Source organism: Rhamphochromis longiceps, linkage group LG4 (assembly GCF_057381845.1).
Source record: "Rhamphochromis longiceps isolate RC_006_pf linkage group LG4, R_longiceps_female_GT1.1, whole genome shotgun sequence".
Lineage (NCBI taxonomy): Eukaryota > Metazoa > Chordata > Actinopteri > Cichliformes > Cichlidae > Rhamphochromis > Rhamphochromis longiceps.
In genome coordinates, this window is record NC_140560.1 from 18,533,406 (window position 1) to 18,821,763 (window position 288,358).

Sequence of the window (288,358 nt, forward strand, 5' to 3'; positions counted from 1 at the left end):
GGATTCACATTCAGAGACTACCCTATGAACTGGGTCCAACAGGCTCTGTGAAAAAGACTAGAGTGCCTCGCCTTTATAAACACAGGAAGTTCTTATATCTATTACTCCCAGATAATCAAAGGGAGATTCAAATCAACAAAGATGACCCACTTTAATACCACTGCTACTACTACTACTACTACTAATAAATCTACATTCTCAGTCAGAGGCCGGTAAACTGAGGATTTTTCTCTTCATTATTGTGGTCAAGAGCCACAGTGACACAAGAGGATAAAATGCTGTCCAAGAGCATGGAAAATCTTGCTTTCTGCAGTTTACATTAACATAAATTATTTAATTGCTGTTCAACATCAACAACATTGTGAAAGAAACAGCATCTTCAATGCATTTATCAGCATTAATTCAGCTGTAAAATGTAATCATTGTAATATTTGTTTATTTATAAGGTTATCTTAAATAAGTTCAAAGAATATAATATAAAGATTATACGACTGAAGCACACCAGTGTAGACTGGGCAGAGACAAATGGCTCAAACAATGAACCATCCTGAGTTGAAGGCTGTTTTTCTCATCCTGTCAGCTTACTGGGTTGGTAAGGACATCTGTTTTCTCTTATAATCTGTCAGCATCCATCTGGATGCAAAGCAAACTTTCTCACAGGCTGATATAAAGTCTGATATCATGCTGTCAGTCACAAAAGAAGATGAGAAGCTCCCATCAGATCATATTTAGTACCAACATGTTCTCTCTAGCTCTGCTGCTGCTGCTGGATCCTGTGGGTCTCACTGAACACAAACACTATGATCACAACACACTGATTCTTACTGTTACTGCATTCAACATGTTTTCTCCACAGGTGTGAAGTGTGAGCAGCTGACACAGCCAGCCTCTGTGATTGTGCAGCCAAGTCAGCGTCTGACCATCATCTGTCAGGTTTCTTATTCTCTTGGCGCCTGGACAGCTTGGTTCAGACAGCCTGCAGGGAAAGGACTGGAGTGGATTGGAATGAAACAAACTTCAACTTCACATTACAAAGATTCACTAAAGAGCAAGTTCAGCATTGACTTGGACACTTCAAGCAACACAGTGACTTTAAATGGACAGAATATGCAGCCTGAAGACACTGCTGTGTATTACTGTGCCAGAGAGTCACAGTAACACAAACCATCAGCAGACCTGAACAAAAACCCCTCAGTAGCCGAGCAGCTGTAACATAAAGGCACTAGAGGTGGCGCTCTAAGACCAGCAATGTATTCAAAAGCTTTTCAGTGGGAAGGAAACAGTTCATAGATAAACTATTCAGTTTGTGTGGAAATTCTACAAAACTGATTTTGAAATATTTGATAAAAAATGTCGCAGCATGAGTAAGCGTTACTGTGTTCTTTAATATAAATGATTTCAAATTGTGACTTAAAATGTTTTCATTGACAGGCTAATTGTTTTTAAAATTGTATTTTGACTGCATCATCTACAACTAAAAGCAAAAACCTGCACAGATACTTGTGAATGAATTGTTGATTAAAGTTAAATATAGAAAACCACATTTATTGACAGAAAAAAGGTTCCCTTCGTCTCAGAAACCAGACAATCCTGATTGTGAAATGATAGAATAATGATCAAATAAGAAAGAACAGTTTTATTTGTTGTCACATGGACTCTTGGATTGTGTTGGAAACTCTTGTGTAGATAAGATTGTTTTGTACATAAGATTTTTATCTTTTTATCTTTTATGTTGTTTTAGTGTAACACTGAGGGCTGTGAGGGCGCTGTAATTTCAAATTCCTGTGTGTGATCTGTACACATGGTTTTTGAAAATAACGCTGACTTTGACGTTGAGTAATGAATGAGCTGCATCCGACAGACTGTTGGAAAATGGCTCCAGAGGGTGACCACTACCATCACTGAAGTAGTAGTAGCAACAAATGCTACCCACACAAATTTAGAGACAGTTTATCATCGTTATAGACAACAAAGACAGCAGCTGTATCTGCACATAAATAGTCTAAAGCAGGGGTCTCAAACTCACAGCCCAGGGGCCACTTGTAGCCCACATCACCCCTACTTGACATGAAAAAATATAATACAATTTGGCCCTTGAAGTTACTTTTTTGTTAGGGAGGATTTATTTGTTGTTGAGTGCAATGTTAAAATAAGTTCTTTAAAAAAAGTTATTTAATATGAAGACAATATGACCAGAGAGTACAAACATGTTGAGGGTTCGGCTGTGTTAGTTCAGTAAGAGAGTTATTTGTGAAGAAAACAATTTTCACTAGCAGTTCACTTTTGAGTCTGTGTTTCCACAGGCCCCGCTAGTTTAGAGACTTATTCCTCATGAAGAACGAAAAAGAAGACAGAGCATCTTCAACCGGTCTTTTACTCGCTAACGAGGGAAGCTTTGGTCAGAACCAGGCGGTGGGGCTTAATGCTCTTCACCTGTCTCTAGCCCAAATCCTTCAAAGAGCAGTTCTCCTCGCAGCTATTTATTCCCATGACAGTTACAGTTTACACAATATAACACAAGCACCTCCCACCGTAGAACCCCCCTTACAAAAGACAAAGCACTGTGTGTGTATGTGTGTGTGTGTATGTGTTTGTGTGACCTCCTGCTCACCAAAAGGATCATAAAAGCAGGAAGCTTACAACACAAGAAAGAGATCTCTCAGGTAGGATGCATCTACAATAAAATCTCCATCAGCCTCCCCCAGCACCAAATTGGCTGGAGAGGTGGTCAGACACAAAGGAATGTCTTTGATCCTATAGTTTGAACTAAGACGAATCCTAAACAAATGCAGTGGTCTGTCAGGATTTGATGTACAAACAGACCTTTGTTTCCATAGAAGTTGAAAGACTGAATAAATAAACCAACAATTTTTTCAAATTATTTAAACTCCCATTTTTTGTACAAACAACCATACTACTGTATATTTCAAATTTCATGAAGTATAACAAAACAGGCAATTTAACTCACTCTGTTCCAAAGGAAGAATGCTGCTCTAGCACACGGACACAGTGTTACTATATGTGGTGTATTTTCATCAACCAGATCACAGGACGGCCTATTTTAAAGAGCTTGTGCCCAGAGATGCCAGAGAGCTTTTCTGGATACTAGATTTTTATTTTCTTTAGGAAGAGTGTTGTTGAAAAATTAATGCATGTAAGGAAAGGAAACCGAGCCCATTTGTAGTGTACATGTCAGACACAGCACACAGTACAAGCAATAAAGAACAAGTTCAACAAAACAGACTGTTCTAGTAGTGCATTGACTCTAATGATCAGTGTATTACTGTGTCAGATAATCAACCCTTTTTTTTAGTCTTGTGATTTATTAAACATTTCTCTCTTCACTAATTATAGACTTTATATGATATAATATATGATAATAATATCATAATCCTCACTCCACCCTCACTGGATGCAAAGAATACACATATAATGAAATTTTCAAAAGGCGTTGTTGTAGCAGATTGTACCAAAAATCCTTAAAATAACCACAATAAATACAACCCAATTAAAAAAAAATACAAAAATAAAATGTTTTTACAGTCCTATAATAAAATGCAGAAACTGTAAAAGGAGAAATTTCAATTCATTTGAATTTTGCGTGACCCAGACAGTTTAGTCCCTCCCTATTTAAATCCAGACGGCTTACTTAGGTTCTGTTATGACTGGCTGTCCTCTCACAGCACTTCCTTCACACCTTCTCTTTCAAGATGATGCTCAGACTGTCTGTTCTGCTGACAGCGCTCTGTCTGCCCTGTAAGCTGCTTCATAACACAGCATGTGGAAATTAGTTCATCAAATGTTCCTGCATGTATTTATAACTTCACTGATCTCTTTTTATTTCTGTTTTATTTTTGGCAGGTTTGAATGGTCAGGCTATGGAGTCCATTCCTTCCACTCCAGTGCTGAAAAAGCCTCTACAGGAAAGACTGACAGGAAGCTGTCAGTCTTTCCTGTAGAGGAAGTGGTTTCAGTTTTGGCAGCTTTGGAATGGACTGGATCAGACAACCTGCTGGAAAAGCATTAGAATGGTTAGGAGTCATTTGGTCTGATGCAAGTAGAACTGCTTATGCGAGTAGTGTGGAAGGACGTATAGAAATCACCAAAGACAACAGCAACAGCATGGTGTATCTGAGACTGTCCAACCTAAAGCCAGAGGACTCTGCTGTGTATTACTGTGCTAGACACTCCCACAGTGGTGTAAATACTCAGGGAGGCTTTACAAAAACCTCTTAACTCAGTCTTGCAGTCAACAAATGAAGGAAGCAGTTTGAAGATAAATTTAAGATATTATGTCTGGCACCATGCTTTTACATGCAGAATGAAAGCTGTGGACTTCCTGTTTTTATTATGTACGCTGTTTAAGAACATATTCATCTGTTGTTGTTGGGAAAAATGCCTGTACTTGAAAGTTTTACTGCACTGTTGAATTCATTACTTGTTAATTCATAAATAAACTGTTTGAAAATATTACATTAACACAAATAAAACATGATATTTGGCAGAAATATTTTGAAGCCAAATGTAGTTAACTGGTTTTCATGCACAGCAACATACATCACTCCAGAAGCTACAAAACATCTACGTCTGTGTTTCAAGATACACAACATTAAGTAGTTACATGTTAAATTTTCATACAGATGTGAATTATGTACATACCTTCAAATTCTCTGACAGCCAGGTTTAAAAATAATACATAAGCAATAAGGCCTACAGGAGCTGACATGTACTTGAAGAAGAAAATGAACTCTATCTGACACTTGGGGTGAATTTGAGCAAACCAATAATTTAGTGAAGGAGCCTTAAGTACTTGTGCAACGACAAGCCTGCTTTTATATCCATGAAATGTTCCATTCAAAGTAATTTCTTTAACAGTCTTCTATAAAGACTTGACCTCATCATGTCAGTTTCAGCATTACAGTTTTTCTCGATTGCTTAAACACTATAACCAGGCCTCTAAACTAAAATTTCAAAACCGTAACGCTATTGTTCAAAAAGCTCACCCATTTCCCTGAACTATAAACACTATTCCCTGCTTTGACACATGACTCAAATTTGGTGAACTGTTACTGCAAAACTCTACACACAAATCCCTACATTTTACAGTGCTTACACCATGTAGTCATTTAGAAAGCACTAGCATGCAATAATGTTAACTTAAGTCAGCATAGCTTGAGCTCAATTAGCACACAATTAACCAGGTGGAAACACTAGGAGTCAAAATTTAGCACACACCAATCAGAACCTGCGATGGATAGATAAAAGGGCCAAAGTCAGCTCATTCAGGTTTGAAACAATGGATCCAAAGAGATGCAAAGGAAGAGGACGTGGTGGAGAAAGAGGACGTGGTGAAGGAGGAGGACGTGGTGAAGGAGGAGGACGTGGTGGAGGAAGAGGACATGGTGAAAGAGGAGGGTGTGGTGAAAGAGGAGGACGTGGTGGAAGAGGAGGAGGAGGTGGTCTAGGACAACAGGAAGGTGGTGGAGGAGGAGGGAGAGGTGGAGGAGGAGGAGGACGTGGTGAAGGAGGTGGAGGTGGAGAACGACGGCGACAAGGAAGGGGAAGAGCAAGGGCAAGAAGACAGTCAGTCTTGGATGAAATTCGAGCCACTTTAGTTGACCATGTCCTTGTCCATGGGATGACTATGAGGGAGGCTGGGCAACGAGTACAACCAAATTTGAGTCGCTTCACTGTTGCCTCCATCATCAGAACCTTCAGGGAGGAAAACAGGTAGGTGTACTTGCAGTAAGACTGCTTTGTACAGTAACGTTTACAGTTTTTTCTGATTGCTTAAGCACATTTTTTGTAACTATTGGCTAATTTTGCAAAACTCTTCACACAAATAAGAAAACCTGTCACCCAATAATCAAAACATTGTAGTTCTCTTGCAAAAGCAAACACAGCTAGATTAACTCTTCACACCTTCGTAAAAATGGTGTTTCCGTATCAAACAGTACACACAGGCCATCATCTACTAAGCACACAATGCGCCAACTGCACACTGATGGTATGAATACAAAACACATCTGGCTTTTGCTTTCTCTGTGCACAAGGTAGGCTATGTCAGTTTGAGCTCATACTTCTGTCATAGATCCATAAGCATAGAGGGATCCAAACTTCAAGTACATCAAAACAAACACAAGTGTTTATTTCCAAGTACAGGATTATTTGCAATCGCCATAATGACTATATGGGTTACTTGGTCTGCAGTGAACATGCTTCCTCTGCCCCCAGCATCTGGTCATCTAGCAATTCTGTAAAGTAACAATTTCAGTATTTTTACATCAATGGTATTGGTGTGTTTCTCATTGGCATATGGCAGTGCTACAAATCTTTGTGCGAAGTGACTGTACTAACCGATTCTCATTTCAAGATGTCCCTATGGTACTTGCTACAGTGTAGCGGCTCGAGTTAGGCTGGACCCGTTGGCCAGCTACCCTCAGGGTCATTCCACGGTTGATTACATGGTCCACTATTGTAGCTCTGATGTCATCAGCAATTCTATTTCTTACTCTTCCTACTGTTATGATATTTTGATACCATGGTAGCATTTACAGGATATTGTTTTATAGTTGATATCATACATGAAACTGTTACTCAATAAGGCCCATTTACTAGTTGTTTTTCTCTTTCTCTGTGACCCAAGAATTAATGTGTAAGACTCACAGGCTGGTACCCCAAGGTCGAAAACACCACAGAGACGAGACCACTTCCTTACTCCCATCCTCCCTTCCTTATCTCTTAGAAAAAGGCTCGTTAAAGGCCAGGTGGTTTGTTTCAGAATTCACTAATGAAAGAACTCTGTATTCTGTGTATTTTGCTGGGATGATCATAAATTGTAGCTGAACTGATAAACTACACACAGGATACTTCTTTGCTCACAAGGCAGGAAGACGTTTCCTTATTTGGTCTGTACTGGTTTGAACTGAGAACTTGCTGACACACGAACCTTTTTTTTCTCTATATAAGCTGTTATGTACTAAATAAACCTTTGAGTCGATTTGGGAAGACAACCTGAAGCAGTCTGTTTCCTTGTTCTCCCAAGCTGCTCCCGACGTCGTAACTAACCCAGCTGAATGGCATACCTGAGTGTTACTTTAAATAATTAGGAATCTTAGAAGGAAAGGACAGAACTCTGCTTATCGCTCGTGCCTTGGAGGGAAAACCGGGATGGACATTTTTTCCTTCAATTTGGTGTCAGAAGTGGGATTGACTGACAGAAGGTAAATATGCGTCTTTCATATTTATATAAAGACCGTATTATACCTCTCTCAGTGATCGATCCATAAAAAAACGGGATATGCTGACGAAGTTTCACTTAGTGATCCAGAGAGATACACTGACGACTTCCTCAGTCCCCGAATAAAGTAGATTAACCCTTGTGTGGTGTTGGTGGACACAGGAAGTTGCCTGTTGTCTTGAATATTTTAATTTTGTTAAAAAATAATAATAATAATAATAATTAATTGTTTAATTAAACGTACGTTAAAAAGTGAGAAGTTGCTCACTCAGAAAAAGTGACACAGGAAGTCGCCTGTTGTCTTAAATACTTCTCGTTAAGTGAGAAGTTGCTCAGAAAGAGTGACACAGGAAGATTGCCTGTTATCTTGAAACGTACGTTAAAAAGTGAGAAGTTGCTCACTCACAGAAAGCTAGTAAATAATTAAATTTAATTTTGTTAAAAAAAAACAAAAAAAAAAAAAACGAAAGAAAACTGAACACGGGTCTCACAGACCCGATTACCATACAAGGGTTAAAAGCAGTAAATTAAAAGCAGAAAGACACAGGAAGTTGCCTGTTGTTTTACGAGAAGTTGCTCGTTAAGCGAGAAGTTGCTCGCTAAGTGAGAGTTGCTCACACAAACAAAAAATTGCTAGCAATAAATTTAAAGTAACCTCAGCTGTGCCGCAGCGAAAATACTAACATAAATCCTTCAAGCGTGTAAACCCCTCTGGAAATCACTGAACATGGGTCAGAATAATTCAAAAACCACAGACAAGTCCGATAAAAAATCAAAATTACCTGTAAAACCAAAAAAAAATTAAATTTAAAGTCTCAAACAACAGCTCAGTACGACTCCCATTTCCAGTTACGTGTAACCCACGTCCACGAATCGGCGAAGACTTCCATGATTACGTATCCAGAACATGCGGAAGTGCTTATGTGACTGACTTTGTTTACAACTTACGGACTGTGAGTACAATGCATTCTAATCTCTTTTCGGAGCCTTATCCCGAACGATTATCGCCAGAAACCAGGTCAGTAGAAATGTTGAATATCATTTGTGATAAGAAAAGTAGTCTGCTTAAAAAGTCCTGTAGAAAATATGATAGAATGCCGCGACGTGATGCATCAAATGTTACCGCTATGGAAAAAGGGACCGGAACCAGGTGTAGATGCTTTAACATCAAATAAAACTAGTGCAGGCTCTAGCAAAGAACATAAACCTACCGCAGGAAAAGGTAGTCTTGCATGTTCAGCCATTCAGCCCACAGCCCCACCGCCTTACGAAGATGAGACCGAATTAATAGTTACTGCAGCAGCCGCATGCAAACAACGTGAGTGCTTTGATCCAACCAGCTTAAAAGACAGTGACAAAAAACCTGAATCACATGCAACGGGTCTCAGCCATCTCTTTAAACAGGATCAGGAAAAACAATATATACGCCGCGAGGAAGAATTAGCAGAACATAAAAAAAAGAGAAAAACTTTTGAAAGAAGAATGTGAGGAACTTATGAAAAACAATTCAGACGACTATGAAGAAAAACTTTTGCATCAGGCAGTGTCCACAATAGACACCCACATGAAACGCCACGATATCGTAGCTAGAGGTTTAGAGGTAGCTAAAGAAATACCTGTTACCCGAACTTTAATAAAGACTTATCTAAAAGGAAAAAAGGAAAAACAAAGCCGGAATGACAAAGGTCCTTACGCCAACACTCGCGGTAGTAAACAAACAGACCCAAAGCATGATAAAGCATCCACAACTGCAGAGTTTTTGTGGGTAAATAATGACAAAATCACCAATTTCTTTAAGAATCTAAAGAAATTCCTGCTAACAATGTCCAGAGACAAAATTGACTTAAATGCAGTAACTATGTGTAAACAGAAGCCTGATGAATCTATCCTAGTATTCATAAAACGCTTTATGCACTGTTGGACAAGCTAGAGGTGCAAATTTAGCTCAGTTTTCCAGCAGCCGCAGACACCCAGAGCAAAAATGAATTTGTGTATTTAATTTAACACAAAGTGTGAAATGTTTGCTGACACTGATAACAGCTTATGTTTTCTCTGCCCTATGTACCGACATGATGGAGAAGGAACATCCTCTGTGTCAGCTGGACCCTCAGCAGAGAATGAACTCAACATCCTTTTTGTCCGGTACTCTATGTCACACACTGTGCCAAAAAAAAACGTGTACAGACGCCACTAACAGGTAATCCCATGACTGGGAGCCACACTTTTGTTTCTCTCACACTTTTCAACAACATGATAACTGCTCACACAAGTGAAGGTCAAACAGTGATTTTGTTACATAACTCAGACATAGGTTACGAAATATGTCGTCACATAGATCTAACCTACCCTATCGACTGTACTATTTCTGCACTTACGTTGCCAGCTGAATACCAGAATATGACATTGTGGTCAAAAAGTGAGAATGATATAGGATTTATTGACTGTACACTTTATCACGTACACCTATTAAAACACAACAAGCCAGTATATGTCAAGCAACATCCCATTTCTGCCGAAAAAGCCGCAGCCCTAGATGTCATCATAGGAGATTTATTGACTACAGGAGCAATAAAGCCCACACTCCTGTCAATCCTGTGCCAAAGCCTAACAAACCTGGCGTATGGCGTTTCATACAAGACTTAAGGCAAATTAATGCAGTCAACATTCCTCTGCCACCTCTCGTTTCAGATGTTCACAGCATATTGACATGCTTTGCATACACACTTTACCGTGGTGGATTTATGCTCCGCTCCTTTTTCTCAGTAAGACACACAGCCGTTATTTGCATTCACACATAGAAATAAGCAGTACACTTGGACTCGTTTGCCCCAAGGCATGATAGACAGCTCTGCTGCTTTCTCAATGGTGCTTCACTCCTCCAGGGCTGCACCCTGATCCACATGTGGATGACCTCCTCCTCTGTGCTGAAAGTGAAAAACTATGTCAAACTGCTACACACATGCTTCTCCAGCACCTCCAAAAGACTGGCCACAAAGCATCAGCAAAGAAAATGCAGTACTGTCAGACTTCTGTTCAATATTTGGGATTCACACTGTCTCACGGAAAACGTTCCATGACTACAGACAGGGTCAAAGCTGTGACCTCTGTCCCTCGTCCCACTACACAGAAGGAAATGTTGTCCTTCCTGGGCATGGTGAACTATTGCAGACAGTGGATACCAGACTGTTCTTTTCATGACCACATTCTGCGTGACTGTTGTAAAAAAGACAAGCCTCCTCGAATACTGTGGTCCACAGAAATGACTGCCTCTTTCAATGCATTACAGGGAGTGCTGACCTCCGCCACTCAAAGGTGCTGCCTGAATTGTTCAGGAATGCCGGCCTGCCTGAGGGCAGTAGCAGCTTGCTCTATCATGATAAGGGACTGCGAGAAGCTCACACTCTCACATGACACTATTCTACACACCAATCACCAGGTCACGACCATTCTAGCAAACATAACTACACAACATATGCAAATCTCACTATAAAAGCGAGCAGCACACCTGATTCGCCAGCACATTTATTGATCCTATGCTGTGTTCTTCTGACCGACAGGATGGCTCAGACAGGCTTGACGATCATGACTGCATGACACGTATACAGGAATCCACAGCACCACGTCCAGATTTAGAGCAGACACCTATCCCAGACTCAGCCACGGTTTATGTGGACGGGTCCTGTTCAAGGCCGAATGACAACTCGTTTCTTTGTGGCTATTCAGTGGTAACAGTGCCTGACATCATACTAGAGGCTCACTCATTACCATTTCACTCAGCACAAAAAGCAGAGCTCATGGCTTTAACACGCGCCTGTGAGCTCCATTTGGATAAGCATGTGACGATTTACGCAGACAGCCGCTATGCATTTGGCGTTGTGCATGACTTTGGCACATTGTGGAGACAGAGAGGATTTAGATCTGCTGGTGGAAAATAAATTGCTAAATTCTGATTTTGTTCAAAGACTTTTTCAGGCTATACAGCTGCCATCGGCCGTTGCAGTTGTAAAAAACGAAAGGACACAGTACAGCTGACACAGACGAAGCAACAGGTAATGCCTTAGCAGACGTGACAGCCAAAGCTGCAGCTGCATCACAGCTCCCACCTCCGCAGGAAGTATTATCTGTGCCCCTACAGCTGTCACTTGTTAAACTCCCAGACTATTTAGGAACAAATGTTGATTTAAAATTCATACAAGAGCAAGCCTCTGCATGTGATTACACCTATTGGGAGAATAATGACTGTACCTTAGATGACAGAGATGGCTTATACAAAATCTTAAGGGTTTGATTGCCCTCCCATATTCCCTGATGCCAGTCCTTGCCCGACATTTTCACTGTGTGAGTCATGTCGGACAAAGAGGGGTAATAGGGGCAATAAAATCAAGATTTGTAATTGAGAAAACATCACATGCAGTAAAAAGCATATTAGCAACCTGTCTAACATGTGCGCGAACTAATGTAGGAAAATCAAAAGCGAAACATCAGCATTTACCACAACCAGATTTTCCATTTCATACATTACAAATTGATTTTACACATATGCCAGCGCAAGGAAGCATCAAGTACTTACTGGTAATAGTGGATCAATTTAGTAAATGAGTAGAAGCTTATCCAACATCAAAAGAAACTGCAGAAGTAGTCTGTCAAAAGTTGAGCAATGAAATAATACCCAGATTCGGAATACCTCACCAGATTAACAGTGATAGAGGATCTTCATTCACATTAGAAGTAATTCAAAAGTGTGCTAAAACTTTAATGACCTGGGTCAAATTACTTACTCAAGTCCTGTGTGAGATTAGAATGACTCAATCTACAGTAACCAAATTATTTCCATTTGAAATAAGACTATTTCCAACACCATGGTCAGCTTCCAGAGGGGCACCGCTAGTAGAAGGTGATGTATATTGCATTGTCCACTGATGTTCACAACCTGGTAGAAAAACTGAATAATAACTATCAGAAAGTTTGTCTCTCTCAGCCTTTCCCCTCCACAGTTCCACCAGTGGAGACAAGGAGATGCATGTTGGAGAAGCCACTAAAACCAAGGACTCTCTGGGAGGCCGCGCGTGTTCCAGCCCCAGACTGTACTGGCAGTGACGAAGAACCAGCATCCTTACGGACGGACAACCTCAGTGGATTCATGCCAGCAGGGTTAAGACCAGCCCAATCGGACCATCTCAGGCGTCGGATCAAGCAGACGACATCTCCGGCGAGCCAGCGCCCGGAACTAGAGCAAATAAACACACACGGGTAGATGACATCTCAGGCGAGCCAGCGCCCGGATCCAAAAGTTACATACACACACGCAATCACTGATTAACACACAACGCCTGAAAGAACAACAACAAGGTACTCAAACATCCAGCAGGAACAGAAAGCCAAAAGTACCACATGATGTCTAACCTGATAAAGCTAGACTCATTTCATCCTGATAATGGAGAAAATGAAATGCCCATTGTCATCACACGACGCTTATTCTGTGTCTCTCGAACCTGGGACCAGGCCAGAAGACGACTGAAGAACTGTCTTTCTTATATATTTAGGTTATTTATCATATCTATCGCATTAACCTTAGGATTTCTCTTTGCTATTTTGTATTGTAAACTGCAACCATGTTCATATTTCTGCAGGTCATATTTTGCTGACGATACCTCATGCTCTATTTTGCAAGACACCTACTTAATGCACTCCTCACGCTCCCTAAAATCAGTATATAGCAACATAGACGCCACTAATAAACCATTTTATGCACCCTCTAGAGCAGGAGCTAACGCCTGGTATGAAAATGCCAGAACAGCCGCTCGTGATTTAGGAAACAGTAACTGTTATGTCTGTTCAAAGGCTAATCCAGAACAGGTAATAGTAGGATACCCCATATCCGGTTTCCCCCTGACTGAGGGACTAGAGAAAATCGGCGGAGATAATGCTCTCTTTAAAGACACTTTACAGTTGACTCTGAGCCCTCTCGACTGCTTACTTAGACACACACACACACCAACTAACCCTGAGACTCCATTAGGCGAATTATTGAAGTTATCTAATGACACCGCAGGGACCTGCGCCCCAATGAAACGCCCTAAGAATAGGTTAAAGCCCTCACTGCCCTTAGGACAGATCCCTCTCCATTTTAATACTAGTATGATATGTCTGCGCAGACTAAAGTTAACTGGCCCAGACACACACATAGATTATACAAAGGATAACTATACATTCTTCTCTGACTCCCCAGGTGCACGCTGTAATGAGACATGGCTAGCTGTCTCTATGGCTGAAGTTTTATCATATCTGGAGGAACACACACACAGTTCAAGTTCGAGCAGAGAATCGATCATTGTTCCCCCAGACGGTGTCTTAAATGATACTGACTGGGGGGGAGTTAGTTGAATCACACATGGTCACGCGCCTAACTAGAGCAATCCCTAACGCTTATTGGTTGTGCAATAATACCCTTAGATTAGCTTTACCTGTTAATTGGACCGGTACCTGTGGTCTAGTAACCGTTGATGTATGCTGTACTTTCATTCCCAATAATACCGCCCCTAACGGTTCATTCACACAAGCTATGAATAAACTTGAAGCATTGCAGATAGAACTAATTGCCAATACAGGCCACGGTCAGTGGCTAGACAAGTGGCTGCAGGACACGTTTGGAAAATGGAAGGAACTAATTGTAGCCTTTGTAACCGTTGCAGCATGTATTATTTTGTTTTCGATGATTATTGTCTGTTGTGTGATACCATGTATACGCTCTCAGAATTTTTGATATTAAGCTTGCTCGAAGGACCAGTTACAGTTATGATTTGTCTTTATATTATGTTATTACATTCTGTCTTTATACTATGTTATCATTTCATGATAAAAGGGGAGAACTGTTATGATATTTTGATACCATGGTAGCATTTACAGGATATTGTTTTATAGTTGATATCATACATGAAACTGTTACTCAATAAGGCCCATTTACTAGTTGTTTTTCTCTTTCTCTGTGACCCAAGAATTAATGTGTAAGACTCACAGGCTGGTACCCCAAGGTCGAAAACACCACAGAGACGAGACCACTTCCTTACTCCCATCCTCCCTTCCTTATCTCTTAGAAAAAGGCTCGTTAAAGGCCAGGTGGTTTGTTTCAGAATTCACTAATGAAAGAACTCTGTATTCTGTGTATTTTGCTGGGATGATCATAAATTGTAGCTGAACTGATAAACTACACACAGGATACTTCTTTGCTCACAAGGCAGGAAGACGTTTCCTTATTTGGTCTGTACTGGTTTGAACTGAGAACTTGCTGACACACGAACCTTTTTTTTCTCTATATAAGCTGTTATGTACTAAATAAACCTTTGAGTCGATTTGGGAAGACAACCTGAAGCAGTCTGTTTCCTTGTTCTCCCAAGCTGCTCCCGACGTCGTAACTAACCCAGCTGAATGGCATACCTGAGTGTTACTTTAAATAATTAGGAATCTTAGAAGGAAAGGACAGAACTCTGCTTATCGCTCGTGCCTTGGAGGGAAAACCGGGATGGACATTTTTTCCTTCACCTACCCTTCCTCTCCCCCCTCCTCATCTTCCTCTCCCTCCTCCTCGTCTTCCTCTTGCTCCTCCTTGTCCTTGTCGTCCTCTTCATCCTACTTCTTCACCTCCACGTCCTCTTCCTCGGCCTCCTCTACTTCTCACTCTTTCTGCTCCCTCCATTGTACTCCGCACACACAGCTTACCTGTATTATAGTGCTTAGGCTGATTGCAAAGTGAACGAATTATCTAAAAAAGTTTTCACATGTGAAAGTGTGCCAGACAGTTGGCAAGTTAGTGTTAATGATAGCCATACATGTGTATACTTTTGCTAGGAGTGTGTTGGAAATTTGGTAATTGAGTGTTGTGCAGTGAATTGTGCCTACAGTTTTGCAAAGTGTGTGTTACAAAATTGCAAACTGAGTGCAAAGCAGTTTTTGTGCTTTTAGTTTTGCAAACTCAGTGAGTGGTTTTGCTATAAGTCTGAATAGTTTTAGAGATTGTGCTACAGGATTCACAGTTAGGGTTTAAGCATTCAGAAAAAACTGTAAGTTACTGAACTTATGTGTCTTGAGTTTCAGTATGTTTCCATTATTTGCCTGTAAAATGAATGTGTGACAGTTACAGTAATGAGTGCTTCTATTTTTGTAGGACACAGAGACGACCACCTGGTGGAGGCAGGTTAAGGCTTTTGTCGGAGGAGCAAGAGAGGGAACTTGTAAACATGGTAATTGCAAATAATGTAATCCGCCTGCAAGAGATTCAAAGGAGAGTGATTGAGGATGATCATCTTTTTCGAGGCATAAATGCCATCAGCCTCTCCACAATTGACCGCATCCTCCGAAAGAATCAATTCCGGATGAAACAGGCATACCGAGTCCCTTTCGAACGAAACTCTGACAGAGTGAAAAACCAACGTGTGGAATATGTTCAGGTATGAGTTTTGATACTGTATAAAGTATTGTGTACCATCACAGCATGGCAGTTTATGCTGCCATTTCAGCACTCTTGAACTGTGGTTCAGGGTACCGATTGACTCTACTGTGTTATGTGTTTTGCAGAGAATCTTTGAGATTGAAGGACGGCCTGTTCCCCATGAAATAATCTTTGTGGATGAGGCAGGTTTTAACCTGACCAAAAGAAGGAAAAGGGGGAGGAACATAATTGGCCATCGGGCTATTGTAAATGTCCCTGGTCAGCGTGGGGGGAATGTCACTATGTGCGCAGCCATCAGCCAACGAGGGGTACTCCACCGCCATGCCGTACTAGGACCCTATAACACTATGCTTCTCCTTGCTTTTCTTGATGGTTTAAGACAACATATGTTCCAGCTGGACTACAGGGAACCAGCACAGCCAGAGCAGCCTCACTACGTTGTTGTGTGGGATAACGTCAGCTTCCATCGCGCTGCTCTGGTTCGTGACTGGTTTACCAATAACCCAAGGTTTTCTAATATCTTTCTGCCTGCATACTCTCCTTTTCTAAACCCGATAGAGGAGTTATTTTCGGCATGGCGGTGGAAAGTGTATGACCGAGAACCTTATGTCCGTGTTCACCTCCTTCAGGCCATGGAAGAAGCCTGCCTAGACATATCAGTAGATGCATGACAGGGGTGGATCAGGCATGCAAGAGGATTTTACCCCCGCTGCCTGGCTGGGGCCAATATAGCCTGTGATGTGGATGAGATTCTCTGGCCTGACCCAGACCAAAGACAAGATGCTGAGGTGGGATAATGTTTCTGGTGTGTGTTGTACTGTATAGTACATGAATGACAATGTGCCACTGTACATACATTGGTTGCGTCTTTTGTGTTTATCATGTGACAAGGGTTTTGAAGGGGAGAACCATAAGCAACCTATTTGTTTTGGAACTATTGTTTTGAATTAATTGTACCAGTGTGCAAAACTCTGTTGTAGTGTATGTGTTTTTGAGGGCTTGTGTTTGATGTCTGAGGGCAAAGTTTGGTTTTTCAGCAGGAGTGAATAGTTTTGGGTGTAGAGCTTCATTTTGACCTGGAAATAGGATGTTTGGGAAATTGAGTGAGATGTTATGGATTTGTGTTTACTGTTGTGAGGATATGAGGCGTAGTTTCAAGAGATGTGTTTTAGCAATCGAGAAAAACTGTAAAAGTGAAGCTCCCATCAGGCCCCTTTTATTTTCTCTACAGTTTTGCAGCTATTGGATACTGAATCCCGTGAGCCTCACAGCTTCAGTCAGCCAGCCAGCAGGAAAAAGGACTGGGGTGGATTTGTATCTAATGTGCTGCATATACCTGTGCCACAGAGTCATAATAACACAAACCACCAACACCAATATTGTAATTTTCTGTACTTCTGATTTTAAATGTTGCACAAGTTAAAATTCAGCATTTTCCTCACAGAACACATTCAGCCTCTGTGCTTTTTTAAACATATATTAGACTATAGAGACAATCCATAATTACTGAAACACTGTTGGATTTATACCAACAGTAAGGATTGGGGAAAAAACTACTGAGCATGTAAGACTTTATCTAATTAAGGAAGCACAGATGATTGTGTAATTTAAATGAATTAAGAAATGACTTTATCAAAATAAAGAATGAAGAACAAATGAAATCATTCAGATTCATATGTTTTTAAACATTTACATAATAGTTAAAAAATGGTTATGTTTATCCTTAAGACTTTGGATGAATGGCATATTCAGCAATTATTTAATTATTTTTGGTTATTATACTTCATGATGAAGAAGCTGTTTCAAATAATAAATGCTACAATGAAAGTCTGACTTATTAATCATAAGAGATGCCAGCACAAGAGCCCCCCCCTCGCCATAATATCCTGATGCAAATCTTCACTGTGTGCAGTGTACTTCTGTGCTGCTCACTTGTGTCTTGCGCTGAGTGTTGATTGTTGGAGCAGCAGTGAACGATCTCTAGACTCACAATGACACAGACACTCACTCTGTTGCTGGTTGCTTCTTTGCTTCACTGTGAGTTCTTCTGCTTCTTATTGTTTATGTTCTTATAACAAGTGCTATAAGAACATTTTGCAGATGTCTGTCTCACTGGTTCCTTTTTAACTCCTCAGGTGTTACAGGTCAGAGTATGGAGTCCATTCCTTCCAGTCCTGTAGTGAAACGGCCTGGGGAGACTCTCAGTCTCTCCTGCAGAGGATCTGGTTTCACGTTTAGCTGCTGTACTATGAACTGGATAAGACAACAACCAGGAGAATCACTGGAATGGATTGGAATTGGCTACTCAGATTCCAGCAGAAACAGATATGTGAGCAGTCTGAGTGGACGAATAGAAATCAGTAGAGATGACAGCAACAGCATGGTGCATCTGAGCCTTTCCAACCTAAAGCCAGAGGACTCTGCTGTGTATTACTGTGCCAAAGGCACACAGTGGTTTAAGTAATGAGAGAGGCTTTACAAAAACCTTCAGCTATACAGTTTCACAGGAACCTACAGGGGGCAGCAGATGATCAAGAATATGATGTTCAACTCACTGTCACAATAACACCTGTGTTTGCACCATCTGTGAATAAATATTAGTAAAACACACAGAATCTAAAAACATGTTATGGTAACAATGTGAAAAATAAAATTCATAAACATTTAACCACAATTTAAAGAAGAAAACAAGAAAATAGCAATGGAAATATAGGACATGTAGAAAAATAAATATTTTAACTACTTTTCACATGAACATATCATAATGTTTTAATTAATTCTCTTTAAATTCTGAGTTAATGTCTTTCAACTTATTCTGAGTTAACTTGGTGAAACCCTTGTTGAAAGATAAAACGCTAAAAAAAGGTCACTGAAGCAGAAACAAAGGGTCATGAAGAAAAACATGGTACTTAAATAATTGAATTTATAAATAAATAAATACCTTTTTTCAAATTTACTTCGGGGTAAAGTCAGGAAATACTAAAACCAGGAAACACTAAAAAATCATTTTCTTTCTTTTTTTGCTGAACATACATGATCAACCCTGATGAACATACATATTACTTGTATATATGTTTGTTTGGTTAGCTTGAACATTTCTTTTGTTAAATTGATTGATAAGGAGGAGCTGATGCTACCTCAGACTGCTTCCATCTTTGAATATGTGCTGCAGAATATGAAAACGGACATGACAAGATTGAGCTGCACCACTGAAGACTGGCAGGAAAATGGTTTTGATGATAAATTCTCATGAGTTTATGGTTGTTTTTCTTTTCTTGTTAATATACAGGCCTGGTAAGAACAGATTAAAAAATGTTGAAAGATACATGTTTTAATTACAGAAGATAATTCTGGATGACTATTTGTAGGTACTGAGGGTCAAACGCTGACTGAGTTTGAGGCGGTGGTAAAAAGTAGGGGTGCAACAATACTCGTATCGATATTGAACCGTTCGATACAGTGCTTTTGGTTCGGTACGCATATGTATCAAACAATACAAATTTTTAAATTTATTTTATCAACTTTTCTTCTGACGATGCTGTCTGTGTTGAGCGCTCAGTGGATCTGCGTTCGACTACTCTGCCCAGGCTGCACTGTCGATTGCAGATCCACTGAGCGCAGCGCAAGCTAGCAAGACAGAAGCTAAGCTCGTTGCAACATGGCAACTGCCTCAACACTACCCGAAATTGAACCTCCCCCACCCTAATTCAGATCTGGCGTTTGGAGCTATTTTGGTTTTCATGTGAAGTATGACCCTGATGGTAAGCGCGTCATGGACAAAAGTAAAACAGTATGTCAGATGTGCCACGCAATGCTCAATTGGTGGGAACTAGTGCGTTAGCGCAGTTAGCTTGTTAACGTGTTGACGCCGTCCAGCCCCACGCACGGGGCGATCGGCGGTAACTCATTAACAGAGATTTGCCGCGTTATGGCATTAATGTCATTTTAACGAGATTAACGCTGATAGCACTAGTGGGAACACAATGAATATGACTGCACATTTACGCCGACATCATCCTAGTGCAAAGACAAGTGAAAGCAGACAAAAACAACAAGCACGCATGCTACAAACTTTACCCGCGTCATTTAGACAGCCGTTAGCACATGATTCTCCTTATGGGGACCTGATATGTTTAATATGCTGCTGAGAATATAGCCCAGAAGAAGCGTATAGTATAGCTTTTATTTTGGAAAGAGACATTTCTCTGTAATAAACTCTCTTTTCCAAAGATGAGTGATTCCTCGATCAGATAGATTTATTTATTTTTATTATTTTGTTGTTTCAGCAACATTAAATTTAAAAACTGTACTTTTGAGTTAAAATATATATTTAAAATTTTAATAAATGACAAATTAAAAAGGCATGAACATTTTTTTGTATCGAAAAAATATCGAACCGTGACACCAAAGTATCGAACCGAACCGTGAATTTTGTGTATCGTTGCACCCCTAGTAAAAAGGCCTGGAGATTCACACAGACTGGCCTGTACATACTCAGGGTTCAGTAGCCATCACTGAAACGCTTGGATCAGACTCCTGGAAAAGGACTGCAGTTTGCTGTTACTATCAGCCATAACAGTGACAGCATCTATCACTCTGAGTCAGTCAGGGGCCGGACTCCAGACTCAACAGCAGAAAGTCACTGTGTAATGTCAAGTTTATCATATTTAAAATACGGGTTCTTTTGAACAGTCAACACCAGAAAGCAGGTGTATCTGCAGGTGAACAACTGGATGATTGAGGATCCTGCTGTTTATTATTGTGCTCGGGAGCCACAGTGACACAAGAGGAAGAAACGTTGTACAAAACCTGAACACATCAAACCAAGTCATAATTTGGTTTTAGCTATTCAGAAATGAACTGAAGACTGGCTATCACCTGTCATCTTGGACAGCTGAGCACACAGCCTGCAGGCAAAGGACTGGAGTGGATTGGAATGAAAAGTAGTGAGAGCTCACCCTATAAAGACTCGCTGAAGAATAAGTTCTGCATTGACGTAGACACTTCAAGCAAGCGTCTGTGGTTAAAAGGCCTGGACAATCCCCAAGACTGACCTGCACATACTCAGTGTTCAGTCGTGATATTCATGTTGTTTAGATCAGATAGGCTACTGGAAAAGGACTGGAGTGGATTACTTAGAATTACGATACTGGTAGTGACATCAACTACTCTTAGTCAGTCCAAGGCCAGTTTGCCATCTCCAAAGACATCAGCAGAACGCAGGTGTGACTGATCAGTTAATATGATCTACAGTCCGCCAAAAGCCTGTGCAGACCACAGTTTCTCACTAAATAACAAAGTAGCAGTTATATATGAGATATTTTCATATGATAGAGAAAAAAATACATAGGTGCTTGGATAAACATATTCTTTATAATTTAGAAATGTGGTCAAATGCTTTGCTTTTGAATGGATAGGATTGAAACAAAGTGATGCTGTTGCAGATGGATAGGCAGCAGTGTGCACAGACTAATACCAGAGCACTGTGCTGTATGTTACTGTACCAGATACACTCAATAGTAGAAGAACATGGTTTGCATATTTAAGGGATGGCATAAATATGAAAATACAAATGACATTAAAGTCAAAGGAGCTTGCAAAGAAAAGCGTCTGGACTTCTTTAAGTTGCTTGAAGACGTTTCACCTCTCATCCGAGAAGCTTCTTCAGTTCTAAGGTCAAATGGTGGAGAGTCCCAGATATAAACCTAGTGGGAGTAACCCCCCACAGAGGGACAAAAGGACCCCCTGATGATCCTCTAATCGCCTGAGCCAAGGTGTGAAACTGGGTGTGGGTCCCAATCAGCCAGAGTTTCGGGTGAGTTCATTGTGAAACCTGGCCCCACCTTATCATGCGAATTCCTGAGGTCAGATGGCCCAGGATGTGAGTGGGCGTTAAGGCGTCTGAGAAGGGATCTCAAAACTGGATTATAGATGGCAGAGAGTTGGTGTCGTAAACCCCCGCCTCTGTTCAAAGATGGTCGCTCACAGTGGACATAGATGGCTTCTTTCACTCCTCTTTCAAACCATCTGTCCTCTCTGTCCAAAATGTGAACATTGGCATCCTCGAAAGAGTGTCCTTTATCCTTAAGATGCAGATGGACTGCTGAGTCTTGTCCTGTGGAGGTGGCTCTTCTGTGAGAAGCCTGAGAACCTTCACAGACAAATGACATTAAAGGTTAGTAGCTGATTTTCTGTTCCTTAATATCAATGAAAAGTTAACTTTTTGTCAAAATGATTAGAAAATATTTTTAAAAGAAATATAAACATTAAAAATACTGAAATAGGACATAAATGAATGATTCAATTCAATATCTAACTGGTATTGAAATACTGATATTTGTCCTGCTGAGCAAGACAAATATTTAATATAATCTCAGTATTAAATCTTCTTTAATTTGATTAAATAACAATTACTTCTGAAGTATTCTGTATAAGAATTTCTTTTATTTATGTATTAATCACATTATTTTATTGTATAATGCCTTGGTGCCACTGCCACGGGCGCTGGAGCCTATCCCAGCTGTCATAGGGCGAGAGGCAAGGTACACCCTGGACAGGTCGCCAGTCTGTCACAGGGCCAACACACAGGGACAGACAACCATTCGCACTCACATTCATTCGCACATTCACACCTAGTGACAATTTGGATTATCCAATTAACCTATCCCCACAAGTTGCATGTCTTTGGACGGTGGGAGGAAGCCAGAGTACCCGGAGGGAACCCACACAAACACGGGGAGAACATGCAAACTCCACACAGAAAGACCCTGGCCTGATGGTGGAATTGAACTCAGGACCTTCTTGCTGTGCGGCAACAGTGCTAACCACCGTGCCACCGTGCTGCCCCCATTGAACTCATCAGTTGAAAAAATTGTGCTAATCACTGTTAGGTTTTAGATATTTCCCACTGAAAACAACTGACTGCAAAAAACTTTTTTCTTACTAATAATTTTCCACAGTGTGATCTGTTTTCTCTTATAATCTGTCAGCAAAGATTATATGATGCAAAGATGCAAAGCAAACTTCCTCACAGGCTGATATAAAGTCTGATATCATGCTGTCAGTCACAGAAGAAGATGAGAAGCTCCCATCAGATCATACTGAGCACCAACATGTTCTCTCTAGCTCTGCTGCTTCTGCTGCTGGATCCTGTGAGTCTCACTGAACAGAAACACTATGATCACAGCTGACTGATTCTTACTGTTACTACATTCAACATGTTTCCTCCACAGGTGTGAAATGTGAACAGCTGACACAGCCAGCCTCTGTGATTGTGCAGCCAGGTCAGCATCTGACCATCACCTGTCAGGTCTCTTATTCTCTTGGCTGGTACACAGCTTGGATCAGACAGCCTGCAGGGAAAGGTTATTCATTGACTGTTATTAAAAACACTTTCACATCTGAACAAATCTTTGTATGGAAATAAAAATCCTGCTCTTTTCCACCTGAATTCTGTGATCATTTAGATGAAAAATAAAAATAGCTGGAATAAAATCTAACAAAAAAATGTGAATGTATTTACATTACACTTCCTAAGCATAAATTCACGTGTTCATTTATGCTTAGGAACATCATTAAGGCTTTAATCTCAAAATATTTTTATTCAGTTTATTTATATCTTTGAGAATCCTCACAGAGTGTGATTAGCAGAAAGTAAATTGCTGAGGTTACTGTGGTACTTTGTCATGGTACTGGGTCTGTGATCCAGTGTGTGTTAACTCTAGTTTAAGTTATATTCTCTGATTTATTGTTATTCATGGTTTTGTTCTCCTTATTGTTCTCTGCATATGTTATAGCCATAGTTCCTATTTTTTAGGTTTCTGTTACTGTGCCCTCCCTGTGTTCCACATTTCATGTCTAGTCACCCTTGTGCATCTCCTGTGTCCAGACTATGTTCCCTCTGTCTCCCCAGTCAGTCATATCTTCTTGTCTCAGTGTCAAGCCCGTGTGTGAAATTGAAACTGGTTCCTCTACAGGAAAGACTGAGAGCTTCTTGGGGCTTTTTAAACACTGGAGTGGAGGGAATGGACTCCAAAGCCTGACCATTCAAACCTGCTGAACAACCAGAAGAAAAAACAGATCAATGAAAATCAGGGATAAATAATGACTTAAACAAATGATCTAAATAAAAATAATAATTGATGCATTGCAACGTGAAGCAATTCACAGGGCAGACAGACAACTGTCAGCAGGACAGACAGTCTGAACATCATCTTGAAAATGAAGCTGTGAGCGAAGAGCTTTAAATCAAAAGGACAGAGTCTGCCACCTGGATTTTATTAGGCAGGGCCAAAAATATGCGACTTAAACATTATTCAAATGTATCTACAAATAAAATTTTACATTGATTATCACATCATTCAGTATTGGTTTAACGCATAAATATACTGTATGTTTGCTTATGTAATACAATATAATCCAATGATTTAATAATGACATTTCTTTTCAAATTCTCATTTAATGTAAAATTACCACCAGAATAAAATGAAGTCACAATTTTTCAGTTTATTTGTTTTTTCAGGTTAAGATATGTTTTGCTGAGGAGGAGGAGTCAATGCAAAACTGATGTTTTCAGCAGCTTTTTATGGGTTTGAGAGTAAGACTCAGGGACTCAAACTAATATACACACAGCAGGCTGGACAAAGGCAACTGACTCTTAGAATAATGAGAACTTTTTATGCAGTTGTTTTCCTGATTCTGTTCTGTTTCATGACTGGTAAGGACATATATTTCTGGTATACAAATGAGCATGTGAAAAAATATGACTGGACTAATGAGCTGTTAACATTTCTGTAGGTACTGATGGTCAAACACTGACAGAGTCTGAATCAGTGGTTAAAAGGCCTGGAGGTTCCCACAGAGTGACCTGTACATACTCAGGGTTCAGTGGTGATATTCATGCTGCTTGGATCAGACAGGCTGCTGGAAAAGGACTGGAGTGGATTGCTGTCATCTGGGGTGACAGTAGTGGCAGCTACTACTCTCAGTCAGTCAGAGGCCGGTTTACCATCTCCAGAGACAACAGCAGAAAGCAGGTGTATCTGCAGATGAACAGCCTGACAACTGAGGATTCAGCTGTTTATTATTGTGCTCGAGAGGCACACTGAGACAAAAGGAATAAACTCTGTACAAAAACCCATCAAACTACGTCAAACTCTGATTTTAGGTTTTTCCCTCAAATTAAAGAAAAATACATTTAAATCACTCACACTCAAAACTACAATAAACTTGGTTTTGTGAAGCCTTGGTGTTGTACAGTTTTACAATAAATATTTTAAATGTAAATGTTTTCATCTGTCATGTGTGAATTAGGATGATTTTATTTTCCAAAACTACAAACAAATCCAACACTAAATTTGTTTTTTAAATAATGTTTCCCTTTATTTGCACTAAAATTTTTACTATTTATACTAAATGCCACAGTGTGACCTGTTTTCTCTCATAATGTGAACAGCTGACACAGCCAGCCTCTATGATTGTGCAGCCAGGTCAGCATCTGACCATCACCTGTCAGGTCTCTTATTCTCTTGGCCACTGGACAGCTTGGATCAGACAGCCTGCAGGGAAAGGACTGGAGTGGATTGGGATGAAAAGTACTGGGAGTACTTACTACAAAGATTCACTAACGAGCAAGTTCAGCATTGACTTAGACACTTCAAGCAAGACAGTTACTCTAAATGGACAAAATATGGAGCCTGAAGACACTGCTGTTATTGTCCTCCAGAGACACAAGGCAAAGACCCAATCCTTTCATAACTTGTTAGATCTGTTTTATTATTATTTTATTAATTTTCTTTTATTATGTATTATGAAAAAAACTAATTTCAGTCTAATGATACAGTAATCTGTTCCTTTATATTCAATGAAAGAGAAAAAAACTGAATTAAAAAATTTGAAAAATCGGCTATTCTATATAACTACAAACTGTGTTTTGTTACATTGTGCCGTCTGCAGCAGAGACACCCTACAGTAAATGGACAGAATATTCAGCCTGAAAACAGTGCTGTGTATTACAGGGCCAGCGTCAGAAAAAAAAAAAGCTCTAAGACTGTAAGACAAATTCCTGTTTTTTTGTGTCTCTTTATTTTTTTTTTTATAAATCCTTGGCAATGACTCTATTGTCAGTTTGTAAGTATTGATAAAGCCCTGAAACAAAATGCCAGCACATGAAACTGAATTCAGTTATCAATCATGTTATAAAGTGATTAATTTATGACATAAAATGATTTCATTAAAATAATATTTTAGTTTTGGAGCTTGTATTTATTTATTATTTTGTACTTTTTAATCTAAAAACCAATAAAATGCAAATTATGCAAAGTACTTATTTATATACAGAAATATAGAACATAACATTTACATGTACAGTAAATGTTATAAAAAATTTTTCAAATGAAAAAAAGTGTTTTTTTTCTTTCAGTTTTATTAGCAATTAAATCAAACTTTGTCACGTTGTATGGATTCAAAATACAGTGTCGAGCAAGGTCATAACATCTAAAGTTCTCTTCGTTTAATATTGTTATCTGCACTGTAGACTGGGCAGAGACAAATGGCTTAAACAATGATCAGAAATTATATTTGGCTTGCTTTTCTCATTTTTATTTATTCCAGCCTGCATAAGCCAAAGAGGCAGAGTTCACCCAGGACATGTCAATAACTTGTCACAAGGACAAGTTTAAATTTTTCTTTTAAAATTCAGTTTTTAATGAGCCTCAGAGTTATTTTTTTAAGATTGTTTTACATTTTTCATCTATAAAAAATGTTAAAAACACTGTCTCTATTACTGCTTGAACAATCAGTGTATCTCTAATAATGTATCAGCATCCATCTGTATGCAAAGTAAGCTCCCCCACAGACTTGATATAATGCTGCTGGTTGCAAAAGAAGAATAGAAGCTCCTGGGAGATCACCTTCAGCACCAACATGTTCTCTGTAGCTCTGCTGCTGCTGCTGGCTGCTGGATCCTGTGAGTCTCACTGAACACAAACACTGACAGCATGAACACTACACACTTTTAATTTAAATGCATTCAACACGTTTTCTTCACAGGTGTAAACTGCGAGCAGCTGACACAGTCAGCCTCTGTTATACTGCAGCCAGGTCAGCGTCTGACCATCACCTGTCAGGTCTCTTATTCTCTTGGCTTGTGGACAGGCTGGATCAGACAGACTGCAGGGAAAGGACTGGAGTGGATTGGTGTGAAAGGTACTGGGAGCTCTTACTATAAAGATTCACTAAAGAGCAAGTTCAGCATTGACTTGGACACTTCAAGCAAGACAGTGACTCTAAATGGACAGAACATGCAGCCTGAAGACTCTGCTGTGTATTACTGTGCCAGAGAGTCACAGTAACACAAACTGTTAAGACCCCTGAACAAAAACCTCTCAGGGCCTGAACAACTGTAGCATCAAGCCACCAGAGGAGGAGCTCTAAGACCATGAATGAAACTTAACTTCATCTTCTAAGAAACTTCTTCTGCTTGTTGTCTCATAACTGTTAAAATATGATGGGTTTAAATTACGCCTAACGAATCAAGTGCTTTTATTGTCATTTCAACCATGTGCGGTGGTACAGTACACAGTGAAGTGAGACAGTGATCCTTCAAGGCCATGGTGCCACATTTAACAGACTACATGAAATGCAAGTGTGCAAAAATTGTAAAAAAGAAACAAAAACATGAATAAAATAATTGAAAAACAAAGCTCAGAGACTCATTTTCTTTACTTCTGTAATTCAAGATACAATCAGTTCTCAGATACAATTTGAGATTACAGCACCAACTACTGTATAGTCCAATAACATCACACTACATACAATACTTTCAGCAGTCACTTTATTAGGTACACCTGTTCAACTGTTGTGACGGTCCTGGGTCGGTGACCCAGTGTTTTCTGTTTTGTGTTATTAATCCTTGATTTCATGATGTGTTATTGTTAGTCTGTTGGTTTTGGTTTCTGTCTCAAGTATTCCTAGCTCCTCGGTGCTTTAGTATTTTCCGAGTTCTAGTTCTTAGGGTTTGGTTCTGTGTTCCCTCTGTTCAGTGTTGAGACTGTGTCTCTGTCCCTCTCATATCCTTCCTGTTTTATTTTAATAGTCCTGCTCTGTGTCAGCTTCGGTCCCCCATCTCGTCTGCCTAATTAGTTCTAAAATGCAATTTTAGTTGAAAAGTGCATTTTTGAGGAATCATAAACAGTGACACTGTGTGCGTCATGTCTGAGTGTATTTTATTATGGGACAGCAGTGAAAGGGTTCAGGGGGATTTTGACACTGTTACAAGAACTGTCTGCATTCCCACCACATTATACGATATATAACTGTCACCTCCCTGCTCTCTGAAACAGGGTAATCAACCATTTATTAATGTCAGATAGGCTATTTGTGCATTCAAAATATATCTGTAGCTCAGTATGGTGGAAAAACCTATTATGAGAGGGAATTCCTGGCCCTGGCAAAATTGACAAATAGGTGAGTTTGTGTAATGAAAAATGCCTTAACTGTTTTGACGACTGCATTAAGAGCAGTGAGAATAAAATTTCTGCTGTGAGAACTGAACCGAACTGAATGAGTAAAACCTGTAACAACATATTAGGTAAAAGTATAAGTTCAGATTGACTATTTACTGATATCTTGCTCAGTTGTTCCCTGATCTCAAGACTTTCATTTTCTCGTTATGTCAACGTATTAAAAATTGCATGAATGGGTTACCTGAGGAAAAAAAGTCAATACATATTGTTTTCATCACATTTAGAAGGTTGGCCTGAATAATTCAAAATGTAATGTGTTAACGTGAAGGAGAGGATTTGTGTTCGTCTTTGAGGAGGAGGAGCTGATGTAAACTATGATCTCTACCATGAAGACATGATGCAGAATATAAGACAGGGAATACACGATTAACCACCACTGTACACGGAGCAGAGACAAATGGCCTTGACAATGAATCATCCTGAATTTGTGGCTGTTTTTCTTATCATTTATATTTACTGGGCCGGTAAGGAAAGTGCAGTCGTTTTACTAACATTGTTGTGAAAGTGAAATGATAAGCTTGGAAAACAGTCACTAATTATTCTTGTTTGACTGCAGGTACTGAGAGCCAAACACTGACTGAGTCTGAATCCGTGATTAAAAGGCCTGGTGAACCACACAGACTGACCTGTACATACTCAGGGTTTAGCAGCGATATTCATGTTGGTTGGATCAGACAAGCAGCTGGGAAAGGACTGGAATGGATTGTTTTCATCTGGAGCGACAATAGTGGAAGCTTCTATTGTGAGTCAGTCAGAGGCCGGTTTACCATCTCCAGAGACAACAGCAGAAAGCAGGTGTATCTGCAGATGAACAGCCTGACAACTGAGGATTCAGCTGTTTATTATTGTGCTCGAGAGTCACAGTGACACAAGAGAAAGAAATTTTGCACAAAAGCTTATCACACTAAGTCAAACACTGCTTGATTGCTGCTCAAATTATAGACAATACATTTAACTCCATCCTCACACTCAGAAATACAATAAAGCTGATTTTGTGAAGCCTTTGTGTTGTAAAGTTTTACAATAAATAGTTTTTTGGTGGATGTTTACATTTAAATATTGTTATCTGTATGCAAATCAAACTTCCTCACAGGCTGATATAAAGTCTGATATCATGCTGTCAGTCACAGAAGAAGATGAGAAGCTCCCGTCAGATCACCTTCAGCACCAACATGTTCTCTGTAGCTCTGCTGCTGCTGCTGGCTGCTGGGTCCTGTGAGTCTCACTGAACAGAAGCACTATGATCACAGCAGACTGATTCTTACTGTTACTACATTAAACATGTTTTCTCCACAGGTGTGAAGTGTGCACAGCTGACACAGCCAGCCTCCGTTATCGTGCAGCCAGGTCAGCGTCTGACCATCACCTGTCAGGTCTCTTATTCTCTGAGTGGCACCTGGACAGCTTGGATCAGACAGCCTGCAGGGAAAGGACTGGAGTGGATTGGGATGAAATACACTGGGGACTCTCACTATAAAGATTCACTAAAGAGCAAGTTCAGCATTCAGTTAGATACTTCAAGCAAGACAGTAACTTTAAATGGACAGAATATGCAGCCTGAAGACACTGCTGTGTATTACTGTGCCAGAGAGTCACAGTAACACAAAACATCAGCAGACCTGAACAAAAACATCTCAGTGGCTGAGCAGTTGTAGCATGAAGCCACCAGAGGAGGAGCTCTAAGACCACTAAAGAATTGATGGGTGATTTTACTCAAAAAAATAAATTGGGAAATTCCTTACTGGTCACTATTCTTTTTTTTTGTTTTTTTTGCCTGTCCCGTTTGGCTCTTTTGCCATCAGAATTATTGTCTAAAGGCAAAGAAAGATGCCCAACGGATTTACTTTACCAAATTGTCCATTTGATTCACCTTTTATTGTTTATTTTATTTTCACTTGCTGAATACGGGACAGACTTGACTGGGGGAAAGAAGGGGAGAAAGAAAGAGGGAAAGAAAAACAGCTGAGAAGAGGGACGGGGGAGAAGGGCAAAAAACAAAAACCAACAGAATAAGCAGACAAAAAAATAAATAAAAATACATATATCGATCACCTGGATCACCTGTTGAGAAAGAAAAAAGAAAACAAGCAGAAGAAAACGAGAGTAATAGAATAAACAACATCACAATGATATATGGGAATATGAGCAGTTCTCACGGGTTGCCAAGACCAGAATAAACCCTGTTTTATAACTACATCATGCATACGTCAATCCTTGAGGGTGCTACATATTAAATATTATTGTGCAGCACGTAAGATCGACAGCGCACAGTGTGCTTTGAGGTAGGAGCCAAAAAGGGTGTAGTTTGTGTGTGAGCACCCGTGTGTACACCTGTGAGGATGGACGCGCTTGTATTTAAAAGGTTCCTTCATGTAATGATCTGCTAGAGGGTGTGGGGGAGCCACAGCCCCGTCCTCCAGGGCATGAAGCAGGTATGGAGGAGATCAAAACTCCAGACATCCAGAGGCCCCCAGAACACAAGAGACCAAGGAAGACCAACAGAGGGGCAGCCACGCCACTGTCCCAGAAAGAGCTGAGGAGAGTCCCAGATGAGGGGTCACTCAGCAGCTGCGGAGCAGAAGCCAGGGGGGGTTGCAGTGACGCGCCCATGAGCTCCGCCGGCAGCCAGCTGTGCCTGACCCCACCTCCGAAGTGGCCTGAGCGAGCCCCAGGCTCCAGGCCCCGATAAGCAGCCGCCAAGGAGTGAGCCGGTGTGTACCTGGACGCCCATCCCCAGACACAAAGAACCACCAACGCACCGATGTCTGAGGGAGTCCGCCACCGGCAGGGGAAGTGGTGGGGGGAGATAGGCCTCCAAACCTTGGAGGGCCTGAGATGTCCCCAGAGAGGTGGCGTCTGATACCCAACCTGACATATAGACACAGACATACGGGCACACACAGACACAAACATCCATTCCCACCCTCATGCTCTCATATGCACTTACACCACACTCAACCGACGTGGAGACAGACATAAAGAGATGCTGTATACACGATCACACTCCCCAAGCGTACTCTACCAACCGGGTCTAGGTACCCTTGCCCCTGGAGGGGGGAACTGCACCCAGACCCAGGTGGTGTTACCCTTTTCCCTGCGGTGGGGAGAAGCAGACTGCCCTGACTGGTCACTATTCTTGATCGAGATAGTCATAGTAAGAAATTATGCTCACGGCAGTTCAGCACCAGTTTACCATGTCCAAAGGAAACAACAGAAAGCAGCTGTATCTGCAGATGAGCAGCTTAACAGCAGAGGATTGTTTATTATTGTCCTCAAGAGACACAAAGCAAAGACCCGATCCTCTCATAATCTGTTAGAACTTTTTTATTATTATCTTTTAAAATGTTTATATTAATATTATTATGAAAAAAAATTCAGACTCTGATGTTAAGTAAGTTGTTCCTTCGGATCTCCTTCAGAAGAAAATTTGGCTGGAGGCATTGCGTGCTGACTGCTCTGAGCCTCACTAAGGCAGAGAATCTGATAAAATGACCACAACATACTGTTAAGATTTCTACAATAAACTTAAACTTGTTTTGCTCCACAAGTGTGAAAAAGTTTGATCAGTTTACACAGCCAGCCTCTGTGAGTGTACAGTCTCATGATTATATGTTACCTATCAATTTCTCTGAGCAGGTATACAGTTCAACAGGGTGAAAATAAATGGACAGAATGTGCAGACAGAGACACTGAAACACAAACAATTAGGAGACCTGAGCAAAAAAGTCTGTACTGTTGCACCCAGTGTGACCCCGTGTCCTATATTGAGATTCACATCCAGCTAAACTCTCTCTTGCATCACTTTCTCCAAGGAACAGGCATGTGCTGTATTTGGACAGGATTTCATGCAAAAAAGTGTGAAACTGAATGGATGATCAGCAGATGGATGATATGTCTGTCTTGTGCACTGTAACTGATGACCTTTGGTTGTGGTTGCTTAACGGTTTTTCTTTTCTGTACATGTGGTTAACATAGGAAAGAGTTGCGTTTAAAGGTGTGGTAAAGCTTGCATCATTCCTTGCTTTGGCTTGACATTTTACAAATTCAACAAAGACTGAGAATGGTGGGAGGCTAACATTGTGGTGTTCTTTAAACTTTGACCCTACCATTGTCCACTTCTCTTGAAGATGGAAGGGCAGCTTCTCCACAATTGGATGTACTCCCCTAGCTGTGTCAAGGTAACTTAAATCAGATAAATAACCATATAGCTTTGCAGCTTGGAGTTCACACAGTAGACCTGACAGGTCACAAAGCTTCTGTGGTTCTTTACTGGAGAGCTTTTCTATTGCTTCTGGTAAGCCGTAATGTTCCTCCAGTCTCAACCATATCATCTTCAGACCGGCAGGTGGATGCTTTATGTGGACTGCTTTTAATCTCTTGGCATGTTCAGAAGACTCTGGGCCTAACCAATTCATAAGTAGGTTGATTACTTCATGGCGGTTAGAACAAGGTACCTAATAGTGCTCTGGAATGTGACTTTCCAACTAAAGTAATTTTCTGGTTTAACACAGCTAGTTTGTGTGAATGTGCAGCCAGGCCAACATCTGACCATCACCAGTCAGGTCTCTTATTCCGTGAGCAGCTGGTGGACAGATTGGATCAGAGAGCCTGTGGGTAAAGGACTGGAGTGTATTGGAAGTGCACATTATGGATACAATGCATCATACAAAGATTCACTAAAGAACAAGTTCACCATCAGCTTGGATGCTTCCAGCAATACACAGCAACAGCTATTAAAAGGCCTGGGGACTGTCACAGACTGATCTGTACATATTCAGGGTTCGGTGGTGATATTCATGCTGCTTGGATCAGACAGGCTGCTGGAAAAGGACTGGAGTGGATTGCTTAGATCTAGATGGCAGATGTTTATATTTTATTAATTTTTTAAATCACTATTATTTAAGTTAAATAAACACAGTATAAACATAATATGATGAATCAGTTTTTCCTTTTTCTTGCACACTCTACATGATCTTTTTTTCTCTCTCATGAGAGGAGTCAATGTAAAACTTGAGGTCTTCAGTCTACTTATCTGACTGCTGGGAACAGTCAACACAGTTTAACATGATGGACTGAAAGTTAGTCATCTCATGAAGTGAGAGGAAGAATATCTCACATTTGTGCATTTCTAAGGTCAGTCTAAACTATTTAACTTACAATTTGTTAGAAATTGCATTGACAGAGGTTGTGTTTGTCTGTCTGTGAGGAAGAGGAGCTGATGCGAACAACGACCTATATGAAACTATGATGGCTGAATGTGTGATAAAGAATATAAGGCAGGGAGTACATGATTAACCTCCAATGTAGATAAGAGCACACATGAGAACTCAAAGCCACCTGAGGAATTGTATTCCCAGTAAAACTAATTTTATTATCGTTCAGAAAAGCCTCAGTGTTGACAAGGCAGAGTCATGGCAAATTAATCTCAATAATAATTTAACGAATTAGATCAAAATAAGACCCGAGTTGCAACAAAAAGGAAAGTTAATCCACAGTTAATACCACCAAGGCAATGACAACGTGCCAGACACAAACAGTTTGATGCTGAGTCAAGCAAAGTCACAGCTATGCCATCTGAGACACACTTATGTCTGTGGTGTGCTGTCAAATACTGTACATTTGTGTGTTCAGTAGAAATAAAGAATAACAGTGAGCAGAAAAAAAACCCAATGAGTGTATACAAAAAATGATGAAGTACAGGTAAAGCATAGTGGCCAGCACTAGTAGTGTGTGAGTGACTGTCTTAATACACTGTCAGTTTTAATATGTAAATTAATTAATAATAAATATTCTATTTTTTAAAATTACAAACATAATATAATAAAATCATAAAAAACTGGCAAATTGTACATGATAATTTTCTACTTTTGTAGCTTTGACTTTGTGAAACAGCAGTATTTTTTACTGAGGAGGAGGAGTCAATGCAAAACTCCTACATTCAGTAACTTTATAAATGTTCAAGAATACGAGTCAGGGACCCAATCTCATATACCCACTGTAGATTGGACAAAAACAACTGATTCTTACAATGGCCGGACCTTTTCATTTAGTTATTTTCCTTATTCTTTTTTTTTTTCGTGGCTGGTAAGGACTTGTTTTCTTTTGTTTTATTTTAATTTAACAACTGATATGAAGAAAAGTGATTAAACTAATAAGTTGTTAACATTTCTGCAGGTACTGAGGGTCAAACACTGACAGAGTCTGAGTCAGTGATTAAAAGGCCTGGAGACTCCCACAGACTGATCTGTACATACTCAGGGTTCAGCAGTGATATTTATGCTGCTTGGGTCAGACAGGCTGCTGGAAAAAGACCGGAATGGATTGCTTATATTGAGGATGATAGTAGCTATATCCACTACTCTCAGTCAGTCAGAGGCCGGTTTACCATCTCCAGAGACAACAGCAGAAAGCAGGTGTATCTGCAGATGAACAGCTTGGCAACTGAGGATTCAGCTGTTTATTATTGTGCTCGAGAGTCACAGTGACACAAGAGGAAGAAACTCTGTACAAAAACTCAGCACATCAAAGTCATAATTTGCTTTCTGCCATTAACAACTTCATCATGAAACAATGAAACAGCTTTTTTAATTAAACATTTTAAAAATGCCATAAAAACTTTGGGTTCATGTTTTTTTTATTATTATTATTTATATATTTTTCACACACTAGTAAAAAAATTGGATGGGACTGGCTGGTGCTGACTAGTAGTGTGATCTGGTATCTTTAATTGCTAAGCCCCTCTCTCTCTCACATCTCTGTCGACCGCTATATGAGACCAGGGGCGGCCTGGGGTTGGCAGGGGCTGACTTATTTTGGGCACACATGGAGCAGGCGGAAATATATTCACGGACATCTTTGACTAGGGTGGGCCACCAAGCGAATTGCTGGATAAAAGAGGCAGTGCGATGGATTAGGGGGTGACATGTGAACTTAGAGGCGTGTCCCAGTGTAGTACCTGCGACCGGAGTGCGGCAGGGATGTAGAGTAGTCTGGGAGGCCCGGTTCCCGGGTCTGGGTCAGTGCGCTGCGCCTCCCGAATGGCAGATTCGATCTCCCAAGAGATGGCCCCCACGATGCAGGATGGGGGGAGGATGGGAGACTCGCATGTCACTTTCCCGGAAGCAGTAAATTGTTGTGAAAGTGTGTCTGGTTTGATGTTGCGAGACCTCGGTCTGTAAGTGATGGTGAAATGAAAGCGAGCTAAAAACAGCGCCCACCTGGCTTGATGTTCGTTGAGCCTCTTTGCAGACCGGAGGTACTCCAAATTCTTGTGATCAGTCCAGACGATGAAAGGCTGGACTTTTCCTTCTAGCCAGTCCTGCCACTCCTCCAGGGCCAGCTTGATGGCCACCAGCTCGCGGTCCCCGATGTCATAGTTTTGTTCTGCTGGGGAGAGACGGCGGGAGAAAAATGCACAGGGGTGGAGTTTACCTTTACTACGTCGAGAAAGCACAGCTCCTACCCCTTAATCAGAGGCATCCACTTCCACAATGAACTGCTGGTTAAGATCTGGTTGTGAGAGAATCAGAGCAGAGGCTTCTTGAGTTGTGTGAAGGCCTCCTGAGCTGGCCCATCCCACAGAAAGGGGAGGTGAGACGGGTTAGGGGAGCAGCAATCTTACTATAATCCCGAATGAAGCGTCGAAAAAAGTTTGCAAAGCCCAGGAACGATTGGAGTTGTTTACGATTGACTGGAACCGGCCAGTTCAGCACTGCATCCACCTTAGCAGGGTCAGCCTTAAGGTTTCCCCGTTCAATGATGTAACCCAGGAATGACACAGTGCTGACATGGAATTCACATTTCTCAGCTTTGACAAACAAGCGGTTTTCCAGGAGATGCTTAAGGACGTTCGTGAAAATGAGCATGTCGTCCAAGTAGACAAAGACAAAATACAGAGGACGTCGTTGACAAGAGCCTGAAAAACAGCTGGAGCATTAGTTAACCCAAATGGCATGACTAGATACTTGAAGTAACCAAGATGAGTGTTGAAGGCCGTCTCCCATTCATCTCCCTCCCTTATCCTCACCAGATGATAAGCATTGCACAGGTCCAGCTTAGTGAAGATGGAGACTCTCTGAAGCAGTTCAAAGGCAGATGTTAGCAAAGGCAGTGGGTACTTGTTTCTCACATTGATCTTATTAAGACCCCGATAGTCAATACAAGGCCTTAAACTCTATCTTTCTTTTCTACAAAGAAAAACCCAGCCGCAAGAGGAGAGGAAGATGTATCTTTCCAGTGCCTCACGTTCAGGTTGAGAAATACTGTATAAACGGCTCGTAGGAAGGGGAGTGCCAGGGAGGAGGTCAATACCACAGTCATAAGGTCTGTGAGGGGGCAACAAAGATGCACAGTCTTTACTAAACACCTCCAGGAGATCATGATAGATGGGAGGGATGGAGGAGAGATCAGGAGAATCAGGGGCAGAGCCTGGATCTGAAGAACTGATAGGCGATATAGTGGCCTTTAAGCAGGTCATGTGACACCCCTCCCCCCACCCCGAAACCTTAGCTGTCTTCCAATCTAGTGTGGGATTGTGTTGTTGCAACCAAGGAAATCCTAATACCAATGGCGTGAGCGGAGCTTTAAACACAAACAAGCACAGGGTCTTGGAATGATTGCCGGAGGGTGTTAAAGAAATAGGCTCAGTGATATGGGTGACGTCAGGGAGGCGTTGCCCATTGAGTGCCGTAACTTTAAGTCTGTGAGGAAGGAGCTCAGTTGGAATGTTTAATCGGCGGGCTAAAGCTGCATCAATAAAATGTTTGCTCTGCTCCGGAGTCAATTAAGGCACGGAGCGCGTGAGAAGTCGAACACAGTGATTTTTGTGGGGATTAAAAGGTGTGAGGGAGAATCTCTACAAGAAAGTTCGCCCACCCGTACTCCCCTCTCTACTGGCGGGCAGAGAGAGTTGAGTTAAAAAGCCTGTACAGTTTTCCAATCCACCAGAAAAAGGCTCGGGGGTTGGGAATGGTCGTTCAGGAAGCGCTGGTGGTGCTGGTTGCGAAAGATTTGCGAAAGAGGAGATTGTGGGATGTACTTAGCAACGTTGTGCGCTGGGCCAGTGCCGGAGTGAGAGCTGCCAGCTGTTGGTTGATATGCTGCAACATTTGCTCGTGCCGTACCAGTATGACTTCAGGCGAAACAGCAGGCTGATCTGGCTGTGGCACGAATTCCGAGTCCGCTGAGTCCATACTGACTGGATCGTTCTGTTACGGTCACAGGGGGGACTCAAACGCAGGACTCCTTGCTTAACCCTTTGACTGCCTGCTCAACCATTTGGTTTAGCATATTTTGAGAGACTATATATAATGAACTGGAGTACTTGGCTTAACTCAACCTTATTGAGCCATCTCTACCACTTGGTTGAGTTATGTTATCCTAAAAAAAAACACTAGATGGCACTGTGTCAGGATATGGCAGGCCTCATCTGCCACCCTCCAACCAGGAAATCAGAAAGCAAAAAATCACTCTGGACACATGGACTGTTTTGGCTAAAAATTTTAAAGGTAAGTACATTTTTCTGCAGTATAAACATGTCAGAGTCTTTACTGAACATGATTATGTCATTTGATACCAGAAAATAGCTGTAATAAATCCATAATATTTTTTTAAAAACATGCTCAACCAAACGGTTGATTTGTCAATTGATGGTAAGAGTAGCAAAACTTAGCTAATGTTTAGAACTGTTGTTTTAACATATGAAATTGACTATTTACTATTGAATATAAATAATTTAATGATCTATACATGTAAATATGACATGTTTAAATTTTTCCATGACAAATACTGTATGTTACAAAATGTTCTAATGTTTAAAGATTTACTCACTTTCTGTGATTATTTTTTAAAGTACAGTTTTAAATGACACATGGAAATCAAACCAACTATATTTCTACAATTTTTTTTTTTTTTTAATGTTTATTAGATGGATTGCAAATCCTTTTATGGAGCAAGACAACGCACCTACCTGGCCCTTGTACCTGAAAATTCTCAGGACTCCGATGGTGAACTGAGTGATGATGACCCAATAGAGGATCCAGATTTTCAACCCAATTTTGCAGATGATAGTGATGAAAGCTGCTTTGATGTTTCCCTGGATGAAGATGCTCCTTCAACAAGTAGATCTAATAAACTTTCGCGTAAAATGAGCAAAAAAGGGAAACCTATCCTAAAAACAGTTCCCTTGGATGAAGCAGAGGATACATTAGACCCATCTTCCAAGACCCCAGCCAAGTCTACAAGATGGTACCTGCCACTCTTTGGTTACATGCTTGATCTGTCCATTGCAAATTCCTGGCTGGTCTACAAGAGGGAATGTGGACAACTAAACCAGAAACCAATCACACTCAAAAGATTCCGCCTGGCAGTTGCGCATAGCTTGAAACAAGTCAACAAACCAGCATCCAAAGTTGGCCGACCATCATTCAGCTCTCCACCACCACCAAAGAAACGATACACCCCAAGACCCTCACATCCACAGCCAGATGTGCGATATGACTGCTTTGGGCATTGGCCACTTCACTGTGACAAGCGAGGCCGATGCAATTACTGTCCAAAGGGCGTCTCAAGATGGAAATGCCAAAAATGCAATGTTTTCTTGTGCTTGAATGCCAGTCAGGAATGCTTTGCAGTGTACCACCAGAAGATCTAATCATCAAGGGGTATTGGTGAAGTTGCATGAACGGCAAAAGAAAAGAGCCAGAACTGTTTCAGTGTGTTCTCAAATTTTTCAGTGCAAAATGGCAATGGTATATAATATACCACCAGAATTTTCTGGAAAATAAAATAAAAAATGTTAGTGCTGTTCCAACACTACAGTGAAAAGTTTATGTTAACAACAGGTCAAAAGTGAATTTGTATGTTTATGAATTTTCGGTAATTGCAGATCAAGTTTTTGATCAAATTTACAATATTTTTGTGTTTTATACATTTTGTGGTTTGTTATTATAACGCCCACTGTTGAAATGGAATCCAACAATGTTTGATGTTTTACTACCACAACAAAGTGGGTCAAACACAAAATTTGGTAGTTATTGTTTTGCAAAATGAGTATAACCTTTACTTTTTTCTACCAGTTATGTCTGTAGAACTTTATGTAGTTGTACCATAGAGAGACATCTCAACCGTTTGGTAGAGGGTAATATTTAAAAAACTATAAGGTGTGTATAATTTTTTTTTTTGATTGTGATCATTATTGACCTAAAGGAATAGAAAATATGAACAAATAATTTTTTCATTGTATTTTTCTTGGTGAGGCAGTCAAAGGGTTAAAGGAAGAACAGAGGGTTTTTATTTACAAACACCAGGTGAAATGTGTAACAGTGACTCAGTGCTATGTACAAGCGTGCGGGGATCAAGCTTCCAGGGAATCCACGGGGAAAAGCAGGGGAACACTCTCACTCCTCTTCAGTCTCTCTTGGCATCTCACCAGTCATTTACTCCTCTCTCGGACCAGAAACTCCGTAGGGAACAAGGGCAGGTCCAGAGGTCTGTACACAGGGAAACAAAACGTTAGCACAAGAAGCTGAAACGCGGGAACTAGACTGTAGTGTCTAAGCCAGGATTTCACTGACACAGGTCAAGCAACGATCCAGCGAAGAGCAGTGTCACTTCTTCCCTTTAGTAGAGGCCAGTTAATGAGACGCAGGTGTTGATCATCTCCCAGGTATGTAGGCCAAAGGTGGGAGCCCACAATGAACTCCGCCCAGGCAACAGGGGGAGAGAGGGAGAGAGAGAGGGAGAGGAGGAAAAAAAAGAACACAAAGCAAAACTTCTCAGGCAGATCTGTCGGACCATGACACTTTTATACTCAGCTCTCTCTTCACCACAACAGACTGGTGCAGCATCCGCTTCACTGCGGCCGCTGCACCAATCTGTCTGTCGATCTCCGGCTCCCTTCTCCCATCACTCATGAACAAGACCCTGAGATACTTAAACTCCTCCACTTGGGGCAGGAACTCATTCCTGAATCAGAGTGGGCACTCCACCCTAAGCTGTTTAAGTTCCTTAAACAGCTGTACAAAATCCAGTAGTCTTTATCCTGTCTACATGTATCTGATAATCAGTTGTATATTTTAGTTTTTCTCATTTTCTGAATTTTTGTACAAAATAATACACAATAAATTATTTGTCCCAATTTTTAGTCAGTGTAAAAATGACATATTTAAAAACATTCAACATTGTAGACTGTTGTTGCGTGAGTTATCTACTGAGGGATGTATTTTTGTTACATCATCTCCGTTTATAACCTGTAGAGTGACAAATTTCCAAAGACAAGAAGAGAGAGCAGCTAAATTGGGTCTTAATGGTAGTGCAAACAGAGGAATGGTTAGGACCACAGCGATCCACTGTGTAACTCAAAAAACTTTCAGACCGTGGTTTAAAACTCACACATGATTCAGAAAAATAAACTGCATGTGGCATAAATGCTAATCACACTTGGCAATCTTTCTTCTGTAAAAAACTTCACATCAGATTTACAGAATAATTTATCAGAGCAGATATTAGATCAGATACTGACAGTGGCTGCTAGAATAACACTAAGAAAAGAGCAACAGTGAATAATTCATATGCTTTACACAGATGCTTAAAATATAGTAGACAAAAAAAAGCATTAAAAGTTCTTATTATTAGATAAATACAGGGCAACCCACATCCACAGCACTGGGATCAGCAGCTTATGTGATACCAAAAATGCAAAATGGTAGCTTTTACGACTGGTTGCATTTTAGTCTATTATTACAAGATTTGAGAACTAAAATCTTTGGCAAATTGATAAGAAAATATGGATGTGGTACACATGCAAACTGATATGAGAAATTTAAATGTGCACTTTGTTTCTCTTACTGGCATAACCACACCTCACACCTGCTGTTTGTGATTCTCCGTTGCTCTTTGCATTCTTTCACTTCTGTGTTTTGGTACTTTTTTTGAGACCTGGTTGTTACTCAATGCTTCCGCTTGCTGCTTGCCCTGATCACTCTGCCTTATCATGCATAACAACTGTGCAACAGACTTCCTGCCCTATTTTCGCCTTGCTGAACAACACTAAACAATGTAAAAGTACAACTCTAACATAACTTAATGACAACTGAAAGAGTTCTGCATTTACCAGAATCTGAAGGTATGTATAACTTAGATAAGATTAATGTTTTTCCTTGTTGTGTTCACACATGATATTTATAATGAGTTATGTAAATCAAACTAATCTCTTCTTTATTTCAGTGCCATGGATTGTGTCGCCAAACATCACATTGTACCCAGTCTCGGACTGGGAATTTGGAATCTCACCAGTAAGGCTCATCTGCTAAATGGCTTTTTTCCAGACAAACTGGGTTTGGAGTGGTTTTGGGACAAATCACCACTGAGTCAAAACAAGAAGCCAAGCAGAACGAAGCTAAAAAGTGAAGGGACAGAGCAGAAAACCTTCAGCCTGAGCAGCAAACTCTCAGTGTGGGGACAAGGATCAACTTTTACCTGCAAAGCTAATCACAATTATACTGAATATAAGAAGACAATAAGCATTTGTCACAGTGAGTATGTACAGCTACTGTCTCAAAGCCCATATTCAACATGCACATTTGCAGGAATATGTAAAGCAAATTAAAAACAGTCTTAAGATAAAGTTTATTAATTAGCATGTTTTTCTTTAATTCCACAGAAATTCACCTGTCATTCATGTGGAGATTCCCAAGTTTAAGACTTTAGCGTCAGACTCTAATGTGCAAGGAACATGTTGGGTCCACACTCATTTTGATGCCATGATCTCCTGGCTGATTAATGGAGCGCCACAAACAGCTAATAAGAGTAAAACACAACTCTTATTATAAGTTAAAAAAAAATTTGAGTTGGTGGAAGAAAGTAAAGCATTTAACATGCAGAGGAGAGTAAATGTGTGTCACATCTGCTGAGAAGACTATAAATATTGCAGGTAAAATGATATTAAGATCACAGGAAATTCAGGCATCTTATGACCAAAGAGGACCTAATTAATATTTTTGCTTTTTTTTTTAAATTATCCTCCAGTTCAAACTCCATAGAAATCAGGATCTTGCCCAGATCTGCTGAAGGGAAAAACTGTCCTCATGTGACCTCTACATCACCTTAAAAGTCAATGGTGATTAAAGTTAAAAAAAAAAGAAAAAAAAAAGATTTTCCTGAAGGCTGAAGGCGCTGGCCTCCTTTTAATCAGCAGTCAATTCACAGTCCCTCAGACGTACTGGAAGAAAGACAGAAACTTTACCTGCAAAGTCAATAAGTTTATAGTCAAACTCTACCAGCTATATTTTTGGTAACAAGCTACTCTTGCTTCCCTTTTAGGCAGCTGATTTAACTTTGTTGATTTATACTTTAATAGTTTCTGTTAAATAGATTAATTGATGCCCTGATTTGTCTCACTTTAGTGCAGCTTCTTCTGGTCCAAAGTACTAAAAATCAAGAATGTGGGATACTGTTTGTCCACGATTTGCACAGCCCAGCGCGCGCTCCCGACCAGTGTTGGTCAAGTTACTTGAAAAAAGTAATCAGTAACTAATTACTGATTACTTCCCCCAAAAAGTAATCCCGTTACTTTACTGATTACTTATTTTCAAAAGTAATTAATTACTTAGTTACTTAGTTACTTTTTAAAAACACGATTTACAAGCTGAAGAGGTGATAAAGCGATAGATCTGTCAGCCCAATTCTACTTTTTCTACATAATCCATCATACAAAATGTAATCAAATGGAAAAGTCTCTTTTTTTTTAAACTTATTTTATCAGTTTTAATCTTTTAACTTTATGCATCAAGCAAAAATTTAATTATATGCAACATTCTCTGACTTGAATAAATTAGTTTAACATTGAAACCTATTTTCTACACATTCCAGCACATAAAATAAAATATTTTTTGTGTTTACACTCACTCTTTCAAATAGATGCAAGTAAAACACAGCAGAAAATAAATAAAGTCAAAGACTCAGCGGTCCTGTTGCTCTATTTTCACCTGTAAAGCAGGAGTAGGGTAGGCGGAGGGTTACCCTGGTGCAGGTGTGCCGCGGTCAGTTGAAGAATCCGCGAGTTTCTCTGTGAGTTTCCCATTATGTGGTAGTGCACTTGGTGCTTGCTTGGAAGTTTAGGGGTTTTTTTCCGCTGTAAAAAGAAGTTTTCTTCCCACGCACGTGGATGCTAATGTTTTTGTCACTTTTTATGGAATCAAACTTAAAGTAAGGTCAGTACTTCCACGCTTTAAACGCTGCACGCTCATACTCTCTCCCACACTCCATATATTATCCATTGTTGTAACTCTTCTTCTTTGCAAACTCATGTAGTGTCCTTGTAAATCTGTACACTCCCTGTCTTTGAATGAAATGCATTTGTGTACTTTGGGGGTTTAGAGGAATTCACAACTGGCAGGGAGAGCACTAAACACACTAAAGCTTACTATTGGCAACCTCTGAAGTGATCTGTTGTGCATTCAGACTATCCCATATTTTCACGTTAACAAAAACACATTTATTAACATCGGAAATATCAGTATTTAATACACTACCAGGACACACCTTCTCATTTAATGCTTTTTCTTTATTTTCATGACTATTCACATTGTAGATTCTCACTGAAGGCATCATAACTATGAATGAACACATATGAATGACCTGACGTCCTGCCTCGTCCTTGCCGTAGCATTTGTGCTGTACCTCATCGATTGCTTTTTTGCTTCCCCCTGAGTTCCTGTGCTGCTCACTATTTCACCATGTACCAGGACACACTGATTGATGGTGAGTTAATGATACTTAACATTTTATCTGTCTCACTCGTTCCTCTCTGTTATCATCTCATCAAATGTTACAGGTCAGAGTATGGAGTCCATTCCTTCCAGTCAGAGAAAAGGCCTGGGGAGACTCTCAGTTTCTCCTGTAGAGGATCAGGCTTCAGTTTTCATTGCTGTGTTATCTGGTCTTATCTGATCTGGGACAGAGAACCTGCAGGAAAACCACTGGAATTGATTGTGAGCATCTTTTTCAACTTCCAGCAGAAATAGTTATGCAAGCAGCTTGAGAGGACGTGTAGAAATCAGCAGAGATGATAGCAACAGCATGGTGTATTTGATTTGGTTTGATTCCAATTTGAGGCCAGAGGATTCTGCTATTTATTACTGTGCTAAAGAGAAACACAGTGGTTAAAGCAGCTGAAGAGGCTTTACAAAAACATCCTGCCATCTACTTTTAGAAGATCCCAAAGGAAGCTGTTGTTCCTCAAAAACAGGGACACCGGCTGATGAGATAATTGTAAGAAATTTCTTTAATAAAAGAGATGATAATGGTAATAAGAAACATTATTTAGAAAAAAAAGCAAATATTGAAAATAATGGACATGGATTAAAAAAAAAAAGATTGCCACCTATCAGACGTTTATTAAAAGTTTTAAATAAAAATATTTTTAATAACAACAGAAGCTCCCATGCTATCACCTTGAGTACCAACCTGTTGTCTGTAGCTCTGCTGCTGCTGGATCCTGTGACTCTCACTGAAGTCGAGACACTAACAGCAAGATCACAGCACATTAAGTGTTACTGTTATTACAGTGATATTCAATGTTTTTTCAAAAACATTTAAATGTGAAAAGTTGCCACAGCTTGCCTCTTCAAATGTGCAACTCACTGAATACTGAAAACAACATTTACTGAAAAAAAAGGGAACTTTTTTGGCACGGGTCTAACTGTATATCTTTGTGAATTTAGAATAAGATTTGAAATGTCAGTTTTATCTTTTATTTCCTGTTTATGTTTATTTTCTGTTTATTTTTTGAATACAAGAAATCAATTAAAGAATGTCTGAACTGATTTGACAAAACCACTTTTTTTTTACAATTCTTTATATCTCTTCAGATCTCTTATAATCTGTCAGCATCCATCTATATGCAAAGCAAACCTCCTGACAGTCGACTATAAAGACTTGAAATCATGCCACCCGTTAAAACAGAAGAAGAAAGGTTCCCATCAGATTATCTTGAGTACCAAAATGTTCTCTGTGGCTCTGCTGCTCCTGCTGGCTGCTGGATCCTGTGAGTCTCACTGATAAAAAATCACTGACAGAATGATCACAGCATACTGACTGTTACTGTTAAATAAAACATGTTTTCTCCACAGGTGTGAAGTGTGAACAGCTGACACAGCCAGAGTTTGTGACTGTGCAGCCAGGTCAGCGTCTGACCATCACCTGTCAGGTCTCTTATTCTCTAAGCAGCTGGAGGACAGCTTGGATCAGACAGCCTGCAGGGAAAGGACTGGAGTGGATTGGAGGTGCACATTATGGACACAACACACATTACAAAGATTCACTAAAGAACAAGTTCACCATCAACTTAGACACTTCAAGCAAGACAGTGACTCTAAATGGACAGAATATGCAGCCTGGAGACACTGCTGTGTATTACTGTGCCAGAGGGTCACAGTAATACAAAACATCAGTGGAGCTGAACACAAACCCCTCAGAGCTTCAACATGTGTAACATCCTCCACCAGTACAGGAGCCCCCAGACTACAGAACACTGTTATCTGCTGCATGTCTCTGTTTAGCACTGGAGATTGCCATGATAATATATATTTTTTGAAGTTATAGTTATGAATAAAGTTTTACATTTTCAACCTTAGTAACTTGCTCAATTTGACATTTTTTTCTGTAATTAAGTGACAATAATATATTTTGATACTCATTTATATGATAAGTTTTTCCAGCTAAACCTTTGTGTTAAACCACCTGTAATGAAGGTTAGAATTTGTTGGTTTTCATTATTTGCAAAACTAAAATAATACAAATATGTAATGATCACTAAGCAGGCAGGACTCATGCTAAAGTTCACTGAATTTATTTAAAGTGAATTAAAATACAAACTAAACCTTGGCACTAATGAAGGTCCCAGTAGGACAGGGCTGACTTTTCCACAAATCCACACTGATACAGATTCTCTCATAAAAACACCAAATAGCTCTCCTCTCCTTAGCAGAAATTTTGAGAAGGACAAAGGTCTAGGAGCCAAGTTTTGCTAACCGATGCAATGCAATGATCCAGCAAAGACTGATGATCTGACGTTACATCAAGTAGTGGCTGCAGAGAAGTACATGAGGAACAGGTGTGTGCACGGATAACCTGAGATGTGTCCCACCTCCACACAAAAGCAGCACAAAGGATAGAAAGAGAGAAAATAGAGCGAACTGAGGACAAAGCAATATTCATGAAATATGCACATTATCTAAGTCATCACAGGGGTAGATGAGAGAAGCCTACTGTTTATTGTTTAAGATAAGATAAGATAAGGTAAGATAAGACTTTATTGATCCCACAACGGGGAAATTTTTGCGTCACCTCAGCTCAGGTACAGATATCAGAAGGAAATACAAAAATACAAATAAGTACAATCAATGAAAAAAAGTAAGATAATACACTATATACAATGGTAGCATACACAGTATGTGATTATGGATATAGTTGGAAATATGGAAGACATAAACTATATAGCTTGATATAGCTATTGTACCACTACTATTCCTATTTATAGACATGTACACATACACATGTACACACTTAATATACATATGTATACATATACATACATATATACCTGCACATGTCCATACACATGGAAGGTCCATTATGCATGAAGTGGTGACCGTGGATGTTCACAGTGTCCAGTGACTTATGACATTGTGATTGAGGAGTTATAGAGTCTAACTGCTGTTGGGATGAATGATCTGCGAAAGCGCTCCTTCCTGCAGCGAGGGTGTTTCAGTCTCTGACTAAAGGAGCTGCTCAGCCCACTCACATACTCATGCAGTGGGTGATGTGGGTTGTTCATGATGGATGTCAGCTTTACTAACATCCTCCCCTCACCAAAGTTTAGTCAAAGTTTTACAAATAAAAACATGTTTTTAATTTAATTTAAAAAAAAAACTATAAAATATACAGTAAAATTATATCTGTCACTTCCCATATATTTGTCCTCCCATTGATATCCTGATATTAATCTTCAGGCTTTGCAGTTTGCATGTTTTCTCTGTTTCAATCATCAGAAAAGATGCAAAAGTTAATGACCCTGTGTTTCTGGCTGCCTGGAAATTAGGTTGGGCCATCTGGCTTTTTAAAAGAAATCTTAAGGGCACTTCAGATACAATGTGACGACAGCACTGTTGTGCCCAGAAACCCATTATGTCCAGTGGCTTGCTCCTCATCATTCTACTTATCCTAGTAGAAAAAAGGAATGACAGGGACCGGCTGAAGATCATAGCAGAAAAAACCCCAAAATAAATTATGTACTACATGCTGAACAGGGCAGCTAGTGCAACAAGCATTTCAGGTCATTTACTCAAACTAGCAGTCTGGGCAGCACGCTCTACTTTTTATATAAAGCTATTATAACATATCATTCTATTCATCTGTTAGTAGCTAAAAATATTTACTAAGTTCTTTATATACGGCTGAGTTTACTTTGTAGGAGGAGTCTATGTAAAACTGATACCTTCAGTAGATTTATATATCTTGGTTCTCAATCTACCAGAGACACTGCAGACTAGACAAAGACATTTGACCTTAACAATGATCAGAAAAGTTTATTTTGCTATTTTACTGATTTTGTTTTTTTTCTTGACTGGTAAGGACGTTTTTACATTTTTTGTTCAAATTAATTGTTATGAAGTAAACTTTTTGGAATAATAAGCCATTAACATTTCTGTAGGTTCTGAGGGTCAAACACTGACTGAGTCTGAATCAGTGATTAAAAGGCCTGGAGACTCCCACAGACTGACCTGTACATACTCAGGGTTCAGTGGTGATTATAGTAATGCTTGGATCAGACAGGCTGCTGGAAAAGGACTGGAGTGGATTGCTTGGATCAGCAGTGGCAGCAGCAGCTGGTACTCTCAGTCATTCAGAGGCCGCTTTACCATCTCCAGAGACAACAGCAGAAAGCAGGTGTATCTGCAGATGAACAGCTTGACGATTGAAGATTCAGCTGTTTATTATTGTACTCGAGAGTCACAGTGACACAAGAGGAAGAAATGCTCTACAAAAAGTCAGCCCATCAAAAGATGGAACAATTTGTTGCCAGCTGTTTTTCCCCTTAAAGTTACAGAAATTACAGTTAAGTTATCGAAAGATGTAATAACACTGCCTCAATGGGAAATGCTTTTATGATGTCTTGTCTTAATTTAATTTTTTATCAATTAAAAAAAAATAAAGACAAAGACATATTAAAATCTAAATTTCTGTTTTAAATAATTGTCTTTTAATTATGCCCAAACCAATACTACAGTACAACCACAAGGCCATTCATTCTCTCTTATAATCGGTCATTGTCCTTCTGTACAGAAAGCAAAGCTCCTCACACACCGATATAAAGATTAATATCAGCCTGGTGCAGGAGAAAATGAGAAGTTTTGGGTTATCACCCTCAGTACAAGTTCTCTGTAGCTCTGATGGCACTGTTGGATCCAAAGAGTCTCACTGAGGCAATGACAGTATGATAAAAATACATGGTTTTATTGTATTGTTTTATTATATTAGGGATCCTGCAGGGACAGAACTGGATTGATAATACAAATTATACTGCACAAGGACAAGTTGACTATCATCTTAGACACTTAAACCAGGACGTGTATTACTGTGCCAGAGAGTCACAGTAATACAAACCATCAGTATAGCTGAATGAAAAATCCCTCAGAGCCTCAACACTGGTAAGTGTTAATAACTCAATAGGTCAGTCATGACAAAACAAGAAAATGTCCATAATTAAGTCACAATAATTTATGACAATGACAAAAAATAATTCAATGTCACATCCCTAATCAAATTCCCACTCCCTCACTGTGATATCCTGATACAAATCTTCATGCAGTTTATAGCAGCACAAAACATCCAAACTCCACTTGTTGCTTGCAGGTTAATCCATATTTCTATTTCATCCTGTCCCTTGTAATCTGTATTAAAAATGAGCTTCCTCACAGACACATATAAGAACTTGACATGGTGAATTTTGTTGAACCAGAACAAGAGAAGCTTCCAGAAGATCACTTTCAGCACCAACATGTTCTCTGTAGCTCTGCTGCTGGATCCTGTGAGTCTCACTGAAAAGAACCACTGACATCATGGATGCTACGCACTGTTACTTTATGTACAATTAACTACAGTGTGAACAGTTGACACAGCCAGCCTCTGTGACTCTGCAGCCAGGTCAGCGTCTGACCATCACCTGTCAGGTCTCTTATTTGCTGAGCTACCACACAGCTTGGATAAAAAAAAAAAAAAAACCCTGCAGGGACAGGACTGGATATTCTGCAGACTGCAGATTCATACTACAAAGATCCACTGAAGAATAATTTCAGTATCGAATTTAAAAACTTCAAACAAGAAAGTGACTTGAAAATTAACCAGATTTGCAGACTGAAGTCACTGGTGTGTATTACCATAGCGCCAGAGAGACACAGCCCATCAGCTTAACAAACCCCCTCAGTTGTAGCATCAAACTACCAGAGGAGGAGCCCTCAGATCATGAATGAATTCAAGATTATTTTTCTCTGGAAGTCAGTTTGTTGATAAATTCTCCAAGGTGAGTCTGTAAGCACATCTTATAATAATAATGATAATGACGATAAAATGTCACAAAATTAAAATAATTTCAATGAGAAATTTAAATATAGTGAGATTAAATGATGCTTGTTGATTTGAGGTTTTGTTTGAAATCTCACCATCTTCACTTTTTCAAAGAATTTGTCTCTTTTGAAAGACAGATAACTTGTTTTTAGGTTGAGATAGAAATTATTTAATGAATTAATATAATATATCTGTAAAGAGAAATCATCATCATCCACAGACCTCCAAAAACCTGTGCAGATACTCAAAATGCAGACCAAAGTTTTTCATGAAATACTTCATCATCCTTTTTTTTTTTGCTTCCACAGAAATCATTAAAATATCTATAATATTAATTACAAAACTGGAGCACTGCAGTTAATGTTCCCATGACTCTTCATTTATGTGTTATCCAATATTTTTATTACTCATATGATCATGTTTGTGTTTTATAAGTATTAATCAATAATCGTCATTAATCTTCACCTTGACCTGTTCTATTGATATAATCAGTGGCTGACTTTAAAACAGATTTATATATTACATATCCTAACTACATGGCTAATTGTGACTGGTCTTAAAAATTGTGAGGTGAATGCAAAACCACAATATTTTTGCATGCTGCTCCTCCTCTATAAATCTGACTTCAGAGAAGATGACAGGAAGCTAAGGACACACAGTTTGACAGTATGGACTACAGCACCGGTCCCCAACCTTTTTTGCGCCACGGACCGGTTTATGTCCGACAATATTTTCACGGACCGGCCTTTAAGGTGTCGCGGATAAATACAACAAAATAAAACTAGCACCGGTACCGAAAAAAAGAAGATTTATTCATAACACACGTGAAAAGACCCAGGAAAACCGAGTTAACGATAAAAATGATAACAAAATAACGCTAAAAACCGATAAAAACCCTGAAAACCATGCATTTCACACCCGAGCCTCAACTCTCGCGGCCCGGAACCAAACAACTGGGGGTTGGGGACCGCTGGACTACAGGACAGGACTGCTGCTGTTAACTATCTGCTGGGCAGGTGAAAATACTCATAGACCTGATATTACACAACATTTGTTTCTCTCAACAAACTATTTAACTCAGTGTGATTTGGTGCTGTTGACAGGTGTTGTTGGTCAGACTCTGATTGAGTCTAAACCAGTCATTAAAAGGCCTGGTGAATCCCACAGACTGACCTGTACAGGCTCTGGATTCACATTCAGCAGCTACCCTATGAACTGGGTCAGACAGGCTCCTGGAAAAGGCCAGGAGTGGATCGCTTTTGTACACACAAGCAGTTCTCATTTCTATTACTCCCAGTCAGTCCAGGGTCGATTTACTATTTCCAGAGATGACTCCAGCAGTAAAGTCTATCTACAGATGAACAATCTGAAGACTGAGGACACAGCAGTTTATTACTGTGCCCGACAGACACAGTGAGAAACAATAACAGGAGAGTCATACAAAAACTACTTCCTCTATTTACCAATAACGTGGAATACTGAATTTTATCAAAAAAGGTGGCATTTTCTTTAGAAATGCGAGATGAAATTTTCCTCAATGTACTCTGATGCTAAGTGGTAATACACATGTCGCATACAATGCTATTCTGTATTAAACAACATTTTCAGAATCAAAAAGTTATTAATGAGCAGCTATGGCAAAACTCTAACTGTGTATCTTCATGAATGTGCAAAGAGTTTTGAAATTTTCCAGTTAAAAATAAAGTAAAATACTGTCCACTTCTGTTTTGCAGTATTTATATATTAAATAAATATTTTTTTAAAACTTTATTTAAAGTCAAATTGATATAAAATTCAGGGAAAGCACAAAAATTTAAATTTTTTAGATTGAATTGCAAAATGTTTCAAGGGGAGTGTTTTTTTGTTCTTCTAATCCAGGGGTGTCAAACTCAAATACACAGTGGGCCAAAATTCAAAACTGGAACAAAGTCGCGGGCTAACATTAATATTTATTGAAAAAAAAAAATCTTCCTCCAGATACAAGAATGAATCTTTTCTTATGGACTCAAATACGTTTTGCTGGAAAACTGAATATGGAACAAGCAAAGCTTAATACTAAACAATATATATATTAGCTGTATAATACCGGTAGGCCAGCTCTAATAGTAATTTGGTATGGCTTCGCGGGCCAAATGTAATTAGGCTGCGGGCCAAATTTGGCCCGCGGGCCAGAGTTTGACACCTATGTTCTAATCCATTGCAGGTTTATAGAAACCTGGCCTGTATTAATACACCAAGACAATGAAACACTCTTGATATATAAAACATTTTCTAGAAACATTTTTTAGAAAGATAAACTGAAATTAAAGGACAAAAAACATTGCATTAGATAAAATGTATTTCATATGAGGAAGCTGCAGATTAATTTACATTTTTAAGTTATTTTATATAAAACAAGATGTTAAAATAGATCCACTTCTTAGAAAACATCTCATTTGATTACTTGCACATTCAGGATTACCATTTTTAACAATAATTCATTTGAAGTTGTGTGTGTGGCTTTCTGATAAATAGGTCCCTCCCTGGCAATGTGATAGTGACACAGTTTGTTGCTGAGAAAAGCAAGTTATAGCCAGGCCATCTGGTGTGCACTTATGCCTGTGGTGTGCTATCAAATACTGTACATTTGTGTGTTCAATAGAAATAAAGAATAATAAAGCAAATCATTGAAAAAAATGACAAAGTGCATGAAGAGCACATTGGAAAGCACTACTAGCTGTATAAAACACAATGGTATGAAAATTGTGTATGCATGATGGTCTTGAAAAAATGGTCAGTTTTATATTTGAAAATTAGAATTTGCTTTAAAATTACAAACAATATATATAAAACTCACAGAAAACTGGCAAAGTGTAGATGTTCAATTTTTAAATTTTTTTACTTTGTCAAACAGGAGTATTTTTTCCAGGGAGGAGGAGTCAATGCAAAACTCATATATTAACTAACTTTATAAGTGTTCAAGCCTAAGTCAGGGACCCAACCTCATATAGACACACCAGACTGGGCAAAGACAACTGACTTTAACAATGACCAAACCTGTTCATTTAGTTATTTTCCTGATTCTGTTTTGTTTCTTGGCTGGTAAGGACATATAAGGACATACATTTTGCTGAGCAAATTATATGATATTAAGAAATGTGAAAACTAATGAGTTGTTGACATTTGTGTAGGTACTGAGGGTCAAACACTGACAGAGTCTGAACCAGTGGTTAAAAGGCCTGGACAATCCCACAGACTGACCTGTACATACTCAGGGTTCAGTGGTGATGACAGTTATGCTTGGATCAGACAGGCTGCTGGAAAAAGACTGGAATGGATTGCTTTTATCAACCCTAGCAGTGACACTGCCCACTCTCAGTCATTGAGAGGCCGCTTTACCATCTCCAGAGACAACAGCAGAAAGCAGGTGTATCTGCAGATGAACAGCTTGACAACTGGGGACTCTGCTGTTTATTATTGTGCTAGATACGCAGTGACACAAGAGGAAGAAACTCTGTACAAAAACTCAGCACATCACAAAAGGAACAATTTACTTTATGCTGTTCACAATGACAGTAATGAACTGCAGTTCAACATCATTAACACAAGAAGAAACAACAAAGGCACAAGGATCTGCAAAATATTTAACAGTATCAATTGGGATTAGTAATCAGTTTAATAATCTATTTCAAATATTTACTGAAATTACAGTCTTATTTAGTTTTCAGTCCACATGTTCTAATCTTTAATAGTATCTTTTTTAATGATATTTCTGAATTACGCCAAAATACAACAGAGAAAAGAGTATGTTGTTTTTCAGACTCTCCAACTTTAAACCAGAGGACTATTCTGTGCACAGTATTACTGTGTCTGATACACACATTTGTAAGAGGAAATGTTGAAGATATACAAAAACTCAATCAGTTCCTTTGTTGTTTAAAAAGTACGGCTCTAAATATGAATGTACAAATGCAAACTAAGAGGGAGCAGCTGGTGTTGTGGTTTGTGGTCTTCTGTTCCTTATTGTCAATACAATGTTATTTTCTTTAATATGCATACAGGTACACACAACAACAGCTCATCATATAGTTTATGAATTCCTGTTTCCATCACTCTGAACGGTCCTACATACTCAAAAGAGTCAAAAGAGATTCAGAATCTCAAGAGTTTCTTTTCCTGGTTAATATCAGTACAAAAATTCTTTCTGAGCAGAAAAAACAGACAAAAAACCCCATAAATGCTTTAATAAATGTAATAGACCACCACCCAGTGTAAGGTTTATGACACAGCTACCCTAAAGTACTTATAATAATATATATTTTTTAAATGTTGTTAATTACTGATCTTATCCATGTAGTTTTTAAATTATGTTTTATTTAAAAATAGCAAAAAAAAGAAATCACATTATTATATTTTATTAAGATGTTAAATTACAGATATTTATTTCCTAAATTGAAAAAAAAAACAAAACTTTTTTTGGTTGACTGTTAAGCTTGATTAATTTCTGACATTTCTGACAGAGGAGTCATGTGTACCAGCTATTTCCAAAAAACAGGTTTTTGACAGATTTATAATTTTTTTTTATGACAAGTGCTGTAATAAATATTTTAAGCACTGTAGTATTGATTTCTTTATAATGATAGCCTGAATACTTGCTGAATGCTAAATTTCTGTGACCTGGAGTGTGGTTCTCTTTGAGGAGGAACACATGCAAAATTATATCTTCCATCTTTGAATATGTGTCACAGGATAAAAAAACAAGGACTACATGATTGAATCACACCAATGTGGACTGGGCAGAGACAAATGGCTCCTACAATGAACCGTTTGATGGCTGTTTTTCTTATCCTGTCAGTTTACTGGGTTGGTAAGGACAGAAGTATTTCTTTTACAAACATTATGACTCAATGACAAATTATATGCTTGAAATACAAAGGCTAATTATGTTTTTATCTGCAGGTACTGAGGGTCAAACATTGACTGAGTCTGAATCAGTGATTAAACAGCCTGGACAATCCCACAGACTGACCTGTACATACTCAGGGTTCAGTGGTGATAACAGTTATGCTTGGATCAGACAGGCTGCTGGAAAAGGACTAGAATGGATTGCTTGGATCCGATATGATGGTGGTAGCATCTACTACTCTCAGTCATTCAGAGGCCGGTTTACCATCTCCAGAGACAACAGCAGAAAGCAGGTGTATCTGCAGATGAACAGCCTGACAACTGAGGATTCTGCTGTTTATTATTGTGCTCGAGAGCCACAGTGATACAAGAGGAAGAAACTCTGTACAAAAACTCAGCACATCACAAAAGGAACAATTTACTTTCTTCTGTTCACATTTATAGTAATGAACTGCAGTTCAATCTCATTAACACAAGAAGAAACAACAAAGGCACAAGAATCTCCAAAATATTTAACAATATCTGTTGGGATTAGTCATCAATTTGATAATCTATTTCAAATATTTACTATAAATTGCATTCAGCATCTTGTTTAGTTTTCAGACCACATGCATTAATCTTTAATAGTATCTTTCTTAAACATACACTTATTTATCATTACTTATTGCTGCCTGCAGGGAAAGGACTGGTATGGATCTGAATATAATCCTGGTGATTCATTCAGCAAAGATTTAGCAAAAATAAGTTTAGCCTCAACTTAGACTCTTCCAGCAAAGCACTGACTGCAAGTGGACAGATTGTGCAGACTGAAGACACTGCTGTGTATTACTGTGGAAGAGAACCACAGCATCAAAACATCCATAGAGTTGAACAAAAACCCCCTCAGTGCCTAAACAGTTATAACATGAAGCCACCAGAGGAGGAGCCCTCAGACAACTGATGAATTTAAGATATTACATTAATCAAGTGATTTTATCATGTAACTCAATGTGAGTTACATAATGCTAGAAGAATGACTGATGTGAAAATACGTGAGTCAGTAGATATTCCTTTATTATATTTCACTTTGACATCTACAAACTAAAACTCTGCACAGATACTTTGGGGCTACTGTGTTTACCTCTGATTGTTATTAAATAAGCAAACTCAGAATATGTCTGAGGGTGTTTTTATTGTTGTTGTTATTGTTTACTAGCTGTCAGAAATCCCATTTAAAGATAATTTTAACAGACTTTGCACTGTTTAGAAAACAGGTTAAATAACATAGTTAAGACTAAAATTATTGACATTTTAACAAGTTTATTGTACCTTTGCTGTTACACCCTATCTTGATTGTGATGATCCATTTATAAGCAGTATGTTTGTCACTGTTATGTTGTCATGTTATATTACAGTCATAGCTGGACTGGCCATCGGGCATACCGGGCATTTGCTGGCGATTTTTTGTTTTTATGGGCCGATGGATTTTTTTTTTTAGGAAGGGTATATATAATGAAAGGTGTTGGATTGGCCAATTGGTCATGATCGACTCTGGGCTGGACCAATTACAGCCGAGGAGGCTGGATGCACCCTCCCCCTTGTTTAGCAATCACGTGATTTTCGCGCATTGCATGCCGGGAACTCGTGGCAAAACAATTCAAGTACCGCATCAAATGCATTTGCAGCACCGCAAAACGTTCATTCTCCGGTTCCAATACCTTCTTGTTTTTTCTTTGCCGCACAAAAAAGGAATGTACTAAACAAAAGGAGAACAATGCCGTACAAAGACAGACTCGACGAAAAGACAAAGAAAAGATACGAGGAAAAAATCCAAGGAGTGAAAGTGTCAGACCCTTACGAGCACACAGAGTGGACAAAAGACGTCAGTGTGCTGCCCAACTTTCACCACGCTCAGATTTATAATCATACGGTTCTTGGAGTGAGTGCATGCACTCTTGAAGTTTAGTAACTTCAGGTCACTGCAACAAGCCCAGGTACAGTTTACCGATGGATGGGTACAGGACCTTGAAATGCACCGTGTAGAACGAAAGACCATCGTACGAACAAAGGTAAGTTTACCAGTCTCACAAATCGTTGTCATAAATACACATTCGTTAACCGTTTATTAATATAACCTTTGAGCTCAACGGTAATTAATTAGTAGTGGAAATAATTTCTGGTAGCATTACAGAAATGTAGCAATGACAATAATATTGTATGTTGTAATCGTACTGGACAATTAGTGATAGAAAACAACTGTTTTATCCTGTGAATAAAAGTATATGGTTTTGTCAATGTACCATGGTAATAACAGAAGCGAAACGCAATATTGTGTCAGGACAATTCACTATTTATGCACAATAAATAAAGGAGCATAGCGCGACAATTTCTGTTCAGCGCAAGACTTGCTTGTAACCTATATCACCAATTATGTTAAGAAAAATGACGTATTAACTACTACAAAACTCTGACCTTTGTGGGAATGCTTGGAGCAGACTAACATGTGAGCTGAAGTGTTCTGAGACGTTATATTTGGTATATCCAGACCATCCGTCGGCTCTTACTTCGGAAACATGGCTTAAAAAAATTCTCTTCAACAACGTAATCCGATAAAAAAAAACAAAGATCTCTTTACCCGTCGGCTTCCCGTGGCTGTCATGCGACCGGCTATTGCAGTTAATAATACAACAGCTTCTTGCCATTTTTTGGGGTTTTTTTTTTATCGCTGTGTAACTGAGTTTAATTGAACGCCTGCGTGCGCTAGTACCTCTTGCCACAAGTTCCCAGAATCCTTTGCGGTTTTACCCCTGAATGACGTCACATTTTCAATCTTTATCCTGGTGGGCCGGTCTGTAGTCAAAATGCCCGGGCCGATTTTTTGTCCCAGTCCAGCCCTGATTACAGTTCAAACAAGTGTGTATCACATGCCTGTAGTGTGAAGTGGAAGTCTAGTTGTGTAATTATGCAATATTGAGAAAATATAGATGTTTGTTTAAAGAACAGTTTTTGTTTCTTGTTTTGGCGCTTTTAACATTTTAGATATTTTTAGTAAAATTTTAAAGATTTTCAAAATGCACATATCATTGACAGTCGCTGAGAGCAGGTTAACCAGCGAATATTTATAAGAGTAATTTGATTAAATGACAAACAGTTTAAACTGTTTAAATCTAAACATAAAAATAAACACTGTGTGATAAATTAAGATCTGATAACTGTAAAGATTTCAGGAACTGAAAATATAACTTTATTGCATGCAACCAATGTACATATTTTTTCATGTTCTTGATAACTTGATAGCAGAGGATTTTATTGTTTATTACTGTGCTGGAGACTCACAGCGTCACAGGAGTGAGAAACACCATTTTCTCACAGAAGTTACAGAGATTACATTTAACTCATCAACATACTGGACGATTCAGAAAAGCTGCTTTACTGGAAGATTGTTTTTGTGAAGACTGTCTTCTCCAGTTTTACATTAAATATTTTGTCTGTCCATGTGTACATGCAAATGTGACTATTTTCATCGGCCTTGTCTAAACAGAGTTTTTAAGGAATGAAAAACACATCAAACTTTATATTTGTGTTATAAATAATATTTTTATTGGAATTATCTCCATTTTTAAATTGTTAATACTGATTGCCACAGTGTGATCTCTTATAATCTATGTGTAAAGCAAACGTCCTGACACTCTGCTATAAAGACTTGAAATCATGGTGTCAGTTAAAGCATAAGAAAAGTTCTCATCAGATTATCTTGAGTACCAAAATGTTCTCTGTGGCTCTGCTGCTCCTGCTGGCTGCTGGATCCTGTGGGTCTCACTGGAAAAAATCACTGACAGAATGATCACAACAAACTGACTGTTGCTGTTACATAAAACATGTTTTCTCTACAGGTGTGAAGTGTGAGCAGCTGACACAGCCAGCCTCTGTAAATGTGCAGCCAGGTCAGCATCTGACCATCACCTGTCAGGTGTCTTATTCTTTTAGCAGCTATTGGACAGCTTGGATCAGACAGCCTGCAGGGAAAGGACTGGAGTGGATTGGGGTGAAAAGTACTGGGAGCTCTCACTACAAAGATTCACTAAAGAGCAAGTTCAGCATTGACTTGGACACTTCAAGCAACACAGTGACTGTAAATGGACAGAATATAGAGCCTGAAGACACTGCTGTATTACTGTGCCAGAGAGTCACAGTAACACATAACATCAGCAGACCTGAACAAAAGCCCCTCACTGCATGCACACATTTGAAACATGAAGCCACCGGAGAAGGAGCTCCAAGACCAATAATGAATTGAAGGGTCTATTTACTCAAAACAAAAAAAGAAAAAAAATTGGAAATTCCTTATTGTGTTGCTATTCTTGATCGAGGTAGTCGTAGCAACAAACATTTTATTTATTTTGTTTTATTATTTGTTATGAAAAACAAATTTTACAATCTAATGATACAGTAATTTTCTTTTCCTTCAGATTCAATGCAATACAAAAACAGAATAGAAAAATGATTCAAAAGAATCTGTGCTATTTTATATAAATGCAAACTGTGTTCTGTTATGTTGTGTATTTATGGAGTCTGCAGCAGAGAGACCCTACAGTAAATGGACAGAATATTCAGCCCGAATACACTGCTGTGTATTACAGGGCCACAGTCACATTCACAGAAAGAAAAATCTCTAAGACTCTAATAAATTCCTGTTGTTTCTGTTTATTTTTTAAAACTCCTTAGCAAGAACCTTTTTGTGAGTTTGTAAGTATCGATAAAGCTCTGAAATAAAAGGCCTGTACATGAAACTGAATTCACTGATCAATGTTGTTATAAACTGATTAATTTATGACATAAAATACTTTTGTTAAAAAAATATTTTGGTTTGCGAGCTTGTATTTATTTATTATATTGTACACTTTAATCTATAAACCAATAAGTTGTGCAAAGTACTTGTTTATATACAGAGATATAGAACATAACATTTACATGTACATTAAATATTATAACATTTTTTTAAATAACAAAAAGTGTTTTTTTCTTTCAATTTTATTAGCAATCAAATCAGACTTTGTCATGTTGTATGGATTCAACGTACAGAGTCAAGCAAGGTCGTAACTACTGAAGTTCTCCTCTTCCTCTAATATTGATGTCTGCACTGTAGACTGGGCAGAGACAAATGGCTTAAACAATGATCAGAAATTATATTTGGCTTGCTTTTCTCATTCTTATTCCAGCAGCCAAAAGGCAAAGAGGCAGAGTTCACCCTGGAGAGGTCAATAATCTGTCACGGGGCAAGTTGTAATTCTCCTTTTAAAATTCAGGTTTTGATGAATGAAATACCCTTCAACCTCAGAGTTATTTTTTAAGATTGTTTTTGTTTTTCTTCTTTTAAAAATGTTAAAAACACAGTCTCTATTAGTGCTTGAACAATCAATGTATCTCTAATCATGTATCAGCGTCCATCTGTATGCAAAGTAAGCTCCCCCACAGACTTGATATAATGCTGCAGGTTGCAAAAGAAGAATAGAAGCTCCTGGAAGATCACCTTCAGCACCAACATGTTCTCTGTAGCTCTGCTGCTGCTGCTGGCTGCTGGATCCTGTGAGTCTTACTGAACACAAACACTGACAGCATGAAAACTACACACTTTTAATTTGACTGCATTCAATGCGTTTTTTTCCACAGGTGTAAACTGTGAGCAGCTGACACAGTCACCCTCTGTTATACTGCAGCCAGGTCAGCGCCTGACCATCACCTGTCAGGTCTCTTATTCTCTTGGCTCCTGGACAGCTTGGATCAGACAGCCTGCAGGGAAAGGACTGGAGTGGATTGGGATGAAAGGTACTGGGAGCTCTTACTATAAAGATTCACTAAAGAGCAAGTTCAGCATTGACTTGGACACATCAAGCAAGACAGTGACTGTAAATGGTCAGAACATGCAGCCTGAAGACTCTGCTGTGTATTACTGTGCCAGAGTCTCACAGTAACACAAACTGTTAAGACCCCTGAACAAAAACCTCTCAGGGCCTGAACAACTGTAGCATGAAGCCACCAGAGGAGGAGCTCTAAGACCATGAATGAATTTAAGATGTTTTTCTAAGAAACTTACTCTTGTTGTGGTCTCATAACTGTTTAAATATGGTGGGTTTAAATGATGAGTAACAAACACTTGAATAAAATAATTGGGTGAACAAAACTTAAAGACTCCTTGTCTTTACTTCTGTTATTCAAGGTAATCAATAATTAATCAATGCTCAGATATAATGTGAGATTATAGCAACAGCTACGGTTTAGTCCAATAACATCACATAAAGTGCATTAAGCAGCCATTTTATTAGGTGTTTTAGAAACTGCTGATCTGCCATGAATGGTCTGAAAAAGAGAAAATATTCAGTGAGTGGCAGGAGAAAAGGCCTCGCTGATGTCAGAGGTCAGAGGAAAATTTCCAGACATCTTTGAGCCGAAATCAACAGTAACTCAAATAACCACTCAATACAACCAAGATATGCAGAAGAACATCTGAACCTTTCAGCAGATGAGCAACAGCAGAAGATTTGTTGCAGTTAAACCTGTTCTGAGAACATCTGTTTATATTTGCTTTAAATTGAAGAGCAATTTCACTGCTGCTGTTGACTGTGTGTTATTGTATATACTCTCTCATACATATTTGAAAATAGTTTGAAGTAATTTGACTGAAAACATTAAAAATGCTGGACAGGAAAGTGAGAGCTCTAGAGTTCTAACTGATAAAAGTACAGCTGTTTTGATGAGTTGTGCGAGCAGTATGAACAGAAACAAAAGGAGTGTGTCTAAAAGCACTCTGATGTTACTTCTACTAATAAAGAGTATTGAGAATGTTTTTGTTCTTTTCTGGGTCAAATGCGACTGTTATCTGTTCAGATGGATTTTAGATCTATGATTTTGGGTCAAACAAAGGAAATCTGCATCTGTAAGGAATATTAAGCAGTGTGCGAGTCATGTCTGAGTGTGCGTACACAAATACAGCTTTGTGTACGTAGCTGAATGTTTAGTGAAAATTATAAATAAAAAAAACAAATGAAAATAAGATCATGTAGTTTTATTTCATATTTAAAAAAAATGTTTAAAGAGACGTAGCCACATAAAAATAAATTAAAAATAACTGGTATAACTGGGTACAGTATTCTGTGTTTGTCTGATATCAGACAAACACTGAAAAACAATCTCTCAGAAGAGATCCTTGATCTTAAGGTTTTTATTTTCTCGTTAAGCCAGCTTATTAAAAATTTTATGAATGGTTGACCTGAGGAAAAAGTATAGTTTCTGCAGTCAGAAGGTTGGCCTGAATAATTCAAAATGTGGAGTGTTGACTTGAAGGAGAGGATGTGTGTTTGTCTTTGAGGAGGAGGAGCTGATGCAAACTATGATCTCTACCATGTTTAAAGACATGATGCAGAATATAAGACAGGGAATACATGATTAACCACCACTGTACACGGAGCAGAGACAAATGGCCTTGGCAATGAATCATCCGATGTTTATGGTTGTTTTTCTGATCCTTTCAATTTACTGGGCTGGTAAGGAAAGTGCAGTCGTTTTATTAACATTGTTGTGAAAGTGAAATGATATGCTTGGAAAACAGTCACTAATTATTCTTGTTTGTCTGCAGGTACTGAGAGCCAAACACTGACAGAGTCTGAATCAGTGGTTAAAAGGCCTGGAGACTCCCACAGACTGACCTGTACATACTCAGGGTTTGGTGGTGATATTCATGCTGCTTGGATCAGACAGGCTGCTGGAAAAGGACTAGAATGGATTGCTTGGATCTACTCTGATGGTAGTGACATCTCCTACTCTCAGTCAGTCAGAGGCCGGTTTACCATCTCCAGAGACAACAGCAGAAAGCAGCTGTATCTGCAGATGAACAGCCTGACAACTGAGGATTCAGCTGTTTATTATTGTGCTGGAGAGTCACAGTGACACAAGAGGAAGAAACGCTGTACAAAAACTCAGCACATCAAACCAAGTTAGAAAAACAAAACAATGCTCAGTTTGCTTTCTGCAGTTCACTTTGAAAAATTATTAAAGATCAGCGCACCGAAAGAAAGAAATAATACGGGATTATCAGGACCTCATATCATTAAATATTGTATCTTGTGTGTGCTCATTTGATCTATGTTATTTTATAACATAATAATAATAATATAATCAGAACTAATGTTGGGAGTTACAATTTTCTTTTGCATACACCAAAACATTTTTAGAACTGCCAGTTTTAAAATTTGAATTTGAAATTTGTCAGCAAACTTCCTCACTCACTGTTATATTTATCCTAAACAAGTGTTGTTAAACCTAAATAAATTCTCCCTGTTCACTGAAACATTTATTAATGATTTCTTGATAAATGTTCAATCATCCAGGTTAGGAAATCCCCAAAAGTTGTTTCTGTTCATCTGGACGTAACATTTTCAGTGGGAGAAACTCATCAGAGTGACATCTTCAGTCTCAGCTGACTGCAGGTTTTCCCAACCTTATAAACAGTACATTTGCACAATGACTCAAACTAGCACCACTGATAAACAATGAGCTCTGAGATCAGTTTCTTCATCATTTATATGGAAATAGTCATTCACTTTGACCAACAACCACTGACCAAAGACCATGGATGAGTGACGAAACGTTTGTCATCCATGGTCCACTGAAAACGCAATGTCCAGATGAACAGAATCAACTTTTTGGGATTTATAATGATTAATCATTATTTATTAATGTCAGAGGTCAGACTATTTACACCGTTTTAACAGATATGTAGATCAAAATCAGGTAGACATTTTGTAATAACAGAAACTTATTATGGGACCTTGGTCAAAGTTTGAATGGTATGAACAGTTTATAAGGGTTTAAACTAATATTTACTTGAACATTTTATAGCATATTAGAATAATTCATTTCTGTTTCCTGTGGAATTGATGCAAAAGCCTGATTTATTTCTTTTCTACTTATCTGACTTCAGTAAAGTTGACAGCGAGTTAAGGACATGCAGTTTAACAGTATGGACTACAGGACAGGACTGCTGCTGTTAACTATCTGCTGGGCTGGTGGTTAAGAATACGTAGCCACATAAATATCAATAATGTTAAAGATCCATGCTACATATTTTCTGAAATCAAAAGTGTTGTTTTTATTTAAAAATAAAATCAAACTCAGTCATACTGTGCGAGTTTAATTACAGGACTTTGTTTTATCACATCCAGTGATTCTTTTCCTTCTCCCTTTTAGGAGAAAGTGAATGATTAATCTTAATGATATTTTATACTGGGACTGTCAAGCAGTGTGTCTGTAGTGCTGTTAGGTTTTCTTTGCAAATCCTTACAGCACTTGGGTGATACAGTGTGTGTGTACTAATACCCTGCTCCAGTCCTGCTGCTGGTGAGCCCGATGGTTGTTCCTTACTCACACTCACCTAAGAGGAGGCTCATAGGTCTACATGTTTCCAATAGGATAGCAACTCAGTTGGATTTGTTTAAGTTTTGATACATTTCTGTTTTAACACTCAAATTCTTAACCCCTTAATGCCCAGTGTATCATATTCGATTCATACAGTTTTTGTGTTTTTGTGTTTTTGAGACATCTACGTCATCAGTGCGTTTCCTCCCCCAAATAAAAATCTAAATAAATTTCACATTTTAAAGCAAAAAACTGCACAAAACAACGCTGGATGTAGCAAATATGATACAAAATAAAATTCATATGTTTTTTTTAAATATATTTATTTTTTTATTGCAAATTCTGTAGTCATGAATGCAAAGTTTCTTTTTGTGTTGAAACTATGACGTCTCTTACTGTGATAGTCATCAAACCTGTAGTTTCCTGTGTGCCCAGGTGTCACTGTTGCAACAAAGGTTCACAGTTCTCCTGCTTCTTTCAGTTTTAACTCTGGACCAAAACACTCGGATGTAACAGAAAACGTCCATCTAACTTCTCAGTGTGGGATTTCTTGGAGGCGAAAGTAATTGATCATCAATCACCAGCCACAGAGAGCTTTCACTTCATATATATTTCAAACTTTTGCATCTGAAATCCAAATGATCTTACTTAGCTAATGTACTTTAAGATTTTGTTTATTTATTTACAGGACAATGAAAAAATGAAAATACTGCAAATGGACTTAAATATATGATATTCAGTAACTGAACTTAACTAGTTGCTTTTGTCGTAGATTTTTGTGTTAATAAAGTCTGCAACCAGTTGTGGTGAAGCTATTTTATTACTGCATGCAGCAGAGCAAACACACACATCAAAACATCACGGTTATACAGTCATAAGAGCTCTAACCTTGGGGCGTCACAGTGTCCCTTTTATAACATCACACAAACTCTCTGTATGTCTCACCCAGGCTGCTGCTGGACAGGGAAGACTCCCACTATCATTTCCCAGATGCTGGCCTTCCTGAGAGTTCATCATTCTGAGTGATAGTGAAACATCCTTAGGCTTTGCTAAGCTGTTTTTCAGCAGGTCATACTGACACATACACATACTTCATGTAAGCAAACAAAGGTTATGCAAAAATCCTACAGTGAAGTTATAAACACCTAAATGTAAATGTGAGGGTTAACTAGATTTTTCCCCATTACACTTTCCAGAGCAAATTTAAGTATTGAAATAAGTTGTGAAAAAAGGTATTATGACCTTTTAATTAGTTAGGAAACATGGTATTTTATTAGTTATTTAGGCAACTATCAGTTAGTTTGACTGGCTTGAAGTTGTGTTTTTCATGTCCGGAAATGATTTTATTTCTCTTTGGCTTCACCAGTTTGTTAAAAGGAACTTTAAGGGCTCTTTATGGCACTGTTGTGCCCTTGAAACCAAGATTTCCAGTAGCTACTGCTGCACATAAATGGTTTACAGCTGAGTCCCCATATTACACACAAGTGCTGCAGTAGAAATAATGAATTACAGGGACTGGATCCATATAATGCACACAAATACTATCAGCATGTTGCCAGTGGAACATAAATTTTGGGTCATATACAACACAGCACATACCTCTTTCTATGTAAAGGAGTGGCTTGGCTGCTAAATGCTTAAATCCTGCCATTAGTAGTCACACAAAAACTTGGGCAACTTTCTTTGAATACTTCTGAGTTTGAGATCTTAAAAAAAGACCTTTGGTATGAAACAAGTCTTTTGATGTAATTCAAGTTTTAATATTTGAAAATTTATGTATTATAAAGTAAAAATAAACTATAATCAAAAACAAGAAAATGATACTTTTCTGTTTTTTCAAGTTTTTACTTTGAGAAAACTGGTATTTGTCAGTGAGGAGGAGGAGTCGATGCAAATCCAATTTTTCAGTTCATTTATATATGTTGAAGAGTAAGTGTGGTGACTCAATCTAATAGACAAGCTTTTGACTGGACAACAACTTTCACGACTTTAACAATGATCACATCTGTTTATTTAGTTATTTTACAGATACTATGTTGTTTCTTGGCTGGTAAGGACACATTTTGTTGAACATTTAAACTGACAAAACAAAAAGTGATTGAACTAAAAAGTTAACATTTCTTTAGGTACTGAAGGTCAAACGCTGACTGAGTCTGAACCAGTGGTTAAAAGGCCCGGAGACTCCCACAGACTGACCTGTACATACTCAGGGTTCAGTAGTGATTATGCTACTGCTTGGATCAGACAGGCTGCTGGAAAAGGACTGGAGTGGATTGCTTATGTCAGCAGTGGCAGTAGCAGCATCTACTACTCTCAGTCAGTCAGAGGCCGGTTTACCATCTCCAGAGACAACAGCAGAAAGCAGGTGTATCTGCAGATGAACAGTCTGACGACTGAGGATTCTGCTGTTTATTATTGTGCTCGAGAGCCACAGTGACACAAGAGGAAGCAACGCTGTACAAAAACTCAGCCAAGTCAGAATTTGCTTTCATGTCCAGCACATTAAAAACAACAACAACAACAAAGATCAAACAGCTTCATCAAGAACTTTGAAGATTAATTCTGTTTTCCTATTTTTAAGTGGAAATTTTTAAATTAATTTTGTATGATTGTGTTAAAAGTTTTAAAGAAGTCATAAAAAAATCCTCTGAAAACTGTTAGTCTTTTAAAAGTTTCTTTTTTCTATTTTATACATCCGTCGGTATGCAAAATAAACTTCCTTCCAGACTAACATAAAGACTTTATTTAATACACTTGGTTGCAACAGAAGGAGATTAGCTCCCTGTAGAAAACTGTAGCTCTGCTGCTGGATGCTGTGAGTCTCATTGAGCACAAACACTGACAGCATGGACACTACACATGGTTACTTGTATTAGAACTGTGTTTAGCATGACCTAAACAAAAACACACATAAAATGTGCTTGAACAGTTATACCATGAAATCACCAGAGGGAGAGCTCTAAGACCATGAATGAATTGTAGATTGTTTTTATGATATCATCTTATGTGACTTTTAGTGTCTTTTGTGTTCATGATATCGTCAGTTTAAATTATGCCCCATGAATTAAAACGTTATAGCACGAAACCACCAAAAAGAGGAGGAGACTGCAAAACTGCTAATGTCACTTGATATATACAGCAGCACAAAACACAAAGACTCAACATACACTCTGCAGACTGAACAACAACAACAACAACTGTTACAATGATCAGACCTTTTTATTTAATATTTTTTCTTTTTCTGTTTTATTTCTTGGCTGGTAAGGACAAACAAATTAATTGTAAAAATAAAACTATGTGAGGAAAATTTTATTACACTAATGAAATCTTAACACTTTTAGGTACTGAAGGTCAAACACTGACTGAGTCTGAATCAGTGGTCAAAAGGCCTGGAGACTCCCACACACTGACCTGTACATACTCAGGACTTGGCGGTGATATTGCTGCAGCTTGGGTCAGACAGGCTGCTGGAAAACGTCAGGAATGGATTGCTTTGATCTACAGTGATAGTATCACCTTCAACTCTCAGTCATTCAGAGGCCGGTTTACCATCTCCAGAGACAACAGCAGAAAGCAGGTGTATCTGCAGATGAGCAGTTTAACAACTGAGGATTCAGCTGTTTATTATTGTGCTCGAGAGCCACAGTGACACAAGAGGAAGAAACTCTGTACAAAAACCCATCAAACTACGTCAAACACTGATTTCAGGTTTTTTTCCCCAAAATTACAGAAAATACATTTAACTCAATCCTCACACTCAGAAATGCAATAAAGTTGGTTTTGTGAAGCATTTGTGTTGTATAGTTCTTTTTTTTTTTTTTTTGGTGGATTTTTACATGTAAATATTGTTATCTTCCGTGTCTGAATTGAGAGTTGAAGGACTTTTGTTTTTAAGAAAAATAAATCCAACACTATATTTGTTTTTAAATAATATTTCCTTTTAATTGCACTAAAATTGTTTCTTACTACTTATACTAAATGCCACAGTGTGATCTGTTTTCTCTTATAATCTGTCAGCATCCATTTGTATGCAAATCAAACTTCCTCACAGGCTGATATAAAGTCTGATATCATGCTGTCAGTCACAGAAGAAGATGAGAAGCTCCCATCAGAGCATCTTTAGTACCATCTGGCTGCTGGATCCTGTGAGTCTAACTGAACAGAAGCACTATGATCACTATGAACAGAAAGACTATTGTTACAGTCTGCAATGTTTTCTCCACAGGTGTGAAATGTGCACAGCTGACACAGCCAGCCTCTGTGATTGTGCAGCCAGGTCAGCGTCTGACCATCACCTGTCAGGTCTCTTATTCTCTTGGCTACTGGACAGCTTGGATCAGACAGCCTGCAGGGAAAGGACTGGAGTGGATTGTGATGAAATACACTGGGGACTCTCGCTATAAAGATTCACTAAAGAGCAAGTTCAGCATTGACTTGGACACTTCAAGCAACACAGTGACTCTAAATGGACAGAATATGCAGCCTGAAGACTCTGCTGTGTATTACTGTGCCCGATACCACAGTAACACAAAACATCAGCAAACCTGAACAAATTGAAGTGTCTTTATTCAAAAAAATTAATAAATGGGGAAATTCCTTAGTGGATCACAATTCTTGATCGAGGTAGTTGTAGCAAGAAATTAAGCTCACGGCAGTTCAGCATCAGTTTACCATGACCAAAGGAAACAACAGAAAGCAGCTGTATCTGCAGATGAGCAGCTTGACATCAGAGGATTCTGCTGTTTATTATTGTCCTCAAGAGACACAAAGCAAAGACCCTATCCTTTCAACTTTTTAAAAAATTATCTTTTAATATTTTTAGGGCTCTCAAAATTAACATGATAATCACGATTAATGCGATTAAAATTAAATTAATTTTAATTATTAAATTAAAAAAATTTACGCAATCAACCCATCTGGAGCACAGAAAGGACAAACTTTGGACAAACTGCCCGAAATGTGTTTACAGAGACATTTCAGGAATTTTGGGTCATTTGTGATGGACACATTAACGTTGACAGCCATAATATTTTATTAATATTATTATTATTATTATTATTATTATTATTATTATTATTATTATTATTATTATTATTATTATTATTATTGAAAAAAAATTCACGGTCTAATGATACAGTAATTTGTTCCTTCAGAGCCCACATGGAATTTCATGGAATATTTTGATTCTTAGTAACTGTTACTGTCAGGAATACATATTTTGTGGGTCACATAGAGTATCACCCTTTAAGAACAGTACATGCGTATGGCCTGAACATTGTGATGCCCACATCCACTAAGTCATTTTTGGAATATTTTACACAGGGAGATAAACAGGGGAATTAGTTTAGAAGAATTTGTGGGAAACCACTATCCAACAGTTGTGTAGTAGACTCAGAATGACAAGACAAAACATTATCACCGATAACTTTTTCTCCTCTTGCCCAGTGTGTCCTGGAGACACTATAACTCGGAGTCTACAATAGGTCAAGGCAGACATTCTTGCTCTGATCAAGGCTTCTGAGGTTTACAGCATAGAGTTTAAATTTACTGGCAGCCTTACTATGGTCAGCTATATCAGGAAGAAAGGACTGGCTATTGTACTTCTGAAAACAATGTATCACAGCAAAATGGTGGATGATATTTACGTGTGTTGCCAAATATAACACAAGAACTACATGAATGCTTTACACAACTATAGACCAGGCAGAGAGACATGACTCTTAAATGACCTGTCCTCATTTTATGTTTTATTTTCTTATATTCTCAGTTTACTGGGTTGGTAAGAAAAGAACATTTCTTTTTGCAAACACAAACATTTCTAGTCTCCTGTAAGAGTTGACATCCAGTCAAAACTTTTAGCACACCTCAATGTTTCCAGTTTGTTAATGAAAATTATGCAGTTTAATGTCTTATTGCACTCTGAAATGAAAGCATAGTACAAATAAGCAATTTATTTATTTATTATTTATTTCATAAGCAAATAAATGAATAAATAAATAAAGTCATGGGATCAATTAATTGGCCAAAATGTATTCTAAACTTTTAAATCATCAACGTAGCCACTTTTGGCAGATATAACAGCTAAACATACCTGTAGCATTCTTTCTACAATAGAAATCAAATATTCTTCAGGAAGTTCTTCCCATATCTGTTGCAGAAGTTCCCATAAATGTTTGGCACTTGTAGCTTTTCTTTCAATCTTCTGTCCAGTTCATACCAAACCTTAATGGGATTTAAGTCTGGAGACTGTGTTGGCCTCTCCATGTTTTCAAGCTTACTAGTTTGGTCTTTTTTCCTGAGGTAGTTCTGCCATAGGTTGGACTTATGTTTTGGGTTCAGTTCAGTTCAGTTCATTTTTATTTCAAACATTTCAAACATGTGCCTTCACAATCATTACAAAATATCATTCCATTATTTGTTTGAAAAGGAGTAGGCTGAAGTATTTACTTATTTGTCCCTACCCCCTCAAGTTTTACCTCTCATTCATTTAATTTTTTTTTGTCTTAAATTAAACAAACAACATATGAAACATATGAAGTAAAACAAAACATAACATACATAAATCAAAAACAAGAAATTAGCAAGCCCCACCACAGTATAGTTTCTTTCATATGAAAAATACAGAATGTGTATATTTGCAGATACACAAGTTATGGAAAAACAACAAACCAAAACAAAACAAAAAAACAAAAAAACAAAAAAGAACCGCAACACCATTACCAGCAACATTACCGTCCTGGGTTAACCCCGTTTTCTTCATTCTTATACTTATTTAAAATTAGGTTTTTATATTTTACTTTAAACTGTTTTATGTTTTGACTGTCTTTTATTTCTTCTGTTAGACTGTTCCATAATTTAACTCCTGCAATTGAGATTGACATAGTTCTTAAAGTTGTTCTAGCACTTTGTATTTTTAAATTCCATTTCCCTCTTAAGTTATACCCACCTTCTCTTTCTATGAACAATTTACAGATTTCTTTGGGAAGCAATTTATTTCTTACTTTATACATTATTTGCGCTGTTTTAAGCTTCACCAAGTCTTGGAATTTAATAGCTTGCATTTTGACAAAGAGTGCATTTGTATGGTCCCTGTACCCTACATTATTTATTAATCTAATGGCCCTTTTCTGTATTATAGTTATTGTTTGTGTGTTACTTTTGTATGTGTTTCCCCAGACCTCTACACAGTAGCTCATATATGGCAGTAGTAAAGCACAGTATAAAATGTGCAGTGCTTTCTGATCCAACATATGCTTTGCTTTCCCCAGGACGGCAATGCCCCGTGCCAATTTCCCCCGAACATAAGTAATGTGTGGCTTCCAACAGAGCTTGTGGTCGATGATCACCCCAAGAAATTTTATTTCATTTACTCTTTCTAAATATACATTGTCAACACATATTTCTACTTCGATGTTTTTCTTTTGGTTTCCAAACAACATAAATTTGGTTTTATCGAGATTCAATGATAATTTATTTATATCAAACCACTTCTTTAATATCGTTAATTCCTGTGTGATCATCCCCAAAACCTGTGGGTCATTATCTTGCTGTTAGATGAACCCCTGACCAACTAGGCGTATACCAGAGGGTATTGCATGGTGCTTCAGAATGCCGTGGTAGCCATTATGGTTCAGGTTGCATCTCACTGTGTACAAGTCACCTGGATCCAGCAAAACTGCCTCTGACCATCCACACCTCCTTCTCTATGTTTGACAGCTGATTCCACTGTGGAACCATCCTGTCTTTTCAAAGGCGTACAAAGAGCTTGCCTGATGATCCAAAGATTTTAAATTTTCATTAATCACTCCATAATACATTCTTCCAATCTTCAGTAGTCCAATGGTGATGTTTAATGGCCCAGGTAAGCCTCTTTGTCTTATTATGATGGCTTAGCAACTGCTTTTTTGCTTCAACATGTCCTGTCAAACCTGCAGCTCGAAGACTTCTCTTCACAGTTGAAATTGAAACTTGTTTACGATTGTAGTGAAGTAGATTCTGGGGTAGGATTTTACATGATGTCCACAAATGCACCACTAACATCCACACCTTCCCAGTTGACAATTAGCAGGCTTATAAGAAACAGCTGCGCTTCACTACCAGAAGGAGGCATTTGGCAGTCTTGTTCATCCAAGGTGGCTGAGAGCATTAGGCAGCTAAGCGCTGCAGATCTCTCCAGGAAAGCTACTCAGTTTAGTATTGCCCTTTAGAGAGTGGTTTGCACTATACTGCTGCTGTCTTGTTTGTTATGCAATGCTTTTTTAACGAATAGTAGTTTGGGGTGTATTTGTTTTATGTAGATCTTTTACTAATTTGTTTAACGTTTTATGCTTTCTTTTATTGCTTTAGTGGAGGTGCGGCCGCTTGTCGAGGGGCTAGGCACTTGAGGTGGAATCCCCTCCCCAATGCATGCGAGTGTACACACCGGGCATAGGTAGATTGCACCATTTAGAGTTTAGTGTGAGTGAGGTCTGCAGTAAATTCACACGGGTGAGTAATTGGTGGCATCCTTGGGCAGTCCTCCAGTAGGTTGCCTCCTCAAGTGGCCGGTCTCCACTATTTTGTTTAGTTATTCTTTTAACATGTTGTGATTGTTTTTAAGGTAGCATTGTCAGAATCAGAATCAGAATCGTGTTTATTGGCCAAGTATATGTGCAGACACATACAGGGAATTTGGTTCCGGTAGATGGTGGCTCTCAAGCACAGCAATGTAAATCTCTCTCTCACACACACACACACACACACACACACACACACACACACACACACACACACACACACACACACACACACACGTGTCTATATATACACATTACACATACATACACAAAGCTATGTAAACCAACTATAAATAACGAATCTAAACTTATATACATAAAATACAGAAATGAATGAGGTGGAATGAATACTACAAAATGTACATAAGGTGCAGTTGCAGTCTGGCAGTGGGAGCAGTGTGACAGGTCAACTGTTAAGAAGGGAGATGGCGAGGGGAAAGAAGCTGTTCCTGTGTCGGGTGGTCCTGGTCTGCAGGCTTCTGTACCGTCTGCCAGAGGGCAGCAGATCAAAAAGTCTGTGTGCAGGGTGTGAGGGGTCTGCGATGATTTTCCCTGCCCGTTTCCTGGTTCTTGAGAGGTACAGATCCTGGATGGAGGGCAGGGGGGTGCCGATGATCCTTTCTGCTGCCCGTACAGTCCGCTGCAGTCTGCTCCTGTCCTGTTTAGTGGCTGCTCCATACCAGACTGTGATGGAGGAGCACAGGACAGACTCAATGACCGCAGTGTAGAACTGGATCAGCAGCTCCTGTGGAAGACTGTACTTCCCCAGTTGTCTCAGGAAGTACATTGTGGTAGGGAGTCTGGTCGTTTTGTTAATAGTTTTTTAATTATCTATTTTGCTGTCTCAACCCTTCTACCTTAGGTGCCTTTTTGATTTTATAATTCTGTTTTTAGTAGTAGTTCTTAATAAACTTTAATTTGTAAAATTCATCTGTCTCACCTCTGCCGTTAATAACGAGTCTGTGGGCTTTGGTAGTCAATGCAACACTTACATTGGCTAGAGAAGTCTCTCCTGAGGTGTAACGCCCTCCCCCAGGTAGCGTTGTCAACATCTTAGTTACCGTCCCCGGTTATTCCTCTATCGCGACACCACAATCTGGCGTTGTGTCGCCAGGATATTTTCAGGCAGAGATCTGTTGCATGTCTTTGTTTTGTTTTGTTTTTGGGGTTAAATCTGTTCGGTTTGTCTGGTTATTGTAGTGCAGCGGCAAGACAGCAGCAGCAGCGGCGGGACGGACTTCTGGTTTTTTAGTAAGTGATATTTAAATACTCTGGTTTATTATGGAGGAAGAGCTCGCACAGTTACGAGACTTGGTAGCTCAGGGGCAAGCAGAAAATCGGTGGATGCGGCAAGAGCGAGGATCGGAGCTACCTGGCACCAGTGTTGCTGCTACAGGTTCATCCACCAATGGGCATTGTGCTGTTTCAGCTCCCAGTGCCCATGGTTCAACGGTAAGACTGGTATAGGTATTGCCGAATGGGTGGAAGAGGTGCAGGCCTGTTTGAGGGTACGGCATCTTTCACCAGCCGACAAAGCCCTTTTCATCTAGAAGGCGAGCCCAGAGAAGAGATTAAATATCGGCTTTCAGAGGAGAAAGACAATCCCGAAAAGATTTTGACTATTTTACAGGAACTGTAGATGTACTAAGTCATATGTCTCTCTGCAGGAAGAGTTCTTTTCAAGACGACAGCAGGAGGGAGAAACATTGCAAGAGTTTTCGCATGCTCTTATGTGCCTCATGGATAGAGTTGTGAAACAGTCCCCTCATGTTCTGCTGAACAAAGATGTGTTGCTTAGAGACCAATTTGTTGAAAAATGTGCTTGATTGTTTCTTACGCAGAGAATTAAAACAGTATGTCCGCAGCCACCCTACTGCCACCTTGATGGATGTTTGTCGTGAGGCTATATTATGGGAGCATGGAGGTATGCCAGGGGGTGGGAGGGATAGACGTTACTTGGTTCCCCCGGCACTAGGCTTTCAACCTACTGTCCAGGAGGTCCCTTTTAGAGGTAGTCTGGCAACATGTTTTTACTCTCTGCTCATATATCTCTGACTCATTCTGAGGGTCAAACTCTGCTGCTTGCTAGCTAAAATATAGCTATGGGAAGAGGGGGAAAAAAACAATGTAGAAAAGCTCACATCAAACCAACTCTTTTCTTTCTGTCATTCACAGGATCAACAGCACATATAAAGAAACAATGAAACAACTTTGAACATAAAGTTTTTGGTTGTCTTATTTTTAATTTAAATGTTTAAATTTGCATTGTATATTTGTTATAAAAATGTACAATAAGTATAATGTGTTGTTGTTGTTTTTTTTTTTATTTATATAATACATCCCTCCACATGCAAAATATACTTCTTGCCAAGCACATACAAAGACTTCATATACATGTACTGTTGGCTGCAAGAGAGAGAAGCTTTGACCCAGTGGCCTTCAACATCAGCATATCCTCACAGCCTCATAGTCTCACTGAAAGCATGGACAGAATATGCAGCTTAAAGACGATGCTGTGTATTATTGTGCCAGAGAGTCACAGCATCATAAAACCATTAGGAGACCTGAACAAATACCCTTTATTGGCTGAGCAGCTGTTTCGAACAGCTGTTTCTTCAGTTCACCAGAGGAGGCGCTCCAAGACCATAAATGAATTCTGAAACTCTGTGACATTTTTTTTCCTAAGATGAATCTTAAAGCTGATCCTTAAAATGTCGCAAAACAAAACTGAAATCACTCATAAGTTTAAATTATGCACTACATTTCAAACAAGAAAAAAGGAGGCATTTGCCTGCTGGAGTAAAATCAATTTTTTCTAATATTAGGCTTGATAAAAGAAACAGATGTTAAGTTGCACTGGTGAAAACTTAAATAACCTTTTTATAGATATTTAACAGAATACTTAAGATGTTTACATGTTAGAAAAAATTCTCTTGGGAAAAAAAAAGCTATTTGCATAAATCTCCTGCAGCTCCGTGTCTTTGACAGATGTTTGGAAACAGACTAATATAAAGTTTTATACTTCTGTTAAACAGAACTCATTTTTATTTACTTTGTTCATACTTTACAGTAAAATGAACCATTATCATAAACACAAACACTGATGCTTCACAAAAATCTGACAAAACCTAAAGGTGCCAGTAGATCAGCATTTAGAAAACTTTAAACAAAAAGACACACATGTATATTGTAGTTTTGAATTCCTGATTTCCTGGCTTCCAAAAACAAATGCTTAAACATGATGTACTATTGAAGGGAGTAACAAGTATAATTTTTACTATTTACTATAATTTTTACTATTATACTATACTAACAAATAAATAAATAGCTTGGGGAGTCTTACCTGAAAACATTTGCTTAACAAGTAAAACATTTCAAATAATAATGCAATGAAATGATCAGTACTACAAGTTACAGTGTGGTTCTGTATTTGAGGGAGGAGCTGATGCAAAACTGTGTTCTAGTTTATCTTTACATAAAACAGAGTAAATCATTGATGTACCCACTGTAGACTGAGCAGAGATAAATGGCTTTCATCATGATCAGACCTTGTATTTGGTTCACTTTTCTCATTCTTTTAGTGAACTGGGCTGGTAAGGATTATAGATTTACTGTTACTGATGAAAACACATGAAATGTCTGCATCATTGTATCTATTGAGCTGGGGTTTTTTTGTAGGTACTGAAGGTCAAACACTGACTGAGTCTGAATCAGTCATTAAAAGACCTGGAGACTCCCACAGACTGACCTGTACGTACTCAGGGTTCAGTAGCGATTACTGGAACGCTTGGATCAGACAAGCTGCTGGAAAAGGACTGGAATGGATATCTGCTATCAGTGATAGCAGTACCTACATCTACTACTCTCAGTCAGTCCAAGGCAGATTTACCATCTCCAGAGACAACAGCAGAAAGCAGGTGTATCTGCAGATGAACAGTTTGACAACTGAGGATTCAGCTGTTTATTATTGCGCTCGAGAGTCACAGTGACACAAGAGGAAGAAACGCTGTACAAAAACTCAAAAAAACAAAAATGAATAAATAAAAAAGCTAAATTTTATTTTCTGCAATTCACATTTACAATTTATTAAACATACACACACTGAAAGGAACAATAAATGTGCCTTACCAGGAACGGTGAACCCTAAATATTGTATTCATGTATTTGTAAGTGTAAATGTTATAATTTGCTTTTTCTTTATGTTACATAACATAACAGCTTATGTTGTGTATTAAAGTGCATGCACCACTGATTTGTTGCAACACATTTATATAATTTTATATAACATTTGTATAATAACAGACACATTTATGGGGGGATTACTGACATTGGTGAAGTTAGCCAGAGCCTGGATATCATACTAAATTGTCTTTAACTCCTAACTGACTGAGGACCACAGTGATACAAGATGAGAAACTCAAAAAACTCAGCACGTCAAGTTAAAATCAGAAATTCTCATTTACAGAGGATATGAATAGGAAGTCATCCAAGGTAATCCAGTAAAACATTTACCCAAGCCATAGAAACGTAACCATTACTTTACCACCCAAACCTATGAGAGGTGGTGGTATAAAACATGAAAGGGGATTAAATATCCAATATTCAATCATAATTCAGTACATTGAATTCAGCCCTTTTATTGGTATGGTGAATGTTATTGCCTCAGTTTTTTGTTTGAAAGACACTTAAAGGCAAAAAAAAGAAAGAAAAAGAAACAAGCCAAAACTATATTATATATTCAGCCATTATCTGAATTTACATCTGTAACTATTACATGAACATAAATCATTAACATATAAAGAAGTTCTGTGAGATGAACAATTTGGTATTTGGTATTTTTGAACATATATTTGCTTGGCTGATTTTCCATTCACACAAGTTCATCATGTTCTCTCTTGCTTACAGGTTTTGGACCCTGGGAGAAGCTTTTAAGTGCATTCAATCTAATAAACACTATAAAAACAACTGAATAATCAGCTGAATTGTAGAGAAAAATCTTTTTCCACAGTATTGACCTCATCCAGTCAGAATCAGTGGTTGTACAGCCTGGACAGGCTTTAACATGCCTGGTTATTCATGGACTGATCAGAAATAATGAAGAAAAATGAATGAACTAGATTTTGGTTCATTATGGAGGATGAGACTTTCACAAGGCTTTGAAGAAAAAGTGCAACTACCACACATCTACTTCAAATAGTACAATGACATTCACAGTGGTAAAATTGCAGTCTGAAGACACAGCTGTTTATTTCTGTGTATGCGGCCCCTCAGTGTTACCAGACATCCATAAACCTACACAAATATGCAGTACATGAGACTAAGCCACCAACAATTAATAATAAAAACACAGGCTAATGCATAAATTAATATATTTTCATTCTGTTCATTAAAAAAACAAAAAACGTGTTGACATATTTTAGTTGTTAGATGTCTTAAAAGCAGTTTTCATCTTTTTCATATGTTTTTGTTTTGTCTCATTTGACATGTCTGTGAAATTAGAAAATGCGTTTCAGTGGATTTAAGCTAATTGTTATTAATGTATGTTGTACTTCTTTGATTACTTTTATTTTCTTGTCTTTTTTGTCTTCTCTCAGGGTATTACTGATAAAATCCATGTTTTACATATTTTACAGATTTGTATCATTATTAGTCAAGTTAAATAAACAGTTTAATCATAATTTAATGAATCAGTTTATTTTCTTTTTCTTGCACACTGTACATAATGATTTTCTCTCTCACATGGGAGGAGTCAATGTAAAACTTGAGGTCTTAAGTGTACTTATCTGACTGCTGGGAACAGTGGACTCACAGTTTAACATGATGGACTGCAGGACAGGACTGCTGCTTCTAGCTGTCTTCTGGGCAGGTGATAAGTCCAACAGATCTTTTATTAATATAGTATATCTTTAGCCTTTTTCAACATTTTTGATATGTTTCACAATTTTTTTGGTTTTCCTTGACAGGTGTTGATGGTCAAACTTTAACAGAATCTGAACCAGCAGTTAAAAGACCTGGAGATTCCCACAGACTGACATGTACAGCTTCTGGATTCTCATTCAGCAGCTTTGAAATGAACTGGGTCAGACAGGCTCCTGGAAAAGGACTGGAGTGGGTTGCTTATATCAATAGTGGTGGTAGCACCAAACACTACTCTCAGTCAGTACAAGGCCGGTTTACCATCTCCAGAGACAACAGCAGAGAGCAGCTGTATCTGCAGATGAACAGTCTGAAGACTGAAGATTCTGCTGTTTATTACTGTGTTAGAGAAGCACAGTAACAAAAAAGAAATGCTGTACAAAAACCCATCACGACAAACTAAGTCAAAATTTTCTTTTCGGTGACAGAAATTAAATTTAACTTATGAACAAACTCAAAGATAAAATCAATTTGCATTATTGGTGTTTAATAAATATTTGCATTTGTTTTTGTGAACATTATCACCTTTCTTGTTTGAAATGTGTTTTTAAGGAATGGAAAAACAAACAAACAAACAAAACCCAAAATGCTATGTTTCTTTTTATGGTTGCAAAAAAATTTGTCTTTGCTAATAATACTCTAAGTCCAAGGAAAATCTGTATTTCAGTTCCATTAAATTCAGTTCAATTTTATTTATATAGTCCCAAATCATAACAACAGGTACCTCAAGGCACTTTATATTGTAAGGTAAAGAATCTACAAAGGAGGAAGGCATGACAAAGGCACACTATGAAAGAGAGCCAGAGATTAACAATAACTAATTATTAAATGCAGAGTGATGTTTAAACACATAGAGTGTAAAGAGGTAATTGAAGAAGAAACACTCAGTGCATCATGGGAAGCCAGTTGCAGCATAACTTAGGGAGGATTCAGGGTCACCTGATCCAGCCTTAACTATAAACTTTGTCAAAAGGAAAGTTTTAAGCATAATCTTAAAAGCAGAGAGGGTATCTGTCTCCTGAAACCAAGTTCAAAGTTTGTTCCACAGAAGAGGGGCCTGCAAGGTGAATGCTGTGCCTCCTATTCTATTTTTAAATAAACTATGAACCAAAAATATCCAGCAGTCTGAGCATGAAGTCAGGAGAATCCCACACACTGACATGTACAACCTCTGGATTCACATTTAGCAGCTATTATATGGGCTGGATCAGACAAAAGGGCTGGAGTGGGTTTCCACTATTGATAGTGGCAGTAGCAGTAAATTCTACTCTCAGTCAGTTCAAGACCGGTTTGCCATCTCCAGAGACAACAGCAGGCAGCAGCTGTATCTGCAGATGAACAGTCTGAACACTGAAGATTCTGCTGTTTATTATTACACTCGACACTCACATTGACTAAAGGTGGTACAGCAGCTTTACAAAAACCTTCACAATTTTCGTAAATTATGGCAATCTTTACTTTGTCATTATGGACTTGGTCAAGGTGTTAGCTTTGGACAGGCTACAAAGTATTCTGTGAAGAATAAATCTGATATTAAAAAAAAAGATTTCTGTTTCTCTTCTTCTGATGAAACTCACTTTGTCTGTCTTGTTTAAATGCCCATATTCATCGACAAGCTCACGTCTAAAAACACAAGATGTTTAGACTTAAAGATAATTTCCGGTTACAAGATGAGCTTCCCAACCCCCTGAAACACGGTCACACTTAATGCAAATTAATTCAGAATTCTAAAAGCTGATCCTCATAATATGGAGAGTTTAAAAATATGCCTGATGATTTAGAAATGCATAGAAAATTTTTTTTTTGTGTGTTTCATTTTTCAATCTTAAGCTCGGAGACTCATTCTTTTCACTTTCAACTCAATGTAACATTCTTTTAAAGATTCACCATGGTCATCTACAAATATTACAGTTTAATTGAGTGTGAGTTGATCCTCTTGACATGTTTTGATGGTCTCTGACAGAATCTGAATTAATGGTAAAGAAAAAAAAAGGTCTGGAAAATAACACAAAATGAACCTGTACATTCTCTTACTCTAAGTCTATCATCTCCAGAGATGACTCTGACAGGAGTTTGCCTGCTGGAGTAAAATATATTTTTTGTAATATTAAGCTTGGTAATTGAAACAGATTGTCATTTGGTAGAAACTTCACTTTAAATACAGTCAGAACAAAGAGCATTCAACAGCTCATCCCTGAACCCCCCCCCCCCCCCCCCCCCCCCCCCCCAGAGAGCGAGAGAGTGTACAACCTTTATGTCTGTGAAGGTTCTCAGTCATTCAGGTAGACGTAGTCTATAGGGAGCTTGGAAAGAGAAGCATCTGGACTTCTTTAAGTTTCCTTGAAGATTGGTGGAGAGTCACAGATTTTAAGCCCTATGGGAGTGTCCCTAAGAGGGTCATGGGTCCCCTATTGATCTTCTACCTAATCACACAAGCCAAGGTGTGAAAACGGGTGTGGGTCAGAATCAGCCAAGGTTTCGGGTGAACCCATTGTGAAACCTTGCCCTACCCTATCATGTGATTTACTGAGTTCAAATGGCCCAGGATGGGAGTGGGTGTTAAGGCGTCTGGGAAGGAATCTCAAAACTGGATTATATAGATGGCAGACAGTTGGTGTCGTAAACCATCAACTGTCTGCAATCAAAGATGGTTGTTCACAGTGCACATAGATCACTTCTTTCACTCCTCTTTCAAACCATCTGTCTTCTATGTCCAAAACAGAGAACAGAGAAGACAGATGATAATCACATGATGGGGTGATTATCAAAAATTCCAAAGCAGGTGTATCTGCAGATGAATAACTTGACAACTTCTGATTCTGCTGTTTATCACTGTGCCTGTGACCCAAAGTGACACAAGAGGAACAAACTCTTTACAAAATTTGATTCAGAGAAATTAATTGCTATTGAACTTCAGCAACACTATGAAAGAAACAATAAATGTGCAAGGATCTGCAACACATTTAACAGAATTCATTAAGCTCAGACTAATTGGAATAATTTTTCATACATAATTTGCTCGTTGTTCCACCATAGTATGCACTGTAAATTGTGCAGATGCAGTTAAGTCCTTAAGGATTTGGATTAACTTTTGGTTCCAAATACTTCTGGACTTATCTGTACCTGCACAATACAGACACTAATTATTACTGTTTGTCTGTAGGTACTGAGGGTCAAACACTGACTGAGTCTGTACTAGTGATCTCACAGACTGACCTGTACATACGCAGGGTTCAGTGGTGATTATAATAATGCTTGGATCAGACAGGCTACTGGAATGGACTGTTAAAGTTGTTAGTGTAGGAAACAAAATTTTATCACAGTTTTTATACACTTTGCTATTAGTATTTATTTAGAAGATTTTTTACATGTTTCTGTGATACATTGAAGATTCAACACTCATTTTTTGGTTAAACAAAGGTATTGGGGGAAAAAAAAGATGCACTGTACAAGTGGTGAAATGAATAAAACCAGCACCTGTTTATTTATAAGTTTAGTATCAATAAGCAGAAATGGAAAAGTGTATTCCTCTTTGAGGAGGAGGAGCTGATGCAAACTGATCTGCCATATTTGAATATTTTTGTAGACTATAACACAGAGACTATATGACGGACATACACCACTATAGGTTTGTCATAGAAAGGGCTTTGATCATGGATCGACATGAGTTCATGGCTGTTGTTCTCATCCTGTCAATTAACTGGGCTGGTAAGGATAGGACAGTGCTATTAGAAATAATTTAATACAAAGAAAAATGACATGTTTTAAATACAGAAGCTAATAATGTGATTGTCTGTAGGTACTGAGGGTCAAACACTGACTGAATCTGGACCAGTAGTCAAAAGGCCAGGAGACTCCCACAGACTGACCTGTACATACTCAGGGTTTGGTGGCGATATTTATGCAGTTTGGATCAGACAAGCTGCTGGAAAAGGACTGGAGTGGATTGCTAGAATCAGTGATGATAGCGACTATATCTCTTACTCTCAGTCAGTCAGAGGCCGCTTCACCATCTCCAGAGACAACAGCAGAAAGCAGGTGTATCTGCAGATGAGCAGTTTGACAACTGAGGATTCAGCTGTTTATTATTGTGCTCAAGAGCCACAGTGACACAAGAGGAAGAAACTGTGTACAAAAACTCAGCCCAAGTTAAAATGGGAAATTTACATTCACAGAAAGGAGCTGTAATTTAACATGCTCAGTAAAGTCATAGAAACAAAAAAATGTGTATGAATGATGGACACACTTATTCTCTCCTTGCTGCTCTCTTTATGCCCTGTGAGCAATTTTGTAGCTGTTTATAGTGATGCCAGTGGAAGTGTGAGGACATATAGAGGTCACCAAAGGTAACAGACCCAGTACGATCTATCACACTCATGGCCAGTGGAGTCTGTATTTTCCAAACTGTGAACTTTGCATATCTCTCCCCTTGACATGAGATTTTAACACAATGGGAACTTCTTCATTGTCTTTTTTCAACATGCAGGGTAGTCCAATAAAATCGTGCATCTTAACCCAAACCAAGATCTATTCACAACATAACCATCATCGCCTGTCAGAGACTGGCTGCCAAAAAATCACCAGCAGGAATCAATACAGTCAGTCCAGCCCTTTTTATTGTTATTGTGAATTTTGCCTCACAGTACCTTTGTTGGTTGGTAGAACATAAAAACATAAAATCAGAAGCAGGTTTGATTTATCAGGAATCATAACTGCTCAGTGAACACAAAATAACAAATATTCAACATACAAAGAAGTGTTTAAAGCTGTGATTTAAGCTCCACCTTCTCTTTCTAATCAGCTGAGTGACTTTGATAATGTATATAACAGTATGGATTAGAAAGAGTGCACAGGAGACTTTCATAAATACACATTGAACATGAAACGCAGCCACCAACACACTTCATAACTGGGGCATAGCCATGAATTTAAATGTATTTACCCTCAAATTATAAAGTAAATAAATAAATGATAAAAAAAAAATATGTGTTTGTCATTGTTTTACATGCCTGTGTTTAATTTATTTCAATAAACACATAATATAATGAATCAATAACTTTTCACACACACACACACACACACACACACACACTGGTAAAGGTGAATTGGAAGGACAATTTTTTCAAACAAGATTTTTGCAACACTAAACGGACCCCCCTTTCCGCTTGTGCTAGATAGATGAAGTGCATCTTTAAAAATCCCATTTGAGTTGTACAACACAAATCTCACTTCAAAATTGTGAAAAACACACCAGAACTCAAAATATAAGAACCTGACAACATGGTGTAATAAGAGGACAACACTAATTAGGTAACTTGGCTCCTCCCCCTGACATGAACAGTAATTGTCAGGGCTAACTTTATTAACAGGACAAAGGCCATACACATACACAAACATGTATTTTGTGTGTATTAAAAGGGCAACAGGTGAATAAAAGGAACAAATTGAGTGCATTTTACAAAAACAGGATTGTTTTGTTAACAGAAATGAAAATAACTGGCAATATAAAATTATATGTCCTCTTAGATCAGATGCACTAAAACAGTGTCAACAAAATGAATTTACCAATCTTCTAATAGTAAAATTCTAAAATAAATAAATGAGAAACCAAAACATACAAAATATCTTTTGTAACTCCTCCAAGAAGTACTTTGGAGTTATGTAGACTCCTCTACATAGGATTTTCTTTTTTCTTCAACGACACGCCCCGATTCCTCACAAAATCTCTGATGCTTTGAATAGAACGACCAGCCAGAGCAGGATCTTCTGCAGTTTTGCATTGCTGGCATTCGATAATAGTGGCCAGTTTTCCTTTTTTGATATGTTCGCCAAAATACTTCATTATCGCAGCAACCTCCGTGGGAGACCAAGGATGCTTTTTGACCCTCCTTGCATTTTCCAGAGAAGCTAGAAGCAGAAAAAAATAAATGTAAACAAACTACTTTTTAAACAATTTTTAAATTAAAGGGGACGTATTATGCTCAATTGTGTGAGTTGACATGGTTGTAGGATGCAAAAATATAATGGCGATAATCGGCTTCCTTCAAATAAGCCGAAGAATTGAGTTCTGCACACACTAGTTTTACAGCCCTGCTAAGAACAGTTAGTGTTTAGTCTACACAGCCCAAAGACGGCCTTTGCATTGTCCACGAGGACAGGTGCTGAGGCTGTGATTATGCTGGATTGTGCAAAATACACTACCTGAGACATAAAAGAGCTCCTTTTTTAGTTGTTGAAAACCTACACTTAAGGAGTCGGGAGGCAATTCATAACCAAATATACATACAAAAGCAACAAAAAAAAGTGGGTTTTGCATAATATGTCCCCTTTAAGGTGAATTTGTTGTAACAGTGTTTCTTTGGTATAAATCCTGTAATGCTGACTGTTTAAATACTTATTACAATGGATGAATACATTTATTTAAATGTAAAATTCTGAAAGGTAGCCCACATTAAGTCAGAATTCCAATAAATAGCTATGGCAAATCACTATGGATGGAGAGCATTTTATTCCACACACCGTTATACAACAAAAAACATGTATAGCATGATATTGTAATAATTTGAAATGTATAACATATACTCAAACATTTCATATATAACTGTCTGACTCAAATGTTTATTTAAAAACAAGGGTGGACCCTGCCTGACCATGAGGTGGGCCTTCAGGTTTTTTCAGTGAACATAATTTTCTTCAAGACGTTCAGGTTACAGCCCACAATTAGCCAAACCAGCCCAAATTTTCCAATATTATCCAGATTCTGCCTATGGGAATAAGATGATGTTCAGAGTATGGAGATAATGTAGAAGCCCAATGGTTGAGGAATCCTCAAAATTAAAAACCCAAATCATAATATGTTCTCATTGCTTTGTTTATTAATTGTTTTGGTGCATTGCTGTTTTGAAAATGATAAGTATTTAAATGTATTACAGATTAAAACAGGCATAGGGAAAGTAATTTAAACATTTATCCCATTACTTAATACAAGGTATTGTTCCACATTGAATGTGATTTATGTTTTACCTTACCAAGTAGGTTAATATAATTGTCTAACCAAGTTGTAGAATTATGGTACGGTCCCTGGCAGAAAGATGAGCATAGTCACCATACTGGCTTGGGTGGTGTGGATAACTGGGTTCAAAAATGCATGAAGTTTACATTTGTGCTTAAGTGACTTTTGTATGCATGTCACCATTTACCAGATTGTTCATTTGTTTTCTTCTTACTGCTTGGCTTCATCTCCTTGTTTAGTATTCTGTTGGGTTCAATGACCTTACCCGCTCCATTTTTACTTTGTGCTGAAAAACAAAACAAAACAGTAAGCATATATTTGTTGTATTAAATCTCTTCTAATGTAATGTCAAATGCTCCTGAATGTGGTCAAGCAACTAATGGACCTTGAAATCTTGAATATGGTTTCTAAGATAAATCCAGAGTCGCAACTATGACTTTTAGTTTAAGGTGACACATGTGAATGTGGAATATGGCTAGAGCTATTACAGCTGATATTAAAAGATACAAGGCTGAATTTTTCTCCAAACAAGACTCCGGTGTAGTGATGGGATTTCCGGCTCTTTTTAGAGATCCGGCTCTCTCGGCTCGGCTCACTAAAAAGAGCCGGCTCTTTCGGCTCCCGAACCGGCTCTTCAGGTTATTTTGTTGCTTTCATTCATTTATTATTAACAACAATATAAAATTATGCACAAAATGAATTACTAATGTTTAAAAACGTGTTTTCTATGTATATATGTTCATTATATAAATCTGCTTTTATTTATTCACTCCACATAAAATTTAAAAAATAAATTATAAAATACAAAAACCTACCATTTACAATTTAACTTTTAAAATTTAAACTTTAAATTTAAAAATACCAAGTGCCCAGTGCTCAGCTCAGTGGGTAGACACACTGGCAGCTTCACTTATATCACACTTAATTCACTGTGTTTTATCTTCCCATCGCACTGATGAGTGGACAGTTTTCAGGTGCCCGTGCACCGGCTCTATATGATATCCTTTTCTTGCAGACTCTACACTCTGCCTATGTATTGTCAGTAAAATTTAAATGGTTCTAGATTTTGCTTCTTTTCTTGGTGTCACTCATTTTCTTTACTCCACCTTTCTAATGTGACGACATTGTCTCTTGTTGTTGCTCCCGGCTCTCTTTCTCTCTCTCTCCCTGCTGCTCTTTTCGTGTGCTACTGCTGTTGCGAGTGTAACTACCGCCCCTAGCTCCTCCCTCTGCTCAGAGGCGGGAGGGGTGCAAACGCAAGGCTCTGTTTGCGCCCCTCCCGTCTCTACTCAGCGCAAACACAAGGCTGACGTGCAGCGAAAAAAGTGAGAGAGAGGGCAAGAGAAAGTAAAAAAAAAAAAATCCACGGCTCCCAATAAGGAGCCGGCTCGCATCGTTCACTTCAAAGAACCAGCTCTAAGAGCCATTTCGTTCGCGAACGACCCATCACTACTCCGGTGACTGGTCAACTTTCCACTCACCACTGATTTACTGTAGAAAGAGGATGAGAGCGTAGAGGGAATACTTCAGAAGCGCAAACCAGGTAAATAAAGAGTAGTAGATCAGCCCTCCACACACCAACTATTTTCATCTCTCTTGATTAATCTCATCTCCTTCTGTCTCCTGCAGGGCAGCTTCCTTTCTAACATCCTTCAACAAACCTTCCTCACTGTCCCTTGTTTGCACATGCCCAACACAACCTCAACCTGGCCAATGTAGAACAATGTAGACATTTTTTCCAACATGTGCAGTCCCAATGATATTGTTCTTCCTAATCCTATCCATTCTCTCCACCCTCAAAAAGAATCCCAGCATCTTTGCTTTCCCCAAACTCACCTCCAAGAACTGCAATCTATTAAGAACTCTGCTGCCCCCTTACTCTACTGCACTCACTCTAGAGACTATATCACCACATCCTAAAAAGAACATTACTGGCTGCACACTGACTATAGTATTGAGTGCAAACTCCTAATCAACTTTTAAGCCTTCAACAACCTCGCCCCCGCCACCCTGAGGGATTGTCTTTACTGTCACTCTCCCACAACACTGCTAACACTAACCTCCTTACCCCCATCATCAAAATCATAAATCTGAGGGTACAATCCTTTGCCACTGCTAATTGCACCCTCTGGAACTTCCTCTGCTCATTAGATTCTCTCTAGAACTTTAAATCACAGCTCAAAATCACCTGTTCAAACTAGCATTTCCTACCTGACCATCCTCCAAAACTGACCTTTCTATTCTGTTGAGCTGGTCTTTAGAAAGATCCTTGACTTTCTTTAAATTACCATTTGGACAAAGGTAAAAATCACTGGAAAAATGATAGTAATGAATTATCTTTTTTTTTTTTACATAAAGATAGCAAAGATAGCAAAAGTGTCTAGGAAGTAGTTACAAAGGTAAAAGCTTCAATAAATGATGACAAACACATACCTGGAGGTTCCTTGACAACTTTCTTCATCATTCTAGTATCTATAGAATCTGTAATAAAGTCTATTAGTCATGTGATTTCATAAATTGAACAAAGTTGAGACTAATCACATTGTACTTACCAATCTGTGGATATACAAGATTTCCTTCATTGACCTCACGCTCCGCTCCGACCTCCTCACGCTCCGCTCCGACCTCCTCACGCTCCGCTCCGACCTCCTCACGCTCCGCTCCGACCTCCTCACGCTCCGCTCCGACCTCCTCACGCTCCGCTCCGACCTCCTCACGCTCCGCTCCGACCTCCTCACGCTCCGCTCCGACCTCCTCACGCTCCGCTCCGACCTCCTCACGCTCCGCTCCGACCTCCTCACGCTCCGCTCCGACCTCACTTTCTTCACTTGAATCTGTCAACTGTAGGTTATCTAACAAAATAAAAGATTGTCTTAATGAATTATAAGGTTATAGTGCAGGAAACGTGTATAATTCTTAACCTTAACACCACTTTACCTTCGATTTCAATCTCTTCAAGTGTTTTGCCTTGAAGGCTTTTGAGAGACCCTTTCTCCATGGCAATCAGTAGTTTGGATATTTTGGCAAGCTGGGTAGTAGCCTCTGGAAGTCTATAATATTCGCGATGAACACGAATATCATGACCTAGGAAGTTGGCAACTTGGTCTAACTCGTGATTCTTGAGGTTTAAGATCTGAGACAAAGTTGCGACATGTTTGCGCAACTGCGTTGAACGTAGGTGTTCAGGGTTTTCAGCCCCACATTCAGTCGCATAAATCCTCAAACAGTCCTGTCCTCTGTAGGGAGTCAGACAATGAGGTCTGGCAAACAGGAATATGTTTTCTGCCAGAACACCACAGTCTTGTCTTTTCTCTGTCAGCCGTGTTATGGCATTCACCATGTCTGGTGAAAGTAGCACTGCAACCTTGCGTCCTCGTTTACCCCTCAATTCTACACGACTGAAGTGTTGACAAAGGTAAAGTTCAAATTTTGTCAGTCCAATTGCAACATCCTTGTGCAGGGTACTAGTGTCTCTCTCCTGGAAGCCATTCAGTGTCATCTTTGAAATTTCTCCCCCTCTTCTCCTGTTAAATAGTATTACATTTGCCATGGTAGCTTTACAAAGTTCACTGTATGATTTTGGTGAACTATGCTCTTCCAAGTCCTTCAGTGCTTGTTCTGTAGTCTTCTCCAGATGTCTATGAAGACGCTGAACATCTTCTGTGAAAGGAAGTGTGGAAGGCTTGTTGAAGTGCCGCTCGTTTAGTGTGGTTAATGCAGTATGGGAGATGAGTTCTGACCACTTTGTAGCATAAAGGGTTTTGAAACTCTGGGTTGACTTTATCAGTGCACTGTCTTCTGCCATCAGTGCTCTGCAATGTATAATATCACAGACTTTCTGCAGTGAGTGTCCCAACTTTAAAGCAAGGCTTGGAGTCGAGTAGCAGTTCTTTTCTTCATCATACCCACACACCTTCTTAACAGCTTTGATAACCACATTGAAATTTGCAGGTCTTACAGCATCCTCAAAAGTGTGTATTGAGCATTCTTTCCGAAGTGTGAGCAGAAGTCTTCCACATTCTCGGAGTGTCTGGCGAATGTAGTCAAATTTGGTGGGATCTTTCCCATGTTTGTTAAAGAATGATTGAGCAAGCTGAAGAATAGAGAAGTCACTTCGCACAGTAGAAGTTATTTCATCATCTTTCATGACAGCTAATATCTTCCAAACACCGGGGGAAACTTGCTGACACAGAGCTGACTCACTCATACAGGCCAGGGACAAGACCTTTTTTCGTCCCCCCTCTGAATTGGCCTCCACTGGTTTTGAAGAACATTTACGAACATGTCTCCAAAGATCTCTTTTAAGATATAATGCCTCGCAATAAATGCAGTGAATATAGTCTTTTCCTTTGTAGGGTTTTTTTGATGTGCGTCTGGTTTTTAATGATCCAATCCCACTTGCGATGACCTCCGAGTTATGTCTGTGGTTTCCTTTGTTTCGCAGCTTAGAAAGCATTTTCAAACGGTCTTTGGACTTCTTGGGAAGACTTAAAACTCGAGCAACATCTGCATGTGATTTCTCATGAGTTTTTAAATGACGTGTAAACTTTGTCTGTAGTTTTCCACAAATGTAGCAGTATGTTTTGTTTCTTAGTGAGGAGGATGTTTTTAAGGAATCTTCAGCCGTAGTATTAGAGTCATCAACAATGCCTTCAGCATCAGACTTTTCTGCTGTGGCAATAACCCCTGATACGTCGAGCTGTCTTGTGCCAATTCCATCTTCAGATATTGATTCGGCATCTTCTGAAATTCTTTGTCCTACTCTCTCTAAAAAACTTTCTAGGCGAGGTCTTTTCGTTTTGCAAGCAGATTGACTGCTGGAGATCTCAGAGTTCTGTACTTGTTTGCAACTTATATTTAAAGGCTCTGATTTGTTGTCCCATGAGCTGTCTGAGTCAGCTATAGAATCTGGCACATATTCCTCTTCTGATGAAGCCCCCTCACTTGAACTATCTTCACTAAAGACCTAATAACAATCAAAAACACAAAGTAAGACTTTGTTTACCTTACATATTTTACTGAGAAGAATTCTGCAAAAACACTTACCTCTGGAAGAGGTTCAGTGAGGTTCACCTTGTGGCTAACATAACATCTTTTGTGCCAGGACTGGTAGCAAACTAGACAGAGAAAAATTAAGTTAATAAAAGAAAGGTAGTTAAAGCCGCTTTCCCCAATTTAAAAAAACAGGCTAGATGGAAGCATAAACACAGTCAAGAAGGCTCCCCCCTCCCATTGGATATTATCCATAGGCCACACCCCCTGGTGTGCTTTGCTGCTAAACAGGCCAGTGCATAGTGTGGTGGAGCCATGTTAATGTAGAATTTAAGGAGTCAGGAAAGACTGTTCTATCGTTTTTCTGGACTGAGCCATGTTATTGGCTGATGGTTTTAGACAAATGCAACAGAACCACTTCATTTTTTTTTCTTTAATCTCCAAACAACATTTATAGCTATGCTTTGTTAAAATGTTGTTATGAACATGAAAAAAAAATATGTTAAGCTAACTTGTTTTTGCAAATTGGGTATAGCAGCTTTAATAATGACATGGTAAGTAAATATGTAAAAAGTGCAGATGTAAAAGGTTCATTATGAACATATATCATATTTACTTATGGATTAGTTTTCATAGTGTTCCTTATGGATCATATTTAAGATATTCTAATGTACCCAACCTTCCATAATTAAATAATTACCTTCACATCTCACACCACTCCATTTCAGAGGCGAAAAAGGTCCTCCACATGCAAAACATTTTTCTAAACTTGACATTTCGTCAGGGACTAGATCATGATCGCAGTCCTGTTTGGTAAAAAAAAAACAAAAAAAAAACAGTGTAATCAAAAACAAAATTCATACTTTTGTGATGTAAAATATCACAAACAAATAGTTGTTTTGGTTCCTCTTTAAAAAGGAGTTAAGGACGGAAGAAGAAAAAAAAAAAAAAAAAAAAAAAAACAGGTTCAAGTGTTACTAAAACTATTAAATCAATTTTTGTAACTTTTGCAATGCAAAATTTAAAGGGAAAAATACCTGCTGTATATAGATCAATTTTCAAAACAATTTGTTCTTCTAGGTTTTATATTATGGTATATATTACAAAACCACAATGAAAAGAAAATTCATTGTGGACCCACAACACCCAAAAAAAGATTAGACTTACAATTTGTTCTTTCTGAAATGAGAAGATGTGTCCAAAGTTTTGACTGGGAGTGTAAAAAAGTATAATTAAATCATGAAGTCATGAATCCATCAAGACATAACGGATGGCCTTTACACAACAATGTTACATAAATGTGCTTAGCATTAACAGGAAAGAGTTTAGCGATTGTTTCGGTTGTATTTACATGCTCCTTCCTATAGTAAGCTTCATTCTTGCTCCTTGATCAGCTGAAATTCAAATATGCGATCTAACTACATCAGAGTTCATTTCAACCAAGCCGAGAACTACGTCTTTATGCAAACCAGATTTAGGGTTGGGGTTTCATACTTCTTGTTTCAAATCTCAGTCCTCCTAATGCGTGCATCTTACTTGGTCAAGATAACCAAGGACCCACATACCTCAATACTGCCTAATAACTAGCACCTCAGTCTACAACTAAAACAATCTGACACTGAAACTCCAATTTACCTTTGTTGCGTCGTTAGGAGAGGAACTGGCTGCATTCTCATCCACAGCCTGAGATGCCACCATGTTGGATTTCTAAAGAAGAAGCGTGAATAATGAATGGCAGTCTTTGGGTCTAGCCAAGATGAATACAGTCCTCCTAATGTCTGGACCTGTCCAGTTGAGTAATACACAGGACCCGTGTGTGTATGCACAATTGCCAGAGTAACTCTCATTGATCTGAATTCATTTCTAAACTCAGTCCTCCTAATGTCTGGACCTGTCCAGTTGAGTAATACACAGGACCCGTGTGTGTGGGCGCACTTGTAGGTAGAACTCAGTTGTTTATACTTCCTGTTTCAAATCTCAGTCCTCCTAATGCGTGCATCTTACTTGGTCAAGATAACCAAGGACCCACATACCTCAATACTGCCTAATAACTAGCACCTCAGTCTACAACTAAAACAATCTGACACTGAAACTCCAATTTACCTTTGTTGCGTCGTTAGGAGAGGAACTGGCTGCATTCTCATCCACAGCCTGAGATGGCACCATGTTGGATTTCTAAGGAAGAAGCATGAATAATGAATGGCAGTCTTTGGGTCTAGCCAAGATGAATACAGTCCTCCTAATGTCTGGACCTGTCCAGTTGAGTAATACACAGGACCCGTGTGTGTATGCACAATTGCCAGAGTAACTCTCATTGATCTGAATTCATTTCTAAACTCAGTCCTCCTAATGTCTGGACCTGTCCAGTTGAGTAATACACAGGACCCGTGTGTGTGGGCGCACTTGTAGGTAGAACTCAGTTGTTTATACTTCCTGTTTCAAATCTCAGTCCTCCTAATGCGTGCATCTTACTTGGTCAAGATAACCAAGGACCCACATACCTCAATACTGCCTAATAACTAGCACCTCAGTCTACAACTAAAACAATCTGACACTGAAACTCCAATTTACCTTTGTTGCGTCGTTAGGAGAGGAACTGGCTGCATTCTCATCCACAGCCTGAGATGCCACCATGTTGGATTTCTAAGGAAGAAGCGTGAATAATGAATGGCAGTCTTTGGGTCTAGCCAAGATGAATACAGTCCTCCTAATGTCTGGACCTGTCCAGTTGAGTAATACACAGGACCCGTGTGTGTGGGCGCACTTGTAGGTAGAACTCAGTTGTTTATACTTCCTGTTTCAAATCTCAGTCCTCCTAATGCGTGCATCTTACTTGGTCAAGATAACCAAGGACCCACATACCTCAATACTGCCTAATAACTAGCACCTCAGTCTACAACTAAAACAATCTGACACTGAAACTCCAATTTACCTTTGTTGCGTCGTTAGGAGAGGAACTGGCTGCATTCTCATCCACAGCCTGAGATGGCACCATGTTGGATTTCTAAGGAAGAAGCGTGAATAATGAATGGCAGTCTTTGGGTCTAGCCAAGATGAATACAGTCCTCCTAATGTCTGGACCTGTCCAGTTGAGTAATACACAGGACCCGTGTGTGTATGCACAATTGCCAGAGTAACTCTCATTGATCTGAATTCATTTCTAAACTCAGTCCTCCTAATGTCTGGACCTGTCCAGTTGAGTAATACACAGGACCCGTGTGTGTGGGCGCACTTGTAGGTAGAACTCAGTTGTTTATACTTCCTGTTTCAAATCTCAGTCCTCCTAATGCGTGCATCTTACTTGGTCAAGATAACCAAGGACCCACATACCTCAATACTGCCTAATAACTAGCACCTCAGTCTACAACTAAAACAATCTGACACTGAAACTCCAATTTACCTTTGTTGCGTCGTTAGGAGAGGAACTGGCTGCATTCTCATCCACAGCCTGAGATGGCACCATGTTGGATTTCTAAGGAAGAAGCATGAATAATGAATGGCAGTCTTTGGGTCTAGCCAAGATGAATACAGTCCTCCTAATGTCTGGACCTGTCCAGTTGAGTAATACACAGGACCCGTGTGTGTATGCACAATTGCCAGAGTAACTCTCATTGATCTGAATTCATTTCTAAACTCAGTCCTCCTAATGTCTGGACCTGTCCAGTTGAGTAATACACAGGACCCGTGTGTGTGGGCGCACTTGTAGGTAGAACTCAGTTGTTTATACTTCCTGTTTCAAATCTCAGTCCTCCTAATGCGTGCATCTTACTTGGTCAAGATAACCAAGGACCCACATACCTCAATACTGCCTAATAACTAGCACCTCAGTCTACAACTAAAACAATCTGACACTGAAACTCCAATTTACCTTTGTTGCGTCGTTAGGAGAGGAACTGGCTGCATTCTCATCCACAGCCTGAGATGGCACCATGTTGGATTTCTAAGGAAGAAGCGTGAATAATGAATGGCAGTCTTTGGGTCTAGCCAAGATGAATACAGTCCTCCTAATGTCTGGACCTGTCCAGTTGAGTAATACACAGGACCCGTGTGTGTATGCACAATTGCCAGAGTAACTCTCATTGATCTGAATTAATTTCTAAACTCAGTCCTCCTAATGTCTGGACCTGTCCAGTTGAGTAATACACAGGACCCGTGTGTGTGGGCGCACTTGTAGGTAGAACTCAGTTGTTTATACTTCCTGTTTCAAATCTCAGTCCTCCTAATGCGTGCATCTTACTTGGTCAAGATAACCAAGGACCCACATACCTCAATACTGCCTAATAACTAGCACCTCAGTCTACAACTAAAACAATCTGACACTGAAACTCCAATTTACCTTTGTTGTGTCGTTAGGAGAGGAACTGGCTGCATTCTCATCCACAGCCTGAGATGGCACCATGTTGGATTTCTAAGGAAGAAGCATGAATAATGAATGGCAGTCTTTGGGTCTAGCCAAGATGAATACAGTCCTCCTAATGTCTGGACCTGTCCAGTTGAGTAATACACAGGACCCGTGTGTGTATGCACAATTGCCAGAGTAACTCTCATTGATCTGAATTCATTTCGAAACTCGGTCCTCCTAATGTCTGGACCTGTCCAGTTGAGTAATACACAGGACCCGTGTGTGTGGGCACACTTGTAGGTAGAACTCAGTTGTTTATACTTCCTGTTTCAAATCTCAGTCCTCCTAATGCGTGCATCTTACTTGGTCAAGATAACCAAGGACCCACATACCTCAATACTGCCTAATAACTAGCACCTCAGTCTACAACTAAAACAATCTGACACTGAAACTCCAATTTACCTTTGTTGCGTCATTAGGAGAGGAACTGGCTGCATTCTCATCCACAGCCTGAGATGGCACCATGTTGGATTTCTAAGGAAGAAGCATGAATAATGAATGGCAGTCTTTGGGTCTAGCCAAGATGAATACAGTCCTCCTAATGTCTGGACCTGTCCAGTTGAGTAATACACAGACCCGTGTGTGTATGCACAATTGCCAGAGTAACTCTCATTGATCTGAATTCATTTCTAAACTCAGTCCTCCTAATGTCTGGACCTGTCCAGTTGAGTAATACACAGGACCCGTGTGTGTGGGCGCACTTGTAGGTAGAACTCAGTTGTTTATACTTCCTGTTTCAAATCTCAGTCCTCCTAATGCGTGCATCTTACTTGGTCAAGATAACCAAGGACCCACATACCTCAATACTGCCTAATAACTAGCACCTCAGTCTACAACTAAAACAATCTGACACTGAAACTCCAATTTACCTTTGTTGCGTCGTTAGGAGAGGAACTGGCTGCATTCTCATCCACAGCCTGAGATGCCACCATGTTGGATTTCTAAGGAAGAAGCGTGAATAATGAATGGCAGTCTTTGGGTCTAGCCAAGATGAATACAGTCCTCCTAATGTCTGGACCTGTCCAGTTGAGTAATACACAGGACCCGTGTGTGTGGGCGCACTTGTAGGTAGAACTCAGTTGTTTATACTTCCTGTTTCAAATCTCAGTCCTCCTAATGCGTGCATCTTACTTGGTCAAGATAACCAAGGACCCACATACCTCAATACTGCCTAATAACTAGCACCTCAGTCTACAACTAAAACAATCTGACACTGAAACTCCAATTTACCTTTGTTGTGTCGTTAGGAGAGGAACTGGCTGCATTCTCATCCACAGCCTGAGATGGCACCATGTTGGATTTCTAAGGAAGAAGCATGAATAATGAATGGCAGTCTTTGGGTCTAGCCAAGATGAATACAGTCCTCCTAATGTCTGGACCTGTCCAGTTGAGTAATACACAGGACCCGTGTGTGTATGCACAATTGCCAGAGTAACTCTCATTGATCTGAATTCATTTCGAAACTCGGTCCTCCTAATGTCTGGACCTGTCCAGTTGAGTAATACACAGGACCCGTGTGTGTGGGCACACTTGTAGGTAGAACTCAGTTGTTTATACTTCCTGTTTCAAATCTCAGTCCTCCTAATGCGTGCATCTTACTTGGTCAAGATAACCAAGGACCCACATACCTCAATACTGCCTAATAACTAGCACCTCAGTCTACAACTAAAACAATCTGACACTGAAACTCCAATTTACCTTTGTTGCGTCGTTAGGAGAGGAACTGGCTGCATTCTCATCCACAGCCTGAGATGCCACCATGTTGGATTTCTAAGGAAGAAGCATGAATAATGAATGGCAGTCTTTGGGTCTAGCCAAGATGAATACAGTCCTCCTAATGTCTGGACCTGTCCAGTTGAGTATTACACAGGACCCGTGTGTGTATGCATACTTTTCAGTATAGCCTTTATTCATTTAATACTATTTATACTTATACTGTACTATTTACATTATACCTTGCTTCTCCATGGCCAGTTGGAATCACCATAGTTATAGGTGATTTCTTCTCCTGGACCAATATCTTTGATTGCAAACAAACAGAGATGGGGCCTTCCATCCACTCTGGTAACTGTCATTTTACTGTTTGGATTCACATTATCGTCATTTACAAGTCTGCCAAGTGAGCCGTCCTCTCTGGTAGCATCAACACTAAAACAAAAAGTATACAATAACAATTACACTCTGTAAAGAAAGTCATTAAGTATATTAGGTTGTAGAACGTCTGAATAACATTTTAATATTCAATTCAAAATATTATTTGAATATTATAATTTGTAAACCTCATGTATTTTATCCTTTATCAAAGCAGTTACATACCATAACTGTTTTCCATTGAACTTGAAATCAAATATGAAAACCTTGAGTGCATCATGGTAAAGTTTCATTCGGTTTTCTTGTTCCTCTTTAGTTATGATTTGTCCTCTGTACTCAAAAAGAAAATCTCCCTTTTGAAATGACCGACAGCTGAACACACCGCGACCTAAAGACACACATCAAAAACAAATTGGGCAATAAACTATAAACCATTTAATTAAAATCCTTCTTGTTTTTAAATATGTTTTTTATTTGATTATATTGTATTATTTATTTTGGAACATGTAACATGTTCATAATTCCTTGGGGAAAGACAAGGAAAAAATAGAAATATAATAATAATAATAATAATAATAAAACAAGTATAATTATATTCGTGATTATTAATTTTCTCATGCATGGTATGCTACAAAAAAACTACAAAAAACATAAAAATTTCTATTTTGAGAAGCTGACTGCATTCTTTGGAATCAACTCACCTTTAAATGAATCAATATACCTCACATCAAATCCTGCCTTGTCTTCACCTAAGGAGCAGTAATACCTAGCATCTTGTATGGGATTTATTTTAGCTCTCCGTGGCCTTGTTGCCGCCATCCCCTGCACAGATCAGGTATTAATGACTTTAGAAATAACACATTATACTACAAAATGTATGTAGACATAGAAATAAACAGATCGAAAAATCTATTTATGTTGGGGAGAGCTCCCCTAAAGGTTCCAAATATCTGTGTTCCTCCTATCTTGTATCACTGTGTGTCAGAGGCTGCATGCCCTACCTGTGGAAGTTCTGTTTCGTATATTTTATTTGGTCTAAGGTTACTGCAAATCTTAATGAGTTAATTTTCATATCCACATTTCCTTAACCTTTTATATTTCTTAAAGTTATAAATTAAAATAATGATTTAGTATGGTTGAACAATAAGCATATTTGTCCTACAGTTTTTGTTTCATTTGTAAAATATTTTCTGAAAACAGATCTCACTAGTTTTAAAACCACAAGTTTTGTGATGCTAAAACCAAAATTAATCAAACCAACAGCAACAGAATGTCAAACTTTTGCTACTAGCATGCTGGCTAGCTAAACTGTCAAAAATTAGATGCTTTGGTGTATCCGAACGTAATATAATAACCTATATTACTTTGCTTTATTGGATGAATATATTTATATAAACATCATGTGTAAGGGAATTTGTATGGTTCTCACCTGATCTTCCACGAAAGCAGTAAGATAAAAGCTGTCTCATTAAATCCTCATGTCGTGCACCTGAACTCTTTAGTGTCCTCTTCTTCTTCTTCTGCTCTTTAAATGTTCATGGTGGTTGGCAACCAGCGTAGATGTACATTAGCGCCCCCATAGTGCTGAGGAGTGGATATCATTGGCCAAGAACAGTGGATTAACACTGGGATTCTTGCAAATAGAATGCTATGATGTAATAGAGTTAAATTGCTCTAGTGCATTCTGACATAACTCACTTGGAATATGTAGACTTAATAATACTGTATAAAATGTAATTTTTCCAAAAGACTGATATTTATGCTTCTAAATTTTTAAAGAATGAAACAAAAGTAGTAAATGGGGATGATGAGTTTTAGTAACAACTTCAAAGTTATTTGGCTAAAAGAGTTTTAAAATTCAAATAATTAACTTGGACCAAAAAGGCATATTATTGCTACAATGAGATTGGTGAATAAAAATAGATTAGACCACAGATATTTAAGTATTGCAGCAATACAATTAATTTTCATGACCTTAAGTGTTTTTGTGATGCTTTCTTTTTCTTTTTAAATAGTAAAAACTCATGACATAATTAGGACAAAGTTTATAATGAAATAGAAAAATCTTTATTATTGTGGCTGGTCTGGGATGCTGCTGCAGGTGAGATGGACTCACCTGCATTGTATCTACAATCTGTTACAGCAACCGTATAATTATTGTAATTGTTGGACAGCGCGAGGGAACGACCGGCTCAGGTGAGCCACAGGCTGGTGCGCTAGCGGGATGGGGGTGCCGCTGGAAGCGTGGGCGGTCCCTGGAACCACCTCGTCACCAGCGCCGCTAGATCTACAGGCGAACGCCCAGGTAGTCACTTCCCCGTGGCTGGGCTGGGGCGCTGATGCTCCAGGCCTATTCCCTCGCTTGCTCATGGAGGGGAGGGGGGAGGTGGCTCCTCGGTCTTAGTCGGGGGAAGAGGGTATGTGGCGGGGCGTGTTCTGCGATGCCGCTGCATGTGAGATGGACCCACCTGCACGGCATCTATAATCACACCACGCTGGCTTAAAACTTGTGCTCTGCTTGTGGTGTTGTTTGTGGTGATGTGTACGGCAGACACAAACATACCTTCCCACCCTCATACACACAACCACAAACACTCGGCCCTCACCCAACGTGGACACAGACATAAATGGACACTGTACACACAATCACACTCCCCAAACATTCTCTACATCCCAGGTCCAGGTATTCTTGCCCCGGAGGGGGAACTCATACCCAGACCCAGATGTTGCCCTCCTCCCTGAGGTGGAAATCAAGCACACCGTCCCCGGCTCCGCAGTGGCAGGGGGCCGCTGCAACCCAGGCCTCGATCAGATGGCCAATTCCACCTTCAGGCCCCCCCGCCCTGACGGCTGGCAGAGAGTGGGGCTCTGTGAAGACCCCATGCCTCCCTCCGCTCGCTCATATGTAGTGTTGCTGCGTGCTGTTCTAAAGTGCATTTAAAACACGGGAGGAGATGTCATCTGTTCTTTTGATATTCATCAGAACCCTGGCTGCAGCATTTTGGATCAGCTGAAGACTTTTAGTTGCATTATGTGGACTTCCTGATAGTTAAGAGTTATAGTAATGCAGCCTTGAAGTAACAAAGGCATCAACTAGTTTTTCAGCATCACTCCTGGATGGGATGTTTCTAATTTTAGCAATATTACGGAGGTGGAAGGAGGAGACCCTAGAAACCTCTTTCATGTCAGATCTAAATGACATGTCTTTGTCAAAAAATAACACAGAGGTTCTTTGCTTTATTACTGGAGGCTAATTTAATGCCATCCAGATGAAGGGACTGACCAAGTAATTTGTTTTTCTGAGCTTCTGGTCCAAAGACAACTTCTGTCTTGTCGGAATTCAAAAGGAGGAAGTTTGAAGACATCCAGGTTTTTATGTCTTCCAAGCATGCCCGTAATCTTTATAACTGATTAGGTTCATCAGGATTTAGGTGTGCATAGCTATGGAAATTTATCCCATGCTGTCTAATGATTTTACCAATAGGGAACATATATATAGTAAAAAGGATCAGTCCAAGTCCTGTTTCAGTGCTATGATGAGCTCTAAAGCCAGATTGAAACTCTTCAAACAGGTCGTTATTGTTTAAGTGCTAACACACCTGATTGGCAACTATTACCTCAAGAATTTTAGATATGAAGGGAAGATTAGATATAGGTCTATAGTTCATTAAGTTGTCTTGATTAAAAGAGGGTTTCTTAAATAGAGGTTTAATTACAGCAACCTTAAAATCCTATGGTACGTATCCATTTTCTAAAAATAAATTCATTATATCCAAAACTGGAGCAACAATTAAAGGAAATACCGCTTTAAATAGTTTGGTTCGGGATTAGGTCTAACATGCAGGTATGTATGTAGACCATGTCTACATACCTAAATGTCATAGTTCAGCTGTGTGCAGGCAGGAACGAGGAAAAGGACCCAAAATGCAGACTCTCGGAAGACTGGAGTGAAACTCAAAAACGGCAGCTTTATTGCTGGTTGGAAAATAAGAGACAATACAAAACTAATCCACGGGGAGACACACAGCACAGGATTAGTGCCGTTTACGACGCGACAGGGAGCACAGAAAATACAGGGCTAAAATACACAGGGCATAACGAGGGGAATGAGAGGCAGGAGGTGAACACTGGTGGGAGACATCAGGGCTAACGAGACCAAGGAAGCAAAACTGAAAACACTGACATGAGACAAAGGCTGTATCCCAATTCAGGGTCTGCAGCCTTAAAGTACGCAGCCTCAACGATCCTCAAAGGCTGCGTACTCAAAGACCGCTAAGGCCGGAAGTAAGAGGCTTGTGAAATGGGACGGTCTAGCCTCCATCGCGCTGCCCAGGTTGCCTAGCAACCATAACACCAATCGCTGGAAACGTTTCATACAGTTTTGTTTGACAGAAATGAAAGAGAACATATTTTGTTTGTGTGTTTGTTTCTACACGAGCTTTGTGTGATTTAATAAGTATCTGAGGCTGAGACCACAGGACTGTAAAACATGATTGTTGGCCTTCATATTTGTACTGCAGTCATTTAAGATTAGCTAGTAAATAACAATTAGCTAATGTTGTTCATGAGACTAAAGTCAGTGTAAATATGATATGGCCAATATTATAGTTATTATATTAATCATCATAAGCCATTACAGCAGTGAGTTTGAACTCTCAAATCAAATCACTTCTACAGCACATGTGAGTGAAATTCATGTGAGTGAACTCTGTGTCAAATATAGTCATGTAAGGTTTGGTTCCAGTTACGACCCGATTGCTTCAGCCCATAAAGTGATTTCTTTAGTCTATACACCAGTTTATTAGTCTCACTTGATTCTGTCTCAAAACCTTCTGGTTGTTGTATATATATTTCTTCATTTATTGGTGCGTGTAGATAGGCGGTTTTTACATCCATCTGGTGAACCAACATATCATCCTGAACCACTTTCTGCATCAAAACTCTCACACTCGATAAATTAGCAGTCGGTGAAAAAGTCTCCTCATAATCAACTCCTTTTGTTTGACTAAAACCTTTAGCCACAAATCGAGCTTTATATCTGTCTGATCCGTCTGAGTTCTTTTTAACGGCATAAACCCATTTACCCCCCACTGCTTTCTTACCCTCTGGTAAAGTGGTTAAAGTAAATGTGTCATTCTCCTTAAGGGATTGAATTTCTTCATTCATCGCTTTTTCCCATTCTTTTGACTCACTTGACACAATAGCTTCACTAAATGATGTGGGTATTTCACACAACAATCTGTAGCAATAATCAACACTAGTTTGCATCTGTTCATTTTCACACTCTTTCACATCCGTGATATAATCACTCAAATAATCAGGTCTCTTTCTGATTCTGGATGGATAACGTGTAGCTCCAGCATCTACTTTATCCTCAGTTTTAACCTCGGACTCAGTTTGACTGCTTTCACTACCATCTGGAATGTCCTCATCCTTCGTCTGTTTGGGTTCACCATCTTTTCTGGATTCATAAACCTCATCTTCATACATCTGATCACTCTGTGTTTGTTGATCCATTGTCGCGGGATTTAGTATTTTTATCAATCTGTGCTTTTCAACCTTCCCGGTTTTTGGGAAATAGATCAAATATGCTGGACTATTTTTGTCATATCCCAAGAAAACACCTTTGTCGCATCTTGGATCCAGCTTTCCCCTATTTTGTTTATAAGCATAGCACAATGATCCGAATTTTTTCATTCTAGAAAGATCAGGTCTTTTTCCAGTTAACATCTTATACGCTGTCTGACCTGTGCGTTTGTTAAAACATCGGTTCCTAATCACTCCCGCGGTTTGTACTTCATATGGCCATAAAGACTTTGGCAATTCGCTCTCAACTAACATGCATCTCGCCATGTCAAAAAGTGTACGCCAGTTCCTCTCTGCTGTTCGGTTTTGATGAGGCGAATATGGCGCCGAAGTTTCCTGCCTAATGCCGTGTCTACTTAATAAATCTCTGAACTGACTGCTTGTAAATTCAGTTCCATTATCAGAACGAATGCACTTGATTTTCCCATATGACGCCACATCTGCAATAAATCTTTCAGTTGCTTGAGTTGTATCACTTTTGTGTTTCAGATTATATACAAATGTTGCACCTGAATAATCATCAACAAACGACAAAACAAACTTAAACCCTTCTTTAGAGTTTGGCGTAATCGGACCAGCCAAATCCGTATGTACCAACTCTAATGCTGCCCTGGCCTTTTCATCCGGTTCTCGGTTCCTAGTTTGAATAAACTTCCCTTGTATACAGGCTTCACATTGCATATTTTTGTTGATTTTACCCTTAATTTCCATTCCATCAACGACATTTTGCAGATTTTGAACATCCTCATAATTACAGTGTCCTAGGATTTCATGCCACGTTTGCATATCAAAACATCCATTACATTTATCTTCAAACTCTTGCACAGTGTTTATAAAGAACAGTCTCTCGTGTTCATATATAGGGAATTTTGTTCCATCAACATGTTTAAGAAAACTGTCCCCGTGTTTGAAAACCACAGTGGCTCCGTTACTAGTAGCTGCTTTTACTGACAAAATGTCCTGTGGGAACGATGGAATGTAGAGTGCTTGTTTCAATGTTACCTTGTGGCTGCGTCCTTTACTGTCGATCATACTTATCTCAGCATCTCCTCGCCGCTTTGCAGCTCCTCTGCTCCGCCTTCCGTCAGCCAACTCTACACAATGAGCCTCGGGTTGAAATGTGTCATCAAAAGTCTTAAAACTCTCGATCTTCGTGAAGATATGTGACGTCGCTCCCGTATCCACCAATAGCTGGTTATTCAGCATCTCTTGGCTGCCGTCCGGGACCCTCTGGGGTTTGGAGCCCGTCTTGAACGCGTAGTCCTTCTCCACGACCCCTCTCGCTTCATCCCGTCTTAGCTTCCTTCTACAGGTCGCATCTTTGTGTGTACTACTCCGGCAAAAACTGCACCATACTCTAGATCGGCACGTTCTTGCAGTGTGTCCCTTTAGTCGAAAATTTAAAACACACAATCTCATTATTCTTTGATCTTCGGTCATCTGCTCGCCATGAAGTAGAATCCTGGTCTGATTGCACTTTTGTCCTCATTACGTTGTCATTAGTTATAGCCACACGCATTCGCTCGGTTTCTTCATAACTTCTGAGTTTTACTTTAAAATCTGAAAATGTGATTTTTGCTTCACTCTGTGTAACGTGCACAATCAGGGGTTTAAACGTCTCTGGTAGACCTTTCATTATCATTGCGATCAGAAGTCCATCAGTTAGTGACTCACCCGCAATTTTTAACGCTGTGATAATTGCTTCTGCTCGGATAATATAGTCCGTCACACTTTCATTCTTTTCATTTGTGAGAGAAGTGAGTTCGGTGTACAGACTTATGATCCTTGGCTTGCCCACTCCTGCATAATGACCTCTCAAAATTTTTAGGGCCTTCCGTCCGTCATCAACTGCATCTCTCATAACTAACGATAAACTTTTGTCATCCAGAAATTGTATCAACTCTGCATATGCTTCTGCATTTTTGTCATCATCTTCACCATCAGCTTCTTCATCACCCTCAGCCTTTAAGATGACATCTTTCAAACCTTGTAGTCTGAGATGACCAAGGAACTTCGTTTCCCATATCTCATATTTCCTTTCATCTCCATCAAATTGCAAACGGGAATATCGACTGCCCGACTCTGCCGTGCGTCTGCTCATGATGCACAAAAATGCTTACTCACTCAATCGTGCCAAACTTTTAACACCTGCCGGTAACTTGCGCAGCGGAAGCATGCTGGGCCCATAACCTGTTAGCAGAGCTGCTCTGGGCCACGTCATGGCATAATATTTTTGAGGGAGAATAAAAAGTCAACACACATATCTTATTTCTGATGGAGGACTCTGCCACTACACTTCTCCAGTCCATTCACAGTAGTCGTTGCATGGTGAGACATGGATAGGAAGTGGGCGGAGCCTTTTACCGTCATTTTATTGTGACACAAAGTACAAACACCTGTGGACACACAATCCAACAGAAACGTTTCCAGCGGTGAGTATCATGGTTGCTAGGCAACCTGAGCAGTGCGACGGAGCCTAGACCGTCCCATTTCACAAGCCTCTCACTTCCGACCTTAGCGGTCTTTGAGTACGCGGCCCTTGTGGACTGCTAAGGCTGCGTATTTTAAGGCTGCAGACCCTGAATTGGGATACAGCCACAGAGACAGAACACCAAACCATGATAACCGAAACATGGGAAAATAATAATCAAAACTGTACACTAAGAAAGCAGAACAACAAAGCATGGAGCAGCAAAAAACCAAAACACAGACAGCAATAAATACAAAACACACAGTGAAGGGAAAGGGTGAACACAAGACCCAGGGAACACAGATAAACGTGAAGGCAAGAGGACCTAAAACAGTGAATAAAAAATAACCACAAACTCAAAATGCTGGGTCGAGAGACCCAGGACCATGACACCTAAATGCATTGAGTTGCCACTATGTGATTGCCCAATTAGTGAGTAGTTAACGAGCAGTTCGAGGTGTACCCAATAAAGGTCACTCTTTTTTACATTTGTTTTAGAATTGCAATATCCTCTTTACACAGGGCCAGGAAAGCATTTCCCCTTGAAAAATAAGATAATAGAAAACAACCTATATTTGTATTCACTCAGGTTCTCTTCATCTAATCTGATAACAGATAAATGAGAGAACAAACCAAAAAATAAATAACTTATCAGTCAAATACTTTTTCATACCACTTTGTAAGTACGTAACTGTATTTACTTAGTATAACTGTGAATAATTACACAAAACCTTAGTGTTTCATATAAAAGCAAAGCTTCATATGTCTTCTTTCCAACAAGGTAAAGCAGGCTTTTATTACAATTAAGTTCAACATACAGTGGTTCATTTGGTGTGGTCATTTTGGAACATTTACCAGTTATCTAACCCACATGTGAATTGGAAGGACTGTGTAAGAATTGGCGGGACAACTACACACAAGCCTCATTATTATTCACACATGTGTGAATATTCATGAGGTCCTGCTATTACACACGCTACCACCAGGGACACTCTTGGTGATACACAGATTTAACACAAAATCAAGTTTATATGTATTAAACCGACATCTTGATTTTTTTGTTTTTTTAGGGTTAGTGGACCAATAGAAACCACTCTACGTTGTTAGATTTCAGTCAAAATTAGCAGGACACCGCCTCTGTCCTGTTAATTCAAAATGTCCTTCTAGTGTGGTGTGTATTCAGACGAAATGTCCAGCTAATACATGTTTACCAACGCACACACACACACACACACACACACACACCCATCCTGCACATCCTGCACAGGACTACTGCTTTTAACTGTCTTCTGGGCAGGTAAAGAGTCTAAAATATCTCATTTTAATATAGTTTATCTTTAACCTTTTTCAGCATTTTTGATATATTTCACAAAATCCATTCTTGTGTAATTGACAGGTGTTGATGGTCAGACTCTGACAGAATCTGAACCAGTCATTAAAAGGCCTGGAGAATCCCACACACTGACATGTACAGCCTCTGGATTCACATTCAGAGACTACTATATGGCTTGGGTCAGACAGGCTCATGGAAAAGGACTGGAGTGGGTTGCTTATATCAGTAGTGGTGGTGGTAGCAAACACTACTCTCAGTCAGTCAGAGGCCGGTTCACCATCTCCAGAGACAACAGCAAACAGCAGCTGTATCTGCAGATGAACAGTCTGAAGACTGAAGATTCTGCTGTTTATTATTCTACTTGAGACTCACAGTGATGCAAAAGGGAGAAATGCTACACAAAAACCCAGCACATTAAACTAAGTCAAAATTAGATTATCAGTGACAGAAATTAAATTTAACTGATGAACAAACACAGAGAAAAAAAAACTGTTGTTGGGAAAGGGCTAATGATTGTTTTCATTTGTATTTGGGCAAACCAGAGTCTGGTTTGTTTGAAATATGTTTTTCAGAAATTGAAAAACAAGAAAAAAACAAATAATAAACAAAAACACTATATTTCTCTTTATGGTATCAGTGTCTTTGCTTCTCCATGTGGCAGGAAAATCCATGTTTCTCTTATAATCATGTCTACATTCAAACTGGGCTAATTACAGACTGAAATAAAGACTCATATGAAACCATCAATTACATCAGAAGAGGAGAAGCTTCCATCTGAAGCTGTTGCTGCTGGCTGCAGGACACTGTAAACGCTTTTATGGCATTTACACCAACCATGTATTTTTTCACAGGTGCAGAGTTTGAAGAGGTGAGACAGCCAGCCTCTCTGACTGTGCAGACAGGTCAACCTCTGAGTACTCGACATCAAACATGTTTTCTATGATGATTAGTAAGAGGAAAAATATTCTGGGATCATAAATCATTAATTCTACTCGAGTAATTCTCTCATTACTTGCAAATGCTAATTTTGTTTCCAAAATGGAGTTTGCATGTTCTCCCCGTGTTTGCGTGGGTTCCCTCCGGGTACTCCGGCTTCCTCCCACCGTCCAAAGACATGCAGCTTGTGGGGATAGGTTAATTGATTAATCCAAATTGTCACTAGGTGTGAATGTGCGAGTGAATGTGAGTGTGAATGGTTGTCTGTCCCTATGTGTTAGCCCTGCGACAGACTGGCGACCTGTCCAGGGTGTACCCCGCCTTTCGCCCTATGACAGCTGGGATAGGCTCCAGCGCCCCCCGCGACCCTGAAAAGGATAAGCGGAAGCGAATGGATGGATGGATGGATGTTTCTAGACATATGATAATGCATGCAATACCATAGCTGAACTTCTAGCAGTGAAAGAGCCAGAGGCAGCTTGTATAACATGCTGATATAATAGCACAGGGCTATTGTTTCATGTTATAATCACATTTATTTTTAAAATCGTACAAAACGCTGTAACAGAAATGAGCACTCTTTTCTGATACAAATCTTCAGTCTGTGGAGTGGAGTGCCGAGTGGTCCTTTGTATTGTGTGGAGAGCAAGAGGGCGCATCTTCAGACTCAGAGTGATGAACATAGTGATGTTTCTGCTGCCACTCTCTATTTAAAAAAAGACCTGTGGTAATAATGTAATTTTAAAGACCTCAGACTAATAATATGTCACATGCTAAAGATAGTGATCTGTGCTGGAGGTCAAATTCCAAATCAATCTGAATGTAATACCTGAAGATGTTCTATGTTTTGTTTTATAAGTCACAATAACAGAAAGCACCAGAGTTGAATTATACAAAAAAGCATCAGCAACTAACCACCACACATGCCAAGAGAAACTTGAACCACATTTTTATATTCTATATCTCACATTTCGTCGAAAGTTTTGTTTGAAATTTTCTGTCACACCAATCACAGCTGAAAATAGACTACTGTATTAATATGGTGTTATTTTTGTGCCAGTATTCTGAGCACACATAAAAAATTTTTGAGCGCATGTAAAAAAAAAAGCATTTTAAGGAGAAAATTATTTTGAGCAAAGAAAAGCTTAATTTGAGCCAACAAAATTCATTGCTGCGTGCATAAAATGTATTTCAGTGTTTGTTATTATCCATATACACACACTAACAGCCCGTCTCGCTCAGTTTTTGCATTTGCTCTTTCTCAGATCTCTGTGGACATGCTCGCAGTGTGTTGCTTCCGCTCTCAACATATCTGCTCCCTGCTTGCTCAACTCTTTCTTTACACCATTATATTTGTGTCACAAAACCAACCAATCACAGACTTGGATGCAAAAATTCAGATTGGCTGTTCTGGTCTCCAATCAGCTCGCTAGCTACTGTAGCTAAACCCAGCCAAATATCCCAGAATGCATTTCGTCCAAAACTCAAACGTGGCAATGGCCGAGGAAAGCGGCTAAAAGGTTTAAAATATTAGACATCACATATTTAGAAAAGTGCTCTGATGTTTACGGAGATGCCTGTTACCCACCAGTTGACCGGGTGGTCAAGGCTCACTAGAGCTGGCAGGAGCATTGGACTCCCATCACATCGTTTTCAAACCACCCGCGGTCTTTTGCTACTCAGGTTAAACATTATATATAAGTCACTTGGATAACTTCTAAATGTTAATGTTTGGTTTATTTCAGTGTTTGATTTGTTCCTGAGTAAATCGGCTTGGCTGAGATTAAAGTTAAGCTTCATAACTGGACCGTTTTATTTACAGTTTTTCTCGATTGCTTAAACACTATAACCAGGCTTTTAAACTAAAATTTCAAAACCGTAACGCTATTTTTCAAAAAGCTCACCCATTTCCCTGAACTATAAACACTATTCCCTGCTTTGACACATGAGTCAAATTTGGTGAACTGTTACTGCAAAACTCTACACACAAATCCCTACATTTTTCAGTGCTTACACCATGTAGTCATTTAGAAAGCACTAGCATTCAATAATGTTAACTTAAGTCAGCATAGCTTGAGCTCAATTAGCACACAATTAACCAGGTGGAAACACTAGGAGTCAAAATTTATCACACACCAATCAGAACCTTCGAATGTGTGACAGTTACAGTAATGAGTGCTTCTATTTTTGTAGGACACAGAGACGACCACCTGGTGGAGGCAGGTTAAGGCTTTTGTCGGAGGGGCAAGAGAGGGAACTTGTAAACATGGTAATTGCAAATAATGTAATCCGCCTGCAAGAGATTCAAAGGAGAGTGATTGAGGATGATCATCTTTTTCGAGGCATAAATGCCATCAGCCTCTCCACAATTGACCGCATCCTCCGAAAGAATCAATTCCGGATGAAACAGGCATACCGAGTCCCTTTCGAACGAAACTCTGACAGAGTGAAAAACCAACGTGTGGAATATGTTCAGGTATGAGTTTGGATATTGTATAAAGTATTGTGTACCATCACAGCATGGCAGTTTATGCTGCCATTTCAGCACTCTTGAACTGTGGTTCAGGGTACCGATTGACTCTACTGTGTTATGTGTTTTGCAGAGAATCTTTGAGATTGAAGGACGGCCTGTTCCCCATGAAATAATCTTTGTGGATGAGGCAGGTTTTAACCTGACCAAAAGAAGGAAAAGGGGGAGGAACATAATTGGCCATCGGGCTATTGTAAATGTCCCTGATCAGCGTGGGGGGAATGTCACTATGTGCACAGCCATCAGCCAACGAGGGGTACTCCACCGCCATGCCGTACTAGGACCCTATAACACTATGCTTCTCCTTGCTTTTCTTGATGGTTTAAGACAACATATGTTCCAGCTGGACTACAGGGAACCAGCACAGCCAGAGCAGCCTCACTACGTTGTTGTGTGGGATAACGTCAGCTTCCATCGCGCTGCTCTGGTTCGTGACTGGTTTACCAATAACCCAAGGTTTTCTAATATCTTTCTGCCTGCATACTCTCCCTTTCTAAACCCGATAGAGGAGTTATTTTCGGCATGGCGGTGGAAAGTGTATGACCGAGAACCTTATGTCCGTGTTCACCTCCTTCAGGCCATGGAAGAAGCCTGCCTAGACATATCAGTAGATGCATGCCAGGGGTGGATCAGGCATGCAAGAGGATTTTACCCCCGCTGCCTGGCTGGGGCCAGTATAGCCTGTGATGTGGATGAGATTCTCTGGCCTGACCCAGACCAAAGACAAGATGCTGAGGTGGAATAATGTTTTTTGGTGTGTGTTGTACTGTATAGTACATGAATAAAAATGTGCCACTGTACATACATTGGTTGCGTCTTTTGTGTTTATCATGTGAAAAGGTTTTTGAAGGGGAGAACCATAAGCAACCTAATTGTTTTGGAACTATTGTTTTGAATTAATTGTACCAGTGTGCAAAACTCTGTTGTAGTGTGTGTGTTTTTGAGGGCTTGTGTTTGATGTCTGAGGGCAAAGTTTGGTTTTTCAGCAAGAGTGAATAGTTTTGAGTGTAGAGCTTCATTTTGACCTGGAAATAGGATGTTTGGGAAATTGAGTGAGATGTTATGGATTTGTGTTTACTGTTGTGAGAATATGAGGCATAGTTTCAAGAAATGTGTTTTAGCAATCGAGAAAAACTGTAATAGATATATTAAGCTTGTGTTTCTGTCATGTAGTGATTGTGCTTAACTGTATGAAGCTTATTAGACATTATGAAACAGATGATACGTAAAAGTGAATTTTGCCAAATTGCTTTAGATACTTTTTGAAATTATCTTTAAAAAAAAAATCGACATCATGTGTAATTTCCATTGCAAATATTAATCACAGTTAAATTAAGAGGGAATGACAGTAAAAACTCCAGAATGGAGATGTCATTCTCGCGTTCTCGGGAATTTCGGACTCCCATGTGAACTTACAAAGTTTTTTTAGCGAGAACGCGAGTACGGACTCGCTTACTTGAGAATTTAGAAACAGACCCATTTTCGGTTAGTATGATTAATTATTTTATTTTAAAATATGTAATTTTTTAAGACCATTGTTGGTTTTAATCTAGCTTAAACCAAACCACTCCACTGGATTTAGCTACATTTTGGACAGTGCTCCCAGAATGCAGAAGCTAGCGAGCTGATTGGAGACCAAAACAGCCAATCAGAATTTTTGCATCCAAGTCTGTGATTAGTTGGTTTTGTGGCACAAATATAACAGTGTACAGAAAGAGTTGAGCACGCAGGGAGCAGAGATGTTGAGAGCGGGAGCAACACACTGTGAGGAGGTCCACAGAGATCTGAAAAAGAGCAAATGCAAAAACTGAGTGAGAGGGGCTGTTTTTGTGTGTGTATATGGATAATAACAAACACTGAAATACATTTTATGCACGCAGCAATGAATCTTGCAGGCTCAAATTAAGCTTTTCTTCGCTCAAAATAATTTTATCCTCAAAATGAAACACTTGTACTTGAAAATCTTTTTTTTTACGTGCGCTCAAATTTTTTTTACGTGCGCTCAGAATACTGGCAAAAAAATAACGCCATATATAAAACAAAATGAGGCAACACTGTGCAAATTAATGCATATTTAAATGCAGTTTCCCCCCTCCCTGTCAGGAGGAGTCATGCAAAACCTAGATGTTTCCCCCTTCTACTTATCTGACCAACAAAGAACAGTGGACACAGATCAACATGATGGAGTATTTGAAAGGACTACTAATTTTATTTATCTGCTGGGCAGGTGAAAACGTCCTAACATAACACATGCTGGTCTTATTTTCCATCAACCTATTTATGTTATTTATGTTCTTTTAAAAAAAAATTCTCTTGACAGGTGTGACAGGTGGTCAGACTCTGACACAATCTGAACCGGTGGTTAAAAGGCCTGGAGAATCCCACACACTGACATGTACAGCCTCTGGATTCTCATTCAGTGGCTACTGGATGGGCTGGGTCAGACAGGCTCCTGGAAAAGGACTGGAGTGGGTTGCTACTCTTGATAGTGGCAGTGGTAGCAGCAAATACTACTCTCAGTCAGTCAGAGGCCGGTTTACCATCTCCAGAGACAACAGCAGACAGCAGCTGTATCTCCAGATGAACAGTCTGAAGACTGAAGATTCTGCTGTTTATTATTGTGCTCGAGAGTCACAGTAACTGAAGGTAGTTAAGCAGCTGTACAAAAACCAAAAAAACCTTCACAATTGTAATAAAGCAGGAATATTCAACTACAAGCTAAAAAGGTCCAGTGAGACATTTTGTTGATACAAAGGTCCCTAATGATCATAAGTATTTAGTGTGATATATAAATAACACACCTGAGTGTCAAATGAAATTAAATCAGTACAATTAAAAAAAAAAACTTCTGACAAGAAATTTGACAAATAATTCAAAACCTCAAGCACCATAGAACTGAACATATATGTATCACTGCTGAAAATTCCCACCATTGAAAGGTGAAACTTGTGCATGTTCAAATGAAGTGCTTAACTTCAGGGAAGCTTCATGCGAGAAGCTTCTTCATTTCTAACTGAAGAACTGAAGAAGCTTCATGGATGAGAGGTGAAACGTCTTCAAGAAACTTAAAGAAGTCCAGACGCTTTTCTTTCCAAGCTCTTTAGACTACAAAGACCTGGATGACTGAGAACCTTCAAGGACATGTTACATATTGATACTTCTTAACCAGGCAACAGTGTACACGTGACTTTCATCAAGCAGGGTGCAGTTTTCCCCTTTCTTCCTGTGAGATACATGCAAAACTTGTTTTTAGCTTTTTTCTCTTCTTTTTTAATTGTTCCTTTTTCTAGGGTGGGATGACCGTACACTACACATCTTTAAAGATGCAAAAAAAAAAAAAATAGAATTATGTAAATAAATTAGAATTTATTTTGGATCTTGAAACACATACAGGAATGAACGCCATGTAAAAATTTCAATAAAAAATTTTACCATCAAGGAGAAGAAAAGTTTTCTCACTGATTAAATTCATTGCTTAAACTAAACCTCACAGAGAGCCTTAATTTAATAAAGATCGCATTTAAAGATGGCATTGGATTTCTGCCTTTAAATACCTAATTTAATAATGTATTTATATATTTACTGGTTATTGTATTTTATCATGAGCTTTTATATTAATTTATATATTTACATAACACAATAAATATTAGGTTTTGCTTCCTGTGAGGAGGAGTTAAGACTAAACCCAAATGTCTTTCACCTATATATATATATATATATCAGTACAGAAAGTTTGACAGACAGCAGCTGGCACACAGTTTACCAGTATGGGCTACAAGACAGTAGTACTGATTTTGACGATCTGCTTTGCAGGTGAAATAGATTCTATTATTATGCTGATTTTAGATCTGAATCCAGCACATTTAATCAGGTTTTTTTAAATTCTCTTTATAGGTGTTGATGGTCAAACCCTGACTGAATCTGAACCAGCAGTTAAAAGGCCTGGACAATCCCACAGACTGACCTGTACAGGCTCTGGATTCACATTCAGCAGCTACGCTATGAACTGGGTCAGACAGGCTCCAGGAAAAGGACTGGAGTGGATCGCTTTTATACACACACGCAGTTCTGAAATCTATTACTCCCAGTCAGTCCAGGGTAGATTCACCATCTCCAGAGATGACTCCAGCAGTAAACTCTATCTACAGATGAACAATCTGAAGACTGAGGACACAGCAGTTTATTACTGTGCCCGAGACAACACAGTGAGAGAAAATAATAGGAGAGTCATACATAAACTTCCTCTTTTACAGCAACGGGGAACAGAAGAGAAAAGATTACTTAAGCTTTAGAAATAATGTTGTTTATCACGAAATTATCTTTGTACTTTGTATTATGTGGTTTAAAATATCTACATATTGCAAATATTATAATATCTCAAAATGATTAATTGATTTAATTAAAAAAAATTCATTCATTGCCTATCGTCAAAAGATCATGCTTTATTAAAGAAAGAAGATCAATCAGTACATTTTGTTTTTTAAAGACTTTTAACTCTTTAATGCTATGAGTGCTGACTCAGCTATAAAAACTTTATCACTGACGTCATGCCAACACATCAGTTTGAACATAAACCATGTTTCCTGTACCTCTGTTACTGTTTTGGGGGGCCTGGATTTGAGTCTGTCTGGCCACAGTTGTTCTTTTTTAGTAAATTTTGATATCTTGCAACAAACAATTTTCTTGTTTTTAACAATGTGAAGTGTGAACATCTGACACAGTTATCCTCTGTCTCTGTGTATCCGACCATCACTTGTCAGCTCTCTTATTCTGTTAGTAACTATCACACAGCCTGGATCAGACAGCCTGCAGGGAAAAGGACTGGAGTTTTTTCAAAGTGCATGTTTTGGATCCATGACATACTACAAAGAATAATTAAAGAACAAGTTCAGTTTGGACTTACAGTCTTCCAGCAACACAGTGACTCTAAATGGACAAAATATACACCTGAGCATGCTGCTGTGTATTATTGTGCCAGACACTGACAGTAACACAAATCATCAGCAGGCCTGAACAAAACCCCTCAAAGTCTGAACACTCGGAACATGAAGCCACCAGAGGAGGCGCCCTAAGACCACTAATGACTTCAGGACCAGACCAAGTCTCTTTAATTACTGTTTAAAGCATTCTTGATGTGGAATCATATAAAACAGATAAATGATTCTATTCATAATAGAAGACATACATTGTTTTGTAACTTGTTCATTTATTGACAGTCTGTGAGTTGTTAGTGTCCAAGGATTGTTTTTTTTTTCATAATAATTTATATTAATTTGGCATATTGAGGAAAATATCTGTGACTGAAATATATGAGCATTTTGAACAAAATGATTTGAAAATACTGGCAGTTTAGTTTGCCTTTAATCACTCTAACAAGATTAATAGAACATGCATTCTAATAATGGATTTCAAAAATTTTGTTGTTGTTTTTTTAATTCAGAGGGTTCATCTTTTTGAATGCATTAAACTCTTTTATTTAAAACTTTTAAATCAACAGTAATTGATATTTTACTAAATAGCCTTATCATCATTAACCTCCTTATTATTCTTAACAAAATTCATTGTAATATATTAATAAAAGCAAAATGTATTTTAGGACTATGGGATTTTCATGTTAAGGTCTGCAAAATAAACAAATCAACTTAACTTAGCAAGCGCGTCATGTGCTGGATTAATTCTATGCAAATTCTGTGGCCTTTCCTTTAACACAGCTATAAAAATTTGACAGCAAACCGTCAGTTTGCTTCACAGCAGATCAGTTACAACATAAAACATGTTTTCTGTGGCTCTGCTGCTGCTTTTGGCTGCTGGATCCTGTAAGTCTCTGTAGACTTTTCAGTGGTTAATTCTTTTGTGGTACAAATTTCTTATAAAACATGTTTATTTTTCTTTTAACAGGTGTGCAATGTGAACAGCTGACACAACCAGCTTATGTGACTAAGCAGCCAGGCCAGCGTCTGTCCATCACCTGTCAGGTCTCTTATTCTGTGGGCGGCTACTACACAGCCTGGATCAGACAGCCTGCAGGGAAAGGACTGGAGTGGATTGGTAGCAAATATACTGGAGCTTCATACTACAAAGATTCACTGAAGAGCAAGTTTAGTATAGACTTAGACTCTTCCAGCAACACAGTTACTCTAAATGGACAGAATATGCAGCCTGAAGACACTGCTGTGTATTACTGTGCCAGAGACCCACAGTAACACAAACCATCAGCAGACCTGAACAAAAACCCCACAATGCCTGAGCAGCAGGTTTGAGAGACAGTATACAAAAACATGTTTCTTTAATTGAACCATTTACATCATCCATCCATCTCTACTTTTCTTCCCTCCTAAAGACGACGGTAAAAATGTATGAAATGAGATGAAAGGAAAGGATGAAACGTATGTAAATATGTTAATAATTATAATATAATAATATAATAATAAACTGTTTCTGAGTGCTAGAGTCTTTTAGAGCAGTGATTTGTTTTTCAAATGTTGACTAGAAATTGAAGTGTTAATGTTACAGTAATAAATACTGTATATAAATGATAGTATTAATACATTTTAATAAATACTCAGTTTATCAGCAGATACAGCTGTTCACATTGTGATTCTGTGACTCTGCAGCCAGGTCAACTTTCTTTCAACTCTCTCAGCAGTTATTGGACAGCTTGTGTCAGAAAGCCTGCAGGGGAAGTATTAGCATTGTTTGAAATAAGATAAACCCAAGATTCAAACTACAGTAAGAGTCACTAAAGAATAAATTAATATTAACTTGGAGACTTCCAGCAAAAGAGGGCAAAAGGCCATGAGAGCCATACACACAGATCTGTGTATCATAGTTTGTTTGTTTTTTTGTTTAAAAAAGATCAAATTATGAATCAGACAGCCTGTTGGCTGATTGGCTGCTCAAACTGAAAATAATAACTGAAATAATTTTCTGCCTCACAGCGAGGGCAAATCATAATGAGAATCCATGTAATCTACACTGTTTGTCACATACACTGGATTTTGTGAAATTTTGTCACAAAATTTGTCCCAATTTTTTATGGGACAGTAGTGACAGGTTTGCGGAGAACTTCTTGTATTCTCACCATATTTGCCCAGTTTTCTGCAGAGACTGGCGCTGGCTGGTTTTTGAAGGTTCAAAAGGGAAATCTAGAAGCAGTTTAATAGTGAAATACCATGAGAGTGATCATATATGGTGTGCAAAACCCCCCAATGTAATTTAGAGATCAGAGTGTTCCTTGAAACAGGCAGAGTTGAAATAGCATGGCAAAATGGTGGAGTGGTTTGGACTGTTGCCTTGTATATGGTGCCGTGTATGCACTAATGATGATATAACATCCTTAAACAATGACGTTTTGTTAAAACACAAAGTTAAGAATCATCATCCAATATTCAACCCTTTAAGAGGAGGAGTCTATGCAAAACTGATATCTTTAGTCGGTTTATATATTCTGCAGTCAGGTCTTAAAAAAAACCTCTGACACAAAGCAAACTTAGACAATTTTAACAATGACCACCTTTGTTTGTTTGGCTATTTTCTTCATTCTGTTTTTCAGATTGACTGGTAAGTACTTCAAATTATTTAAATAAAATAACCTGGCAAAGAAAAAGTGACTACATTAATGGACTGTTAACATTTCTATAGGTACTGAAGGTCAAACACTGACTGAGTCTGAAGCAGTGATTAAAAGGCCTGGGGACTCCCACAGACTGACATGTACATACTCAGATTTCAGTGTTCATGAAGACAATGTTTGGATCAGACAGGCTCCTGGAAATGGACTGGAGTGGATTGCTTACATCAGTGGTGGTGGTAGCTATATCCACTATTCTAAGTCAGTCAAAGGCCGGTTTACCATCTCCCGAGACAACAGCAGGCAGCAGGTGTATCTGCAGATGAACAGTTTGAATAATGAAGACTCTGCTGTGTATTATTGTGCTCGACACTCACAGTGACACAGGAGGGAAAACACACTGTACAAAAACCCCTAAAACACCCATGTCAAGTGGAATCCTTGCTTTATAGCCTCTTCCTATTCATGACTCAAAGCAAACTTCCCAACAGTCTATTATGAAGCCTTGATATCACGCTGTCAGTTGCATCAGAACAGAAGCTTTCATGAGAAAATGAAAAGCAGCATTGCATTAAAAAAAATATTATTTACATAAATTGAGAAAAGCAAAGATCCTGGGGCCCACCTTTGTATAGAGGGAGCAAGAAAGACGGAAAAGACTAAATTTGTGCTCAGGTATTTGCAACACTGTGACTTTGAGTTACGTTCAAAGTAACATGAGACCAAATGTTCATCAAGTTGTGAGCTGTTACAGGCTAAACAGACTAAAATACATTCCTAACGTTTAATTAAGAGTATTTTGTTTTAATTCTTATTAAATAAGATAAAACAAAGGTCAAATTTGAGCGCATTTGAGTCAATTCATACATAAGTGCATTAATGGTACTTCATACACTGAAGTTGCATTAAGTGCATAAAGTACATTTTAGTTTATCTATTTAATTTTTTTGCTTATTGTCACACATAGTTTCAGCTTCTCTGCAGTTTTGTTTTTTTATCGCCACATCTTTGACTTTGCACAGCTGCAATAACTGAAAACATTGAGTGTCTTTTTAGTCTCACTGAGAAAAAGGGAACCTAGCAGTTGCTTGCATTTGGTGAACAAAGGTCTTTAAGTGTTATAAACAAGAACATACCAAAGTTTCAAATACACTGTGTTTATGTTTACTTTTGTGATTACTTTGTTTAGGTAGTAAAGGTAATCATAATTCTAGGAAACAAGCACTTCCAGTAAACACACATCATAATAAAAGGAGGATCAGCAATTTAAAAATATGGTAAACACACTGGAGAACTTTAGAAATCCACAGTTTTTTACTAATTAACGGCAACTCTTCCCGTCAAGTAGTGGATAAAAGAAGATGTCTTTGGGTACTTTAGGTGCTCCCTCATTTCCCAAGTTGTCACCACAGTGGATGATGGGGAGGAGTCCATGCAAAATGGACATCTTTAAAATCATTACTGTATATGTTGCAGAGCAAAGGCGAGGGACTCAATCTGATAGACAAACTGTAAAGTGGAAGTTAACTGACTTTTACAATGATCAAATCTGTTTATTTAATTGTTTCTCTCTTTGTGTTTTCTATCTTGTCTGGTAAGGATATAAAAAGCTGTTGGATATGAAGACATATGTATACAAATGATTGTGCTAATGAGCTGTTTCTGTAGGTACTGAGGGTCAAACACTGACAGAGTCTGAACCAGTGGTTAAAAGGCCTGGAGACTCCCACAGACTGACCTGTACATATTCAGGCTTCAATTATAATATTGATGGTGTTTGGGTCAGACAAGCTGCTGGAAAAGGACTGGAATGGATCGCTTATATCAGCAGGAGCAGTGCCATCTTCTACTCTCAGTCATTCAGAGGCCGGTTTACCATCTCCAGAGACAACAGCAGAAAGCAGGTGTATCTGCAGATGAACAGCTTGACAACTGAGGATTCTGCTGTTTACTACTGTGCAGAACAGCCACAGTGACACGAGAGGCAGAAACACTATACAATAACTTAACTTGCCAGGTGTACTTTTGCATCTTTTCTGTGATTTAAAATGTTCACTTTTTTATTCAACTGCAAATTTTCTTACCAATAATATCACAAGTCTTGACTCTTAACACCACACCGAGTATTAAAACAATTAGGTAATAAAAAAGAAACTAAAAAAGCTTAGCAGTTACTTTTCATATCAGTCTTCAGAAAGCTTCTTATTGATTTCAAATATAAAAATAGAAAAAGTGCTCCCATATGAAGGCGTAGTGGTCAGCACTGTTGCCTCATAGCAAGAAAGTCCTAGTTTCAAATCCATCATCTTGCTTGCACGTTCTCTCCGTATCCATGTGGGTACTTCAGCTTCCTCGCTTCAAGTCACCTTTGACATCAGCCATGTTCTCTGTATGATCCATCTGCTGGCAGTTGGACTCTGTGAGGAGCTGCATATGAATAATAAATATAGAAAAAATGCTAAATATTGAGATGAATGACGCATAACCCACAGTGATGCAAAACACACACTAAACTGCACAAATACCCAGCAATCATAAAAATGAATCATGGCTCTTCATTCTTAAATTCCCATGAACATGGTAATATTATTACTATTATTATGTTATTACTTTTTTCCAATCTCTGAATGTTTTTATTGTTAATATATATAGTCTTAGTGTGAGTCAAACATCTCTTCAACTCGAAAAGCCTGCTTATAATATGTCCCTTTAAATAAACTCACACTGGCAATATTCTGCATAGCACTGATGTATTTATTGCCAATATTATCTGGTGTAGGTTATAGAGGGAGTGTTGGACTGAACATCTTCATGTTCATTATATATCTGTGCTGCTATATTAATAAAACTTTTCAACACATTTGTTCACATGGAAAAATGAAGGGCAATGTGTCAGGACTATTTCAGCTGTTTGTGCATGAATGAAATGGATCCCACAGTGCATCCTGTTTAAAATATTGCTAAGCTGCCCCAAGTGCCTTGTACGAGCTTTATTTCCTACTAAAATATTACAGCGAACAGGCAAAGCAATACTAAACCCAAACAGTAAAAAGTGCAATTTTTGCAGATCTGCAACCTCTGAAAGAATTAATATATTTCCTGTGAAAATGCAGGAAATAATGTCTTTCTGCAAAGCTTTCACCATGTTTGTATAAGGCTGGAAGACATCATAACAATAATGTGCTGAAAAAAAAATAAGGACAGGATGTACCTACTCATATTTCTGTTGCTATATTTAAGAATCTTATGGTCCTGAAATGAATCAAGTGCCTTTTGAAATAATAGATAATTAGTTACATTGTGCAATTGACCTCAATACTTGAAATGTGCAATTCACTTGTATTTTTATTTTTTATTCCTATTTATTCTATTTATCCCCTTCGTATATTTTATTTATATTGTCTCTGTATTTATATATATGTGTGTGTGTGTGTGTGTATATATATATATATATATATATATATATATATATATATATAATATTCTGTAACTCTGTAACTTCTGTCGGTGCTGTGCTTTTTTGGAAATCGAATTTCCCAGAGGAACCCACCCGAGGGATTAATAAAGTTCTATCTAATCTAATCTAATCTAATCTAATCTAATCTAATCTAATCTAATCTAATCTAATCTAATCTAATTAAATTAAGAGGCACTTATAATATATTTCTGAATCTGACAAATGACTGAATTAGTCAGTTTTGTCAAGAAAATAGCAGACATATTTTTAAAACCACAGGTGCACAGATGTGTTATAAGAAAAAAAAAAAACAAGAGATAAAACTTTCCTTTGGATTTGAAAATGTGAATGAGTAATATGGTACAATAAATGCGAAGCAAAGGTGAGACCTGGCAAGTTTATATCACACTATTATATTATAGCAGATTTTTCTGTTGGCTCTAACTGTACCAACACTGGTGCCTTTTGTGTTTGATTCTATGCAAACTCGGTGTCCTTCCTCGCTACTCAGCCATAAAAACTCCTCACATCCTTGGGGTGGAGATACCAGAACATCACCCTCAACATAAACCATGTTTTCTGTAGCTCTGCTGCTGCTGTTGGCAGCTGGATCTCGTGAGTCCCTTTTTATTTGTCAAACTCAATAGTTTATCATTAACGGCTTTACCTAATCATCTGTTAAAAATAATATTCTCTATTTACAGGTGTGAAGTGTGAGCAGTTGACACAGCCAGCCTCTGTGACAGTGCAGCCAGGTCAGCGTCTGACCATCACCTGTCAGGTCTCTTATTCTCTTAGCACCTACTGGACAGGCTGGATCAGGCAGCCTGCAGGGGAAGGACTGGAGTGGATTGGGGTGAAATATACTGGGAGCTCTCACTATAAAGATTCACTAAAGAACAAGTTCAGTATTGACTTAGACACTTCAAGCAAGACAGTGACTTTAAATGGACAGAATATGCAGCCTGAAGACACTGCTGTGTATTACTGTGCTAGGGTACCACAGTAACACAAATCATCAGCAGACCTGAACAAAAACCCCTCTGAGCCTGATCACTTATGAAGCTGCCAGAGGAGGAGCTCTAGGATCACAAATGATTGCTCAACATGGTTGAAGGAAAAAGGAAAATCTAAAAATGCTATGGTCCATATGTTCTTATCAACAAATCAAACTTTGTTCCTTTTATTCTACACGGATTTCGCTTTCATATATCATGTTTGAAAGTACTATGAAGTCAGGTTTTAGATCTTTGCACAGCAGATAAACTCCTCTAAATGAAACCAGCAACTTAAAACTTCTTTTGTTATTATCTCTAGTGACATTTCACTTTTGCAGGTGCATTTTTGAGAAATATTTAATTTAAAAGTTTTGTATTACATAGAATAAAGGTTACCCTTTAGAGTTAAATGATAAGAGACTGCTGAGCTTGTGGTGTATTGTTGATTTTGAGAGTGTTATTGGCATAAATACCTGCCTTCTATGTATAACCATGAATTAACAGTTTTTTGTCTTTTTAAGGAGGAGTTGATGCAAAACTGATACCTGTGATGTATTTATATATGGTGGATTGCACAGACTTCTAATGTTATGGTCTGTTGTGTGGCAAGATGATTGTGGACCCAGATCAGGACTCAGCAGACAGACTTGAACTCTAACACAGCTTTATTTGCTGGTTACAGGCAGATTGCACTAATGAGCTGTTACCATGTCTTTAGGTATTGATGGTCAAACATTGACTCAGTCTGGGCCAGTGATTAATCAACAAATCAGTCCTTAAGTTGACCAAAAACCTCAAAGACCTAAAACTTATCACTGATTTCAGCAGGAGGAAGTCCGACCTTCAGCCCATCTTCATCATTGGGAAGTGTGTGGAGAGGCTGACCAGCTTCAAATTCCTGGTTTCTGAGGATCCTCATGAAGATCAACCTAAATTTGAAGCTGCTGACCATCTTCTACCACTTCTCCACTGAGAGTGTGCTGACGTATTGCATCTCTGTGTTGTTGTCAAGCTCCACTATGGCACACAATAAGCCACTAAGAAGGGTCATTAACAATACCAGAACATCACTGGACACCTGAAGGACCTCTATAGCACTTGCTGTCTGTAAAGGGCACAGAGCATTTTGCAGACGTGAACACTCGTGATCTTATACATGATATATTTGTAATTATGATCATAAATTAAAGAAATTCAGCAAACAATAAACTTAAATAATCTTGTATGAAAAAACGAAAAGACAAATGCAAATCGCTACCATATTTTCTGGGACTGTCATGTTATTAAAACTTATTGGAAGGGAATACATGCAGCAATACAAGAGACATTTGGAAGATATTTACCTTTGGAAAGTAAAACTCAATTTTTTGGACTTATGCCAGAAGGATGGACAAAGAACGATAAATACTTGTTTAATATTTTACTGGCAGCAGGCAAAAAAGCCATCACAAAAAAATGGCTTTCTTCAGAGAGCCCAACTATGAACATGTGGATGAACATCACAATGGACATTTACAGAATGGAGAAAATGACAGCAGATGTGAAATACAAGAGGGACCTGTTTGTATCACGATGGAAGAAATGGATGGACTACATTAAAAAAACGCAGGCCAGTTTTTGCTTTTGCTTTAGATTTTGACTTTGTTAACTACTAGAAGACTAGAGGAAATATTAGGGACATTAATGGAAACAAAAACAAACTCCCTATATTTATTTATTTATTTTTCTTTCCTTTTTCTTTTTCCTTATGTATTTTTTATTTGTTTTGTTTGTTGTTTCCTGTTTCGCTTCTTTTTCTTTTCTTCTTCTTCTTTCATTCTTGTGGATGTTTTGGTTGTTTGAATGTAGAGAAAAGAAAGGAAAAAAGATGTATGTACTGATGGATGGCTGAAGTTGATGGTATTGTGTGGTGATTCTAGAATGTCAATAAAAAACAAACCAAAAAAAACAAACCAAAAAACGGAAAGACAGCACACTTAACAAAACTGAAGTAAATTAAACTTCAGTTGCATGTTTAAAGTCATATCACTGGCTTGTGACGAAGCACTTTGTGACAGTGGTGAATCAAAGACATAAATCATATGGCTAATATTCAATTTGCATTTATTCACTATCATAATAAGAGCATTATGGGGCAGGAGTTGAAGATCTAAAAGAAACAGAAACAGTGCTGGAGGAATATACTTAGAAATACTTACTATGAGGAGGAGCCAATGCAAAACCTAAATGTAATCCAGCACTTCTTATGTGACTGGAGAGAGGACGACAGACACTTCAACATGATGGGCTGTAACATGAGACTGTTGCTTTTAACTGTTTGGTGCACAGGTGAGAAAATATCCTCTGTCTTTTAAAATTTGCCAGCTTGCAGAAAATCACAATTTTCTTATTTTTCTACCAGGTGCTTGTGCCCAGACTTTAACAGAATCTGAACCAGCCATTAAAAGGCCTGGACAATCACACACATTGACCTGTACAGCCTCTGGATTAACACTGAGCAGCAACTATATGGCATGGATCAGACAGCCTCTTGGAAAAGGACTGGAGTGGATTGCCTGGCACGATAGCGGCAGTGGTAGCAGGAGATTCTACTCCCAGTCAGTCCAAGGTCGCTTCACCATCTCCAGAGACGACAGCAGACAGCTGTTGTTGCTGCAGATGAACAACCTGAAGACTGAAGATTCTGCTGTTTATTATTGCGCTCGAGAGCCACAGTGATTAAAGCTGTTTTAGTTCCTGTACAAAATCCTCTAGCTTTCCACAGTTCATTTTTACTTATTAATATAGATAAATGTGTCTTGTGTAGTTGCATAATGTAGTATACAAGTACACACACACACACACACACACACACACACACACACACACACACACACACACACACACACACACACACACACACACACACACACACCATAAACATTCAAACCACCTCCAAACTTGTGTGAAATGTAAAATGATTACTTATCCTGTGTCCCTTACAATACACTCACATTGATAAGATTTGGCACACTGTTACTTTACCTGCAGCTGTTTGTGGCTTGACCAAATCATGTATGTTATTTAGCCTGAAAATAGCATATATAAATTAATTTATACATAAATTAATGTTATAACTTATTCATACCAACTTGGTTCCTGTGTTTATCAGTTTTCCCAATAGGTTTGTTGCCTTATAAATACAGACACTGAAGTGCATTAGCACAATAGGGCTGTCTGTGCACTAAATAACATAAGTATTAAAGGCATAAAGTGCCTTGATTGAGCTTTACCTTTGGACATGATAATTAATCTACTAAAATATTACAGTTTTTATTGCAAATTCTGTGTTACAGGGCAAATTTAAATAATGCAAAAAGCTGTTCCTGATATTACAGGATAAATAATTAAATGCTGCAGCACATTCTTCATGCATATGTTTCAGTCAAGTAAACAGCAAACATGATTTCAAAAAATCAGCAGTACAGTGATCCTTTCCATAAAAAAGCAATTAGACTTTATTTTTTCTGTATTTTCATGAGGTAATATGGTTAAACAAATTTTAGGCAAATGTGATCTCGTGGCAAGTTTGGCAGCTAGTATAGTGACTGCGCTACTTGCTCTAGTTTACAAGCACGTGTTTTGTTCTATGCAAACATCACTCAGCTTCCTCGCTACTCAGTCATAAAAACTGCACACATTTTTAGGTGGAGATACCAGAACATCAGTCTCAATTAAACCATGTTTTCTGTAGCTCTGTTGCTGCTGTTGGCAGGTGGATCATGTGAGTCTCCTATATTTGCCATATTCATCAGATTATCTGTAACAACACAATTTAATCACATGTTAAAAATAACCTTTTCCTTCTTGCAGGTGTACAGTGTGAGCAGTTGACACAGAAAGCCTCTGAGACTGTACAGCCAAGTCAACGTCTGACCATCACCTGTCAGGTTTCCTATTCTGTGACCGGCCGCTGGACAGCTTGGATCAGACAGCCTGCAGGAAAAGGACTGGAGTGGATTGGAAGCAGAGTTGGTGCAACTTTAGCTTATAAAGATTCACTAAAAAACAAGTTCAGTATCAGCTTAGACTCTTCCAGCAACACGTGACTCTGACTGGACAGAATATGCAGCCAGAAGACACTGCAGTGTATTACTGTGCCAGAGACCCACAATAACACAAAACATCACTAGAGCTGAACAAAAACTGCACTTTGCCTGAACATCAGTAAAAGCACCACAGGAGGCGCTCTAAGACCACTAATGATTTTAAAGAGCATCCTCACTCTAACAAGATTTATATGAACTGATTGCTTCATAGTTGTCTCTTCATGTAATGAAAAAAGAAACAACAACAACAATACTACTACTACCACCAATTATACAATTAATTACAATTATACCATTTTTTTCAGAAGGGTGGAGGGTCATTAACTAAAAAAGGATGCAAATGGAAGCTCAACTGATGTGTATTCTCAACATAACATATTATTAGTATACATAAAAGTCATTTTTTCACAGTACAATTGAACACACAAAAACAACAACAAAATATTGTTGTATAAAAATACAATCTGTGTGAATGTGCTTTTGGTTTGGCCCATTTTGTGAATGCACTGAATACAATAATTTTTTTTATCAGTAAACCAGTATAATGATCCACGTTCTTGTTTGTCTTTTCCATATTTGGAAATAAGCAAGAAGATTTCTTCACTCAATGAGAGATGTAGTTGTTCATCTTCTGAAGAAGTATTTTCAAGCCTTCAGGCAAGCTTCAGGCCTAAACTGTGCACTTGACTTGTAGTTAGTCTCCATAGTGTTCTTTCTATGCTATCAACAACATGAAGAGTGCATGATAGAGGATGATGATAATGAGATAATACAATAGAACCAATATCATAGCAAAAAAAATAAATAAGCATGTGTCATTGGGGTCAGGAGCAGAAAGAACAGTAAATAAAAGATAAAGAAAGCAATAAATAAATAAATACAATTCTATTCATATCCTGAATGCTGTATCACAGATTGCAGAGTGAATTGCTGCTTGTAGCTTTTGTTGGGCAGATGATGATTTTCCCTGATCTTTAGTTAACATGCCCTTATTTTCTTTGAAGAACAATTCATTTGATTTCTTTTTTTTCTTTTCTTATTTTATGTCTTTACAGGTGTTGATGGTCAGACTCTGACAGACTCTGAACCGGTGGTTAAAAGGCCCAGTGAGTCTCATACAAAAGTGTGTTGTAATTTTGCAAGATGAGTGAATGTGCACTCAGTTTGAATACTGGAGACACTGATAGCAGAAATTGTAAAAAAGAGATAATGTTATGCCCCCAGAAATGTGTTCTTTGTGTTCTCTTCATCTCGCTATCGTAGCTTAGAGCGATGTGCGTATTTTCGTAACCATGACAACATGAGAGCAGTGTACGCTGGGAGTCAGGAAGTGAATCTACTGTGTGACTCGGGATATTAGCGTGTGGGCTCATGCAGCCGCCAGCTCTGCCGTTACAGGGTTAATCCTTTTCTCTTCGCTAAGGCATAGTCTGTGAGTATAATCTATTTTGTATAGCTAAGCGGTGAAGTGTTTTCAACTGTTGTCTGTTATTCGGCTAGCGTTATTGTGTCTTATATAAGCTACGCGGCTAGGCTGTCAAGCTACGATAATTAGCCAGATGTTTTGAGCTTATTGTACCTATAATACGTTTCATGTATTTCATTGTATTGTGTTACAGTTTCACAAAAAGTGCCCAGTAAAAACTCCTGGAATCCAATCGTCTGAGTCCTGGAGATTTTTTGGGAGTGTTTAAGCTGAATGGAAACTTAGCCCATTACAGTGAAAAGACTGCAACGCAGCTAATAGGGATACGAGGATCGCCGCTGTACGGAGCTACTCATTATCAAGAGATAAGCAGCCTCCAATATAGCCTCGGAAAACTTCGCCGCAGCCTACATCTCCCGATACCGGAGACCCAACGGCACGCAATGTCACAACGTAGCAATGCTGACAAAGGAATTGGAGACAGCCAGTCAGAATGTGCGCACTCAGGGAGCAGTCGCTCATCCAGCACGTCGTCTGGCTCAAAAATTAGCATAGCCATCGCCATGGCAAAAGCAAAGGCTGAAGCCGCGCAAGCTAGAGCGGCACATTCAAAGAGGGAAATCGAGCTTAAAGTGGAGCAAGCACGTATACAAGCAAGCCTTGACGCACTAATCGATGAAAAGGAAAGGGATGCCGCCGTTGCTGAGGCGAACTCCCTAGTAGCTGGTCTGCAGGATATGGGTCTCGAAGTACGCAGCGAAGTTAACAGCCTGGTCCGCCAGTCTGTCAAAGACCAGCGCGTAGCCGCCTTTGTCTCCGAACAGGCCAGCCTGAGCGCCAAGGGTCTATCGGCTACAGAAAATAACCTTCCCCCTTCTCAGCCAGTCACTCACCCGCATAACGCGGCTCAGACCCAAGCTGCCGCTCCTGCTGCTATTACGCCACACCAAGCTCTTCAGGGCCCTTGGAGAAGCGACGCACCAACACGACAGAGCTCCAAGTCACCCTTCTACCCCCCTCCAACTTCACTCCTACAGCAGAACCCCAAACGAGATTCTACGTTTCCCACGCATCAGCCCGTCCACGGGACACTCTACGGAGGTGATTACGACCATTCTACAACCACTGACCTCATCAAATATCTCGCTCGTAACCACTTGGTGACTTCAGGTCTCACCGCATATGACGACCAGCCAATAAACTATTGGGCCTGGAAAACATCGTTCCAGAACGCCATTGCCAATCTAGACCTGTCTGCTGCAGAAGAACTCGACCTCCTAACCAGACACCTGGGAAAGGAGTCAACAGAGCAGGTAAGAAGAATAAAAACGGTCAACATCAGGAATCCAACTATTGGACTGTGCTCAGCATGGGGGCGCCTCGACGAACTATATGGCTCCCCAGAAGCCGTCGAACAAGCTCTGTTCAGCAAACTAGAAAGCTTCCCAAAGCTCACGACAAAAGATCCACGGAGACTCCGGGATCTAGCCGACCTGTTGTCAGAGCTACAAGCCGCTAAAGAAGATGGCTACCTCGCGGGCATGTCGTACTTGGATACCTCCAGAGGAATTAAGCCCATCATCGAGAAACTTCCATACAGCATACAAGAAAAGTGGCTATACCACGGGACGAGATACAAACAAGAGCATTTCGTCAGCTTCCCACCTTTCTCCGTGCTGGCGAACTTTATCCGCACCGAGGCGAAAGCACGTACGGACCCAAGTTTCAACCTCTTCACGCCAAGCCCCCCAACCGAGAGAATGAATAAATGGGAGAGGCCCACGAAGACGTCCGTTCACACCCACAAAACACAAGTCTCAGGCACTGCCAAGTTCGAGTCTAAGGAAAGCAGGGAACGTATTGACCCGAATAAACATTGCCCCCTGCACAAAAAACCCCATCCTCTGAGGAAATGCAGAGGTTTTCGTGAGAAGAGCTTAGACGATCGCAAACAGCTTCTGAAAGAACACTACGTCTGCTTTCGCTGTTGCTCGTCAACAGAACACTTTGCAAAGAACTGCACAGCCAAGATAACATGCACTGAGTGTGGTAGCGCTGCCCACGTGACAGCCCTCCACCCTCACCCACCTACCTGGAAATCTAAATCGTTCCCCTCCATCTCAGAGGACAGCGGGGAGGAGGACAAAGCTGATAACCAGGAGGTCAACGCAACGTGCACACAGGTATGTGGGGAAGGTCTGAGTGCTAGAGCGTGTGCTAAGATCTGTCTCGTCAGGGTGTTCCCAAACGGACGAAGAGAGGAAGCCAAGAGAATGTACGCTATATTGGATGAGCAGAGTAATCGCTTCCTCGCGCGGTCAGAGTTCTTCGAAGCCTTCAAGATCTCCGGGCGCTCGTACTCATACACACTAAAGACCTGCGCGGGACGTACGGAGACATCAGGAAGGAGAGCCAGCGGCTACACCGTAGAGCCGTTGGACGAGAAACTGAGTATCTCTCTGCCTACACTCCTCGAGTGTAACCAAATCCCCAACGTCCGCGCGGAGATTCCCACCCCCGGTGCGGCCTATCATCATACCCACCTAAAACGCATCGCTGACAAGATACCACCTCCGGACCCAGATGCCAGCATTCTTCTCTTACTGGGCAGAGATATCTTACGGGTCCACAAGGTCCGAGAGCAAATAAGCGGCCCAGGAGATGCTCCCTTCACCCAAAGGCTTGACCTGGGATGGGTCATCGTCGGGGACGTGTGCCTCGGAGGTGCTCACAGACCACCGGAGGTGAGAAGCTACAAAACGGCCGTTCTAGGGAACGGTCGTACAAGCCATCTCCAGCCATGTAACAACCAGATCAAAGTGACAGAGGTGTTTGAACAAGCACGTGACTATCAACATCATCCAGCGCGAACCCCGACGATGCTAATCGGAGACAATTTGGGGCAAACCGTCTTCGCTCGCACTCCCAACGACCACAAACTTGCTCCATCCAGGGAAGATTTGGAGTTTCTAAGGATAATGGAAGCCGAGTGTTGCCAGGACAGCTCCAACAGTTGGGTCGCACCTTTGCCGTTTAGGTCACCGAGGCAGCGACTCCCTAACAACAGGAAACAGGCTCTCGAACGCCTCGTCTCACTTCGGCGCTCACTGGAAAAACGACCACGGATGAAAGCCGACTTCCTAGAGATTATGGAGAAGATGCTCAAGAAGGCGCACGCAGAAGCTGCCCCTCCCTTGCAACCCAGTCAGGAGCGTTGGTACTTGCCCCTGTTCGGCGTGTACCACCCCCGGAAGCCGGACAAGATCCGCGTGGTCTTCGACAGCAGTGCATCCTATGAGGGAGTATCGCTCAACGATGTCTTACTCAGTGGTCCCGACCTTAATAACAGCCTACTAGGTGTTCTTATGAGGTTTAGGAAGGAACAGGTTGCGATCACCGCCGACATCGAGCACATGTTCCACTGCTTCATCGTGAAAGAAGACCACCGGGATTTTCTCCGCTTCCTGTGGTATAGAGACAGTGACCCTACCTCTGACGTCGTGGATTACAGGATGCGGGTGCATCTCTTTGGTAACAGCCCCTCGCCTGCCGTCGCAGTGTATTGCCTGCGGCGGGCGGCTAAGGCAGCAGAGGCCGACTACGGCAGCGATGCTAGGAGATTCGTCGACCGCGATTTCTACGTCGACGATACCTTAAAGTCTTTCAGTACAGAGGAAGAAGGCATCGCAGTTCTCCAGCGAGCGCAGAAGATGCTCGCGGCTTCCAACCTCAGGCTGCACAAGGTTGCATCAAATCGTTCCGCGGTCATCAGAGCATTCCCCTCCCAGGATCGCTCTCAGGATTTCAATGGCCTGGATCTCTCCATTGATGATCTGCCTATCCAGCGTAGCCTGGGACTGTTCTGGAACATGCGGACGGACACTTTCACGTTCCAGATCGAGATCGATCAGAAGCCGTTCACCCACAGAGGTGTACTCTCGACCGTGAACAGTCTATACGACCCCCTAGGGTTTCTAGCACCCATCACAGTTGATGGAAGACGGATCCTAAGAGAACTCACCTTGCAAGCGGAAGATTGGGACGCACCCCTTCCCAAAGACATGGAGACCGAGTGGACTAGATGGAAACAGTCTCTTCAAGACCTGGAGGGGCTCCAAATACCACGGCCTTATACGTCCCTCTCCACCACAGGCGCCCTAAGGAGAGAACTCTGCGTCTTCGCCGACGCATCGGTCAGAGCAATAGCGGCCGTAGCCTACATCAGGGTAACTGGCAAGCAGGGACAAACTGAGATTGGGTTTGTCTTTGGGAAATCGAAGTTGGCTCCCCAACCTAGCCTAACTGTCCCTAGACTTGAACTTTGTGCTGCTGTGCTCGCCGTCGAGATCGCCGAGATGATAGTCGCAGAGATGGACACAACGTACGACAACATCACCTACTACACAGACAGTAAGGTCGTACTGGGATACATCCATAACCAGTCAAGGAGATTTTATGTCTACGTACACAATAGGGTCCAACGTATCCTTCAGTCACCCTGTCCCGGCCAGTGGAAGTACGTTCCAACGCATCTTAACCCAGCTGACGTTGGGTCAAGAGCTGTAGCATCAGCCCTGCTCAGCAGTACACCATGGCTCAAAGGACCAGCCTTTCTTTGCGACGCATCAGGGCATCCATCCGAGCTTCAAGAGACGTACAATCTTGTCGACCCCGACATCGACGCCGAAGTGCGTCCACAGGTGACGACGAAACTCACCCATGTCGCCAAAGGCGTGGTACGCCCTCAACGCTTTGAACGCTTCTCCAAGTTCAGCACACTCCGTGCAGCCATTGCACATTTGATCCACGTAGCTAGCTCCTTCGCTCGCTCGACGCAGGGCGAATGTCGAGGCTGGCACATCTGTCGTCCTACAGAAGAGGAGCTGCTGAAAGCCGAAGTGTGCATCGTAAAGAGTGTCCAGAGTGAGTGTTACGCGGAAGAGCTCAAGTGTATCGGCTTTGGAGTCGACATACCATCTTCCAGCAGCTTGTGGAGATTGCATCCCATTATGGACCAGGATCGACTACTCAGGGTAGGAGGTCGGATCGAGCAGTCAGGCTTAGGCATGAATGAGACTCATCCCATCATCATTCCTGGCCGGCATCACCTCGCAACTCTGCTTGTGTCCCACTATCATGAAGCAGTAAAACACCAGGGGAGACATCTTACTGAGGGTGCCGTTCGGGCCGCAGGTTTTTGGCTCGTGGGAGCCAAACGCTGTATCAGCAGTCTGCTCTACGGATGCATCACTTGTAGGAAGCTGCGAGGGAAGGCCGAACATCAACGGATGGCAGCCCTGCCGGCAGAACGGTTACAAATAGCACCTCCCTTCACCTACATAGGTGTCGATGTCTTTGGACCGTGGGGCATCGTTTCACGCTGCACAAGAGGAGGAGTTTCGAACTCCAAGCGATGGGCGGTGATGTTCTCGTGTATGTGTTCTAGGGCGGTGCACATCGAGGTTATCGAAGCTATGAGTGCTAGCAGCTTTATTAACGCCTTGAGGAGATTCTTTGCGGTCAGAGGCCCCGCGAAGCAGATACACTCGGACTGCGGAACTAACTTCGTCGGCGCTTCCCGTGAGTTGGGGATGGACAAGGAAAACTCAGGGTTCGACAGGGTGGAGAAGTACCTCAGTAAACAGAGCTGCACCTGGGTGTTTAACCCACCCCATGCATCCCATATGGGTGGCGCATGGGAGAGGATGATCGGCATTGCCCGTCGTATCTTGGACTGCATGCTGCTTGAACAGAGAAAGTCTCGCCTGACGCACGAGGTTCTGACCACGCTTATGGCCGAGGTAGCAGCAATTATGAACGCAAGGCCGATCATTCCAGTGTCATCCGACCCCGAATTGCCCTGCATCCTCACACCAGCCATGCTCCTGACTCTCAAAACAGGCTCCGCGCCTCCTTTGCCGTCAGGCAAGTTCGAGGAAGCAGATCTCTTCAGGGAGGAGTGGAAACAAGTTCAGGGCCTGGCAGACATGTTTTGGAACAGATGGAGGCGTGAATACCTCAAAACACTGCAACTTCGGCACAAGTGGCAAGGGAAACAGCCGAATCTTCAAGAAGGGGACGTAGTTCTCTTAAAGGATGATCGGGCAGAGAGAAATGAGTGGCCCATGGGCATCATCACGAAAGCCTTTCCAGGGAAGGACGGTCTGGTCCGGAGAGTCGAAGTGGAGGTCGTTAAAGATGGAAATAGAAGAGGATTCTCTCGTCCCATTACAGAAGTAGTTCTGCTTCTTTCTCCAAAGTCTGACTCTGCCAATTGATGTGGGCTCTTAAAGACCCCAAGCGGGGAGTGTTATGCCCCCAGAAATGTGTTCTTTGTGTTCTCTTTATCTCGCTATCGTAGCTTAGAGCGATGTGCGTATTTTCGTAACCATGACAACATGAGAGCAGTGTACGCTGGGAGTCAGGAAGTGAATCTACTGTGTGACTCGGGATATTAGCGTGTGGGCTCATGCAGCCGCCAGCTCCGCCGTTACAGGGTTAATCCTTTTCTCTTCGCTAAGGCATAGTCTGTGAGTATAATCTATTTTGTATAGCTAAGCGGTGAAGTGTTTTCAACTGTTGTCTGTTATTCGGCTAGCGTTATTGTGTCTTATATAAGCTACGCGGCTAGGCTGTCAAGCTACGATAATTAGCCAGATGTTTTGAGCTTATTGTACCTATAATACGTTTCATGTATTTCATTGTATTGTGTTACAGTTTCACAAAAAGTGTCCTGGAGATTTTTTGGGAGTGTTTAAGCTGAATGGAAACTTAGCCCATTACAGATAACATTTATAAACATTAACATTATGTCTATTATTTGTTTTTACTGAACAGAAACTTGGTCTCAAGCCTCAGGTGAAACGCTGCCTGAGGGAAGCAAAGGACACCTACAGGAGGAAGGTGGAGCAGAAGTTGGAGAGGAACAATATGAGGGAGGTCTGGAATGGTGTGAAAACCATCACAGGCCACAACACCAAGAAAGGCACAGTGGGGGGGACTGTGGAGAAGGCAAACGAACTCAACAACTTCTTCAACAGGTTTGACCAGCCCACAACCCCCCCACCCTCACCCTCACCTTTACTACAGAGTCCTCTCCCCACTCTCCTACCTCCCTCGCTTCCCCCCCTTCCTGACACCATGACACCCCCCTCCTCCAATCTCTCTCTCAGCAGCAAGACATCTCCCCCCCTCCCCTCCCCCCAAACATCTCCCAGTGTCACAGTGGATCAGGTCAGGAGACAACTGAGGAAGCTTCGCCCCAGAAAGGCAGCAGGCCCAGACAAGGTGTGTCCTAGGATGCTAAAGGCGTGTGCTGCTGAACTTGGGGAGCCGCTACAACGAGTCTTCAACCTCAGTCTGCGACTGGGGAGAGTGCCCACCCTATGGAAGACATCCTGCATCGTCCCGGTCCCCAAAAAGAACCGGCCCAATGAGCTGAATGACTTCCGACCGGTGGCACTGACGTCACATCTTATGAAGACTCTAGAGCGGCTCTTCCTCAACCTCCTCCGACCACAGGTACAACATGCCCAGGACCCACTACAGTTTGCATACAAGGCGGGTGTCGGAGTGGAGGATGCCATCCTGTACCTCCTACACAGAGCCCACTCACACCTGGATGGGGGAAAAGGCACGGTCAGGATCCTGTTTCTTGACTTTTCCAGTGCCTTTAATACCATCCGGCCCTGTATGCTTCAGGAAAAACTGAACAGGATGGAGGTGGACCCCTGCCTGGTCGCTTGGATCTCCGACTACCTCACCGACAGACCACAGTACGTCAGGCTGAAGGACATCACGTCTGACACAGTGGTCAGCAGCACAGGAGCACCACAGGGAACTGTGCTGTCCCCTCTTCTCTTCACCCTGTACACCTCTGACTTCTGCTACAACTCTGAATTATGTCACATTCAGAAGTTTGCAGACGACACAGCCATCATGGGGTGTATCTGGGATGATCAGGAAGAGGAGTACAGAAGTCTGGTGAGGAACTTTGTCGCATGGAGTCACACAAACCACCTGCAACTCAACACCTCAAAGACTAAGGAACTGGTTGTGGACTTCGGGAGGTCTAGACTGTACTTCCTCAGGAGGCTGAGGTCTTTTAACATCTGCAGGAAGCTCCTGAGGATGTTTTACCAGTCAGTGGTTGCTGGAGTACTTTTCTATGCTGTGGTGTGCTGGGGGAGCAGCACAGCAAAGAAGGACTCATCCAGGCTGGAAAAACTGATCAGGAGGGCTAGCTCTGTGGTCGGCATGAAGCTGGACACTCTGGTGACAGTGGCAGAGAAAAGGACACTAAAGAAACTGATGGACATTATGGACAATGCCAGGCATCCTCTGCACACGGCCATTAACAACCAGAAGAGTCTGTTCAGTGACAGGTTGCTTCTCCCCAAGACAAGAACTAACAGACTTAAAAACTCCTTTGTCCCACACGCCATCAGACTGTTTAACTCCTCTCTGGAGGGGAGAGGGAGGGGAAACAGGAGGACAAAGGAGGGGGGAACAACTAAGCTGTAGTGCCTCTTCACCTCACTGTGCAATACCTTTTTGTGCAATACTTTTGTAAATAGTCAACAGTGCAATAGACCTCAATACTCGAAATGTGCAATTCATTCACTTGTATTTTTATTTTTTATTCCTACTTATTCTATTTATCCCCTTAGTATATTTAATTTATATTGTCTCTGTATTTATATGTGTGTGTGTGTGTGTGTGTGTGTGTGTGTGTGTGTGTGTGTGTGTATATATATATATATATATATATATATATAATATTCTGTAACTCTGAAACTTCTGTCGGTGCTGTGCTTTTTGGAAATTGAATTTCCCAGAGGAACCCACCCGAGGGATTAATAAAGTTCTATCTAATCTAATCTAATCTAATCTATCTATCTCTCAGGAAGTGGCAAATCAAAATGGTTCACTTAATCAAACAGATCACATATTTATTTCTTTATTTGTTACTGAAGTAATGTCCAAAACTGTCACTCAATTTAAAGTTTATGCAAACATTTACTTACATGTAGCATCCACTCCAGTTTCTCCAGTTAATATGTGACGCTCAGTTAAAGTGAGTTCACATGAGTCTAGTTACCTAATGTGAGGAGGAGTCAATGCAAAACTTACATACCTTACACCTCTACTTATGTGACTGCAGGGAGCATAACAGAGAGCAGAAGTCACAAAGTTTAACACAATGGACTGCAGGACGGGGCTGCTGCTATTAGCTATCTGCTGGACAGGTGAAGATCTACAAGATTTACTCATCAATAAAATTCTGAAAAACATAAGGGAACTGATTATTATTCAATTCTGGTTTTACAGGTATTGATGGTCAGACTCTGACACAGTCTGAACCTGTTGTTAAAAAACCTGGAGAGTCTCACAGGCTCACCTGTACCACCTCTGGACTCTCATTTAGTAGCTGGTGGATGGCCTGGATCAGACAGGCTCCTGGGAAAGGACTGGAGTGGATTGCAACTGAGGCTAATGGAGGCACCAACTACTACTCTCAGTCAGTACGAGGCAGGTTTACTGCCTCCAGAGACAACAGCAGAGAACAGCTGTTTTTGCAGTTGAACAACTTGAAGACTGAAGATTCTGCTGTGTATTATTGTGCTCGAGACTCACAGTGACTGGAACTAGTTGAACAGCTGAACAAAATCCTCCAGTGATCCTCAGACATTTTTCACTCATATGTGCTTGTGCATGTGATTTTGTTTTGTGTTTTTTTTTTTACTTACAAATCCATTTTCATTTTTTCTTTGTTCATAAGACTTTGACAGGCTGATTAAAAGATCCAGATAATCTCACAAACTGTCTACTGACTTCAAGCTTACACAAAGTACTTAAGTGTGAGCTACTGAGTTTCTGCTGATTGTGTTTAATCCATGGCCCTTCAATTAAGATGTACAACAGCAAAGGAATTACCAAAGAGGTCTCTTCTATTTATTTCTTGTCAGCAGCTGTTTATCTCATATGATGCTAAATTGAATATTACACTGGATATCACATAATACATAACATACAAAGATATATTTATTGAATAAATTATTCTACAAATTTGTTAGAAATCCTGCCATAAGCCTGGGGTTCTGGTGAACCTCCCACAATGCATCAATAACTTCTCTTCCTCTCTTTTTGTATTACATGCTGCTTTTACAAGTTAATATTTTTTCCAGTATTTTTCCTTGTCTTTGTTCTTTTCTTTTTGATATTCTTTTTGCACTTAATTGAGTAGTGGAGCAGTGATGAAGTCTGCTGCACCCCAACATGAGACATATGGTTACCTGGTCACACACCATGGTAAATTTGCACCCTAATATTTCAAATTAATATGCAAACCAAGTGACTTCCTGTGACACAGATATAAAGGAGTCACTTAAAGTGAAACAGTGATCAGAAGGTCATACAGTCAGCTTCAATCAAAAAACATGTTTCCCCATTGCTTTCCTACTGCTGTTGGCAGCTGGATGCCGCAAGTCACTGTAAATTCATAACCTGTAAATGTGCAGCTTTTCTTTTAAAATAAAATTCAATCATTTGTCCTGCTTTATATCCACCTTTTTACAGATGTAACATGTGCAGAGTTGACACAGCCAGCCTCTGAGACTCTGCAGCCAGGCCACAGTAACATAAACCATCAACGAACCTGGACAAAAACGCCTCACAGTCTGTTTTAATAAAAAGCTTCCAGAACTGGAGCTCTCAGACAACTATCCTGTTCACTTCCACTTTCAGCTGACAAGTTGGCTTTTAGCATATGTATTTAGTATAGGTATTGTTGTATTGTAAGTTTTATTATTAGAAAAATTTGAATTTTCAATTTTTCCCTGATTTTTACTTTAAAAGAGTGGTATTCAGTTTTAGGTACTGAGGTTCTCAGTCTGAATCAGTGGTTAAAATGTCTGGAGACTCCCACAGACTGACCTGTACATACTCAGGGTTTAGTGGTGATATTAGTGCTACTTGATCAGACAGCCTGCCTGAATAGTCTTGCTAGACATGTACTGCAGTCATGAACTGGCTGTGTGGAGGCAGATGAGGACCCAAACGCAAAACTCACGGAGACAAAAAGCTGAACTCAAAATCATTGCTTTATTGCAGGCTTCACAAAGAAACAGAACTAAACTGGGAATGCTAACTGAGGACCGAGGGAACACAGAAAGACACACAGGTTCGGGAGGAGACATTGACGACGCGACACCGAACTGAACTGAGGGAGACATGCACATAAATACACAGAGGGTTAACGAGGGAAGTGGGAGCACACGGGGAACACAGCTGACAAGGATAATCATAACGAGACACGGCAGGAGTAACACAACACTGACGGGAGACTGTCAAAGTAAAACAGGAAGTACACAGAGTTGCAGACAGGAGGAGAGAGAGAGACAGGAGAGCACAGGAATAGCGGGCTGGGGAAACATGGAATAAAACACAAGGAGGGGAGACGAAGGCTCACAGATACAGAGGGGCACACAGGGGGTAAAAGTCACAAGGGGTAAATCAAATAAGGAACAACTTAACAGAGCAACCCAGGAACCGTGGCCAGAATAAAGAACAAAATACAAAAATACATGAAAACTAAGAATGCTGGGCCAACATGGCCCAGGATCATGACAACTGCAGTTGGTTGCAAGAGATACAGAAGCTTTGACGATGAATTTCAATATCAACATGTTCTCGCTGAACATAAACACTGAAAGCATGGACAGAGTGTTCATGTCTTTAGAACTGGACTCGATTTTTCATGTTTATCACAATCTCACAGTATCCTGTCAGGTCTCTTATTCTCTGAGTATTGTTCATTATGACATCTCCTGTCTTTGATTTTATTTACATTTTATTTTAAAAGAGAGAAGTGCGAATATTGAAAATAAAACTGGACAACTTTAGTTGCTCCTTAATTAATTTTTAATTTTCCAGTGCTTTTTGTTAATCCTGATTGTGGATTAGAAATATCATCATAACTGCTGTTAACTATTTGCTTGGGAGTTGACAGCATTAATAATTCTTGATATTAAAGTTTAATTTAGTGTGATTTGATGCTCTTGACATGTTTTTATGGTCTCTGACAAAATCTGAATCAGTGGTAAAAAGACCTGGAAAATATCTAGAATGAACCTGTACATGCTCCAGATTCACATTCAGCAGCTATAATATGAACTGATACACACTGGCACTGCTGAAAGTCCCAGTTCATCCAGGGTAGGTCCATCATCTCCAGAGATGACTCCAACAGTTTGTCTGCTGGAGTAAAATCTATTTTTTTGTAATATTAAGCTTGATAAATGAAACAGATGTTAAGTGGCATTTAACAGAAACCTCACTATCCTTTTATAAATATTTACATATGACAGTAAACAATCCTCCTTCAAGAAATTTAGTTCAAAAACTCAGCCGATCAAAATGATATTCGCATTAATCACCTGCAGTTCAATCTCTTTGACAATCTCTTTGGAGACAGACTAATAGAAAGATTTATGCGCATGCTGAACAGAATTAATTGCATTTACTTTTCTCCTACTTTACAGTAAAATGAACAATAATCATAAACACAGAAACTCTGATGCTTAAACAAATGTTTCAACACAATGTACTTTTCTAAATGAGTATCAAGAAGGATTTTATGATCAAAGAAAAAAGAAAAAAAATGTAGAATTATAAGGATAGGACTGTCTTACCTGAACACAATTAGTTAACAAATAAATACATTTCAAATAATAATGTAATAAAATGATCAGTACTACAAGCTACAGTGTGGGAGGAGCTGATGCAAAACTGTTCTAGTTTATCTTTACATAAGTGTTAGAGAGTTTAAGACAGAGTGTAAATCATTGATGTACCCACTGTAGACTGCAGAGATAAATGGCTTTCATCATGTTCAGACTTCATATGTGGTTCACTTTTCTCATTCTTTTAATGAACTGGGCTGGTAAGCATTATACGTTTACTTTTACTAATGAAAACACATAAAATGTCTGCATCATTGTATCTAATGAGCTATTTGCTTGTAGGTACTGAAGGTCAAACACTGACTGAGTCTGAATCAGTGGTTAAAAGGCCTGGAGACTCCCACAGACTGACCTGTACATACTCAGGGTTCAGCAGCAATTACTGGAACGCTTGGATCAGACAAGCTGCTGGAAAAGGACTGGAATGGGTTGCTACTATCAGTGGTGACAGTAGCAGCATCTACTACTCTCAGTCAGTCAGAGGCCGGTTCACCATCTCCAGAGACAACAGCAGAAAGCAGGTGTATCTGCAGATGAACAGCTTGACGACTGAGGATTCTGCCGTTTATTATTGTGCTCGAGAGTCACAGTGACACAAAAGGAAGTAACGCTGTACAAAAACCCATGAAAGTCAAACACTGCTTTCAACTTTCAACATTACTTTTCCAGAGACTCACAGAAAAGAAGCATCAGTAGAGTTGAAAAAGAACCCCTCAGTGCCTGAATAGGAAAAAAATCTAAATCATACAGTATGAGTTGCACATAAAGGATTTAATTTAGTCACATCCAATGATTTTTCCCCTTCACCCTTTTCGGAGGGTGAATGCTAATCTTAATGATGCTTTATACTGTGTGAACTGATGGTTTTCTTTCACAAATCCTTACAGCACTTTGGGGGCACAGTGTGTGTGTGTACCAGCGCTCATCCCACTCTTTGCTGGACTGATAAGCGCTATTGTTCTTCCTTACTTCCAATCACCTCAAAGGAGGTATGCTCACATGTTCTCAAGAGGACTCAATTGAATTTGTTAAAGTCTTAATAATTTGTAATGATAATAATAATACTGGATTGCATTAATATAGCGCTTTTTGAGACCCTCAAACTGCTTTACAATTCCACTATTCATTCACTCTCACATTCACACAATGGTGGAGGCAAGTTACAGTTGTTTCATTTTCTTTCTTTTTTTTTTTTTTGCCTGTCCCGTTTGGATCTTTGGCCATCAGAATTATTGTCTGAAGGCCAAGAAAGATGCCTAGCAGATTTACTTTACCAAGTGGATCATCATGGCCTTGCCATATTGGTTCAATTGATTGACCTTTATTATTATTATGTATTTATTTTATTTTATTTTCGATTGTTACAGACGGGGCAGACATGACTGGGGGATAGGAAAGGAAGAAAGAAACAATGAAAGAAAGAGAGGGAGAGAAAGAAAAAAGAGGGGAGAAGAGATAGTGAGAAAGGGGGGAAGAAAAAAAATCACCTGGATTACCTGTCAAGAGAAGAAAAAATAGAAGAGAAAACAAACAAAAAAGAGCAACATAATAAACACAAAACTGTCACAATAAACTAGCTAACAGTAGATAACAGTAGATACTAAATATTAAATGTTATTGTGCAGCACGCAAGATCGACAGCGCACAATGTGCTTTGAGGTAGCAGCCAAGAAAAGTGTAGTTTGTGTCTGTGAACACCTGTGTGTACACCTGTGTACCCAAGAACCCAAGGAGGACCATTAACCATGCCGCCCTCCTGGGAAGAGCTGAGGAGAGCCCCAGACGAGGGGTGTTAGGTTTGTAGCATAAACCTATTTGCTGGAACGTTCAAGACAATTCTACTACACATCAAAGCAAGACACAAGTCGGCAAAGTTTTTTGTATTGCTCGTGCACGAGGGAGAGACCTGTGACAAGCGTCGTTCCTTCGCTTGACCCCAGTTGCTCTCGTCTGCTCCCTCGTAACACTGCTCTTTATTGCGGTTATGCATAGGTTCATTAACCTATGATGTCTTACATGGACGTACATGTGAACAAAGAATACCAGTCTGTGCATAGTGTAGGTGTGTGTGTGTGTGTGTGTGTGTGTGTGTGTGTGTGTGTGTGTGTGTGTGTGTGTGTGTGTGTGTGAGTGTGTGTGTCAAGATGTGACCCTGTGAATGACTCCCCCAAAGCTGGAGCCAGGAGTCCAGCGGTCCACCTAAACAACAGGCACTTATAGTTAAACAGATGCAGAGTAGGTGTCCTCTCATAGCATAAATCAGTAAGAGAAGGTACAACCTCTCTCAAGACCTTAAGATGTGTGTGTATGCCAGAGTGCTCTGGGAGGCACACAGAGTCTTTGCAGACTGCTAAGGATCAGACCTCTATCATTATGCAATCGTCCCACTCCTTTTTCAGGCAAGTTTTGTTTTTTGTTTTGTGTATTTTATGTTCAATATAGGTATTTGTTGTGCCTGAAAATGAATAAATAAATGAATGAATGAATGAATGATTATAAAACTCTAAGCATATATGAGTACATATTTCTAAGCATAAATGACAATTCACAATATAAACCTAACAAGGGGTCACCCAGGAGCCACGGTGCAGAGGCCAAAGGGGGCTGCTGTGACTTGCCCGCGGGCTCTGCTGGCAGCCAGCTGTGCCAGAGAGGACCGAGCCCCAGGCCCAGAGGCCAGAGGCCTGAGGGCCCCCCACCCCCCGGAAGGGGCCCAACCGGGTCACAGGCTCCAGGCCCTGCCAAGCGGCCACCAGGAGTGAGCCGGTACATACATGAGCGCCCAGCCCCAGACACCAAGAACCATCAACGCACCGATGTCTGAGGGCATCAGCCTGGGTGCGATATCACTGCAAAGTTTGAAATAGACACGCACTTGCAAGTGCTGCAGTAGAAATAAAGAATGACAGGGACTGGGTCCATACGTATAATGCACACAAATATAAACCTTGTACTACTTCTTTTAAATAGTTTGGAGTTTGAGATCTTTCCTAAAAACACAGATGGATAGAGCATAGGTCCTGTGATATGAAAAAGTCTCTTGATGTATTGTAAGTTTTAAATTTTGAAAATTTCTGTATTATAAAGTAAAAAGAGACTATAATAAGGTCACTGAAAAAATGATACTTCTCTATTTTTTCACCTTAACGTGGTCTTTGCGTGTCTTAGTGACCATAAAAGCTAGACCAGCAGAAGCTTAGCCTTCAGGTGGGACACCCAAGTTGGTCAGGTCTTAAGGTAGAGGCCTGACAAAGTGCAAACCAATTACATGACAAAAACTGTTACCCAGAGTAGGGCTGCCATAATTAGTCGACTAGTCATGATTACGTCGTCTATCAAAATCGTCAACGACTAATTTAATAGTTGGCGCGTTGTTTGAAGCTTTGTAAGATCCTGAAAGACGCAGGAATAAGTAGCAAGTAAATCATTAAAGCGAGTAAATCGGTTTGACTGAGATTAAAGTTTCACACAGCTGAAAAAATGTCAAACAGAAAACTGATTAAACAGAAGCGTGAGATGGTAAAGAATTTACTCCAGTGTCCTGTTACATTTTAGATAGCAAGGAGCAGACGACTGAGTTTATTAAACTCCAACGAGACAATCTGCAAATTTCATTAAAAGTTTAATAAACTACCATCTTGTCTTTATTTTTAGTTAGCACATACCTTTTTAGTTAGCACATACTTCAAGCTGTAAGCTAATGATAGTTATATAAAAGCAGATGCATGCTGGTGCAATAAGATGTTCGTTTTACGTCCAATGGATGCATGATCTGATTAGTCGACTAATCGCAAAAATAATCGGCGACTAGTCGACTATCAAAATAATCGTTTGTGGAACTCTGAATCCAGAGCACCCCACACAGCCCCCACACCTTTCTCGCCTGCATTGCCACCTTGTGCCCCCTTTACATTTCTGTCTGCCCCCTCATATATGCCTGTCTAGAACTGGCCCGGAGTACAAGGACAGTTTACCATCTCCAGAGACAACAGCAGATAGCAGGTGTATTTGCAGATGAACAGTCTGAGGACTGAGGATTCTGCTGTTTATTCAGGTGAAGGCAGTTTTCCATCTCCAGAAAAACAACAGACATGTGCAGATGAACAGTGTAAAGAATGACTGACTGAAGTTGTTTGTACAAAATCTTAGAGTCATCCTCTCTATATGACAGACATTTATCAAGTGTTATCTTTAATTTTACTTTTAAAATAATTTTAATATATAAAACAATGTCAATTTTAAGAATGTTTTAGTATATCTGACATGTTAATGTCATAATATTCTACAATTTTCATTACAAATGTATTGTTCCATTAATTATTATTTATTTTGAAGTAACTAAAACAGAGCCATCTTTCATCTTTTATGGAATACAGTATTCAAATATCCATCTCCATGTTTTAATTGTACCAGAATGTGAAGAATTCTAAATTTAGTATTTGCTAAATCAATTTGTTTGTCACGTTTTTATTTATTTTTTGTTCATAACATGTTAAAAACAGTACAATTAGAATAATATTGGTGATAAAATTATAACCAGTGATATCACAATACTCAGTGACATTTGGTTGTGAACAGTTTTTGATTTCAGTTTTTGATTTCTGCAGATTTCTGCAGATTTTTGCACATTTTAAATGTGAATTTAAAATGTGCAAAATGATAACTGTTTAAAAACCACTCATAATAAGTACTTTTGGGTAAAATGATCTACCACTGGTTTATCCCAGCAAGCCAGAGCATTAGTAAGCAATTATAAGGTTTTAAGATTTTTGAAATAATACCAAAACATGTAAAATTTATATTATTTAATATTCTTTTTAATTACTAGATGGTCTACAAAAAGAAGAAAAAAAGCACTTTAATGTATCAATCCACTGATCCTTAATACAAAATCCTTAATACTATATTGTTTTCAGATATATTAAAGGCAATGAAACAATCAGTTGTTTCACTACTGTTATACTGAATTGTGAAATAAAAATGTACCTATGTAGGTCTAAGTAGGTGCATAACAGACGTAACACGCACACTCTTTGATTGGCTCCAGTTAGACCAGCTATGATGTGTATGATCCTATGCAAACTCATAGGTTTTCTCTCTTACTGGGTTATAAAAACTTTACATCAGATTGTGAAGCAGAGTTCACAACACAACAGACACCAAACAATATGTTGTCTGTAGCTCTGCTAGTGTTCTTAGCTGCTGGATGTGAGTCTCTGTAGATTTGTTATATCCAGCATTTCTTCCTTGTGTTATAATTTACAACAACACGTCTTTTTTCAACAGGTGTCAAGTGTGAACAGCTGACACAACCAGACTCTTTGAGTGTGCTTTTAGGTCACCCTCTGACCATCACCTGTAAGGTGTCTTATTCCGTGCACAGCTATTGGACTCACTGGAATAGACAGGCTCCAGGAAAAGGACTAGAGTGGATTGGAAGAGCAGCTTTTGGAAGCACACCTCACTACAGTCCTTTACTCAGAAACAAGTTCAGCATTTCCACCGACTCCTCCAGGAACACAGTGATTCTAACTGGACAGAATGTGCAAATTGAAGAGAGTGCTGTGTATTACTGTGCCAGAGACTCACAGTGACACAAAACACTAGTGGACTTGAACAAAAACCATTCAGTGTCTAAACAGCTCTAACATTAACAAACCACAGGAGGAGCTCTTGGACCACTGATGCTTTCAAGTTGTCATCAGTGTTAAAGGAAGTAACTGTATATATGGCAGTGATGCACTACTCACAATATTAAAAAACATGCTTCAGTTAAGATGAGCATAGTACGTGATTTGACTGAAGACTTCAAACACCTTGAGACAAATATGTTTGAATGCACTTCTATGTAGAAAACAACTACAAACATTCATTAATCCAGACATGACTGGAACATCTGTGTGGCTGGTTGATTTGTGTTCTCTTTACGGTAGCAACTACTTGTTGATAATCTAATTTAAAATAGGGGATCAGAAGAAAAAAAGGATGAACACTATATCCTTTCTGTGGGGAGGAGTTAATGCAAAACTTGGATGGTTTTAAAGAATACTCTTGTGACTGAAGTGTGAATGACAGGAGTGAACTCACAGTTTAACATAATGGACATATCGGCCAGACTGCTGATTATCTTACTGTTCTGGGGAGGTATAGTTTCAGTCATTTTGAGCTGAATTTCTTTTAATGATTTTCCAACTCACAGCAGGTGACAATGTTCTTGTTTGTTTTGACAGGTGTTGATGGTCAGACTCTGACAGAATCTGAACCAGTCATTACAAGGCCTGGAGAGTCCCACAGACTGACCTGCACAGCCTCTGGATTCACATTTAGCAGCTATGATATGCACTGGGTCAGACAGACTCCTGGGAAAGTACTGGAATGGGTTGCCGAAGTTAGTGCTGGTAGTAGCAAATACTACTCTCAGTTAGTCCTAGGCCGGTTTACCATCTCCAGAGACAACAGCAGACAGCAGGTGTATCTGCAGATGAACAGCCTGAAGACTGAAGACTCTGCTGTTTATTATTGTGCTCGAGACTCACAGTGACACAAGAGGAAGAAACACTGTACAAAAACTCAGAAAACCAAAAATGAATAAATAAAAAAAGCTAAATTTTATTCTTCAATTCACATTTACAAACTGAAGTTCCTTGAACAGTACAAAATCCAATAGTCTTTATCCTGTTTACATGTATCTGATAATCAATGTTTGGTATAGTAGAGAAAATTATGTATTTTAGTTTTTCTCATTTTCAGAACTTTTGTAAATATTAATACACGGTAATTTCTTCATCCCAACTTTTAGTTAGTGTAAAAATGAGATATTCAAGAAGATTCAACATTGTAGACTGTTGTTGCGTGAGTTATCTACTGAGGGATGTATTTGTGTTACATCGTCTCCTTTTATAACCTGTAGAGTGACAAATTTCCAAAGACAAGAAGCGAGAGCAGCTAAATTGGGTCTTAATGGTCCTGCAAACTGTGTAACTCAAAAAACTTTCAGGCAGTGTTTTAAAACTCACACATGATTCAGAAAAATAAACTGCATGTGGCATAAACGCTAATCACACTTGGCAATCTTTCTTCTGTAAAAAACTTCACATCAGATTTACAGAAGAATTTATCAGATCAGATATTAGATCAGATATTGACAGTGGCTGCTAGAATAACACTGAGAAAAGAGCAACAGTGAATAATTCATATGCTTTACACAGCTGCTTAAAATATAGTAAACCAAAAAAAAAAGCATTAAAAGTTGTTATTATTAGATAAATACAGGCCAACCCACATCCACAGCGCTGGGATCAGCAGCCCATGTGATACCAAAAATGCAAAATGTTAGCTTTTAAAACTGGTTGCATTTTAGTCTATTATTACAAGATTTGAGAACTAAAATCTTTGGCAAATTGATAAGAAAATATGGATGTGGTGCACATGCAAACTGATATGAGAAATTTAAATGTGCACTTTGTTTCTCTTACTGGCATAACCACACCTCACACCTGCTGTTTGTGATGCTCCGTTGCTCTTTGCATTCTTTCACTTCTGTGTTTTGGTACTTTTTTGAGACCTGGTTGTTACTCAATGCTTCCGCTTGCTGCTTGCCCTGATCACTCTGCCTTATCATGCATAACAACTGTGCAACAGACTTCCTGCCCTATTTTCGCCTTGCTGAACAACACTAAACAATGTAAAAGTACAACTCTAACATAACTTAATGACAACTGAAATTGAAGAGTTCTGCATTTACCAGAATCTGAAGGTATGTATAACTTAGATAAGATTAATGTTTTTCCTTGTTGTGTTCACACATGATATTTATAATGAGTTATGTAAATCAAACTAATCTCTTCTTTATTTCAGTGCCATGGATTGTGTCGCCAAACATCACATTGTACCCAGTTTCGGACTGGGAATTTGGAATCTCACCAGTAAGGCTCATCTGCTAAATGGCTTTTTTTCCAGACGAACTGCAATATCAGTGGTGATTATAGTAATGCTTGGATCAGACAGGCTGCTGGAAAAGGACTGGAGTCGATTGCTTGGATCAGCAGTGGCAGCAGCAGCTGGTACTCTCAGTCATTCAGAGGCCGCAAATATAATCAAATTCCCACTCCCTCACTGTGACATCCTGATACAAATCTTCATGCAGTTTATAACAGCACAAAACATCCAAACTCCACTTGTTGCTTGCAGGTTAATCCATATTTCTATTTCATCCTGTCCCTTGTAATCTGTATTAAAAATAAGCTTCCTCACAGACACATATAAGAACTTGACATGGTGAATTTTGTTGAACCAGAACAAGAGAAGCTTCCAGAAGATCACTTTCAGCACCAACATGTTCTCTGTAGCTCTGCTGCTGGATCCTGTGAGTCTCACTGAAAAGAAACACTGACATCATGGATGCTACGCACTGTTACTTTATGTACAATTAACTACAGTGTGAACAGTTGACACAGCCAGCCTCTGTGACTCTGCAGCCAGGTCAGCATCTGACCATGGCCTGTAAATGGCCTGTATTTATATAGCGCTTTTACTAGTCCCTAAGGACCCCAAAGCGCTTTACATATCCAGTCATCCACCCATTCACACACACATTCACACACTGGTGATGGCAAGCTACATTGTAGCCACAGCCACCCTGGGGCGCACTGACAGAGGCGAGGCTGCCGGACACTGGCGCCACCGGGCCCTCTGACCACCACCAGTAGGCAACGGGTGAAGTGTCTTGCCCAAGGACACAACGACCGAGACTGTCCGAGCCGGGGCTCGAACCGGCAACCTTCCGATTACAAGGCGAACTCCTAACTCTTGCAAGACCATCACCTGTCAGGTCTCTTATACGCCTTCGATGCTTGTTTCCTGCGGGGGAACACGGCGGGTCTGTGTGCTGCGCTGTAATGGTAGCACTGTGCAGGGCAGCTGCTGTGTTTGCTTCGGATTACTCCTCACCCCCCACCCAATCCTGTGGCTTGTCATGTCTTTCACAATGTTGTGCTGTGGACATTTATGTGCATTTTGTGCAGAGGAGTTTTTTTGTTTCCTGTTCTCATGCTGTCCTACCATGGAAGCACAGCATGAGTAGAGGTCTCTTTTTTTCCTCCTGTACTTTCCCATTGTAGTGTACATTTCAGTGTTTTTCTGTAATGCTACCGATCTCCGACTTGTATCCCCATGTAATGTCTGTGTTGTGTGTGTAAGGTCGGGGGGGTCCCCATTTCACTTCAGGGCAACCTGCATGTGGCGAATAAAGCTTTGATTGATTATTTGCTGAACTACCACAAGGCTTGGATAAAAAAAAAAACCCTGCAGGGAAAGGACAGGATATTCTGCAGACTGCAGATTCATACTACAAAGATCCACTAAAGAATAATTTCAAACAAGAAAGTGACTTGAAAATTGACCAGATTTGTAGACTGAAGTCACTGGTGTGTATTAACATGGAGCCAGAGAGACACAGCCCATCAGCTTAACAAACCCCCTCAGTTGTAGCATCAAACTACCAGAGGAGGAGCCCTCAGATCATGAATGAATTCAAGATTATTTTTCTCTGGAAGTCAGTTTGTTGATAAATTCTCCAAGGTGAGTCTGTAAGCACATCTTATAATAATAATGATAATGATGATAAAATGTCACAAAATTAAAATAATTTCAATGAGAAATTTAAATACAGTGAGATTAAATGATGCTTGTTGATTTGAGGTTTTGTTTGAAATCTCACCATCTTCACTTTTTCAAGGAATTTGTCTCTTTTGAAAGACAGATAACTTGTTTTTAGGCTGAGATAGAAATTATTTAATGAATTGATATAATATATCTGTAAAGAGACATCATCATCATTCACAGACCTCCAAAAACCTGTGCAGATACTCAAAATGCAGACCAAAGTTTCTCATGAAATACTTCATCATCGTTTTTTTTGCTTCCAAAAAAATAATTTTAACATCTATAATATTAATTATAAAACTGGAGTACTGCAATTAATGTTCCCATAACTCTTCATTTATGTGTTATCCAATATTTTTATTAATCATATGATCATGTTTGTGTTTTATAAGTATTAATCAAAAAACGTCAATTGACAATAGTATCTTCACCTTGACCTGTTTTGTTGATATAATCAGTGGCTGACTTTAAAACAGATTTATATATTACATATCCTAACTACATGGCTAATTGTGACTGGTCTTAAAAAAATGTGGGATGAATGCAAAACCACAATATTTTTGCATGCTGCTCCTCCTCTATAAATCTGACTTCAGAGAAGATGACAGGAAGCTAAGGACACACAGTTTGACAGTATGGACTACAGGACAGGACTGCTGCTGTTAACTATCTGCTGGGCAGGTGAAAACACTCATAGACCTGATATTACACAACATTTATTTCTCTCAACAAACTATTTAACTTAGTGTGATTTGGTGCTGTTGACAGGTGTTGTTGGTCAGACTCTGATTGAGTCTGAACCAGTCATTAAAAGGCCTGGAGAATCCCACAGACTGACCTGTACAGGCTCTGGATTCACATTCAGCAGCTACCCTATGAACTGGGTCAGACAGGCTCCTGGAAAAGGACTGGAGTGGATCGCTTTTGTACATACATATAGTTCTCATTTCTTTTACTCCCAGTCAGTCCAGGGTCAATTTACTATTTCCAGAGATGACTCCAGCAGTAAAGTCTATCTACAGATGAACAATCTGAAGACTGAGGACACAGCAGTTTATTACTGTGCCCGACAGACACAGTGAGACACAGCAACTGGAGAGTCATACAAAAACTACTTCCTCTAATTGCCAACAACACAAGGAATGCTGAATTATATCAAAAAAGGTGGCATTTTATTTAGAAATGCAAGATGAAATTTTCCTCAATGTACTCTAATGCTAAGTGGTAATACAAATGTCACATGTTACAGGTACCGGGTGGCAGCACCTGTAGACAGCTATATATGTGTCCTGTAAACAGGAAAGAAATGATCAGACAGGGAGACGTGGCTTGCCGTTTCCTGAATACGCCGCCATTATTTATTCAAATTCACAATTATGCACTCCTTTCATTACTTTTACAGTATTACAACTGTGTATTTACTTATTCTTAACATAGCTCACACACACATTCTCCATATGTGTTACCAACTGCTACAAACTAGACTAAAGGGAATTGACACATTCCAATGTTATAAACGTGACCAATTTTCTTGTAAGACTTGGTTCAAAATGAATTCCAACAGGACAAATCTATAAATCTCAAATAGCTTGAAAGAATGGTGTAATCAGCACCATCTTGACATGTGCACTGAATTCACGGAAACACTTTATGGCAGAAACAAGATACTAAAACAATACAGAATAACGGTGGAGCCGATCACTAACATCACAGAGCATAGGAGGTGTGCGACCCAAACTAACATGCTAACCTTAGCATGCTGCTAAAACCGTAAACAAATACTTACAAAAGTCTAATTTACTGTATTACACAATGTTGTACGCTTTCACTTTCCAACCGTAATGGTTAGTCTATGCTATATAATGGATGTGATGGCTATTATATTCTATTTCGGGCACGATACGAACCTGTAAACAGGAAAGAAATGATCAGACAGGGAGACGTGGCTTGCCGTTTCCTGAATACTCCGCCATTATGAGAAAACAGCGCAGAGCATGCGCTTCAGGCTGCTAACAACAGGCCAAACCATGGTCTCACACTGCCACCTACTGGTACAAAAATGGAGCGTCCGCTACAAATATCCCAGGGTAGTTACCAAGTTTCCTGTTAAAATTACCGTAGTTATTTAGGGCATTCCCAAATGGAAATATCATTTACATTGAAAGTGAAATTACTTAAATTAATTCACATAAATGTGATCACACATTAGTGGGTATCACACATACTCATACTCTCAAATTGTTCTGTTTGTAAACAAAAAATGTGAAGAAAAAGACTCTGGAAGATTAATTAAATGACTAAAGCTTTTTTTGTGATAGTGTTTTTGGACAGTAAGAAAAAGTGCTATACAGTGCTATATAATATATTCTAATATATTGCAAGTTTATAGAAACCTGTGCTGTTTTAACTGATTATACACTGAGACAATGAAACATACTTGATATATAAGTAGATATATTTTCTAAAGTTGCTTTGTGACACTGTGCTGAGATTACAGGCACTAAGGAGCTGACTATTTTATTTACATTGTTTAAATAATTTTATACAAAACAAGCTATTAAAATAGAGTCATTTATTAGAAAACATCTCATTTGATTTATTAAACACTGAGCAATACAATTTTAACAATGATTCATTGGAGGCTGTGCATGTGGCTTTCTGATAATAGGTCCCTCTGGCTTTCCTAACAAATGAGAAATTAAGGTCCCTTCATGACAATGTGACACAGTTTGTTGCTGAGAAAAGCAAAGTTATAGCCAAGCCATCTGAGGCACACTTACCTGTGGTGTTGTCAAATACTGCACATTTGTGTGTTCAATAGAAATAAAGCCTAATAAAGGAAATCTGTGCCAAAAAGAGTACATAAAGAGCCCAGTGGCCAGCACTACTAGCAGTATAAGACATAATGTTCTGAAAATAGTGTGGGAATGATTGTTTTAATATTTGAAAATTCTAATTTCCCTTTAAAATTAATTTAATTTAATACATTAAAAAATAATCAAAAATTGGCAAAATGTTTATTATCATTTTTTAGTTTTTTTACTTTGTCAAAGAGCAAAATTTTTGCTGAGGAGGAGGAGTCAATGCAAAACTCCTGTATTAACTAACTTTATATGCGTTCAAGCCTAAATCAGGGATTCAACCTCATATAGACACAGCAGACTGGGCAAAGACAAGTGACTTTAACAATGACCAAACCTGTTCATTTAGTTATTTTCCTGATTCTGTTTTGTTTCTTGGCTGGTAAGGACATATAAGAACATACATTTTGCTGAACAAACGAAATGATATGAAGAAATGTGATAACTAACGAGTTGTTAACACTTCTGTAGGTACTGAGGGTCAAACACTGACAGAGTCTGAACCAGTGGTTAAAAGGCCTGGAGACTCCCACACACTGACCTGTACATACTCAGGGTTCAGCAGTGATATTTATGCTAATTGGATCAGACAGGCTGCTGGAAAAAGACCGGAATGGATTGCTTATATCAACCCTAGCAGTGGCATCTACTACTCTCAGTCAGTCAGAGGCCGGTTTACCATCTCCAGAGACAACAGCAGAAAGCAGGTGTATCTGCAGATGAACAGCTTGACGATTGAAGATTCAGCTGTTTATTATTGTGCTCGAGAGCCACAGTGACACAAGAGGAAGAAACTCTGTACAAAAACTCAGCACATTAAGCCAAGTCATAATTTGCTTTCTGCCATTAACAATTTCATCATGGAACAATAAAAAAAGCTTCTTTAATCAAACATTTTAAAAATGCCATGAATATTTTGGGTTCATGTTTTTATTATTTATTTATTCATTATACACTCTCATATAAAAATCCGATAGGACTGGTTGGCGCTAAACAGCAGTGTGATCTGGTGCCTTCCCTTGCTAAGCCCCTCCCACACACTTCACAGGAGATGTTAGGTGGTATTTCTGTAATACAGTAGCCACTGAATTAGTTTTGTTCAAATTTGGATTAAATTGTTTTATTTTAATTTATTTTTCATTTGTTCCCTTTTCTCTTAATCCTGTGAAGTCTCTCACTGTTACAGTCATCAAACCTGTAGTTTACTCAGTGCTCAGGTGCCATATTTGCAACTTATCGCAAGTGATTATGGACAACAAGCCTTTCCTTCACTGTTTCACCACCTGCTGCTTTCAGGTTTAACTTTTGTTCAAAAACACTAAGGGGGTGTTACGTCCCCATGATTAAGTTTGAGGGGTGTGTGTGGGGACTGGTAACAAATGGGTCCAGAACGGAATGAAAGGAAAACAGTTATAGGTATTTCGTAAATAAAATAGTTTTTATTATAGACAATCCTAACATAAAGAGCCGGCAACGCCGTTTTTCCAATAACACTAGAAAAAGAAAAAGGTTGCAACAACAAAGAACACAACAACCAAACAAAAAAACTACTTTGCTGAATAAAAATGGGTATTAACTCAATCAAACCTGCAACAGTTATATTTTTTTTATTTTAAAAAGAAGCTGTAAAAAACAAAAACAAAAAAAACAGTGCCAACTTATGATCTACTAATTTGTTATGAAACATGTTATTTTTTTATTTACAACACATGAAATCTCAGTAATACACTTTCAGATATTATTAAACTTCTACTTAAAAGTCATGTAATGAACTTAAGAAATGGTTTTGTTATCTTACTTTCAAAGAATGCAATGTTCCTGAAATGAGCACACTATCAGCAAAACACTACATGTGTAAGCAGCCTACTGTTTAGTTGAAGGCATTAATATTACATATGAAATAATATATCATGCTTTTGATTTTTTTATTTTTGATTCATATTAGTTTTTACAGCAAATATCAGCATCACTGTAAAATAAACTTGCAGCAATTATATTGTTGCAATAAAACATTGAAAAGGAATAACATATCAGAAAGAATCATATTTAATTCATTACTTAAATCTCCAGCATTAACATATTTAACATTCAGCATATAAAGATGCGTATTTGGCTTTCGGATAATAGGCAGTGTTGGGACTAACGCGTTATTAAGTAACGCGTTACAGTAACTACGTTATTATTGTGGTAACGAGCACGGTAACTAGTTATTATGCCAAAATCAGGAACGCGTCAGTCGTTACTGGGATTTAGATAGGGTCGTTACTCGTTACTTCGTGTGGTAGCTATCGCGGAGCTTCCACAGATTCAGTAACATTAGCAAGTGGTGGAAGCCAGCAGGTGGATGAAGGAAAGGGGAGGCAGAAGGAAAAGAGACCCGAGGCGGCCGCCGGTCCAAGTGTGAACTGAACTTCAGGTAAGAAGTTATGACCTGCAGTCTCTCTGGGTCAGATATGAACCAAGTTTAGGTGGAGTTTATTTTCGCTATTCTGACTTTTTCCGTACTGCGTGCTAGCTAGCATGATGGAGTTTCTATACAGCTGGGTGGGTGCTATGAAGTTAATGATGTTGAACTTTATTTTGTTCATAAGTTATTAGAGTTGCCAACCGTCCCGTCTGGTATTCAGAGAAAATATTAAGCGTTTCTTATTGAGGTGAAAAGGAACAGTTTGTCCCGTAATTCAGCTACAATGAAAAAGGCACAAAGCTGGAGTTATTCTGTGTTTACGCTGCACAGCTGCCTCTTCTTTCATTCTCCCCCCTCCCTCTCCTGTTTCTACTTCAATCATGAAAACTGATCAATGATCAGCTGATCGGCTTTTCTCTCTTGTTTGTTTATCGCTCACTTTGCACTAGAAAGAGGAAACCAGCGGATGTCGCGCTAAACAACAGCAGCACATTTAAGCTTGATCAGCTGTTGTTAGAATTTATTTAAAATTTCTAGTATCAGCTGATGTTTGCTGGAGCCACAGCTGCAAAAAAGCTGCTGGTCATGATATGGTTTGGTTATGTGATGAGAGGGAAACATGAAGATGAAACCAGGAGATGTCCTTACTGAATCATCAGAGCTGAACAGTGATGGAGAAACAGGTTTACCTTTTAGGTGACATGAATGAGTTGAAGGGAAGTTATGAACTGTTTCTGAGAGACAAATAACACCAGGATCCTTTTTTAGGTAGCTGACAGCTGGTAACTGTGCAGGGGCGGATCTAGCAAAGTGTTGCCAGGGGTCCATGTAGGGCATTAACAGGGAAAGGGGGGCACAAAGAAATACTTTTCTCATTTAAAATGTCTAGCTTTTAAAAAATAATTATCTGAATCTTACAACAAACGATTGATAGATTGATGCATATATACCATCAAAACAGTGTACATCACTGTCACAACAGTGTTTATTTTCATTCAAAGGCTTTATGATTTTTCCTATAATGGTGGGCCGGTCTCTAGTCAAAATGCCCGGGCCAATTTTCTGTCCCAGTCCAGCCATGTATGCAGCTCATCTTCAGTTTGGGGTTACCTACATCTTCCTATTCAGAAGGCAGAATTTCCGAGTTCTGAGTACAATCAAAAGCACCACGACTGCAGTTTTTGTGTTGATGTAAAAGGCGCACATGACGCTGTGACGTAGGCTAGAATCATGACAGCAGTCAATGACGGTCCAGGCGTGGGAATTCTCTCGTGGAAATATGCACATTATCTTTTCCTTTCTATTGGTAGGTGGCACAGTGCACTTGTGGCAAGTAAGCAAGCTAGAAGACTGGCAAAGTTATGGAAGAAACACATTAACAAGAGAATTCTGAGTAAAACCAAAGTTACTTTCCCTAGTAACTAGTTACTTTGAAAGTAACGAGTAACTTGAAGTAACTGAGTTATTTTTGAGAGAAGTAGCTAGTAATGTAACTAAGTTACTATTTTTAAGTAACTTACCCAACACTGATAATAGGTTATGCCCCTCTGGCTTCACCAGCATGTAAACAACAAACCGCACTGCTGTGCCTGCAAACCTATTACTTCCAATTGCTTCTGTGTGTCCTGTAATGATCAATGGCAGTAAGCAGGTGTATACAGGTGTATACACCTGCTTACTGCTATTATAGACTAAATGGCATTGAGCAGGTGCAAAATATGTACAAAAAAAGTACAGAAAGAAGTGGCCAGCACTAATTCAATATAAGACATAATAGCATGAAAATAGTGTGTGTCAGTTTTAATATTTGAAAATTCTAATTTGCTTTAAAATTACAAAGTACTATAAAATCATAGAAAACTGTCAAACTGTACATGTTCATTTTCTAGTTTATCACTTTGTTAAACAGCAGAATTTTTTGCTAGGGAGGAGGAGTCAATGCAAACACCATTTATTCTGTAACTTTATAAGTGTTCAAGAGGGACCCAACCTCATATAGACACTGCAAACTGGCAAAGACAACTGAGTTTAAAAATGATCAGATCAGTTATTTTACAGATTCTGTTTTGTTTCTTGGCTGGTAAGGACATACATTTTTGTTAACAAATTAAATGATACGAAGAAATGTGATAACTAATGAGCTATTAACATTTCTGTAGGTACTGGGGGTCAAACACTGACTGAGTCTGAACCAGTGGTTAAAAGGCCTGGAGACCACCAAAGACTGACCTGTACATACTCAGGGTTCAGTTATGATATTGCTGCAGCTTGGATCAGACAGGCTGCTGGGAAAGGACTGGAGTGGATTACTTTGATCGAGAGTGGAAGTGGCAGTAGCAAGTACTACTCACAGTCAGTTAGAGGCCGGTTTACTATCTCCAGAGACAACAGCAGAAAGCAGGTGTATCTGCAGATGAACAGCTTGACAACTGAGGATTCAGCTGTTTATTATTGTGCTCGAGAGTCACAGTGACACAAGAGGAAGAAACGCTGTACAAAAATTCAGCACATCAAACTAAATCTAAAGTTACCTTCAGCTTTTCTTCCCCAAAGGGGAACCAGCATTGATTTTTTTGGAGCCTTTGTCCATATGTATGCTAAATAACTTTTTTCTGCACATGCTGATCTGCTGCCAGGGCAAACAGATCACACCTCAGACTCAGTCTTAGTTATCTCTGTCCCATCTCCCTGTAGCCCCAGTCCTGATCAGCTCCACTGATATTTGAAGAAGGATTTGAGTCAAAAATATTTTGTCTAAAAGTGTCTAACTGCAGGCTAATTGCCCTTGGTAAAGGTATTTTATTCTATACATTATTTACCCCTTTTTATATACAGAATGTGAATTTAAATTTGCCTCCGGACAAAAATCAATGTTTAAACACACACACACACACACACACACACACACACACACACACACACACACACACACACACACACACACACACACACACACACACACACACACACACACACATATGTATGTTTGTCTGGCAGCACCCCTGCTCCTCAGTGCCTGAACAATTACGGGAAGTCACCAGAGGAGGAGCCCTCAGACCACAGATGATTACAGTACCAGGCCACTAACACAAACAGTCTGTGTTCTATGCCACTTTGTAGCACTAGTTTTAATTTTAGAGGTAATAAAACACTACTAACTGAATTATAATTTAAGGTACAGTATACAATTCAACTTTAATAGCTCAAATCTCAATTGTTGACAAAATAAAAACAATACTTTTATCTGTAATTAAGTCCTAGTAACATATGACATGTATATTTGAAGCATTTGAACTAAGCTTCTACTTAAAAATCATCCTGTAACTGAGTTTTGAATTGGTTTTATTTCTATTTTTGGAAAGAATCAATGCAGTGTTCATGAAATAAATGTATTATCTCCATTATCTCCATAGTTTGCTGTTTAGTAAAAGACAATTCATTTTGATTTAATATTATATTTCACAATTAAGGATACTTTGTCACATTCAAACTCTCTCCAAATGATATTCTGATACAAACCTTCAGGCTCTGCAGTTTGTGCATTCTCTGTCTTTTTTCTGGGTTTTTATCTGCCTTCAGAAAAGATGCTGAGTTAATGGTGTCTAAGGCACTGTCTCAGAACAGATCCTTCATCAAAAGATGCATAAATATAAATCTATGCAAGGTGGTAAGCTAGTGAATTGAAGAAAAAAGAAATACATAATTTTTTTGCATTTTTAATGTTAGTCTGGATAATTCAAATTCTATTCTGTTTGAGGAGGAGCCGATGCAAACTATGTGCAAAGTATGTGATGTAGAATATAAGCCCGTGACTACATGATTAGCCACCCGTGTACACAGAACAGAAACAAATGGCTTTAACAATGAATCATCGTAATTTTATGGTTGTTTTTCTCACCCTTTCAATTTGCTGGGCTGGTAAGAATGGCACAGTCCTTTTACATTATTGTTATAAAGGTTTAAATGTTAAACTAATTTATTCAAGTCAGAGAATGTTGCATATAATTAAATTTTTGCTTGATGCATAAAGTTAAAAGATTAAAACTGATAAGACAAGTTAAAAAAAAGAGACTTTTCCATTTGATTACATTTTGTATGATGGATTATGCAGAAAAAGTAGAATTGGGCTGAAAGATCTATCGCTTTATCACCTCTTCAGGTTGTAAATCATGTTTTTAAAAAGTAACTAAGTAACTAAGTAATTAATTACTTTTGAAAATAAGTAATCAGTAAAGTAACGGGATTACTTTTTTGGGGAAGTAATCAGTAATTAGTTACTGATTACTTTTTTCAAGTAACTTGACCAACACTGCATATCATTGCTGAGAGCAGGTTAACCAGCGAATATTTATAAGACTAATTTGATTAAATGACAAAAAAGCATGATATACAAACATGTTAAAAAGCAGTTTAGCAGATATAATTGAATATCCAATTATAAAAATGAAATAATTAGGTGACTAAAAACATTTATATAAAACAGTTTAAATGTAAACATAAAAACTGTGTGTTAAATTAAGATGAGATAAATGTAAAGATTTCAGGAAATAAAAATATAAAAATATTTTTAACATCAAAATGTACCGTTTTAACACAGAATATATAACATAAATTTATTGCATGTAACAAATGTACAGATTTTTTCATGTTCCTGATAACTTTATAACAGATGATGTTATTGTTTATAACTGTTACAGAAATTACATTTAACTCATCAACATACTCAAAGACTCAATAAAGCTGCTTCATTGGGAAATTGTTTTGGTAAATTGCTTTTGAATAAAAAAAAAAATCATACTTTATGTTTGTGTTTTAAATAATATTTTTATTTAATTATTTCAGTTTTTTATTGTTATTACTGATTGCCACAAAGTGCAGAATTATTAGGCAAATGAGTATTTTGTCCACATCATCCTCTTCATGCATGTTGTCTTACTCCAAGCTGTATAGGCTCGAAAGCCTACTACCAATTAAGCATATTAGGTGATTTGCATCTCTGTAATGAGAAGGGGTGTGGTCTAATGACATCAACACCCTATATCAGGTGTGCATAATTATTAGGCAACTATCTTTCCTTTGGCAAAATGGGTCAAAAGAAGGACTTGACAGGCTCAGAAAAGTCAAAAATAGTGAGATATCTTGCAGAGGGATGCAGCAGTCTCAAAATTGCAAAGCTTCTGAAGCGTGATCATCGAACAATCAAGCGTTTCATTCAAAATAGTCAAAAGGGTCGCAAGAAGCGTGTGGAAAAACCGAGGCGCAAAATAACTAACTGCCCATGAACTGAGAAAAGTCAAGCGTGCAGCTGCCAAGATGCCACTTGCCACCAGTTTGGCCATATTTCAGAGCTGCAACATCACTGGAGTGCCCAAAAGCACAAGGTGTGCAATACTCAGAGACATGGCCAAGGTAAGAAAGGCTGAAAGACGACCACCACTGAACAAGACACACAAGCTGAAATGTCAAGACTGGGCCAAGAAATATCTCAAGACTGGTTTTTCTAAGGTTTTATGGACTGATGAAATGAGAGTGAGTCTTGATGGGCCAGATGGATGGGCCCGTGGCTGGATTGGTAAAGGGCAGAGAGCTCCAGTCCGACTCAGACGCCAGCAAGGTGGAGGTGGAGTACTGGTTTGGGCTGGTATCATCAAAGATGAGCTTGTGGGGCCTTTTTCGGGTTGAGGATGGAGTCAAGCTCAACTCCCAGTCCTACTGCCAGTTTCTGGAAGACACCTTCTTCAAGCAGTGGTACAGGAAGAAGTCTGCATCCTTCAAGAAAAACATGATTTTCATGCAGGACAATGCTCCATCACACGCGTCCAAGTACTCCACAGCGTGGCTGGCAAGAAAGGGTATAAAAGAAGAAAAACTAATGACACGGCCACCTTGTTCACCTGATCTGAACCCCATTGAGAACCTGTGGTCCATCATCAAATGTGAGATTTACAAGGAGGGAAAACAGTACACCTCTCTGAACAGTGTCTGGGAGGCTGTGGTTGCTGCTGCACGCAATGTTGATGGTGAACAGATCAAAACACTGACAGAATCCATGGATGGCAGGCTTTTGAGTGTCCTTGCAAAGAAAGGTGGCTATATTGGTCGCTGATTTGTTTTTGTTTTGTTTTTGAATGTCAGAAATGTATATTTGTGAATGTGGAGATGTTATATTGGTTTCACTGGTAAAAATAAACAATTGAAATGGGTATATATTTGTTTTGTAAAAGCGAAGCTCTCAATTTACCGGTCGATCTACGTCCCTACCCTCACCTATGGCCACGAGCTGTGGGTAGTGACCGAAAGAACGAGATCGCGGATACAAGCGGCAGAAATGAGCTTCCTCCGAAGGGTGGCTGGCCTCTCCCTTAGAGATAGGGTGAGAAGTTCGGCCATCCAGGAGGGGCTCAGAGTAGAGCAGCTGCTGCTCCACATCGAAAGGAGCCAGCTGAGGTGGTTCGGGCATCTGACAAGGATGCCCCCTGGGCGCCTCCTGGGTGAGGTGTTCCAGGCATGTCCCACCAGGAGGAGGCCCCGGGGCAGACCCAGGACACGCTGGAGAGATTATATCTCTCGGCTGGCCTGGGAACGCCTTGGTGTTCCCCCGGATAAGCTGGAGGAGGTGGCTGGGGAGAGGGAGGTCTGGGCCTCTTTGCTTAGGCTGCTGCCCCCGCGACCCGGCCCCGGATAAAGCGGATGAAGATGGATGGATGGATATATTTGTTTTTTGTTAAGTTGCCTAATAATTATGCACAGTAATAGTCACCTGCACACACAGATATCCCCCTAAAATAGCTAAAACTAAAAACAAACTAAAAACTACTTCCAAAAACATTCAGCTTTGATATTAATGAGTTTTTTGGGTTCATTGAGAACATGGTTGTTGTTCAATAATAACATTATTCCTCAAAAATACAACTTGCCTAATAATTCTGCACTCCCTATAAAGACTTGAAATCATGGTGTCAGTTAAAGCAGAAGAAGAGAAGTTTGCATCAGATTATCTTAAGTACCAAAATGTTCTCTGTAGCTCTGCTGCTCCTGCTGGCTGCTGGATCCTGTGAGTCTCACTGGAAAAAACAAAACAAAAAAAACACTGACACTATGATCACATCATACTGACTGTTACTGTTACATAAAACATGTTTTCTCCACAGGTGTGAAGTGTGAACAGCTGACACAACCACCCTCTGTGATTGTGCAGCCAGGTCAGCGTCTGACCATTACCTGTCAGTTGTCTTATTCTCTGAGCAGCTATCGGACAGCTTGGATCAGACAGCCGCCATTGAGTCACAGTAGCAGAAACCATAAGCAGACCTTTAGAAAAACTCTTCAATGTCTGAATAATTGTAACATGAAGAAACCAGAGGAGGAGCCCTTAGACCATTTATGGTTTTGGAGTGGTTAAATAAGAAAAGGCTTGTATACTTTCTATAACGATGAAAATAAAGAAAATGTGAAAATTATAATAATTTTATTCAAACGTGTAAAATAAAATTCTGATATATGCTACACCCATAACTTAACTTGATAAGCTCAAGTTTAATCAAACTCACTTGCGTCCAAAATATAGACATAACATAAACAACTATAATGCAAGTTTTTAATGAAATGTCTTCAAATTAGAACTTAAGATTTAGTTTGGTTGTTATAACTTCAATGAAGTTTGAGTTTATAAAGCTTGATAGATGTCACTGAAAGAAAAAAGTGTTCATGCTTCAAAGCCTCTTATTCTATATTATTAGACTTTATGAAATTAACAAACTAAAAAGTGTGTTGCTTAATATTAGAAGTGTAAGAGCACATATTCAGAAATAATAGCAAATGTTTACAGTAGAAGAATAAGATGAACACATACGCATACACAGACATGCAGTTCATGAATTACTGCAAAAAATGCAACATGATGAAAATCATGAGTGCTACTGACTATTTTGTATGAGCTAAGGTGTGGTTCTCTAACAGATGGAAGAACTGATACAAGGTTAACTTTTCCCTAATTAGATGCTTGTTTGTAGGTACTGTTAAATCCTATCTGAGTGTGAACCAGTGGTCAAAACGCCTGAAGAATCCCAGAGACTGATGGGTATAAAGTGAGAGTTTGACAGTCATTACTGGAACCCTTGAATCAGACATGCTGCTGGAAAGGTAGTGCAGTGCTACTCTGATTGAAATGAATATTACTCTCAGCATTTACCATCTTCACAGATAGCAACTGATTCTGCTAAAGAATAACTAAGATTGAAATGTCCATGAAGCACAGTAACTGAAGTATAAATTTATGTATCTGCTGTCAGTAAAATAATTTTGTAAAAGTAGGTGGAAGCAAAAAGGGAGAACTACATATTGTAATTCATTCTTAGTGTCTTGTTAATTGTTCATTTTAATCATTAGAAAATTCTGCACTGTAATCACATACAGTACATATGAATTACTGACAAATGTGATTTATACATTGTCCAGCTTTTGCTTCTCACTTTGTGAAAAAAGAGGTATTTTTGTTGAGTAGGAGGAGCCAATGCAAAACTTATATGGCCAATGCCTTCAAATGTTCATCTGCAGAGTAAAAGTCACAGAATGCAGAGTGGACAACAACAATGACTTTTACAATGATCAGACCAAACTGTTTAGTTGTCTCTCTTATTTTGTTTTCTACCTTGGCTGGTAAGGATACATAAATCTGTTGGACAAACAAACATTTTTCCTTAATGACAATGTGATCACAACAGTGAGTTATTAATATTTCTGTAGGTACTGAGGGTCAAACACTGACAGAGTCTGAATCCGTGGTTAAAAGGCCTGGAGACTCCCACACACTGACCTGTACATACTCAGGGTTTGGTGGCAATATTCATGCTGCTTGGATCAGACAGCCTGCTGGAAAAGGACTGGAATGGATCGCCTATCACAGCAGTGGCAGTAGCTATATCCTCCGGTTTACCATCACCAGAGACAACAGCAGAAAGCAGGTGTATCTGCAGATGAGCAGCTTGACAACTGAGGATTCTGCTGTTTATTATTGTGCTGGAGAGTCACAGTGACACAAGAGTAGGGATGGGTATTGATAAGATTTTCACGATTCCGATTCCATTTTCGATTCTGTTTAACGATTCGATTCTTTATCAATTCTCTTATCGATTCTTTTTAAAAAAGCAGAACACTAAATTCGATTAGCTTAGAACTTTGTTTTATATCTTCTCTTTGAACAAGATAGAAATTTAGGAGTAAGATGGCCTTACAAACCCAACAGTGAGATCTTAAGAGATCCACAGCCTACGGCTCATCAATGGGGTGTCACAGGGTCCCCAGGAAAAAAATTGTAAATGTAAAATAATAAAATAAATATTCTTCTGTAGCAATAACAAAGTATAACATAAATTATTCTGTAGCAATTACACAAGAATATCCAGTAATGTCCCTGCCTACAATTAAACACATTCACTTACCGAAAAATGGGGGCATCTGCTGTGGCAAATGGGTTCAAGCCTTTTACCACAAACTTAGTCACTGCTTGGTGACATTCGTCTATCCTGGCCTGAAAGGAGACGCTACCGGTAGACTGCAGCGAGAACTGCCAGCATCTGAGCCAGCCAGACTCTGTCTGTCTCTCTCATCATGGTCACCTAAATGCACAGTAATGGCAGGTTTTGTAATAAGGCAGATCGCGCTAACATAATATGCACTGTTAGTTGATTATTTACCTGCCGCATTAACGGGAGAGGACGTACAAACGTTACCGCTGCTGCTGGGTTGAGATTCACGAGTCCGGAGCGGAATTAAAAACACGACATTCATTTAAGGTTATCACGTGTTTTGTGAGCAAATGCTTTTGCATATTCGTAGTGTTTCCTCCCTTAAATGAAATATCTACTTTGCAAGTATTGCAAGTTGCCCTTTTGTCATCCGTTCTCGTAAAGTATAACCAAACTTTTGAGCATTTGAGCCGCTTATGCGCCGTGTTTCCTGCCAGGTAAATGATGCTCCGCAACGTGGTGACGTCATTCGGGGCGACTGGAATCGATAAGGGAATCGTTTGCAAAAATGGCAAACAATTCCAAGGAATTGAAACAGTGGGAACCGGTTCTCAACAAGAACCGGTTTTCGATACCCATCCCTACACAAGAGGAAGAAACTCTGTACAAAAACTTAACACACCAAGGAAAACCAAACATGCAAAGCAATTTTTTTTCAGTCTTGTAATTTAATGGCCATTAAGTTTAGCATAAAAAAAACTAGTAAATGGCTTTAAAATATTTTTGGTCACAGCATGACCATGACCTGCTAAAGCTATATTTTAAAATATAATATTATCAACACTTTAGGAGATAACTCTTTATTGTCATTGCACAGTCATACATAGTACAATAGTACAATGAAATTGGAAAACTGTCCTATGTCGTCACTACATATAACACAACATGACCCGATACGACACATCACAACGCAACACAAACAACACAACACAGTATAATAACTTAGTAATAAAAAAGAAGAATAAGTGTATGTGTATTGCACACTGTTATTATTGCACATTAATTATTATTGCACCTTGTTATAAATATAAATATTATTGTTATTGTTTTAAACATTGTTACCTCCCCCCTAAAAAAGTCCAGGGAGGTATCCAGTCAGGTCAGATATTTACATTGATCAGGGCTATTGCCCTGTTGTAAAAGCTGTCCTTGAGTCTATTTGTTCGGGACCTCAGCAGCCTGAACCTCCTGCCAGACGGCAGCAGCTTAAACACCCGATGTCCTGGGTGTGTACCGTCCCGTAGGATGCTGCGTGCCCTCTTGAGACAGCGGGTGCTGTACAGGTCCTTCAGGGAGGGAAGAGGATGTCCAATGATTTTTTGGGCCATATTGATGACCCTCTGGAGTGCCTTTCTCTGTGGTGTGGTGCAGCTGGAGAACCACACACCGATGCAATATGTCAGCACACTTTCAATGGAGCAGCGGTAGAAGACGGTCAGCAGCTCCTTCTTCAGGTCCATTTTTCTGAGGATTCTCAGAAAGTGGAGACGCTGTTGGGCCTTCTTTAAAACCGCAGAGATGTTAGAGCTCCATTGGAGGTCTGGGTCTATGTGCACACCCAGAAACTTGAAACTGGAGAACCTTTCCACACACTCGCCATTGATGCTGACAGGCTGCAGCTCAGACTTCCTCCTTCTGAAGTCAACTACCAGTTCTTTTGTCTTGGTGGTATTGAGGTCCAGGTTGTTATCTACACACCAATCTGACAGCCTCTGAACTTCAGCTCTGTACGCCGTCTCATCTACCCCTGAGATGAGCTCCACCACGGTGGTATCATCTGCAAACTTTGGGAACTAAAACAGTCATGTGTGTACAGAGTGTACAGTAGGGGACTCAGTACACAGCGTTGTGGAGAGTAAGTAAGTAAGTAAGTAAGTAAAATTTTATTTATATAGCACATTTCTAGATAGAGATCACAAAGTGCTTTACAAGATATAACAGAGCTGGTGTTAAGGCTGAGGGCTGAGGAAAGATGAGGCCCCACTCTAACTCTCTGTACACAGTCTGAGAGGAAGTCTCTGATCCAGCGGCAGGTGGTAGAAGGAAGTCCGATTTCCAGCAGTTTAACTATTAGTTTGTCCAGGAGTATCATATTGAAAGCAGAGCTAAAGTCAACAAAGAGCAGCCTGGCGTAACGGCCTTGCACTTCCAGGTGAGAGATGGTGGTGTGGAGCGTTGTAGCGATGGCATCTTCAGTTAATCTGTTAGCTCTGTATGCGAACTTTACTGGCTTGAAATAAAAAAAAAAAAAATTCCTAAATCATGTACACTGTCTAAAGCAACACAAAATTATCATTATAATCAGCGCACACAGAAAAAGCAAAACAAATTGTAGGATTTAGTTAAACTATAACTGGCTGTGATAATTGCCCCTCCCTCCCCATGACTCTGATGCAAAATTTCCATTTGCATAGAGTACTTCTATCCTGCACTAATTGTTGCTCATCAGAGTCCAAATCCCCAGCCTCAGGATGACGGACACACTTACTCTGTTGCTTGTTGCCCTTTCTCTGCCCTGTGAGTGATCTTGTTTCTTGCTTGTTTATTTTATTGGACAAGACTGAGTGATGACACCTTCTGTAATATTTCTCTCTAGGTGTTACAGGTCAGAGTATGGAATCCATTCCTTCAAGTCCAGTAGTGAAAAGACCCGGGGAGACTCTGAGTCTCTCCTGTAGGGGATCTGGCTTTACATTTAGTTGCTGCAGTATGCACTGGATTAGGCAACCTGCAGGAAAAGGACTTGAATGGATGGGTCGTGTTTATAGCGATGCAAGTAGAACTGACAATTCAAGCAGTCTGCAAGGACGTATAGAAGTCACCAGAGATAACAGCAACAGCATGACCTACCTGAGACTGTCAAACCTAAAGCCAGAGGACTCTGCAGTGTATTACTGTGCAAAACACACAGTGTTCAAAGTGTACTGAGAGGCTGTACAAAAACTTGCAGCTTTAAGTGCCACATTTTTCATTCACAACTAACACAAACAATCAAGTATTATTATATTATTAATACACACAATCACAGTCACACACACACACACACACACTCAGACACACTGATGCACATTAACGGAACGGTTGATGTTTCACATTTTGTTACAGGTCTCGATTTTGTCAACATATAAACAAATGTATATTCCACAACATGAATAACTAAAAACAAACAAAGACACAAAAACAGTATTTTTAGGAGGAATCAGTGTAAAGCATTTCAATTTCACCTCTACTTATGTGACTGCTTGGACACCGAGTTTACAGTTGAACAGGATGGACTGCAGGACAGGGCTGCTGCTTTTAACTATGTGCTGGGCAGGTGAGGAGTCTTACTGATCTTGATTTAATAGCATTTATCTTTGTGTTACTGACATATTTCACATAATGTTATCTTGCTTGTATTAACAGGTGCTGATGGCCAGGCTCTAGCAGACTCTGAACCAGTAATTAAAAGTACTGAAAAATCCCACAGACTGACCTGTACAGGCTTTGGATTCACATTCAGCAGCTACCGTATGAACTGGGTCAGACAGGCTCCTGGAAAACGACTGGAGTCGATCGCTTTTGTACACACAGGCAGTTCTCATTTCTTTTACTCCCAGTCAGTCCAGGGTCGATTTACTATTTCCAGAGATGACTCCAGCAGTAAAGTCTATCTACAGATGAAAAATCTGAAGACTGAGGACACAGCAGTTTATTACTGTGCCCGACAGACACAGTGAGACACAGTAACAGGAGAGTCATACAAGAACTACTTCCTCTACTTGCCAACAACACAAGGAATACTGAATTATATCAAAAAAGGTGGCATTTTATTTAGAAATGCAAGATGAAATTTTCCTCAATGTACTCTAATGTTAAGTGGTAATACAAATGTCGCATACAATGCTATTCTGTATTAACTAGTGAACACAACATTTTCAGAAAAAAAAAGTACTTATGAGCAGCTGTGACAATAGTTGAACTGTGTATCTTCATGAAAAAGTTTTGAAATTTCCCTTTAAAAAAGAAAATACTGTCCACTTCTGTTTTGCAGTATTTGTGTTTTAAAAATAATTTGTTTAAACATTATTTAAAATCAAAGTGATATCAAATTTAGCACAAACAAGTGAATGTCTGTTCTTTTTCTCAAATTGTTCTGTGTGTAAACAAAAAATGTGAAGAAAAAGACTCTGGAAGATTAATTAAATAAGTGACTAAAGCTTTTGTTGTGATAGTGTTTTTGGACAGTAAGAAAAAGTGCTATAACCTACCAAAAGTCAAATTGTTTTTTTGTTTTTCATTGGGTTTTTTTATAATTCAAGTATTTATTAGATTTTGCATTTTATAGGGGCAAATACAGAGATGCAACAACCAAAAGCAAGAAGCAAACAAACAAAAACAAACAAACAAAATAAATAACTAAAAATAAAATAAAATAAATAAAAAAACCACAACGAAACAAAACAAAACAAGTGAGGTTTTAACATATGTTGTATTAAGCTCAAATGTCCAAGTCAGGTAGACATGTAGGTGCAAAAATTGTCCCACTGTTCCAGCGCAGCTTCCGTCACATGATGTATTTTTCCCAGCATCTTTTCGCATGCAACATTCCCAATCATTCTGTCTTTCCACATTTTAAGCGTTGGAATATGGGAGTCCTTCCAGTGTTCCAAAATGACACGGGCACATCTTACCAATGCAGTACTTAACACTCTAAACTGGTGTTTACTTAATTGCGGCACCTCTCCTTTGTCTCCTAGTAAACATAATTTAGGTGATCTGGGTAGGTTACTAAGTGTCCACCCCTGCAAATAATTCAGTACAGTGTTCCAAACTGGAAAAACCAGTGGGCATTCCCAGAGGGCATGTATCAGAGTACCTTTGGCTTGTTGGCATTTCCAACACAAGTCATCTCTACCAATCCCCATTCTATACAGCCTTGAAGGAGTATAATAGTATCTGTTAAGAATTTTGTATTGAATAAATTTCCCCCTGGCTTCCCTAATGTATAATCCATTGTTCGACAATATAGAATCCCATGTACCTTCATCTGTTTTTCATTGTTTTTTAAGATTAATGTACAAAATATTTTTCTTCTAATATATAATATATTCTAATATATTGTAAGTTTATAGAAACTTGTGCTGTTTTAAGTGATTAATACACTGAGACAATGAAACATACTTGAGTATATAAAACATTTTCTAAAGTTGCTTTGTGTCACTGTGCTGAGATCACAGGCACTAAGGAGGCACACTTACACCTGTGGTGTTGTCAAATACTGCGCATTTGTGTGTACAATAGAAATAAAGAATAATAAAGGAAATATGTGCCAAAAAGAGTACATAAAGAGCCCAGCGGCCAGCACTACTAGTAGTATAAGACATAAAGTTCTGAAAATAATGTGCAAATGATTGTCTTGAAAAAGTGGTCAGTTTTAATATTTGAAAATTCTAATTTGCTTAAAAATTGCAAACAATATATTAAAAAATAATCAAAAATTGGCAAAATGTTTATTATCATTTTTTAGTTTTTTACTTTGTCAAAGAGCAATATTTTTTGCTGAGGAGGAGGAGTCAATGCAAAACTCCTGTATTAACTAACTTTATATGCGTTCAAGCCTAAGTCAGGGATCCAACCTCATATAGACACAGCAGACTGGGCAAAGACAACTGACTTTAACAATGACCAAACCTGTTCATTTAGTTATTTTCCTGATTCTGTTTTGTTTCTTGGCTGGTAAGGACATATAAGAACATACATTTTGCTGAACAAATTAAATGATATGAAGAAATGTGATAACTAACGAGTTGTTAACACTTCTGTAGATACTGAGGGTCAAACACTGACAGAGTCTGAACCAGTGGTTAAAAGGCCTGGAGACTCCCACAGACTGACCTGTACATACTCAGGGTTCAGTAGTGATATTTATGCTAATTGGATCAGACAGGCTGCTGGAAAAGGACTGGACTGGATTGCTTGGATCTACGATACTGGAAGTAGCACCCACTACTCTCAGTCAGTCAGAGGCCGGTTTACACCAGAGACAACAGCAGAAGGCAGGTGTATCTGCAGATGAGCAGCTTGACAACTGAGGATTCAGCTGTTTATTATTGTGCTCGAGAGTCACAGTGACACAAGAGGAAGAAACTCAGTACATTAAAATTATATTTACACAAATTACCTGCAGTTAAATGTAATTGACCGACTGATATAAAGAACAAAAAATGGAAAGTTTAATTTATACTTGTATGTTAAGCAGATTTTATTTTGATGTACTTTGTTCGTCCTCATGGTCAAATGAACCATAATCATAAACACAGAAACTCTGATGCTTTACAAAAACTTGGCAAAACCCTAAAGTAGGAATAGATCAGCATTTAGACAAACAAACAGACACACATGAAAGAAAGTATGTCGGAGTTTTCAGTTTCTGACTTTCTGGTTTCCAAAAACAAATTCTTCAAAATAATGTACTTTTCTAAATGAGTATCAAGTAGGATTTTATCATAAAAGAAAAACATAAAAGAATTAAAAAAAAAAAAAATTGCGTAACTATAGGGAATAAGACTGTTTTACCTGAACACAATTGCTGGCCTGGGGCAATGGCCTGGAGAACATCCAGAATGAACCTGTACATGCTCTGGATTCAGCAGCTACAATATGAACTGATACACACTGGCACTGCTGATATCTGTTAGTCCCAGTTCATCCAGGGTAAGTCCATCATCTCCAGAGATGACTCCAACAGTTTGCCTACTGGAGTAAAATCTTTTTTTGTAATATTAAGCTTGATAAATGAAACAGATGTTAAGTGGCATCTAGCAGAAACCTCACTATCCTTTCATAAATATTTAACTGAACATTTACCTATGGTAGAAAACCATCCTCTTTCAAGAAATTTGTTTCAAAAACTCAGCCAAAATGCTATTTGCATAAATCTCTTTGGAAACAGACTAATAGAAAGATTTATGTGTATGCTAAATAGAATTCATTTTTATTTACTTTGTTCATACTTTATTTTTAAATGAACATTAATCACAAACACAGAAACTGTGTTTATGATTAAGTCTGGGAAGTCTGGGTTCAGGAGAGCACGATTGTCCTGGAAGGACGTTTCCTGCCGGATACATAATGCAGCAGTGGTGTGTAATGTGCCTGGCGGGACTGTCAATTGAGGACATAGAAGATTTATACCTATTCGAAACCATGATAACAGGGTTCTTGCTGATCTGAGCTAGCTCGGCCCTGGCTTATCGAAGATTAAAGAAGGTGTTTACGATGCAGACAGCGGGTTGACTGGACCAGTGCAGAGATGCCGCAGGACCAGATGCTGCTGTCTGTGGTGGCTTACTCTAACCCAAGTTCTGTATTTGAGGGAGGAGCTGATGCAAAACTGTTCTAGTTTACCTTTACTTAAGTTTTAGAGAGTTGAAGACGGAGAGTAAATCATTGATGTACCCACTGTAGACTGATCAGAGATAAATGGCTTTCATAATGTTCAGAGTTCATATTTGGTTCACTTTTCTGATTCTTTTAATGAACTGGGCGGGTAAGGATTATAGGTTTACTTTCACTGATGAAAAGACAAATAAAATGTCTGCATCATTGTATCTAATGAGCTGTTTGTTTGTAGGTACTGAAGGTCAAACACTGACTGAGTCTGAATCAGTGATTAAAAGGCCTGGAGACTCCCACAGACTGACCTGTACGTACTCAGGGTTCAGTAGGGATTACTGGAACGCTTGGATCAGACAAGCTGCTGGAAAAGGACTGGAATGGGTTGCTTTGATCAATACTGGCAGTAGCACCTACTACTCTCAGTCATTCAGAGGCTAGTTTACAATCTCCAGAGACAACAGCAGAAGGCAGGTGTATCTGCAGATGAACAGCTTGACGAGTGAGGATTCTGCTGTTTATTATTGTGCTCGAGAGTCACAGTGACACAAGAGGAAGAAACTCTGTACAAAAACTGATCAGACTCAAAGGCAAACACTGCTAGATTGCTGCTCAAATTACAGAAAATACATTTAACTCAATCCTCACACTCGGAAAAACAACATTTGCGGATTTTGTGAAGCATTTGTGTTGTAAAGTTTTTGGTGGACTTTTAAATGTAAATATTGTTATCTGCCGTGTCTGAATTGAGAGTTTAAGGATTTTTTGTTTAAAAAAAAATCCAAAACTATATTTGTTTTTAATTAATATTTCCTTTTAATTGTACTAAACTTGTTCTTACTACTTATACTTAATGCCACAGTGTGATCTGTTTTCTCTTATAATCTGTCAGCATCCATCTGTATGCAAATCAAACTTCCTCACAGGCTGATATAAAGTCTGATATCATGCTGTCAGTCACAGAAGAAGATGAGAAGCTCCCATCAGATCATCTTTAGTACCAACATGTTCTCTGTAGCTCTGCTGCTGCTGCTGGCTGCTGGATCCTGTGAGTCTCACTGAACAGAAGCACTATGATCACAGCACAGTGATTCTTACTTTTACTACATAAAACATGTTTTCTCCACAGGTGTGAAGTGTGAACAGCTGACACAGCCACCCTCTGTGATTGTGCAGCCAGGTCAGCGTCTGACCATCACCTGTCAGGTCTCTTATTCTCTTGGTTACTACACAGCTTGGATCAGACAGCCTGCAGGGAAAGGACTGGAGTGGATTGGGATGAAATACACTGGGGACTCTCACTATAAAGACTCACTGAAAAATAAGTTCAGCATTGACTTAGCCACGTCAAGCAAGACAGTGACTCTAAATGGACAGAATATGCAGCCTGAAGACACTGCTGTGTATTACTGTGCCAGAGAGTCACAGTAACACAAAACATTAGTAGAGCTGAACAAAAACCCCTCAGTGGCTGAACAGTTGTAACATGAAGCCACCAGAGGAGGAGCTCTAAGACCACTGATGAATTAAAGGGTGTTTATACTTAAAAAAAAAAAAAGTGGGGAAGTGGCATTAAGGAGTCACTATTCTTGATCGAGGTAGTCGTAGCAACAAATTATGCTCACAGCAGTTCAGCACCAGTTTACCATCTCCAGAGAAAACTGAAGAAAGCAGCTGTATCTGCAGATGAGCATCTTGACATCAAACGCTTCTACTGTTCATTATTGTCCTCAAGAGACACAAAGCAAAGACCCTATCCTTTCATAATCTGTCAGAACTTTTTCATTATTATGCTTTAATATTCGTATTTTTTATTATTCTGAAAAAATGTTTTTACAGTCTAATGATACAGCAATTTATTCCTTCAGATCCCCTTCAGAAGGAAGTTTGGCTGGAGGCATTGGCTGCTGGATGCTGTGAGCCTCACTAAGGCAGGGACTCTGATGTAATGACCACAGCATACTACGATAAACTTAAACTTCTTTTCCTCCACAGGTGTGGAAAAGTTTGATCGGTTTACACAGCCAGCCTCTGTAACTGTACACTGTAAGAAATGTACGTAAAAATCACAGTAAATAACTGCGAAATGGCAACGGTAAAATACCATTAAATCAAAAAGAGTAAATGATTGTAATATGTATGTTAAATTTCTGTAAATTGACAAACGGTAAATTGCTTTTATTTTTACACTGCTAATATGTTGAAACTACATTAAGTTACAGTAATAAGGCACATTGTCTTTGAAAACAACAGGAAAAATCTGTAACATTATTTACAATTAATCACCTTATAATTTACATAATCATTCTGTATGAATGACAATCTTTCCTGCTTTTTTCATTTGAATTTACATTATACAACTATATATTAATCACCCAAAACATACCATACTTGTAACTTTAAAATCTCAAAACATTGTTAGAATTATTGTGAAATATTTATTTTTATATTAACAAGCTCAGACTGTTTGATAAAACAGTATATCTTAATAGTAAATACTAGAGATGGACCGATCCGATATTACGTATCGGTATCGGTCAGACCTAAATTACTGGATCGGATATCGGAGAGAAATAAAAAATGTAATCCGATCCATTAAACATCAAAAAAGCACCTCACAAAACTTGCGACATGGCATAACTCGGGTCATAACCGTAGCACGTCGGAGCAGTGTGCATCACGTGATAGAGCGGCTGTGGCGTGCGAGACCTTTCGGCGGTCTGGTTGAGTATTTGGAGCCTCGCTACCAAACTGACATTACATCTCCGATAAAGTGATCCCAGAGAGAAGTAAAGCAAGTGTGTAAGTTCATCTCTGAATGTTTGTAAAGCATTCCAGCATCAAGCTTAACAACCGATATATGGAGCGACTGCCTCTTCTCTCTCCCTCCCTCTCCTGCTGCTACTTCAATCATGAAACTGATTAATGATCAGCTGATTATTGATTATTGTTCTCTTTTTAGAGAACCTGTTCTTTCGGCTCAGCTCACTAGAAAGAGTTTCGGCTCCGAACCGGCTCTTCAGGTTGTTTTGTTGCTTTAATTAATTTATTATTAACAATAATATAAACTTATGCATAAAAGGAATTACTAATGTAAAAAAAAGTGGATTTATTTATATATGTTTATATATAAATATATGCGGTGGCCCCTTGAGACAAAGCATGTACAAACTCCAAAAAGCATGTACAAATTCCAAAACACATTTTTAGCGTTAACTGAACTTCCAAAGCAGAGCTACTAGATCACTTAAATTACACAATTAAAAGCATATGTGTATTGTTTGTGTATTTATACACAAGCACTCATATATATTCAAATGATTTAAAAAAAATGTTCATTTACCTGTTACGATCACACACCAAATAAGGTCGTTGGTACTTCCTGGCTTGTGTAGCCACTAGGTAACAAAAGCTCAACACTGCGCCCAGCATTAAACAGGATATTAAGATAAGATAAGATAAGATAAGATAAGATAAGATAAGATAAGATAAGATAAGATAAGATAAGATAAGATAACCTTTATTAGTCCCACACGTGGGAAATTTGTTTTGTCACAGCAGGAAGTGGACAGTGCAAAAGTTATATAGCAATTATTATTATTGAGAGCCCAGCTGCTTTACAGACGTAAGTACGACCTGGACGCCGGGATAGATTTTATTGTCAACCAACTGCAAGGGTCTGGGAAGGATCACGGTTATCAGTCAAGTGTTTCATACCCACAAATTAGCATTACATGCGCTCAAAGGAGCTTGTTTTTTTTCTGTTTCTCTGCAACATCATTCCAGCAATGAAGTTAAACAAAATAAAATGACCATTTCATATGGTTCTAATTACATGTTTTAGAATTGGTGACTATATTTTGAGAACAAATTATTATTTATTAAGTAATAAATCATAAAACAGTTTGTGCATTTATAAGATTTACTTGAATAATTTAATATGTGTTGTGCAGAAGTTTGTATGAGATGAAGTGTGGTTCTTTTTGCAGAGGAGTTTACATAAATTCTGATATTTACATATGTGTTGCCAAATATAACACAGGAACTACATGATTGGTTTACTAATCAAATCACTGTGCCACCGCTGGGTAGAGACATGACTTTTACAATGAACTATGGTGGGTTTATGATTTTTTTTTTATATTCTCAGTTTAGTGGGCTGGTAAGAATAGAACATTGATTTTGCAAACGCTGATTATAACACAAATTACATATTTGAAATACAGCTAATTATGCATTTTTTCTGTGGGTACTAAAGGTCAAACTCTGGTCTGAGCCAGTGATTAAAAGGCCTGGAGAATCCCACAGACTGACCTGTACATACTTAGGGATTAACAGTAATTATGCTACTACTTGGATCAGACAGGCTGCTGGAAAAGGAGTGGAGTGGGTTGCTTGGATCTACTATGATGGTAGACTGATCTCTTACTCTCAGTCATTCCAGGGCCGGTTTACCATCTCCAGAGACAACAGCAGAAAGCAGCTGTATCTGCAGATGAACAGTTTGATGATTGAGGATTCAGCTGTTTATTACTGTGCTCAAGAGCCACAGTGACAGAAGAGGAAGGAATGAAGTACAAAAACTCTGCACATAAAAAGTAATAATATTTTTTTTCTGCAGTTCACCTGTATAAATTATTAAAAATCAACACACCGAGAGAAACAATGAAACTCCTAAACTCTTTCAACAGGAAGTTAACCTGAAATATTTTGTTCCTTGGTGGGTAAGTATAAATGGTTTCATTTGCTTTGCTCTATGCTTTATAAATCAAATAAAAGGGGTCAAAGAATCTCTGAGCTTGTGAATTATATATTTATGTGTATTGTACACAACTGCCATTTTGTAATTATTAGTGACATGAGAATTCATATCCCTTTTATAATTTGTCATTGCCAATCTGTTTCCAAAGCAAATTTCCTCACCCACTCACAGTGATGTTAGTGCTGTGCTGGCTTGAAAGTGCTGTTCATTTCAACAGAGGAAGCTCCCATCGGTTCACTTTCAGCTGCAGAACCATACTCTATGACGGTTAAAACAGTTGTTGTGATATTTTGATACCATGGTAGCATTTACAGGATATTGTTTTATTGTGATATTATACAGAAAAGAGTTACTCAATAAGGCCCATTTAATAGTTGTTTTTCTCTTTCTCTCTGACCCAAGAATTGATGTGTAAGACTCACAGGCTGGTACCCCAAGGTCGAAAACACCACAGAGACGAGACCACTTCCTTACTCCCATCCTCCCTTTTTCTTTATCTCTTAGAAAAAGGCTCGTTAAAGGCCAGGTGGTTTGTTTCAGAATTCACTAATGAAAGAACTCTGTATTCTATGTCTAGGAGTGTATTTTGCTGGGATGATCATAAATTGTAGCTGAACTGATAAACTACACACAGGATACTTCTTTGCTCACAAGGCAGGAAGACGTTTCCTTATTTGGTCTGTACCGGTTTGAACTGGGAACTTGCTGACACACGAACCTTTTTTTCTCTATATAAGCTGTTGTATACTTAATAAACCTTTGAGTCGATTTGGGAAGACAACCTGAAGCAGTCTGTGTTTCCTTGTTCTCCCAAGCTGCTCCCGACGTCGTAACTAACCCAGCTGAGCGGCATACCTGAGTGTTACTTTGAATAATTAGGAATCTTATAAGGAAAGGACAAAACTCTGCTTATCGCTCACGCCTTGGAGGAAACCGGGGACGGAAATTTCCTTCAATTTTGGTGTCAGAAGTGGGATCCGCTGACAAAGGTAAATACACATCTTTAATATTTATATGAGACCGTATTATACCTCTCTCAGTGATCGATCCATAAAGAAACGGGATATGCTGACGAAGTTTCACTTAGTGATCCAGAGAGATACACTGACGACTTCCTCAGTCCCCGAATAAAGTAAATTAACCCTTGTGTGGTGTTGGTGGACACAGGAAGTTGCCTGTTGTCTTGAAATGTACGTTAAAAAGTGAGAAGTTGCTCACTCAGAGAAAGTGACACAGGAAGTTGCCTGTTGTTTTGCGAGAAGTTGCTCGTTAAGTGAGAAGTTGCTCACCAAAAAGTGACACAGGAAGTTGCCTGTTGTCTTGAATATTTTAATTTTGTTAAAAAAAAAAAAAAAAAAAAACGAAAGAAAAGAAAACTGAACACGGGTCTCACAGACCCGATTACCATACAAGGGTTAAAAGCAGTAAATTAAAAGCAGAAAGACACAGGAAGTTGCCTGTTGTTTTGCGAGAAGTTGCTCGTTAAGCGAGAAGTTGCTCGTTAAGTGAGAGTTGCTCACCCAAACAAAAATTGCTAGCAATAAATTTAAAGTGACCTCAGCTGTGCCGCAGCGAAATACTAACATAAATCCTTCAAGCGTGTAAACCCCTCTGGAAATCACTGAACATGGGTCAGAATAATTCAAAGACCACAGACAAGTCCGATAAAAAATCAAAATTACCTGTAAAACCAAAAAAATTAAATTTAAAGTCTCAAACAACAGCTCAGTACGACTCCCATTTCCGGTTACGTGTAACCCACGTCCACGAATCGGCGAAGACTTCCATGATTACGTATCCAGAACATGCGGAAGTGCTTATGTGACTGACTTTGTTTACAACTTACGGACTGTAAGTTCAATGCATTCTAATTTATTTCTGGAGCCTTATCCCGAACGATTATCGCCAGAAAACAGGTCAGTAGAAATGTTGAATATCATTTGTGATAAGAAAAGTAGTCTGCTTAAAAAGTCCTGTAGAAAATATATGATAGAATGCCGCGACGTGATGCATCAAATGTTACCGCTATGGACAAAAGGACCGGAACCAGGTGTAGATACTTTTACATCAAATAAAACTAGTGCAGGCTCCAGCATAGAAAATAAATCTACCGCGGGAAAAGCTAGTCTTGCATGCTCAGCCATTCAGCCTACAGCCCCACTGCCTTACGAAGATGAGACCGAATTAATAGTTGCTGCAGCAGCCGCATGCAAACAACGTCAGCGCTTTGATCCAACCAGCTTAAAAGACAGTGACAAAAAACCTGAATCACATGCAACGGGTCTCAGCCACCTAATTGAACAAGATCAGGAAAAACAATATATACGCCGCGAGGAAGAATTAGCAGAACATAGAAAGAGAGAAAAACTTTTGAAAGAAGAATGTGAGGAACTTATGAAAAACAACTTAGACGACTATGAAGAAAAACTTTTGCATCAGGCAGTGTCCACAATAGACACCCACATGAAACGCCACGATATCGTAGCTAGAGGTTTAGAGGTAGCTAAAGAAATACCTGTTACCCGAACTTTAATAAAGACTTATCTAAAAGGAAAAAAGGAAAAACAAAGCCAGGATGACAAAGGTCCTTACGCCAACACTCGCGGTAGTAGACAAACAGACCCAAAATCTAGTGACGTCAACGACACTTACCCCTTTATGATAATAGGAGATCAGTGTTGTATTCAGCCCCCTAAAATCTCAGAATTAGTGACAACTATTAAAGAGCTTCCCGATACTCTTAAAAATCCTACAGCCTTTGTCTCTGTACTACAGAGAAGTACCAGATATCACCATTTGGGTGGTCCGGATTACAGGTACATATTGTGTCAATGCATTCCTGGAGTAACCGAGTCACAACTCATAAGAGAGATAGGTGAATTAGACCCAAAGCATGATAAAGCATCCACAACTGCAGAGTTTTTGTGGGTAAATAATGACAAAGTCGCCGATTTCTTTAAGAATCTAAAGAAATTCCTGCTCACAATGTCCAGAGACAAAATTGACTTAAATGCAGTAACTATGTGTAAACAGAAGCCTGATGAATCTATCCTAGTATTCATAAAACGCTTTATGCACTGTTGGACTAATGAGGCATGCATGCCAGAGGATGGTAATGATCAGATTTTCATCACCACCTTTTTGAACAATATCCACCCTGAATGCTCTCAGTTGCTAAAAGTGACAGCTACTGATAATCTCTACGAATTGAGTAAAGATGCTTTCTTAAAGCTTGTACAACTGAAGGCCAGTGCAGATACTACCACGAAAGCTAAAAGTGTTAAGATAAAGTTGAATTTTGATGTAGAAGGCTCAGAGGAAAGTGAGAAACTAATGTATGCAGGATTACCCGCTCCAGCACAGCAAGGAAGTTTCAGAGGACGGAAGGATAAAAGTAGAGATGTGTTTTTATTGTGGCTCAGTTTTCCAGCAGCCGCAGACACCCAGAGCAAAAATGAATTTGTGTATTTCATTTAACATAAAGGGTGAAATGTTTGCTGACACTGATAACAGCTTATGTTTTCTCTGCCCTATGTACCGACATGATGGAGAAGGAACATCCTCTGTGTCAGCTGGACCCTCAGCAGAGAATGAACTCAACATCCTTTTTGTCCGGTACTCTAGGTCACACACTGTGCCAAAAAAACGTGTACAGACGCCACTACCAGGTAATCCCATGACTGGGAGCCACACTTTTGTTTCTCTAAGGTCAAACAGTGATTTTGTCACATAACTCAGACATAGGTTACGAAATATGTCGACACATAGATGTAACCTACCTTATATTGACTTTATACCTTAAATACAACAAGCCAGTATATGTCAAGCAATGTCCCATTTCCACGGAAAAAGCCGCAGCTCTAGATGTCATCATAGGAGATTTAGAGACTACAGGAGTAATAAAGCCTACAGTATCTCCATATAATACTCCTGTCAATCCTGTGCCAAAGCCTAACAAACCTGGCGTATGGCGTTTCATACAAGACTTAAGGCAAATTAATGCAGTCAACATTCCTCTGCCACCTCTCGTTTCAGATGTTCACAGCATATTGACATGCATTGCATACACATTTTACCGTGGTGGATTTATGCTCCGCTCCTTTTTCTCAGTACCTGTGCATGAAGACACACAGCCGTTATTTGCATTCACACATAGAAATAAGCAGTACACTTGGACTCGTCTGCCTCAAGGCATGATAGACAGCCCTGCTGCTTTCTCAATGGTGGTCCGTGCTACCCTGGACAGCTTCACTCCTCCAGGGCTGCACCCTGATCCAGTATGTGGATGACCTCCTCCTCTGTGCTGAAAGTGAAAAACTATGTCAAACTGCTACACACATGCTTCTCCAGCACCTCCAAAAGACTGGCCACAAAGCATCAGCAAAGAAAATGCAGTACTGTCAGACTTCTGTTCAATATTTGGGATTCACACTGTCTCACGGAAAACGTTCCATGACTGCAGACAGGGTCAAAGCTGTGACCTCTGTCCCTCGGCCCACTACACAGAAGGAAATGTTGTCCTTCCTGGGCATGGTGAACTATTGCAGACAGTGGATACCAGACTGTTCTTTTCATGACCACATTCTGCGTGACTGTTGTAAAAAAGACAAGCCTCCTCGAATACTGTGGTCCACAGAAATGACTGCCTCTTTCAATGCATTAAAGGGAGTGCTGACCTCCGCCACTCAAAGGTGCTGCCTGAATTGTTCAGGGAATGCCGGCCTGCCTGAGGGCAGTAGCAGCTTGCTCTATCATGATAAGGGACTGCGAGAAGCTCACACTCTCACATGACACTATTCTACACACCAATCACCAGGTCACGACCATTCTAGCAAACATAACTACACAACATATGCAAATCTCACTATAAAAGCGAGCAGCACACCTGATTCGCCAGCACATTTATTGATCCTATGCTGTGTTCTTCTGACCGACAGGATGGCTCAGACAGGCTTGACGATCATGACTGCATGACACGTATACAGGAATCCGAGGCACCACGTCCAGATTTAGCAAACACCTATCCCAGACTCAGTCATTGTTTATGTGGATGGGTCCTGTTCAAGGCCGAATGACAACTCATTTCTTTGTGGCTATTCAGTGGTAACATTGCCTGACATCATACTAGAGGCTCACTCATTACCATTTCACTCAGCACAAAAAGCAGAGCTCATGGCTTTAATACGCGCCTGTGAGCTCCATGTGGATAGGCGTGTGACGATTTACACAGACAGCCGCTATGCATTTGGCGTCGTACATGACTTTGGCACATTGTGGAGACAAAGAGGATTTAGATCTGCTGATGGAAAACCGATTGCTAATTCTGATCTTGTGCAAAGACTTTTGCAGGCTATACAGCTGCCATCGGCCGTTGCAGTTGTAAAAAAAAACGAAAGGACACAGTACAGCTGACACAGACGAAGCAACAGGTAATGCCTTAGCAGACGTGACAGCCAAGGCTGCAGCTGCATCGCAGCTCCCACCTCCGCAGGACGTATTATCTGTGCCCCTACAGCTGCCACTTGTTAAACCCCCAGACTATTTAGACACAAATGTTGATTTAAAATTCATACAAGAGCAAGCCTCTGCATGTGATTACACCTATTGGGAGAATAATGACTGTACCTTAGATGACAAGGATGGCCTATACAAAATCTTAAGGGTTTGATTGCCCTCCCATCTTCCCTGCTGCCAGTCCTTGTCCGACATTTTCACGGTGTGAGTCATGTCGGACAAAGAGGGGTAATAGGGGCAATAAAATCAAGATTTGTAATTGAAAAAACATCACATGCAGTAAAAAGCATATTAGCAACCTGTCTAACATGTGCGCGAACTAATGTAGGAAAATCAAAAGCAAAACATCAGCATTTACCACAACCAGATTTTCCATTTCATACATTACAAATTGATTTTACACATATGCCAGCACAAGGAAGCATCAAGTACTTACTGGTAATAGTGGATCAATTTAGTAAATGGGTAGAAGCTTATCCAACCTCAAAAGAAACTGCACAAGTAGTCTGTCAAAAGTTGTGCAATGAAATAATACCCAGATTCGGAATACCTCACCAAATTAACAGTGATAGAGGACCTTCATTTACATCAGAAGTAATTCAAAAGTGTACTAAAACTCTAGGAATAGACTGGAAATATCATGTGCCATACCATCCTCAGAGTTCAGGAGTTGTAGAAAGAATGAATAGGACCATAAAAAATCGCCTGACTAAAGCAATGATAGAAACAGGAATGACCTGGGTCAAATTACTTCCTCAAATCCTCTGCGAGATTAGAATGACTCCATCCGCAGCAACCAAATTATCTCCATTTGAAATAATCATGGGAAGACCGTTTCCAACACCATGGTCAGCTTCCAGAGGGGCACCGCTGTCAGAAGGTGATGTAGATATTGCATTGTCCGACTATGTCTACAATTTGGTAGAAACACTGAATAATAACTATCAGAAAGTTTGTCTCTCCCAGCCTCTCCCCTCCACAGATCCAACCCACAAGTGGAGACCAGGAGATGCGTGTTGGAGAAGTTGCTAAAACCAAGGACACTCTGGGAGGCCGCGTTTTCCAGCCCCCAGACTGTACTGGCAGTGACGAAGAACCAGCATCCTCACAGACGGACAACCTCAGTGGATTCATGCCAGCAGGGTTAAGACCAGCCCAATCAGACCATCTCAGGCGTCGGATCAAGCAGATGACATCTCCGGCGGGCCAACGCCCGGAACCAGAGCAAATAAACACACGGGTAGACGACATCTCCGGCGAGCCAGTGCCAGGATCCAATGTACATACACACACACAATCACTGATTAACACACAACGCCTGAAAGAACAACAACAAGGTACTCAAACATCCAGCAGGAACAGAAAGCCGGAAGTACCACATGATGTCTAACCTGATAAAGCTAGACTCATTCCATCCTGATAATGGAGAAAATGAAATGCCCATTGTCATCATACGACGTTTATTCTATGTCTCTCGAACCTGGGACCAGGCCAGGAGACAACTGAAGAACTGTTTTTCTTATATACTTTCTTATATATTTAGGTTATTTATCATATCTATCGCATTAACCTTAGGATTTCTCTTTGCTATTTTGTATTGTAGACTGCAACCATGTTCACATTTCTGCAGGTCGTATTTTGCTGACGATACCTCATGCTCTATTTTGCAAGACACCTACTTAATGCACTCCTCACGCTCCCTAAAATCAGTAAATGACAACATAGACGCCACTAATAAACGATTTTATGCACCCCATAGAGCAGGAGCTAACTCCTGGTACGAAAATGCCAGAACAGCCGCTCGTGATTTAGGAAACAGTAACTGTTATGTCTGTTCAAAGGCTAATCCAGAACAGGTTATAGTAGGATACCCCATATCCGGTTTCCCCCTCACTGAGGGACTAGAGAAAATCGGCGGAGATAATGCTCTCCTTAAAGACACTTTACAGTTGACTCTGAGCCCTCTCGACTGCCTACTTAGACACACACACACACCAACTAACCCTGAGACTCCATTAGGCGAATTATTGAAGTTATCTAATGACACCGCAGGGACCTGCGCCCCAATGAAACGCCCCAAGAATAGGTTAAAGCCCTCACTGCCCTTAGGACAGATCCCTATCCATTTTAATACTAGTATGATATGTCTGCGCAGACTAAAGTTAACTGGCCCAGACACACACATAGATTATACAAAGGATAACTATACATTTTTCTCTGACTCCCCAGGTGCACGCTGTAATGAGACATGGCTAGCTGTCTCTGTGGCTGAAGTTGTATCATATCTGGAGGAACACACACACAGTTCAAGTTCGAGCAGAGAATCGATCATTGTTCCCCCAGAGGGTGTATTAAATGACACTGACTGGGGGGAGTTAGTTAAATCACACATGGTCACGCGCCTAACTAGACCAATCCCACATGCTTATTGGATGTGCAATAATACCCTTAGATTAGCTTTACCTGTTAATTGGACCGGTACCTGTGGTCTAGTAACCGTTGATGTATGCTGTACTTTCATTCCCAATAATACCGCCCCTAACGGTTCATTCACACAAGCTATGAATAGACTTGAAGCGTTGAAGATAGAACTAATTGCCAATGCAGGTCACGGTCAGTGGCTAGATAAGTGGCTACAGGACACATTTGGAAAATGGAAGGAACTAATTGTAGCCTTTGTAACCGTTGCAGCATGTTTTCGATGATTATTGTCTGTTGTGTGATACCATGTATACGCTCTCAGAATTTTTGATATTAAGCTTGCTCGAAGGACCAGTTACATTTATGATTTGTTTTATGTTTATGATTTGTCTTTATATTATGTTATTACATTCTGTCTTTATACTATGTTATCATTTCATGATAAAAGGAGGGAACTGTTGTGATATTTTGATACCATGGTAGCATTTACAGGATATTGTTTTATTGTGATATTATACAGAAAAGAGTTACTCAATAAGGCCCATTTAATAGTTGTTTTTCTCTTTCTCTCTGACCCAAGAATTGATGTGTAAGACTCACAGGCTGGTACCCCAAGGTCGAAAACACCACAGAGACGAGACCACTTCCTTACTCCCATCCTCCCTTTTTCTTTATCTCTTAGAAAAAGGCTCGTTAAAGGCCAGGTGGTTTGTTTCAGAATTCACTAATGAAAGAACTCTGTATTCTATGTCTAGGAGTGTATTTTGCTGGGATGATCATAAATTGTAGCTGAACTGATAAACTACACACAGGATACTTCTTTGCTCACAAGGCAGGAAGACGTTTCCTTATTTGGTCTGTACCGGTTTGAACTGGGAACTTGCTGACACACGAACCTTTTTTTCTCTATATAAGCTGTTGTATACTTAATAAACCTTTGAGTCGATTTGGGAAGACAACCTGAAGCAGTCTGTGTTTCCTTGTTCTCCCAAGCTGCTCCCGACGTCGTAACTAACCCAGCTGAGCGGCATACCTGAGTGTTACTTTGAATAATTAGGAATCTTATAAGGAAAGGACAAAACTCTGCTTATCGCTCACGCCTTGGAGGAAACCGGGGACGGAAATTTCCTTCAACAGTCATAGAGTATTCAGCATTTTTTGTCCACAGATGTGGATCGTCAGCAGTTGACACTGACCATCCCCTCATAAAGTCTCCTATTTTGTGAGCAACTGGACAGTTCATTGGATCAGCAAGCCTGTGGGTAAAGATCTGAAGTGGACTGGAAGTGCACATCATGGATACAGCACATTCTATGAAAATTCCCTAAAGAACACAGTTTTAGTTACTTAGTTACTCTAAACCACGGGTCTCAAACTTAAATGAGCTGTGGGCCACTGCTGGGACTGTCATCTCAATGAGGGGCCACTTTAGTGTTCAAGTAATACAAAAAAGCAAACAAACAAACAAACAAGAAAATACCCTGAAATATTTCTGAAAATGTCGTGTTTTTTAAATTTTATTTTAAATATTGTGTAACAAGACAAAACTGCGATGGCCCTGAGAGGCCAGACGGACTGCAACTTAAGAAAACACCAGCAATGAGAAAAAACGCTGCAGAAGCACACAAAACACAACGGAAATAGAAAGATGACAACGGAAATAGGAAAAACGAAAACAAAAATAAGAAAAAACACAAGGTGTTTCTGGGGAGACAATAACAAATGGTAGGTGTGTTTTATCATGATTCATATAATACTGATGACGGAGTTTTAGGCTAATAGTTAGGTTAACACACTTACCTCACATCTTTTCTTTCCTCACAAAACTGATAGATCCTCCACTTCTTTTAAATGTCTCCCGGCGCTATTATTAGCATATTTTGGTTCATGCAACTGGTCTGTCGGGTTATTGTCTCCCCAGAAACACTTCCCTTGTGCTTTTGGAAATCTGTTTTTTCCTATTTCCGTTGTCATCTTTCCTATTTTGTTTTTGTTTTTTCCTATTTCCGTTGTGTTTTGTGTGCTTTTGCAACGTTTTTCTTATTGCTGGTATTTTCTTAAGTTGCAGTCCGTTTGGCCTCTCAGGGCCACCGTACAAACTGCAAATGTGAAGGCATTTTTTTTTCTCACTCAAGACACGTGGCAGCACTTCTACTATGATTTTGTTTGTATTTAATAAAATAAAAATGCAGACATAAGTGTACACATTAGTTTTTGACTGCTTGTGAAAGTTATTTTCTTTACAAATAACTCTCTCACTGAACTAATACAGCCAATCCCTCAACATGTTTGTACTCTCTGCTCATATTGCCTTCATATTAATTTTTTTTTTGCTTTTTAAAGAACTTATTCTAACATAGTACTCAACAACAAATGAATCCTCCCTAACAAAAAAAAGTAACATCAAGGGACCAATTATATTTTTTCATGTAAATATACGGGCAAGTAGGAGACCCCTGCTCTAAATAGCCAGAACATGCAGAAGACACTGCTGTGTATTACTGTGCAAGACACCACTAACAGTTCTAAAAGTTAAAAAATGTATATTTAAGAGAAGAGACAAATGGCTCATGCAATGAACCATCTGAGTTGATGACTGTTTTTCTTATGCTGTCAGTTTACTGGGTTGGTAAGCACAAAGTATTTCATTTCCAAACATTAGACCTTCACTGCTGGAAAAGGACTGGAGTGGATTGCTTGGATTAGCAGTTAGTTAAATTAGTTAAATTAGTTAAAACATAGCTATAGCTCTGGGAAGAGGAAGAAACAATGTACAAGAACTCACATCAAGCCAATTCAGAATTTTCTTTCTGTCATTCACAGGATCAACAGCACATTTAAAGAAACAATGAAACAACTTCCTCAACAACTTTGAACATCAAGTATTCTGTTGTCTTATTTTTAATTTAAATGTTTAAATTTCCCTTGTATATTTCTGTTAAAAATGTATTATGAATATATTACATTCTTCTTTTTTTATACATCCCTCCACATGCAAAATTAACTTCCTGCCAAAAAAATACAAAGACTTAGTATACATGTACTGTTGGCTGCAAGAGAGAGAAGCTTTGACCCAATGGCCTTTAACATCAACATATTCTGTGAGTCTCACTGAAACACTGAAAGCATGGACAGAATATGCAGTTTAAAGACAATGCGGTGAATTATTGTACCAGAGAGTCAGAGTATCATAAACCATTAGGAGACCTGAACAAATACCCTTTATTGGCCAAACAGCTGTTTCTTCAGATCACCAGAGGAGGCGCTCCAAGACGAGAACATCTTTCCTAAGATGAATCTTAAAGCTGATCCTCAATAAAATGTCACAGAACAAAACTGAAATCACTCATTATATGTTTAAATTATGCCCAATGTTTTAAAACAAGAATAAAAGAGGAGTTTGCCTGCTGGAGTAAAATCTACTTTTTGTTTTGTAATATTAAGCTGATAAATGAAACAGATGTTAAGTTGCACTGGTGAAAACTTAAATATCCTTTTATAGATATGTAACAGAATATTTATATAAGATGTTTACATATGACAGAAATGATCCTCTTGAAAAAAAAAACTTGAAAAAAAGCTATTTGCATAAATCTCCTGCAGCTCCGTGTCTTTGACAGATGTTTGGAAACAGACTAATAGAAAGATTTATACTTACTGTTAAACAGAACTCATTTTTATTTACTTTGTTCATACTTTACAGTAAAATCATAAACACAGAAATTCCGATGCCAAAACCTAAAGGTGCCAATAGATCAGCATTTAGAAAACATTAAACAAACAGACACACATGTATATTGTAGTTTTGAATTCCTGATTTCCTGGCTCCCAAAAACAAATGCTTTTTGAAAGGAGTATCAAGTATGATTTTGTGATCAAAGATTAAAAAAAAATAGATTGTGGAATTATAAAGGAAAGTCTTACTTGAAAACATCTGCTTAATAAGTAAATACATATCAAATAATAATGTAATAAAATGATCAGAAATACAAGCTACAGTGTGGTTATGTTTTTGAGGGAGGAGCTGATGCAAAACTGTTCTAGGTTATCTATAAATGTTAGAGAGTTTAAAAAAGAGAGTAAATCACTGATGTACCCACTGTAGACTGAGCAGAGAAAAATTGGTTTTCATCATGATCAGACCTCATATTTGGTTCACTTTTCTCATTCTTTTATTGAACTGGGCTGGTAAGGATTATAGATATAATTTTACTAATGAAACACATAAAATGTCTGCATCATTGTATCTAATGAGCTGTTTGTTTGTAGGCACTGAAGGTCAAACACTGACTGAGTCTGAATCAGTGGTTAAAAGGCCTGGAGACTCCTACAGACTGACCTGCACATACTCAGGGTTTAGTGGCAATTACTGGAAAGCTTGGATCAGACAGGCTGCTGGAAAAGGACTGGAATGGGTTGCTATTATCAGTGGTGACAGTAGCTACATCTACTACTCTGAGTCAGTCAGAGGCCGGTTCACCATCTCCAGAGACAACAGCAGAAAGCAGCTGTATCTGCAGATGAACAGCTTGACGACTGAGGATTCTGCCGTTTATTATTGTGCTCGAGAGTCACAGTGACACAAAAGGAAGTAACGCTGTACAAAAACCCATGAAAGTCAAACACTGCTTTCAACTTTCAACATTACTTTTCCAGAGACTCACAGAAAAGAAGCATCAGTAGAGTTGAAAAAGAACCCCTCAGTGCTTGAATAGGAAAAAAATCTTAATCATGAGTTGCACATAAAGGGTTTAGTTTGGTCACATCCAATGATATTTTTCCCCTTCACCCTTTTCAGAGGGGTGAATGCTAATCTTAATGATGCTTTATACTTTCTTTCACAAATCCTTACAGCAATTGGGGGCACAGTGTGTGTGTGTGTGTGTGTGTGTGTGTGTGTGTGTGTGTGTGTGTGTGTGTGTGTGTGTGTGTGTGTGTGTGTGTGTGTGTGTGCCAGCGCTCCATTCCACTCTTTGCTGGATTGTTAAGCGCTATTGTTCTTCCTTAATTCCACTCCCCTCATAGGAGGTATGCTCACATGTTTTCAAGAGTGACTCAGTTAAATTTGTTAAAGTCTTAATTAATTTGTTTCATATTCTTTACTAATAAAAGCAACCTTCCTTTTTCTGTCAAACCTGTGAAGTCTCTCACTGTTACACAGTAGTCATCAAACCTACAGTTTTCTGGGTGCGGTTGTTGCGCAGTTTGAAATAGATACGCACTTGCAAATGCTGCAGTAGAAATAAAGAATGACAGTGACTGGGTCCATACATATAATACACACAAACCTTGTGCTACTTTTTTTTGAATACTTTGGAGTTTGAGTTTGGACCTCTCTATTGTTTTTTTTAGATTTTCACTTTGTGAAACAGTGTTTGTTGTTGAGGAGGAGGAGTCAATGCAAAACTCATACTTGATTTATATATGTTGAACAGTAAGGGCCATGACTCAGTCTAATAGACACACTGCTGACTAGACAAAAACATATTACTTTGACAATGATCAAATCTCTTTATTTAGTTATTTTACAGATTCTGTTTTGTTTTTTCTTAGTTGGTAAGGACATGCATTTTCTTGGACATTTAAACTGATATAAAGAAAAGTGATTCTACTAATGAGTTAGCATTTCTGTAGGTTCTGAGGGTCTGACTATTCCAGTAGTGTGGGAGGATATGCAGTATAGAGGTCATCATCTATGACACTTAAGGCCAGAGGACTCTGCAGTGTATTACTGTGCAAAGCACACAGTGTTCAAAGTCCAGTGAGAGGCTGTCAATAGATTCGATTTTTCTGTGATGTCTGTCGTTCAAACTGTGAACTTTACATATCTCTCCCATTGACATTGCATTTTAAAATATGTCATTTTTCAGCAGTCCAATAAAAATGTGAATGTTAACGAAAGCCAAGATCATTTCCCAAACATAACCACCATCACCTGTCACCAGTCAATAATCAATACAATACATACAAATCAATACATACAAATCAAAAGTAAGAATCAATACAGTCAATTCAGCCTTTTTATTGCTATTTCTAATTCTGCCTCACAGTAAATTCCTTGGTTGGTAGAACACCCTCATAAAATCAGACACAGATCAAAACTACGCAGGTAGATTTTACATCAGTGGTTTGATTCATCATGTATCATAAACACTCAGTGAACATAAAATAACATACATAACATACAAAGAAGTACTTAAAGCTGTGATTTAAGCTCTTCCCTCTCTTTCTCATGAGTCGAATGACTTTGATAATGTATATAACAGTAAAGACTCGGAAGAGTGCACAGGAGACTTTCATGAATACAAACTGAACATGCGACTCAGCCACCAACACATTTCATAACAGGGGCTGATCCTTGAATTTAAATCTTTTCCCTCTGTAATTGCAAAATAAATAATAAAATAATATGTGTTGACATACTTTAGTTTTCAGAAATCTTAAAAGCATAATTTTCATTTTTATATATATTATTTTGTTGATGCGCATGTGTGACACACTATAATATGTGGTCATTATGTGATTTAATTTTTTGTATATTGTATAAGTTTTTAGGTGTAGTTTTGTTAAGGAAGGGCCTTAATTTTGTGATTTTTGTTGGAGACCCAACATGTGATGTGATCCCTAGTTGCGCCACAAGGGGGCACTTCCGCCCTATTGAGATGGTTTAGTGCAGACCTTCCCAAAGAGCCATGGCAGGGGGGGCGCGGAATGAAAAGGGGGGGGGGGGGGGGGGGGGGAAACAAAACGCTTGGACACTGCTAGCACGGGGCGCCTACAGAAACGCAAAGCAGGAGATGAAGCATAGCTGAATATGTTTCCAAACCAACTTCATTCTAAGCCAAAGACTAGAAAATATGGTGAAGCATATCTGCCCTTTGGCTTCACCTGCACAAGTGCCGAGGTAGGTCTCCCTGCATAATTGGTTTTCCCTTAGTCGGGAGCAGCGCTGGGCTGTTTAAATCACGGACAAACAGTATCCCACATTCGTGATTTTTAGTTCACAAACACTTCTTGTAATGATTAGCTCCTGACATTTTGCAGATATTAGCTCTTTATACAGTAAAGTTACAGTGGGATACAAATAATATCAGGCTGATCCTGCCACGATTTGTTCCCCCGGTTCAAATCAGGACAAACAGTATCCCACAGCTGTATATGTTTTTAAACCTATTTTGCACAGAGAGGCATTTTTTGAAAAATGTATTGATAGCAATGTTGAATATTATTACACATGAAAAAAAAACAACTACAGTAATAATCACACCGTGACGCATCTGCCTTTCTAAATGGAGGGACAGTAACTGTGTGTAAAACCTGAGGATAGTCAGATTAACAGTATTTTGTCTCTATCTTCCATTCTGCAATTCATCTCATGTAAACAATAACGTGGCGCACAGCGTGACGTGAAAAAAGGCACATACCTTTGACCTTGCGTGATGAACTCTGTATCCCTTGTCCACACGTAAACGCAAAAAAGGAGTTTTAAAAAAATCTCCGTTTTCGGTGATTCGAAACGCCGTTTCCGTGTGGACGAAACAGCTACGTTTTCAAAAATACCCGTGTAGGTGTGGACATAGCATAAAAGAGTTAGTAGTTTATTTTCTTACTAGCTGTAATTTATTGCAGATTACTTGTATTTGCTTAATTGTTTACTAAATGTTTGAGGTGTGAAATAAACCGCAATGGAGCAAAATATGGGTGTGTGTGGTTGGAGGATGTGTACGTGCGTGCGCGCGTGCACGCGGGGGCGCAACATTTTTCTTGTAAAACAAAGGGGGGCGCAGCAAAAAAAGTTTGGGAACCACTGGTTTAGTGTGATGCTACTGCTCATCTTCAGATCTGGCAAAAGCGAGAGAGGGAAACACACTACCTGTCGTCCATCTCATCATTTGTTTGTTTTTTTCCAGGGTAGTAAGTAATAAGGCCACACATGTGGTCCACATAATTTACATACCAAGTAAGGGTAAAACCCAACCAGCAGTTTGTTTTGCTGAGATCTGTATTTGTTTGTATTGCTCATTGAAACATGTTACGATTGAGAGAGTAGGAGCTAAGAGCTTAGCTCACCGCATGCTGGAGTAGGCTTTGTTGTTTTCTAAACTTAAAGCACCCTCTTGTAACAAAAGTAAACCATGGCTCCTGTATATTTGTGTTAATGTGTTTGCAGAGACAGTTTGATGTGTTGTCACTGTTATTGTCTAAAGTTAGTATAATAACCAGTGTAGGGACTAAGTAACTACGTTATTATTGTGGTAACGACCATGGTAACTAGTTATTATGCCAAAATCAGGAACGCATTAATCGCTACTGGGATTTAGATAGGGTCGTTATTCGTTACTTCGTGTGGTGGCTATCGCGGAGCTTCCACAGATTCAGTAACATTAGCAAGTGGTGGAGGCCAGCAGGTGGATGAGAGGAAGGGGAGGCAAGAGGAGGAGAGACCTGAGGCGGCCGCCGGTCCGAGTGTCAGGTGAACTGAACTTCAGGTAAGGAGTTATGACCTGCAGTCTATTTGGGTCAGATATAAACCAAGTTTAGGTGCAGTTTATTTTCGTTGTGCTGACTTTTTTGTACTGCGTGCTAGCTAGCATGGCGGAGTTTCTATACAGCTGGGTGCGTGCTATGATGTTGCTGATGTTGAACTTAATTTTGTTCATAAGGTTAATTATTAGAGTTGCCAACCGTCCCCTAAAAAATGAAATCGTCTCGTATTCAGAGAAAATATTACGCATTTTGTATTGAGGTGAAAATAAATGCAGTTTGTCCCGTACTTTAGCTAGGATGGAAAAAGACACAAAGCTGGAGTTATTCTGTGTCTTTGCTGCACAGCTGCCTCTTCTTCTCTCATTCTCTCCCCTCCCTGTCCTGTTGCTACTTCAATCATGAACCTGATCAATGATCAGCTGATCGGCTTTTCTCTCTTGTTTGTTTATCGCCCACTTTGCACCAGAAAGAAGAAACCAGCGGATGTCGCACTAAACAACAGCAGCACATTTAAGCTTGATCAGCTGTTGTTAGAATTTATCTAATATTAATTTCTAGTATCAGCTGATGTTTGCTGGAGCCACAGCTGTAAACCTGCTGGTCATGATATTGGTTTGGATATGTGGTGAGAGGGAAACATGAAGATGAAACCAGGAGATGTCCTTACTGAATCATCAGAGCTGAACAGGTGATGGAGAAACAGGTTTACCTTTTAGGTGACATGAATGAGTTGAAGGGAAGTTATGAACTGTTTCTGAGAGACAAATAACACCAGGATCCTTTTTTAGGTAGCTGACAGCTGGTAACTGTGCAGGGGCGGATCTAGCAAAGTTTTGCCAGGGGGCCAGGTAGGGCATTAACAGGGAAAGGTGGGGCACAAAGAAATGCTTTTCTTTCTTATTCTCATTTAAAATGTCTCACTTTTAATAAATAATTATCTGAATCTTACAATCAAAGTTTTTACCTGATGTAAAATGTATAGAAATCATACATTATACCAACAAGACTGTACATCCCTGTCACAACAGTGTTTGTTTTCATTCAAAGGCTTTATGGCTTTTCCTATAATACTTGGTGGGCTGTTCTCTAGTCAAAATGCCCGGGCCGATTTTTTTGTCCCAGTCCAGCCCTGGGCATGACACGCAGTGAATTTATCTGAGAAGGTGAATTTAAAAAATAAATGGCCAGGCCAGCGGTGCACATCGCAAATCAGCTCGCATAGACACATTAGTTGTGCCTCTTCTTAATGATGGTATCTTAACTAACAACCCCAAGTACCAGATTCAACTTGTAATTGGCTAAAAATAACTTAGCCTACCGGTGAGAGGGACGTTGCTAGCTGGCAGCTTTTTCAAGCGATGTTGAAATTTCCACATTCCAACACTTCAAATGCTTCAGGAGCTGTCCACTTAGTGCAGCATCAGCAACACGGAAATACATGGATACATCCGTAGACTCAAGACAGAATTCACAATGTGTTTTCAGGACTTTCAGGTGTATGGACCAATGTTTTATTTTCTGATCAAACCAGAAAGCTTTAATGTGCAGCTGGATTTGTCTCGCATTAACTGGCTGAGTTAATGCCAGTTAATGTGAAATCGAAATGCAGCTCATTGAACTGAAAAGCCCGACTCAGTGGGGGTCAAAGTTTGCAGAACTACGAACGCAGCTGGAATCTATAGCCGTGCGTGTTCATGGAGCTTGCATTTTCACATGCTGGACATCACTACCTGACAGGTTTAACTGTCTTCAGAACATTGCAGAGGCCTTATTGACAGTATTTGGCTCTACTTAGAGACCTGTGTCTCTGAGTGGGAGACCAGAGATCACATTACAGTTTTTTCCGAATGCTTAAACCCTAACTGTGATTCCTGTAGCACAATCTCTAAAACTATTCAGACTTATAGCAAAACCACTCACTGAGTTTGCAAAACTAAAAGCACAAAAACTGCTTTGCACTCAGTTTGCAATTTTGTAACACACACTTTGCAAAACTGTAGGCACAATTCACTGCACAACACTCAATTACCAAATTTCCAACACACTCCTAGCAAAAGTATACACATGTATGGCTATCATTAACACTAATTTGCCAACTGTCTGGCACACTTTCACATGTGAAAACTTTCTTAGATAATTCGTTCACTTTGCAATCAGCCTAAGCACTATAATACAGGTAAGCTGTGTGTGCGGAGTACAATGGTGGGAGCAGAAAGAGTGAGAAGTAGAGGAGGCCGAGGAAGAGGACGTGGAGGTGAAGAAGTAGGATGAAGAGGACGACAAGGACAAGGAGGAGCAAGAGGAAGACGAGGAGGGGGCAGAGGAAGCATGTTCACTGCAGACCAAGTAACCCATATAGTCATTATGGCGATTGCAAATAATCCTATACTTGGAAATAAACACTTGTGTTTGTTTTGATGTGTTTGACTAAACACCAGTACTTGAAGTTTGGATCCCTCTATGCTTATGGATCTATGACAGAAGTATGAGCTCAAACTGACATAGCCTACCTTGTGCACAGGGAAGGCAAACGCCAGATGTGTTTTGTATTCATACCATCGGTGTGCAGTTGGCGCATTGTGTGCTTAGTAGATGATGGCTTGTGTGTACTGTTTGATACGGAAACACCATTTTTACGAAGGTGTGAAGAGTTAATCTAGCTGTGTTTGCTTTTGCAAGAGAACTACAATGTTTTGATTATTGGGTGACAGGTTTTCTTATTTGTGTGAAGAGTTTTGCAAAATTAGCCAATAGTTACAAAAAATGTGCTTAAGCAATCAGAAAAAACTGTAAACTGAAACAGCTGATCAAAAGTTTAAGACCTAAGAGCTACTCATTACTGAGTTCTTGTTTAGAACTTTTTTGGTGGGGAGGTTTACTGTTTTTTGTTTTTTTTTAGAGGTGTGGTCTTAAACTTTTGATCAGCTGTAAATATTCTATTGTATATTTCAATAAAAGATACAGTGAATGGAACGGTATTGTTTGAGTTAAAGACTATACTGATTCTGCTATAGATGGTAGTTTTTATTCTGTAAGTACAATTTAAAAAAAAATATTGAACAATGAATGAATGAACAAAATGTGTGCAGGAATCAATTTTTTTTATATTGTAAGAAATAAACACTGACCAGGTCTATGCTAGCTTTATTTTTGCTGGTAGGAGAAGTCACTGCAAAACTCCCAAACTAGGTAACAGTAAGAGGCAGTTTTCTTGTTTGACAGGTACCTATAACTCTGACAGAAACTTTACCAGTGGTTTGAAAAGCCAGAGAATCCCACAGACTGATGTGTACATCTCTGTATTAAAATTCAGCATTTACTGGATGATCTGGGTTAGATATCCTGTTAGAAAAGACTCAAGTGAGGTGTTTAAATTAGCAGTAGTGGTCACACCACTCACTACTCTCAGTCAGGTGAAGGCAGTTTTCCCATATCCAGAGAAACAACAGACATTCAGATAAACAGTCTAAAGAATGTCTGACTGAAGCTGTTTGTGCAAAATCTTAGAGTCATCCTCTCTACATGACAGACATTTATCAACTGTTAGATTTAATTTTACTTTTAAAATAATTATAATATATAAAAGAATGTCAATTTTAACGATGTTTTACTATATCTGACATGTTAATTTATTATATTTCATATTTTCCATTACAAATGTATTGTGCCAGTAAATATTTAGTTTGAATTAAGTAAAACAGAGCCATCTTTCATTTCAGTAATCAAATATCCATCTGCATGTTTTAATTATAGCAGAATCTGAAGAATTCTAAAGTTAGTATTTACTACATCAGTTTGTCACATTTTGAATTTATTTGTTCATAATATGCTAAAAACAGTACAATCAGAATAATGTTGGTGATAAAATCATAACCAGTACTCAGTGATATTTGGTTGTAAACAGTTTTTGATGTTCACAACGAACATGTGGATTTAGAATGTGCAGAAATGATAACTGTTTAAAAACCACTCATAATCACTGTGATGTTCATGTTATTTTTTATTTATATTTATTACTTCATTTTATTTATTTATTTTATAAAAACTCTGGTGATAATAAAAAAGAAGTCTGTTGAAAGTACTTTTGGGTATCTACCACTGTTTTACCCCAGCAAAGCAAAGAATTGGTAAGTAGTTACGAGGTTTTAAGATTTTTTTAAATAATAGCAAAACATGTAAAATGTATATTATTTTTAATGACCTGATTATCTAAAAAACAAAAAAAGTATTTTAATGTATTGATCCATTGATCCTAATATAAAATCCTCAATACTATATTGTTTTCAGATATATTAAATGTGATGAAACAATCAGTTGTTTCACTGCTGTTGCACTAAGTGAATTGTGAATTTTTTTCTTTTTTTACATATGTAGGTCTAAGTAGGTCAATAATAGACATAACTCACTGACTGCTTCCAGTTAGACCAGCTATGATATGTATAACCATATGCAAACTCATAGGCTTTCTCTGTTACTGGGTTATAAGAACTTCACATCAGATTGTGAAGCAGAGTTCACAACACAACAGACACCAATCAATATGTTGTCTGTAGCTCTGCTAGTGTTCTTAGCTGCTGGATGTGAGTCTCTGTAGATTTGTTATATCCAGCATTTCTTCTTTGTGACACAGCCAGACTCTTTGAGTGTGCTTTTAGGTCACCCTCTGACCATCACCTGTAAGGTGTCTTATACCATGCGCAGCTATTGGACTCACTGGAATAGACAGGCTCCAGGAAAAGGACTAGATGGATTGGAAGAGCAGCTTCTGGAAGCACACCTCACTACAGACCTTTACTCAGAAATAAGTTCAGTATTTCCACCGACTCCTCCAGGAACACAGTGATTCTAACTGGACAGAATGTGCAAATTGAAGACAGTGCTGTGTATTACTGTGCCAGAGACTCACAGTGACACAAAACACTAGTGGACTTGAACAAAAACCATTCAGTGTCTAAACAGCTCTAACATTAACAAACCACAGGAGGAGCTCTTGGACCACTGATGCTTTCAAGTTGTCATCAGTGTTAAAGGAAGTACTTCTCCTTGGTACTTCTCCAGCTACTTCTGTTCCTCCTACTTGATGTTGCTATCACTCGGTATAACTACATCTATCACTACGCTGGTCCTTCCTTTGCTTGTCCACCATTACTATGTCCGGTTGGACCAGTTTGTCCATCTGTATCTCATTCTTGACCAACCCAGGGGGCATCTCCCATTTTGGCCTCGGGACTTCCAGACCATACTTGACACAGATGTTTCTGTATACTATGCTGGCCACTTGGTTATGGCGTTCCGTATATGTGCCGAGACTGCTAGCATCTTGCACCTTCTTGTTATGTACTGGATTGTCTCAGGGGCATCTTTACACAGCCTGCACCTGGGGTTTTGCCTGGTTTGGTAAAGCCACATGATGCCTCCTTCGCTTGCTCCTCTTCTTTCTTGAGTTTCTGGTGCCTGAGGTATTCACTAAACACATTCACATTTCAAATGACTAAAAATTGATGTTACCAGTTTATTTCACCAAATACAATATAAAGGTAGTTATAGCATTTTAGATGTCTTGTGTGTTGATATGTTTTTCATATACATGTAGATCATTTGTCGTGTAACTACTTAACTTAATTATGTACTCTTTATGTAATTATGTAATCTGGAGCTCCAGTGAAAACTAAGGTCTCTAATCAGAAGTACCTGACTTCGTGGTATAATTCTCAAACACGTACCCTAAAGCAGATGACTCGTAATCTGGAGAGGAAATGGCGTGTCACAAATTTAGAGGATCATCATTTATCCTGGAGAAATAGTTTGCTGCTTTATAAGAAAGCCCTCTGCAAAGCCAGAACATCTTACTATTCATCACTAATTGAAGAAAATAAGAACAACCCCAGGTTTCTCTTCAGCACTGTAGCCAGGCTGACAAAAAGTCAGAGCTCTTTTGAGCCAACAATCCCTTTAACGTTAACTAGTAATGACTTCATGAACTTCTTCACAAATAAAATTTTTATCATTAGAGAAAAAATTACCAATAATCATCCCACAGATGTAATATTATCCACAGCTACTCTTAGTACCATTGATATTAAGTTAGACTCTTTTTCTCCAATTGATCTTTCTGAGTTAACTTCAGTAATTGCTTCCTCCAAACCATCAACGTGTCTTTTACACCCCATTCCTACAAGACTCCTCAAAGAAGTCCTATGGTTAATTAATGCTTCAATGTTAAATATGATCAGCCTATCTCTAATAATCAGCTATGAACCGCAGGCCTTCAAGCTGGCAGTAGTTAAACTGATACTTAATACCGAGTCCATTGTGAGTGTGCGACCAGTATAATAGCAATCCTTTAAATAGTTATATTAACACACTGCTGAAACAGAGGATATAAATAAAGGTTGATAAACTCTCAGTAAACTATACAATTTCTCAACTCTAACATACAGTTTAGGTCAAGTTTCACCTGCTTTGACTTTTGACAACAATAAATTTGATTATTTTAGCCGCAAACTTGATGGGTATTTTTCCTAAATTGAGGCAAAATACAAAAAAACCCGTACAAATTTGACCTGTATGTATTGAGACGGACAGCGTGGGTCAAATCAAGGGAAAATAGTTTGTTTTTCGCAATTTTAAAACTGCACATATCCTGTCTATGTGTATTTTTTATGGGACAGCAGTCGCAGAGATCAAGGCAGGAGTTTGAGTCTATGTTCCCACTATAGTCTCCCAGGTTCCCACAAAGACAGACACTCGCTGGTCTTTGAAGGATTGTGGGAGGAATTTTCTTTATTTATTTTTTATAACTTTTTATTTATCAGTTTACAGTATGAGAATACAGAACATTAGGTCAGCATAGGGGACCCACACATTACCAATATCAGCATCTACTTACATCATGGTAATATACAATCATTCTGTACAAGGGGAGTACAAAATCCATTTTTCCCAGAGCTTCTTGAATTTCTCAAGTTCAAGCCTAAGGACAAAAGTAGGCCTTTCCATTACAAAAATTTCTTCCACTATCCCACGCCATTGGGCCCGAGTTGGAGGGTCTGCCGTTAGCCATCTTCGGGTTATGGCCTTCCTGCAGCTTGTCAAAAGTATTTTCAATAAATATTTATCTTTATGTGGGAGTGCCTTAGGTAGTTTGCCAAGGTACAACGTTTCAAATGAATAGTCTATTTTTATCCCAATAATTTTGTTTATCTCAGAGGCCACCTCCCCCCAATATGGCTGGATTTTTGGGCAGGCCCAGAAGACATGAAAATGGTTTGCCATGGGGGTACCACAGCCTCTCCAACATAGGCCCCGGCTCTGTGCGCCTGTTTGTCGAGCTGTGAGTTTAGGAGTGATAAAGAATCTCACTACATTTTTCCAACCAAACTCTCTTAAGGACCTTGAATTTGCAGTGGTAGCCTGAGCCTCACATATTTCCCACCAGCTGTCCTCTGAAATTTGTGAGCCTGATTCCCTCTCCCAATTTTGTTTAATGTACAACGTGGAGTGATTTTTAGAGGCTTGTATACTACTGTATATTTTTGAGAACATCTTTTTAGAGTCCTTTTTTTTGTATGCGTCCCGAAAGACATGAATTAGGTTGCATTCATCTTCGTTTCTGGATAGAAACGTCTTGTTGTAATAGTCTCTAACCTGCAAGTATCTATAGAAGTCATGCTTTGCCAACCCATGTGTTTCTGAGATGGTCTTAAAGCTTTGGAATCCCCCGTTTGTTGCTAGTGAGCAAAAAGAAGTAATTCCTCTCAGAGTCCACTGTTTAAAGGTCCCATCCAGCCTGGCAGGCACAAATTCCGGGTCATAAGCTATCCAACTCAAGGTCCTAGCCTGTTTTTCTAATCGTAGTTTCCCCACCACTCTGAACCATAGTTTCAGGGAGAACTGGGTCAAAGGGTTCAAATCTTTGTAAAATTTTTCAGCTTGGTTCTTATTTCCTAAAAGAGACTGTAATGGGAAGTCTAATTGTGCAATTTCCATATTTTTCCATTTGGCTTCATAATTTGGGGAACACCAGTTTATCAGGGGTTTCAGTTGTGCGGCATAATGGTAAACTTGTAAGCACGGCAAAGCTCTCCCTCCCTTCTCTTTTTTCAATTGCAACGTTTTGAACTGGACCCTCGGCCTTCTGCCGTTCCAGATGAACCGTGAGATCCATCTGACCCACTCGTCAAATTGTTTTTGGGGTATCTCCAGGGGCAGTGACTGGAAGAGATAGAGAATTCGAGGCAGAATGTTCATTTTAATTGTTTCTATTCTATTACTCATATCCATGGGGAGGAGAGACCACCGAGCCAAGTCAGATTTGATCTCTTTGTTAAGGGGACCATAATTGATTTCATAGAGTCCAGACATGTCTTTCGTTAGGTTGACCCCCAAGTATTTTATTGTGGGCGAGTCCCATTTGAAGTTAAATTTCTTTTCAGTTTCCGGTCGAGGTGTATAATTAAACGTAAGGGATTGAGTTTTTTGGATATTTAGTTTATAGCCTGAGTAGAGATTGTAGGCTTTTAGTAAGGTCATCAGTTGGTCCAAACTCGACTCGGGGTTTGTAATAAAAAGAAGAACATCATCCGCAAACATGCAAGTCTTGTGTTCTTCACCCTCGGTCCTAATTCCTTGTATCTCAGAGTTTTCTCTGATGGCCTGAGCCAAAGGCTCAATGTATAAGGCAAACAGGGATGGGCTCAAGGGACAGCCCTGGCGTGTCCCTCGCTTCAAGTTAATTCTTTGAGACAGGTGTCCATTAATCCTGATCCTGGCCGTTGGAGAGTAATACAGTGCTTCGATACATTTAATGAAGCCTTCTTTGAATCCGAATCTCGCTAGTACTCTAAATAGATATTCCCAACCCACCGAGTCGAAAGCCTTTTCGGCATCTAGGCTGATCAACATTGCACTAATATTTTCTGATGTTATACGATTCATCACCTGTAGTGTTCTCCTCAGGTTATCCTGGGTCTGTCTATTTGAGACAAAGCCTGTCTGATCTAAGTCTATCAGCTCCGGGATAATTGATTCCAGTCTCCTGGCTAGTATTGAAGCAAATAATTTATAGTCCACGTTAAGGATAGAAATTGGCCTGTACGAGCTGCATTCTTTTTTATCTTTGCCATCTTTTGGGATAATTGAGATAACTGCTTCTCTCCAAGATTGTGGGGCTACACCTGTTCTTAGTGTATGATTAAAGCAGTTAAGCAGCATTGGTGTTACTTGTGTCCTAAATGCTTTGTACCATTCGGACGGATAACCGTCTGTGCCTGGTGCCTTATTCGCCTTGTGGGAGGAATTTTCAAAGAGTTTAACACTAAAAGGACATAAAAGTGATCATGTATGGTGCAGATAAGGAAGAGAGGTCACACAGAAGTCAGAGGGTGCCTTAACATTAACAGTACATAGAATGAAGTGCTGTATGAACTTGGACTTAGTGGGACTTGTAGTTAAATACACTTTGAGTGATCAGTAATCCTAGAAAAGTGCTGTATAAATGTGAGCAGATTACATGCCTATCTGTTACTGCATCAAACAAAACCAAATCCATTTACTCTGAGCTGGGATTAAAAGAGAGATCAAAGAGGAATTGGAGGATTCATAAGATTACAATCTGCCAATCTGCAAGGTAATAATAATAATAATAATAATAATAATAACTTCCTCCAAACCATCAACGTGTCTTTTAGACCCCATTCCTACAAAACTGCTCAAAGAAGTCCTGCCACTAATTAATTCTTCGATCTTAAATATGATCAACCTATCTCTAATGATCGGCTATGTACCACAGGCCTTCAAGCTGGCTGTAGTTAAACCTTTACTCAAAAAGCCATCTCTAGACCCAGCAGTCTTAGCTAATTATAGGCCAATCTCCAACCTTCCTTTCATATCAAAAATCCTTGAAAGAGTAGTTGTCAAACAGCTAACAGATCATCTGCAGAGGAATGGTTTATTTGAAGAGTTTCAGTCAGGTTTCAGTGTCATGAAACGCTGTGTGGCAGGCAGGAGATGTGGACCCAAAAATGCAGGCGCTCAGACTCAAGGTGTCAACTCAAAGTCACAGCTTTATTGGCTGGCAGGAAAAAACATACAAACTAAACTAGGAAACAACAAACTAAAACTCAGTGAGAAACAGGGAGACCCACACAGCATGAGGGACGACACAACACTGACTCAGAGAAACACAGGGTTTAAATACACTGCGAAGTAACGAGGGGAATGAGACACAGAAGGAGAGCACAGCTGGAGGAAATCAGAACTGACGAGACAAGAAAGCGTAAACTGAACACATTCACATAAGACACGGACCTTCAAAGTAAAACAGGAAGTATGACACAGAGACGCGAACTTGACACGGTGGAGACAGCAACTAAGAAACACAGAGACATCACCAGTAAGACAGAGGACTCGATGAACCAAAAGACACAGAGGGAAACTCAAACATGCAGACACAGGCTTACACAGAACAGAGGGGACACAGAGAGACATGAAGGGCAAGGGATCAAAACTAGAAACCATAGACTAAATCACACACAAGTACAATAATACAAAAATCACAAAGAACTAAAAACGCTGGGTCAGGGGACCTAGGACCCTGACATTCAGAGTTCATCACAGCACAGAAACAGCTTTAGTGAATGTGACACCGGTGCGGAAAGGCTGAGTTTTATCTTTCTCTTATCTTCTTTCCACAGGTGATTTGTGTTTTTTAAAGGAAGGAAACCTTCCTCAAAACGGGCAGAGCAATGGAGCCGCCGAGGGAAAAGCACACGAAACAAAACTGTAGAATTAAAAATATAATTTATTATGTTTAAATAGTTAAAAATATAAAATGAATTAAAACAACCTTGGCCAAGGGAAGACACAATAAAAATCAATAACACACAACATTAAAAGTCCAGTGGAATCCACCACGGCCTAAAAGTCACAGAAAACTAAGAGGTCCAGCGTAGTATTAAAAGAGGGAAACCCAGCGGAGTCCTCGCCTTCCTCCCCGCATTCCACGTCCTGGTGCACTGAAGAAAGGGAGGGAGCGGAAGTCACTATTCCTTTGGCAGTTTACTTTATAAAAAGGATAAGTCAAAGACTTACCCGGGTGGGCAGAGCTCTCAACTCCGCCCGCCGCTTCCTCAAACTGCAATCGGCACCGCGGTCTCACTGCTTCTGTTCTCCCGCAGTGCACGAGCTGGCTCTTGTCGTTATTGCCACCAGACTGCCGCTACGCGTCCCTAGTCGCTGGTCATCTGCCTTTTTTTCCTCTGATCGTTTCCCCTTTCCAGTCGCTGGTAATCTCTCTTCCCAGTCGCTGGTCGTCTGCTCCATCTGATCATCTCTACTCTCTGATCGTCTCTCGCTCTCCCCTCTGATCGTCTGTGTCTTTCCTCTGTCTGTCTCGCATTCTCCGTGTTACATTTTTGTTGAACACCGGCTCCAAACCTCTTATGTGTCCTTGAGCACTCTGTAAATTACCTTTTCTTTTCTCTCAGGTGTGTCCAATTAGTAAAAACGGGGGAAAAGGCGGAGTCTCTCCAGGACAATTTGCCGGCAACTAAAACATGCAAACTAAATAAAACACTGCACAAAAATATAACCAATGCATGCAATATAAAAAATAAATATGTACACTTCACATTAAAATACAGCACAGCAAAACAACGTCCGTCCTTCCCTGGATGACATGAAGGCTACAAATGATCTTCTTATGGCCTCTGACAGTGGACTCATCTCTGTGCTTGTCCTGCTAGACCTCAGTGCAGCGTTCGATACTGTTGACCATAATATCCTATTAGAGCGATTAGAACATGCTGTAGGTATTACAGGTACTGCGGTGCAGTGGTTTGTATCATATCTATCTAATAGACTCCAATTTGTGTAGGACCAATTCTGTTTACATTATACATGCTTCCCTTAGGCAGTATCATTAGAAGACATAGCATACATTTTCACTGCTATGCAGATGACACCCAGCTCTATCTGTCCATGAAGCCAGATAACACACACCAATTAGTTAAACTGCAGGAATGTCTTAAAGACATAAAGACCTGGATGGCCGCTAACTTTCTGCTTCTTAATTCAGATAAAACTGAGGTTATTGTACTCGGCCCTGAAAAGCTTAGAAATATGGTATCTAACCAGATTCTTACTCTGGATGGCATTACCTTGGCCTCCAGTAAAGCTGTGAGGAACCTTGGAGTCATTTTTGACCAGGATATGTCCTTCAATGCACATATTAAACACATATGTAATACAGCGTTCTTCCATTTGCGCAACATCTCTAAAATTAGAAATATCCGGTCTCAGAGTGACGCTGAAAAACTAGTTCATGCATTTATTACTTCCAGGCTGGACTACTGTAATTCATTATTATCAGGATGTCCGAAAAACTCCCTGAAAAGCCTTCAGCTAATCCAAAATGCTGCAGCAAGAGTCCTGACAGGGACTAGAAAGAGAGAGCATATTTCTCCTGTTTTGGCTTCCCTTCATTGGCTTCCTGTTAAGTCCAGAATTGAATTCAAAATCCTGCTCCTCACATACAAGGTCTTAAATAATCAGGCCCCATCTTATCTTAATGACCTTGTAGTACCATATCACCCTAGGCCTACTTGTTGTTCCTAGAGTATTTAAAAGTAGAATGGGAGGGAGAGCCTTCAGTTTTCAGGCCCCTCTTCTGTGGAACCAGCTTCCAGTTTGGATTCAGGAGACAGACACTATCTCTACTTTTAAGATTAGGCTTCAAACTTTCCTTTTTGCTAAAGCATATAGTTAGGGCTTGACCAGGTGACCCTTAATCCTCCCTTAGTTATGCTGCAATAGACGTAGGCTGCCGGGGGATTCCCATGATGCATTGAGTTTTTCCTTTCCAGTCACCTTTCTCACTCACTATGTATTAATAGACCTCTCTGCATTGAATCATACAGTATCTGTTATTAACCTCTGTCTCTCTTCCACAGCATGTCTTTTATCCCGTCTTCCTTCTCTCACCCAACCGGTCGCAGCAGATGGCCGCCCCTCCCTGAGCCTGGTTCTGCCGGAGGTTTCTTCCTGTTAAAAGGGAGTTTTTCCTTCCTACTGTCGCCAAAGTGCTTGCTCATAGGGGGTCATATGATTGTTGGGTTTTTCTCTGTACCTATGAAGTGCCTTGAGGCGACTTTTGTTGTGATTTGGCGCTATATAAATAAAATTGAATTGAACTGAATTGAATCCACAGCACCTGGGATCAGCAGCCCATGTGATATCAGATATGCAAAATGGTAGCTTTTACAACTGGTTGCATTTTAGTCTATTATTACAAGATTTGAGAACTAAAACCTTTGGCAAAGTGATACGATATTGTGTATGTGGTACACATGCAAACTGTCATGAGAAATGTAAATGTGCACTTTGTTTCTCTTACTGGCATAACCACACCTCACACCTGGTGTTTGTGATGCTCCGTTGCTCTTTGCATTCTCTCAATTCTGTGTTTTGGTACTTTTTGAGACCTGGTTGTTACTCAATGGTTTTGCTTGCCGCTTGCCCTGATCACTCTGCCTTATCATGCATAACAACTGTGCAACAGATGTCCTGCCCTATTTTCACCTTACTGAACAACACTAAACAATGTAAAAGTACAACTCTAACATAGCCTAATGACAACTGAAATTGAAGAGTTCTCCATTTACCAGAATCTGAAGGTACATTAATGTTTTTCCTTGTTGTGTTCACACATGATATTTAGAATGAGTATAATGAACAAAATAAAACAGGAAACATGAAACAAAGATGCGAACTTGACACTGAACTAAACCTAGAATGATAATCAAAACCACACAACTAAAGTATCAGAAAATAAATCATAATACAGAAAAATACCAAAACACACAAAACTGAAAATGCTGGGTCAAAATGACCCAGAACGGTGACACCTTAAATAATATTTTGCTTTGTTTCATTGTCCTCCAGTTCAAACTCCATTGGTAGAAATCAGGCCAACAATCACTGATATCAGCATGAGTAGCGTGCTAGAGTAACCAGCCAACTTATAATTGATCACCTTGAGTATAAAACAGGAAGGATCTTCTCTTGTAAAGTGTCTGAAAGATCTCTGAATAAAAACATCACAAAAGTCTGTTCAGGTAAAGTGAAAGTCACCTGAAAATCAGCTGGCAACAAAATTCCTGACTGTTATGCCATTACTAATCCCACAGTGAGTTGCAACAATGGAACAGAGACTTGACAGAGCTTCTTTAATGTGCCAGCAGAGGATTGGGATGTATATAAATAAGTGTTTTGCGAAGGAAAACATCCATTTCCCAATCAGGGCAATGAAGACCATATAAGCAAAAGCAGACGTAATGTAAGAAATGTAACAAATTGATTACAGCTCTCTCTAAAACTTCATGTATAAGATGGCAATGCGTCAGTGAGACGCAGTGGCTCACTGCTTCTCACGTTTGGTGCTTTGTTGTTTTACATATATGTGTGTGTGTTTTACTACTCTATATCAAGTACAGTCTACTTACAGTCATCAGGACCTTCTGAGTTTGAGATTACACTCTGCAAGGAACATTACGTCGGACTTCCATGGAATTCTGGAGGACATAATAAGAACTCCAGGGTCTCCATGGATGGATCTTCCCAGCGGCAAGCCAAAGAGGAAACATAAACAAAGGAGGCAAAAGCATGGCTGCAGGGTCAATTTCGTTCTACTGTTGTTCTAGGTATGACTGTGCAATGACAATAAATAGTTATCTTATCTGATCTGATGTTCCTCTGGTTGTGACTATATTTTTATGGTTCTCTCCCTTTAGTGTTTTTCAAGACCTTTGTGTGCCAACAGTGAAGACAATGCAACCAACTGCCTCTGAACTTTCTATGTCTGACATCCTAATGCTTGTTTGCCTAGTGCAGACTTTCCAAAGTGTGGGGCCCGCCCCCTGGGGGGGTGCAGAGCCATGGCGGGGGGGCGTGGGATGAAAAGGGGGAAAAAAAACAAACAAACGCTTGGACACTGCTAGCGCGGGCACCTACAGAAACGCAAAGCAGGAGATGAAGCATAGCTGAAAATGTTTCCAAACCAACTTCATTCTAAGCCAAAGACTGGAAAATATGGTGAAGCATATCTTCCCTTTGGTTTCACCTGCACAAGTGCCAAGGTAGGTCTCCCCTGCAGAATTGCTTTTCCCTTCGTCGGGAGCAGCATTGGGCTGTTTAAATCACGGACAAACAGTATCCCACATTTGTGATTCTTAGTTCACAAACACTTCTTGTAATGATTAACTACTCCTGACATTTTGGAGATATACATACTATATACAGTAAAGTTACAGCGGGATACAAATAATATCAGGCTGATCCTGACGATTTGTATCAGTATGCCACAGTTGTTTATGTTTTTAAACCCATTATGCACAGAGGCATTTAAAAAAAAAAAAAAAAGTATTGATAGCAATGTTGAATATTATTACACAGAAAAAAAAACAACTACACCTAAAATAATCACATCGTGACGCCTCTGCCTTTCTAAATGGAGGGACAGTAACTGCGTGTGTATATGTAAGTGTGTAAAACCTGCAGATAGTCAGATTAACAGTATTTTGTCTCTGCCATTCTGCAATTTATCCCATGTAAGCAATAACGTGGCGCACAGCGTGACGTGAAAAAAGGCACATACCTTTGACCTTGCGTGATGAACTCTGTAGTCCTCGTCCACACGTGAACGCAAAAAAGGAGTTTTAAAAAAAGGGCTAGGAGGAGGAGTTGGCCGTCCGACTGCGGTCTGGAATGTGGGGCCTCCCTGCTGCTGCGGAGTCGGGGCGGTCTGCTTCTCCCCACCGCAGGGAAAAGGGTAACACCACCTGGGTCTGGGTGTAGTTCCCCCCTCTAGGGGCAAGGGTACCTAGACCCGGTTCGTAGAGTACGCTTGGGGAGTGTGATTGTGTGTACAGCGTCTCTTTATGTCTGTCTCCACGTTGGTTGAGTGTGGAGTAAGTGCATATGAGAGCATGAGGGTGGGAATGGATGTTTGTATCTGTGTGTGCCTGTATGTCTGTGTCTATATGTCAGGTTGGGTATCAGACGCCACCTCTCTGGGGACATCTCAGGCCCTCCAAGGTTTGGAGGTCTATCTCCCCCCACCACTTCCCCTGCCGGTGGCGGACTCCCTCAGACTTCGGTGCGTTGGTGGTTCTTTGTGTCCGGGGATGGGCGTCCAGGTACACACCGGCTCACTCCTTGGCGGCCGCTTATCGGGGCCTGGAGCCTGGGGCTCGCTCGGGCCACTTCGGAGGTGGGGTGCTCTCGGCCTCTCGGCCTGGGGCTCGGTCACTCAGGCACAGCTGGCTGCTGGCGGAGCTCACGGGCGCGTCACTGCAACCCCTCCTGGCTTCTGCTCCGCGGCTGCTGGGTGAGCCCTCATCTGGGACTCTCCTCAGCTCTTTCTGGGACAGTGGCGTGGCTGCCCCTCTGTTGGTCTTCCTTGGTCTCTTGTGTTCTGGGGGCCTCTGGATGTCTGGAGTTTTGATCTCCTCCATACCTGCTTCATGCCCTGGAGGACGGGGCTGTGGCCCCCCCACACCTTCGAGCAGATCATTACATGAAGGAACCTTTTAAAAACAAGCGCGTCCATGCTCACAGGTGTACACACGGGTGATCACACCCACACAAACTACACCCTTTTTGGCTCCTACCTCAAAGCACACTGTGCGCTGTCGAACTTACGTGCTGCACAATAATATTTAATATTTACTGTCATATTCCCATATATCATTGTGATGTTGTTTATTCTATTACTCTCGTTTTCTTCTGCTTGTTCTCTTTTTTCTTTGTCAACAGGTGATCCAGGTGATCGATATATGTATTTTTTTTTTCTCTGCTTATTCTGTAGGTTTTTGTTTTTTGCCCTTCTTCCCCGTCCCTCTTCTCAGCTGTTTCTCTTTCCCTCTTTCTTTCTCCCCTTCTTTCCCCCAGTCAAGTCTGTCCCGTATTCAGCAAGTGAAAATAAAATAAACAATAAAAGGTGAATCAAATGGACCATTACGGCAAGGCTTGGATGGTCCATTTGGTAAAGTAAATCCGTTGGGCATCTTTCTTCGCCTTTAGACAATAATTCTGATGGCAAAAGAGCCAAACGGGACAGGCAAAATAAATAAATAAATAAAAAATAATAAACTCAGCAGTATGTGAAAAATTTAGGAAATATTTTTAGCAACTAACAGATGATATATGATAATAGCTTAATGGCCCTTTTATATAGGAAGCAGTTCAGTTTCATCTACCATTGTGATGCATATTTCAGGAACATTGCTTTGTATTTGTCATGGCCCCTCAGTTCTCTCTATGCCGTCTCATCTTTTTCTCTCTTTCTAGCCTTTATGCTGTTTTTGTGTAGAGGTGGGACACATCTCAGGTTATCCATGCACACACTTGTTCCTGATGTCCTTATTTGTAGCCACTACTTAATGTAATGTCTTGTTAGCTTTACTTGTGAAGTCTTAAGGATAAGTATGATACATGTGCATTTTATACTTAAGATATAAAGATTTAAAAAAAATCTGAATCAACATTCAAATTAAAGTTTTGGGGAAAAACAACTAAAAGTTGATTTCATTTCATTAAATTGACCCAGGAACCCTGACAGCACCCCCCCCTTCAAAGGCCGGCACCTGACGGCCGAAAGAAAGGAAAACCAGACCAGGGCGGGCGGAGGGGGCCCAGGACGGAGGGACGGAGTTCAAACAGAGACAGTTCAGGTGGGCAGCCACGCGGCCGGCAGTGACGCTGAAGTCGATCCGGTGGGCGGCCGCGAGGAAGACTGGGGCGGACGGTGAGCCGATCCGGTGGGCGGCCGTGAGGAAGACGGCGGCGGCTGCTGAGCCGGGTCCGGTGGTTGACCACTGGGGCGGACGGTGAGCCGATCCGGTGGGCGGCCGTGAGGAAGACGGCGGCGGCTGCTGAGCCGGTCCGGTGGTTGACCACGCCGGCGACGAGGACAAGGCGGCCGAGGAGCAGCTGCAGGAGGCGGCGCGGGAGCCGGCGGAGACTGAGGAGCAGCTGTAGGACCAGGCGAAGCAGAAGCCGAAGCTGAGTCTGAGGCCGGACCAGGCGAAGCAGAGGCCGAAGCTGAGTCTGAGGCCGGACCAGGTGAAGCTGAAGGCGAAGCTGAAGGCGAAGCTGAGTCTGAGGCCGGACCAGGCGAAGCTGAAGCCGAAGCTGAAGCCGAAGCTGAAGCCGAAGCTGAGTCTGAGGCCGGACCAGGCGAAGCAACAGCTGTAGGGCCAGCGGGCGCGGAAACCCCTGGCTGGAGACAGGCCGGGCCAGCGGGTGCAGAAACCCCTGGCTGAGGAGCAGGAGAGCTCACAGCTGGCTCTGGGTGCTGTGGCTGCAGGTCCGGGAACTGAACAGGAGATTTGGCAACAGGCAACTGGACTACAGGGCACTGGACGACAGACTGGATTACAGAAGACTGAACGGCAGACTGGACAGGTTGGAGGACGGGCGACTGGGGGACAGGAGCAGGCTGGACAACAGACTGGACTACAGACTGGACAGGAGCAGACTGGAGGACGGGAGGAGACTGGAGGACGGGAGGAGACTGACCTACAGGGGACTGGAGGATGGGAGGAGGCTGGACTACAGGCTGGACTGGAGCGGGAGTGTGAACTGATTGGACTGAGGAGGCAAATGGATAAACAGAGGTTGGTGAGGCTAATGGCTGAGCTAAAGACTGAGCTAGTGAGGGGGATAAAGCTGCAGCTTGGGCTAGTAATGCTGGTGCCTGAGCAGGGGACAGGTCAGCTAGCCTAACTAGAGACAGTGCTAGGGCATGGAAAGCTGAGTGAGGAGATAGACGGGGTGGCGAACTAGCAGGTGGACAAGTTAGCTCTTCCAAGCCTCCAGGGAGGTCAGGCTGGGTTCTGGCTGCCCTCAGCCTGGGCGCTGGGACAGGCACGGGAGGTGGCTGGACACCAGTCACCCCCACCCGAGAAACAGGAGCGGGTGTGGAGGTAGACTTGGTCACAGCTGCCCTCGTCCTGGGAGCTGGCACAGGTTTGGGTGTAGGCTTATTTTTAACAGTGGCCGGAGCTTATGAAACCGGAACAGGCTGACAGGTGGATGAAGGAGCAGGCTCAGGGTTTGTATACACACGGACTGTAACAGAGTTATCGGAGATTGCTCTGGCCTTTCTTCCATCACCATTTACAGTCTTTAGTTGAACAGCCTCCGGAGGTGTTGAATTGCGGGGATTGTCCCTAATGAATCCCAGCTCAGAGGGAGTAGAAAAAGTCTTCCCAGTCCACATCGTCCTCTAGGAGGGAAACTCCCCATGAATCAGAAGTGAGTGTACTGTGCGTTTTAAGGGAGTAATCAGATGAAGGGTGTGGAAAACAGTCACTGGCACTCACCACCGGGTGTTGCTGAAAATGGTCCATATTATGGAGGCGTGTGCGCCGCTTTCTCCGGGAAGAGGAAGCGCCGGGGTAAACAGCTGAGCCTCTGGCACGGTAGCCTCCGTTGTGCCGAGGTGGGAGGCGTAGCCGCTGTGCCGTGGCGAAGGTGGAGGTCCGGCGAATGAGGCGGCGGGTGTGTGAGCGTGGAGCGGAGTGGTGAGAGAGGGAGCGGCCGAAGCGCGGCGTGAAACGTCCACTCTCTGCGGCAAATGCTCCGGTGCAGGTGAGGCGGTAGGTGGGGGAGCGCGGCGTCTCCGTGGCCCGCCCAGAGCCAGGCGAGTCCCCTCGAAGATGTGCTCTCTCTCCGCGAAGAGCCGCTGTTTTTCCCTGAGCTCCTCTGCCCAACTCCTGCCACTCGTAGAGGTCCGAGTCTGCTGGGTTCCAATCGTGTCTTCATGGCACGGGTCGTGTCATTCTGTCAGGGGTTGTGTGTGGAGGCGTGGAAGAGATGACCCAAACGCAGGACTCACGTTGCAGAAATGACGGGGATTTATTGGAGCGGGTGATTGAACAAAGCAGGAACGAAGGACTGGATGAATGGCTGGCTGACTAACTGAACATACATACGGAGAGACGACAGGAACATCAATGACACGACAAAGAACTGGTGAAACCGAGGAACTTAAATACACAGGTTGAATGATGACAATGATTGGAAACAGGTGAGTACAGGGCTGAACATAATCTGACTAATGACACGAGAGACAAGCTGACACGGGGAAAAAAACAGGAAGTGAGAACATTAATGTGGCGAACTAAACTGAACATGAACAAACTGAAATCACTGGGTCAACGACCCAGGAACCCTGACACTAACATCATAGTGCACTGGGAAGAAGACGGCCAGACTCTCCCATCCTGGCATTACGTTAACAGTCCTCCATGGAAATACTCAGGGAGCAGCTCTTACTCTATGAGCAGCAGACTAAACACTAAACATTACTAATATGAACATGTAATACTTTGTGTTTCCATTGTTATTAATTGTGTTGTTTATACTTTACACAATGTCTTTTGTGTTTTAGTTTTATATTAAGTGTGACATATATGTAAGATGAAGTAAGAAAACAAATACAAAAATGAACAAAGGAAACTAATGACTAAATACCTTAATTCCTTCTTGAATTTAGAAACATGCTATCTTTCCTCAAAGCGTATTATGATGACACATACTAGTATAACACCATGTTTATCCTTCAAAAAATTGCTTCATGCACCAAGATGTTGTATTTCTCAGATTTTCCAGAAGAGTGAGACAAAGCTTAATGTGCAAAAGCAGTTTTCACCTCTATGTGAAAAACTACTCATGTTGTAATTTTAAAATGACGATAAATGTGATGGGATGGCATGGAGTTATGAAGAGGTGCATTCATTTGAAAGCACAAAGACTCTTCTTCTTTGCAAAAATATATAGTTTCCTTGTGAATCTGTAAACTCCCTGTCTTTGTGTACCTTGTGGGTTTAGACGAAATCACAACTGGCAGGGAGAGCACAAAACACGTTAAAGCTTACCGTTGGTAACCTCTGAACTGGTAACTGGTACAGTTGGCCTGGATGCACAACGGAAACAAACAAATTTATTAACAGGGGAAATATGAGTATTTAATACACCACAAGTCAAAAGTTTGGGCACACTTTCTCATTTAATGGTATTTCTTTATTTTCATGACTATTTACGGCGTAGATTCTCACTGAAGGCATCAAAACTATGAATGAACACATATGGAATTATGTAGTAAACAAAAAGTGTGAAAAAACTCAAAAAACTAATTTCCTACATTGTTGCCTTCTGTTAGTGTGATCCCCTTAGTTCTGACTACCTTCCCTCTCTTTGTTACTATCTGACTACACTTCTCCAGTCCAAATGACATTCTGATGTCACTGCTGTAGATCCTACTGGTATGGATCAGTGAATCGATGTCTCTATCACTCTTGCTATACAGCTTGATGTCACCCATGTAGAGCAGGTGGGTGATGTTTGCAGGCCTATGCAGAACAGCAGTGGGGACAGGACATCTCCATCATAGATCCCACACTTGATGGTGATTTGTGCCAGTGGCCTGAAGTTAGCCTCCAGTGTTGTACATCACATCACCACTGAGTTCCTGAATTATGTCACTGGGTGGGAATCACAGTGGCAGACATCAACAAAAGGGTTTCTAGTATGAAAAATAGGACACCCCCAGCACCTGACATGATTCTGCATTACAGTCACCTTATCTGTAATGCATGCAGGATTCACATCTTCTTATCGACCTTCAGAGGGCACGTCACATAGTTTTGGAAGTTGGCTACAGAGGTTCCAGTGTCCTGGCTCCTCTTTGCCATAGCATTTGTGTTGAACCTCATTGATCACTTTTTCACTTCCCCCTGAGTTCATGTGCTGCTTACTATTTCATTACGTACCAGGACAAACTGATTGATGGTCAGTTAATGATATTTAACATTTTGCAGTTATATGTCTCACTTGTTCCTGCCTGTTTTCATCTTTTCAGTGTTACAGTATGGAGTCCATCCCTTCCAATCCTGTAGTGAAGAGACCTGGGGAGACTCTCAGTCTCTCCTGTAGGGGATCTTGTTTCACATTTAGCTGCTGTTCTGTGGATGTTATAAGACAACAAGCAGAAAAAAACTGGAATGGATAGGAGAAGGCTACTCAGATTCCAGCAGAGGCAAATATGTGAGCAGTTTGAGTGGACATATAGAAATTGACCAAAGACAACAGCAACGGCAACAGCATGACATATCTGAGAGTCTAAGGAGCTTGGAAAGAATCTGAGACTTCCATCCTAAAACCAGAGGACTCTGCTGTGTATTACTGTGTGAAAGACAAACAGTGGTTTAAGTAATGACAGACGCTTTACAAAAACCTTCAGCCATACAGTTTCACAAGAACCTACAGGGGCCAACAGATGATCAAAAATATGATGTTCAACTCACTGTCACAATAACACCTGTGTTTATTGTCTATGAATGCATACTTTTAGAATATAAAAAATACTTTTGATTATCATGAAAAACAATATTGAAAAACATTGAACAACCATTTTAGAGGAATACAAAAAAAGATAGAAAGAGAGAATCATGGCACATTCAAGAATCCCTATAATTCATAATTATAATAAAGGTCAATCAAATGGACCAATATGGCAAGGCCATGATGATCCACTTGGTAAAATAAATCCACTTGGCATCTTTCTTGGCCTTAAGACAACAATTCTGATGGCTAAAGATCCAAACGGGACACAAAAAAAAAAAAAAAAAAAAAAAAAAAGAATCCCTAGTCAGAGATTTGGGGGTAATTTTACAAATTATGCATTTACAAAATATATGCTTGTAAAAGGATCCTCTGTGAATCAGAGCTTCTTCCTGAGTTAAATAATAGATGCATACAGTGGAACCCCGACTTACGAATACCCGATTTAACAAAAAATTCAAGTTACGAAGGCACTTAATGGCAATATTTCTGCCCGTGTTACGGCAAAATGCCCGGGTAATGAAATCCGCTGGCTCTGATTGGCTGAGCCCAAAATGCCCACAATGCCTTCCGAATCATGTGACAACCCCTTTGGCTTTCGTACTTGCACTTCGCTGTTCCACTTGAACGACGTATTGTTGTTGCAGTTAGCAATTAGCCTATAGCCTATCGTTCACTCAAAAGGCGCGATGGGTGCTTCGATTTACGAAAATTTTCGACTTACGAAAGATCCTCGGGAATGAATTTATTTCATAAGTCGGGGTTCCACTATAATAGATTAACACAATTTTAAGTGAGAGTCCTCTTGTGAGAGGGCTCCAGATATGCAAAGTGAACTTCCTGACAGTCTGCTATCAAGACTTGAAATCATGGCACCGGTTACAGAAGAAGATGACACGTTCTCATCAGATCACCTTCAGTACCAACATGTTCTCTTTAGCTCTGCTGCTGCTGGCTGCTGGATCCTGTGAGTCTCACTGAGGAACTCACACTATGATAAAAATACAGTGACTGCTACGCTGTTTCAATATTCCACATGTTTTCCTCCTCAGGTGTAAAGTGTGAACAGCTGACACAGCCAGCCTCTGTGAATGTGCATCCAGGGGATTGTCTGACCATAACCTGTCAGACCTCTTATTCTCTTAGCAGCGCTCGAACATTTTGGATCAGACAACCTGCAGGAAAAGAACTGGAGTGCATTGGTAGTGTACATATTGGACACAGCACACAGTACAAAGACTCACTACAGAACAAGTTTAGTATCGACATAGACTCTTCCAACAGGACCGTGACTCTGATCGGACAGAATGTGCAGCCTGAAGACTCAGCTGTGTATTATTGTGCCAGAGAACCACCCACAGTAACACAAAGCATCATGAGACCTGAACAAAAACCCCTCAGTGACTGAACACACGAAGCCACAAGAGGGTGATCCCTCAGACCACCAATGATTTCAGATCAGCACAATAAGAAGAAATAAAATGTCACTTAAAAATCAACAGGACAGAATTAAATTAGTAATAATAGGTTGGATGTAATAAGCATAAATTAATTGTTAATTAAATCATTTAACTTCACTTCTATCCCAGATAGTATTTTTTAAAAGATAATATGAGATGTGTCTGCCTTTATAGATATTTTTGTGTGTACACGTGTGTATACTACATCGCACCTTCAAACTTTTTTAAAGATGTATTTGAATAATATTTAAGCCTGACATTTTAGTCCCTCCCTAATAAAATTTAGATGGCTTACTTCTGTCCTCGTAGGGCCTGGCTGTCATCTTGTCTAATGGGAAGCACTTCCTTCACAACTTCACTTTCAAGATGATGCTCAGACTCTCTGTTCTGGTGACAGTGCTCTGTCTACCCTGTAAGTCATATAATTTTATAAGGTTTCCAGGTTTAAATGGTCAGGCTTTGGAGGAAGCCTTCAGTCTTTCCTGTAGAGGGTCTGGTTTTGACTTTGGCCAGTATGGAATGCACTGGATCAGACAACCAGCAGGAAAAACACTAGAATTGATGGGGGCAATCTGGTATGATGCAAGTAAAACTGTTTATGCCAGCAGTGTGCAAGGATGTATATGAATCACCAGAGACAACAGCAACAGCATGGTGCATCTGAGCCTTTCCAACCTCAAGCCAGAGGACTCTGCTGTGTATTATTGCAGTGGAGAGCCACTGTAACACAACCCTTCACTAGAGCTGAACAAAAACCCCTGACTGAATGGTTCTAACATGAAACCACCAGAGGAGGAGCTCTCAGACCACTGATGATTTCAGATCAACATAATAAGTCAATACATAACATTGAAACATAATCTGGAAATAAAGCCGATTATTAATTCCAGTTCTCATAAACATTATTTCTAGGTTACTTTTCCTAACCCTTCTTCTTTTCTTCAACAACCAAAAAGATAATGCTATATATGTATTCTGCTATACATAACTCTCAGAGTAAACCATATTGCTGCATGGTCCCATGAAAGCATACTGCAAAAACTGTGAAAGTGTTGCATAGTTTAGTAGTTACAAATTCAGACTTGGTTCATGTGAATATAATGCAATTTAATGAAATGAAATCAACTTTTAGTTGTTTTTCCCCAAAACTTTAATTTGAATGTTGATTCAGATTTTTTTTATTCTTTATATCTTAAGTATAAAATGCACATGTATCATACTTATCCTTAAGAATTCACAAGTAAAGCTAACAAGACATTACATTAAGTAGTGGCTACAAATAAGGACATCAGGAACAAGTGTGTGCATGGATAACCTGAGATGTGTCCCACCTCTACACAAAAACAGCATAAAGGCTAGAAAGAGAGAAAAAGATGAGACAGCATAGAGAGAACTGAGGGGCCATGACAAATACAAAGCAATGTTCCTGAAATATGCATCACAGTGGTAGATGAAACTGAACTGCTTCCTATATAAAAGGGCCATTAAGCTATTATCATATATCATCTGTTAGTTGCTAAAAATATTTCCTAAATTTTTCACATACTGCTGAGTTTATTTTGTGAAAAAAGAAGTATTTGTTGCTGAGTAGGAGGAGTCTATGTAAAACTGATACCTTCAATAGATTTATATATCTTGGTACTCAATCTACCAGTGGCAGACTGGACAAAGACAACTGACCTTAACAATGATCAGATCAGTTTATTTGGTTGTTTTCGTGATATACATACATTTTTTTTGTACAAATTAATTGTTATGAAGTAAAGTCTTTGGAATAATAAGCCATCAACATTTCTGTAGGTTCTGAGGGTCAAACACTGACTGAGTCTGAATCAGTGGTCCAAAGGCCTGGAGACTCCCACAGACTGACCTGTACATACTCAGGGTTCAGTGGTGATTATAGTAATGCTTGGATCAGACAGGCTCCTGGAAAAGGACTGGAATGGATCACTATGATCAACAGTGGCAGTGACAGCTGGTACTCTCAGTCATTCAGAGGTCGCTTTACCATCTCCAGAGACAACAGCAGAAAGCAGGTGTATCTGCAGATGAACAGCTTGACGACTGAGGATTCTGCTGTTTATTATTGTGCTCGATACTCACAGTGACACAAGAGGAAGAAATGCTGTACAAAAACTTAACACATTAAACTAAATCTAAATTTACTTTCAGCTTTTCTTACCCAAAGGTACAAAAATTACATTTAACTCATCAACACACAAACATATCATCTGCCTCACAAGTTTTCATCTGCCTTGTTGTCAGTTTTTAACAAATAACAAACACATCAAACTTTATTTTGTATTTTGAATAATCATTTTCTTTTAATTATGCCAAAACTATTGTTTAGTACCAGTACTCATTTCCACAGGGTTGACAATTTTTTCTTATAATTTGTAGAAGAAACCTTAGGGTTAGTGTTATCACCCTCAGTGTATGTTCTCACTGAGGCAGACACACTCACAATATTGCCACTACACATTAACTGTTACTGTAATTTATTTGACCGTTTCCTCCAACTGTGAACAATGACCACAGCCAGCCTTTATGACGTGCAGCCAGGTCTTCTGTCCATCACCTGCAGTGTCAGACACCTGAAGTGTGTCTTCTTCTGTGTCTTCTTCTACCACCTGTCTCTAATTCCTAAACAATTTAGGCCTTACATTAAACACCTTGAATTAAAGCTGAAAGTTTGTATGCCAATCACATCTTGCTTGACTGATTTAACATCACTGGTGTATATGTAGCTTGACGACCGAGGATTCTGCTGTTTGGTTTTACGCTCAAGACTTCCAGTGACACTGTTACATCCCTCTGCAGCCCCTAATCTCCTCAATGTTTTCAGCTGGTGCTAATTGGCCACACCTAGTCAGGTGTGGATAAAAGTATACCTGAGGCAAGCTTCCAGGGAGCTCACTTGTCTTTGCTTTGGTGGCACCAGCCATTTTAGCCAACCTGGTAACCTCTTCTCACTAACGGTCTGGTATTCATCTTTTTTTTTTTTTTCATGTTGTGGCTTTTGAGCCGGGTCGTAACAGACACATAAAGGACAAATGTTGTACAGAAACCCAGTGCATGAAACTACGTCAATATCTGCTTTCTACATTTCAATTTTCAAAAAGTAATCAAATTTCATCATTGCTGTTTATTATTGTGTTTCTGAATTAAGGTAAGATAAAAAAGAGAAAACAATATGTTGTTTATCAGACTGTCCAACTTTAAGCCAGGGGACTCTTTTATGTGCAGTATTAGTGTGTTAGATACATATAGGTACGAGGAAATGTTGACGCTATACCAAAACTCAAGACTAATTTTTTAAAATTATTTTTCATTTAAAATCAGTAAAAAAAGAAAAGAAATCACATTATGTTTTATTAAGATGTTAAATTACAGATATTTATTTCCTAAAACTAAAAAAAAATACTTTTATTGGTTGACCATTATGCTTGATTCATTTCTGACTTTTCTGACACAGAAGTCATGTGTACCAGCTATTTACAAAAAAACAGGTTTTTGAAAGATTTATAAATTTATTATGGCAAGTGGTGTAATAAATCTTTTAAGCACTGTAGTATTGATTTCTTGTATAATGATAGCCTGAATACTTGCTGAATGCTAAATTTCTGTGACCTGGAGTGTGGATCTCTTTGAGGAGGAACACATGCAAAATTATATCTTCCATCTTTGAATATGTGTCACAGGATAAAAAACAAGGACTACATGATTGAATCACACCAATGTGAACTGGGCAGAGACAAATGGCTCCTATAATGAACCATCCAGCGTTGACGGCTGTTATTCTTGTCCTGTCAGTTTATTGTGTTGGTAAGGACAGAAGTATTTCTTTTACAAACATTATGACTCGATGACAAATGATATGCTTGAAATTCAAAGGCTAATAATGTTTTTATCTGCAGGTACTGAGGGTCAAACATTGACTGAGTCTGAATCAGTGGTTAAACAGCCTGGACAATCCCACAGACTGACCTGTACATACTCAGGGTTCAGTGGTGATATTTATGCTGCTTGGATCAGACAAACTGCTGGAAAAGGACTAGAATGGATTACTTATATCAACCCTGGTAGTGACTACATCTACTACTCTCAGTCATTCTGAGGCCGGTTTACCATCTCCAGAGACAACAGCAGAAAGCAGGTGTATCTGCAGATGAGCAGCCTGACAACTGAGGATTCTGCTGTTTATTATTGTGCTCGAGAGTCACAGTGACACAAAAGGAAGAATCTTTGTACAAAAACTCAGCACATCACAAAAGGAACAATTTACTTTCTGCTGTTCACATTTATAGTAATGAACTGCAGTTCAATCTCATTGACACAAGAAGAAACAACAAAGGCACAAGAATCTCCAAAATATTTAACAATATCTGTTGGGATTAGTCATCAATTTGATAATCTATTTCAAAAAATTACTATAAATTGGCATCTTGTTTAGCTTTCAGACCACATGCATTAATCTTTAATAGTACCTTTTTTTAAAGATAGACTTATTTATCATTACTTATTGCAGCCTGCAGGGAAAGGACTGGTATGGATCTGAATATAATCCTGGTGATTTATTCAGCAAAAATTCAGTAAAGAATACGTTTCGCATCAACTTAGACTCTTCCAGCAAAGCACTTACTGCAAGTGGACAGATTGTGCAGACTGAAGACACTGCTGTGTATTACTGTGGAAGAGAACCACAGCATCAAAACGTCCGTAGAGTTGAACAAAAACCCCTCAGTGCCTAAACAGTTATAACATGAAGCCACCAGAGGAGGAGCCCTCAGACCACTGATGAATTTAAGATATTACATAATGCAAGTGATTTTACAATGTGAGTTAAATTGCTAGAAGAATGATGACTGATGTAAAAATCAAGTCAGTAGATATTCCTTTATTGTATTTCACTTTAACATAAAACTCTGCACAGATACTTTGTGGCCACTGTGTTTACCTCAGATTGTTATTAAATAAGCAAACATCAGACTTTGTCTGAGGGTGTTTTTATTGTTGTTGTCTTTGTTGCATTTTTTTTAGTAGCTGTCAGAAGGCCGAGTTAAAAAACAACAACAACAACAACAACTATTTTAACTGACTTGGCACTGTATAAAAAACAGGTTAAATAATATAGTAAATAATATAATTTATTTTTTTATTCAGTCAGAAGCTAACTTCCACCTAGGCTAATATAAATAAAATATATTTATATTATAATGTTTTAATAATATAAATATAATATATACATTTACAGAAGAAGAGATACGTCTAGTTTTGTAACTGTGCAATATTGAGAAAATATAAATGCTTGTTTAAAGAACTATAACATTTTAGATATTTTTAGTAAACTTTTAAAGACTTACAAAATGCAAGTATCACTGACAGTCATTGAGAGCAGGTTGACCAGCAAGTATTTATAAGACCAATATGCAAACGTGTTAAAAAGCAGTTTATATAACTGAATATCCAATTGTCAAAATTAAATAATTATGGTGCATTAACATAAGGTGACTAAAGGCATTCATATAAAAAAGTTTAAATGTAATCATAAACACTGTGTGATAAATGTAAAGTTTTCAGGAAATAAAGATATAAAATTATTTTTACTATCAAAATTGTACCGTTTTAACACAGAATATATAAACTTTATTGCATGCAACCAATGTACATATTTTTTTGTGGTCTTGATAACTTGATAGCAGAGGATTTTATTGTTTATTACTGTGCTTGAGACCAGAGATGGGCAGTTACTGTAATCCGATTACTTTTTTCAAGTAACGAGTAAAGTAAGGGATTACTATTGCAAAAACGGTAATTAAATTACCGTTACTTTCCCGTCGGAACGCTGCGTTACTGCGTTACTAAAACCGTGATTCTTTTGCGAGAATGTCTCATGACAGTGACGTAAGCGAGTGCGACGTTCGTGACAACAGCTGTGTGCAGATCAACAATGGATCATATATGGAGTGCAGGAGAGAGTATGAGCGTGCAGCGTTTAAAGCGTGGAAGTACTGACCTTATTTTGAGTTTGATTCCATAAAAAGTGACAAAAACATTAGTGTCCGTTGTGCGTGGGAAGAAAACTTCTTTTTACAGCGAAACACCCCCCCCCCCTAAACTTCCAAGCAGGCACCGAGTGCGCTATGACGTAATGGGAAACTCACAGAGAAACTCGCGGATTCTTCCACTGACCGCCGGGGCACACCTGCACCAGGGTAAACCTCCGCCTACCCTGCTCCTGCTTTACAGGTGAAAGTAGAGCAACAGGACCGCTGAGTCTTTGACTTTATTTATTTTCTGCTGTGTTTCACTTGCATCTATTTTAAAGACTGAGTGTAAACACACAAAAAAAAAAAAATTATGTGCTGGAATGTGCAGAAAATAGGTTTAAATATTAAACAAATTTCTTCTAGTCAGAGAATGTTGCATATAATTAAATTTTTGCTTGATGCATGAAGTTAAAAGATTAAAACTGATAAAACAAGTTTTAAAAAGAGACTTTTCCATTTGATTACATTTTGTATGATGGATTATGTAGAAAAAGTAGAATTGGGCTGAAAGATCTATCGCTTTATCACCTATTCAGGTTGTAAATCGTGTTTTGAGAGCATGAGGGTGGGAATGGATGTTTGTATCTGTGTGTGCCTGTATGTCTGTGTCTATATGTCAGGTTGGGTATCAGACGCCACCTCTCTGAGGACATCTCAGGCCCTCCAAGGTTTGGAGGCCTATCTCCCCCCACCACCACTTCCCCTGCCAGTGGCGGACTCCCTCAGACATCGGTGCGTTGGTGGTTCTTTGTGCCTGGGGATGGGCGTCCAGGTACATACCGGCTCACTCCTTGGCGGCCGCTTATCGGGGCCTGGAGCCTGGGGCTCGCTCGGGCCACTTTGGAGGTGGGATGCCCCCGACCTCTCGGCCTGGGGCTCGGTCACTCAGGCACAGCTGGCTGCCGGCGGAGCTCACGGGCGCGTCACTGCAACCCCCCCTGGCTTCTGCTCCGCGGCTGCTGGGTGAGCCCTCATCTGGGACTCTCCTCAGCTCTTTCTGGGACAGTGGCGCGGCTGCCCCTCTGTTGGTCTTCCTTGGTCTCTTGTGTTCTGGGGGCCTCTGGATGTCTGGAGTTTTGATCTCCTCCATACCTGCTTCATGCCCTGGAGGACGGGGCTGTGGCCCCCCCACACCCTTTAGCAGATCATTACATGAAGGAACCTTTTAAAAACAAGCGCGTCCATGCTCACAGGTGTACACACGGGTGATCACACCCACAAACTACACCCTTTTTGGCTCCTACTTCAAAGCACACTGTGTTCTGTTGATCTTATGTGCTGCACAATAATGTTTAATATTTAGTATTTACTGTCATATTCCCATATATCATTGTGATGTTGTTTATTATATTACTCTTGTTTTCTTCTGCTTGTTCTCTTTTTTCTTTCTCAACAGGTGATCCAGGTGATCGATATATGCATTTTTTTTCTTTTTTTTTTCTGCTCATTCTGTTGGTTTTTGTTTTTTGCCCTTCTCCCCCGTCCCTCTTCTCAGCTGTTTCTCTTTCCCTCTTTCTTTCTCCCCTTCTTTCCTCCAGTCAAGTCTGTCCCGTATTCAGCAAGTGAAAATAAAATAAACAATAAAAGGTGAATCAAATGGACCATTACGGCAAGGCTGGGATGGTCAATTTGGTAAAGTAAATCCGTTGGGCATCTTTCTTTGCCTTTAGACAACAATTCTGATGGCAAAAGAGCCAAACGGGACAGGCAAAAAAAAAAAAAAAAAAAAAGTGTTTTTAAAAAGTAAATTAATTACTTTTGAAAATAAGTAATCAGCAAAGTAACGGGATTACTTTTTGGGGGAACTAATCAGTAATTAGTTACTGATTACTTTTTCAAGTAACTTGACCAACACTGCTTGAGACTCACAGTGTCACAGGAGTGAGAAAAACAATTTTTTCACATAAATTAGAGAGATTACATTTAAGTCATCAACATAGTCAAAGATTCAATAAAGCTGCTTCACTGGGAGATTGTTTTTGTAAAATTATTTTTGAATGAAAAACACATCTGTTAGATTTGTATTGTTGATTGTCATTTATGCTTAGAAATATTTACTTATATATGCTTAGAGTTTTGTAATTAGTTGTAGATTGGTAGAGGTTTTGATCCTTGATAGTCTGCAAACTTTGTGTGTATTAGACAGCACTTTGGGAGCATGAGAGGTCATACCGTGTCTTATTGTTTTATGGTAGGATTAACGTAGTTGCGTCTGTTCTAGTCTAAGTGCTCTTTGTTTAGATGAACTGCAGGACTTCCTCACCGTGTTATCTAGGATGAACCATCTAGGGTGAGGGGGAGGCTACCCTCTTCCTGACCAAGAATGTTTGACCCTTTGATCAGCAGTCCCCCCACACACACACACACACACACACACACACACACACACACACACACACACACACACAGGCAAGGTACTCTTTGTTTGTATGTAGACGTCGTATGTTAATGAACCTATGCATATTCATGTAACCTCAATAAAAGGACAGTGTATGGGAGAACGGACGAGAGCTACTGGGGTCAAGCGAAGGAACGGCGCTCTGTCTGGTTCTCTCCCGTGCACGAGTAACATGAAGAACTTTGCCTATTTGTGTCTTGCTTAGCAGTGTAATTATATTGTCTTCAACGTTCCAGCGGATGGGTTCAAGCTACAAACCTAACATTAATTGGTCCTTCGATGCCGGATCCCTGGGATCGCATTCACCGAGGGGGGGGAGGCACGCTGAAAGACTGACGTCAGCCAGGAAGTTCCTGTGGATTCGCTGTCTGTCTTTCTCCTCGATGAATGGCGATCGGCGGGATTCAGGCTGATATTACACGCTAAGCAACGCCAAGTAAGTTTAAAGAGGCCGACTCTATAACCGTGTCGTTGTGCAGTCTCCGCCATTTTGTGAGGCGTTGAGAAGTTCGCTGCTTTGTGGAGCGATAACTGGGTTAGTGTCCCGAAAAAGAAGTTTTGGTTAAATCGCCCAAGGGTCCCAAGCGTCCGGTGAGTGTCCGGTTTTGAAATCGCCCTGGGTGTGTGTCCCGAGCGTCCCTTCATTGGGTTTTGTCGCGCGAGTGGGTGAGCGTCCCACAACTGGGTCAGGGTCCCGAGCGGTCCGGTGTGAGTCCGGAGTAGGCCTATTTTGTGTTGTTGTCATTGTTGTCGTCGTCGTCGTTTTTGTTGTTGTTGTTGTGTGAGTGTGTGCGGAGCAGAACACGTGGTCTGTAACACCGACTGTTGTTGTTATCATGGGTTTCTAAGCAACCAAGAGTGAGTTAGAGGGAGAAAGACGTTTGTGCTGGACTTTGCTCCTGGCAGCACAAAGTATTTATGTATAAAAGAGAGAGAGCGAAGGCTCCACAGCTGCGTGGGTGCACGTGAATGCGGTCGCGCGGGTTTCACGCGGACCTGAGCCGTGCGGTTAATCGCAGGCTTATAAATGGAAGAGATTCAAATGTTAGAAGTTTTCAGAAAACACACCAGCCTTGAAGAGTGTGTGGAAAAGGCCAGCCCACATCAGCAGCTGTGCTCTGGTGGGTGGCTTTCCCCCCACCCCTTCCTGACACAAAATGTTAACAGCCTGTGTGCCAAACCATTGAGGTGGATAGTTGTTAAAAGTAACCTACATTAAACTTGTGGTTGCTTAAATTCAGTACAATGACATGTGAGGAGAAGTGATATAGGTAAATATTTAAACTCATGAAGTGCATAGAGGCACTTGACCTGTGTGGAAGACTGTCGTCTTGTTATGAGCCATTGTTGAGATATAGAGCACATCTGTGAAAACAACTAATATGCTCAACCCTGTATGAAACATCTAAAAATACATGATGGAGAAGCTGTGTTGAATATGTAAGTGTAAGACTTTGCCACTGTGGGCAGAGCATGCAACTACTGTGTGATGTCGCGTTGCAGTTTTGTTTTTGTTTTTTGAGCTGATGAGCAAGCTACACATTATCAGATCAAGAGCTGTCTGAGAACTACTCAAAGAGAGGGAAACAGAGAGTGTGCAGCGTTTCCATGAGCAGTTTTTCTGCACCTTGACTCGTGTGTGTGTGTGTAGCATCAGCATCATGTTTTTGTTTATTTGTTTTGTTGGATTAAAAATAATTAAATAAACTGGTGATCATGCGTATGGATCACCATGGCACATATCTCCAGCCATATGGTTTATTTATGCAGATGAAAAAGTGAGTGTGAATGTGTCTGACATCACAGTGTTTTTGTGCGCTGTGTAAAAGTAATTGCCTTTGATTGTGAGTGAGAGCGGTGATTTTGCAGGTCACCAGCTATTGTAACGAAAAAAAAAAGAGTGAAAAAGAAAAATCATAGGAAAAAGGTTTTGTGTTGATCAGCCAAAAACAACTACAATTTCATTTTCTGCTTTTAAGAAAAGACTGTTCACAAAAACACACACAGAGAGAGATGTGTGTTGATTAAGCAGTGATGATAATAATGAAATGTCTTAGTTTGTCACTTTCAGGTGAAAAGCAGACCTGAATCAATTTTCCACATGCAGCGGTCGGAAGAAAGTTATAGTTTAACATCATTGGAAACATGCAGGCCAAGTTTCTGGCTGACTTATTTACAGTGCCATGTGTTTCTCAACCTCACAAGCGAGCTCACTCCTCCCTGAAGATAAGGAATGCAGCTCCATGATAAAGAGACAGCAGCAAGTCCTGAGCACAAAAAGTCCCAGCAAAGCAGCAGCAATGTGGATAAACAGCAGCAGAAGAAGAAAGCAAACCCATCTTCCTGTCTGATTGGTTGAATTTCACGGAGGGGCAAGCAAGATGGCAGCGTGAAGAGGAGTTTTTGTTTGAGTTCTCAGCACGAGACACTTATTTGACGTCTTTCTGGCCTTCGGGACTTTTTTGGAGATCAGCGCGCTAAACTTGCTGGATCTGAGGCCAGGGTCTGCGGCGGCAGCATGTTGAAATGCTCAAAAAGGACTGAGTGACTCGGGCAAGCCACATGCGGCTAGCGACATGAAAGAAATGGACCCTTCATGATGCGTTCAACGTGCCAGCGCTGTGGTGGGAAAGGCTCCATCATAAACACGCCCTGCGCCGAGGTTCAGGCCAAGAAGAAGAAGACGATGACTTCCAAGCCCAAGAAGGTCGGCCTCAGCGTGGGCGAGCTGATTGTGAAAGCCGTGGCCGCTTCCAAGGAGCGCAACGGCCTGTCTGTGGCCGCTCTCAAGAAGGCTCTGGCTGCCGGAGGCTACGATGTGGACAAGAACAAGGCCCGTGTCAAGACCGCCATCAAGAGCCTGGTGGCGAAGGGCACTCTGGTGCAGACCAAGGGCACCAGGACCTCCGGATCCTTCAAGATGAACAAGGCTACTGAGAGCAAAGCCAAGAAGCCCGCCGCGGCCAAAGCCAAGAAATCGGCAGCAGCTGCTAAGAAGTCGCCCAAGAAGGCAGCAGCAGCACTTCAGCTACTAGACAGGACAAAGCTGAAGGAGAACTGCCGGGACTGTTGAAGTGGGAGAGGACAAAAGAGTGAGAGGACAACAGAGTGAGAAGACTAGGTGAGAACACATAGGAATTATTTAATGTGGGAAATCAAAATTTGGGTTAGCAAACCTGGGGAAAAGAAAACTGACTGCTTAAGTTGGAAAATTGAGACGGAGTCTGAAACATTGCGAAAATAGAAACATATACAAAATCACACACACACAAGCAGAACATGCATTAACCCTACTAACAATTCCAAACACAAAATGACTCATGAAGACTCATAGCACATTAGTTAAGAAATGATTAAATAATAGCAGAGAAATGTGTAGGAAAGGCAGCTTTAAGAACATGCTCTGCTGGAGATGCAGCTCCACAGACATGCATTAGACCTGCCTAATAACACAAACCCATGCAATGAAAATTAGCTTGTTATCTTTCATCAGTGTTACAATAGTGTCAATTTAGCAGACATTTGTTATCAAATACTGAATTTATCCTAAAGAAAAAAATTGACTCTACAAGTTGCAGGACAACAATTTAACTTTTGTGGGAAAAAAAAAAAAAAAATCCTGGTTTGACCAACCAGTGATCAGACAATAAATTTAGTGTTAAAATGGTAAATTGGGAGAAGCTTCCTGCTTGATTGAGGCAGCATAAGTAATTTACTGTATGAGGGAAATTGTCTTTTGTGATACTATTTTGAACATGCTTTTCTGTCGTCCTGTCAACTTAGTGGGTTAATAGCTGATATGCAAATTAGTTGATCGGTTTTAGATTAATGAAAGGTGATTGAATTCTAGCACGAGTGAATGAGATGTGTTGGAGTTTGTTGTGTGTTGAGTAGAGACTCTAAAACACTGAGTTTCCTGCTTTGATGTGCGAGTGAATCCTGTATTTAGATACACAACTCTGAATACGTCAGAACAGACTGTTTTGTGAAGTGCATGACAGCATGTCACATGTTTTATGATGAAGGGAAAAAGGAAAAATTGAATAAAATAGATCTGTGGCTTAAATGAGTGAAGAGCACAGACCGGGTGATTAAACTCATAGCTAATATGACATTAGGGTTATGTTGTGTGTTGTGCAGCTGATGGTTGATTTGGAGTGAATCTAGCTGATGATTTTTCTTTTGTTGTGAAGTTGAGCCTGCCGATTAGTATGATGGTATGATAAACCATGCTAATGGTATGATTTACCCTCCTGAGATGAGGAGCTTGTGTCATGACTTAACAAGGCCTTTTTATTTTGATACTTTCACAGTGCACTGAGAGTTTGGTTTGATAATCTCTGTTATTTTTTATTTTTCATTTTTGAACAAGCACTGATTTTTGCTTGTGAATTTCTTTTCTTTGAGCAGATCTGCAAGTCGGGAATTAAAAGCGTTACACGTCGTCAAGAAAATTGTTGCAAGTGAGTTTCTCCACATTTAAAATGGGTTCAGGAGAAAGCCACTTATTTGGGACAATTAGGAAATGAGAGTCCCCCCCAAAAAGGATTCAACGAGGAAATCCAGTCTAAATTATTTTTCCTTTTGAAATAACGTCGTTTTGCTGAGCGTGGAAACGAATGCGATGATAATTTCCACAATTAGCAAAAGAAGGAACCACTGAGTGAATGAGTAAGAATTTTAAAATATCTGACTGACTGACTGAACATGATTGTGTGAAGCTAACCCCCACCTGACAAAGGTGCAGATGAACCCATGTGTTTCCTTTTACAGGAGCAGAGAGATGACAGCAACACTCGAGGTTGCATGATGATTTAACCTTTTAAATGCCATTTTCTGTGTCTGTGCATTTATCAGGTGTGTTATTCATAGGCTTGAGTTGCTCACAGAGATATCTGTGACAAAGTATGCATACGCCTGCGCAAGCGCTAATATTTGCATTTTCTTTTCTTACAGCATGCCAGTTCTTCATGTGAATTGATGATGCGATTTATACCAGGACAACTGGTTGATGTTTTTTCCTACTACAGGATTTCTGGGTTTATGTGTGAGGAAAACTGTGTTTACAGGTTATGAGTGGTGATGCTGTTGCATTGTGTTGATGGGAAAATGTGAAGGTTACTTTGATAATGTGAATAACCTGTGTGAAATTTCCTGTGTTGAGAACTGGTGTTACTTCTTTCCACAGCTAGGGTTGACTTTATGGTGTTTTTATGGCACCTCTGGAACCTGTTGACCTGTGTCTGACCTCTGTCTGACTACAGTCAATGTGTGTTGCTAATGTTAGTTTCTTTGAGAATGCTGTGGAAGATTCAGCTGAAACGGACAAGTGACATGAGTAAAACAAATAAGAGATACAGTGTTTCTGGGATAGTTTGATATGGGCTCATTAGCTGGCCACTTTTGAGCCCATAGTAATATATAAGTGGAGTGACTTTGCTTAAGAGCAGTCACCGATTACATTAATGTTGCCTGAGTACATGGGATGATCCATGTCTGAGGCGACTTATGAAAATAATTGTAGTTTACTGATTTGAGAAAACCTGCACATGACACTTGTCTTGCTGATGTTGAATGCTTCTTGTCCTTATGATACAATTGTTTACAGGTATGAAGTTTGATTTTACTTCCAGATTTTGTTTTCCAGGCCATGATGGTGTGTATGCAGGCTCCTGGGAGAGCCAGGTGTTAAGCAAACTTAATATGCAAAGCACACTAACATTTTCATTGCAGGATTATAGGTCCAGGGTGGTGCTGCTCCAGGGGAGGAGATGCCCTGATGTTGCCTGGGATATGATCTAGCTAATCTTTTTCTTTAAGACTGGAATCCAGGTTTGGTGAGTTGACGCATGGGTGTGTCCATGCGTCAAGAGGAGGGGTCCAAGGATTAACATTAAACAATGTTTTTTATTATTGTTGCAGTGATTTGTGTGATTAGCTGTTTTATTTACAAATATTAAACCTATGCAAGTGGTGCACCCATGTTCAGATGAGGCTTTGATGGCCTATAAGTGAAGTTCACTGAACTAAAGAATGTGGTTTGATGATTGTTGACATACTCTCCAAATAGTTTGTCTTCCTAGCAAGGAAATACAGGTGCAGCAGTAATCTCCTGAGAAATCTTCAGAGGCCCAGTGAGAAGCGCATAGCTGACAGGACCAGGCAGTGGTTGAGGTCAAAGATCAAGCTGATTGGGGCCCATCATGAAATCAGACCTTGGAGCCACAGCAAGGACCATGAAACTGCCTGCAAAATAGAGGAGAGGATCGTCCACAAGATGGGAGAGAGGCTTCAGGAGGATCAGAGATCATCTTCAGCACAGCAGACATCACACAGAGAGCTGTGCTACTAAGCTTCCAGGAAATCAAGAGGAGACTTCCCACAGCAAGATTTTAAATAAAATGAAAGATTCAATATTGACGCTGAGGAAGACGACTAAGGTGTACGACGTGCTCTGCCTTAAACCTTCAGCAGCGTTGGAACATGAAAACTCGTGGGATGAGGGGAGCGTGCCAAGCTCCATCGACAGCGCAGAAGGAGTTCGAGGATGACATCATGATTCTGTGAAAGCACAGGAACCAGAAGCTATGGTGGTGATGACAGCAGTTTCCTATGAACATCACCTAATGCTGTGCCACTATACTGTGCATACGATGACACTCTGAAGGCTGCTGGGATCATAACAGCAGTAAGATGACGGAACCCAGCACCCTTTCCACAGAGAGCTTTTTCTGCAGAGCGTGGACAATTAAGGAGTCATAAATATCCCCCTCACAAGACGAAGGTCTGAAGTCAGGTGATGGGGGCTGGTAAGAGGCCATAAAACTAGAGTGCTGAGAGGTCTGCAGCTTGGAAATAGCTGAGACCCATGTTGACGAACCACAAAACCAACTAGTATGTTTGAATGTCTATTCTACATACATTTGGACTCTGGTCCTATGGACAGTGATGGAAACAACTGGAAGAGACATTCATGACGCCCTGCAGAGCTTAAACCACTCTGCAGAAAGACATGTGATGTGCACACCCGGAGGAAGCACCACCAAGTTGAGATGTTTTTAAAAATGTTACTTTTTTAGTTTCACTATTAAATTAACAATTTCTTTGGTTGCTCGTAAGATGCAGTTTGCCATGAGATGAGCTCAATGAATGGGGTAACTGCTAATACATTTATTAAACTGTGTACCTTTCAGTAATTTAGGGTGATTTGACATATGCTGAGTATAAAAAGGTTTGCATTGAAACTGTCAGACATGACGTATTCATACCTGGGAACTTTTCAGGCATAAAGGTCAAAAAGGGGGGAAATGTTAGATTTGTATTGTTGATTGTCATTTATGCTTAGAAATATTTACTTATATATGCTTAGAGTTTTGTAATTAGTTGTAGATTGGTAGAGGTTTTGATCCTTGATAGTCTGCAAACTTTGTGTGTATTAGACAGCACTTTGGGAGCATGAGAGGTCATACCGTGTCTTATTGTTTTATGGTAGGATTAACGTAGTTGCGTCTGTTCTAGTCTAAGTGCTCTTTGTTTAGATGAACTGCAGGACTTCCTCACCGTGTTATCTAGGATGAACCATCTAGGGTGAGGGGGAGGCTACCCTCTTCCTGACCAAGAATGTTTGACCCTTTGATCAGCAGTCCCCCCACACACACACACACACACACACACACACACACACACACACACACACACACAGGCAAGGTACTCTTTGTTTGTATGTAGACGTCGTATGTTAATGAACCTATGCATATTCATGTAACCTCAATAAAAGGACAGTGTATGGGAGAACGGACGAGAGCTACTGGGGTCAAGCGAAGGAACGGCGCTCTGTCTGGTTCTCTCCCGTGCACGAGTAACATGAAGAACTTTGCCTATTTGTGTCTTGCTTAGCAGTGTAATTATATTGTCTTCAACGTTCCAGCGGATGGGTTCAAGCTACAAACCTAACAACATCAAACTTTATATTTGTGTTTTAAATAATATTGTTATTTTAATTAGTTTTTTTTTAAATTGTAGATACTGATTGCCGCAGTGTGATCTCTTATAGCCAAATATAACACATTTCCTACGTGTGGGACTAATAAAGGTTATCTTATCTTATAATCTGTCAGCATCCATCTATATGCAAAGCAAACTTCCTGACAGTTAACTATAAAGACTTGAAATCATGGTGTCAGTTAAAGCAGAAGAAGAAAGGTTCCCATCAGATTATCCTGAGTACCAAAATGTTCTCTGTGGCTCTGCTGCTCCTGCTGGCTGCTGGATCCTGTGAGTCTCACTGGAAAAAAACACTGACAGGATGATCACAGCATGCTGACTGTTGCTGTTACATAAAACATGTTTTTTCCACAGGTGTGAAGAGTGAGCAGCTGACACAGCCAGCCTCTGTGATTGTGCAGCCAGGTCAGCGTCTGACCATCACCTGTCAGGTCTCTTATTCTCTGGGCAGCTGGAGGACAGCTTGGATCAGACAGCCTGCAGGGAAAGGACTGGAGTGGATTGGAATGAAATATACTGGAGATTCATTTTACAAAGATTCATTAAAGAACAAGTTTAGCATTGATTTAGACACTTCAAGCAAGGCAGTGACTTTAAATGGACAAAATATGCAGCCTGAAGACACTGCTGTGTATTACTGTGCCAGAGAGTCACAGTCACACAAACCATTAGTAGAGCTGTACAAAAACTCCTCAGGCCCTCAGCACTGGTGAAACCATTAAACAAGCGGAGGTACAACCCTCAGACAAATAATGATTTTAGACTGGTTCTGTAAAAAAATAAAATAAAATTTAACTTTCTTTTAAAAAAGGAAATAAACAAAAACAAATCACATGTAAACTAAGTCAAAAATGCTTTCTACATTTCAAATGTACAGAAACGAAGTACAGTTATTAACACGCTCGAAGAAATAATAACATAATCTGCTTGCTTATATATGAAATGTTTTCACAACAATTTCCAGTCTAGCTGTAAGTGAGGGTGTAATCCATAGTTCCTTTGTTGTCTTTCAGTGTCAATGTTTATGCAAAGTAAACTTCCTCACAGACTCTTATAAATACCTGATATGATGCTGTGAGTTCCAACAGGAGAGCAGGAGCTCCCATCAGACCAACTTCGGTACCAAAATGTTCTTTGTGCTGCTTCTGTTGGCTGGTTGGGCCTGTGAGTCAGAGGAACTGAGCCAGAAATACTAACAGTATGATTGGAGAATATTGTTATTATTTTTTACAATTGCACTGATGTTTTATCCACAGGTATGAAGTGTGAGCAGCTGACACAGCCAGCCTCTGTGATTGCGCAGCCAGGTCAAAGTCTGACAATCACCTGTCAGGTCTCTTATTCTCTGGGCAGCTATCAGACAGCTTGGATTAGACAGCCTGCAGGGAAAGAATCAGAATCAGAATCAGAATCAGAATACTTTATTGATCCCTGGGGGAAATTATTTTTTGTTACAGTGCTCCATTTTAAACCAACATTAAGACAAGACAGACAATACGCTAACTAAGAATAGTACAATATATACATATATATACATACATACATACATAAGTCACTTATAAATAAATATTTGGAAAAGAAACATGTGTAGTTGTAGCAGCAAACAGTGTTTTAAGTGGATGCGTTGTACAGGGAGATGGCCACAGGCAGGAATGATTTCCTGTGTCGTTCAGTGGTGCTTTTCGGTAATCTCAGTCTCTCACTGAACCAGCTCCTGTGACTGACCAACATGTCATGGAGTGGGTGGGAGGTGTTATCCAACATTGTCTTTATCTTGGACAGCATCCGCCTCTCCGACACCACCTTGAGGGAGTCCAGCTCCATCCCCACAACACTGCTGGCCTTACGGATCAGTTTATTAAGTCTGTTGGCATCTGCGACCCTCAGCCTGCTCCCCCAGCATGCAACAGCATAGAGGATCGCACTGGCCACCACAGACTCATAGAAAATCCTCAGCATTTTCTGGCAGATGTTGAAGGACCTCAGTCGCCTCAAAAAATAGAGACGACTCTGGCCCTTCCTGTAAAGTGCTGTGGTGTTTTTAGCCCAGTCCAGTTTATTGTCAATGTGTACTCCAAGGTATTTATAGTCCTCCACAATGTCAACACTGACCCCCTGGATTGAAACAGGGGTCAAGTGTTTCCTGGTCTTCCTGAAGTCCACGATCAGTTCCTTGGTCTTTGCCACGTTGAGCTGCAGATGATTCTGCTCACACCACGTGACAAAGGAGTCGACCACAGCCCGGTACTCTGTCTCATCATCCCTGCTGATGCATCCAACCACCGCAGAGTCATCAGAAAACTTCTGAAGATGGCAGGTCTCTGTGCAGTGGCTGAAGTCTGTGGTGTAGAGGGTGAAGAGGAAGGGGGAGAGGACAGTCCCCTGTGGTGCCCCTGTGTTGCTAATCACCTTGTCAGACACACACTGTGGGAGACGTACATATTGTGGTCTTCCTGTCAGGTAATCAACAATCCAGGACACCAGAGAAGCATCCACCTGCATCGCTGCTAACTTATCACCCAGGAGGGTCGGCCTGATGGTGTTGAAAGCACTGGAAAAGTCAAAAAACATGACCCTCACAGTGCTCGCCGGCTGGTCCAGATGGGTGTAGACACGATTGAGCAGGTAGATGATGGCGTCCTCTGTTCCGAGACGAGGCTGATAAGCGAACTGAAGGGGATCCAGATGTGGTCTTACTATGGGTCGCAGCTGGTCCAGGATGAGCCTTTCCAGGGTCTTCATGATGTGGGAGGTCAGTGCCACGGGCCTGTAATCCTGGGGGCCACTGGGACGAGGCGTCTTTGGTACAGGGACGAGGCATGATGTCTTCCACATCACCGGGACCCTCTGCAGACTCAGACTCAGCATAAACAGTTTATGAAAGACTCCACACAGCTGGGGGGCACAGGCCTTGAGGACAAGGGGACTCACTCCATCTGGTGCAGCAGACTTGCCTGAGTGAAGTCTCCTCATTTGCATCTCAACCTGGTATTGAGTGAAGGTGATGGGTGGGGGAGGGGTGTCAGGAATCTCACAGGAGGCAACATGTGAAGAGAGAGGCTGGCACAGTGGTGTGGCTCTGGATTCCAGGCTGACTGCAGGTGAGGTTGTGGGGGTGGGAGCAGACACTGTGGTGTCGAATCTATTGAAAAACAGATTCAACTCGTCGGCTCTATTCTCACCTCCCTCAGCTCCCCTGCTGTTGGTTGGCCTGAATCCAGTGATGGTCTTCATGCCCCTCCACACCTCTCTCATGCTGTTCTGCTGGAGTTTCCACTCCAGCTTCCTCCTGTAATTGTCCTTAGCCTCTCTGATCTTGTCCTTTAGTAACACCTGGACCTTCCTCACCTCCTCTTTGTTGCCCCCTCTGAAAGCCCTCTTCTTGTTGTTGAGGAGGGCTTTGATGTCCTTAGTCACCCACGGCTTGTTATTTGGGTAACAATGAACAGTCTGAGCTGGAACAATGGAGTCGGTGCAGAAAGTTATGTAGTCTGTGATACACTCAGTAAGCCCATTGATGTCCTCGGCGTGAGGCTCACAGAGTGTTTCCCAGTCGGTCACCTCGAAACAGCCCTGTAGTTCCGCTATTGCCTCTTCTGACCACCTCCTAACAGTCCTGGTGGTCACAGGTTCCCTCCTCACAATTGGCACATAGCGGGGGGTGAGGTGAATCAGGTTATGATCTGACCTACCAAGTGGGGGGAGGGAGGAGGAGCTGTATGCATCCTTGACGTTAGCATACAGTAAGTCTAAAGTTTTCTCTCCCCTGGTGGGACAGTCCACATATTGTTTGAATGTTGGTAGTGTATTGTCCAGTGATACATGGTTGAAGTCACCCGAGATCACAATAAAGGCACTCGGGTGCTGAGTCTGTAGCCGAGCTATGGCAGAGTGGATAGTGTCACATGCAGCTGTGGGGTTAGCAGAGGGGGGAACATAAACAGCCACCAAGATGACGTGAGAGAATTCCCTGGGTAAATAATACGGCCTGAGTCCAACAGCACACAGTTCAGTGTCCGGGCAACAAATCCTTTCTTTGATTGTTATGTTGGCAGGGTTACACCACCGGTTGTTAACTAAAACAGCAAGCCCACCTCCTTTACGCTTACCGCTAGCGATGCTGTCCCTGTCCGCCCGAACAGTGTGGAAGCCTTCCACGGAAGCATTCTCATCGGGAATGACCTGGTGCAGCCATGATTCGGTGAAACACATCAGGCTACACTCTCGGTATTCCCTCTGACTCCGTACCAGTGCTGAGAGCTCGTCGATTTTACTTGCCAACGATCGCACATTTCCCATCACGATAGACGGCAGACACGGTTTAAACCTCCTCCTCGCTTCGAACCTCCGCTGTCTCACCGTCACCTTTTTTCTTCTCTTCTGTCCTTGACCTCTGCATCCCCGATGTGTTTTCCTCCAAATTTCAGCTGGTACTTCTGCGGGCACTTCTGCGGGCCTGGCCAGCGAGCCGGCCGGCATCAGGGCGATCAGCTGATCTCTGGAGTAAACAGTCCGTGCGTGTAGGAGATGTGCCGCGGTCCCGTTCCATGATAAAAGTAACAGTTCCACGGCCACCAGAAGAACAAAAACTCTCTCAATCCACATGATTGAGTAAGAGATAGAAAACGGAGGAAAATACAAGTCAGAAAAAAAAAAAAGAATACGTAAGAAAAAAGAGCTAAACTAAGAGAAAAGCAGGAGCGACTGTAACAGGCTGCACGCTGGTTGGCGCATGCGCACATGAAAACCTGGAGTGGAGTGGAGTGGATTATAAGTGGAGGCAGTGGACATAAAATATGGAAATAAAATCATTTGTTTCTCTCTTGCTCTTGACGAAGGCAGTCGCACTTTTCTCCTCTCCTCCTCCTCCTCTCCCTTAGCTTCCCTGCTTAGCCTCTTGTGTCCTTGTCTAGTCTCGTGTTTTTTGTATTACTTTTCCCTGGAACACTCTCTCACAGTCTGTTCTCTAAAACCTAAAAGAGGAATTATGGATTTGATCAGCTGGTCCCTGAATGCAATTGACACCCTTTCCTCAATGAGAAGTCTGGGCTCGGGTGAGCCTGAGTGTCCTGGAGGTACTTTCCTTGCACACGATGGACGAGTGGCAGAACTGGAGGGTGGTGTGCCTGGCGGGACTGTCGATCGAAGACGCTGAAGATATCTACCTATTCGGAACCATGATAACAGGGTTCTGGCTGATCGGAGCTGGCTTGGCCCTGGCTTATCGAAGAATTAAGGAAGCGGAACCGGCTGTTCAAACCCCCACAAGGCTGCCCACTGGGATTGGAACGATGGGGAGAGGCGTGAGTTTCTCGAAATGGGCTCATTGAGTCAGCACGGATAAGATCTTGGAGAACGCACAGATGCTGTGAATACTCAGAATAAGATCTCTGAGCGCAAATTGGATAATATCTTGGAGAAGCTCACTGCGGTCATGAGTTCTCAGAATCTGCTCTTTGAGCACAAGAATGACAACATCATGGAGCGCAAGTTTGATAACATCATGGAGAAGCTTGCGGCTCTCCAACGGGAGATTGAGAGACCAGTGTTGGACTGTTAGAACAGCTTTGAAATTCATATGAGTTGTTCGCACTAAAGTAAACCCATCATCACTTCATGCGGCTACCACTCGGCACCAGCTGTGGTCTCAAGGCTGGAACTGAACAACAACACCCTGATAACGACTGTGTTTAGACTGTTCTTCCTATCCTACGCAAGGCCACCTGGATTGGCTGGAAGACTGTTTACTTAGCCTGGCAGGGCGAAGGACACTGTCTCAGCTGAACTCTGGACACATACACAAACACGCACACAGACATATATACACACGCAGATGTACACTCATCCCCCCTCCCCCTCCAAACGCCTTCGACGCTTATTCCCCTCCGATGCTGATGTGGATCAAGGGGACCAGCGCATATGCTGCAGGCCCGGATGTACTGTCTACACTGGCTGTCTCTCACCCTTTACCCATCCCTGTTGCTTGTCATGTGTTTCTTTGGTGTATTAAGAGTTTTTTCATGTGCTATGTGCAGAGGTGTTTTCTTCTGTTCTCAAACTGATCTCTCTGTTGAAGCTCAGTCTGGGGGGAGTTATTTTTTCACTCATCTTTCCTCATGTTGTGCATTTTCCATGTTATACCCCTCTGACCTGTCTTCCCCATGTGATGTTTGTGTAATGTATGTATGGTCGGAAGGGTAAGATAGCGCTGGCACGGCTGGCAGCCTTAACCCAATTTCCCTCGGGATGAATAAAGTATGATCAATCAATCAATCAATATACCACATACTACAAAGATTCACTAAAGAATAACTTCAATATTAGCGCTGACTCTTCCAGCAAGACAGTGACTTTAAGTGGACAGAATGTGCAGGCTGAAAACACTGCTGTGTATTACTGTGCCAGAGAGTCACAGTAGCAGAAACCATCAGCAGGCCTGAACAAAAACTCTTCAATGTCTGAATAGTTGTAACATGAAGCCACCAGAGGAGGAGCCCTTAGACCATTTATGGTTTTGGAGTGGTTAAATAAGAAAGGCTTGTATACTTTCTATAATGATGAAAACTTGAAAAACAAAAACAAAGAAAATATGAAAATTGCACTAATGATATATGCTACACACAAACTATAATGCAAGTTTGTAATGAAATGTCTTCAAATTAGAACTTAAGATTAGTTGTTATAACTTCAATGAAGTTTGAGTTTATAAAGCTTCATAGATGTCATTAAAATAAAAAAGTGTGCATGCTTCAAAGCCTCTTATTCTATATTATTCCATTTTATGAAATTAACAAACAAAAATGTGTGCTGCTTAATATTAGCAGTGTAAGAGCACATATTCCAGTGTTCACAAATAATAGCAAAAGATTACAGTAGAAGAATAAGATGAACACATACGCAGACATGCTGCAGTTCATGAATTTCTACAAAAAATGCAACATGATGAAAATCACGAGTGCTACTGACTATTTTGCATGAGCTAAGGTGTGGTTCTCTAACAGATGGAGGAACTGATGCAAGGTTAACTTTTCCCTAATTAATTTCCCCTAATAATTAAATATTTGTTTGTAGGTACTGTTAAATCCTAACTGAGTGTGAACCAGTGGTCAAAACGCCTGAAGAATCCCAGAGACTGATGGGTATAAAGTGAGAGTTTGACAGTCATTACTGGAACCCTTGAATCAGACATGCTGCTGGAAAGGTAGTGCAGTGCTACTCTGATTGAAATGAATATTACTCTCATCTTCATAGACAGCAGACAGAAATTCAGTCACACTGTCTTAATAATTGTTCATTTGAATCATTAGAAAATTCTGCATCGCAATTATTTATAGTACATGGTAAATATTACTGACAAATGTCATTTATACATTTTCCAGCTTTTGCTTCTCACTTTGTGAAAAAGAGTTTTTTGTTTTTTGTTGAGTAGGAGGAGCCAATGCAAAACTTATATGGCCAATGCCTTCAAATGTTCATCTGCAGAGTAAAAGTCACAGAATGCAGAGTGGACAACAACAATGACTTTTACAATGATCAGACCAAACTGTTTAGTTGTCTCTCTTATTTTGTTTTCTACCTTGGCTGGTAAGGATGCATAAATCTGTTGGACAAACAAACATTTTTCTAATGAAAATGTGATCACAACAATAAGTTAATATTTCTGTAGGTACTGAGGGTCAAACACTGACAGAGTCTGAATCAGTGGTTAAAAGGCCTGGAGACTCCCACACACTGATGTGTACATACTCAGGGTTCAGCAGTGATATTGATGCTGCTTGGATCAGACAAGCTGCTGGAAAAGGACTGGAATGGATCGCCTATCGCAGCAGTGGCAGTAGCTATATCTTCTACTCTCAGTCAGTCAGAGGCCGCTTCACCATCACCAGAGACAACAGCAGAAAGCAGGTGTATCTGCAGATGAGCAGCTTGACGACTGAGGACTCAGCTGTTTATTATTGTGCTCGAAAGCCACAGTGACACAAGAGAACGAAACTCTGTACAAAAACTTAACACCCCAGGTCAAACAAAAACTATTCTTTTCTTTACTTCATTATCATATACACATTCAGAAAAAAATAGCCACAATAAATGTTCATGGTTTTTGTGTGTTCTATCTCCACATACCGGTGTTTCTAATCAGTCAGTGTTTTCTATGCAAAGCAATTTTGTTTCGCAGTCTGATGATTCTTTTAAAGATATATCTGATTTGTACTAATAATTTACTTTTATTTAGAATTAAATGGCCATTAAATTTAGCGTTTAAAAAAACTAGTAAATGGCTTTAAAACATTTTGGGCCACAGCACGAGTTCTGCTAAAGCTGTATTTAAAAGCCATGTTCTCATATAATAAATATTATCAACACTTCATTGATTTGAAATTTATTGTTAACCTGAGTTTTACTGATTCACTGTTTCTTTGTTCAGTGAATAAAAAAGTTACTAACACATTCCAATAATATATTGACATTAACAGTGGTGAAACTGCATCCTGAAGACACTGTCTATTACTGTGTATGTGGCACTGTTACCAACCATCAACAGACACGCACAGATGAAACGTATCCACTGACACAGGAAAAAAAATAACCAAACACAAAAAAATAAACACACCAAAAAATTATAATTAGATATTTTAGATTGTAGATATTTTAATTGCAGATGTCTGTTTTCGTCGTGTTTCAACAGTTTAATGGTGTTTTTCTTTTCTTTTGTCACCCCCTTTTTTAGGATATCACAATTCATGCCAGGTGCAATTTTCCAGTCAACTGGGGTGCATTTCTTCATACATTAATCAAGCATGTACTTTCATGGACTGTCAGAAAAAAAAATAACAGGAAAGGCAATTTTGGATAGTTAGATGACTTAATTGAAAATGTTTTAATGTAGAACTGTTTAATAAACATTAACATATTTTTTTCCCCAAGTAATAGCTTTCAAAATGACAATGAAAAATACAGTATTTTACAATGACCTGATTTTTAACATGAAAATAAACTTCTCAGTGGTAGACATTGTTGGGGTACTTGTACCACACCCTCTTTATGATGTCTTTGTAGTTTACTACTGTTTTGGTGACTTTCACTTTGTTTGAAACATCAGAGGCCTCATCTCCAGCCTCAGGATGATGAATGAACTCACTTTTCTGGTTGTTTTCTGTCTGTCCTGTGAGTTCTCCAGCTTCTTGCTGTGTTTTTATCCTTAAGAGTTGTACAAGTAATTCCAGACGACATCCTTGCTGACCATATCATTCTTCCATGGCCCGTCTCTCCTTTTATGTCATCCGGTATTACAGGTCAGATGCTAGAGATGCTGAAGAGACTTTGAATCACTCCTCTAGATGATCTGGATTAGCATTTAGTTGCTGCAACATGCACTGGATCAGACACCATTCAGCAAAAGCACTGGAATAGTTGGGGGCGTATTTATAATGACGCCAGTGGAACTGCCTGTTCCAGCAGAATAGGCACAGAGGACGAACAGAAATCACCAGAGATAACAGCAACAGCCTGCTGTATCTGTGACAATCAAACCTAAAGTCAGAGGACTCTGAGGTGTATTACTGTGTATTACTGTGTATTACTGTGTAATACTGGTGTATTACAGTCCACACTGCAATAGCCGCACCCTACACCCATTTCTTAAGTTAAAGTATTTAACACATAATCTTCATCCTTTAAAACTGGTTAATGAAGTAAAACGATATAATACATTATTTTTTGCAGGAATGTGTAATATTTGTTTATTGTTATTTTTTTCCTCTGTGATAAAGTTGTTTACACAGGGTTTATAGTTACATAAATGCCCGCTGAGGATAAACCATCAACACATTTAAGTGACACATCGTTTAACACAAACAATCAAGTAGTATTATATTAGTAATTAAGTTTGCCCCGACCAAACCGAAGTTAAGAACTCTTTATTTTACTTGTTTGTAACTGTAAGAGTAATTACATTTTCCTGAAACATTTCAATGATCTAAATCATAACAGCATTACAAATGTAGGTACTGGTCAGCCTCACTGAGATTTTGTGTTATTTTGTTTTTATTCATAAGTACCAAAAAACAGCATTCTGCTTTCAAAGCATGGTCTGTCAGGAGGAACATTAATTTCATCATATTTTTTTTTCTGTAGTTTATTGGGATAAACACTGAAAAAAACTATGAAAAGACTATGAAAAAACGTCTTCTTACCCTAAAAAACAAACAAGCAAACGAAATAATCAAATTAACTTTTTTGATACTTGAAAAGTGATGATCTTACTCTGTTTTACAGAGGTGTATAAGAATTCATTTCTCCATGATGAGGAGTCATCTAGAAAACTGACCTTTTTATATCTTCGGTCAAGTCCACTTCGTATCACACTTTAAAACATTATGTCCCACTTCAAGCTAACATCCCAGGTAGTACAATAAAATGGTGTATCTTAACCCAAGCCAGGATCTTTTGCTAAATCTAATCACAAAGTTTCAAACTGTAGCTGAAAAACAAAACAAAACTAAATAATTAAACAAACAAATAAAACACACACAAAAATGTTGTTACATCCATTTTATGTAACATGATCATATCAGTTTGATATTCATAACTTATGTGATATATTTGCAGATGATCGTTCTCTCAGGACAGTGCTTGTCATCACATTTAAAGCCATAAAAATGACTTAAAGAAATATAAGAAGGTCCTGATGGTTGCTCCTCTGTTTTCTATCAGTGCATAACAAGTTTTATGACAGTGGTAAGTGCTATTTTTTGAAGATAAGATCATTATAACAAATGCTATTTTTCCTTTAAAAATATCAATAACTTATTAAAAAAATTCAATACTGAAGTGTTGCAAAGGCAATAGTGTGTTTTAAGGCACTGATAGTGGATATAGAGACAGTGCTTTTTATTAAATGAATTTAAATAGAGCAGCTTGAGTTAACAACAACATAATTTTAAGTCTTTAGATTTCAAAATGAAAATATGAAAATGCAAGTGAGTGACTGACTCTGCTGGGCTATTTTCCACTCCCACCCAGTGATATTCTGATGCAAATCTTTAGTCTGTGCAGAGTACTTCTATAATTCTGACTTGTCTTGTATTTTATTTGCAGCATGAGAGGTCACATCTCCAGCCTCAAAATGATGAATGTAGTCACTCTGCTGCTGGTTGCTCATTTTCTGCCCAGTAAGTTTTGCTTTTTGCTTTGTCTCTATAAGACATTCTTAAATCACATTCAAGCTGTGATCCATAATACATGCCAGATAACTGTCTCAGTTTGTTTTTAGACTCTTCAATTCTTAAATCTCATCAGGTGTTACAGGTCAGAGTATGGAATCCATTCCTTCTAGTCCAGTCGTGAAAAGACCCGGCGAGACTCTGAGTCTTTCCTGCAGGGGATCTGGCTTTACATTTAGTTGCTGCAGTATGCACTGGAATCGACAACCTGCAGGAAAAGCGTTGGAATGGTTGGGGCGTGTTCATAGCTCTGGCAGTGGAACTGACTATTCAAGCAGTCTGCGAGGACGAATAGAAATCACCAAAGATAACAGCAACAGCATGACCTATCTGAGACTATCAAACCTAAAGCCAGAGGACTCTGCAATGTATTACTGTGCCAAAGAGTCACAGTGTTTCAAGTAATCTGAGAGGCTGTACAAAAACTCCACAGAAACCATTTTTTACAAAGACCTGAGGGGGGCAATGGAGAATCACACCGAACCCACTATGAAAGCACCACCAGGTGACTTTGTGTCTTGCAACACAAATTCATAAAATAAATATATTAATATAAATTTAACTTTAAATCAATCAATTTAAATTTTAAGTTACATTTTTTTAATAATTGTTTTCTTTGACAAGTTGGCAATAATGTATTTGTGTTTGCACAAATTATTATTAAGTTCGACCAGGAGCACCTTTCAAAGCAGGAATATTTATCAGATTTAACTGTTTTAATAAGTATTGACACATTCTTTTTTGATACAACTATTCATTTTTAGTGACCTAGCAGGCTTGAACCAAGTAATATCTTATTATGAGGTGACAGGTGTACCACGGTGCTGCCCATTAGTGTATAGAAACGCTGACAGAAGTCAAATATTTGTATTAATATTCAGCATGTTTCTGATTATTATTATTATTATTATTATTATTATTATTGACTGCATCTGAATTTATATTACTGTTTGTTTGTTTATTTATTTATTTATTGTAAAAAATGGCAATGTTGCACGTTGGCAAAGGACACTTTCAAATTAGATTCTCACCCTTAACACTTTTGTGGTTAATGAAGGTATTAAAACATGGATGACCAGGTGATGTCATCTGCTAATTTATAAGGCCATCCTTTGTAATCAGAAGCATCATTATTCAGAATAGAATACAGCACAGAGACTGTGTGACTGACCTACATGACTGTACATTTAGCAGAGAAATGGCTTTTATCATGAACCCACCTGAGTTTATGGCTGTTGTTCTTATTCTGTCAATTTACTGGGCTGGTAAGAACATGATATTACTTTTACAAACATTATCAAAAAAAGACAAACAACATGCTGTAAATATAGAAGCCAGTAATATGATCGTCTGTAGGTTATGAGAGTCAAACACTGAGATGGACCCACAAACTGACCTGTACATACTCAGGCTTCAGTAGTGTTGTCTATGCAGCTTGGATCAGAAAACAACTGCAACTCAACTCAGACTAACAGAAACAATACAGCAGAAGCACTGCAGCGCATGAAAGGGAAATATGATTAAAACACAACACGTCAAACCAAGTCAAAATTATTTTTCTGTTATAGAAAATATATTTAGCTTATTAACAAAGTCAAAGATCCAGTAAAACCAGTTTATTCAATTGTGCTTTGAAAAAATGGAAAAATCTCAGTATTTTCTGACTTAAAAGTAAGTTTATAGTGACCATCCAGGGCATTATGTCTTTAGATTAACTAGCTGTTTTGTAACATCTGGCTTAATGTATTTTTCTAACAATATTGCCAAAGGGAAGGGGAAGCATTTATAATGTAAATACTACACAAATACACCCTCTGTTGTGAGCACGGTAGTTTCTTGACTGAATGCATGCCATATGTAAATCAATCTTCTCACATATCACCTTATAAAAGAGTGAAGTGTATCCGTGCATCAGTGAGAGAACAGAAGAGCTCACATCAGTTTCTTTAACATCAGCCATGCTGTCTGTGACTCTGATGCTGCTGCTGGTAGTTGGATCCTGTGAGGAGATGAATAATAAATGCAGCTGAAATGCAGAACATTCAGAGGAATAATGGAAATAATGTTTATTTCTTTTTCTACAGGTGTGTACAGTATTGATCTCATCCAGTCAGACTCAGCGGTTGTGCAGCCTGGAAAATCTGTAACCATCACCTGTCAGGTCTCTGGTTATTCTTTGACTGATCATAGCTGTGCAACAGGATGGATCAGATAGAGTTTTTCCTTCACTCTGTCATGGATTGTGCTTCGGTGGGGCAGCGGTGTATATAATCAAAACAATGCTTTGAAGAACAAGTTACTCCACCACACATACAGTTCTACTTCATCTGTAACACTAACAGGATTGAATTTGCAGCCTGAGGACACAGCAGTTTATTATTGTGTGCGTAGCCCACAGTGACACAAGTCTCCCAGAGCCCTGCAGAAATACTTCAAAATAATGAGAATCCACCACAAATTGCACATCCAATCAACTTAACGTTAAGTTAATAATTCCTCTTTAATCTTCTGTTATTTATTTATCTATTTATCTAAATTTGTACCACATGGCTTAATGGATTTTTCTAACAATTTTGCCAAATGGAAGGGGAAAGGGAATCATGTGTAAATAGTACACAGATTACCAAACTGAATGTATCTTTTTCAAGTTTAGTGGTGAGAAAAAATGCCCATAGTGTTATTGTTCCTGTTACACAGGTAGATGAAATTAGACGTTTTTTGGACTATACCTTGTTTGACCTTGTATCTTAACAGTTAATGCAATACTTTTGACAAATCCCTTGAATAAGGCTGAAGGACTGAATTTTCATCATCTATTGATTGTTTGATTTAGAATTAACTGTGGGGCTGCACAGAGGCAAAAATACAAAACTGTGTCTTTGTACAAGAAATTATGTGCATCCTTGTAGAGATAAATACATACTATAAAAGTACAAGTAATTAATGCTTGTGCCAGTGTTTACAATAATCAATGGTCTATTGTAAAATTATATTCATACATGATATCATAAAATGAATAATTATTAAAAATTGTGTATGGAGCACTTAAAGCAAGTTTCTGACATAGAGAACCGATTTTTGAGATGATCTAACAAAATAGTTCTTTATTTAGATATTCACTACAAGATGGAGGTACAATTGTTCTGTAGTATGGCTTTTTAGGGGTTTTTGGCAAAAAGCTACTTATGACTGTCTGAAAACTATGCTAAGAAGGTATAATGGTGGATGAACTGAAACATGGTTTTTGGTTAAGGAGGAGGGGTTCATGCAAACTTAAAATTTAGAGCATCTTCATATATGGTATAAACAAAGGTCAGGGACTGGCTCTTACAGACACACTGCAGATGGTAAAACTGACTTAACAATGATCCGATCGCTTTATTTAGTTGTTTCTCTCATTGTGTTTTTGGCCTTCCTTGGTAAGGATATAAAAATCTGTCAGATTAACGAAGACATATTCATAAAATATGATTGTACTGACTGCTGTTAACATTTTATAGGTACTGAGGGTCAAACTCTGACTCAGCCTGAAGCAGTGGTTAAAAGGCCTGGAGACTCCCACAGACTGACCTGTACATACTCAGGGTTCAGTAGTGATTATGATACTGCTTGGATCAGACAGGCTCCTGGAAAAGGACTGGAGTGGATTGCTTGGATCAACTATGGTGGTAGTAGCACCTACCACTCTCAGTCAGTCAGAGGCCGCTTTACCATCTCCAGAGACAACAGTATAAAGCAGGTGTATCTGCAGATGAACAGCCTGACAACTGAGGATTCAGCTGTTTATTATTGTGCTCGGGAGCCACAGTGATACAAGTGGCAGCAATGCTGTACAAAAAGTTACCATGCCAAGTTTTAGATCATGGAATAAAATTCTGTTTATAATTTGTATCAGAGTAATTAGACTAATTATTCATCTTGATTTGAGTGTATGCCACTGCGTTTTGTTTGTTTGTTTGTTTTTAATCCAGTTCCTTCCACCTTTACTTACTTGGCTGGAAGCACGATGATGATAACTGTATGCCCATCACATTCAAAGATATTAATTTGAGTTTAACTGTTTAAGTTGTAAACTCAATCCAGCCAATTTATTTTTTTCCCTTTTCACAAATTTTTGAATATACTTTTGAATAATATAATGAATATTCTGCTGTTTATTGTTGTTTGTTAGAGTCACAGTGACTGACATTTGTTGAGTAGCTATATAAAGCAGTACACACATATGAGGAGTTAGTGCGACCAGACTTCTTCTATTTCTATTTATCTGGCTGTCTATACACTCACCAGCCTTTTGTTAGGCACAACTAGTCAACAACTTGCTAACATAGATATCTAATCAGTTAATCACATGACAGCAACATGGCCATGATAACCTGCAGTACAACATGGTTGCATGTGCAATATGATTTCCTGTCTTGTATCAATAGTTCAGGGTTTTGTTGCTGTTGTAATTTTCAGCATATTTTCTAGGAAGACTTTGGGTCTTTTAATACCAACTGAGCATGATTTAAACTCCACTGCCCACCTGAGTATTGTTGCTTAATTTTATTAATGTTGCTAAATATTCATATTAGATAATAAATCTTACCTTACAACTAACAGATATTACTGTTAGTTGTAAGGTAAGATTAGGGAGCTGCTCAGTGCTGTCACAGTCTACTGCATGGGGTGGGAGATGTTGTATATACCTTTTATTTCCATGAGGACACTTTGTGATTCTTTTTTTTTAAATTCTTATTTATATTAAATAGCTTCCATAACGTTATTTTTATTTGCTAGTGCTTAACAAATTACCTTTTGAATCTTTGTCAGTAGAATACCTTTTAACAGGATTAGTTTCTAGTATCAGTAAGGTGGTGCTGCAAATGCTGGCAGGGATCTACCACAGGGAAGACCCCTGGTGCAGGCTGTGTAAAGATGCCCCTGAGAAAATCCAGCATATAACAGCAGTGTGCAAGATGTTGGGAGGCAGGTCATACATTGAACATCATAACCAAGGGGCACAGTATACAGAAACAGCGTATGCAGAGTATGGTCTGGAAGCCCCAAGGTCAAAATGGGAGATGCTCCCTAGGGTGGTCGAGTATGACCGAGCTAAGATCCTGTTGGACTTCCGGATACAGATGGACAGACTGGTGATGGCTAACCACAGAAGTGGTAGACAAGCAGAAGAAGACGGCCGTAGTGATAGACAGAGAGCTATACAGAGTGATAGTAACATCAGAAAGAAGGAATATGAGAAGCTGAAGAAGTACCAAGGGCTCAGACAAGAGCTTGAGAAGATGTGGAAGGTGAATGTACAGTGGGGCAAAAAGTATTTAGTCAGCCACCGATTGTGCAAGTTCCCCCACTTAAAATGATGACAGAGGTCAGTAATTTGCACCAGAGGTACACGTCAACTGTGAGAGACAGAATGTGAAAAAAAAATCCATGAATTCACATGGTAGGATTTGTAAAGAATTTATTCGTAAATCAGGGTGGAAAATAAGTATTTGGTCAATAACAAAAATACAACTCAATACTTTGTAACATAACCTTTGTTGGCAATAACAGAGGTCAAACGTTTACTATAGGTCTTTACCAGGTTTGCACACACAGTAGCTGGTATTTTGGCCCATTCCTCCATGCAGATCTTCTCGAGAGCAGTGATGTTTTGATCTCTGTATCTATGAAGCGCCTTGAGGCGACTTTTGTTGTGATTTGGCGCTATATAAATAAAATTGAATTGAATTGAATTGAATTGAATGTTTTGGGGCTGTCGCCGAGCAACACGGACTTTCAACTCCCGCCACAGATTTTCTATGGGGTTGAGGTCTGGAGACTGGCTAGGCCACTCCAGGACTTTCAAATGCTTCTTACGGAGCCACTCCTTTGTTGCCCGGGCGGTGTGTTTTGGATCATTGTCATGTTGGAAGACCCAGCCGCGTTTCATCTTCAAAGTTCTCACTGATGGAAGGAGGTTTTGGCTCAAAATCTCACGATACATGGCCCCATTCATTCTGTCCTTAACACGGATCAGTCGTCCTGTCCCCTTGGCAGAAAAACAGCCCCATAGCATGATGTTTCCACCCCCATGCTTCACAGTAGGTATGGTGTTCTTGGGATGCAACTCAGTATTCTTCGTCCTCCAAACACGACGAGTTGAGTTTATACCAAAGAGTTCTACTTTGGTTTCATCTGACCACATGACATTCTCCCAATCCTCTGCTGTATCATCCATGTGCTCTCTGGCAAACTTCAGACGGGCCTGGACATGCACTGGCTTCAGCAGCGGAACACGTCTGGCACTGCGGGATTTGATTCCCTGCCGTTGTAGTGTGTTACTGATGGTGACCTTTGTTACTTTGGTCCCAGCTCTCTGCAGGTCATTCACCAGGTCCCCCCGTGTGGTTCTGGGATCTTTGCTCACCGTTCTCATGATCATTTTGACCCCACGGGATGAGATCTTGCGTGGAGCCCCAGATCGTGGGAGATTATCAGTGGTCTTGTATGTCTTCCATTTTCTGATGATTGCTCCCACAGTTGATTTTTTCACACCAAGCTGCTTGCCTATTGTAGATTCACTCTTCCCAGTCTGGTGCAGGTCTACAATACTTTTCCTGGTGTCCTTCGAGAGCTCTTTGGTCTTGGCCATGGCGGAGTTTGGAGTCTGACTGTTTGAGGCTGTGGACAGGTGTCTTTTATACAGATGATGAGTTCAAACAGGTGCCATTCATACAGGTAACGAGTGGGGGACAGAAAAGCGTCTTACAGAAGACATTACAGGTCTGTGAGAGCCAGAGATTTTCCTTGTTTGAGGTGACCAAATACTTATTTGCCACCCTGATTTACGGATAAATTCTTTACAAATCCTACCATGTGAATTCATGGATTTTTTTTTCACATTCTGTCTCTCACAGTTGAAGTGTACCTCTGGTGCAAATTACTGACCTCTGTCATCATTTTAAGTGGGTGAACTTGCACAATCGGTGGCTGACTAAATACTTTTTTTGCCCCACTGTAACAGTGACGCCAGTGGTAATCAGAACACTCGGTGCAGTTACCCCCAAGCCAGGCGAGTGGCTCCAGTAGATCCCAGGAACAACATCTGAGATCTCTGTCCAGAAGACATGAGACTGCTACAGAAGAGGCTATCGTCCGTATTTTTTACATGGTTCCTGATTCACATTATAGTGACATATACTGAACACAATAAATTATATAATATAAACAACTATCTGATTGAAAATTACAGCAGATAAATTAGTTACAGGTGATTACTTTTGCATTAGCCATTGCATTGATGGAGGAGGTGATGTATGCAGGGTAATGTCACAGCCAGAGGCTGACTATTGAACTAGCGGTAGAAAATGTGCTACGATTCTTTTCATAGTTGGCATATTTTTAAATTTTTAACTTTTCATTCAGCTACAGTTTTAACATATTTGTCCATTTTCTCTAAATACAGTAAAAATCAGTGATGTAAGTTTATGTGTTAAGATTCACTTTTTCTAATAACAATTTTTTAACGATCCTGAAGATACAATGATTCTCTGTACAGGACTGGCTTCTCATTTAATTGCTGCAGTATGCATTGGATCAGACAGCCTGCAGGAAAAAGACTGGAATGGTTGCGTCGTGTTTATAGTGATGTTAGTGGAACTGACTATTCCAGCAGAGATAAGAGCAACAGCATGACTTATATGAGACTATCAAACCTAAAGCCAGAAGTCTCTGCAGTATATTACTGTGCAATGTTTAAAGTGCACTGACAGGCTGTACAAAAACTCCACAGAAAATATTTTTGCTAAGACCTGTGGGTGGCAGTAGAATAGGAAGGCGCTAACTGTGCAATATATGGCAGTGGGTAAAACACACAAACACTAGTAGATACAAAATGTGATGTGTTTGGTGTTTTATTATTTTTTTTATTTCTTGGTGTTTTTAGGGCCATACATGTTGTTATTAGTTAAGAATATTATCCTAAAATCTATCAATAATATTAATAGATAAAAAAGCCTTTAAAAAACGTCATTATCTTAAACTCACTGTCAAGGTGTTTCTTCTCAAAACAGTACTCAGTCGCAGTACTTATTCTTAAGTTTTTAGTAGTGAATTTATTTGCAAGGAGAAATTCTAAATCCGAACACGGTATCCACAGTGGTGATATTCTTTTTCCCACATCCATTCTTTTTCTCTCTTTCATGAGAGTAGTAAATGTAAAACTTCAGGTGTAGATTGTACATATCTGATGGCTGGGGACAGTGGATTCAATTTCCATAATAGGACTGGTGTACTTAAAACATTTATAAAATCCTCCTGGTTATTAATATGTCACACTTTAATGATGGTGAATCTTTGACAGAAAAATACAGTAAATGTTGAATAAGACAAACTGCAAGAATAATAAAACATGAAATTAACCACTTTTGTTGCCATTACTACTATTACCATTCCTACTAATACTGCTACTACTACTTATAATATTAATAATTTTAAATTAAAAATAAGCTGCTCATTTATATTTGAAGTGGAAGTTAAGTGTAACAAAGTGTTAATAATAGTAAATGGATTGCAAATAAAGTGGGATCAGGAAACACCTGATGTTTTTACATGCGTCACTGGTTTCCATTTTGTCAACAAATTTCTATTCCCAAAACATGAATAATTAAAGAAAAACAAAAACAGAATGAGTCAATGTAAATCAGCTTTACCGTATCACCTCTACTTATCTGACTGCTTTGTACAGTGAACTCACAATTGAACATGATTGACTGCAAGACAGGACTGTTGCTTCTAACTATATTCTGTGCAGGTGAAGAGTCTTACTGATCTTGATTAAGTTTATTTTTATCTCACTGACATATTTCACTTGACGTTTTCTTTTTTCACATAATTTTTTATCGTTTGGCTTAACAGGCATTGATGGACAGACTCTGACAGAATCTGAACCAGTGGTTAAAAGACCTGGAGAGTCTCACACATTGACATGTACAGCCTCTGGGTTCACATTCAGAGACTACCAGATGGCTTGGGTCAGACAGGCTACTGGGAAAGGACTGGAGTGGATTGCTTTATTAAGTAGCCCAAGTGGTAGAGATAAATATTACTCGCAGTCAGTCCAAGGTCGGTTTACCATCTCCAGAGACAACGACAAACAGCAGGTGTATCTGCAGATGAGCAGCTTGGCGACTGCTGATTCTGCTGTTTATTATTGTGCGCGACGCACACAGTGACAGAGGTTGTTATAGCAGCGGTACAAAATCTTACTGTACTCATCTTTCAACCTTAGCATTAAGCATCATTGGTATAATTTTATTTTCTATTGTATGTATTATGTTATAAATATTCAAGTACAACATTTGTATTTCACAGACATTTCAATAGGTTTTTGATATTCTTTTTGTTATATATTCTATAAAACAGAGTCATGTAGGTATATGTCTAATTATATGAAAATCATACACATATTACACACATAAGTCCTAAAAGCTCTTCCCACATCACTTAAAGGTCACCACCAGGTCATCACTGGGCTAACATGGAGTGACAGAAATCCTCACATTCTCACATCCACACACAAAATGATACTTGGCAAGAGGCAGAGTGTGGGGATCATGATATGCTATTATATTGGTTGCAGTCAAATAGTCTGGGATTGTGACTAAACAGCTCACATTTAAAATAACCATCAGAGCCTGCACTTGTAACTTGAAGCCACCAAAGGAGGAGCTCTAAGACCATGCATTATTTTAAGACAGCAATGCAATCTTTGCAAGTACTGTATCAAGCATAAATTTGGAAAACTGTATTTTGTACCAACTTGGCAAAAAATAAGGAACCCACAATATCAGAAAGAAACACCAACAATCATGTGACAACAATCACACCTCAAAATAATGAGAATCCACCACAAATTATACATCTGATCAACTTAAGATAATTCATGAGGGTGGGAATGGATGTTTGTGTCTGTGTGTGCCTGTATGTCTGTGTCTATATGTCAGGTTGGGTATCAGACGCCACCTCTCTGGGGACATCTCAGGCCCTCCAAGGTTTGGAGGCCTATCTCCACCCACCACCACTTCCCCTGCCAGTGGCGGACTCCCTCAGGTGTCGGTGCGTTGGTGGTTCTTTGTGTCTGGGGGTGGGCGTCCGGGTACACACCGGCTCACTCCTTGGCGGCCGCTTATTGGGGCCTGGAGCCTGGGGCTCGCTCGGGCCACTTCGGAGGTGGGATGCCCCCGACCTCTCGGCCTGGGGCTCGGTCACTCAGGCACAGCTGGCTGCCGGCGGAGCTCACGGGCGCGTCACTGCAACTCCCCCTGGCTTCTGCTCCGCGGCTGCTGAGTGAGCCCTCATCTGGGACTCTCCTCAGCTCTTTCTGGGACAGTGGCGCGGCTGCCCCTCTGTTGGTCTTCCTTGGTCTCTTGTGTTCTGGGGGCCTCTGGATGTCTGGAGTTTTGATCTCCTCCACACCTGCTTCATGCCCTGGAGGACGGGGCTGTGGCCCCCCCACACCCTCTAGCAGATTATTACATGAAGGAACCTTTTAAAAAACAAAAAACAAGCGCGTCCATGCTCACAGGTGTACACACGGGTGATCACACCCACAAACTACACCCTTTTTGGCTCCTACCTCAAAGCACACTGTCTTCTGTTGATCTTATGTGCTGCACAATAATGTTTAATATTTAGTATTTACTGTCATATTCCCATATATCATTGTGATGTTGTTTATTCTATTACTCTTGTTCTCTTCTGCTTGTTTTCTTTTTTCTTTCTCAGCAGGTGACCCAGGTGATTGATATATGCATTTTTTTTCCTCTGCCCATTCTGTTGGTTTTTGTCTTTTGGCCTTCTCCCCCGTCCCTCTTCTCAGCTGTTTCTCTTTCCCTCTTTCTTTCTCCCCTTCTTTCCCCCAGTCAAGTCTGTCCCGTATTCAGTAAGTGAAAATAAAATAAACAATAAAAGGTGAATCAAATGGACCATTACGGCAAGGCTGGGATGGTCAGTTTGGTAAAGTAAATCCGTTGGGCATCTTTCTTTGCCTTTAGACAACAATTCTGATGGCAAAAGAGCCAAACGGGACAGGCCAAAAAAAAAAAAAAAAGAAAAAAAAAGATAATTCATTCCTCTTTCCTCCCTAATTAAAAACAAACAAACATTTTTACAGGTTAGCAAAAGGAACGCATTTCTTTAAGTTTAGTAGTTTAAAAAAGAGCTGTAGGGTTTTTGTAGGGTTAAACAGTTAGATCAAATTACCCTTTCTTGTACTATACCTTGTTTTAACCAGCAGTTTGTCCCACATAAAATAATTGTAATTATTATTTTTTGTATTATAGACATGCATTTTTTTAACCTGAGTGCTAGTTTCATGAGTTAAAGGGTTCTTGCAGATTACTCTAGCCTTAAAAAATAAATCCTTTTGGTCTATTTTTCAAAATTTTACCTGAGAGCTGCTGATAATGGGTGTTGCTGAAGGAGGAGTGTTTGTGCAAACCTTCAGATGAAGCAGACATCTGGATGACTGAAAAGCAGTTTGAGCTGACTCCTCCCTGGCTCAGTCTATGCTCTGTTTGCCTACTGCGTGATACCATCAACAGAAGCTAAACAAAAAGCTCTGAAAGCCTTTGTAACATAAATACACCAGAGGAGGAGCCCTCAGACCACTAATAATTTGAAGAGTACATCAGTACAATTATAAGGTCTTCTTGTTTACTGTAAAATAACTGTTGATGTGGAAATAATATAAAAAAGATACATTATTATAGTGGTGATAGTCACATATGGTTTCATAACTCATTCATTTGTTGAAAAAAGGTTTTTCCATCCTAAATGCAGATATTTAACTAAATGTTAGAATATAAGTGATTTATTTTAGTCATTTACTTTCACCTGTAATTAGGTGACAAACTATGGTTTGTCAGATTATTATAATTATGTTATTATTATTATATAATAACGGATGGATGAAAGCATTTGAAAAAAATCTGTTCCAAAGCATGCAGATGTTGCACCCTCAGTGTCATGATGCAGCTTTTGTTTTTTCATTTCCAACAATTCAGTTTTGGAGTTTACATGAAGCAGGCATGCCATCACTAACCTATGTTCTCTATTGTCAAAAGTGTTTAAAAAATCTCCACAGAAAAAGCACTTGCAATGAACTAAAAGTGGTGAATGTCAATTATGTATGAACACATAGTATATTTGACTAAATTCTGCTAAAATATAGAAATATATTCTTTCAAGCTGCTGGAGCAATTTCAGGCTGATCAGGAATTTGTGCAGCAGAAAAAATGTTAAATTAGAAATTTGACTTACTTATTGTTAAAGTCTTTAACCATGTTTGGAAAACCTCAAAACACGATCTTCTGGTCAAAATTCTTTGGTAAGATGGAAATAATTTGAAAAAATTCAAAATTGAAGTGGCTGATGGGATTTTTCAAATTAATGTCTCCAGATTTCACTTAATGACACCCAGAGAGAAACCATTCAAGCACAGATAAACACCCACAGCTTTTGATGTCTGAGGTGACATAGGCAATGGCGATTGCTACTGCACACTCATTTTGTTTTTTGTTCCTGGCCCTCATGTTGTTACTATGTAAATAAAATAATAGGTTCTCACATCATGAATCATGAACACATGTAGACTGCTTTTCTTTGGGGTAGGAGGAGTCAGTGTAAAACTTTCTGATCTCGCCTCTACTTATTTGACTGCTGGGAGCAGTGTGCACACAGTTTGACATGATGGACTGCATGACAGGGCTGCTGTTTTTAACTCTCTGCTGGGCAGGTGAAGAGTTTGATCTTGCTTTAATAAAGTTTTCTTTGTGTTATCGACATATTTCATATTCGGTTTTCTTTTTTGTAGGTGTTGACGGACAGACTTTGACAGAATCTGAACCAGTAATTAAAAGGCCTGGAGAATCTCACAGACTGACATGTACAGCCTCTGGATTCACATTCAGCGACTATGCGATGGTCTGGGTGAGACAGGCTCCTGGAAAAGCACTGGAGTGGATTGCTCATTTAACTAAACCAACTGGTAGCACTAAATCCTACTCTCAGTCAGTCCAAGGTCGGTTTACGATCTCCAGAGACAATGACAAACAGCAGGTGTATCTAGAGATGAACAGCCTGAAGACTGAAGATTCTGCTGTTTATTATTGTGCTCGAAGGCCACAGTGACTGAAGTCATTTTAAAAGCTGTACAAAATCCTACTGTACTCATTTTTGAGCTCATTCTAAATATAGAAATATATTACTATTCAGGCACAACATTTACATTTCACGAGACTTTTATATTCTTCATATTAAATTCTTCATATTCAATGTGTAGATATACTATCTATCTATCTATCTATCTATCTATCTATCTATCTATCTATCTATCTATCTATCTATCAGATAGATAGATAGATAGATAGATAGATAGATAGATAGATAGATAGATAGATAGATAGATAGACTCAACAAAAATATAAACGCAACACCTTTGTTACTGCTCCCATTCCCCATGGGATGGACGTAGAGACCTAAAATTCATTCCAGATACACAATATAACCATCCCTCCCAAACAGTGGTCACAAATCAGTCCAAATGTGTGGTAGTGGGCACATCTGCCATATTGAGATAATCCATCCCACCTCACAGGTGTGCCACATCAGGATGCTGATCTGACATCATGAGTAGTGCACAGGTGTACCTCAGACTGCCCACAACAAAAGGCCACCCTGGAATGTGCAGTTTTGTCTCACAGCAAAATGCCACAGATGCCACAAGCAATGAGGGAGCGTGCAATTGGCATGCTGACAGCAGGAATGTCAACCAGATCTGTCGCCCGTGCATTGAATGTTCATTTCTCAACCATAAGCCGTCTCCACAGGCGTTTCAGAGAATATGGCAGCACATCCAACCGGCCTCACAACCGCAGACCTCGTGTAACCACACCAGCCCAGGACCTCCACATCCAGCAGGTTCACCTCCAAGATCGTCTGAGACCAGCCACCCAGACAGCTGCTGGAACAATTGGTTTGCACAACCAAACAATTTCTGCAAAAACTGTCAGAAACCGTCTCAGGGACGCTCAACTGCATGCCCGTCGTCCTCATCGGGGTCTTGACCTGACTCCAGCTCGTCGCCGTAACAGACTTGTGTGGGCAAATGCTCACATTCGATGGCGTCTGGCACGTTGGAGAGGTGTGCGCTTCACGGATGAATCATGGTTCACATTGTTCAGGGCAGATGGCAGCTGAGAATGTCCCAGTTCTTGCATGGCCAGCATACTCACCGGACATGTCACCCATTGAGCATGTTCGGGATGTGCTTGACCGGCGTATACGACAGCGTGTACCAGTTCCCACGAATATCCAACAACCTCGCACAGCCATTGAAGTAGGGCTGAACGATATATCGCATTTGCGATAATATCGCGACATGATCAAGTGCAATTTTCTAACCGCAAAGGCTGCGATTATACTGCGATTATATTATACAATTCATGGGCTGCATCCTCCTGAGGCCGCATTTGTAGACCGATTACGTCACAGCGACGCGCCGAAGGCTGTCCAAATTACTACCATATCCCAGAATTCATAGCGCGGCCCAGCCAAACTCCAGTTTCCAGCAATGGCGGCCGCTACTAAGTTTTAAAATTACTCATACTAATCTTTCTGGGTCACAAAATAAACTTTTAACATATTTTCAGGCGAGAAAGTAGTTGTGTAAACATCAAATATCTGCTCGGTTTATCAAGATATCCCATATTTGTAAAAGTGCTTCGACGTTTTCAGAGGCGTCTGCTACCCACCAGCTCGACAGCTAGCCGGGAGCTCGAGGGTCACTGATGCGGCCGAGAACGGCACAACTCCCGGCACATCATTTTCAGATCACCGCGGAGTTTCGCTGCTCGGGTTAAACGTAATATATAAGTCACTTAGACAACCTAAAAATGTTATTGTTGGGCTTTTTTCAGTGTTTTGTTTGTTCGTGAGTAAATCGGTTTGGCTGAGATTAAAGTTATTAGATTAGATAAAATAAAACTTTATTAATCCCCCGGGTGGGTTCCTCCTTGGTTTTCACACAGCTGACTAAACGTCAAACAGAAAACTTATTAAACAGAAGTATGAGACAGTCGAGAATTTACACCAGTGTCTGGTTATATTTTAGATAGCAAGAAGCAGACGGCCGAGTTTATTAAACTCCACCGAGACAGCGGTGACGCTAATCAGAACTAGCCTTCTGATTCAGAAGGCTAGACCGTCCAATTTCACGCCTTTAAACTTTAAAGGCGTGTTTGTGTGTGTGTTTATACAATTGCTATTATGTTTGCACTTTATGTGTAATGTTACTGACTACAGAGATCAGTAAGATGTGTGTATTTTTTATTTATTAGTTTTATTTATTTAATATTATTTTTTAATTGAATGACTGTCTAGTAGTTCACAGATGTCGAAAAACTGAGTGTGGTAAAGCCACTGATTTTTTTTATGTATATTTCTGCAATCTGCACATTGTACTGACTTTCATTTTAATGTTTACACCAGGGTTCTATCTATCTATCTGATAGATAGATAGATAGATAGATAGATAGATAGATAGATAGATAGATAGATAGATAGATAGATAGATAGATAGATAGATTGAGCGATCCTCAAGGTTGGCAACACAACATCTGACTTTAGTACTTCACCTGTTCACCCTTGGGTTTAATTTAACTTTAACTTTAAATTTGACACATCCTAGTTTTTATCTGTTCTTAAAAATATGTTTTTATTTGTTCTTACAGTTGTGGTCAAAAGTACACACACATACACTTGTAAAGAATATAATATAATGGCTCTACTGAGTGTCCCGTTATTTCTAAAACTCTGATTTTTCTCTGTTAGAGTGATTGGAACAGATACTTCTTTGTCACAAAAAACATTCATGAAGTTTGGTTATTTTATGACTTTATTATGGGTTAACAGAACAACAAAAAGTGATCACATCTGCTGGGTCAAAAATATACATACAGCAACATGAATTAGCAATTTTGGTGACTTAGAAAGTTGTCAGTGAACTGAGTTTCATAGCATGGCCTCTTAACTTCTTGTGAGTGATTATGAGTGACTACAGCTGGTAACTTCTCTTAGGCCAGGTAAATATGGCTCATTGGATACAAATGCCCACAAACGCTAAAATGGGAAAGTCAAAGGAGCTCAGCATGGATCCGAAAAAGCGAATTATTGACTTGAACAAGTCAGGAAAGTCACTTGGTGCCATTTCAAAGCAGCTGCATGTCCCAAGAGCAACAGTGCAAACAATTGTTTGTAAGTATAAAGTGCATGGCACTGTTTCATCACTGCCAAGATCATTAAGAAAACGCAAGCTATCACCTGCTGCTGAGAGAAAATTGGTCAGGAGGGTAAAGAGTCAACCATGAATCACCAAAAAGCAGATGTGCCAAGAATTAGAAGCTGCTGGAACACAGGTGTCATTGTCCACAGTCAAATGTGTTTTGCATCTCCATGGACTGAGAGGCTGCCGTGCAAGAAGGTAGCCCTTGCTCCAAAAGCGGCACCTTACGGCTCGACTGAAGTTTGCTGCTTATCACATGGACAAAGATAAAACCTTCTGGAGGAAAGTTCTGTGGTCAGACGAAACAAAAATCTAGCTTTTTGGCCACAATGCCCAGCAATATGTTTGGAGGAGAAAAGGTGAGGCCTTTAACCCCAAGAACACCATGCCTACAATCAAGCATGGTGGTGGGAGTATTATGCTGTGGGGCTGTTTTGTTGCCAATGGAACTGGTGCTTTACAGAGAGTAAATGGGATAATGAAGAAGGAGGATTACCTTCACATTCTTCAACATAACCTAAAAACATCAGCACGAAGGTTGGGTCTTGGGCGCAGTTGGGTGTTCCAACAGGACAATGACCCCAAACACACATCAAAAGTGGTAAAGGAATGGCTAAATCAGGCTAAAATAAGGGTTTTAGAATGGCCTTCCCAAAGTCCTGACTTAAACCCCATTGATAAGAAGAAACAAGTCCATGTCAGAAAGCCATCAAATTTAACTGAACTGCACCAATTCTGTCAAGAGGAATGGTCAAAGATTCAACCAGAAGCTTGTGGATGGCTACCAAAAGCGCCTAATTGAAGTGAAAATGGCTAAGGGACGTGTAACCAAATATTAGCACTGCTGTATGTATATTTTTGACCCAGTAGATGTGATCACTTTTTTCTGTTAACCCATAATAAAGTCATAAAAGAACCAAACTTCATGAATGTTTTTTGTGACAAAGAAGTATCTGTTCCAATCAGAGTTTTAGAAATAACGGGACACTCGGAGGAGTCATTATATTATATTCTTTACAAATGCATGTAAACTTTTGACCACAACTGTACACATGGTTTCAGTTCCTCAGCAAATTTGCTGCTTAAAGTATCTCTACACCTTTGTCTTCACACAGCTGGAAGACCTGAAGACATATTTTTTTTAATGCAAAACTATATGCACCAACAAGAGGGCACCAAAGCAACAGGTTGCACTGTAACCCTAACTGTATAGAAATAGACAATCAAATGCTTATAAAAAATAACAGTGCCAACTTTGACATAAAATAGAGGTGCACACCACTGATGTTGCCAAGACAAAGACAAAATCTTCATTTTCTTAATCCACATGTTATTATTGTTGGAAATTATATTTATTTAGGCTTTTTTTTCCAAGTATGTCCAGGATTGTTCTCATTCAGTCAAAGTAATAGTTGTACAGCCTGGACAGTCTAAAATAAGTCTAACCACAACTGGGTGAGGAGATGATGTTGCACCTGTTCTGTACTTTGGTATTTTAGAGGTTTACTGGCAAAAAACAACTTCTGGCTCTGTCTGAAAACTGTCCTAAAAAGTATAACTTTGAGTGAACCAAAAATATTTTTTCTGCTAAGGAGGAGGAGTCCATGCAAAACCGATATCTACAATATCCTCATATTGGTGTAGAGCAAAGGTCAGAAGCTCAATCTAATACATACACACTGCAAACTGGACAAAGAAAACCGACTTTTACAATGACCAGATCTGCTTATTTAGTTGTTTCTTTCATTGTGTGTTCTACTTTGGCTGGTAAGGGTATATAAATCTGTTGGACAAACACATGTAGATGTAATTGTTCGTTGTCCTAATCCGTTGTTGACATTTGTGTAGGTACTGAGGGTCAAACACTGACAGAGTCTGAACCAGTGGTTAAAAGGCCTGGAGACTCACACAGACTGACCTGTACATACTCAGGGTTTGCTGGTGACATTTATGCTGACTGGATCAGGCAGGCTTCTTTAAAAGGACTGGAATGGATCGCTCATATTGAATCTAGCAGTAACTCCTACTACTCTCAGTCATTCAGAGGCCGATTTACCATCTCCAGAGACAACAGCAGAAAGCAGGTGTATCTGCAGATGAACAGCTTGACGACTGAGGATTCTGCTGTTTATTATTGTGTTCAAGAGGCACAGGGACACACGATGATGCAATGCTGTACAAAAACTTTATGTGTCAGATTCATTTTTCAGAGATACAGAGTGATTATTAGTTATTTGTATCTGGTAACATGAATATTCATTAGTAAATAAAGCTAACATATTGACACACACAGTTTTAGTTCCTCCAAAGCTATTTTCCTTCAGTGTCAAGTTAATCCTTTGTTTTCACACATCTGTAGAGACTGAAAACATCAAGGGTATTTTATGTAAACCAGCAACAACAAAATATTAGTTTATGTAGAACTTAGTCTTGGATGCTAGCAGTGTTAACACTTGCACAAATACGTAGTTTAAGTAACAACAAAAAAGAACGCTTTAGGTTCAATTTAGTTCAGCTTAAGTTTCAAATATGTTGTTTTTAGTTCAGTTTTTATCCCCAGTGAAAACCTCACATTATATTTAGACAACACTCTTTGTTTCCATGGGGGCCTATTATAATTTTTATTGCAATTCTGATTTTAAAAAACATCTTCCATTAAACATATTATTTGCTAATGCACAAGGAATTAGGAGATTATCATTTATCATATTTATTAGTCATCATTCTTTTGCAGTATAAACTGTGAACAAAAAAGCTTTTTGCAACAGATGTGAAGTGTGAACAGCTGGTCACTGGCAGCCATCCTGACTTTGACAGCATCAGGGCATCACCTGTCTATTTCCCTTTATTGGGCAGCTTCCAGCATGATATTCACTATATTTCATAACCTGCAACCATGAGAGCAAGAGACCTGCAATCTTTTATGGCAGAAATCTGTTTTTCTATTATATAAACAACAGCAAATCATTCATTGCCAGTTATACTCTGCAACATAAAATCTTTATTGTGTACAATGTAAAACATTTAACATTTCTAGTAGTTAAAATTTTCAGTTCACATCTTTGTTCAAAATGATGAAAATCTACAAAGTAACTTTTTCCTTTATACATCAGTATTTCAAGAAACATCAGAGCTAAATTACTTACTTACCAAATTACTGTCACATATTTAACTATAAAAAGCTATCCAATCCAGATTTCTAGTTCCTCTGTCTCTGACATGAAGAAAAATGTCAGAACATTTTACAAACTTTAGAAATTCCACTGTGTTTGCAGATTCATTGTCACTGGTGCAGATGGAATGATTTTAAATGTACGCTTATTTTTTTGTCTCTTGTGACATTTCACTGAAAGGTGTTTTTTCCAGAAATAATTCCTTTTAAAACTTTGTATAACTTAGCATAAAGACTCAATGAAAATATTTTACAACCACCTAAAGGTGGCAGAAAATTGAACATGAACTGATGTGAAGGCCTGAAATACATGTAACCATGTACACACTATAAAAGGATTGTTGTTGTTGTTGTTGTTTCTTACTTTGTATTTCAGTGGGTCACAATACTTTTTTACTGCAGTAAATTCCTGAATGTTTTAATGCTGTATGTAGATGTCAGTAATAAATAATAAAAACAGTCACATTTTAAGATGGCATGGCAAACCTCTTAATAAACAGTTGGTTGCATTATTTATTGATACAACTCTAGGAAATGTATAACTTTTCAGGTACATTACCTGGCATCTCAACAGCTAATGAGAAGATGCTGAGCTTTTTATTTGCTTTAAATTTGTAGAATTCTACTGGAAAAAAATACTTTTGAAAGTTTTTCTAAAGGATACACTGAAAGTATAACACTACATGAATTGTCAGTTGCATTAATTATATATAAAAAAAATCATGACAATGTGACTTTTTTAATATTTCATTTGTTGTTTGACCGGAGACTGCAGATCTAAATGTTGTATAACACATCTCTGTGTTATACTGAGATGTTTTTGTTCATGGTCCCCGGCAAACAAATAAATATCAGTTACAGTTTTTAACCTGCAAATCTCTGCTATATATACAAAAAGACAGGTGCAGATCCTTCCGTGCTGATAGCGCATGGAACAACTTTGAGCAGAAAAAGTTAGGAAAATGTAGTTTAATATTCTGTTTCATTGTGGGGGGCTGTGAAAGTGTGAATACAATTAAACAAATATTAGGCAAAGTTATCATGAAAAGTTTTTTTAAATAGAACAGTCACCCTTCTGTTGGCTACAGTCAGTGCCTCGTGTGGTTTATTCTATGCAAACTCAGTGAGCTTCCTCGCTACTCAGCCATAAAAACCTCCTCATATTTTTTGGCTGGAGATACCAGAAATCTCACCATAAACAATGTTGTCTGTAGCTCTGCTACTGTTAGCAGCTGGATCATGTAGGTTTCTCTGGATTTATCATACATGGTTTGCATTTGTCATAGTAACCAATTTATCTGTAACTGCACAATTTGAAATATGCTTCTCTCTTTACAGGTGTAAAGTGTGAACAGCTGACACAGTCAGGCCCTTTGACTTTGCAGCCAGGTCAACGTCTGACTATCAGTTGTCAGGTCACTTATTCTATAAGCACTTACTGGACAGCTTGGATCAGACAGCCTGCAGGGAAAGGACTGGAGTGGGTTGGAGGGTCAGGTGTTGGACATAGCACACTCTACAAAGATTCACTAAAGAACAAGTTCAGTATCAGCTTAGATTCTTCCAGCAAGACAGTGACTCTAAATGGACAGAATCTGCAGCCTGAAGACACTGCTGTGTATTACTGTGCCAGGAAACCACAATAACACAAACCAGCTGCAGACCTGAACAAAAACCCCAAAGTCCTTAAATACATACTGTGTCTAAAAAAGTATTCATAGCGCTTCACTTGTATTGTCATTTTGTCACATTGTAGCTTTATTCCAAAATGGACTAAATTCATTTTTCACCTCAAAATTCTATGACAAAGTGAATCCTCTCTGGATAATCTGTATGTATAACAACAAGAGGAGAGACAAGAGGACAATTAGTGCCTTTGTTGCAACAAATTTTAATTACAGTGTCAATTTAAAGTATGACTGAGTAATACAATTAAAGAAATGCTAGGCAAAGTTGGTTTCCTGGCAAGTTTATCAGATAACATAGTTGGTAACTTCCTTGCTACTCGACTATAAAAACTGCTTATAAGAAAACTTCAGGTAAATGCAAACAGGCCATTTATTCTTTTGGCAACTTTTGGCAACTGTACAGCTTGGATAAGACAGTCTGTAGGAAAAGTACCAGTGGGTCACAGCAGGTGGCTGCCCCTTCCTGTTGAAAGGAAGAATAATCCATTAGTTTTGGTACTGTTAGATAGCTATATATTTCTTCCTTGTCTTTTTTGTGCTTAAATTGTTTTTTTCTGAATGTTGTTTTTTGTTGGGATGAGGTTTTCAGGGAATGCAGGATGAAAGAAGCTGCAGAGTGGCATAAGAGACTGCACCTCTGCTTGCTGGTGCCAACTCTGAGTAGTCACATTTTGTTTTGGGGAGGGGGTTGTTATACATTTGTTCAGATTACTAGAAATAAAAGCTCGCCAGCTCTTTAGGTCTTCCTCAGAAAGATTCCCAATTATCCACAAAGCCCACATTTTTTTTCGGACAGCACTCACACAGCCAGCATTTTAAGGAGAATATGTGGCTAAACATTATGTTCTTAAATCTCTGTAAAGACTTCTCAGCAATGCAATGACTGCCACAACATTAAGTGCAACTAATGCCAGGACAATTTTCAGTAAATTGCATGTCACAAATGTTAGTAAATCAGTTTGGGCACCTGATTCTTTCTAATCCGTACATTTTGCATTTTGAGATAGGAACTCCCAGAAATGCATATGCAACAGGATCAGTTACTGTTCACCCCTCTTGCAAACAACCTTGTCACTTTTCATATATGTACATTTTAAGATAATGTGACAAACCTGTTATCAAATAGTTGCTTAGATTGGCAGAGATACAATGTTTGCTTTTCATGCACTTTGCTACTTTTTATTCAGATTATTTTAACATGTTTCTATGATACAGTGATGTGGAAAAACTGTTTGCCACCTTCCTGATTTCCTTTTTTTGGTTTGTATGTTTATCACACTTAAATATTTTAAATCATCAAATAAATGTAAATATGAGACAAAGACAACAGAAGTAAACATAAAATGCAGTTTCTAAATGAAGGTGTTAATTATTAAGGGAAAAAAATCCAAACTTACGTGGTCCTGTGTGGAAAAAATGATTGTCTCCTAAACCCAATAACTGGTTGGGCCCTTAGTAGCAACAATGGAATCAAGTGTTTGTGGTTAATGGCAATGAGTCTTTTATCAGTTTCTTGGATGTTGTTTTGTAGTCTTTTGTGACATCTTAGACGATAATTTCACTATTGGGGTAATTATGCTCGGCCAGCCACTCCTGGGAAGAGTCACCACTGTTCCATGTTTTTGCCATTTGTGGATAATGGATCTCACTGTGGTTTGTTTGAGTGCCACAGCTTTAGAAATGGCTTTATAACCTTATAAACTTCTCCAGACTGAGAGCTCTTAATTACTTGTTTGTTGTTTTTCATTGTTCCTGATTTTCCTTGGATTGCAGCATGATGTCTGGCCTTTGAGGAATTTTTGGTCTAGTCCACTTTGTCAGGGAGGGCCTGTGAGATTATTCTGTTATCATATGTTATCTTATATCTGTGGTTAAAGTAGTTGAATTATGTTAACTGCTGTAGGTCATATAATATCCCTTAGTCTAGATTGTGTGCTGTGTATGTAGCTTAGTTTCCATTATATTTTTGGGTTAAAAGAATGTGACCATTTTTGGATTTGTTAGACAGGTGTGGATTACCCTGTACCCTTGATCTGCTGTGAATGTGTTACACTGTTTCTTGACATTTCATACTGCTGAATCATGAAGAGAATGTTGTGTGCAGAGGACCTTGTGCCGATAATAGAAGAGACAGACCACATTCCATACCCCCACCTTTACAGAGAGCAGAAGGACAGGGAGCCGAGGTCATAACTTAGGCGCCGTAACAGAGAAAGAATGTGAATGTCTAGGCTTTTACGACAAGGTGGGGGCCACTAGAGGCTATAAGAAGCTGAGTAACCCGTCACCATTTTGAGATTTGCTGTGACCCTCTGCATGCATGTCTCCCCATCCGGATGGTTTATGCTCATTGTATGGAAATAAATGATTGTTGATTGAGCATTTATACACCGAGTATTGTCCTTCCTTCAGCCCAAAGATTCAAAGAATTGGGAGATCTTAACAACCTTTTAAGTGATTTCAGGTGAACAGGTGTGGCACTAATCAGGCCTGTGTGTGGCTAGAGAAATTAAACACTTTCCAAACATGTGATAAACCAAAGGTAATTTACATTATAACACCTTCATAAGCATATTCATATAGAAACTGCATTTTGTGTTTACTTGTGCTATCTCTGTCTAATATTGAAATTTAAGTGTGAAAAACATACAAAAAAAATAGGTAATCAGATAGAGGCAAACATTTTTTTTACACACCACTGTATAGTGATGAATGAAATGCATACAAAGTACTTTCGGTACACTTTTCATCATTTTTAAATCTGGGTCTGGCATCAAACTAAAATTGTTAATCATAATATGACCTTTAGTACTTCTATGCATTAGGGCTTTCTAGCTGATCCAAAGCTGAGACAAATCTAAAATTGAACTTAAACTATGTTTTCAAAGACACTATAATATTAATTAGCTTATTATTGTTACTGCTGAATGAGTACCCTGGTATAGTGAAGACTGTAACATGAATGCTATGAGAGAAAGCAAAAATAATATCAAATCTGTGTAAAAATCTGTAATTGTTATGGAAACATGCATTATTAAAAAAGTGATATTGTCATCATTTTTATACAATATGCAGAGGTTTGGAGGAGAGATTAATTCTTCAGACAAAAGGCGTGTTCATAGCACAGACTTGCTAGCATTTGAAAAACTGTGAATTAAAACATTTCCTTCAGTTATCACTTTCCTGTGAGGTGGAGTCAATGCAAAGCATCTTCAACTACTACTTAACCCTCTTTAGAGAGAACAACAGACACCTTTGTGCACTTCTATAGCACTATGATGGATTTTAAGGCAGGACTGCTGCTTTTAGCTGTTTGCTGGGCAGGCAAGGTTTTTCTCTGAGCTTAAATTGACATTGACATGAAATTTTGAAGAATAAGTCATTTGATTTTTTTCTAATGTCTTGACAGGTGTTGATGGTCAGACTCTGACACAATCTGAGCCAGTGATTAAAAGGCCTGGAGAATCCCACAGACTGACCTGTACAGCCTCTGGATTCACATTCAGCAGCTACAGGATGGTTTGGGTCAGACAGGCTCCTGGAAAAGGACTGGAGTGGATTGCTTTTATACACACAGGCAGTTCTCATATCTATTACTCCCAGTCAGTCCAGGGTAGATTCATCATTTCCAGAGATGACTCCAGCAGTAAACTTTTTCTACAAATGAACAGTTTGAAAACTGAGGACACAGCAGTTTATTACTGTGCCCGGTGTGACACAGTGACAGCCAGTAATAGGAGAGTCATACAAAAACTACTTCCCAGATTCACTAATACCCCTAGTAACACACAGTAGTCTCATAGTGGTTGCCCTGAGATGCTAAATTTATTCATTTACCTGTGGATGAAAATTCTCAAAACAGGCTAAACTACAATAATTACTTATTTATTTGTGATTATTTAGGTACTACCATGGAGAACATAAACTACTTTTGCAAAAAGCAACAAAGTGACAGCTAAAACTTGCATCAAACCAACAAATCATTGCACAGGTCTTACAATGATTTTTGCTCCTTTTTATTTATTTATTTTTTCATAGTTTTAGGTTCAAGGAATTAGATATGTACATATAAGAATATATATATACACTTATATGAGCCCACCAGAGGAAGAGCCAATGATGATTTGAAGGAAAAGTTTTTTTCAAAGCAGAGCTTTAAATCATTTAGACCCAAGTGTAGCATTTCTGAAAGAGACTTAATTAGTCACTGTCTGCAGCTCACATTAATAGGAATATAAAGCAACAATTGAACACTGTGATATGCCACAGTGTTGATGACACTGAGGAAAAGGTGATATTTTTTCCTTTCCTTATCTTCTTCCTGTGAGGTGTCCATACAAACCAGCAGCTCTAACTGCTACCTAATGACAGATAACAGACAACTTTGGGTGCCATATTGTATGATGGATTACAAGACAGGACTGCTGCTTTTAGCTGTTTGCAGGTCTGGTCAGGATTTTCCCTGATCTTGATTGTCAATGTCTTGCAAGGTCTTGATCATCAGATTCAGAGAATCTGAAGCAGTGATTAAAAGGCTCTGGGTTTACATTAAGCAGCTACAAAATGAACTAGATCAGACAGGCTCCTGAAAAAGGACTGGAGTGGATTGCTTATATCAGCACTTACAGTTCTCCTAGCTCTCACTTCGAGTCAATCCTGGGTAGATTTACCATCTCCAGAGATGACTCCCGTAGTAAAGTGTATCTATAATTAAGAGTTTGAAGACTAAGGACACAGCAGTTTATTACTCTGCTCGATGAGACACAGTAATAACGTTTTTGCAAGTAATTCATGCAAAAACTATTCCCTTTTACTCTTCCTTGTCCTGATATGTTGTCCTGATAAGCCCATTTATTATGTATGTATGAAAATTCACAAAACAATATAAATTACCATGACTACTTTTTACACAAGGGCACTATCTGTGTAAACATAGACTACTTTTGAAAAACACTACACAGTGACCACAAAAGCCAGCAAAACACTGCACCGGTGTTAGAAGTGCAAACAAGTTTTGATAAAGGTTGATTTTTCTTTTTATATTACATACAAACCACCATTCAAATATCCAGATGGAACACATTACAAACTAACTTTTAAAAAATGGATTTGATTTGATCCGTATACAGGGCAAAGTAGTTTGTAATAGAGATCAGTTAGATTCGATGAGTAACTGATGGATGAGTATTCAGAAGAAAACAGGTTCATCTCAGGCTCTCCAAAGTATGGAGGCCTATCACCCCTCACCACTCTCCCTGCCTCAGGCGTCGGTGCATTGGTAGTTCTTGGTGTCTGGGGCTGGGCGCTCAGGTATGTACCGGCTCACTCCCAGTGGCTGCTTGGAGGGGCCGGGCGTCCGTAGCTCGGTCGGGCCTCCTCCGGGGGGTAGGGGGCCCAGGAGCCTCCGGGCTCTGGACCTGCTGCTCGGTCCTCCTTGGGCTCTCGCACTCTGGGAACTCTGGATATCTGGAGCCTGGATCTCCTCCATGCCTGATTCATGCCCTGGGGGGACGGGGGGCTATGGCTCCCCACACTCTCTAGCAGATTGTTATATGGATAAACCTTTTGAATATAAGTGCACTGATCCACACAGGTGTGCACACAGGTGTTACATGGGTGTTCACAGACACAAACTACACCTTTCTTGGCTGCTACCTCAAAGCACATTGTGCGCTGTCAGTCCTGCGTGCTGCACAACAACATTCAATATTTAGTATTTACTGTTATTTATACTTAGCTATGATGTTGTGTTTATTATGCTGCTCTCTTTTTTTGCTTTTTTTCTCTTTTTTTTTCTCTCAACAGGTGATCCAGTGGACCAATAAGGCAAAGCAATGAAGATCCACTTGGTAATGTTGGGTATCTTTGTTGGCCTTCAGACAACAATTTTGACGGCTAAAGAACCAAACGGGACAGGTGGGGGAAAAAAGGGAGAAAAAGAAGAAGAAAACAGGTTCTGTTATGTGTAATAGCTGTGCTAATAGTTTTGCAAAGTGTGTTATAATATTGCAACAACAGAGATACTAAGTGCACTCAGAAGAAAATGACCTCAAATTTCTAAATATTAAACTTTTTGTCTTTTCAACACAGTGTCAAAGCTCAGTATGTGACAAAGCAAAATATTTCACTTAGTCAGATTATATATTCAGTGCTATAATTGTTGTTGAAGAGACATTAAAAATGTTGCTAATTTTTAAGGTTGTGAAAACATTTTAAGACATTTGCTTACACCGAGCATTTATTCTAGTTTCACCATGAAAAGAGTTCATGCAGAACCAGTCTGATAGTACAATGTGAGGAGGAGTCAATGCAAAATTTATCTTCAGCCTCTACTTATCTGACTGCAAGGAGCATGACAGAGAGAGCAGATGTCACACAGTTTAACATGATGGACTACAAGAGAGTATTGCTGCTTTTAACTATCTGCTGGGGAGGTAAAGCTAAATGACCTTTAATTATCAATAAAATGCTGCAAAATGAAAGAAACTGACTATGATTTGGTTGTTATTTAACAGTCCATGCCCAGACTCTGACACAATCTGAACCAGTTGTTAAAAAACCGGGAGAGTCTCACAGACTCACCTGTACCAGCTCTGGACTCTCATTTAGTAGCAACTGGATGGCCTGGATCAGACAGGCTCCTGGGAAAGGACTGGAGTGGATTGCAACTGATACTAATGGTGGCAGCAACTACTACTCTCAGTCAGTACAAGGCAGGTTTACTGCCTCCAGAGACAACAGCAGAAAACAGCTGTATCTGCAAATGAACAGCCTGAAGACTGAAGATTCTGCTGTTTATTATTGTGCTCGACACTCACAGTGACTGGAATCAGTGAAGCAGCTGAACAAAATCCTCGAGTGGACCTCAGACATATGTTTTAAAACCCTGTTAAGAAAACAATAATGAAATTATTATTTCATTATAATAATTACATTATTGTTTTCATATTTACATTTTTTGGAACAACCTCTTTGCTTTTGCAAGTGTCATTACCTTCATGTACATCTATTAAAGAGATGGGCTTTGATGATTTGTAAGATTTTCTCGTTGTCTATGTAAAAAAAAAAAAAAAAAAAAAAAAAATATATATATATATATATATATATATATATATATATATATATATATATATATATATATAAATATAAATATATATATATGTATTTATATATATCCAAACACAGCTTACTAAATAAAAACAAAAAGTCCAAAGATGACACAGATGACACAGACAACACGACAACGAACAAAGGGAGACAGAGGACTTGAATACACGCATGACTGAAGTTTCCAACTACAAGTGAGTAAATATAATCATTTCCAGTGGACGACCCCATCGATTAAAGCCTAAAGCAGCCAAATAAGTCAGACCATGAGTATGCTAATAATTTTTGCACAAACTCACAGAGTTGCACTTCATGAATTTGTGCCACAGAGTGACTCTGTTAACAGGTTCTATGACTTACTGAGGTCTAAATATGACTTATAAACAGAGGTGGGAAGAAACAGAAATACTTTGCTAGTGTATTTAAGCAAAATTTTCAGGTATATGTAGTTTTATTTATTTTTTTTTATTTTTGACTGATTTTAATTTTACTTCCTAAATTAAGAAAGAAATATCTCCTTTCTACTTCTTACATTTTCAAAACAAAGTGTTATCTGATGCAGTTGAGGGACATTTTATTTTATACCACTCCAGCCCCTCAAACTAATCTGAATTCCCTAAATAGAGGGAACAATATTGTAACACATAAAAGTTCATCCTTGTGGTGTATCCACAAAGAATACAGCACACAAGCACATAAAGAAAAGACACAAAAGCATATACAGTGGTGTGAAAAAGTGTTTGCCCCCTTCCTGATTTCCCATTTTTTTGCATTTTTGTGAAGGTGTTTATGATGAAGGGGAAAAAACTTACATGGCTCTTTAACATGATAACTGGTTGGGCCACCCTTAGCAGCAAGAACTGCAAACAAGCGTTCGCAATAACTAGTAAAGCCATTTTTAAATGATATTTAACCTCCTAGGACCTGGCGTCCACATATGTGGACATCACATTTTGGGTTATTTAGACCAAAATACTAAATTTTGCTCTACAAGGGCCTGATATCCACTTACGAGGACATTATACTGCTACTGTTCTATCAAAATTTTAGACGAATACCCTCATTTGTGGCTCTTATTTTTCTTAAAAACAAAAATAAGGTAAAAAAAAAAATCTGGTAATTCTTTGTTTTTAGATTTATCAGGCCCCAATATGCCCAAATATCAAAGAAAAATTAAAAATGCATGCCGTGGAAGAGTTCGGGTCTTAGGAGGTTAAAGGTATGGACTGCTTTGACAAAATGAAAATGAAAAGCACATGGGTAAATCCAATATAACATCTTTACATAGTGTGATGTATGGTTTTTGCATGTTGTGAAGCAAAAAAAGATCAATATATTACTGAGCATATCACATATTCTCAATAAATTATTAAAATGAAGCATATACACTTCTGTTATACCCTTGTATTCCAATATAAAGTAAATTTTGCTAATCACAAAATCACAACATTTTGTTTCTCTCTGATATATCAACCAAACATTTTGTTAAACCCAAAAATGTTGTTTCAAATAAAACTCATTTAAACTAGCCTACATTGTTTTTTCACTCTTTCATTATTAACACTTACCTCATAGTTTCTGAATGTTATTCACAGTCCGGTTGCAAATCTCTGAGAGGAGGAGTTCATGCAAAAACGCTGAGAGCGTCTTCATCTTCATATCTGACTGCAGGGATGATGACAGAGAACAGTGGACTCATCTCAACATGATGGACTGCAGGACAGGACTGCTGTTTTTAACTCTCTGCTTAGCAGGTTAAGAGTTATTGTTTTTTCTTTTGTTTTTTCTTTTTTTGATGGTCTAAATATTTTGTCACATGCTTTAAAGTTGTGCAAGTTATTCATTTTCTTATTATTTTGTAGGCGTTAATGGTCAGACTCTGACAGAATCTGAACCAGCAGTTAAACAACCTGGAGAGTCTCACAGATTGACCTGTACAACATCTGGAATCTCATTCAGCAGCTACTGGATGAACTGGATCAGACAGGCTCCTGGAAAAGGACTGGAGTGGATTGCAACTGAGGCACTTGGTAGTGGCAAATACTACTCTCAGTCAGTACAAGGCCGGTTTACTGTCTCCAGAGACAACAGCAGAGAGCAGCTGTATCTGCAGATGAACAGCCTGAAGACTGAAGATTCTGCTGTTTATTATTGTGCCCGAGAGTCACAGTGATAGAAGTTGGTTACGCAGCTGTACAAAATCCTTCAGGTTTTATTATACTCTCTCACCTAATGTGTACCATTTAGAGAACTTATTCACACCCAATAAAGAATAACATACATTTTGAAAAAAAAAATCACACACCATTTTCTATCTTATAAGAAGTTTAAGCTGTGACACTCTACAATTATCTTCACTAAGGGGTACACAGGAAAATTTACTGCTGATTCTGGAGGAAAGCTGGCATTTCTCCTAACTCTGAGATTACAGTTTGGCTCCCCACCTGCAATATAACAGAACAACTTTACACCACATATAAATGAATCTCTACTGACAGTCTGCACATATGTTTGTTACATTACCTCCTCGACACCTGATGAAACAGTCTGAGTAGCAACAGATGTCCCCAGTTCAGTGAAGGATTTAGGGAGAGGAGGCCCATAAAAATGTGATTTAGAAATTAAGAATTTCTCTACGAAATGGCATCGCACAAGTTCCAATTTAAAATAAATAACTTAGATCTTAATAGCTGCAGTGTTATTATCAAACTAAACTAGTTGAATTAGTTTTTAAACTTTTAAACTGCAGCCACTATCTGAGCCATAGCTGACCTTTAAAACAGTTTGGAGACCAACAAATCCTGAATCAAGTGATGTGTTCAGTTTAGAGTGATATACTCTTAATGCTTAAAAAAATAGTGTGAAGTTGAAGATAAAGTTAACTTTATACAGTGCTAGAAAATTACTTATTTTAAATACAGTTGTTTTAGAACTGTATATAAAACACTACAGATTATTAGATATTAGAGTAAAAGCAGACTATAACCGATAACTATATCAGTAAGTTCAAGGAGTTACTCTTTATTCATTGTTTCCATGGTAAGAAAATTATACCATGGAAAATTATACTTTCAAACACAGAAGACGACTATATATATTTTTTTATCTCCTTTCTTTTTTACAGGAGTTTGGAGTGAGATCAAACTGGAGCAGGATCCCTCTGAGGTGAAAAGACCTGGAGAGAGAGTGAAGATGTCATGTAGCCTATCTGGTTATAGACTGACAGGTTACAATACTGGCTGGATACGACAGAGACCAGGGGGAGCTCTGGAGTGGATTGGGTGGATGAATACGGGAAGAAACTCTGCTACCTATGGCAGTTCTTTTCAAAGTTGTGTAATCACGATTGAAGAAGACTCCGGCAGACAGTACACCTGTTGTTTACTTCTGTGTCCAACACTGAACACAAACTGCTGCACGAAAACCTCAGCATGTACTAATATCAAGTAACAATGTGATCTTATAACTTCTGTCTTTCCTCTGCAGATGAAAAGAGTTTTTATTTATCCATATTTATTATTTTATTATAAAATGAGGATAAAATATTAACGATTCATAGCAGTTAGGGAAAGGAAAGCAAGCTCAAAATAAAGTCGTTGTTGTTATTTCAGCTTTAGTTGTCATATGTAAGTTAGCACAGGGTCAGATTAGTAGCTTTAACACGGTGGGCACAACCAGACTGTCAAGGAGAGTAATGTGAGGTTGTTGCGATTCTTAGCACACAGCTCATCCTTATCAATTTCCAGGCCCACCTTTCCCTAACCTAGATCACGTTGTCAGTGAGATTAGAGAAAAGAGGTGGAGGTGGAGTCAATGCAAAGCACTGATAGCTTCTATCTCTTTATGTCTGACTGCAGAGATGATGACAGAGAACAGTGGACTCACAGCCTGACATGATGGACTGTAGGACAGGACTGCTGCTTATAACTCTCTGCTTGGCAGGTGAAAAGCTTGGTTGATGATAATCTAAAATTATATTTTGGGCCATCCTTTTTAAGTTGTGCATTTGTTATTAATTTTCTCTTTACTGGGGCAGGTGTTAATGGTCAGACTCTGACAGAATCTGAACCAGCAGTTAAACAACCTGGTCAGTCTCACAGATTGACCTGTACAACATCTGGATTCACACTCAGCAGCTACTGGATGCACTGGATCAGACAGGCTCCTGGAAAAGGACTGGAGTGGATTGCTGCTGATACTAGCAGTAGCACTAATTACTATTCACAGTCAGTCCAAGGCAGATTTACTGTCTCCAGAGACAACAGCAGAGAGCAGCTGTATCTGCAGATGAACAGCCTGAAGACTGAAGATTCTGCTGTTTATTATTGTGCTCGAGACTCACAGTGACAGAAGTGGCTGAGCAGCTGTACAAAATCCTACACAACTTATTACATCCACTCATATATAATGGTCCATTCAGTTGTAATCATTCCTTCACTGCAAATAAAGTAAAACAAAAATGTAAAAAATTCCAAACTCTATTCTTACAAAAAAATTAGAGTGTAATTATCTTCACTGAAGAGCACAAATTTTCCATCATATGCTAAATTACTTAGAGACTGTGTTTTAAATATAAAATTGTTCCTGTAGAGAGAGCTCTATGCAATCTTTTGCGCCTTTATAAACACACCATCACCAATATTTGTCACATTGCATCTTGGAAACTGTGTTTTGAACCATGCAAATATTTTGATTTAAACTGCTGTAAAATATGGCACATATTATTTTGTCAAGTTTATTATTTATTGTTTGTTTCCATGGCATGAAAATGATGTATTCTTTAAAATACTGAAGACAAACGTGGTGAGTGACAATCACTACTTTATCCTTTTGTCCTTTTTGGGTTAGGGTTACGAGTGAGATTAAACTGGGGCAGTCTTCCTCTGTTCTGAAATGACCAGGAGAGAGAGTGAAAATATCATGTGTTGTATCTGGTTATATTCTGACAGACTACACTGGATAACAGAGAGACCAGGAGGAGCTTTCGGCTGGGTAGATGAACACAGGTTTAAACTCTGCTACCTATGGCAATTCAATGTCATTTCATCATGACTGAAGAAGACTCTAGCAGCAGACAGTACCTTGAGATCAAGTGTCTGACAGCAGAAGATTCTGCTGTTTATTCCTGTGCTTGATCAAACAATAACAGACAACAGAGGAGCAGCTATACAAAACCTTTAAGTACAGTGTAGTTCCCGTAGTTTTGCTTCTTGTGTTAACACATTGTTTCCCTGTGTACACATACCCTGGACCTACCTTTGTTCCCTACAGAGACTCTGGTGCGAGAGAGGAGTGAAAGACTGGTGAGACACCAAGAGAGACTGAAGAGGAGTGAGAGTGTTCCCCTGTGTTGTGATATTTTGATACCATGGTAGCATTTACAGGATATTGTTTTATTGTGATATTATACAGGAAAACTATTACTCAATAAGGCCCATTTACTAGTTGTTTTTCTCTTTCTCTCTGACCCAAGAATTGATGTGTAAGAATCACAGGCTGGTACCCCAAGGTCGAAAATACCACAGAGACGAGACCACTTCCTTACTCCCATCCTCCCTTCCTTATCTTTTAGAAAAGAGCTTGTTAAAAAGCCAGGTGGTTTGTTTCAGAATTCACTAATGAAAGAACTCTGTATTCTATGTCTAGGAGTGTATTTTGCTGGGATGATCATAAATTGTAACTGAAGAGATAAACTACACAAAGGATACTTCTTTGCTCACAAGGCAGGAAGACGTTTCCTTATTTGGTCTGTACCGGTTTGAACTGAGAACCTGCTGACACACGAACCTTTTTCCTCTATATAAGCTGTTGTGTACTTAATAAACCTTTGAGTTGATTATGGGAGAGCAATCTGAACAGTCTCTGTCACTTTGTTCTCCTAACTGCTCCCGGCGCTGTAACTAACCCGCTGAACGGCATACCTGAGTGTTACTTTGAATAATTAGGAGTCTTATAAGGAAAGGACAAAACTCTGCTTATCGGTGCTCACGCCTCGGAGGAAACCCGGGAGGGAAATTTCCTTCAATTTTGGTGTCAGAAGTGGGATTGCTGACGAAGGTAAATATGCGTCTTTTATATTTATATAAGACCGTATTATACCTCTCTCAGTGATCAACCTATAAAAAAAACGGGATATGCTGACGAAGTTTCACTTAGTGATCCAGAGAGATACACTGACGACTTCCTTAGTCCCCGGATAAAGTAAATTAAAAGCAGAAAGACACAGGAAGTTGCCTGTTGTATTGCGAGAAGCTGCTCGTTAAGTGAGAAGTTGCTCACCCAAACAAAAATTGCTAGCAATAAATTTAAAGTAACCTCAGCTGTGCCACAGCAAAATACTAACATAAATCCTTCAAAGCGTGTAAACCCCTCTGGAAATCACTGAACATGGGTCAGAATAATTCAAAAAACTCAGACAGGTCCGAGAAAAAATCGAAATCAACTGTAAAACCAAAAAAAATAAAATATAAAGTTTCAAATAACGGCTCAGTACGCCTCCCACTTCCGGTCACGTGCAACTCACGTCCGCGAATCGGTGAAGACTTCCATGATTACGTATCCAGAACATGCGGAAGTACTTACGTGACTGACTTTGTTTACAACTTAAGAACTGTAAGTTCAATACATTCTAATTTATTTCCGGAGCCCTATCCCGAACGATTATCGCCAGAAAACAGGTCAGTAAAACTGAAGGCTAGTGCAGACCTTTTTCCTACTACCACAAAAGCTAAAAGTGTTAAGATAATGTTGAATTTTGATGTTGAAGGCTCAGAGGAAAGTGAAAAAATGATGTATGCAGGATCTGCTCCAGAACAGCAAGGAAGTTTCAGAGGACGGAAAGATAAGAGTAGAGACGTATGTTTTTATTGTGGAAAAATAGGACACTGGAGGAGGGAATGCAAATCAGCAGCACATAGGTCTCAACCACAAAACACAGGACCAGTTCCTGCCACTAGGCGTCAGCAGAGCTCTTCCAGTCAAGGTAACTAGCAACAACGGGAAGCACGCAATACTGGCTCCACATCTAAGCAGCCTTACAATCCACAAGGTAGACAAGCTAGAGGTGCAAATTTAGCTCAGTTTTCCAGCAGCCGCAGACACCCAGAGCAAAAATGAATTTGTGTATTTAATTTAACACAAAGGGTGAAATGTTTGCTGACACTGATAACAGCTTATGTTTTCTCTGCCCTATGTACCGACCTGATGGAGAAGGAACAGCCTCTGTGTCAGCTGGACGCCTCAGCAGAGAATGAACTCAACATCCTTTTTTCTGGTATTCCACGTCACACACTGTGCCAAAAAAAAAAACGTGTACAAATATAACAAGCCACACTTTTGTTTCTCTCACACTGTTCAACAACATGATAACTGCTCACACAAGTGAAGGTCAAACAGTGATTTTGTCACATAACTCAGACATAGGTTACGACATATGTCGACACATAGATCTAACCTACCTTATATTGACTTTACACCTCATCACGCACAGCTCATGAAATGCAACAAGCCAGTATATGTCAAGCAATATCCCATTTCCACCGAAAAAGCCGCAGCTCTAGATGTCATCATAGGAGATTTATTGACTACAGGAGTAATAAAGCCCACACTCCTGTCAATTCTGTGCCAAAGCCTAACAAACCTGGCGTATGGCGTTTCACACAAGACTTAAGGCAAATTAATGCAGTCATTATGCCTCTGCCACCGCTCGTTCCAGACGTTCGCAGGATATTGACATACATTTCCATCCACATTTTACTGTGGTGGATTTATGCTCTGCCTTTTTCTCAGTGCCTGTGCATTAAGACACACAGCCGTTATTTGCATTCACACATAGAAATAAGCAGTACACTTGGACCCGTTTGCCCCAAGGCATGGTAGACAGCTCTGCTGCTTTCTCAATGGTGGTCCGTGCTACCCTGGACAGCTTCACTCCTCCAGGGCTGTACCCTGATCCACACGTGGATGACCTCCTCCTCTGTGCTCCAGTGAGGAACTATGTCAAACTGCTACACACATGCTTCTCCAGCACCTCCAACAGACTGGCCACAAAGCATCGGCAAAGAAAATGCAGTACTGTCAGACTTCCGTTCAATATTTGGGATTCACATTGTCTCACGGAAAACGTTCCATGACTGCAGACAGGGTCAAAGCTGTGACCTCCGTCCCTCGGCCCACTACACAGAAGGAAATGTTGTCCTTCTTAGGCATGGTGAACTATTGCAGACAGTGGATACCAGACTGTTCTTTTCATGACCACATTCTGCGTGACTGTTGTAAAAAAGACAAGCCTCCTCGAATACTGTGGTCCACAGAAATGACTGCCTCTTTCAATGCATTAAAGGGAGTGCTGACCTCCGCCACTCAAAGGTGCTGCCTGTGGGGATGCCGGCCTGCCTGAGGGCAGTAGCAGCTTGCTCTATCATGATAAGGGACTGCGAGAAGCTCACACTCTCACATGACACTATTCTACACACCACTCACCAGGTCACGACCATTCTAGCAAACATAACTACACAACATATGACCGCACAACGTCGCTCAGGTTATGAAGCTACACTGACCTCCACAGCAAGCCTCACCATAAAAGCGAGCAGCACACCCAATTCGCCAGCACATTTATTGATCCATATGCTGTGTTCTTCTGACCGACAGGATGGCTCAGACAGGCTTGATGTTCATGACTGCATGACACGTATACAGGAATCCACAGCACCACGTCCAGATTTAGAGCAAACACCTATCTCAGACTCAGCCACGGTTTATGTGGACGGGTCCTGTTCAAGGCCGAATGACAACTCATTTCTTTGTGGCTATTCAGTGGTGACATTGCCTGACATCATACTAGAGGCTCACTCATTACCATTTCACTCAGCACAAAAAGCAGAGCTCATGGCTTTAATACGCGCCTGTGAGCTACATGTGGATAGACGTGTGACGATTTACACAGACAGCCGCTATGCGTTTGGCGTTGTACATGACTTTGGCACATTGTGGAGACAAAGAGGATTTAGATCTGCTGATGGAAAACCGATTGCTAATTCTGATCTTGTGCAAAGACTTTTGCAGGCTATACAGCTGCCATCGGCCATTGCAGTTGTGAAAACGAAAGGACACAGTACAGCTGATACAGACGAAGCAACAGGTAATGCCTTAGCAGACGTGACAGCCAAGGCTGCAGCTGCATCACAGCTCCCACCTCCACAGGAAGTATTATCTGTGCCCGTACAGCTGCCACTTGTTAAACTCCCAGACTATTTAGACACAAATGTTGATTTAAAATTCATACAAGAGCAAGCCTCTGCATGTGATTACACCTATTGGGAGAATAATGACTGTACCTTAGATGACAAGGATGGCCTATACAAAATCTTGAGGGTTTGATTGCCCTCCCATCTTCCCTGCTGCCAGTCCTTGTCCGACATTTTCACGGTGAGTCATGTCGGACAAAGAGGGGTAATAGGGGCAATAAAATCAAGATTTGTAATTGAGAAAACATTGTAAAAAGCATATTAGCAACTTGTCTAACATGTGCACGAACTAATGTAGGAAAACCAAAAGCAAAACATCAGCATTTACCACAACCAGATTTTCCATTTCATACATTACAAATTGATTTTACACACATGCCAGTACAAGGAAGCATCAAGTACTACCAGGATCAATTTAGTAAATGAGTAGAAGCTTATCCAACCTCAAAAGAAACTGCAGAAGTAGTCTATCAAAAGTTGAGCAATGAAATAATACCCAGATTCGGAATACCTCACCAAATTAACAGTGATAGAGGACCTTCATTCACATCAGAAGTAATTCAAAAGTGTGCTAAAACTTTAATGACCTGGGTCAAATTACTTCCTCAAGTCCTCTGTGAGATTAGAATGACTCCATCTGCAGTAACCAAATTATCTCCATTTGAAATAAGACCATTTCCAACACCATGGTCAGCTTCCAGAGGGGCACCGCTATTAGAAGGTGATGTATATTGCATTGTCCGACTATGTTCACAATCTGGTAGAAACACTGAATAATAACTATCAGAAAGTTTGTCTCTCTAAGCCTTTCCCCTCCACAGTTCCACCAGTGGAGACCAGGAGATGCGGTGTTGGTGAAGCCGCTAAAACCAAGGACACTCTGGGAGGCCGCGCGTTTTCCAGCCCCCAGGCTGTACTGGCAGTGACGAGAACCAGCATCCTTACGGACGGACAACCTCAGTGGATTCATGCCAGCAGGGTTAAGACCAGCCCAATCGGACCATCTCAGGCATCGGATCAAGCAGACGACATCTCCGGCGAGCCAGCGCCCGGATCCAATGTACATACACACACGCAATTACTGATTAACACACAACGCCTGAAAGAGCCAAGGCTCAGAACTCTTTGATCCTTCACGTGAACAAGAACAAGGTACTCAACATCCAGCAGGAACAGAAAGCCGAGAGTACCACATGATGTCTAATCTGATAAAGCTAGACTCATTCCATCCTGATAATGGAGAAAATGAAATGCCCATTGTCATCACACGACGCTTATTCAATGTCTCTCGAACCTGGGACCAGGCCAGGAGACGACTGAAGAACTGTGTTTTTTCTTATATATTTTCTTATATATTTAGGTTATTTATCATATCTATCGCATTAACTTTAGGATTTTTCTTTGCTATTTTGTATTGTAAACTGCAACCATGTTCACATTTCTGCAGGTCGTATTTTGCTGACGATACCTCATGCTCTATTTTGCAAGACACCTACTTAATGCACTCCTCACGCTCCCTAAAATCAGTAAATGACAACATAGACGCCACTAATAAACCATTTTATGCGCCCCCTAGAGCAGGAGTTAACGCCTGGTATGAAAATGCCAGAATAGCCGCTCGTGACTTAGGAAACAGTAACTGTTATGTCTGTTCAAAAGGTAATCCAGAACAGGTTATAGTAGGATACCCCATATCCGGTTTCCCCCTCACTGAGGGACTAGAGAAAATCGGCGGAGATAATGCTCTCCTTAAAGACACTTTACAGTTGACTCTGAGCCCTCTCGACTGCCTACTTAGACACGCACACACACCAACTAACCCTGAGACTCCATTAGGCGAATTATTGAAGTTATCTAATGACACCGCAGGGACCTGCGCCCCAATGAAACGCCCCAAGAATAGGTTAAAACCCTCACTGCCCTTAGGACAGATCCCTCTCCATTTTAACACTAGTATGATATGTCTGCGCAGACTAAAGTTAACTGGCCCAGACACCCACATAGATTATACAAAGGATAACTAAACATTCTTCTCTGACTCCCCAGGTGCACGCTGTAATGAGACATGGCTAGCTGTCTCTGTGGCTAAAGTTGTATCATATCTGGAGGAACACACACACAGTTCAAGTTCGAGCGGAGAATCGATCATTGTTCCCCCAGAGGGTGTATTAAATGACACTGACTGGGGGGAGTTAGTTAAATCACACATGGTCACGCGCCTGACCAGACCAATCCCACATGGTTATTGGTTGTGCAATAATACCCTTAGATTAGCTTTACCTGTTAATTGGACCGGTACCTGTGGTCTAGTAACCGTTGATGTTTGCTGTACTTTCATTCCCAATAATACCGCCCCTAACGGTTCATTCACACAAGCTATGAATAAACTTGAAGCATTACAGATAGAACTAATTGCCAATACAGGCCACGGTCAGTGGCTAGACAAGTGGCTGCAGGACACGTTTGGAAAATGGAAGGAACTAATTGTAGCCTTTGTAACCATTGCAGCATGTTTTCGATGATTATTGTCTGTTGTGTGATACCATGTATACGCTCTCAGAATTTTTGATATTAAGCTTGCTCGAAGGACCAGTTACATTTATGATTTGTTTTATGTTTATGATTTGTCTTTATATTATGTTATTACATTCTGTCTTTATACTATGTTATCATTTCATGATAAAAGGGGGGAACTGTTGTGATATTTTGATACCATGGTAGCATTTACAGGATATTGTTTTATTGTGATATTATACAGGAAAACTATTACTCAATAAGGCCCATTTACTAGTTGTTTTTCTCTTTCTCTCTGACCCAAGAATTGATGTGTAAGAATCACAGGCTGGTACCCCAAGGTCGAAAATACCACAGAGACGAGACCACTTCCTTACTCCCATCCTCCCTTCCTTATCTTTTAGAAAAGAGCTTGTTAAAAAGCCAGGTGGTTTGTTTCAGAATTCACTAATGAAAGAACTCTGTATTCTATGTCTAGGAGTGTATTTTGCTGGGATGATCATAAATTGTAACTGAAGAGATAAACTACACAAAGGATACTTCTTTGCTCACAAGGCAGGAAGACGTTTCCTTATTTGGTCTGTACCGGTTTGAACTGAGAACCTGCTGACACACGAACCTTTTTCCTCTATATAAGCTGTTGTGTACTTAATAAACCTTTGAGTTGATTATGGGAGAGCAATCTGAACAGTCTGTGTCACTTTGTTCTCCTAACTGCTCCCGGCGCTGTAACTAACCCGCTGAACGGCATACCTGAGTGTTACTTTGAATAATTAGGAGTCTTATAAGGAAAGGACAAAACTCTGCTTATCGGTGCTCACGCCTCGGAGGAAACCCGGGAGGGAAATTTCCTTCACCCTGCTTTTCCCTGTGGATTCTCTGGAGCCCTGATCCCCGCACCCTTGTATATAGCACTTTGCCACTGTTGCACATGTAACCCAGATCATTGTTTGAGTATGGGATTTCTGATTATTTGTGGTCACTGAATGCACCACTGTGCCGTGCGCATAGCCACTCTCTAGTCCAGCTACAGAGTTTTTCCTTCCGTTCGTCCGATGAGGCGCATGCTGCTCTCGTGCCCTCTACGAGCTGGAAATTCGGGTACAGTAGACATTTGAGTCGCTGTAAATAGTTTTAAAAACCTTTATATGTGAAGCTAATGATTTAATATGTTGTTAGGAAAAGGTCTTGTAGCAGTTACAAACGTGAAGCGGAGCTGAGTCCGACAGCATTCGCCATTACATGAACCCCTCTGGTGAGTTAGCGTGCAGCTCATGTTCGTATGAAATGTTTTGTGCCTTATTATACTGCAGCGAGGTATCAAATCTACCGCTGTCATGTTGTTAAGAAAGAGGCTAAATATTGTATAACGTGTGTTATTGGCTGACTGTTAGCAAGCTAGCCGTTAAGTGAGCCTAGCTAATGTCCTAAAATGGCGGCCGACACGAGGTCAGTTACAGTGTTATTATGTTATGCCTAAGAGAACAGCATTAATGAGCATTGTTAACAGCATTTATGTTCTGTTATATTTTTATTTTGACAAACCTGTATTATTATGATGGTAAGTCTGTTAAATAAGCCATTAGTGACATGGACACTGAGTCAGTGGTACTGAGACTTATGAACATTTTAGTTAATTCTTCTGCACACTTGTGTGTAGGCTGGTTTGTTTGCCCTTTTGGTGCCCTGGATCCTACTGGATGAACTGCCTTGTGGAAGTCCTCATCTGATGACTCTGCCAAACCGTCCTGGCAAATAGATGGTCGTTGCTGCTTGCTGGATGCTATTATTGGATGCTACACCGTTCCAACAGAGCGGTAGGAACAATTCAAAGGGCCCCAACGATGCGCTTTATTTTTCCCTGAGCTCAGGTGATTTTCTTTTGGCCAAAGGACCTTAAAGGATACATATTTGATTTTATTTATTTATTTATTTTATTTTTCTTATGACACTGAGTGGAAAGACACTACAAAAGAAGGGTTTATTATTTAAAATTGTGTCTAATAAATGTGTTTATGTTAAGTAAGTGTGGTGTCCATTGTGTGCTGGAAGCCTTATTGTTCCTGTGGTGGAGCAGCTACTACCAATCTCCTTTACGAAACTAGCTTCTGACAGGATATAGATATTTGGGATACATTTGATTTCTTGTAACCTATTTTTAGAGAAACTGTGATTCTGGGTTAAACATCGGGGTGAAATTGATGACACCGACACCTAGTGAACTGCCCAAGGTCAACAGTCCTGATTTCCACGCATTAAAGGTTTGGCGTAAGTACAGATTGCGTTACAAGTGGCGAGCCAGCCAGGAGATTGGTGAAAAGTAGCACCTTGACTTTCCAGCTCACAACACCTACCTCTTTTCCTTGACCCTATTGTGTTGGACATGGATCTTTGCAGACGTTTTGATGTAGATGGCCAGTGCTCACTTTTTGTGACTGGCGTTGAAGGGATTTACACAGATGATGACATTGCTAGTGTTTTTTCAGTAAATGGTAAAGTTTCTCGGATAGTTCGAATTCCAGATGAATCAAACCAGCCAGAGGGTAGAGTCCTGATACAATATTTGTCCGATCAAGCCATTTCCAAGATCAACCCCCAGATCTTAGGCGACTTGCCGAGCCCCAAGGATCCTGCTATCGGTTGGTCTGTCAAAACCATTCGAGATGTTGCTCAGGAAGAGGTAGGCAAGGAGTTAGCTCGTAGATATTTAGAAGAACTGAAGGCTGTTGGAGATAGTGGTAAAGCAGGTTTCTTGAGTGTTATTCAGAGTGAGGTCAAAGAAGTTCGACATAACTCTGAGATTCCTGACACACAGCCACACACAGCTCAGGATGGTGACACATCCCTCCATGACATTGTAGCTAGTGATCATGATGAACCTAATCACTACACACAGACCCACAATGCACCTGATAGTGCTGTGGTGAACCCTGTTAATATCGACCGCAGTCTCCTTAACCCACCTCAGATTCAAAAAGTTGTCGTTGAGCACGTTATCAGAAATGACTCAACAGCCCCGTGGTCTACACAAACCAGACTGCGCACCTTTTCTGGCCGTGCTCCTAGGCCCAATGGTGAGGTAGACTATGAAACATGGCGCACACAAGTGGACCTTCTTGTCAGTGATTGCTCTCTTAGTGATGTGCAAAAGGTTAGGAAAATACTTGAAAGTTTGCTAAGTCCAGCAGCCGATGTTGTTAAGTTGCTTGGTGTGAGTTCACCACCCAGGGCTTATGTTAGGCAGCTCGATTCCGCTTTCAGTGTTGTAGAGGACGGAGAAGAGTTATTTGCAACCTTTCTCAGCTCCAACCAGAATAGCGGAGAAAAGCCCTCAGCATATTTGAACAGACTCCATAGCCTCCTTACTCGAGCTATTTCTAGAGGGGGAGTCTCTGTCGAAACTTTGAGCGAACACCTACTCAGACAGTTTATTAGAGGCTGCTGGGACCAGAGTCTCATTATAGCTCTCCAACTAGAAAACAAAAAGAACAGTCCACCAACATTCCCAGATCTACTCCTTATGTTGAGGACCGAG

The 288,358-nt window shown here is 39.7% G+C and overlaps 1 protein-coding gene, 3 long non-coding RNA genes, 3 pseudogenes and 5 gene segments (V, D, J or C); 11 read left to right on the forward strand and 1 right to left on the reverse strand.

Moving 5' to 3' along the window:
• The first annotated feature begins 26,206 nt into the window (after positions 1 to 26,206).
• On the forward strand, positions 26,207 to 27,505 carry LOC146671414 (immunoglobulin heavy variable 4-38-2-like). The segment is given in 2 exon segments: positions 26,207 to 26,652; positions 26,736 to 27,505. Coding segments are annotated over 2 exon segments (345 nt in total).
• Positions 27,506 to 41,208: 13,703 nt separating this feature from the next.
• LOC146671415 (uncharacterized) lies at positions 41,209 to 42,925 on the forward strand. The gene is made up of 3 exons (XR_014911456.1): positions 41,209 to 41,333; positions 41,435 to 41,742; positions 41,871 to 42,925. It is a non-coding gene; the product is annotated as an uncharacterized LOC146671415 (long non-coding RNA).
• A 565-nt stretch (positions 42,926 to 43,490) lies between these two features.
• Positions 43,491 to 45,213, forward strand: LOC146671416 (uncharacterized). Its single transcript, XR_014911454.1, has 3 exons — positions 43,491 to 43,969; positions 44,043 to 44,199; positions 45,079 to 45,213. It is a non-coding gene; the product is annotated as an uncharacterized LOC146671416 (long non-coding RNA).
• On the forward strand, positions 45,212 to 45,647 carry LOC146671417 (immunoglobulin heavy variable 4-59-like). The segment is given in 2 exon segments: positions 45,212 to 45,254; positions 45,340 to 45,647. Coding segments are annotated over 2 exon segments (351 nt in total).
• Positions 45,648 to 50,488: 4,841 nt separating this feature from the next.
• LOC146671418 (uncharacterized) lies at positions 50,489 to 106,547 on the forward strand. The gene is made up of 3 exons (XR_014911457.1): positions 50,489 to 50,518; positions 50,821 to 50,850; positions 106,529 to 106,547. It is a non-coding gene; the product is annotated as an uncharacterized LOC146671418 (long non-coding RNA).
• LOC146671419 (immunoglobulin heavy variable 4-28-like) lies at positions 59,793 to 60,856 on the forward strand. The segment is given in 2 exon segments: positions 59,793 to 60,283; positions 60,368 to 60,856. Coding segments are annotated over 2 exon segments (345 nt in total).
• Positions 83,832 to 92,466, reverse strand: LOC146671420 (uncharacterized). Its single transcript, XM_085403631.1, has 8 exons — positions 92,219 to 92,466; positions 91,284 to 91,389; positions 90,638 to 90,708; positions 88,529 to 90,557; positions 88,144 to 88,443; positions 88,025 to 88,072; positions 85,779 to 85,877; positions 83,832 to 84,486 (listed from the first exon to the last, which is right to left on the reverse strand). Exons 1-8 carry the CDS (start codon positions 92,279 to 92,281, stop codon positions 84,251 to 84,253), a joined length of 2,952 nt encoding a protein of 983 aa, XP_085259757.1. The 5' UTR covers positions 92,282 to 92,466; the 3' UTR covers positions 83,832 to 84,250.
• A 9,157-nt stretch (positions 106,548 to 115,704) lies between the features above and the next one.
• Positions 115,705 to 116,134, forward strand: LOC146671421 (immunoglobulin heavy variable 4-38-2-like). The segment is given in 2 exon segments: positions 115,705 to 115,747; positions 115,830 to 116,134. Coding segments are annotated over 2 exon segments (348 nt in total).
• A 20,538-nt stretch (positions 116,135 to 136,672) lies between these two features.
• Positions 136,673 to 137,111, forward strand: LOC146671422 (Ig heavy chain V region 914 pseudogene; annotated as a pseudogene).
• Positions 137,112 to 173,053: 35,942 nt separating this feature from the next.
• LOC146671423 (immunoglobulin heavy variable 4-38-2-like) lies at positions 173,054 to 173,479 on the forward strand. The segment is given in 2 exon segments: positions 173,054 to 173,096; positions 173,178 to 173,479. Coding segments are annotated over 2 exon segments (345 nt in total).
• A 53,784-nt stretch (positions 173,480 to 227,263) lies between these two features.
• LOC146671424 (histone H1 pseudogene) lies at positions 227,264 to 230,687 on the forward strand (annotated as a pseudogene).
• Positions 230,688 to 241,059: 10,372 nt separating this feature from the next.
• Positions 241,060 to 241,525, forward strand: LOC146671425 (Ig heavy chain V region 6.96 pseudogene; annotated as a pseudogene).
• The last annotated feature ends 46,833 nt before the right edge of the window (positions 241,526 to 288,358 follow it).

What these genes read in the sequence shown, in the direction of transcription:
- LOC146671420 (XM_085403631.1), bottom strand. Translation starts at nt 92,281, where the DNA reads ATGGTGGCATCTCAGGCTGTGGATGAGAATGCAGCCAGTTCCTCTCCT. An exon ending in TGAAGAGATTGAAATCGAAG is followed by an intron (nt 88,444 to 88,528) that starts GTAAAGTGGTGT and finishes TTATTTTGTTAG; the next exon opens with ATAACCTACAGTTGACAGAT. An exon ending in GAAAACAAATGAACAATCTG is followed by an intron (nt 84,487 to 85,778) that starts GTAAATGGTGAC and finishes TTCTGCTTCTAG; the next exon opens with CTTCTCTGGAAAATGCAAGG.